Raw genomic sequence first — 243,793 nt, forward strand, 5'->3', positions numbered from 1 at the left:
CAAAAACCTTCATTCCTGAATTATAACAAACTCTAATGGAGTCCTTCTTATGTATCTGCATGAAATTCAGAGAGGGAAAAAGGGCTACCACAAAAAAAAAACACAAAGAGAAAATAGCATAAAGACAGGTGGAATTACCTTGCTTTCAAAGAGTGACAATATTTACTGAAGCTTCTGAAGTGAGCAAATCAGCAAAAGAGCACTGAGCTCTGTACTCTTCTTCTGTCAGCACTGAGGGGTCAACTATCTGCATGTTACATTACTGCCTCTTACATTTGCTGTTCACTCACTTCAGTTCTTGCAACATGGGCAGATTCAATAAATATTTAAATATTTGGACAAGGTCCAAAAAAAATAAAAAAAGAAAATCAATATCAATCAATACCAATCATGCACTGTTATTAGGGCTGCATGTAGTATGTACTTTTGTCTTGATTAGTGCTAATACAAAACCAAAGCTTCAGTCCCTACATGCATTTTTAGTACCTGTTGTTTGAGTATTGATGTATTTTCTGTTAAAAAAATGTTTTTCATATTAAAATAAGTACAAAAAGAGATTCAATGTGCAGCACTATTTTTAAAAAAGCAAAAAAAAATCTAATGCACAACACTTTCATCACACATTTCACAAGGGCTACTTGGTGAACTCAGAGGAACTACAGGGTGCAACATCATTTGTACAACATTTTACTTATAAAGAATGAATACTCATTTTTGGTGCACTACAAGTGCACGGCCTCCGTTACAGCTTCTCCTCAAATTAAGTTTACTTTAATTTTAGTTTAATTTTTCAACAAACTTTTTTTGGCAAAAAAAATCACCATGGTGATCTGATGACTATGCCAGACTTTTAAAAATAGCAAAACTCTGGACATGCTCTTATAAACAGAGCTTTGTACTAATTCATGGATTGAGCTGTTTCAAGTGCAGATCCCGGTTTAAAACTTTCATTCAAATAACAGTGTATGATGCATTCGTTTTATGTTTGCATTTCACTTTGGCCAAACACCTAACCAGCGCTTTTCTAAAGTCGATGCTGTTTTACAAATGAGCGTGCGGTCGGTTGTGATGTGGACCTTCGTCTGTGATGGTTCCAAAATTTTGGCAATGCAATCCCCACTCAGCCCCACACATCCAAGAAGATGCTGATCACTTGCACACAAGCTGCGTTGTGTGTTCAGCCTGCGTTGTTGTTGTCATATTGTCATCAATTAAATAAATCCTGTTAATTCAGCCAGGGGTGACAAGACAAAGACCCATTGTGACACAGGACACAGCCGTGCCCATGCTTCCCTCTTCCTTTCTCTCAATCAAGGAGACGGTCACATCAGTGTTGCTTTCACGGAGGAGGGCCCTAATGGGCTGCGTCTTGAGTCAGGAGGTTACAGAAGAGGGGAGGGGTCCGGGGGGAGGGGTCCGGGGGGGGGGGGGGGGGGGGGGGGGTGGGGGGGGGAATTTGGGCGCATAACCACTGTGACCAATCAAGAAATGTAAAACAAGAGCTGCAGTAGAAGGAGAGGCGTCACAACAGGAATATGCACATTACCCATATGAAACTTCTGTAAATACACACACATACAAAAGGGCAGGCTTAAAGAGGAAAAACTGAAGTAGAAACTCAAAACACTCACACTCACAATGCATAACCACTGCAACCAATCAAGAGATGAAAAACATTTACTGGAAATATTCACACTATGTATTTTTAGATTTACAGAAGCAAAATCTCAACCTGTTCTGTTATTTTGTTGATGTTATGACATTAACTACAATAAGTTGACTCCAGTTTGTAAAATAGTGACAGCTGTTAAGTGGAAAGCTTTTGGGATAAAAATAGCTGGCATTTAGCTGTACCCTGATCTCTCATGAGATGCTAAATGATGTAAAACATCCAAAAAAAAAAAAACCAGACAAGTTGATCATCTGAACAGAACAGAAAAACTAAATCATGTCCAGAGAAACTAAAGAAGGGAGGCAGCACATGCATGTAAACATGTCCCTACAGGCGTTTACATTTGCATCTCAGATTCACAGCTACCATGTTTGATTATCAGAATGTCACAGACCCGAGACAACAGAAGACCATATACTCCTGGGGACGTCCCTCCTTCAAAAACACACAGGGGCTGTGAGCAGGTGATGACACACACATGTGCAGCTTCTACCATTCAAGCCAACCACCACAGAGCTGCATGAGACAGTCACCTACACGAGCCAGACAGGCCAACGTCAGCAGTCAGAGCTGGAGCTCACTGATTGGTGACTGATCTCAGATAGATAAGTGGTAGAAGGAAATCAGCACATTCTTTAAATAAACAACAGAATCTGAAGACCTTCTTTAGATGATTATTTAAAATATATATACTATTACTACTACTAAAATAGCAGTCTACTTTAATTTCATTCACATAACGTTGATAATTTATTTTACACTATTTTCAACTTTGAAACTCTACAATGCACACACAACAACATAATTATAGGAAAACAGTCACTTCAAGTACATACTGTCGACTTCCCTGTTCTGACAATCTTCGAATTATTCAACCTCTACGCTAATCAAACTACTTAAAACAGTTGGTAAAATCAAAGTCACAACTGACTCTGTAATTACAGGGTTTCCATAGAACAGTAGGTTATAAAGCCTTGAGCTTTTCTGTTCAGCCAATCCATGAGAAACCAGGTTTAGACTGTGTTAAGCAATCCCAGAAGTTGGGTCAGCTTTCACAATGAATTTAAAACCACAGTCACTCATACACCTACAAAGAACATGGTGGATTTTAGAGGACGCAACCTATCCTTTACTCTGGGTCAGAGTACACAATTCTGTGATAAGACTGATTACATGGCAACACCACCATTTTGAACGGCAGATTCTGTGCTGCTCTTGCTTGGAAAGAGGATAACAGCTACAGGCGGCAATCCAGTACCAAGTCATTTCCTTATTGAAATGTTTTATCAATTATATTCAGTAAGTTCTGATAAGGAAAATGAAGCTCCGCTGCATTTAAAATGTAGAAATTCACTTGATGAAAATGTCATGCTGTGGTGGTCTCTTTTGTCATGTTCCTTCATTGTTATCATACATCCTCCCGTTCTGTCATCAGTACTGTACAATGGAGCAACTTCTCAGAAAAGTGACACCAATGTGTTTACCAAGTTGTAAACATGAAGTGTGGCACTCTCAAGAGAAGCTCAAGATATATTTTAAACTTCTGTGTCTGCTACTGTGCTCAGCTGGTGTAAAATATCCCAATAATGTGAAATTAAATCTATTAGTTTAGCATAGAAGTATGCCACTACTGGGGCATTACTCATTTGAAAAATGTTTTTCAATAAGAACAAAAAAAGTCGAGATTTTGATCTTACCTAATTAAATGACTAACAAGCATTCCAATACCCCAGGGTTTACCGTCAAGATTATATGACAAATCCACCAAATGATACTATGACTCATGTAAGCAACTGTCACGTCAAATCGCTGTAAATTTCAGTTTCAAGTTATCATCAATTAAAGTATCTGACTGTCAACTGTCTGCAAGTTACCTCTTCAAACATTGTGCTCTGGGAGCAGACCCATGAGAACACACCAAATTTTCACAGATACTGGCCAGTTAGCCTCATATGCCAACTCTTGCTGGGGTAGAAAAGAAACCATGGAGTAATGCTGCCTGTGATAACTTAAGTGTCTTAGAGGCCTACTCCAGCCATTCATATAACATTATGATGTTGCACAACCAATGATTATTCAACTCTACTGACAATATTTGAGATCCTTGTAGTTCTTAGAGCCACTTCACGTCAGCAATAACCGCATCACTAGGTTACAACAAGTCTTATTTATAGAAGTGAATGTCATTAAGTTAGCAGACCCTTTTCTATTCTGGGAGGCAAAAGTACTTACCCTTCAGAGGCTTCTGTACATACCAACATGTACAGGACTGGATACATGCTAGAACAACAGCAAAGACAACAGATGGTTTGACCTATAATATGACCATGGAGATTCTGGCCATAAAATAATGGCAGATTGACAACATCTGTCTCTTTTTTGTCTTTTTCTGTCCCTTAAGCTCCTGTTGCCTTTGTCTTCTATTTACCACCAGGGCTTTAACAACTGTCAAGCGAGAAGAAAGAAAGGAACGTCAGTCTACATTAATGTCATAACCTCACAAAGGAAAAGACATTTTCCCATTACTTTTTCCAAACATAAACAGAAACCTCAGAGCACACAATTGAATTTTAAATGAGGTATGTCCAGCCCAATAAATACCACACTGACAGGTAGCAGGCAGAGAGACTACAAGGGCAAACATGTGGAATAACAAAAAGTAAATGAAGATCTTTACGATAACAACAAAAAATATAAAGTATATTCTACTGGATTAAACAGAGATCATTTTTGCAAGGCTCTGACATTGTTTGTAGAGCACTCTGTATCTGGGACAAACTTGGGATAATCCATTACATCATGTGCTCAGCTAACCAGTGTAGCCTCCCAACCTCAGTTATGGCCGATATATATATGTGTGTGTGTGTGTGTGTGTGTACACCATGAAATGCTCAAGTATTTATACTTAAGAGGGGAAGATGTGCGTCTTAACTGAACAAAAACATAGCGACAACAAAAACCGATATAATATCACTGTCTATTATAACCCGAAAAACTATGCGCTAACCAGAGACACTTAATAAAACACCGGGAATAAGCGAGTGGATAAAAGAAAGGCAAATGCAAGTGTTATTAGCAAAAGAAACTAAATATTATTTGTAGCTAATGCTAGAGATACTGTGGCATTAAACACCATGTTAGAGACTACACTCAGGAGCAATCACAGCCAGCGACACAATGAGGAATACAAAGTTACACGTAATGACGTGGAGAATTGCACAACACTTCCCGACACACGGGACTCGTTGCGAAGTATCTTATGGTCGCTTAGTTAAATACGTTTTGTTTAGCTTTAATTGGAAGTAAGTTGGCTGGATGTAACGTTACCTACGTTAGCTCGCCCAGCTCAAGCGTGAGGGAAAGTAGCGTTAGCGGTCGCTCGATGGGTCAGTGAAGGTAAATCTACTGCTAGCGTTAGCATAACATTTTAACTATCTCGAAAAAATTACAGCAGTTCTATTTTCGCATATCAAATGATAACCAGCCTTTGCTGCTGTAAATACCCCTCTCTGTTCTCTGAGCTTCGAGTCCGGAGAAGAGAGAGAAGTAAGGTTAACATTAGCTAGCTGGCCACATGCTGTCGCTTGATCTGCCATGCTGGCTGCTCTAAGCAAAGTCACTTGACCACATTTACTTTTAGCTTGTTCGAAACACAAACCGTATCCAGCCAAACGCTATTTAATTACGGTCCTTTTTTTTAAAAAAAAGAAAAACGATCAAATACTTACAATCATGCACGGCGTGCCTTGGTGCGGTATGTTTAAAGACACGTCTGTGCGCAGTTTATTCAGATGTCTGTTTCACACAATGTCAGAGATCAGATCAGCAGCTGCTTCCTCCATACACGCAGCGCGCAGATCACACACCGCACGGCAACGCTACCAAACCCCTTGCCGTCGTCATGGCAACAGGCCCACTTCAGCCAATCAAAACCCCTCCCCTCCTATCTCCCCTGGCAACTGCCGCAGAGCAGGAGCTCCGCGAACGCGCACGCCATCCTATTTTGCATCGTGCAATGTGCTTTCACTTCTATTGCCAGCTGCTTGTAACGTAATCTAGCGGAGGGTTATAGGTTTTGTAGTGTTTTAAACAGATTATTTGAATAAAAAGGTATTAGAGAGAGTGAAGTAGTAGTTGGAATTATTTTAAATGAATAAAATGTGTGAATGATCAAGCTGGACGGGTCCCAAACACATACATTCCCGCGTTATTTGGGATATACAAACACCTCGGGGCGGAGAGAAAGGATGTGTTACCACACCCAGCCTCATGACGATAGTGGACCCTCAACAGGGCCCCTCCTAGAGTAAACGGTGATTCTAACAGTTAACATGACATGTAGATACACAACAGACGCATGCTGGGCAATGCCTGAGCAATTAGACAAAGCAAAGAAAAGAAATGGGAAGAGAAAAGCACAATTATATATATATATAATAATAATAATACTTTTTTCCCAGGGGATAAACCTTTATTTTTAGTCCATGTGTGAAAAGTCAAAATTGTACATAGCTGTTATTTACATGACCGTGTGGATGTGCCTTTAAAGCCAAACATATAACCCAGGAAAGCCAGTGGGTCGGTTTTGTGTCTTATCCAGGCTATCTGCTGAGTGCAGCTTTACTGGCCAACAGCCTCACACCAAACTGTAACTTTCACATAATGGTGATACCTTACTCATCTCAACCACTCCATTTCATAAGCATACATGAGTAGCTCTCTGTGGACTGATCTAATAGCCTCTCTGTTTGCTTTTACTGTGTATAAACCCAAATACCTGCCACACAGCAGTGCTGTAGTAAATACTTCTGCACTCGCGGTGATGCACACCCTTGTTTTTCTCTTTCTTTCAACTGGACAAACAGGCTTTGCAGCAGCGTAATGGCAGTTTTTGTGCCACAATTAATTCCTGACTGATACTGTGGAAAGTAATTTTGTTGATCTGTGGCTTGGTACTTAATATTAATGGTAGACTATTTTACTGAGTTCTTGTTTATCTTGTGTCAGTATGTTTAGGTACATTATGAAGAATTTTATGTTTTATATCTGCACAGAAGGTAAAGCATGGCATTAAATGTGGTGATATTCATTTATCCAACAAAGAGTATAAAGTGATTTATTAGTTGTGGCAGAGCTCTCTGGATGCCATTATATTCATTCATTCATTCATGATTTTCTGAGCCTTTGCTCAGGTTGCTGTGGCATAGTTTTCATGCACGGTGAGCTATTCTTAGGGCCAGCAAGCAGCATAGACTCTGCCCCATTTTCCCTTCCAGTATCACTCCTAGGGATGATGAAGTTGCAAAGCCAGCAAATGAGAGAGAGAGGAGAACAAGATGCATTAATCACCAAGGAAACAGTTGATTGAAGATGCCTTGAAAAGACAGACCCATTAGTCTGTGTGCCTGCAATGGTGCTAATCTGATTGAAAAACTGTTAGGCTAAAACAACATGCAACCCTGACCACCATCAGAGATGTTCATTATAGCACTGAAGCATTTCCTGGACCATGTAACATGCTGTCTGCCCAAGGTGCTGATGGGGGACTTTGGGGATTATCTTTTTGTAACATGACAGAACAATAAAAAAAAAGTCTTTGTGACAACTGTGTTAACAGTGAGTGAGAATAATAACAGTAAACAGCTCACTTTGTATCAAAGGGAGTGAGGTGAAGAACAGTAGGATTACAGACTATGAGAGGAGTTCATGTGAGGCAGTAAAAGTGGTACTGATGAAGGGATGAACAATGAGGAAGCTAGCCTGTGATGGAGAGTAGTGACCGAGCATGAATGAGGGTGCAGTGTGTCTTAACAGCCAGCCTATAGTGGCATAGCAGTCAGGAGGCCTGCTGCTTTAATGGTCCATAAATCTGTGTGGACTGGCTGGTCTGATGCCGCCCCAGTGAGACCCTCTCATGTGGAAAATGAATCAGACCATTTTTACGGAGCACAAGTGTGGAAGCTCTCACCCTCCCCTTACTGCCAGCGAGCCGATAAGAGCTGCTGCACACGCACGGCACTCCATTTCAGCAGGTCTGGAGCTCATAAAAGTCTCTATTAGTGACAACCCTTGTTTGTATGCTGCTCTTCATTCAATCTGTCCTCTTGCCTTTGTTGTTCTCTCTCCTGTTTTCTTTTTCCTCATTTCACCTATCTTTGGTGTCTGGAGTGGGAACACAAACGCTGACACTTTGGTACACAACCAGTAAAGAGATGAAAACTGTAAAGATAAATCACATTCCAGAAGAAACTTGTTGTTAAAACGCTGATCAGGATTGTCCCGCTGCACGTAAAATCTAGATTCAAAATAATCTATTAATAATCTCACTTTTGCTGTCCACCTCTTTGTCACATACACATGCACTGGATGATATAGTTTGCACATTCGTAACCTGTTTCTTTCTCTTGCTTGCTCTAACACACATTTAGGACAATAAACTGTTGTAATGACAAGTTAAAAATGCATTCTGGGTTACTTCATGACATAAGGGACAATGATGTTACACAAATTTACCAGTATGCAGTCTTTGGTAGACTTCATCCACTAGTTCCACTTCATGGACCTTGGACTTTACTATATAAGGTCATTGCCACGGTCCTTTTAGAGGCTTTAGATGTTGAAACAATCACCTGCCTTTGTTATGGGACTGAGACCAAAACAGACAAGCAAGCACCCTGAACTAATTAGTTTGAACCTCTGCTGAAATGCGAAGCGGAAGAGCCACCGAGAGAATTGTGACATAGATTCAAGAGTCCTAACACACATGCATGCACAGACATACATGCAGAAACACACCCAGACGCACGTGCTCACACATGCACTGAGGCTCTGCAGGATTTCATTTTCCTAGATAAGAATAGTCAGTGAGAGTGGTTACTGGTTAAACAGGTAGTATTTGCATTCTCCCCAGGACGAGAATGCAACTGTCTCTGAGGCTGCCAGAAGCCACCTGCTGTGTAAAGACCAGTCCAGACTTAATTGCTCTGGAAGGAGCAAACCACTGTTTAAGGAGAGAGCACACCAAACAAGCGCCACAAACTGCTTATTTTTTACCTTTAAGTATTCCTTATTAAATACTCAGAGGCTAAATTTACATCTTTGCAGTAAAAATGTTACATGCACATGCCCTCTAACTGTCAGCAGAGCAACCAGGCGTGGTCAGCTTTCAAATGCAACACTGTCTTTGTTCTTCAGGATTGTTTCCCCTAGAGGTTTTCCCAGATTTTGCCTGCAGTTATCCTCAACTGAAGACTGTGTTTGCCTACAGGAGCCTTTGTTTGACAATCCTTTCTGCTAACCGGGTCTCATGAATTGTGTCAGCAGACTGCTGATTGTCTGTTATCTGTCAGCTGATAAGTGCCTCCTTTAATGCACAGGCAATAAAATGCTCAACATGTAGGGCAGAGGAATGATCTTTTCAACAGTCAAGCAAATATCCTGTAATTCTTTATTGATTCAGGCTATTTGTTCAGGTTAGATTGGGCAAACACTTGTATAAACAGGCCCAAGTGTCAATTTGTTCCAGTGGAGGATTAAGCTTACCAGCATGAACTGAGGACAGTGAATTAAATTTTACTAAGGCTTAATGAAAAAGAACACAACTGTTTAATGAGACAGGACTGTGTAACTAACTGCTCAGTAGATTTTTTTTTTTTTTAGTTTTTATTTGTCCTCTTCACTAATCAGTGCCCAGTAAACAATGAGGTAAACAATCATGTACTTGTAATGAAGACAAGACTCATTCAGTATGCAACAGAGACATCACCAAAAAGCCTGGTCTTAATCATTTCAAAGGGCCAAACTAGAAGCGCAGCTACGAATGCTTGGATCCCTGGCAAGATGTGACACTGGGCCCCCAAATGTATGTGTACTGTTAGTACAAAGGCTTCTCTTCTTGTCTGAGAAGGTCACTCTTGCTTCAAGCCTCCACACCACAAACAAAACTTAATAGCTGTACATGACAAATGGGCTGGGGAATGATGTACTACCTACAATGTACCTGCAGTAACCTGTCATGGATGAATGATGACGCATTGTTACAATCTCTAAAAAGCCCAGACAGCATAAAATGACAACAGTTTCCCAAACCTGACTGTAACAAGTGAAGGACAGACTCCCTTTTCAGCCACCTGTGTTTAACTTGGTTGTCACCAAACACAGAACTGAACTTTGGTCTTTTTTTTTTTCATTGCCTTCAATGCCGTTTTTTTCTCTCTTTATTGACCAATATCCATGCTATCTCTTTGAACTTTTAAGCATGCTAAAACGGCATGACTCCCTTATAAAAGCCTGCAAATGGCCCTTCTATACAATACACCACATGCAGGGGCAATTGAATTAACCCATTGATCCCTGGCTGTTCTATTGCCAAGCTAAATTTTGTTATTCAACCTTAATGACTGCTCCTTGCAGGCAAATGAACACTTGCAGTCAATTAACTACGAAGCAGGAGGAGGATAAAGGAAAATCCCACTTTGACATGTACCCGGGGTTTAAGATGCGCCATCAACGATGTGGAGTCGTGACGTCTGTAGAAACTTTCAACTCATGAATACACTGTAAACAACAGCACAACACCAAAAGCTTTGTTCTTTGACACTCCCTTATCTTTTCACAGCATCTGGTCCTTCCCGCCTTGTCTCAGTCACAAGCGCACTTTATCTTGTGGGACAATGGTGGTCTTGTGCCCAGCGGTGTTGTCTGGCACTACCAGCTCCATAGTGGGCTATGACACGTATGAGGGATTGCTAGTGTTCCTCCAGCAGTGTAAATAAGTGCGTGTTGTGTTTTCTCATGTGTATAGAGTACAATATTCAGTCTGGCTGCTGCTTGGCAATATGAATTACACTTTCAAACATTTATGTAAAAAAAACAAGATCAGAGCCAGATAAGAAATATCCACCCATAAATTCACAATCTGACAAGTATAGCTGTGAACTTCCACAAAACCACATTTTGGTGGAGGAGCACTCAAAGTATCACTGATTCTCAACCAGGGGTGAACTGATTTCAAAGAATGTAATTTACTATTTGATTTGATTTGATTTAAAAAAAAAAATATATCCACATATTGAGTCAGTTATAACTTGTGTGAAAATAGTGAACAGAGAAGTTTAGTTAGCTAAAAGATGACAGTAAGTTAAAAGGAATGGATGCATGGATAAAATATTTAGCTGAAAGTAAAGGATCAATGGTTGAAATAGTTAGCTTAAGTAAAGGCAATGCCCAACTTCTGCCAGTCCCTGCAGTACCAATCCAAATGCAACCAAATTGGCCTTGACAGTTCAATTGTATGAAGAAAAAAAACCACTCAAACATCCACCATTATATCCACCTTTTTGTGATTATCAGTAAAATAAAACAGTGTTTAAAATAAGTTAAAACAAACACATTTGGAACATGACAGGTGGAGTCGATGAATAGGTAGGCTACTTGGGTTCATATCACAGGATTGTGGGGATATGTCTGACAAAAAAAGGACCCATTGCTCAGTATGATACAAGTAGAGAACTCCCAGTGTTGTCTCTGCACTGTGCATACAAAGTGAGAGTGACCTGATGCCTGAGGGGTAGTGTATACCCTGCCTGGGTCTACGGGGAGCCTGGCTGCTAAGCTGTGAGGGGGCACACGGCTGTAGTGTTGAGAAAGTGGTGCAGTGCCTCTCTGTGCCTGGCTGAGCACTGGGTAATGAAGTGTGGCAGAGGAGAGAGGAGAGGAGTGTGTCTGCAGGGTAGGCATGGCCCTCATGTTCCTATGTAACCAGGGCGGATGGGTGATGCAGGACCGCCTCTATTCTGCTCACTTGTCATGCTGCTGCCACACTTTCTTTCCCTCGTTCTGTGTTATCTGTTCTTTTCTCCCTCCTTTCCCATCCTTCTTTTCTCTTGCAACACATAAATGTGATGCTATCAAACACCCTGCCCCAATTTGCCCAATGCGTTCCCCCATGGCCAATATGCAAAAAGGTCTCAAACCTAATCAACCAACATCGACTATCATGGCAAATGAGGGAATAGTAACATAAGCATATTTCTGAGTGTAGCTTCAAATCAGATCAAAACAACCATTCAATAATTATTGCACTTAAGTATTTAAAGCTAACATTTTTCATTTATTTGAATTAGACTCTCTTGTTTTCCCAATTGATTTCTCCTCCTCCCTGTCTTTGAGACAGTTGACTGCACTTGCCCTTTCAACCAGAGGTCTAGCGAGAGCAGATGTGCTATTGTTTGAGAGGTGGTGTCTTGAGTGAGATACTTTCCATAGGAGGAAGTGCTTCACCTCACCCCACCTTTCCCTATTTTGGGGAAATTTTTATTTGCATATGGATGAATACATTCAATAAACACAGCAGTCACTAAAAAGCAAGTGCAATTACTTTAATAGGGGTGTTCAGATTGGTAACAAAAAGAGAGAGATTAAAAATAAGGTATGGCTGGAAAAAAATCCACTCCTATTTACATCAGAGTCATGTTAGGGTTTTGTGTATGTCTTTGTGTAGGTGTTTCATTTTAGAACTTTCCTATACAAAGACTGACCAAATCATTACCATTAAGTGTTTAGAAACTAAATAGCAACAATAGAGAAGCTAGAGACAACCTGTGATTATCCTCAGTGAATGATTTTCATCCTAGAGAGAGCATTACACTACTACAAAGACAAACTCTTAACATATTATCATCTATTGTGCAGCCACACATTTCCCGTGGGCAACAAGTGTGGATCTATTCTTAGCTGATGGCCTGGGCTTCAGCACTTTCTGCTCCTGCTTCTGATACGTTGGACGGGATGAGGTGTGATTCAGTCCTGCCAGGTCTGACTGTGTCGGTGTAGCCTATGTCCAGCTGTAGAGACGGTGGGGCCCATTGACCATCTGTCCCCGAACCAGCAGATTCAAGGCTCTGTCCCCAGAGCGGGGAACGAGGGGGCGGGAGCAATATGAGGTCGGATGGGGGGAATCAGCTTTGTGTTGCCATAAAGCTGTCTTTCCTCTCTCCTAGCAACGGCCTCCCATTTCCTTGCTTTTGGGCGGCATGGTCCTGTTGGTCGGTGTGCAAGGCCCCCTCACTCACTCTCTCTCTGTCCTATTTATGGTAATGAGCCATCTGCCCTCTCTGTAACAGCCGCCCAAATAGAGGAGAGGCTGGGGGGGGGGGGTTCTCTGACAGACAGGAGTCTGAGACAAAGACGCTTATCCTGTTGTGTCTGCCTCTGCCCCAGTGGATGCCTTCAGATATGCATGGGACTCAATGAAGACCAAGAACGGAGACAATCCTGAAACATGTCCAGTCTTTTCATGGGAGTATGCAATGTAAATGAGGGATGTTCTTTGAAGTAAGGACTTCAACATAGACTGTAAATGTTTGTATGTATCTGATCACAAGACAGAGAAAGTGACAGAGACAGAGAGTGCTACCACCTGCAGGTCAGTACATTAAGTTGTTCAACACAAAGAGCATTTGTAATATCAGTGCCAGGTTGACCCCTCGCCAATCACACTCACACGCAATATTGATTCCTGCACTGAATATTACACAACCCTACCATTATTCAGAGCAGCTATATGGATGCTCCTCTGTGACTTGGTGACACGGGAGAGTGGTGGGCACACCAGCCAATACAGAGCCACCCTGCATTCAATAGACCTCTGTTGCCACTGGATACTAGATTGGTTACCAAGCCAACACATGTGCCTCACTGTCATATCTTCAACAGATTAGTGTTGAAAACAACAGATCCTGACAGTTAAGCTCTCCGTGTTTCAGGCTGAAGTAGTGTGTCTCAGTATGTTTTTCTAAAAGGACCAACGATTCACTATAAAAAATAGAGACAGAACTAAAAGGAGATTATGTAAGACGGGATGAAAAATGCTCCTTCTGGCCATGGCAACACTGAGTCCAACCATTTTATCATCAGAGGACCACAGCTAGTGCATCATGAACACAAAGGTAATTAGTTTGTCATTCACAACACAGCAGACAAAACAAGTCCATTCAGAAAAAGTGATCAGCTTGATAAAGTCTTTGATAACTGGGCCACATCACTGCACATGGAACAATAAAAGGCACAAGACAAAAACTACTACAAGAACTCTTTCATTTCATGGCGTAATAGTTACTAATGTCAGCAAAGGGTTTTGTACAACACAACGTCCGACACAAGACCCTAATGAGCTGACTCATCTCTTGAGGTCAATCAACATTAACCTCATCAGACAGACACACACATAGACAAACTCACAGATGGGTCAATGACCACAAAGCAACAAATCACAGATGGTCCTGCTGATAGGCCCGGGGTTGATTGAAAGCAGTAAAAAAAAAAAGACAATATGAAAGCAAACAGATGCATAAACAGAAAAAAATAAATACAGTAAATGTGAATGAAAACTAACAATGCTGCATCAGTTGTGGGGACGCTGCCACCTAAAGGCAGCTGCAAGGTAGTTTTACAGCTCAGTGTGACTCATTTACTGTAGGTAGTTAATTAGTCAGTGGAACAGTATTCTGTGAGACCAGCCAAAATATATGCTAATTAATTGCCATGTTGCGCCACAGGCACATATTGATATCCTACAAGCAAATATTTACATAATGACAGTGCTGAACATTGCTGCTATAAAAAGGCTGTGGTTTCAATCTATCAGAGAGGAGATAATTCTTCATTGTATTTGGCAATTTGACACAATCGCTATGACAAACAACATTGTTGTCATGGCAGCATCCTAGGGCAAGGGGTCTGGAAAGAAATTATAGCTTACAGTGACCGCCACGAGTCAACAGTGGGGAGGTGTGTGAAACAAAAACTAATATTTTAGCATGAGTGAGAAAAAAAACCTGAGCAAGGTTAGGCATCATTCAGACAATAGAGACAAAAAGACTCAGACACAGAGATAAAGTATCATGTGATGCTCATCTTTCACACAGCATGTAGTGAACAATCAGGTAGAGATGAGGAGACATCTAGTGGACGACCAGGCTACTGTGCAAGTAAGTAAGTGACAAAATACATTATCAGTTGTCTGTTTAGTAAACACAGGAGCCTGACGAGAAACCCAAACTGAAGAACAAAAAAAAATAGTTTAAAATTAAACTGCACATCATATTTTGAAGTATAATGCATAATTGACTTTTTCTATCTCTTTTTCCTCTGTCAACCTAAAATACCCTTTTGACAGACACCATTTGTGAGACACTATTCGGTGTGCTCACTCAGTCATGCTGAATAGCACCACCATCAGACAAAGTACCAGATTTCCAAGCTGTAATATGTCAAGAAACATTTCACCTGCAGTTATTGGCAACTGTTTGGGAATTCTATGAAATATTGAACTTCTCAAAGTTATTTACTTTGTTTGTTGCTTTGTTACGATTTTCTTATTTACACTCGAGCATTTGCTCAGTAGGATCATCTTAATGTTAACTAATTTGAATGCATTTGCTTCATAATGTGTAAGCCAAGGTTGCATCAAATCACAGGGATTGTAAATAACACTGAGGTCTATTCCTCCTGGTAAACTGAACAAAGGCTCTGTGAAGATGTTTGAACAACTAAATAGGGAAAGTAAATGACGATAAATTGGATTTACTCAATACTCAGGCATCATGAGACAAACTTCTAAGCAGCATCCAGCTCTTAATTCCACTTAGAAGTGGAACATTATTGGCAGAATGTACATTATTGTTCCATTGTGCCATTTTACGTGATTAACTTTCATTATTATAAATGAAAGACTTTCAAAATGGCCCACAAGCTGGAGTTATTAAGGACTTGACAAGTATGTAAACTGGTGTCCAGTTGTTTATGGCCTTTGCGTGCATATGAATGGATTCCACTCTGTCGTAATATTTGCAACAGGATACAACATTGGGATTTTGTGTACTGGGCCGTGTGAGGTTTGAATGTCTGTATAAACAAGTCTGAACAGAGCAGAGAAAATGAAAGCATATCTCTGGATGAATAATGTTCCCAGTAGCAGAACCTGAGAAGACAAGAGTATCTTCTGACTGACCTGTTTGACATAAGAAAGATCAATCATCCATCTTCTAGTTGCTCACCCCGGTCTGACTGACAGTTGTAACAGGGCAAGCAGTCAGTATGCAGCAGGCATGTCCAGCACGTGACAGGCTTCTCTTGGCTCCTCTACATGTGAAGGAACAGAAGTTCAATGCTAAGGTGTCAGCAAAACACTAAGCACAAGAATCTCATCCTGGCCACAGTGTCTAAGTCACTATGCAAGATATGCACAAAGCTCTCTCTTTACTTCATACAAAGTCTGCATAGAAATAATCATTAGAAATTTTGATCTCTGCAGAGAAATTATCTATTTTTCTTAAATTTCAAGCAATTTTCAGTAGCCTGTATTATTTCACATAACCTATCTTGCCATGCTATGACAGTTATCCACCTTTTTAACAGATTTTGATCTTTCTAATTTTATCCAACAAAATGTAAACCTTAGATGCGCAACTAGCTTGGAGAGCCTAGGTTAAATTTTCATTAATTGTTTATTTTGCATTTTGCAATTATTTATTTTGCATAAATGCCGATCAAGAGTTGATCTGTGATTGGTCCCTGAGTAGTTTAAATCACATCATCATAGCCAGACAAATTATGTTCTGTGTTACTGGGTGTTTTGGTGTCACAGACAGTAATAATAAACTGGAGGCGGTCTGTCAAATTAAAGGATGTTGGAAGAGTTGGATTCCTTGATCCATGACCTCCATCTGTAAGAGTTGCACTCCTCTCCAGTATGTAAATGGTGCTGAGACAAACTGATGATTCTCCCGTGATGGATGCTCGGAAAGTACAAGTGAAATCACCGTTGAATACGCCGCCGTGAGCGGGGGAAAGGGACGTGACGGCGAGAGGTCCTCCCATGTGATGTGACTGAGGCCTGACGGACTGTGCTTGTCTGTTATGGCTCCTCCTGCTACAGTAGAACGGGGCTAGACGTAACACTAGTGCAGGAGGATCGGGAATAACACACCGCGATACGTTTTCCAGGAGCCGCGGCTGAACATGGCAGATCGTGCAATGCTGAAGAAAAAGACATAGGTGATGTGCTTGGCGTTGCCTCTTCTGCTGTGAAGGCTTCGACATTTCTTCAAGATTAACAACACCCCAAATGAACTCCGTCAGAGCAAGTAACGTTAGCAGAAGACCTAGGCGAGTATCGAGGCCGCGCCCGGTGCAGCCGGAGAGGAACCACCAGGAAAGAGGTAACGTTAGCTAGAATTTCTGAACGGCTTGTCAAACAGCTGGCTTTAACGCTCAACTGTATGCTTCATGATCGGACAGATTTAAGTATTGCTTATGGCCGTATGCAGTGCGTATATTAACGCAGTGTTGGTTGATGAGGTAAAACAGTGGGGAGCTAACAGCAGGGTCACCGTGCAGCCAGGAAACACCGAGGCTTTTGTGTGTGTACCTAGCATTCAGGCCGCGCTTTGTTTTGCTTGATTTTTGCCCCGAGTCGTCCTTTCTTTTGCTTGTCTGACCTCATATCGCTGCCGATTTTTGCTTTTTGTCAGCTAACGTTGCATTCGTGGTGAAACTGACCAGCTGTAGAGAATGGGTTACCTGGTTCGTGGTTGACAGACGCAGAGAAGGATACACAAAGTGGTTTTGCCAGTTGTCGTAGCATGCTAACTGAACTTAGCCTGTGCTAGTTAGGTGTTGTTATTAGCATGTTTGGCTAGCTATCCTGCGTCCTGGCGTTTTCCGAAAAAAGCCCCAGCCTTTACAACGTTAAAATGTCAGTGCAGGGGTGTAATGCTTGTAATCAATGTAGCAACATGATTGTTATAAGTAAATCCCATTATTTGGTTGCTTTTATTCTCCAACAAGGACGGGTGACTACAGGCGCTGTAATGTAAACGAATATTGACAGCGTTTTTCAAAGTAAACATTAAGCAGGGATGCTCTCTAGTCATAGTTGCCATGACCGAAAGCTAGTGCGGGAGACCCAGTCGATCTGGGCTACAGTGATCAGTAAAATTAAAGCTTGGTTGCTGAATCTGATTAAACGTTGCCAGGTGGACTAGTGACATGTTGTGATATTAGATCTCGCAGCATCAGTTGAATGGCAAACAGCAGCAGAGGGTTAACTCTTACCTGTTGTAAGAAAAAAAAGATTGAAATCGTAAAACTCTAAAGTAATAACTCGATAATACTGACAAAACAATGCAATAGGAAATGAATCATCATGCTCATCCAAATAATGACGTTGTAGTTTTAGTAGTAGAAGTGCCTCTCCATGTCTCAGTTCATTCATACATGCCATGGTATGTATTTCTCTCTGACCACATCTTTGCAGCATAGCTCAGTTATCAATAAATGACTGAATGGTAGTACAGTTGGGAACACATTGTCAATAGTGTCTTTGCCCTTTTCACTTCATCTAGTGTATATTTGTTGTGAAGTGAAATGTGTTTGATTTAGTCAAACAAATCAGACGAGCCTTTACGTTATTTTAGTTCACAGCTACAGAGAAGTTGCTCTAATTGGCCCAGTTTGTTACATAGACAGTGTTTGTAGTGGTTACTGGCCCAGTAGCTGGGGAGAGTCATCCTTGCAACCAGAGCAACAAGCAGACAGTTTGCATCTCCCATCTGGGGTAGCTATCAACTCATCATGCCACGGTGAATAGGCTTGTGAATAGGTGTCTGGTTTAGCTCAGGGTTGATTCTATGGTTGTTTTGTTTTTCTGTTGATTGAATCCCTTCTTGATAGGATCTGTAATCAGTCTGTAGCATACAGAGCAGGTAATGAACAAAACTGGTTTTGTTTTTTTCTGTGTTTTGTGCTGTGACCTGTGTGATAAATACAGTTTGGGCAGTTGCCTTTGGTAATATGTTGTTACAATGAATTGCTTATTGCTGACAAATTGTTTGAAGGGTCCTTTTTAAAATCATTTCTATGGTTAACAATTAGTTGAAGGTTTAAATTCATGATTAATATTTCATTAATTTGAAATGCTACTTCATGAACATGTGGTTGACAGTACATCAAACACACATTTCTCTTGTATTGGTTTAATTAATAGCATAATAAATGTTCAATTTTGATCTTTTTTCACCATCTGTAGATGAGGACGTTCCTGCAGATATGGTCGCAGAAGAATCCGGTCCAGGAGCTCAGAATAGTCCCTACCAACTTAGAAGAAAGTCTCTACCCAAGAGAACAGTGTGTCCGACAAAGACAAACATGGAGGTACATTTAGCTGACATCCTGAAAAGTATAAATGCCTAAAAGATAAAGATTTGATTTCAAAGAAACACTAATATTTATACACATATTTCCACTGACTTTTTTTAATCTACAGGGTGCTTCCACTTCAACCACAGACAACTTTGGACACCGACCTAAACGCCCCAGAGTTTCAGGAAAGTGCCAAGATTTACCAGGTAAATAGGAACACTGTAATTGAAATTTATCCTTCACAAAGGTGCATTCAACATTATGTTTCCCACAGACTGTGAGGGGTAATTTGAGTAGGGTTATGAGTGAATTACCTTTCCTTGAATACAAGGGTGATACCCTACATACAAGTTGATTTGTATGTAGGGTATCACCCTCTTGTGAGATCATCTCTTTAAAAAAACTTTTTGGTAAAGACATGAAGGAAAACCATGGGTTTCAAAAAGTGGAAATTACAGCTCTGTTATTTGTGGCATTTGGAATCTTTCTCATACTGTGTAGTGCTGTCCAAAAGCAGCCATTGCATGGCATTTGGTTCTGGCTTTGCACTTAACATACATGGCTCTGTGGTGTCAAGGTACATGATCAGAAAATAAGTAATGTTCCCTGGTGCTGTCATCACAGTTGCTCCACTTGATTTGTTTAAAAACTAGCGTAAATGTGACATTTTCCTTCAGAATTCATCTTTTTGTTCCATCTCCTTCCCTTGTAAAAAAAAATGAGTCTGCATAGGAAATGATAGAATTATGTGTCATTCAACTCTAACATGTTGCACTTGGAAGGCGATTGGATTTGTTAGTCTAGTAGCAAAGTGCTAGTTCTTGTGGTTCTTCCTCTGGTCCACTGCACACACAGACTCATCTTAAAGGGTGTTCACATCAGTATTGGAGAAACTCTGTGGGACTCACCCTTTGTTTACACATTGTAATGTCTAATCTCTGAGCAGTGCAGTAGGGGGCAGCATAGAGGTACACTGTCATCTTAACATAAATATGCTTGTATGGCTGCTGCTGCTGTCTAACCCCACTCAAAACCATGTCCTTTTAAGATATTTTATTCTAATTTTGTGGTGGTCCTCCTCCCAGCAGCTCCAGCAGAGCAGTATTTGCAGGAGAAGCTTCCAGACGAGGTGGTGCTAAAGATCTTCTCGTACCTGTTGGAGCAGGACTTGTGCCGTGCTGCATGTGTGTGCAAACGCTTCAGTGAGCTGGCCAATGACCCCATCCTCTGGTGAGACATGTTGGGACAGATTGATCAAAAATTTTGTTACCTTTGTTGTTGATCAAAAAATTTCTTTTGATCAATACCTTGTGATACTTATTTTGTTTCTTTGTGTTTAATTGATGCTTTAACAACGGCTTTAACTGTGGCTTATAAATATTCTAATCACTACTCAGTTCAGATGTTCTGAGGGCAGTTACAGTTATAGTCAGATATGATTTGATAGTGCTTTTAATGTGCCATTGTTTGGGTTGTGCATCAGATTTGAAATGGTTGCACAAATTTGAAAGCGGAATGAAAGAGTGAATTTTCACTTTCACATTCAGTCAAGTTTCTACTCAACCTGACCTAAACAGCACAAACAGTGACGTTTTACTCTGTCGCACAAGCACCTCTGTATTGGTGACTACGAAACTCCACAAATGAAGAGGAGGATGATGCTAATCATTATTGTGCCTTCGTGTTCCAGGAAGAGGCTGTACATGGAAGTTTTTGAATACACGCGACCCATGATGCACCCCGAGGCAGGGAAGTTCTACCAGATAAACCCAGAAGAGTATGAGCAGCCAAACCCGTGGAAGGAAAGTTTTCAGCAGCTGGTATGGAATCTCCTGTGGGCTTACTGATTCAGTGCTGATCTTATAAAAGTCTTGCCTGATGTATTTCTGCTTCTTCTTTTTTTTTTCCACCATTAACAAACATTTTTCGCCACCATAAAAGAACCATCTGATTTCACATTTTGTAATGAAGCAAATGAGACACTGGCACAGAGCTGCTGGAACAGAGCTCTGTTCTTCAAGGTTATTATGGCCTTTATGTTAGATATATGTAGTAACACTGACTTTGCCATTTCCATCTGTGCGACTGTAAACCCTCCTGTGTACAGACAGCTAATGTCATGTGAAAGGGCAGCACCACAGGCCATAATGGTGACATTCAGTAAGCAGGACGTAGAAGAGAACTATGTGTTTAAATTGTATTCCTTTGCGATATATTGACCTTTAGGATCCTTTTCCCTGGACAAAAAAAAAATGTCTCGGACATCTTTTTCTAGTGATGAATTTTATCCCCCCATCTTGTTCAAAATGCTATTTCAGTGCAGTGTTGTTCTTTATGGATTATTAATAAAATGATTCATCTCTTTAGCATGTGAATAATTGTGTGTTGTTTTTTTTTTTTTTTTACAGTATAAAGGCGCACATGTTAAGCCAGGCTTTGCAGAACACTTCTACAGTAATCCTGCCAGATACAAAGGGAGAGATAACATGTTTGTAAGTGAACTGTTTTCGACATTGTGTTTTCTAATTCGTCCCTTTCTAATTTAATGCTACTGTCATTCACCTGACTTCTGACGTTTTCTCCAGTACTATGACACCATTGAGGATGCTCTCGGAGGGGGTCAGGAGCCTCACTTTGACGGCCTGATATTCGTCCACTCTGGTATTTACACAGACGAATGGATCTACATCGAGTCACCCATCACAATGATCGGAGCTGGTACGCGTGTCTGAAGTCGTGGCTGCAGTTTGATTGTGCACTTGTTCGGTCTTGTCTCTGGTTTAACCCCTGTGATCGTCTTGCAGCTCCTGGAAAAGTAGCAGAGAAAGTCATCATTGAGAATACCAGAGACTCTACATTTGTATTCATGGAAGGCTCAGAAGACGCTTACGTTGGATACATGACCATTAGGGTGAGATGACACATGAAGGTTAATATGCGCGCTCGCTCGGTATGTCACAGTTGCCGCTAACCATCTCTGTGTCTTCCGCAGTTCAATCCCGATGATAAATCCGCCCAGCACCACAACGCACACCACTGCTTGGAGATCACAGTCAACTGCAGCCCAATCATCGACCACTGCATCATACGCAGCACATGCACAGGTATTGGTCTTTGGTGCAGCTTGAATCCATTCTTTAACCACTGGGTATGTTTGTGCTGAAATTGTGTTGTTTTGATATGAGCATTGGTATACTACTATCAGTGTACTAACAAATCTCTATCTGTGCTTGTTTCAGTGGGGTCAGCTGTCTGTGTCAGCGGCCAAGGTGCTTGTCCCACAATCAAGCACTGCAACATCAGTGACTGTGAAAATGTTGGTCTTTACATCACTGACCATGCACAGGTAACATACACCTTTTATCCACATGGTTTAAGTATTACATCAACACTTGAAGGCATGTGTCAGCATCGTTGTTATCGTACAATTAGGTGTCTCAATTTCACATTAACCAATTGAACAACAGCAGTAGGGTCCGTCTCTCTCAATTCTCATATATTCCCAACGTGAGGTGGAAATAAAAGTATGATGAAATTAAACAAACTGGTAAAAATGACTTTAAAGTGGACATGAAAGTGTCTTTAACTTATCCAGCATTGTTCATTTTTCAGGGAATATACGAAGACAATGAGATCTCCAACAACGCTCTGGCTGGGATCTGGGTGAAGAACCACGGAAATCCAATCATCAGACGGAATCACATCCACCACGGCAGAGACGTGGGCGTTTTTACATTTGACCACGGCATGGTAAGACACAACTTACTGGTGTTTGCTTTTTGTTAAAACTTGTTGACTGTTCTGTTACGGTTGTTTGATTGGACACTCTATAATTTTGTATTTCTAACAGGGTTACTTTGAGAGCTGTAACATCCATAGGAACCGCATAGCCGGCTTTGAGGTGAAGGCGTACGCCAATCCAACAGTGGTTCGTTGCGAGATCCATCATGGTCAGACGGGGGGCATCTACGTGCACGAAAAGGGCCGTGGCCAGTTCATCGAAAATAAGATCTATGCAAATAACTTTGCTGGGGTTTGGATCACGTCTAACAGCGACCCCACAATAAGGTCAGTGTGGCCTGGGCGTCAAAGGTCAAATATTAAATTGAAAGTATCATTTTAAAAGGTATCAGTTTGAACTCTGGTCAACGCGCAGTTGCATCATGTCCTGAAATGTGTTGTTTTGTCCAAATACAGGGGCAATGCCATTTTTAATGGCAATCAAGGTGGCGTTTACATATTTGGCGATGGCCGAGGCCTCATCGAAGGAAACGACATCTACGGTAACGCCCTGGCGGGAATCCAGATCAGGACGAACAGCTGCCCCATAGTCAGACACAACAAGATCCATGATGGCCAGCATGGCGGCATATATGTGGTAAATATTTAATAAAAAACATATGCTGTCATCAAACCCAAGTTACACCCATAATGTTTTATTTTTGTTTTTTTAAATTACAAAAATAGTCTTACATCTTTGAATGTTTTCACTTTTTCGCCTTTGTTGTGCTGGAGTTTTGGAAACAGAGCAGTAATGTATGGTGGTTTTGTATCGCACAGCATGAAAAAGGACAAGGCGTGATAGAGGAGAACGAGGTGTACAGCAACACGCTGGCAGGAGTGTGGGTGACAACAGGCAGCACGCCAGTGCTGAGGAGGAACAGGATACACAGCGGGAAGCAGGTAAGATTACAGGAGGGTTACAACTTTAACGATGAGAAAGAAATGTAGAGTGACAAACCAGAAACAAACTCAGACGCAACTGTGATGGGATGTATTGCTATTACTTGACATTTGATGTATTTACACAAAAAGAAATCAGTTGCCATCTTATGTAGGTAGCTCTGTCCTATAGAACCAAATTCGTTTTAGACTAAGAATACATTTTTCACTGTTGTTTAAACAGGTTGGGGTCTACTTCTATGACAATGGCCATGGTGTGCTGGAAGACAATGATATCTACAATCACATGTACTCCGGAGTTCAAATTAGGTTTGTGGAAATTTACAATGACACAAAATTTGTCTCAGTCTGTTCGTTGAAGGTTTGGACACGTTAAAAACAGATGAATGTCCTAGTAAAGTGGGACTTGTCGGTTGTCCTGATATTAGGATGGTTAAGTGGGGAAGAAAACGCATTAGTGAAACAGTGATTCAACTGTCTTTTGTGTTTCCTATGTGTTTGTGTTTTTTGACAGGACTGGCAGCAATCCCAAGATCAGGCGGAACAAGATCTGGGGAGGCCAGAATGGAGGCATTTTGGTTTACAACTCAGGTGAGAGGCAAAGATGTTTTCTCTGTGGTTATTGCTAATCAGCTGTTTGACCAGTGTGACAACAGTTCCCTGTGTTTTTTTTGTTTTTGTTTTTTTTTTCAGGCTTAGGCTTTATCGAGGACAATGAGATCTTTGACAATGCTATGGCAGGAGTGTGGATCAAGACGGACAGCAACCCCACTCTGCGGAGGAACAAGATCCATGACGGGAGAGACGGTGGGATCTGTATATTCAACGGAGGAAGAGGTAACTAATCAATTTATTTTATAAAAGCTGGGTGTGGACCTTTTGGAGTTCGGCTAGCCGAAGAGTCGGCGTAGATCCATATCATCCTTACAGATTATTTTAATGAGGCACTTTTTAGTCACTGTTTTTTTTTTTTTAAATTGACATTCTCGTTGTCTTCAGGTTTGTTAGAGGAAAATGACATCTTCAGAAATGCCCAAGCAGGAGTCCTCATCAGCACCAACAGCCACCCCGTCCTGCGGAAAAACAGGATATTTGACGGCTTTGCTGCAGGTGGGTAACAAGGTCTAATCTGTCATCATTTGAAATAGTGATGAGGCGTTTGACTCTAATTATTATGGCTTTTTAACATCCCTATAAATTTGTCTGTGGGAACAATCAGCTTTTAATGAGGTATGAACTGAATGTTTTTTTTTTTTTAAACTGCTAGGCATTGAGATCACCAATCATGCCACAGCAACCTTAGAGGGCAATCAGATCTTCAACAATCGCTTTGGGGGATTGTTTCTTGCATCTGGTGTCAACGTTACAATGAAAGGTAACCGTCATAGGAATGTTTTCTCGACTAACCCTGAAATGCCATATCCAAATGTAAGTGGCCTGCAGTTGACCAATTTCCACTTTCTTTCCACATAGATAATAAAATAATGAACAATCAAGATGCCATTGAAAAGGCTGTGAGCAGAGGTCAGTGCCTGTACAAGATTTCAAGTTACACCAGCTACCCAATGCACGATTTTTACAGGTAATTCATGTTTATACTCACAGTCAAGGTGACTAGCATATCGTCCACTGTTGATCTGTTTGGTGATTGTTAACAAACACCATTTGGGCTCCCACAGATGTCACACCTGTAACACAACAGACCGCAACGCCATCTGCGTGAACTGCATCAAGAAATGTCACCAAGGACATGACGTGGAGTTCATCAGACATGATAGGTCAGTCTTACCGACCCACATTATTACAAACAAATGCTGTGATTTAGAGTGACCAAACCCAGTGGTCACTCAGTGAGGAAGCCAGGCAGTAATAAATAGTCTATACACCAGGCTTGGCATAATTATCATGTGTTTACAAATCACTAAAATAAAACAAGTTGCACCACACAAACGGGTTCTTACGAACTCAGTAGTTGTCAGCTGATATATACACCCAACAGACAAGAGTAATGGTTACGGAGCTGAATGGACCATGTGTCACAAGTGACAAGTATTAGTGGTAACATGGAAAATGAACCACTTGTCTCATCTGAAATCTGATCTAAATGATGCTCAATAATGACATAACCTGACAAGTATTAGTCAAAGAAGAAATATTTACAAAGGATTTCCAGTTAAGTTTAATACATCAGTTGGTCCCCCAAACATAATGTTTAGTTTTTCTTGGCTTCTGGAGTTAATTTATACTATGTTGTGCCAACTGTTTTTTTTTTCCTTTCTACCTTAATAGAGTTTAACTAAATACAATAATTTTACCTTTTCCCTCTCCACCTGCAGATTCTTCTGTGACTGTGGTGCAGGGACGCTGTCAAACCCTTGCACGTTAGCTGGAGAGCCGACTCACGACACAGACACACTGTATGACTCGGCTCCTCCTATAGAGTCCAATACACTGCAGCACAACTGAGCTCAAGACCTGAGGTCCTTTTGCGCTTCAGCAGTAATGGACATAAGACACTTTAAGTTGTGCAGAGGAGGAGGAAATTCAAACTAAAATACAGATTCACTTTGGCAGAGTATATACAGTGACTTAAAAAAAAAACTTGGACACTCAAAAAGGAGACATTTAGAAAAAAAAGAGTTGATTCTGGATGCATCGCTTTCTCTTTTTCTCCAGTTATTTGACAAAAAAAGTAAAGGAAAAAGATGACATCAATGGGAGAGAGCTGAAGAGCAGCTGACTCAGGGTTTGTGGGTGTGCTGGTTCAGTCAAGTGAGTGAAACCAATGAGAGATGGACAAAAAGCCACAGGCTCATCTGCTATTAAGAAGTGGAAGAACAAGATACTGCAGTCATGTACAGCCCCATCGTGGACAGACGCTCAGTCAGAAGAGGCACAACTTTTCTCATAAGGAGGCAAAGGCCCCGAATACAACAATGCTTCCATCACTGGGCAACCGACGTGCTCGTACGATATGTGCGGGAAAAATGACCTAGCACTTCAGCTTTTTTTTTTTTTTCCTCTTCGCCCCCCTCCCCTCAAGACAACTGTTGAGATTTGATTTTAATGCTTTTTGTGTAGTTTTGTATTTTCATGCAAAAATCTTACTGTACTTGAATGTCTTTATTTTATTAAATGTGTTCATTTTTTTGGTTATTATACCCTAGAATTGCTGTAATTATACTCATGTCGCAGTATCTAACTTCTTTCTGTGAAAGAGATCAGAGAAAAGAGAGGAAAACACTAAAACATTTTCTCCAGCAACGTTGACTCATTTACATTTGCAATACAGAAAAATAGATGCTCAGATGTGCTTTCACAAGACTTTTCATAGCATCTTACATGTCTGTCTTTGTAATGGAGCTGAACAGTTGTTATATTTCAGTCTGTTTTACATCTATGCATATTTTCTGTTTGTCAAGCAAGACCCAGAATCAAGCATTTTTACTCAAGGCTGCAGTTGTATAACATTTTAGATACAGCCCCTCTCTTTACTTATGTACCAAAACTTAGTAAAAGACACATTGCTGCTTAAGGTCAGGGTATTATTCATCTGTTACAGAATTATCTAAGGACATTCGGATGGTTGACTAATTGTCATTGATTTATCATAATTACATAATCTATAGACATCTTACCCTGTATTAGAATTAATGAACAAATGCTGCTTCTTGGCCTGTTGAGATATACAATTTCTTTTATATGAGATCTTTTTTTTTTTTTTTAACTGTGATTAGGGCCAAGGAAAAACTAAGAGAGACAAGTCTTGTGAAAGTACAGCCAATTTTGATGTGTTCTTTCCCTCGTTTGCCAATGTTGCTGGAGAATTTCAAAGGCTTTTACTCTACTGAAGCTGAGACAAGTATCTATATACAGCGCTATATGGTTTCATTGCCCCCATCCCCCCCCTTGCCTCCCTTCCCCTCCCCATTCATGTGTACTGGTGATTGTGGGTTCTCATACAGACTGAAATGTATGCATGTATCATAACATCTAGACTTAATATATTGTGAAGTATTCAATAACCGTTATGTAGGCGCTAGCGTGAATTAAAAGGGTTTAATTTCCTAGATGAAACATTGTCATTTTTTTAAAAATAAACTTTATTAGATCATTACAGTAGTGTTTTTTCAAGCGCTGAGAGGAAAAAAAAAAGCAATCAGCAAGAACAAATGATGTTTTACAAACTACAGGTTGTTCAGCATCTGAATAAGTGAAGCAAAGTGTGTGTTGCCCTGAGTACCACCTTCAGCAAACTGGCAGAGCTTCCTGTGAAAGGAGAAGGAAAAAGGAAATCACAAGAAAGCTTTGGTGTTTTCTTACAGATACCAGGTTCAGATGCTTGCTTTGGATGTTACTGCAGTGACACAAGGAGCAGCAGAAGACATTAACTGCAATATAAATACATACTTGAACAATCTGAGGCTGATGGTGCTCTTCTCAAACTCTCTGGCCTTCCTGTGTCCTGATTGGATGACCTCCTCTGGCAGGCTGGCGAGTCGAGCAGCGTTGAAGCCGTAGCTCTTTGGACAAGCACCAGTGATGAACTTGTAGAGGAATGTGATGGTTTCTTGACTGGGATCCTCACATTCGTTCTCCACCATGCACGCCTGAAAGGAACAGAACAGCGACGTTATACTTAATAACAGGCGGTTGCGCATGATTCTGAATACATAAACACAGACAGATGGTACTTCACTGCAGATTGTATGAGAGCAACACACATCTCCACTACATATAGTAGTGATATCTGCTGTACATAAGTAGAACAGACAGGATACAATAAATCATACAACAATTCTGATTTTCAGATATTTACCTGGATAATAATTTTAGTCACAGCTTTTTTTCCCCTCCCATCAGCTGCTGTCACAGTATTTAGCTTGTTTTGCGTTGCTGTACTCACCATGTGGCCCAACCGCACAGCAGGGTTGTTGGCGTAGTCCTCCACCAGGGAGTGGTAGTGTGTGGAGAAGAGCGTGCGACAGCAGATCTTCTCAGCAAGCTCCTTCACAACAGCACTGGCGATCGCTGTGCCATCATATGTGGCTGTGCCCCTTCCTGCAAACAGTTCACAGCTGAACGGTCACACCCCACAAACACACCACCACAGGAGCAAAACAGTGCCGAAGAGACTGCCTGTGATGTTTGTTCTCATTATGAATAAGCCATAATAAGCAACACTTACCTAATTCATCCAGGAGCACGAGTGAATGTTTAGTGGCATGGTGAAGGATGCTGGCGGTCTCGCTTAGCTCCACAAAGAAGGTACTCTCACCTACAGAAGACAGAGTCAACAGTACAAGCTTAGCTCATGAGGTTCAAGCTCAGATCATTAAGTTTGTTAAAGGGGTTTGTGATGTTACCAGCCATAATACGATCTGAGGCTCCCAGCCGGGTGAAGACCCTGTCAACTGGTGTGAAGCGCAGGCTCTCAGCAGGAACATAGCAACCCAGCTGAGCTAGGATGATCACAAGCCCACACTGTACATACAGAGGAGTGCTGCGTATGAGTATGGGCCAACAGAGACTTCAAATAGACCTGCACTGTCCACATTATTTCCAGTCCATCACTTACACTTACTCATTAAGTTTTTGTAGTTTCATACACATGGATAAAACAATAAGTTATATATATGTATCCATAAATAAGGCTTAAATTGCCCCCCGGGGACAAATAAAGTTCTCTGAATCTGAATCTGAATAACCCACCTGTCTCATGAGAGTGGACTTTCCACCCATGTTTGGTCCTGTGACAAGGACACACAAGGCGTGACCTTTCTCCTCATCAGAATCACCGCTACCAGCGCAGCCAATGAAGATGTCATTAGGAATGAAGTCATCACCGAAAAAAGTCTTGGTGACACAGGGGTGGCGGGATCCAACGAGGTCAACGAAGGGCGCTACCTGGTCGTCATCCTCAGGGAGCACCACCTGTGGCCTGGTCATCGGTCCATCTCCACCCTGACTGTAGCGTGACAAGGCCAGCAGTACATCTGAAAATAACAAACACACAAACACACAAACACACACATACACAGTGTCATTGGTAGTAACTGTAAAGAGGAATTGGGCATTTAACCTTTCATCCTTTAAAAAAGATAATTTGCTACCCACTTTCTTAGTATTTAATTTTATGGCAGGATTTCACAGCTCAGCTCTGTTACAACTAAATTAAATAAATAAAAACCAAACCTGTGGCTGAGGGAAGGCTCGGTGATATATAAACACATTAAAAACACATTATGTTACTGCACCAGAGATCAGTAATAAACTATGCAATTACCTCTCCCTCTGTCAGGAGCAAACACCAGAGAAGACTTTCCATAACGGTGAAAAACAAACTAATTAGTGTCAGTTTAGCCAAGTTTTAAATGGTTTAGTTACTCTGACTAAAAGATTTTGAACAAGCACTTTTACTGGTGCAACATCATCTTAAATGCACATCAAGGACGAATACTGGTAACATCTGCAGGAAATGTATTCAGAGCAGACACCTGCAAAACCAGCTTGTTTTTATAAGCCCACAAAGGAAGTTTTTTCCTCTCAGAAACAATTACAAAATACAAATTTACAAAGTTACACTATAAAGAAGAGATGAACACCGCTGTGACTGAGGTATGCTGTAAAAAAAATAATACTGATTTACAAGAATTAAAAAAAAATAGTAATAATTACCAAGCACTGCCATGCACTCCACACCAGTCTTCCAGTCTTTGTAGTCTTTGTCAAAGTTGTAGAAGAGCCTCCTCATGCAGTCTTTCAGGGCTGCGTCTCTCTTCTCCTCAAATCCTTGAAGCTCTGAGAACAGCCGTTCGGTCTCCTTTGTCACATAACGCTTCCAGCCTTTCTTTGTGGATTTCACCTCATACTCCTCAGGAATATTCCTCTCTGAGACGCTGTCAGGCACCTCCATCTGGTAGCGGTTTCGCCCAGTTCCCCAGTAGGACAAGCTTTTACAGCCAAGCCTCTTCTTCTGCCTGTCCAGGTAATCCTGCAGCTCTCGTTCATAGTTCTTGATCCCAGTCAGAGCCTGGTCGAACTCTGGGTCAAAGCCAGCTTTTGGGGTTATGACACCGGTGGTGCGGGCTTTCTGGTGGTCAAAAGCTGTCTCCCAGCGCTTGAGTTCAGCAGAGAGGTCTGGGAAGAGGCCACCCTTTTCACTTTTCAGACTGACGACCTGAAGGAGCAACGTGGAGCGAAAGTCACCTGAAATTGGAGCAAGGACTGAAATGATCTCCTGCATGGTTTTGAAACCCTCCAGAGCTGAGAGGAAGTCGGCTATCTTGCGTTTGCTGTAGGTGACCTCCTCGTAGAGAACTGCTCTGCTGTCAGGATGGTCCTGGCCCTTCAGGGGAGTGCCAATGCTGTGGATTTTACTCAGGAGACGCTCCAAATCTGGGAGCTTCTTCAGCAGGTCTGAAACCTCAGTAGCCTGAGCCTGAGCTCCCATCAGGTCCTCCACTGCATCCAGTCTGTCCCTGACGGATGTGGGGTTACACAGGGGAGCACAGAGCCACTGCTTCAGCAGCCTCTTGCCAAACGGGGTACAGCATGTGTCCAAACGCTCCAGCAGCGTCCCCTCTGTTCCCCCTGACCCATTCTGAAAGATTTCTAAGTTTGCCAGAGTCACTCCGTCAAGCACCATCCGCTGACGAGTCTGGGCAAAGAAACTGGCAGGTCCAGCAGCTTTCTCCATCTCAACATCAACAGGGACATATTCTTCAAAGTTGGCCATGGAGAGCAGCTCGTGGTCTACGAGACATTTCTTCAGGTAGAAAATGCATCCACCCATTGCAGACAGTGCCAGCTCATAGCCATCCTTCGGCGTAAGGCACAGTGAATCACTTTCAGAGGTCATCTTTTTCAGGAGCGGAGGGAGAAAATTGTTTCCAGTTCCCTGCTCTTTTCCAGCTGTCTCCTTAAAGTAGTCTTCCTCTGAGAGGGTTTTAAGAGTCTTCTGCGCATCCCAGAACTGTGTTCCTGCATTAAGGCCTTCCTGCAGAGCGGAGGACAGAGAGGCCTTGAGTATTTTGCGTGTTTCAACAGATGGGTTCCCCTTTTCGAAGAGCACCTCAGCGGGGGAAAAGTGTGCTATCAGGGTGCGCAGGCGTGAGCAGTGACGATCGTCTGAGAACTGGCCTACATGAAAGTAACCCACAGAGGTATCTACGAAGCAGACTCCGTACGTGCGGCATTGACCGGAGCTCTCCTCTTCAGCCTTTTCCTTTAAGCTCAGGAGGAACTTGCTTTGACTCTCGGAAGGAGCACCGTCCAACACACTGTAGGTCTGAGTACCACGTGTGATAATGCGGCACACCTCTCTTTTCACCACACGGTCATATTTTGTGGGCTTAGCCATGGTCTTACAGCGAGCTTCCATCATCTCTGGGGTCTCTGTCTGCTCCACTCGGGCCACCTTGTAGCCTTTCTGGACCAGTACATCTGAGAAACGCGCAAAGCCGATTTCTGGAAAGCCAGAGTGCGCCCAGGTCCCCTTCATGAAAGTCAGTCCCAGCTCGTTCACTCCAATCACAGCATCCATGTGGTAGAGCTCATAAAACTTCCCCACCTTGTAGAAGATCACGGTGTCGAACATCTCAGATTTGAGCTGCCACCACCGACGCATACCAGGGGTGTTTCTGTTTAGAAAGTCCTCAGGCACATACAAGGTAGTAGGGTCGTAGTCATCTTCTGTCTGTCGCCGCCTTCGGCTGTCTTTCCTCCTGCCATCCTGCAACCACTCCAGCTTCTCGTGGTCCCAAACTGTTGCACCTCCACTGGCGCCTGAACCACTTGTTTGGCTCTCGAAGTTGTCAGGGGCAGAGAAGGCTGACAAGCGAGACTTCGTGTCGGCTGCAACAGATGCTGGAGCGCGTTTAGGTGCAGTGGGCGGGGCGGGGGTTACTTTAACTTTTGCATTAGCAGACTTTTCTGCAGGACGTTTGCGCTTTGCAGGCTTGATGGGGCTTTCTACTTCTGACTCCTGTGTGCTCTCCTCTGCTTCTTCTTCACTACTCACTGTCCCTTCTTCCTCTTCATCCTCACTGCTCGACGCAGCATGTTCTGGTTTGAATTCCTCATCTGAGCCGTCACTGTCTGAGGCTTCAATAATCCGACGCCGCTTGGCCTTGTTGCTCTTTTCTGTTGAAGCACGGGCTGAGCGGCGGGTGGCTTTGGATGACTTCACTTTTTTCTGGTCATCTTCATCGCTGACCTCTTCGTCAGTTTCTCTTGACTCGTCAACCTGACAAAGCACAAAGAAGGATAAGTAATGACACTATGTCACTTGTATTGTTGACCTGATATTAGACATTAGACATAACACACTCTTAACTACTATCTGTATTAATTACTATTTTAGTAACAAGAATAACTTGTAAAATGTGGGCTTTTTAAATGGACACATTGTCAACATAGTAACTGAACATAAACACTGTGTCACCTCCATTTCTTCATCCTCCTCCTCCTCATCTGATGGATCTGTGCAGAGAGGCATCTTTAATCTTTTTTCAGTGCTGTCAAACATGACTCCGTCAGCGAGCTCCATCGCACGGCGGATCACAGGCTTACCGCTGAAGAACACCCCTCCAGTTTTAGCATCACTGCTGTCAGAGCCTGTAACAGCACAGTACAAACTGTGTTCATCATTCAGCAGTGACAAAACAAAGTGAAGTTTGCTAGAAGGACATAGCACATAATATTATATTATTATTAACATGGGAACAACTGTTACAGACCTTGGTATTCTCTGACATATTTGGTGCTGACCCATCCTCTAGTAGGAGGTTCATCAAAGAAATGGACATGTATGCGCTGGTTTTGACCGCGGCCTCTCATCTGCTGTCCAGTCAGAGGTTGGGGTACCACCATGCACGGCCACCAGGGGTGCCCCTCCAGTTTTGCCCACACAAGGGCACCGGCACTGAATGAGCATGTGGAATTGCTGGAGGTGAGAAATACAATTCACACATTTAAGGAAATCATTTATTGACCTAGACCAATATAAAAATCTGTTATTCACCAAACTGGTTTCATAAACAGATCAAACTAAGTCTAACTTCACACATGTATTAATTGAAATGGTCAACTGACCATCTTAAATAGGATTGATTTTACATAAATTGTGGGTAAATTAAGACTTTTAACTAAAAAACTTCAAAACCGGATTAACAGAACAACGTATCAAACTGTCCAGCTCTGTTCAGCACAGCAGGAAATGTTTGCCTACTAGAAGAAATCTATAGTTGCAGGACATTTTTAAATTCTTTAATATTCAGTGCATAACAATGCAAAAGCTTATTATTGTGTCCTTTAAAAACTCTTCCCTCATTATTTCCTTCACAATATTGATGGAAAACCACAAATTATGAGCCATGTTTTTATGTGTAAAATAATTCAGTCTTTATTTTTGTGAAACTGTTTAACTGACTGACCTAAGAGAGACAACAGACTAAAGTCTAAAATATCTTTGTGAAACCACCCTCAGGTTACAGGGGATATTGTATTGTCATAATACTGCAGCACTGAAAAGCTGTTAATCATTTTTACATTTTGTCAGTCACTTACAAAACTGGAACAAAACATCCTAACACTCGCACTGGAAAGCAAACAAGCTACTTTCTCTTGTACATTTGGCTTAAAACTCTTGGGAGTTTATGTGAGAGGAAGTGTGTCTCGACACAGATTGTGCTCATACAGTTAGATTTTCATCTCCAATGTTTTCTTAAATGACATTAAATATTAATCCAACGTATTCTGAATGGCGTGACAGTAACTTTTAGCAAATTTGCTGCATCCAGGTTCATTTTATTTCATATTTCTTATTTTCTATAATTTTAGATCTGACTGGAAACTCAACATGTCATACGCCATCTAGTGGATGCAGATGCAAACTACACACACTTTCATTGTGGGCAGAGTAGGCAGGGGGGACTGTTGCCGTAATGAAACTCAGGCAATACCACAACCATTACCAAACAAGCACATGGTGTGATGCCAACTTAAGACAGTGCACACGGTGTAAACTAAAACACTGGATGACATTAGTAAACGTCCCTTTTGATCTATAGAGTCCAAGTTGATTAATTAGCTGGGTTGGCACTGATTTGGACAAGGGGAAAACTTCGCCCCGCACGGTCTGCACAGTTTTAATCAGGTCACCTGTGTTTTCAAGATTATTCAGATGTCAGGCTGGATCACATGCACGAAACAAACATGAAAGTAACTCCTAGCGAAACAAACAGTAGGTTTGCAAAGACGACTAACCTGTCCAAATGCACTCTTTTTATCCAGTTCACAACATGCATAATATGATTTCTTTATTTTTTTAACCGCTTCGTTAACAATGGGAGAGACTGCTGAAGTCTTTTCGAGGCCTTGCAGACGGTCTATAGCAGGAAGAAGAAAAACAAACGAGGCTCCAGCAATTACACCGCCCCCAACATTATCACGGCTAACTCACCGTTCTTTGGTTGCTGGGGCCTTGTCGCCAAACAGTTTCTTGAATCCACCTTTGGCAGACTTGGAGTCACTTTTCGGTTTGACTTTGCTGGTCTTGGCCGGTTGTTGTGGTGTCTGTTTAGCTTGCTCTTTCGGAGAGGAGTTGGACTTCTCCACGGAGGAAGGCAGGTCTGCCTCGGCCGGAGACGGACTAGGCTTCGACTTGGAGACCTGCGGCGGTGACTTGGTGAAAAAATTGAAAAGAGAGCTTTGCTTCGCCATGTATGCGAGTTTAAAGGTGACTGTCGTTGTATTTTTTTTTTTTTTTTTTTTAGAGATAAACCTAATGTCAGTATCCACAGCTTCCCTACATCACCTAGCGCCCAGTTACGCAGCGTCACGGCGCGAGCGCTTCTCGTTCGCGGGAAAGACACACACGAGGTACGGTGGGCGTGGATACAAACCTCCACCAATGACAAGCGAGTCCAGAAGTCACGTGGTCTAAACATGACTTCCCTTGGCGCCCAGAGGACCGTTTTTTTCTCACCCCTTTTTCCTCTTAACTTTATTTCCAACACAGCGGCCACATACCGGCGGAGGAGAGAAGAAGTGCAGAAAAATGGCTCCTGTGACCAAGATATTGAAATGATAAAAAGGAAAAGCAACAAATCCTGACATAATTAAATGTCTCACAACGGGGCACGGAAATAAATTACTGAAATTGTTATTACTGGTTGACAAGGCAAGAACAATGGGTTAACTGTTGATATTGAAATGTAATTATTTATATTATCATTATTTTAAAAGTGTAATATATTACAAGAGGATGACAATGACAAGGGGAAATTACACTCTAAGGATATGGGTTAACATGCACAGAAGTATAGTGCAAATCTACATATACAGTAAATATCTCACAAAGAATGTGTCCATAAAACAAAGATAAGACAGGACCTATTATTAATGGGTTATTTCATTTGTGGGCAGGAGCATATAGAGTAAAATAGTTCATAATAAGATCATAAGGTTTCTTTAAGAAATCATGAACTCATTCCTTTACCACTGATTATAATTACAAGGGATAGGAGCAAATTGGTGATGCAGGAAATTAGTGTCTCTTCTCTGTGTGCAGGTTAATATTATAGTTGCAAAATTCTGACTGTCAGTTTGTGTTTGGAACATCTTACACTGACTCTATAATCTGTACCATTCCTTTACCACCAGCAGAGTGCAGCAGGATACTGGAATCTTCATCAGTAATAGCCCATGTCTTTTTATACATTTCTTATAATTCATCTCTGGGATGGCAATAAAAGTAGTCCAGTTTCTTACTCATAATAAGTGTTGAAAGAAAACTGAGCCACAACCTTTGTTCACCCTGTTGTTGTTAACAAGTTGAAATGACAATAGGAAAGTTGATTTGTGGCCATTTTGTGACAATATGTCCTACTGTTACATAATGTCATCAATAGGAACAAAAGGAGAATCAAAGCATGAGTCAGCGTTGCATACATACAGTGTCCTTGTTTCAACAGAAATCATCAGTTGAATTAATGCAGTCTACCTGGTAATGCTCCCAGTTGTGATGTACAAAAACTTAAAATGACTAACTGCATATGCTGCTGTCAAAGTATAGTGTAAACAAATATTGCTAAACACCAGAGATGGGCAGCCTTAACATATTCAAAACAACCAAACATCCACCCACTCATGACTTTTTGGCATGTGGTGTGTGGGTGATAGAAAGCATGGAATTAGGACAGCGTTATGAAGCCTTACACAGCAGTTATTGTGAGGAACTGTTTCAGTGAGACTTGATTTCCCATCACTAATCAATGAGTAAACTTGAACTGTAGTTGTCATGACATTGTAAGGATCCACAGGGTATGTGTATTAGACAAATAATACAGATACTGTCATGTATTGTGTGTCGTATATTTTATTTAAAACTACAACTAACAGAGTGACTTTTAGCAGAATGAAAACATTTAGCTGTGTTTGAAGTAGAACATATATAATTAAATGTCTTTTACTCTGGAGAAAACAAGGAAATTCATTTCCTTAGTAATGTGTGACAGGTCTCCAAGACAGGTCCTTCTGAAAAGCAGGCAGCTAATTAAAAAGGCCGAAATTTTGACTTATCATAGTAGGAAAAGCACAGGTGTTAATAATAGCATTACTGATGGCTCAGTTCCATTCAAGTGTCCAATAAGTCATGACAGCATGACAGTATGACAGCGAGGCTGCATGAACAATACCAGGACCCTGAAAGTGAAGCGGCTAAATGGAAATCAGATATGTTAGTTTTATTATTTACACCTGTGCTCTTTCATACAGTGATATGTTAAAATGTCTTGTGTGAAAAAGACCAATTCAGGATGAGTATGAGTATTTCGCAGCACCAGAAGAGTCATTAAGGAGAAAGCTGTGTTTGTGGGAAAGAAGCTAGCCCTCAGTGAAAAATATGACCTGAAGCATTAGTCTGGTTAACAAAAAATATTAACTCTATTCAGTAACAACCTTTTTCTTTTTATCCACGACAAGACGCTAGTAAATTTAACTCAATCTCACAGAAGAAATCTCTTCATATCATTGACATTAAAACAGGAAACTGAAATGGAAATGCAATTTTCAGCAAACCTCTCCTCTGTTATCGCTGACAAAAAAAAAAAAAAAAGCCAAACTAAAGACCATTTTTGGACTAATTAAATTCTTTCTTCAAACAATCCTCTTCATCCTTGCCTCCTTGTCTCAGCATACTGCATTTTTCTTTTCCTGCACTGCACACAAATCCTCTTTCCTGTAGCATCTGCAGTGTCCACGATGGTGTTTTGCCCAGCAGGCACATTAATAAGGCTCATGCAACAGTGTCAAGCTGTTAGAGTTAATGTGGTGAGTTTCTGCAGCCGGTGTTAACCTGTCTTTTATACTGTCAAGTGTTTCCTCACCTCTCACTCTTTTAGTACACTGCCCTGAGAGGACTGTGGCTACAAGCCAGACTGCACTATACACCGAACTCATAAAGTATTTATGTTCCAAGCACAGGCATCCTCTTAAAATACTCCATCTGAATGACCAACATTTTCAAAAGCATATGCTTGTTTGAACTGTGTCAAGTGCTTTATGAAATAAAGTGCGTAAGAAGTCTAAGGTGCAACTTTACATAACATTATGAAACGTTACATCTTGCTCTGCCCTCCCTGATGTGGCCGTCACCCGGTCAAGCAAGATTTATGTGAAAAAATACACACAGCTCATTCATTTTAATCATGACTTGTGGCTGCAAAAGAGAACATCCTTCCATCCCACCTTATTGAATGCTGCAGATTAAAAGTAACACACTGTGAATGGTCAATTATGGGATTTTTTTTTTGTACACAGAAAATTGAACCCTGTGAGAGGCAAAATATTTTCTCCCAAACAGCATGAAGCAAGCTGGACTGTACAAATAAACCTACCGCTGAAGGAATTTCTTTTCATCATTTTCTGTTCATACCAGCTAACAAAAAGAGGATGTTTAAGTCATGTAGTTGATGTTGAGATAAATCAAAATTTTATTCTGCTTCAAAACTGCAATCTTATGCTGTCTGCTGGGGCCACCAAATTGAAAAATTGTGTAGTAAAGCTAAAGTGACTGCAGATTGTCTTCATCTCTATTTTTGGGCATTTTCCAAAGTCAGAGAGACACTGCAGGTTAGAAAAAATAACCATGTAGTAAGTAGTCTGCGGGGGATACAAGTCATGAACATCGTGTTAAATACTATAATTAGCGATTATTACATGTACTGCCCCTGTGAATGTAAAATACTTCCTATATATTCTTACATATAGTATTATATTCCTAGATTCTTATTAAATCCCATACCAGGATGTGAGTGGCAGCTCAGCAGGCACCGGTTTATTGTGCCGCTGGTGTAAGTAAGGATGAGGATATATGTCAAAATCATACAGCACCTGACAGTGACGGGATCCTGTGAGTTACACTGCACCTCCACCGTCAGTGTAGGAAAGGTTGGGAAGGATTAATAAGAAACCTCTTCAAAACAGTATTATTACCGTTATACTTAATTGTGCAACCATCTTTATGGACATCTATATGGGGAAAAGAGCAAAAGCAATAAAGCTGATGAGAGAGCAGAGACTGTCTTTGAATGGCTCTTGTTCTTATTTCCATTTTCCTGCATGGCCATACCTTTACCTGTTGTTGTTATTATTATTATTATTATTATTATTATTATTATTATTATTATTATTATTATTATTATTATTATTATTTTCTTTACCTTCTTTGTTCCTCCTGGGTGTCTTTCTTCCTCTCAAAACCACTCCTGAAGCAGCACTATTCGAAAGCAGCCTCTATGGGACTCCTCTTAGCATAATGAGGAGTGCGCATCAGGCTTATGTAGAGAGCGATTCCCTGTGCACTGCTGGGACTGTACAGAGAGAGAAAACATGAAAAAAAAAACAGCTCAGCTCTTCCTCTCTTCCTTCCTTCCTCCCTCTCATCTTTTCTTCCTTGGCTGCCTAATAGGGTGACCAGATAAAGATAGGTTCTCTCTTTGTTGTTGCTCTCACTTTACACAGCATAAGACAGACTTTGTGATCACAGGGTTTCATTTTTACTTTTATTTCTGCACAGTGAAACACGGAGACCAATTAAAAGTCTTAATGCAAATGACTACTGCCAGTTTGCCTCCTCGCAGCGATCCGCTCAGTGATTTTCACGTCCCTCCACAGCTCTCTTCTGTCATTGAACCTTATTGAAAAACCATAACTGTGTAAGGTTCAGTCACAGCTTAATTCAGCTTCCTCTGGGGGAGCTGAGGTGGGGGCAGTCCCTGATAGTGGAGTGATAGTGCAGTCAGCAGATTTAACAGCAACTGCAGTATATTTCAGTTTCTTTCTCTCGACAGAGGGAAAGAGAGATCATTTGTGTAGATGTAAATGGGAAAATGAGAGAAGAGAGAGATGGAAAAAGATATTACAGTGTACAGTATATGGTCCTCTCTATGGTGCAGTATGAACAATTTTGTCTATATTTAGACGCATTGAGTTGCAGAGACTTTGCAAACAAGGTTATTTTGTGCACCCACGCAAAGAAAACATGCGAAATTTGACCATAAAGGATCAACAAACAAAAAAAATAAAACACCTGGTGTTATTTAGTTTTCCATCATCGCTAGAAGTTCGGGTCTTCTTGAGATGCACCAGGGCTGTGCAAACTGATTTGCAATTCAAAAGCAGTTTAACCACCCTCATTTTTACAATTCAATTTTTCTTTTTTTTTTTACAAGAGAATATAACTTTCAGATACAGAAATACTTTAGAGTTCATCATAATTTCAGATAATTTCTGCAAGGAACTGCAAATTTTTCTCAGGGATTTGAAGGGCTAGTCTAATGACTATTTTTATATAACTGCATTTATTAACTATAATTGTAATTAAATTAATATATTGTAATAATGCCTTTGGTGGAGTGGATGAGGTCTGTAGAATCTGGACCTTTCTTCTTGCCAAAGATGATGAAAAACCATTTAAAATTTTCTCTGTATCTGCACTTGATCTGAATCGCTGAGCTGAAAGGTTTCCTCCTCACCTCCAGCTTGATTACTATTCGTCTAACTTCATTATGCTGTGAACTGTGTGGTTTATTGCATTTAAGCAAGCTGACACTGAAGTATTTCTGCAATCGTAAACACCGCTGTTTTCTAATCTGAGGAAGAAATCACATTAAACTTCATTAGCTGAATTGGTGAGTTTCTCTTATCTATTAACCCCTCTCCTCCTCTGTCTGTCCTCCCATGGTAATTGAAAGAGCAGATGTTATAAGGTAATTGCCTCATCATTCAGACTGCTCAGCCCGTCTACATGTAAATGTCCCGTCACCACAATGACTTTTGATTTTCACACTCCAACTTGAATTCAGACACACTCGTGGTCTCTTCAGATACCGTTAAAGCGCTGCGGGCTATTTCAACACACTTCCCCATGTGCATCCTGAATAGATTAATAAAACAGAGACCACTTTGACAGCACATGAAAGGCATGTGTAAGGGAGAGGTTGCTGGGTTTAAATGGATCCTTAATGTGACTAAACGAATTATAGCCCCAGGTTAAGACATGAATATAAAGAGTATAGAGCCTGAGGATATTGAAAGCAACTGAAGCAATTAACCCCATTTTTACAGTGCTTATTGAAATGCCTAAATTTATACTGTCAACAGGTTTATGCTTTAGTCGTAGGTCAGTGCTCTGTCTCTGTAAATGTTTCAAGAGTCCTTCGTTTATCCTTCCTTAATTTCAAAGAGTCAGTGTAATACAACGTCTCATTTTATAGAGACAGAGTAAATTACTTCATAGAGCACCTACTACAGCCGCAGCTTGATACATCGTTTAATCTTCTAAGATCTGAATCTGGCTGTAAATTCTGAGAAAACATTTTAATTTTATTTGCTGCCTGATAAAAGGCAAAGGCTGATGATATATTTTTTAATGTTAATAAATCCCCAAGAAAGGACCAAAACCAGCAATGCATTATAAAGCCTCTCTCTGATTTCCCCTACCTGTCTGTGGCTCTCAGCCCCGAGCCCATTTGGTCCTCCTAAAGGCATAAATCTTTAACAGGTCAAGTTTATATACTTTCAGTTTTAAAACAGGCTAAATGATGTCAAGGACTATTTTTTTGGTGTGGATCAATACACATTTTATTTGGTGCACTATTGAGTATTTATGGCACCAGTATGGTATATGTAGAATTGACTCAAATTAAACCACAATACCAGTGTTCATCTTAATGAAGGAACACGTCAGGTCGTGAAACGACTCACTAATGTGTTTTTAATAGTTTCTGGAAGACAATGGACAATACACTATATCTGGATTTGGCTACGCAATATAAATAGGATCAGTTCATTGTTGGTTTTGATCTCTGTGGGATTTGATGATAGTAAGAAAAATATATAGACTATCATCAGCTTCAAAATTCCTTCCTGCTTTTATTCTGTCCTAAAGGCCAATGAATGTTTTTAGTTGACCATTTCTTGTCCATGGTGTAAAAAATGTAACTTACATAAGAAAACAATGTGGCTCCACACTACATTATGCTCAAGACTCTACAATCTTAAATGATTCTTTTCCACAGACCTTACTGCCACTTTAACTGTATTAATGCCTGTCACTATTCTCTCAAGGCTGATCGGACAATGTATTTAATTTGACAAGGTTTTAAGAAGACTTGATTCCCTGCAGCTTGCCATCCAGATCACTTGAGACGATCTTAAAATGAAGATAAATGACAGTTTTACCAGTGTGTGTGTAGCAGAAGTGGTGGAGTCCATTTTTTTGTCCACTCTATACATCATTTAGGTTTATCTGTCTATTTACAGAGAGAAGTTAGGATTTATCTAATTGCAGAGCGTGGGGGTGGAGATGGGGAAGTGGGGAGAAAACAGAGAAGAGATGCAGAGAAACAGTGTGAGCAGTCCTTGACGAATGGCAGGGAATCAGAGGTTTCTGCCGCAGTGAAGGAACTGAGGCACATGTCTCTGACGGCTGGACCCAGAGGAAACACTTCAGCCTGCTGCTGGAGGTTTAACTGCAGTCCTGACTCCCTGTGGGATAATCTTGCTGTTCACACTCTACCAGTGTGACATAAAGGTTTGTTTGTATGCCAAGCAAGGGAAAACAAAGAAAACATACAAGGATTTGAATTTCCCCCCTCTCATAACTGCTTAAAATCAGGAAACTCTTTTGGGTGTCAAAGCTGAATTGGATGCATTGCAGTAAAGATGGATTTGCTTTTGTGTAATTTCTTGTGGGAAATCGAGGCAGTTATTTTGCACAAGTCTGGCAACATGTAGATATTGAAGCAAAACAAAAACTCTAGCGATCAAATATGGTCCAGAATAACCGGAGGGAAAACTGCAGTCATTCTAGGTGGGTGTTAATTCCTCAGACAGCAGTGCTGGACTGTTTAATGTCTCTGCTAATAGTAGAAACCAGACTTCTTACTCAACAGAAAATTACTGATGAGTACAGACTTTGCGGCACATTTCCTCTACACGGACTCCTCTTAACCCCTGTGCAGTGAGATAATGTATGTTGTTTTTCTGCATAATTTGCTGGGATCAGACTCATTTCAATAATGAATGCAATTACAGGTTCCCCTTTATGACTAACATCCTGATCGACCCATTACTGAAAAGCCACGCTGCTTCGGTGTCCTTTGTTCAAGCCGTATGTGTTCTGGTAGAATAACGTCTGAAAGAAATACAGGGTACAGAAATGCTAATTTATCAGAGAGACACACTGAGAACCACTGTTAATCAACTGAGCATTTATGAACACAGTCAAATATAGAGCTTTTAATAAAAAAGACAGCATAAACCACTTTTGTCTCTCTTTGCTTGGAAATGTGAAGCTGAGACGCAGCACGTCTATGTCTACCATTTGGTGGTGAAATTAACTGGTGAGTATTAAGACTACAGGTACTGAGCTTTTCTGTTCCTGTTAGTTTTGCAGTTTTGCAGCATTGTTTTGGGGTACTGTGCTGGACTATTGGGTTATAGGTTGCCAGGTGTTAATGCTGTAATCATGTCAAATCAGAGTTATCAAGTTCCTGACTTGTAAAGAGTGTCCATGCCAACATCCAAGTCGTAATTATGACAAGGACACTCAGACTTTTCTGGAAGGTCTGCTATAGCCAACTTGATGCTTAAAGAAAAGTGGCTAAGAAGTAAAGTAAATAGGGATGCCTCACTTCATCCAGAGTCTGTTGTTCAATGTGTGTAATTAACCCCAAATATAATGGATATAGTGTTAAATTGTCCATAAACATTTACATTATCCATAGACATTGAAATTCTAAGTCAGACAGTAACAAGTTAGAAAATCAAGGCAGTATCAGTAAATATCAGTGTTTAATGGAACCCCTTCTTGCTTCATATAGGTTTTACTTTTAATTACATAAATATAAAAGTACAATCATTGGTATAAATGTGCAACTTGCAAACAGAATTCATTTGCATACATTAACTGGATGTTACACCACAATGCAAGCAACATGAGAAACACACCAAGTTGTAGATGTCGATGTTGATAGAGGCAAAGGCCAACATAACTGTGGATTACAGACACCTGAAGTAGCTTTTAAATTGAGATCTGTAGTAGTTTGTGGCTCCAAATCATTTGTCTTCAGAAAGAAAAAAGAACACCAGGCACACGTCCTGTTGATTTGGAAATCGAGCTCCAGCTCAAAGCCAACAATGTGACTCTTGTTACACATCAGAAGCAGCCAAGCAGAGCTGTAATACATCATCCTGTTACCAAGCCACTCAACTGTTTACCTGCCCACTGGTAACAGCCATTTCCAATGTGCTCCAGCCAAATTAACGAAAATGCATTTTGTTCCTGAAACAAGCGGCTTTAACAGCCTCAAAGTACGAAACAGTTCATGCACTCTTCCTCTGAGGGAAGTGGGGAGAGCACAGTGCTGTGTACCATACTGTGATCACAAAGAAATAATAGCTTTGCTGAATAAATGATAATGCCATTAGCACCATCAACAGCCTTCAAGATTAACACTGACAACATCCCCACTCTCCGCTTATTTCAAACAAATTGTTTTATTACGGGGCAAGTAACGTCTATGGAGCATGACATTTTAATGGAACTATTTCATATTCAAAGTGCTGTTGACTACTGAGCAGATTTTCCAGAGTGAATACAGTACAATATGTGCTGACTGGAATAAACACTGGTAGTGTTGGTTTTAACAATTAAAGATAAAATTAACACCGACAAATTTACTGCAAATCATTCAGTGCTGTGATCCAAGTCTGCTATGTTCACCCAAATTATGTACAAATAGTGTGGTCTTTAAAATTTTGCATCGTTTCAATATTCTAATATCATGTTTGATGAGAACGTGAGAGGAGTTAATTACAGCAAAACCAAAAGTCAGTGATATCACATTGAAGAGGCATTTCTGCTGATAACAAATACAAACATACAGTAAATCCTAAGACCACCTGCCTCCTCTTACAGAAGATACAGTGGACAGTGGAGCAGTTAAAACCATTGCAATCAATGGAGATCAGTTTTGCAAAATGCAAAAGGATTGTATAGTACAACACACGAGCTCTAAACACTAATCTTTTCAATAAGGAACCTTTTTGTTATATGCAAGGACTAAAGTAAGGCAATTGATTTCAAGACAGGCATGCATTTTAGGTGAGCAAACATTACTCTAAATACTATATTCAATGTCTTAAAAGCTTGATGTGTTTCAGGCCTAAGGAGATACATTTTAATGGATATTATATTGAGTCAAATAACTTCTGGGGGACTTATGTTTAGGGAAGCATTTAAGGTAACATTCACAGTCCTTTAATTCCCATTTTCAGTCTTTTACACACTGGTTTGGACACACAAATGCACACACACACACATGCTCCTTGTCAAAAGTAAGATTAAGGATACAATGCAGCTGATAGCTACAGGAGCTTTTAAAAATCAGCAAGCAATCCTGAAACCTCTGTCACTGTAACCTTAAGCTTCAGTGGGAAAATTAAGGTTCACATATAACATCATTCAGGAATCGTTATTCTAGAGATGTGCCGGCAAAATTTCCTCCAGTGGTGACATATTGCAGCAGGGGAACACCATTGAACTCAAACTACAGTATGTCATTTGCCATCACATGCCCACGCTCCTCCTTAAATGTCCCAGGGTTTAACAATTCTCTATGTCCACAGTGTCAGGGGCTAACAATCGTGTGGCAATGCATGAACCCCCCTGCAGCGGCAAGTTTCACATCCCATCACCAGTATAAGCTCACTCTGCTGCTCATGAGCCACTCTATTGGGGATTGTTAAAGGAATAAATTTACATTTTGGGAAATACATGTATTCATTAGTGTGAAACTACACCCAGCAGCCGGTTAGCTTAGTCTTGCATAAACACTAAAAATAGGGGGCAACAGCTGGATAGTCATAAAACTAGTCATTTTCCCTCTCTGTTTTTTGTATGTATTAAACATTTGAGGTATAATGTGTTAATTAGTTAACTTTAGACATGCTGCCAGGCAGATTTTATTATCTTAGGACATTAGAAAGTTAGCTTAGCATAATATAAATACTGGAAGAGCGGAGAAAAGCCTGGTTCAAAGGCTTTCTAGTTCACACATACATCTTGACATTTCACTGTTTTACAGTGTGTGTGTGCCAGACTATTTCTAGTTGTTCCAGTTGCAAGCTAACTGGTGGTGACTCCAGGAGCTTACTGGTACCAGTAAAGAATGCTTAGAAAAGCCAGTTTTTTGTAGTATAAAGACTGCCTGGCTCAGTCCAGGTAATAAAACCTTCATACCAGCTCATCTAAAACTAACAAATTAACATTTTATATCTGGTCTGTTAAATCTGTACAAACAACTGAGAGTAAAAAAATGCTTGTTGCGGTGTTACGACTAAATAGTCTGCTAAGCTAACCGGCTCCAGCTTCACATTTACTGTACAGATTGGAGAGTGGTATCAGTCTTCTCATCTGACTGTCGGCAAGGAAGCAAATATGCGTATTTCCAAAACTTTAAAATTATTCTTTAACTCCTGGAAAACCTGTGTTCACTTTGGTGAACCCTGTGTTCACTCTGTGTTCACAAATGTCCATATTTATAGAGGGTAGTTAAATTCTGAATGCTGCATCTCATCAATCTGTTGACTGATTGTTTAAGAGACATGACAGTGAGACTTCTTCAGTTGCCCACGTGTAGATATTGGAAAGCTATGTGTAGAAAAATAGATTTTAAAGAGTCCTCTGTTTTATATACATCTATCTTGTATGGCTTTACCATAATGGCATGCAGGAAAAACTAAGACAAGCCTGAAGATTTAACTACCTGAGTCATTTTCTCTATTCCTCTTGGTGAGACTGGGGAGTAAAGGAAATTATTCAGCTCTATGCTCTGCAATGATGAAAATCAATGAAGGATAGATCCAGATCTAAGTCACGCCTTATTGTAAAAGCGCTTTTTAAGATGTTCCAATGCTAAATATATATATACATTTATGGCATGTCTCATATTCACAGTGTAAGGGTGATGAGCGTGAGGAGAGAGCCGAGATCTGTAAGAAAAAGGAAGCAGGAGGGTTTTGGTGCAGCGTGTGTGAAGTGAATGCAGAGATGACAGGGGAAAAAAGAAGTGAGTGGCCTGGGACGATATTAGATGTTAAAGATGGGCGCCTGGAAAAGTTGAGCCCTTAGCTGAGAGAGGCCGTTGATTTGTATTGGGTATGAATTTGAATATGAAGGGAGTCGATTACCACTACCTCCTCTACCTCTGCTGCTGTCACCAGCCCCTCTCTCTTGTTCTCCTCCTTCATCACCATCTCCCAGACAGTTTAACTGTCAACCTCTTCTCCTCTGTCTTGCTGTTTACGAACATCAAACAACATCACTCGGCTCTAAATCACAGATGCCTTGGAAGAGATATTTACTGGCAACACTGACATTGATCGTGCAGCCTGACAGGGTAGCACCGTATCCTCCGCAAACACCCTCCATCCATTAAACCTCAGCTACACATTTACACTGAAATCAAGAGGAAAAACAGCCTCTGCAGGCTTTTGGATCATGCTTTGTTTTACAAAGAGAGGCATGTATCTGCAAAGAAGTCTCCCTTGATGAAAACGGAAAATTCCCACAAAAGATAAATCAATGCCAGTGAGAGAATCCTTTAGGGTTTTGTTTTCCACTCCAGCATCTCAGATTGACCCGGCTACTTTCAATCTGCATCATTTAGCATAATGTGCCTACGGGATGAAACCATCCATATTTTGCCTCTTCCTCCACCTCACTCCACTCCCTCAGTATTTCACTTCAAACAAACACAACCTTAATGTTCATTTTTTCATTTTACAAATCTGTCAATTTTCCTTCTGCATTCAAAAGAGTAATTAATACATTGCCAGCCTTTATCATTTGTTTTCCTTGGAAACTGCTGTAAGCTTAAAAAAGAAGAGAGAGAAAGAGTTGGAAGGTGCCTTCTTTTACCCTTTAAGTCAAAGTCTTTGGCTGCAGAAGCATGTTCTGAGCTGATAAGAAGGCCAGTTCCTCTCTCACAAGAAATTGATATTCATTCTTCAACTCTGCTCTTTTCTCCATCTTGAGCAACGGGAAATTACTGTTTGGATCCCTTTAGTGTGGCACATTTTGAAACCGCCCCTCACTACATCCCTGTCAAAATCAGCTACATCACGGCCATGCTTAGAAACTCTGCTTTGCACACTTGCCCCCAGAACTGAAGTTCATCACCTGAGGGTAAAACTTGACCCGTGTCAAGAAAGAATGGGGTTTGCACAATCAATAGAAGGTCTAGAAATGGTGCAAAAATGCATGAGCAGTATAATGCATAGTTCAGTATGTGCTATATCATTCAGTGATTACACTTGTCATGTTAATATCAGTATTCAGTATGTACATTCAAATAAAATGGCAAAACTTCCAAACAATAAAGATTGCACTGTATGCTTCCCTTGGCTTCTTCACAACTGAACATTTCAGGCGTATACATCTGATACATTGAGCATGTATAACAGACTGTTTCCTCTGCAAACTAACACTGATATTTAAGAGACTTTCCATGATTTGTTCTGGGTTGGGTTTGAGGTTGATGAAATGGGTGATGGGTGGTCCCCATGCTTCCAGATCAACTTACGTTTTTCTTTTGTTGACTCTGTGGGTCTCTCTTCATGCCATCATCATCAAATCATCGCTAAAACCATCACCATCATTGCCTATATTATCACCACAGGCTTGTAATTCCAAAAGTATCCAGAAAAGTCTTATGTTTCATGCATAACAAGTTAAACTGGCAATCCATTTCAAAAGCCTTGTTTTTTTTTCTATGGCGATCAACCTTGGGGTTTCTTACACACTATGAGAAGAAAGAACTCCCATACTTTGTTTCCTGTTTCACTGTTGTCCTCTACCTGGAGTTACTCGTCTCTGCCAGCCTGTTGTTCATGATACCAAGGGCGCCAACTCCTCCAGAAAATCCATTATGGCGTGAGCTACCACAGACTGTCCTGGGATATCCGTTGGCCGACTCAGAGAGCTGCTTCTGCATGATGGCCAGCGACACCTTGTTAGAGGCTGCCAGGTCTTTCATAGAGATCATCTCCCCTGATAGTCTGCGTCCCTCAGTGTCACTATCACAAGGTCCATCTGAGTCAGCCGGCTGGCCAAACCGACCCTGGCGACCCTTGGAACCTGGACGGATGGCATTGCGTCTGCCCAGGAAGGCATTGGCCTTATTGCAGCGCTGGCAAAACAAGCAGCTCATTTTCTCCAGCATCCAGTTGAGCACCTGCTTGATGACAATAGAGATGACATTAAAGAGCGAGTAGATGCAGCACACACCCATTAGCATGAAGAGGAAGTTGGCCACCCTGTAGAGGCTTTGGTATTCGTAAGCCGCGCTCTGGCTGCTGACAAAGTCCCCAAAGCCGATGGTGCTGAAGGTGACAAAGCAGAAGTAAAGCGAGTCTAAGTAAGCCCAACCCTCCACGGGCGTGTACATGGCGGATGCACAGCAGGAGATAGTGATGGCTGACAGGCCAAGAATCAGCATCACATGGTACACAGAGGGCTTCCAGCCTGGGAGGGAGTACGCTGAAAAGTCATGACGGATGCCCGGTGGGAGTAGACCACTGTTTCTGATTCTCCGCTCCCTCACAGCCTTCATCACCACAGCCAACAGTGTAATGATGCGCTCCAAGAAAAGGTTAAAGAAGAGGATGGTGGCAGCACAGCCCAGAAGCCCATAAAAGATCAGGAACACCTTGCCTGCAATTGTCACAGGAGTTGTCATCCCAAAACCTGCAGAGACAGAGGAGCGATATCAGACAGTAATTCTCCTAAGTGAGGCCAAAAACTTATTTTCACCTACAAGATGTCTTCAGGTTCCTCACAAGAAATGATCTGTCTGGATTGCGACAAGGGAAGTGGTGCATGAAAGCAAAACAAGCTCAAGTCTAAATGAGGGTTTTAGGCTTAAATCTTATTTCTAAACATTTGTGCCAGTAATGAAAAAATATGTAAAGGCGAGGACTAAGTGGAATGTACACAAGTGACATGCAGAAAATACTGCATAGTAATTTGTGTTGATGCTGACACAAGACTGTAAGCTTCCCCTGGAAGATGAGTGTATGTAAAGTCATATTAACGAGAGGATTTAAAAAAAAAAAGCAACAATGGGATAATTAAAAAAAACAATGTTTTGCATTGCAAATGAAGATTTATGTTGTAAAGTAAGAGAGAATGAGAGAAAATAAATAATGCACTAATCTGAAACCAGCATCACAATTTTTAGATGTAGAACAAAATAAAAGTGAACCCTGTGTGTAAACCCTGTACAATTAAAAACAATAAAAAGAATGTTATTTGCATTAATTCAGGAACTTTAAATACTACACAGTTGAGTTGGTATTAAAGTACTTTTGCATTGTGTAAAGCCAATTGATATTGTATGTACAGCATAAGTATTTATATAGTATTTGCTATAATGTTTATTGCTGTTGATGGGCCTGAAAAGTCTAGGACATGGGGGTTATACTGAGGGGAAGAGGATGCAAAATAAGCTTAGGTAAGCCCTCTGAATATAATTTTTTTTTCAGGGCTGTGTGGTTTGGCTTCCTGCTATCTTCTGATTTCTGAGTAAATTAGACTGAGTGTTCAAGCTGAGGAAGGGGTTATAAGAGGAGAGGAGAGGAGAGGAGAGGAGAGGAGAGGAGAGGAGAGGATGTTTATGGATTCTGCTGCATGTTGAAGGAGCACTTCTCAACCTCAAGGAGTGTCACAGGTGCAGCTCTGACTTTGTAGCTGCAGTGCAGCCCTGATGATAACATTTGCTGTTGAGTGTGTGGGTATGAGTTTACTATTCTTTCTTTTTAGGTCAATTAATTATATACATTCTACGAGCACTTTAACTTCAAGAAGACTTCCACTACCTCCAAAGAGGAGGTGTATAAATGAATGTCTGTACACAATTTCATGGCAATACATCCTGTGGTTGTTGAAGTATTTCAGACCAAAGTGCTGGACCAACAGACTCACAGGGACCAATACTGCCATGCCACTCACATTGTGTATTACAAGTATCATACATTCAGATTCCTCCTGGGACCCATTTGTTGGGTCCCATTCCAGACCGGGAAACACTGGTTTATAGTATAATTGATTTCATCAGTGCACAACATCAATGTTTGATCAATAATATGTAATATGTAGAAAATAGGCAGCAAATGTACACATATATGCATTTGCCAGTATGAGACTTGTTACACATGCACTACACATCTACTGACACATAATTTTTCTTTTCGAAATTTTCTGTCTTGTATGTGTAGATCATATGATTATTTGTTTGCACACATACAGTACTCATACTTGAATCCCAGGGCCACTGTGAACACATACAGTTAAACACAGACACAGTGTCATGCCTCTTATCCACAGAAGAGCAGATGGTATATTTGTCAACAAATAAAATCGTGCTGAAAGATCAACCAGTTCACTTCCCGGCCAAGGTTAACTGATTCTTTCATCATGGCTATCCTCAATTTCAGTCTTCTCGGAGCATTAGGGCAGCGCTTTTCTACCAGCTCGTATATAACCATCCTTGTCAGGTAATAAATGACATCAATATCTAGCCAATACTTCCTTTATGATACCCAAAATGGCTTTTTTGACCTTATCTCTCGCAATGAAAACCACTCTCATGAGGGTTTGCTGTTGACATGCCGGGTCGTTTAGATCAACACTGATTGATACAGATTGTTTTTTAGAGACAAGAGGAAATGTAACCCCCACGTGTCCACACATGTACACGCACCTGATGGCCTCACACACACAGAAATAGACTTGTGTAGGTTTTTCATCAGACATTGAATTATCTGGCTTTTTCAAAGATAGTGACAGAGTTCAGAAACAGACAGTGAGGCTAACGGGAAAGTAAGGGGCAGTGATTATCCGAATTAAGCCCTTCAGTGAAATCCTATTTTACTGTTTCGTTGTTAATTAATTAGCAGCCCAAGTCTCTGTAACCCAACTGAATCATGGGGAAAACAGATTACATCTTCTCGGCGCGCGCAGAGACAGTCTTCTGCACCATCTCTCATTACCAAGTAAATTACCTAAGAAAGGAAAAGGCACCAGGCATCGATTCAGTGTAGCATTTCAGAGCCATTACTCCAGACTACTGTGTCAAGACGCATTAGGGAAAACAGAACAATAATAGAAAGCAAAGGACAGGCAAGCTGAAACCAAAGATGGAAACACTGTGTGGCTTTATTCACAAAGACCTCTTCATTTATACTTTAAAATCTCTTAATTAAATGTTACGAATGAAGTCACCAGTCCAGACCAATGATCCTGCTGCTGACCTCGGTGAACACTTTAATCTTTCCACTCTTTCCAAACCAGGATGAGTCATTTAATTCAGCAGAACTTGATAAGGCAGGAAATCATATGTGTGCTAATCCAATTCAATCAGAGCCCTGGGAGAATATTTATTCATTAACATTAAATAAAGTATGCTCAACTCTACATAGAAAATGATGTTATGCTCTAATGGCTAATGATGCTTGCACACATAATTACACAGTAGAGATTCAACCAGAGGGAACATGATGGAAATGGTGCCATTAGTATCCATTAATTTACCATTTGACAGTTTTAAGAGAAGAAGAAGAAGAAGAAGAAGAAGAAGAAGAAGAAGAAGAAGAAGATGCTCTAATGGTTATCAGACTGTGGGGAAATAAAATGGGGTAAAGACAAAAATAGATTGTTAGTGGACTGTAGTGATTTTACAGTTCAGGTCAGCTCTTATCACCAGTGGTCGACTTTAAATCACATGTGCTCAGGGGCGATCAGAGAGCTGACACAATTTAGACAGAGCAGCTCTCATTACAGGCCAATGGCAAGTTACAATGGCTCATTAAGTTGTGTAGTAAAGTCAGGACCTAAATAGCACAAATTACTTAGAGTGTTGCTAATTGAAGTATTGATGGACCTCATGAATGCCCTGCATTTCATTCACTACACTTAGCAGACCACTCATCTCTGAACAGTAATCAATCATCAAATTTTACACCAAAGAGGCACGCAGAGTGAAGAAAAACTGTACAACATCTATGAAACCCAACAGGTATTTCATTATCTGGAGGGTCCACAGCACAAAGGCTCAAATAGCGGCTATTATATAAGTGCTCTGTTCAAACTCTACTCAGATCAACTTTTCCCTGCCAAGATGTTGAACTGCTATTCTCTGGCTGTTTGTGCATCAAAACAATGAACCAGTACAAAATTTTCACCAATAAGGTTTTAAAGATGATCACCACAGAGTTGTAGTATAAATCAGAATCATCATCAGAAAAGCTTTTCTCATCCCCGCCGGGGAATTGCTTTGTTACAACGGCTCAACGCCCAGTTAGTGTTGAATTGAGTACAAACCTTACTTATTTGTTGCTAGATGCTTTTTTGAAAACAATAACCAAGAAAACTCCCTGGGTGTATATATAGCATGGACTTAGACTGCCATAGCACGGTTTTTGGTCGTAGCAGGCAGCCATTTTCAGCAAAACCGCTCTAAAAGCCCATTGTACACTACCTGCCCAGCACCACATGGCAAACTGACAAAGTTATCGACTAGTGGAGCATTTAGCAGCCAAAGAAAATTCCCTCAGGAGTCAGTGGAAAACAAACAGAAGTAAGCAGAGAGGGACTATTGAACTCACATTCATCAGGTGGCCAATAGCATGACTCCAAATGAAGGGTAATGCCACTCTGTGTCTGCTTGTTGTGTAACGTTTCTGCAGCTGCTAGCTAGTAGGTTTACTATATCAGCTAAAAAGGTGATAATATGTGTTGTATTTACAGTTCATTACAGTTTGTTTCTGCTGCAACTAAGTGACCAAATAAAAATTGTAGGCTTAAAAATCTGTCACAAAAATGTTTTAAAAATCTCCATAATCTCCTGAAACAGCAGACCACTGTACTTTTCAAAAAAATGTTACCTAAGCTGGAGTAAATAGTATCATTATAATGTCATTGGGGCAATTTTAAGCCACTATTGAGTATTTACAGCAGAAGCATAACATACAGAGCTGACTCAAAATAAATTACAGTGCCCATGTTCATCTAAATGAAGAAACATGTCATCCAGTACAACGGTCTGGCTCACTGATGTATTTTTAATAGTTTGTGGACAACAGTAGAAGTAAATGGCACAGAGGAATTAGATATAACAGACTTTGGCTACACACACACAACATGTAAGTATAATAAATTGGTTTTGGTGATTTCATGGGATTTAACTTGATTTGTTAAAATGGCAGTTTAAGTGCATAATTTCTAAAAGTAAACATCTGTGAACAGTCCGAATGGAAAATAGGATACATTATTTAATTGTCAGTTAGAAAGGAAATAATATTTTTAGAACTTGGTATGTGTAGTAGACTTACTGCAGTTTTCAAAGAGTTCACCTTGGAGCTTATGGCATATTTGGTCAAAGCCCACTTGACACCTTTTACAAAACAAAGAATCCTGAAAAAGGTATATTGATTCATTTTACCGGGAAAAAGCCTCACAAGGCCAACGATCAGAAAGCCGAGCACATTTCAGTCTCATGTTTGAGAAGTCAGCATTTAGTGAGTGTGAGTTCAGCTGATAATTGAGAGAATTAATGTGCAAAAGCCAAGGAAGTACACAGCATAGAGGAAGTATAGTACAAAGCCAGTTAAAGTGGGCCAAATGGAGATCCTAATGGATACCCACATGAGAATAAAGGGTGTTTGAATGATGAACATGAAGGACATTTCTAAGTATCACTGAGTCTGAAGGTCAGTGTGTCATTGACGACAACATCCCGGCACAAAGCTCCCCGTAGGCCTGAAAATGGACCCAAAGATTCATTATGTGACTGTTTTGCAAACCAAAAATCAAATCTTTGCCTCCCATTGCCTCCCCATGTCCTCAGTTAATGAACTTAAAAACAAGCTCCCAGTCAAACCAACTGCGTCCCACTAGTGGGAATAGTCGTAAATTGGTCTGATAAGAGCGGCAGCAGAGAACGCCACGCATGCCCGTCCCTCTGATGACTGTGTTTCTGTGACGAACAGGAAATCATTAGTCACGGGGCGGCATGGTGGGGGTCTGCAGAGAGGACAGAGGGCTGAGGAAGCAGCAACATGGCCAGACCTGAGACATCATCACCACACCATCTGCTGAGGAGCTGCCAGGATTACTGGCAGACAGGGTAATAATAGGAATATTCACACTATGCTGAGTTTTTCAAAAAGCAAATGAAAGAATAGGCCACACACATGCCAAGTCTAGTTTGCGACCTGTGCACTGCACGCACAAATTAAACAAGGGCTTTAAGATTATTAATAAAACACCCAAAGTCTACACATACTACAATATTCTATGGGGCCATGAAGCAAAATAACGTGACTTTGAATTTGACACCCAGCTCACCCACACACAGGCGAAGCATTGATAATGGAGCGTTGTGTGCTATACATGGTTGCACAATAATTAGAAATTATGGACTGAGGCGATCATAATGAAATATGTATCTAAGAGTCATTGACACTGGTCGATACAGACATGAACAAGAGTAACAGCTCAGATAGATACACACTATTGGAAGCCACAAGGTAACACAAAGCTGGTCAATGAAACACAACCTTAAATACCTTCTTTTTCTGATTTTGTGATTCATTTGGTTCCTTCTTAACTGATCCGAGTCTAGTGTTTTAAATTGTGTCTCACTGCTTAACTCGCTAGCAAAGAGGGCCAGGAGGATTGACGAGTCCGCCGCCGTCTGTATCGATTTGTTGTCAAAAAAAAATCTGCTGCACCGACTTTGGATCAGAGCCAAACTTTTATTCTTTTCTTTCTTCAGTTTTTTTTTTCCATCTGTTTTCCATCTTCACAGAATTTTAAAAGCAAGAAACGAACAGAGCCTGTTATCATGCAGTTTCACAGATAAGGAAGATGGGGCTTCAATAAGCAAAATTAAAATTAAGAGTCATGTGGCTTCATTGTTCATCTGCAAACTGGAACAGAGATTTTGTCCTTTCATGTGACTGAGGAGTCATTCTCTCATCAGATTAATAGCTTCCCCCTGATGGATCTAGAGGCTATGTCCTTGTGTTATTATCTTGTACTATATGCACAGTCAATGTTTGAATAAAAGCTTAGCTACATGAAGCCCTCTTGTATTATTCCCCAGAGTAAACACACCTGTTTAGGTGGAGCTTTTGAAACACTATCACCCTCAGATCAGTGTGATAAGCCTCCATGTTCAGCACAACAGATAATACAGATTTGGTGCTCGTACGGTATCATGGTAACGCTACATTAAGTGTACTGTATGTCTTTCCAAGCTGCTTCAGATTTGGAGGCATCACATGAAAACAGTCAGATCAGGTGCCAGCAGGAAATCAACGCTTGAGGTTCTGCAGACCTTCGATTAAATGGTTTTTCATTAACGCTAATGTGAAAGCACAAGTCCCTGAAATTTAAGGTGGCGCAAAAACCAAATTTCCCGTCAGGGGACTGCAAAGTTACTGACAGCTGCAATAATGATCTTGGACCGTACATAGAGAAACCACAGCAAAGTGTCTCAGAGAAATAATGAGGCAATGCTCTGTTGCTTGCAATTAAAAGATGTTTTACTTTCTATTAACTGAGTGTGCCCACTATGAGTTTGAGACTGTCTGATTCTGCCAGACGCTGTCGGTCCAGAGGCAGCTGAATAATTTGCGAATGCTGACATGAGGACAAAATAAATACAACACATTCAGCTATGTGCGATCCTGGTGTTTTCCAGGGAGAGCAGTGGATTCACTGAGAAGCTCACATGGTTTTACTCAAAGAACATTATTCTCTAGATAAAGAAGGCTCAGGAGCGTGGTCTCCTCCAATTCAAACAGATTATATTCAAAGACTGATCATGAGTGGCTCACACTATGTTACTTATTTTCAACCATATCTAGTGTTTGAATTGGATGTAATTTCTCTCCACAACAGATGGACTGTAAAAGTGTAACATGCATTATCCATGACTCCCAGCAGCCCATGCTGCTGCCCATGATCTCAGGCTCGAGGGATGACACAGTGCTCTGTTATTTTATTTAGTTTGTAATCTAATCGTCATGACCAACCATCTCACTGGTTCAAGGTCATAATCAAAATTCACATGTGCCTCTTCTTAGTTACACTGTTATTGTGTTTGAGAGAATTTTGATGACTCACAAATCTGATGTTCAATCTATTGATTTTACATTTAATGCTATTGCAGTTTTGTTTGCATTGAGCCGTTTGAAAGATGCACTGTCGCAGCATGTCCTCCTGTCCCTCTCTGCTCTCACACAAGCAGCCCCTCCTTCACACAAAGAGGCCAATGGACAGCTTCCAAATCACGTTGTTTGCCAACTTGCTGTTAGCTTATTAACATTGGTAACTATGTATGACCCCAAGATGCAGACAAATGTTCCACTGGTGAAGAGGCTGGAATTGCTATGCAGCGTTTCTGTGACATGGTGACATTTTGCCACCGCAAAACGTGTGTGTCTTGTTTTACTGCATCAAAGGTTGCCAACCATCCAAAAGTTTAGAGAAAGAGACTTTTCTGCTTATGGGGAAAGTTTAAAAGCTCATAGCTGCAAGTCAGCATTCACAGCAGCACCAGTGCAAATTGGGTTGTCACTGACACTGATGGTGATCAAAATATGAACACCAGGATAAAATGTGAAATGGTTATCGAAATTAGCAGGTCAGAGGACTGCGGGGTGCAAAGAGCACACAGACTTTATCCTCTCTTTTTCTTACCGGTGCAAAGAGCAGAATCAGTGAAATGCTAATCAGTTTGAGGAGGAGGAAGGCCAACAAATCTGCTGTGTCCTCTAAAATGATCTTGGTATCACTGGGCCATGATGATTTGAGTTTGTGAGTTACTGTATGTAGGCGAGTACACGCCTTAGCAAGTCAGGGCAGATTTATGACCCCCTGTGACCGAGCGCAGAGGTGTGTATAGAAATCCTCTACAGCAGCAGTTAACTAAGATGGGGATTTATTAAAGCCTGTGCTCCTCAGTAGGTTTGCCCTACACACACACACACACACACACACACACACACATTATTCTTAATTTTTCAATTAATAAGTTATAGGTCTGTTTACCAGTTCACATCCATTAGGGCCACAGGATGAACTGTGATCACTTTAATGGCCCCTGATGTTTTTTTAATTGTCTACTAATAATTTGGTCATTAATCAGATACCTGTGAAACGACATTCCCATCTGCCTCAGCTATACTTTGTATTTATTGGTAACTGGCAAATTTTAGCATCTAAAATGCTAAGCTAAGATGGTGAACACATCGGTATGTTAGCGCTGTCACTGTAAACATGATAGCATTTAGCTCATCGCTGTGAATATAGAGCCACACAGAGAGCTGGCTTGGCTGAAGACAGTTTTGTTTGACGAACGAAAAAAGAAGCACAACTCTGTTATTATTGGTCATTGTAAATTACATATCTGTTTAGGTGTCCTTTAAGCTCCAGTATTTGGATATTTACTTAACGTGGTACTCACAGTCTGTTTCCAGGTGTTTGGGAGTACTATTGCATATGCACAAAAAAAGTTGTATAAATCTGTTTTCTGAAGCATGGTCATTTTTTTTGGATGTTAATATGAAAATACTGATTAGTGGAGCTTTAAGGCAGAAATTAGGTGTATTACACAACACCTAGAATAATGTAGACACAGTCTTATGGATATTCTATGCAGCAGTGGTGCAGTTCAGCTCCATCTCCTCACTGAGATTGGCGGCACTTTTTTGTGCTGAGCATACGGGCTGCACACAATCTAAAGACAGCCCCAGTGCCTTTCATGTCACTGAAGGCACTCTTTTTTTTTCAATTTTTAACAGTGACATTTCCTCTGACTCTGTGAATTCACACAGCAGCCCAGGAGATCTAAAGAGAAGAGAGGGGGGAAAAGATGGCAGCAGACACTAGGTAGAGAACACCGAGTCACGCTGACCAACTTCAAATGGCTCGGTAAAGTGATCCTCATCTTATTATATAATGTACTGCTTGTGCAATATGAGCAGCTTCTATTTTATAACACAATTACAATGTTGTTCTACAGAAAGAGTATAGGAGATCAAAATGATCGAATGAATGAATCCAAATAAATGAGTGTAGTTATGAACAGGGGAGCAAAGTAGTTAGCTTTGAGACTGATGTAAGACACGAGTCAACACTGTGCGGGACAGTCTAGCAACAGCGCTGAAGTGGGAGACAGAAGGCACGAACAAGTCTGAAACGTCGCTGTGCACCGATGAATCTGCTTTCACAGATTGCAAGCCTTTCCCACCCACCTCCAGAAAGCACATTCATAACATACACAGTAGCAACAACACAGATGGTTTTGTCCCAGCGAGGCAGCACCGAGCAGTTAATCTAAATAAGAACACGACATCAAAACAAAAACACAGACTGCCTTCAGGAATCCACTTCAGTCGATCATGTGACATTTCACACTGCTTAAATGCCAAATGCACGCTCCGCCAGAATGAGGTGACATTGCCTTGTAACCTCAAAGACACGTGAATTACAAGGCGCCACACGGTACAGTACAGAGAACAAATTCAGTTTGCAGTCCATTTCCAGATACACTTGGTCAGGCAGGTGTGTAATCACAAGTGTGCCAAGAAGACAAGGAAGACAATGACTAACCCATTAGGTCTAATTGTTTACTTACACTGCAGAGTACGAATTGTGCAAGAGGACATGGGTAATCATCATTTTTCTAAATCTTTCCTTGTGATCATGACATAACAAGCTTTTAGTTATTTGGAGTTGGCAAAATAGGAACTAAATAGAATGCCTGAGTGTGTTTGTGTGATCTCCAGTGATTAACTTTTGATCACAGCAAAAAAATGCTTTTTAAATCGAGAACACAGGATAATTATTTTGTAATATCAAGAATGCAAAACCCGATTAATAATTACCTGAATGTCTGGCCTCTCTGGCCTTTTGTAGTGAAGGGATTAGGACAGATCCAATTTATCCTTAACGGGAATCTGTAGTCTCCCCGCTGAACATGCAACATCTGTTTCTCTAAATTTGGCAGGGTGCAGCTTCACATAATGTTCCAAAGGGTGATTGGCCTGATGTAGGAGCTATAAAATTCAAACTTTGCACATAAACTTGACATCCCAAACGCATCTGGATAAAAGTCCAAGTCTGCATAGTTGGAAGACATGCTTTTTGGCGCTGTGTCTTGGATTTTAAAATCTTAACTGACTGTCCTGGCAGTGTTAGTATGGTGTTATAAGACTCAATATTTCAAACTCAGAAGTGCTGTCTCAGAAACTACTGCCACAATTTTGGCAAATTTGAAAGGAGGTCACATTAACATTCTGTCCTCTGAGGTTAAAAACTATATATTTATCAATTTGATGAGGGTGCTAAGGTCAAATGTCAGACTATGACAGACTCTCAGCTTCAGGGTTGGGGTGTTTTGATCCATTTATTACAGAAATGTTGATTAGTGTGGCTTTAAGCTAAATTTTGAGGTATGTGCAATCCAATGCAACACTGCAAACTGCAACACAGAAAATACTATAGAGCTGCTTCAGCACCTCTCTCACAGAGTCAACATAAGCTCTACATTTATAGTATAAGCCAAAGGCATTAGTCTAATCAGGCTGCTTTGTTTTAAGGATCCCATTTCAGTCAGCGGTTTGTGATGGAAGAGGTTATGTCTGTCCTGGTGTATACTGAGGGAAGAGCACACTGTCATGTTGCTGCAGCACAGCTCTATACAACCCCTGGTTTTACAGGATTTCATCTTCTCTTAACTCCTTCTGCCTCTGACATTTCTCCTCATTTTGCAAGCTGTGGACTGCATTGAGGTTAACTCAGCCCTCATTTAAGGGAAAAAAACTGCATAAGGGTTTTCTGCTGTTTGTTAAACTCTGAGTGGGTGGATATGAGCGTGATGGAGCAAGAAGCTGCAGTGGCTGCCAGGGGCAAGAAGAGACAGGACCGAATCTATATCCCCAGGAATAAATAGCCCAGAACATAACCCAAACCTGCAGCAGATTGTTATGCGGAAAACTGCCGGATAACTAACTGCCCTATCTGGCCTGTCCCACTCAGTCTCAACAAGTTTAAAAGCCATCACTAAGCACACTTGATTTTCAGACAAGTGTTCACCCTGTTAGCTTTTCAAAACTGACAAAGCATTTCTCCATAATGTCATTGCAGCAGCTTACAATGAGGCGTACAGGCCCACGAATGGCTACAGGGAGCTGTCCTAATTGGCGGCCAGTCGTCAGCTATCAATCAGCCTTGAGGGTTATAAATAACTTTTGATATTAATAAATATTCTGTTTACAGAGCAGACTCTTGTGCCCTCTTTAATGAGCATGCAAACAGTGAAGCTGTGTCTGAATATGTAGGGCAGGACAACACAACCAAGAGTTGGATGCTGACAAAAACAAACTCTTTCATCCATGTCTACAAGATGAGACAAATGAAAAAACAAGACCGAGAGTCTACAGCCGTGCCAGCAGCTCTGTGAGGCTGTATTCAGACTCACAGGGGTGCTTTGAACTCGATGTTAATGTCAATAAGCTAACATGGAGACTGGACTCAAAGATGGCCCCAACTCACTTTTATGAAGATTTGCTCGTCAAACATAAAAGCCAAAAAAATTTGCTAGCTTCTGCGTTTGAGTCCCAGTTGTGCAGCTCACTGCACTTGTGCATCAGTGTTTCACATGTTCCCACAAGCCCCATAGACTTTACATCAGGATGATGTCACACAAAGAAAACCGCTTTTCTAGACTCTGTGAAAATGTTACAAATATAAAACCTCCATAGATTAAAAACTAATAATTGATCTGGTTTGCAGTTTGAGGTGCTCTGTTAAGAGTTTTACAGATGTATCTTACATGATGGTGGTCTATGGGGAAAATGCTTTTTGAGCCTATGACTGAGAATTACAGAACAGCGAGGAGAGTTTATTTTTCTCATTTTCCCATTTTCAAGGTCAAGAATGGCTGTTGTATATACCAAATTTGAACACCTACAATTTTATGAAAATTAGGCAACTCCATCTGTCGAGTGATTTGTTCAAAATTTTCTAAGCACCTATGAGTGGGCTTTGTGATGATATTGTTTTCATTAAAAAAAAACTGTACAGACCTAGAGAAAAACATTAAATAGCTGATTTTGTTGCATATGTTTAGACCAAGTTTAAGAAAAAGCGGCTTTGCACTTTTCTATATATTGTGTTTCCTGCAGCATTTCCTGAAATTGTGAAACAACACACCGAGTGCAGAGCTAATGGCCAGTGAACCTGGCTGAAACAGTGGGTAAACAAGTGCCTCGAGTGGCCACAGCCTCACTTTCATTCTTCAAAGCGATATTGTGGAGGCACATCAAGGGGAGCAAAGTGTCACTGCTGATTTGAAGCCTCTGCCACAGCAGAGTCAGAGGTGGGAAGTGTTTGGGAGGAGTGTCTAGAGCGCGCAGGGGGATGCCTCTCTGATAAAGAGTTGTGTGGGGAGGCCTCCAAATCCCTTTTTATATCACCGGTTCACAAGCATGCAGAAAAAGTAGCACAGAAGCCCGAGGGGTGGGGGGGAATGAAGATCAAAGCGAGATGGAAATCCAGACAGAAATACATGCGAGTAAATGAAACAGACAAATACTGTAGGGAGAAACTCAACATCACCCCCCCACCCCCCCACCCCCAAGCAGCTGAGTCAGTTCAGTTTATATGATCAGCTTGTCGGGGGAAGACTGCGCCGCTGCATGACAAGTGGAGCACAAAGGATTTCAACCTGCCACAGACATGTACACAAACACATCTGCTGTGGTTCCCTCCTGTGACCGGGTGAGCTGAGTGCACGGGCTCCCTGAGAGATCTGCGTTTGTGTCTCTATGTGAGAGCAGACGGTGGAGGAGCCAGTAAAGCTCTCCCGACAGGTGTAGAGTAAATAAAGTTCTGACAGGTTCTCTCTGCTCACACAGATCCAATTCTCTCTGTGCAACCATACACAGCCATCAGTTTCCCCCCCCCCCCCAACCACCACCACCACTCTTTTCAATTAAGAGGAGATGCCGGGGGTATCACAGTATATATGTGTGTCTTTGTGTGTTGAGGGCAAGGTCAGAGATAGACAGCTGCTGTCAGCTCAAATTATTACCTGGAGTGTGATCATTTTCTTGCTCATCCATTCACACTCACTCCCTCACTGTATGCTGTGGGACCTCTCTAGCTGTTGTGGGGACAGGAGGGGGGGTGAGCGGTGTAGAGTGAGTTTCAGAGCCATCAGGCATGCAGTGCACCACACCACTGGGCCTCAGGATACCCTGCGAGGAACACTTGCTCTTTTCTGACCTATCGCACAGTAAATGTTAAACGAGGGGGAGCAGACGGGGCTTCTCATTGACATTCCTTTTGGTTTGAATGGAAATGTGGCAAAAAAAAAAAGAAAAGAAACGACTGCACCCATGGGTGCTGTCCTATAGCCAGGGATGAGTGTGCCGTTCCAAATGGCAGGCGAGTCAGATGTCGCCCCTATTGCCAAAGTCTCTCGCAGCCAAAATGTAACACATGACTAGAGAGAAAAAAAATGTTAATCTGTTACTCTGTATGTAAGCCAGAGGAAAGAAAGCAGCCTAAAGGGACGGCAGCTCCAGTCCTTTTGACACCCAGGCTGTCAGGAATGATATTATTATTTAGCAAACAGAAGCCACATTATTATTAACCAATCACCATTGTATTTGTCTGGACTGTGGCTTCATCAGGTCATGGGGTCCCAAATTTAATCATCATTCAGACTCTCCTTCCTACTGAAAAGATCTGTCTGAATGGTGTGAGCTGATTGCTATGCATTCTTGGGCTTTAATATTTATAAGGTTTAATTTGGGCTTGGAATGCATGGGGGAAAAAATACACGTTTTTCAACGAGTATTTAGAGGACACCATGCCTGCAGCCAAATGGACGCAAAGGTCATGGAAACCAGTGTATGCTGCATGGATTACCCACCTATAGTCGACACCACAGTTCCAACAAAATAAAAAGCCCCTGTAAAATCCCATCGTGGCCTCAGAGCATCAGCCCGGATCCCGGCGGCGATGGCAGCCTCGTACTCCCGCAGGAAGGAGTTGAGGTCCTGCAGGCTGATGTTGAAGGTCTCACTGAAGTTGAGGAGCGTCCCGTTCCAGCGGCCGTGAGCCCGCAGCTCCGAGGGCCTCTCTATGGCCGAGAAGACCGCAGCGCCGCACAGCAGGTACAGTATGATGAGGATGGCGAGCAGAACGAAGCGGCCGTTGTCCTCGTTGAAGTGCAGGGAGCGGCAGCCTTGCAGTCGCTGGCCAGGCATCATCCAAATTTCAGCACCACTCGCGCGTCGGACAGCGACAAGCTCCACATCGGAGACGGCATTCACTCGTCTGCAGGTGTCCTCTGGAAGTCACTGTCCTGCTGTCTCACTGCCACTTCTATAGGCAACATTTCTTCTAGTGAGAACACCACGTTGTCTCATTGTAGTTGTGAAGTGATGTTATCTGTGGCTGAAAGGCAGAACAATAAAAAGAAGAAGAAAGGGAAAAAAACCGCTCCACTTGTGGAAGGAAGCTACTGCAGGTCCGCGAAAGAGTTCAGGAGAAAAGCCGCCGGCGCACGGTTTCCTGACACATTTTCTCTCACAGTTGTGGCAATGCAGTTGGTGTGAAGTGGACTGCAGCTTAAATCCAACCTGACGCGCTTCTTTGTGCAAATGCAAGCAGTGGTAGTAGTAGTAGTAATAATAGTAGTATCCTCTGGGTCCCCTGCACCAAAACGCCTCTCCGCTAAAGACCACGGTGACGCTAGAAATCCTGCAACTTACACATTTATGTGTCGCAGGAAAAGCCCGTTCCCGTTATCAGATAAAGTCATTTATCCTCAGCCTTGTTGTGGGAAAGTGCGGAGCTGTAGCCTTCATGTGGACGTTGCATCCTCATCAGTGCATATAGTGTGATGGCTCCGCGCTATAAATCAGGGCAGGGGAGTAATGGGGAAAAAAAAAAAAACATTTAGGCTGTGCAGTTGGAAAAGGAGCATCTCCCCACACAGCGCGTCCTTTACTTGTGGTAGTCCTCAGAAAACAGAGGATTTACATTTTCACTTGAGTGCAGCCGTGTTACCTTGTGTCATGCGCACTGAAGATACTCTGCTCACTGGGAGCCGTGGGCGCAAATGCAGAAACAATGGCACACTCCCGAGCTAAGCTGCTTAAAAAAAAAGTTTCTTAAAGCTTCAACACCGAGTCGAGAAGACAATAAAAATAATCCTAACTGAGAAGTAATAAACAGTCAGTGGCGGTGGAGGAAGTATTCAGATCAGATCCAACTGCAAAAACAGCAACACAACAGTGTAAAAATAGACATAAAAGCAATTCACAAAAGTAGTATTAGCTAATTATACTTCAGTTATTAAAAATATAAACACTCATGCAGCAGGCTCCTGATTATTTATATATATTATGTAGAGATAGAAGTAGCAAAGTATTTGAGTAAATGCACTTCCACTTTACTTTTTACCCCTGGAAATCATAAATAAAAAATAAAATAAAATAAAACAACATGATATAATTATCTTTCCTAAGCATCTGTGTGTGCCTGTTGCACCTGTGACTTTCCAGTAACATTAAGAAATTGGTCGGAGACTGTTAGACATGATCTCACCCTGCTGTCACTGTTTCATTTGATTCAGATGAATAACGATCCACTCGGCGTGCTTTTAAGACCCCAAGAGAGGACTCATCGGTGTCAAGAGGAGAGAGTTTTGCAGCGCACTGATACTTTTTTTTTTTCGGGGGGTGAGAGAGGGAGTAGTTCGGTCGTGCGCCTTTTCCAAAAAACCTAAATCGACAAAAGACGACAGAAGGTGGTCCGGTTTACTGCAGGTCCAGACTTCTTATTGACAGTTTTCAGAACAATAGGCCGCGGATGAGTGAACCTTTACAAGGCACGCGACGAGGCTCAAATGACCGTCCAGAGAACAACAAAGGAGCAACATCCTTCTGGGGTTGGTGGATTCGCAGCGGAGATTCTAACAAAATCAATGACGACCTGGGGCTGCTGATCCATGAAAATACCCCTGAAAATATCGATCGATGCTTTAAAAAGACACCTTATCCAACTGAAGAGGAAGCAGTGATTCTATGTCACAAATCAGCTGTCACTTTAGAGCTTAGAAGTGATGTTTAATTGCTAGAAAATAAAATAAACAAAAATCTAATTTAATGCTATTCCACAAATGCCAAAACAAAAGTGAACCCTTAGAAGAAAAGTTATCAGAGCCCAAATCTGTGTCCACACTGTTATGACAGATAGTAGCTGTTTTTCTAATGAGAAAGTAGGAAGGTGGCTGTATTGATTATGCTTTCTAATCAAGCTAATTGGCTTAGAAATATCAGGGCAGACTGCAGAACAAGGGCCTTATGGGCACAGTTATCTCAGCTACACACTGACTGTCCTTGTCAGTTCTAATCAGTAACTTAAAACATAAGAAAGCGCAGGACAGAGATGTAATAGAAGACGCGGATGGAAACTTCTGTGGTATTGACATGAGGCCCATCCATTTCTTTAATGGCATCTTGAGCTGTTTGAGGTAAATATACTTGAGCACCTGAGCAAAATACAGGCTCTCAGAAGCAACATACAGCATCACAGGTGGTAATGATAAGTAGCAGGAGGAAAACACTGATCAGCTGACATTAAGTGAAATACAGTATGTTCACCCTTCTCTGTCAGTTATATTCTTCACCCACTAATTTCTTTTCAGGGTCGCGTGGGGCTGTAGACTATCCCAGCATGCACTGGGTGAAAGGCAGGGAATTCATTACCAGGCTTTCAGACATACAGTACAGACACTCATTCATACCTCCAGGCAACTCAGAGCCTCTAGTCCATCTGACTGTGGGAGGAAACCAACACAGCTGCAGTAGAAATGGATCCTGGGTCCATTTGTCTTCAGACAACAATAATATCAACCACTGAGACACTGTATGGAGCGTTTTAAAAATCAATATATCGTAGTAAGTTTAGCTGATAACCAAAGTCTGTCTTTAAAGCTGTTAAACATGAAAAACATAAAGCAGTACTTGTCAGAAAGCAAAACATGCCTGCCATATTCCCCTTTAAATGATAAGCTCCGGTGCAGCAGCCATTTTACAGAAGGGCAGGTTAAGTGTTAAATGGTAAATGCACTCAAGCTGTAGCTCCGCACTCACCTTAACTAGCCTATTACAGGAAATACAGAGGGCATGTGGGAAAGACAGAGGGGTGACAATCCTTCAGAGTGCAGCAACGAGGGCTCCTGCAGTGAATAAAGATGAGGAGACAAGGGAGGACACACATCCACTTACAGTGAGAAATGAAAAGGGGAGGGAAGCGAATGAGGGATTTCCTCTCGCCCTGCTGTGCAAGAGCTGCTGCCAATGATCGAGAACATATGGTGAAATCAATCATTTTGTCATTCTCAAATCACTCCGCACACTGCCCTTTAATGGGTAAATATGATCTGATGCATTCCATAAGTTCTACCATGTTAGGTTGACGTGAGCGGCAAAGAGCACACGGCATAGCGCTGAAAGGTGTGAGGGCATATTGATTTAGATCTGGCTTGACATGGCCAATTTGCCCAACACGGTCCTCTGAGATTTGAGAAGAACCAGAAACCTCATTTGTCATGGGCGCCACTGAACGATTGGCTTAACATGACAATACCTGCACATGATGCCAGAGGTCAACACAGCTGAATTTCTGTCCATAATTGTTTTGTTTCATAGAAATAAGTCAAATTACCTACTGGCTCTGTCCATTGTGCTGATCTCGTTATACATGCTGAAATGCTGGGTTTTTCTGTGTCCCTGCAGCCTTAAAAGTACAACTTTGTCTGTTAATAGGAAATTTATTTTCATAACAGAAAAAAATATGTCCATCAGTCAAAGCTATATGCAGAATTTAAGCTTTTGCCAGCCTGCCCTTATTAATCAGCGGTTTTCTTTTTAAATAAACTGTTGTAATCTCTGACACGAAACCTGACAAAAGTGCAAGTCAATCAATAAGTCAGTCCTACAACTTTAATCCAGCTCTTTTGTGCTTGTGTGATTTCTTTGTGTGTGTGTATGTGTGTGTCTTTGTGGCATTTCATTTAAATGACAACCATTTCCTCACTCGTCCCGCTGAGAAGGATTTGCCATCAAGAATCCAATTAGATTTACAGTCCAACAGCAATAGTTCTCCCAGAAAATCCTGCAAGGTGAATTTTTTTTTGGAGGGAGGGAGGGTAGGTTTAAGGTGGTTCATTCAGTTGTGGAACCTGTATTTCATTTTGCTAAAGAAATATATCCCTGAACCCTGTCCAACAGTACACCATTTTCCACTCTACAGGTTTCTTGCCGTCTTGTTGAAAACGTAAAGGCGTTTTTTTGTGATACTTCAGTGGAAGAATCATCTGAGCTGTGTCATCTCAAGAAGAATTACACTGCTTTAAAAATGCTTAAAAAACGTAAATCTTTCTGATTGTCTTCCTATCTTATGTCCACATCCATATCCTGGGCCTTTCATCAATATCAAATATGTGTCACCCTTCAACCTACTTAAAGTCTTTATGCAACGCATACGTTTTTCTGCCGAGTGAGACCAGCTTTTTGTGTGCCCTCTAAATCGTAGCCTTTTGAGAGGATCCTCTCATGTAGACCATATTTCTCACACTCGTGAGCCCAGTCCAGTCAAAACCTGGAGGTGGTGCACACTAAGAGCTCTGGTTGGTTTTAGTTTGCTGCAGTTCTTGTGCATTGTTATACCTTTCAAATCCCTTCACCTTTTCAGCAGCTTGCAGCTCTCAAGGGCAGCCAGAGGAATGGAATTACAAACTAACATATCATAACTTTACGACAAGCTAAATGGCACGAGAAGGAGGGAGGCAGACTTCGAAGTGTCTCAAGAGTATTTTTGTTAACATACTGCCACTTTTAGTGTCATTATCTTTTTATCCAACTGCCACTTCAGACTGGAAAGATAATGTGCGCAAGGAGAGCCAGATGTTTATCTTCCAAAACCATGCTCATGTTAGTGTCATTTGCAGTCTGGAGCTAACTTCTTAAACACATGTATCTTCATGTTTAACTTTGCAGTATGTGTTTCTGAATTAAGTAAAACTAATTATAATGAATGAATGCCTGTCAAAGCACCATGGGACACTGCAGTGTTTTTCTTCTCAGATTCTCTTTATTCCTTAAAGACCACAACACGCCAGACTTACAAAAAAATAACAGTAGGCTGAGATGCAATGAGGGTCTGTTAATTACTGGGAAAAGGATGATTGGATAGTTTCACATCCCCTGGGCTGCATCCCTGGTTGCTATGAATCCCTTGAAGCAGCAAATGTCATGGTCTAGTAGTTTTGCTGTAAAACCCAGCGCTCTGGGATAAATCCAGTATCTCAGCAAAGTCTCACTTCGCACGTTTACTATATGTTTGTTTACCCACAAATGCCAATTCTCCTCAGTGACAGGAAGAAAAGATGCTAGGCACAACCTACAGAAGAAAAGTAATCAGTTAATCCCATCATGGTATAGATTCCTGTTCATGTTGTGTAGGTAGAGTTTCCTCCCACTCGAAACCCACCCACTCGGAAGCAAATCTAACTCTCTCTCCAAGAGTCATTTATCATGATGACAGCCGCCTATAGGTTTTCCTTCTCACCCCAGGCTTTATCTTTCTATTTAACCCCATTCCCACAACTTTTGTAATTTAGATATAAGATGATAGCATTAGAGCGTGATACACAGGAGATATGTTGTACCACACGCGTGCGTGTGAAAACACACACCAACACGTACTGCTAGATTGGCTGTTGCTTGTATCATAGCAAAAGGTGTGGAAATCTACTGTCTGATGGGCTGTGAAATACTGAGGGCATAATTCCCTCTGGAGATGAGTTGTCAGTTCCCCCTTACCTTTCAAAATTTATTATTGCTACTCTCAGTTTTATAGTTTCAAGTTGATTTTCTGATCAAAGTCACTCTGAACACTGTCCTCTTACTTTCCTCATTGATAAAAGACATTAGAACTTAACATCAGCTGAAGACAAAACAGTATAGTTCTCTCTGTAGTAGTAAGATGTAATTACAACACCAGTACCAGGTATCTATAAATGAAACTAAGAATGGTTTTGTAGTGCATTAAAAATACAGTGGTTTACGAAACTGTATCCATATGCTTGGTAGGAAGTCAAATACATTTCCAGTGGCTGTTTGGCGCCATCGGGTTTGTCCTAGAGATTCTCAGGACATGGTTAACTGCTAAAAGACCTTGGGGGAGACCCAGAATATGATGGGGAGATTATATATCTCATTTGGCTTGCAAACGCCTCAGGATCCCTCAGGAGGAGCTGGAAATCGTTGCTGGGAAGAGGGATGTCTGGACTACCTTACTTAGGCTACTGCCACCACACCCTGCTCCTGGATAAGTGGCAGCAAATGGATGAATGGATGGGCTTACATAGCATACTTCTCTGTGTCTCCCCACCTCTGAAACCAAACCTACACTCTTGCAAAATGCAAACACTTAATTGGGATGTACTCCTCCAGCAGGTTTTATAATCCTTAGAATAAAGGAATAGGAAGTAAACCGGCAATCTAAATGTCTTAGTTACAGTCACGGCCCTGACAAACTAATCAAGACACTCACCGCTGCCTTAATCCCTACAAAAAATGATAAATAAAAAATGCACAAAACCATGTTTCGATGCCAAATAAAAGCAGCCATGAAGAGTGAATTAATTCCTCTCCTTAGTCCTAATCTGTGTTTTTTAAAAATAATTTTTATCACAGACTGGATGCTCAGCAGGTGTTGTGAGGTGTTAATGGAATTATACAGTATGTTGTGTTGATGTAGAGCACAGACTAAGAGAAGGAAAAGTCCTGTTGCAGTATATTAAACACGGTCTGATAAGGTGCGTTGCATTCTTAGCAAGCGTCTTAGTCAGCAGATTGTGAAAGCTTGCTGCAGCCGCACAATGCTCTTCATAAAAAATGGATGTGCAACCTCTTTTTCTGACAGTGGTGATTTTTTTAAACTATGAGTTGATGTTTTTCTCATACAGATGCTAGGGATCCAGCCTCCTACAGGTCATGGCCTAGTGATGGGTGAATACCTCACACCCACACATATCGAAATAAATATTTCCTTCACAATGAGACATGAATAACCCCCTAGGATTATGTTGCTATAGTACAAAATAATGGCGTGTACCAAGTCACTGAACATACAGAAAATGCTGATCTAATTCCCATGCTGCAGAAATAATGTTCATTCTGAGAGGAGGCTAAAATAGTGTTAGACTGAAAGAAACAAACACAGTTTTATGCAACTGGCCACAGATTTAGACAATTTTTACATCCTCATACTTATTTTTGGATACTGTGACTACTGTTGATTAGTAATTTCAATAGTAATGAGACATTTAGTATCACTTCACTCTTCAGATGGAAAAAGAGTCGATTTATTACATATGCAAAAGTGAAAATGTGTATAAAAGTGAGAAAATAATTTATGTTTTGGTTGCAAGATCATTGTCAGCACAGCTTCTAAACTCGAAGAGCCTTTTCTCAGATAGGCTGACTTTTTTCTTTTCAAATATACTGTATCTTAAAAACTGATCTGAAAGTGGTGAGATGATGTGAAGATGATTTTCTACCACAACTGTGAGGTTTACAGTTCCAAAGTCCATACCTATAAATGATATTGTCAAACGTGGACTGGATGCATTGGAGCAGTGCTGGCATCAATTTAGATAACCTAAATACAAACGGTCCACAGCATCTTTTAATCATTATTAGTGACTGTGTCTTCCTTGGCACTCATCCAGCATGTAATTCACTTTATGGGCCTGATCATGGAGCCAGACCATGTGCTTTTCTGCAGCCAGGTGAGTGAAAAGGCTATCGTGATGACACAGACACTAGAATAAGACCAGAAACACACAGATGTCATCTGATATAAACACAGAACAAATGGGAAATTTACGTTTGCTCCGAGGCAGAGGGTTGAGACTGAGTGATGCCACATCTGCCCCTATAGGACATGATCAGATTACTCCTCCTTTCTTCTGTAATGGCTTCTGTATCTCAGCCCTACCTCCAGGAGCTCTGGGGGAGTGGGGGGGGGGGGGGGGGGGGACTCACAGCTATCAGCAGGTTTGCTTTCATCCCTTGCCACAAAGAAACATTTTATTACCACTGGTGATGAGGGGGCAAGTAGATAACCCTTCTTACCATGACCCAAAAGAAACTTACCCCTTTCTGTGCATTATGAGGCCAGACAACTGCAACTGTTCTCTCAGCTTGGTTTTTATCACTTCCTATTCAGGACTGCACTATGACAATGATGGACGCACTGGAGACATTTTAATAGGCAAGAGTGATGTTTGTCTAATCACATTGTCAGCAACAGATGAGCCGCTATCTGTGGCGGCAGACGCCTTTTGGTATTCAAAAACATGAAAGTGTATCTAATTGGACACACATTCATGTCAGTGTAGAGGCTAATTGGAACTCACTTGATGGGATTCATGGAGATAAGTGACAAGTTTCAGCTCACCAGTTATTATACAGTGCTGCTTTCTCCTGTTTGGTATTCACACACAACCTATTATGTCTGCATAATAAAAGTGTAAAACAATCAGGGGTGTAACCAGATTTTGGAAATAATGGTGTCATCCTCCATAATGCCCAGTCCCTGATCAGATCATTCTGAACACAAACCAAAAATAAAGCCTCTAAAATGTTTTGTTTGGATTTCTTTCTTTCTTTTTTAATTCAGTTAAACAATTGTTTTTGTTTTGTTTGCATGAAAGTTTCTTCTCCGTCCTTGTTGATCTGGCAACACTTGTGGTTACTGTGGTGCCGTACAATGCTACAGCAAATATTTGAGAAGCAGCTGCTTTGTCAGAAATACAACAGAGTAGCGACTGGTGAGTCTGTTTACAGTGCAGCCGAACAATCTGTCAAAAATAACTGCACAACGCAACCGCCATGTGATCTAAAGCTGTGCCCGGCGCGAGTTTTCCACACTGACAGCAGAGCTTGGAGTTGATTGGCCACGGACAAAAGGAAAACTGCCAAAAATGACAGTTGTCTGTTTCTGCAGACAAATTTTTGATGAACGATTGTAATCAGTGCTAATCAGTATGACAACCACGCATACACTGCGTTTCCTGCATATGTTTCACTGTAAAAAAAACACCTCAAGTTCCACCTCAGGTGAAACAGCAGCAGTAGGAAATGTAACAGAGATGGAAACAGTAACGCTGTATTATATGCATGCATTGTTTTCTGTGAACCTCTGGAGCATCTAAGTAAGTAATTTCAGTCCATCATAAGAACAGCAGATTCTGTCACCAGCAATTCAGAATAATATACAAAGTGGCAATAACAGAATGTAATATTGAATATGGTGCTTCTAATGTCGCTGCAAAATTGCTCATCATAAATAGTATTAAAAATGGAGTTTGATACCATAAAATCTGAAGGGTGGTAACTCTAAAACTATAAAAATGTTTTGTTTTGTTTCTCCACAAATCCAGGACTAACTGCCTGGAGAGAAAACATTGTGTACTTTATCTTTTGGTGACTGAAATCAGCCTAAAAAATATCCAACACAAGCTACTTGATTTTACATATAGAAAGTAAACACCAGTCAGGGCGATTAAACCTCCAAATTACCTGGAACAAAAATACTGAGGACATAATCCCAGTTTCCCCAGTGGTTGCTACAGCCTTAAAAACAATGTATAAACACAACGTGTTTGCTATGCAATATTGTACAGTGAATTACTTTTCAGTGCCCATTCAAGCCAAATAAGTAGATAAAAGCACTAATGAGTTTAATAGAAGAGATAAGACTGGAAAGAATAAGCTGGTTCATGCACTGGGGTGTTCATACCATCTGGATGCGCCAACGGCTCTGACCACAGAGAAGGATGGGAATCCAACTGCTCAGGAGATAATAATTCTGGGACCAGCCTTCTGGAAAGATTATCCTCGTTATATAAAACATGTTCATCCAGGTGTACCCTGCTCTCCTCAAGACACCGAATCTTTTAACAGCTGGGGTCTTTGTAATGAACACCGTCGCTCTCATCCAACACGAATACAACCAATCCCAATGCAGGATCACACAGTAACCTAAACAATTACCAGAACACACTTTCTTTTTCTTAAACTCTGATGTTCAGTTTTCCTTTTTGGTATTTCTTAATGTGTCATATTGATACTGGAGAAAAACAAATTGTGGCAGTGGAGTCAATACATCCAAGATTCATCTTTTCCTTATTCCCACAATAATTATAAAGAAAGTTATGATATACTGACTGATGACACAAAAGGAAGAAACCGAAGAAAGCAATTATGTCCTCATGAGGAATGTGTAGATCTGTGTGAATCCCCAGCTGTGGAGAATGCCTTATAATGGCTTCAGACTGCAATTTAACTGCTTAACATTCAATGTGTGGGACCAGGATTCACGACCACATGGGACTCTGTGCCGCATTGCTTCTTCGACATCATTTACAAGGTGAAAAAAAAAATGTGCGGTAAGTTATGGGGTGGAAAAACCCCATAACGTACCAACAGAGTGAGATATTCAGAGGGCCCTGCTTGGCATGTTTATCACATTATTCAAAGACCCCACATATCATTTTTTTCTTGATGTATTAGTAAATACATGTAAATTAGATTCTTATTTGAGTTGGCGGAGTCACTTCTCATGTAGAAATAAATAGAACTGTACAAGTAAATAACCAATCTTTCATCTTTTCTCATTCAAAGCAGTGATCCTGAAAAGTCAGTAAAATGCCAGCACTCGTCACACAAAAAGCATGAATGTATGTGTGCACACGTCCTTGAGTGTATTGTGTAAATTGCATGTAACCAACTTTTCAGTGCTGACTTTGGCATTTGACCTCAGTGCACCTTCAACACTGCACAGAAAGGTTTACAAATCATCACGTATCTGTGTTTTGGACGTGGTGTGAGAGTTGATGGCTGTTCTCTGTGCAATACTTACCCCCACGCCACTGACAACTACGTGCCCAGGAACTCCATCTTTAACAGGCTCTTCAAGCTGGCACAGGCTCACCGTGACAGGAGGCATGGGCACAAAACAACCAGATGATGACACCATGGGAGATGGGAAAGGGGCAAGATTTGGTCAGTGTGTACCAGCCCAATCTGTATCCAAAACAGTTGTTACATCAACTTCAGTGCAAGACTGTCAAATTATTTTTGAAGCAAACATGAAGTAACACTCAAGCAATTTAAATGTATCACAAAACATGTATCTCTAAACCATTTTCTGACTTAAAGCAAAATGTGGGCAGGGACGCAGATTGTTAGTGCTTTGGAGGATTCATCACACAACTTAATAAAGGACGGAACAGTTTTAAAGTAGGCGAAATGATGAGAGGACATTAAAAATGGCAGTGGTGAATGAGAGGCCACCTCATTCCTCAAGCAGGAAGAAGAGAGAGGAGGTGTAGCCAGGATCTGGTCCACGCTGTGGAAAGGTTTGTGAAGAGGAAGGAGACGAGAAAGAGCCCAGACAAGCGATGTCAAGTCAGGGATGAAGTGTATAAATATTTAATCAATTTTGCCCTTTCTCTCAGGTGGCAGCCATAGGTGCTGGTGGAAAAGACCAAGCTGTGTAATGTTTGCTTGGTCTTCAGGTCCTCCTGCAGATATGCTTTTAATAGGGCAAGAATAAACTCCACAAGGGATTTGTAACGCTTTCTTCTTATTGATCTGGTCTCTAAAGCCTGCTGTGCTGTTTGCAGTGAAACTGAGGTGCATGTTACTCTCCTTGAGTTTGCAGGTATTAGACTTGAGCCTTACTGTCTGTAACCCTGCAGAAATGCCCAGAAAGAACAGATAAGTTCCTAAGTGAAAACAGAAAAGTAGATTTCAGTTCAGAATTGACAAATGTATTTGCACAGTGGTATTTATAAAATAAAAGTTTCATTACATAAACTACAATCCCACAAAATGAGTCATACAATTAGAACTGGCAATCGCCCAGATTTCACAGACAGCTCTAAAATATAAAACAGGCACAATAATGATACTACGATACTTTTTATTTTTTACAAAAACGGTGGAAACACATGGTGTATACTTTACAGCATCCAGTCAATAACCCACCACAGAAGCTGACAATATATCTCCTCGCAGTATGCCACTTTCACAGCACATATTTTGACTTGTCATTGTAGGAAAAAAAAAACAGATGTTACTAAAAACACTAACAATGGTTCTCTTCTGTTCAAATGTCCCAGTAATTCATGACAGTGTGACAGTGAGCCGGCATGTACAGTACCTGGACCCTGACACTGAAGCAGCTAAATAAAATTCAGTCATCGTTAATTTAATCAGTTACTCCTGTGCTTGTCCTACAGTGACATGTGAAAATGTCCTCAGTGAAAAAGGCCTCTGACACCTGTGGTTGTCATTCAACTGATGAATGCCCATTCAGAAACTTGAAGCTAAGGATGAATTTTCTCACAAAAATCTTTTTGTCCTCTCATGAAAAAAAAAAAAAAAAAAAAAAATACATACAACACTAGTATTGCTATAGTTTATGCTTGGTTGCCAGTTTTTAGGTACACCAAGCTAAAACTAATGCTTGTTTAAACTGTTGAACTCAATGGTCACATCCAAAGGCCAAAAATGACACCTGAGCGATCTCAGCCTGTTGATGAAGATCATGCTGTATAACTGAAAGATCCAGAACAATGGAAACAGGTGTTTCCAAGATCAAGAATGAATTTTTTTTGGATATTTGCACAGATCATTTTGTTTACTACTTGTTAACATCTACTGTTCAGAAGTGCAAGTGTATTTGGGGTGGTGTTTGTCTCAGCTTCATTTAAATGTTTGAGACCGTTTTTCGTAACCTACTTTAGAACGACATGTATTATGAAACTAAGTTGCTGTTCAGCAGTAGTCCAAAACAAAACTGCCATACCAGACATGCAGCAGTCAATTCCCCTGTTTTGACTGCACATCCTCTCTGCTGTATGCCTCAGGGTGAGGTATACACTGCAGCATTGTATAGGGGAGCTCCATCAGTCTGCCGTTAACCACCCATCATTCATACTCACTGTTCCAGGCACCCATCATAGATCAAAATCCCTGCTGAGTTGTAAGCATTAGAGCCAGAATGGTGAAAAAATGCAAATCACATAGTCATTTCGGTCTTCATTTTATTAGCTTTAGGGCCCAAAATGGCGTGTCTCATATTCTTTCTCCACCAGACAGTACAGTCTGACTCAGAAATGTTTATTTCAGATATTTGCACATGGCCAGATCCCAAAGGAAGGAAAATACCACATATTTAAACATGACTCACACCCACGGTGTGATCCTTTCTATCAACTTCTCTGTCTGTTACAGTTTTCAATACATTACCCGAGGACCTCATGACTCACATGAAGAACAAACAGACGGACTTTCTATTTTTAGATATGAACCGATAAAAGATTAGCATAAAACATTGGCGTGCACCATAGATCAAAAGGTAAACAATAAACAATAACATTTTGACCTTTTTGTGATGTATGTGTTACACTGACAATTCTTCTACAAATTCTCACCTGCAACATTTGCAAATGACTGTGGCCTCAGTGCTGGACCTCACATGATGGGTTGTTTATCCCTTCTGATATGTTCCTCTATGTTTCACTCATACACTAAACAGATGGGTGCTAGTTGGATTTTTTTTCTAGGTTCCATCACCATGTTGTGTTACTGAGCACATGAATCTGTGACAAAAAAAAAAGAAGCTGCTGTACCAGAGGACATCTGCTTCTGATGACAGAAATCTGTCTGCTCAGTTCAACAGCATCCCAGTCATGAAACTGACACTGCTTCAGGTGTACTACCACAAAGACTTCACTTACTACACAGGTTTTCCCCGAGCCAGCCAAAGAATACAGAGAAAGTAATTGATCCTCTTTTAGCAGGGGAAATAGTACCAGCCATGAAATCCTGATAGCACATTCAGTTTGAAACATTACATAAGTCTTGTCATTTGTGCTTTGAACTGGCCTGAAGCAAAATCACATTGAAAACATGCTTAGACAGTGCCCTCTTCTGTCCAAGCAATGCCACTGTATCACTCTCATGCTTTTTTCTTTTTTATTTGAGCAAACGTTTTTTCTCTAACATAGGACAAGCAAAAAGGACAAAAGTTTATTTTTAAGTTTATTTAGTTTTTATGTTTATATTTGGTGCATGAGGGTGGTTTTCAAAGTTTTCTGTGCATGATAAATAATGTCAGTGTTCACTAGAACAGTGTGCATGATTGTCTATATTATAAAGTGCAACTCCAAACTACCAATGCACCACAGTTATAGAGCAAATGTAACCACAGTAACACCAGCAGCTACCTGAAATGTCACTGTAGCGCTTTGATCCCTCCACAGGTGGCGCTGTAGCTAATTTAGTCCATAGACTGTATAAGACATGGACGTAGCACCCGTGACGTCACCCATTGGTTTCGGGGAGTCGGTTTTGTGACCAAACCATGGGCATTTGAGCTGCGCCATCTTGGATTTTAGTGGGAGTGTACTTTCCATATTTGGCGGAGAGGCGGTTACTATGCGGGTCAGCCGGCCGAGAACCTATCCGCTTAGCTCGGAGCAATATTTAATATTTAGTAAATATTAAATATTGCCGATAAATATTATTTACCGGCTTTCACCGCTGCCTCCATCCACTATCCACTTACAGTTACAGCAGCACACAAACAACAGCAGCCGCTTACTGGCGGAGCTGCTCTGTCCATGCAATGTTGGACTTTTTAAACAGAAAAAATGAGACGAAATAAAATTGTAGCCTAGTATTCCCGCAATAAACGGACTCTGAGAGCAGTGTTCCTAACATTAGCTGCTCCGGTCCTCTATCTGTATCAGCAGCGACCATAAATCGGCAATGAAGTCATAAGCCAGCGGCAAAATATACTAATACATGCTAATTAGTGCAAACATCCAGGTAAAATTGTGAGAAATTTACTTACCGAAAAAACTGCAACACAGACTCCTTCGACGGTCGGTTAGTACAGTCTACACTACAACAAGCCATATTGTCATAAAAACCTATCCGAATCCAAATTGGCAAACAAACACGGACATTTCAGCCCCTGTCAACCGCTGGGGGTAGCCGGAGGCACCTGGAGGCATCTGCATGTAGCCGACTAGCCCAGCCGATACTTCAGCAAAGAGCTAACTGCCAGTGCCTGTCTATGGGGCTGTCACTCAACGTGACCACACTTATTCTTACATTTATGTAAGAATTTTAAGCCTAAATAACACTAAAACGGCTGTGGTACAAAAAAATCCACACCCCCCACAGTGTTCACGGAGGTGGAAACTATCAATAGAGATAAAAAATAAAAAATGTACCAGGCTGTAAATATGTTTTTTTCGGCTGTAAAGTTGGCTATTTTAACATGAGAGTCTGTGGAGAACTCTTCACTGCTGGAGCCAACCCCCCGCGGCAGCCGAGGAACTGCAGCTTTTTGAACGCGGAAGTGATCCTCACTGCTGAAACCTACAACTCCCCCCTTGATTTAGTCCGGACTGGCCCTTTAACTCTGACGTATCAGCTTTCCTCCACGTTGGCCGCACATGCGCAGAGAGCGCGGTCACCTGCTGGGGATCAGGAGCGAACAAGGAAGTCTGGCACTGAGGACTGGATGTTAGGCTGAACTGAAACAAAATACATCTCCGTCGGGTAGTAGTCATCTGCTCGTCAGTTTCTAGCTACGTCGGCGTGACAAGATGTTTAAAAAACTGAAGCAGAAGATAAACGAGGAGCAGTCACCGCAGAGGAATGCGCAGTCACCACAGCAGGCCCAGGTTGGTTGTTGTCTTGCTGGAAGCTAACCAGGCTAAGCTAACATCTGTTTACACTGCTCAGGCAGCTAGCCGAGGAAGAGAGCTGTCGTTCAGCTGAGTTCGAAAATGACTGTTCAGTACCATTTAATTGACATAACTTAATAGGCTGTCAAGTTTTCTGAACTTGACTTGTCAGTTAGTCTTTGTGCTTTCTTGTAAAGGTTAGCACCATGCTAAGTCAGCAGCTGCCTAACTTAGCTGTCAGCAGCTAGTAAGGTGCGTTCAAGAGAACTTGTAACTGGTAGATCTCGTTGTCCCAGCCTGGTAGAAAAGAAAACAGTCAGCCTACCGTGAACTTTGCTGTATCCAAAACACTTAAGAACACTTACCATACTTGCCTTAGACAGTATGGGCGTGTCTGTTTTATGTTGCTGGTGTGGGCTGCATGTCAGCTGGCAGCTGTAATTGACACATACAAATCCTGTCAGGGTCAAACGTCTGCCACCGTTCTGTGCAAATGGAAAGGGCCAGAGAAACTATTTAGCAGCGACGTGAAAGTCAAAGTAAATAATCTCTGGAAACACTCCAGCTCCTTCATGTTGGGCTTAATGGTAGTTTGCAGTGTACAACTGCTTTATACAGTGTTTTGCTTATGTTGTCATAATCTTTTAATTGTTGTCCTGCATTTTGAACACAGATAATTTGGACTGTTTAGAGCTCCTTTTGTTATTGTTTCTTTACATGTAAAAAGCCCTTCTTCCATAGCACATGACATATCTACTACTTTTTATTAGTGGTTTGAGTTGCTCGTTGTGCGACTTTACCACTTTAAAGTTTGTTTGTGTTTTCAGTTCTTGATACCCGTTTTTTGCTGTGCAACCAACATGTTAAGTTGCTTGGGTACAAAAATGAAGATTAACAAACAGTGTGCTACAATGACAAGAAAAATTAGTTTAAGCAAAGAGCAGTATTAATGTGGTCTAGGACTTGAATTCTCAAAGTCTGCTAGAATAAGAAAGAAAAGCATAGTTATGATTCAGTGTAATCTAGAGAGACAAATTCAGCATATTTGATATAAATATAGATATATGCTGTTTTATTTGTTTTAACAGGTGGGCTCTAGCGACCGGCGCAGCAGCCAAACCCCTCCACTTCATCACGATGGCTCACCCTCTCCCAGCGACAGAGAGGTGAGCATGGCGTCAACCTGTGTTAATATATGTTTAATGTTTTTGAGTTCAAACTGCTGCTTGCAGAGATGTCATGTCCTCTCCCCAGCTTCTGTTATAATTTTCAACACAGAGTAAAAGAATCTGTCACGTGTTATGCTTAATGTTCTTTCAATGACAAACCAGTGTCTTTTGATTGCTGTGCCAAATGAAAGTATATCAGTTGCCAAGGAGTGCTTTCAGTTTTCAAATCGTGTAGGCTATTGATAGTTTTCACTACTCATACTATTCTACTCTCTGTCCCCTACTGATGACAGTTTGTTAATATAATGAAAAACATGCATATTAATGCCTACACTTATTCCCCAAGCATATTTACTGAATCGTGGCTGTTCCATTACTTCAGGCGACAGATGTCTCACCACAGGGTCCTCATAATTTCAAGAGAACACATGTGCTGGAATAACCTTGTTATAATTGATGTTGTAGATCAATCAGCACTGTGATCTCATTATATTCAGGTATGGTGTCTCAACTTTTCCATTAATTTAACTGCATGTATTTTCATATGGGACAATGAAGTCAAAAATGAGATCAAATTCAGGGGCTTTGATGTTCTTCTTCAAGAGCATTTGGCCACAATTACAGTTACATAATCTTTTGTTAAAAAGCGTTTTAGCATAGATGAAGTATCAGTGCTTGAAATCAAAATATCATATTGAGACGGCTCCTTTAATGACATAAGTTATATTTCACAGTTGTGCTGAAACTGCTCTCCCAAAAGAGATTCTCATTTCGAGGCATTGGGAAGGACATTTTAATGGTGGCGAGCAGACCATATTTCAGCATGTGTATGAATAATTGATGTATCCTTCACTCAGTGTTTTTCTTTCTCGACTGAGTTGTTGCAGTCTTTTCCCCCAGTGAATGTGGACAAGTCTGTGCAAGAGTTCTTTGATTTATTAGACCGAAGTAGATCGACAGTGGGGTAGTGACCATGACTGCATGATGGATGATGCAACGTATGGTTAATACATATATTTTAGAGCTTCTGTATGGAAGTTTACGGTCTTGGCTTTTTGATCTCGAGATCAAAAAATGGGCTTAATTACTCATTCATAGTTTTTTACATTGCAACACTACAGACCACTGGAATAGTGACTGTTCTCCTATTTAGTCAGGTGTCTGTACTCTGCAGTCTCCTTTCTCCTTCAGAAGTACAGATGTGTAGTTGTAACTTGGGCTCATGTGGCCTCAACTTAGAAGCTTCTTCTCATTGCAGTATCTTCACTTCGCTTCACAAATCTTTTATTAACACTTTGACACCCTCTGAAAGTGTTTCAATGTTCATTTAAGGCAGATTTAGCCTATTTTTGATACATCCTAATTTACAACTACATGCAGAGATGTCAAACTGTTATTCATGACATTAAAGTTGATTGAGTGTTTCACTTTCCCGCTTTTCTTATTTTTCTTCCCATTTCATATAGTCTCTCCCCCTCTTTCTCTCTCTCTGCTCTCTCAGTCTTTTTCTCCATCCATCTCAGTCTCTCTTGCCTCCTCTGGATTAGACACTCCCCTCAGCGCTATTTCACTCTCATGGTGTTGTTTTTCTCATTGCTCTCTGTGTTCCTCTCCTTTCCCCACCTTTTTGTCCCGTCACTGCACTGACGGGGTCAGATGCTGGCTGGGATGATAGCAGAGCCCGCTTTTCTCTCTGAGTATACTATCTTTGCTCTGGACCATTCAAAACGACCCAAAACGGCCCAGGTAGCCAGTGTGGTGAGTTTGTCCTCACTTCCTGCCTCTTCCTCCTCCTCTTCCTCCTCCTCCTCTTGCCCCGTTCCTTCCTCCCGTCTCTGCGCCTCTGGGGAATCGGTAGCGGACTGTGGCCCAAGTAGGGACAGCTTGTTCCCTGCTCTCTGTCTCCTATTTCCTTTGGATTTAGCAACAAGAAGGCATCTCATATCTAGGCTAACCCTGAATCTAATGGGGTTTACGCTGTGGGATAGAAGCTTGTGTGCTTTCTGCCGTATGTTGGTTTATTGCCCTACCTTTCAGTTACTGTGATCTGTCTCAGAATTGAATTTTGCCTCCCTGTCTTTAGGTATCCTTAGTTGCTTGCCTTATAGACCCTCAACACCTTGTTATGTTGCCCGACGGCCTTCGTCCCTTCTCCCCACAAGTCTGTTTATTTGGTTGATGTTTTCATTTTATAAGTATTAAAATGCTTGTAACTCTTCCAAGTAAACAAACAGACCAGCGTGCCTTTATAGATGCTCTTATGGAGCTTAAAAACTGGATGATGTTTGTGTATATGGGGAGGCAGCAAGAAGACTAGAGGAAAATAACATTTGACGCAATCCAATATTTATCATCTCTGATGCAAACAACACGAAGGGAAATCAAACATTTTTTTTTTTATCCCAATAATTAATTAATGCACACATTCACTTTTCTAACGTTTTGTATGTCTGTTTCATGTCTAAGGTAAATTTCATTTATCATGCAATATATAATGTTTTGAAAATGAACCATTTGCAGTTCCTGTAATGTGCATCTATTTTAAAATTATAATTTTAATTGATAATTGAGGTTGTTTATCCCAACCTCTCCATGTTGGACAGTTTATGTTATAGTTGTCCATTGATGTGGGTGTTTCCTGTTAGGAAAATGTGTACCCTGTCATTTACTTTCAGTGTTTACTAATGCCAGTAATCACATACTGGTAAACTGGGTCAGTGTTTGAGTCTTGAACTGTTCCCTTGTAACTCTCTAATACATCTAGCCTAAATATAATTGAAAAAGCTCCACTACGTGTAAGAAGTTAGCCTAAAACCCTTTCAGTATATAGACTGTAGAGGTCAGTGGAATATTGCATTACAGTTTGGAGCATTGAAGTGTGTTGCTGCTACAGGTTGTGATTAATCACAAATATCTTAAATCCATCACAATGTCTTTGTCATGTTCCACCTACATCTTATCAAAATGTTATCAACACATCCTTTATAATGTTTTTTGATGGATCCCATGATAGTAATCATATCAAACCATTTAATTACATTTGTTGATTGTTTTTTTTTTTTTTTTTTTACATTTTGTTTTGGATGTACATCCTTGTCTGTTGTGTTTGTCATTTGACCCAAAACTTCATTCAAGGAATCTTTTGTTCTCTCCAAATTATGTGCGGCTGGTACTTAATCAAGATAGTGATAGTAGTTAGTTACCAGTCACAGGATTTTGAATTCAGAACCGCCCTGGATTTGATTTGTCCCTGTGAATACTTGGATGAGAAATGTTTGAGCGTGCAGTACATAAATAGAAGCACTCAATTCTTGGTTTACCTTGGGCCTCCCTCAACTAGAGCCCTGTGAGTCGTTGTTCAACCTTTAACAGTGACAGGCATCTAAGTGAGATAACACACTGGGTAAAGTAGTGAGAAGGTTCCATGAAATAAATGCTTGGGTGAGTGTAAGTGCAGTATGCTATGGAGATTTTTTAAATTTAAGCCTTAAAAGCTCCTATGGAGTTTTCTTGTAAATAAACAGTTGTCATTCAGTGTTACTCAGCAAAACACCTGTGTATCCTTGACATCAAGCGAAAGTGCTGTTGCATTTCCTTCATCATAAAACAGTTGCAAAGCTGATTTTTCTTGTGAGTGTGAGACCTGCAGACGTGCATGTGCGTCCTTGTGTGAATGTAAGAGAACAAACAAAACAGAAACCATTCCTCAAAAAACTCCACTTTAATTTCTGTTCATCGACAGAAACCTGTGAGAGTAAAGTAAGAGCATCAAGTGACTGTGGCACAATGACTTTGCTTTGAATGAAGATTTTTCTTCAAATCTCCTTTCACAACAATATTTAGCCTTCCATACATTAACACTTAACAGTGATACCCATATCTGTGTCGTCTCCAACACACACACATACACACATGCACGCACACACATATTTACACATTTATAGGATCAAACAGCTGCCTCCTATATCCAGTAAAATGCCATTCATTTACTTATTTGGTTTTGAACCTCAATGCTCCCTGGAAAGTACCTAGAAAACATTTCAAGCTGTGCTTCATTATTTATTTGAAGAGCCACTGTTTAAACCCAGAGCCAACAGTGTCTGCTGATCCGTTGAGAAAATTTCCACAAGAAACAGGAAATAAATGTTGAATGTTTTGCACAGTAATCCAGAGGAAGGAGTAGCTCGGAGCTGGACAGGGGAGGAGAAAATTTGCTTACTCTGATCTTGCTTCTAACAAGTCAACTAAACCAACTAAGTCGCTAAATGTTCACTTACTTCAGTTATGTCTTTGTGCTCTTGTAATACAGCTGCACACGGCACTGCCACGCACCTTTAATTCAAATACTGGCTCTCCGACTTGACTTTAACTGTCTGTTTGTTCTGTCCTCATGGCTGTTCTGTAGTAGTTTTAACCCTTTTTTTGTTTAATGTACAGTAGAGATGCCTTCTTTTTATGTATATAACCCCTCTGTTTTTTCCAAGTTGCATGAGGGTACCCATTGCCCCTGCATTGCTCCCAGCAATACTAATATTGCTCCCTCCAGAGTAATCAGGGAGAGCCACGCTGGGTGTGGATGACTAACTGGCCCAGGACAAGTTCACTGGCACATCCTTCCTTTCTCTCATAACGTCTTTTATCTGCAGGGTGCCTCTAAAGGACCAGCCAGGTCGCCCAGTGGTAGCATCAATGGCGAAGGGATTGCTTCTCCTCATGTAGGTTTATCATCCAGTTTTTTTCTTCCCTCATTTTTCAATGTCAGATTAGTGTTATAACGTTTTTGCTCATTCTTTGATTAGTTTAATCAATTTTTTTTCCATGCAATGTCTCGAACATGTTAACAGAAAGAAGAGCCGCAGTCATTCGCCCAGAAACTGCAGCTAAAAGTTCCATCAGTGGAGTCGCTGATCCGCAGCGGGGCCAGTCGGGCAGAGAACCTGTTTCGCTCTCCCTCTAAAGAGAACCTGGTCCGAAGCTCATCACGTGACTCCCTGACGCCTCTGGGAGAAAACGAGTCCACGGGCGCCCCCTCGTATGATCCCCCCTCAGATATTGAGAGCGAGGCTGAGGAGCCACCAGGAAGTGTGGAGTCCCTTTCCAAAGAGCAGCTGTTGCACCGATTGCTTCGAGTGGAGAGGAGTCTGGGAAAGTACAGAGGGAAGTATTCGGAGGTGAGTTACACAGCTCCTAAAAAGATAAAAAAGTTTCGTGTATTAACCTGTTAAGTCCATAGCACATAGCCATACAAGCACCTAACTATTGCTGCTTTGATCTACTTTCTTTTACATACCTCCACTTTTTTTTTTTTTTATCATGCAGCTGGTTATTGCGTACCGAACAGTACAACGAGATAAAGAAAAAACACAGGTAATTTTATTTTTTAATGTTGTTTTTCCCAGGACTCCTCTCACCTGTCATTTTCAGAGCAAGTGTAGTATCCCAAAGTGCTCAGATGTTAATTTCTGCTCTCCTTTCCCTCAGGCCATCCTCAGTCAGAGTCAAGACAAAGCTCTCCGCAGGATAGGGGAGCTGCGGGAGGTATGGCTATACGTAATGAATGTTGCGGTCTCTCTAGGTCAGTATCTGTCTGTCTTTATGGTTCAAATTTTCTTGAGTGAACATATTGAATGATCCCTAGGAGCTTCAAATGGACCAGCAGGCCAAGAAACACCTACAGGATGAGTTTGATGCTGCGCTGGAGGAGAAAGACCAGATGATCACTGTCCTCCAAACACAGGTAAGTGCTCCGGTATGTGAATGATAGACTGCAGGTATAGGTTTTAGGGTTTACAAGTTAGCTAAGTAAGCTAGCATGAAGCCAACTCAGGGATGCTCCAATAGTGATAGTGTCCAATCTGTAGTCATGGGTTTGTACACCCTACTCGAATCCTTTGGATAAACATGGATGTTAATCAAAATTTAAATTTAATAAATGGTAAATCTGAATTTGTCTGAGCTGTCAGAGAGGTTTATTTCTGTCATTACTGTGGTTTTTGTTTTTCCTGTCAGGTTGCTCTGTTGAAGAAACGAGCCAAGGGTGTCTCTGATGGTGCTCTGCCACCTGAAGGTGAAGTCCCTCAGTCTGCAGATACTGAAGACTCTACTTCTGCTGCACAAAGTCCTTCTAAGGAGCAAGGAGGGGAGCCTGAGGTCACGGAGGGTAAGCATGCTTTTTATATATCTTAAATAAGGAGCAAACTCTATTTTTAACAAGTGTCATTTATTTTCTGGCCAGTAGAGGGCAACAGTGATCCGACCAAGCTTATGGAGGCTCTGCAAAAACGAGTGAAGAGGCAGGAAAACCTTCTGCAGAAGTGCAAAGAAGTAATGCGCACGCACAAGGAGCGGAGCGCCCAGCTGGGCAGTGAGAATGAAACTCTGCAGGAGCAGCTGCAGGAGAGACTGCAGGAGCTGGAGAAGATGAAGGTAGCCATTGATACTGGAGTGTTAACCACACTCATACTGTAATATTAGAGCATTTTCACTCAAATTGATCCATAAATTTTAAGATAATATCTGCTCACACATATTATCATTTTGTCTAATAAGGTAGTTTCAAAAACACAAAGAAGCAAGACATTTCAAAGCAATTTCTTGGCTGCAGCCTCTAGAACTAGAAATTGATGTAGCGGTAAACTGTAATTACGAAGAGTTTTGATTAAAGTGGAGCTGTGCTGAGGAGCTGCGGATGACTGAGCAGCGTGTTTAGGGTAATTCATGTTGTGCTGCAAAATGTCTGCCAGAGTCTTTATGGTCCACTGATAATGTGACTCCATTATCTCAGTGACACAGTGGATTACTGTGGTTCTCAGTGTCCGCACATCCAAATTCTCTGGCTGCACTCCAGGGCGAGGGTTCATGTCATGTCAGCATGACATGGCTGAACCATTGTTTTCATTGATTTCAAAACATTTTGCTTCAGTGGTATGATCGGCTTGTTCAGCTTGCCCATAGCCACTCTGATGTTTTGCGGCATGTGATAACAAAATGTTTGTTGTTACAAAGACACTGTGATAACAGACAGCTTGTCTGTGGCTGTATGTTGATTGACTTGCTTTCATTTAATGCCATATATATTTATATTTTTTTTTAATGTTCAATCTGCACTCTGTTTGGGAGTAGGGCCTTTCCTGTGTCAGGAAAAGCAGAGGTCAACAGGCATTCAGCCTTCTTAGGCAGCATGAAGGCATCCTGGAACTGCTGGGCTGTGCTCATCCCCTGCCTCAGACACACATCCCATAAAGCAGACCATCTGTCTATGATTCCAGACCTTGGGCTCAAGGATTTTCAGATTCATCACTTACAGTCGAGTCTGTTTTTTTTTTGTGTATTCACATTAAAATAATATATTTCTCATATTAGTTTTATGAAGGTTTGAACATCAGCTGATAATCAGACACCTGCGTAGACACATAGACCAAACAACTGAAAAACACAGCCAGCCCAGCATTTCCTGTTTAGTAACCACTTGTTAAACTGTAGTGGCACAGAGACATAGCAACTACATGCCACTGGGCTGTAATTTGGGTCAGCTTGTTGGTTTAGAAGGGCTTGAGTACACTCTGACTGGTTATTTGGCTTGTGGGTGAGGCATCCTGGGTGGTGTAGAAAACATCTCATTTTGAAGTTATCTGGCCAATGTCTGAAAATCAGAAATGAAAGTGGGATATTTATCCGTTGGAATTATGTGACAGTCTGTAATTCTGTCAAATGTTTTATGTTTAAAGGAATTGCATACAACAGAAAAGACTAAGTTGATCACTCAGCTGCGGGACGCCAAGAACCTTATTGAACAGCTGGAGCAGGACAAGGTGAGTGAGAAGGTTTTTAGGCTTTAGCCACGTCTTGAATGAACGTACTGCAGATTCAGTTGTATTAGAAAACATGTTTTTTTTTTTTCAGACAGACACCTTGAAGCCCCAAATTATTTCTTTTAAACTTTTACCCTGGCTCTGCAGAATTGCTTAGATTGCATATATGATTGTATAGGTTGATTTTCTTGTATTGCTTTTATGCCTGGTTGGTGGATTTCAGGGAATGGTCATTGCTGAGACAAAGCGCCAGATGCATGAGACCCTGGAAATGAAAGAAGAGGAGATTGCTCAGCTACGCTCCAGGCTCCAGCAGGCTACTGCCCAGAAAGAAGAATTACAAGAACAGAAAGAAAAGGCAGAGAAATCAGGTGAGTGGAATACACTTCTGTTCGTGTTCAGGAAAAAACATCTTTTCTGCATATGTCAATGATATGTTGTTTTTTTTTTTCTCCCCTAAAGCATTTGAAGAACTTGAAAGGGCGCTGGGTGTAGCTCAGAGGGCGGAGGAGGCCCGAAAGCAGCTGCAGGTTCAGCTGGAGGAGCAAGTGAAAGAAGTCGAAAGGGCCAGTGAGGAGGAGAGGAAGAGTCTGCAGCAGGAACTGACACGAGTCAAACAGGAGGTGGTCACTATCATGAAGGTCAGGGAGTGACTTCTGCAGAATATTACAGTATATTAACATTTCTGGCACTACCCTGTTAGTTGGCCACTGTAGTTGTTTCCTTGAACATGAATAAAATATTTTAATTATTTCTTGACTGATGTGGCAGGCAAGGCAGATTTATCCTATTTGATTTTTATTTACTTGTGATGTACTTTATTGATATTTAAATTAAGTATGTTATGTTGTAAAATGTGTTTAAGAACACAGAAAAGCACTACAAAAATCTGATTATCTTTATATTTATTATTATGCATTTTATTAGAAATCATCGGAGGATACGGTGGCTGATTTAGAAAAACTCCACAGTGAAGCTCTGGCTGCTAAAGAAGCTGAGATAAGTGCCAGAATCAACAAAGCTGTGGTAGGTGCCCAGTGTTTTCATTAATTTCATTTCGCAACATAAACAAGTAAATCAGATGAAAAAACAGTCACTTGAAAATCTAAATTTGACATGGTTGTGCTGCTTAGGAGCAATGCAAAGAGGAGTTTGCACAGTTAGACAAGGAACGAGAACAGCAGGCCTCCCTGGCTCTGGAGGACGCGGAGTTGCAGAAGACAGCACTGAGGACGGAAGCTGACAACAAGGTTAAAGAGATACACCTGGAGCTGGAAACTGCAAGGACTGTGAGTTTTTTTCCTTTCTTTTTTTATGTTAGTTGTTTTTTTTTAAATAGAAAGTCCACCCACGCACACATCCCTCCATGGCCTTGAAGCTTGGAATATTTGGTGATAACTGTACTGTTTCTATACAGATCCACTGTTAAAAATAGCTTAACCAGCAACCATTTGTTTTTTAACTTTCTCCGAATTCTGTGAAATTATTAACTGTAGTGACTTTATCAAATAATATGACAACAACCTACATATGTGCTTGCAGAGAATATTGGAGCTGGAGAGCTCTCTGGAGAAGATCTCACAAGACGGATCAAGTCTGTCCCATGAACTTTCCAGTCAGCTGGATGAGCTGAAGGATAAACACAAAGCGCAAATCTCTGCATTAGAGGAAAAGCACCAGGAGCAGCTGGAAAAGCACAAGGGCACCCTTACCCAGGAGCAGAATGCAGCATTTGAGGAGCTCAAGGAAAAACACAAAGCTGAAGTGGAGAGTCTTCTAAAGGACAAAGAGCTGCAGTTCCAAGCACATGTTGAGGACATGAACCAGAAGACATTAGAGAAACTGGATGGAAAGCAGGCAGAGCTAGAGGCTCTTTCCTCTGAACTCTCTGAGGCTTTGACGAGTAAACAGCTTTTGGAGGAGAAATTGGTGGCTGCTGAAAATGCTCAAAAGGAGCACGAGAAGATGTTTCAGGATCAGGTGGCTAAGCACAACGTAGAGCTCGCGAAGATCAAACAGGAACACGAGCAGTCACTTGGAGGCATAGAGAAAACTCTGAAGCAGGAACTAAATGCGTTGAAAATTGTTCTGAGGGAAAAGGAAAAGGAAATTGAAGAACATATCCGTAGAGAAAAAACACTACAAGAGGAATCACATTCGACTCTACAAGAACTAAATGTCAAGATTAAGGAACTAGAGGAGCTGCAGCAGAATTTATCACAATCCCAGTTGGAAAATGGGAGCCTAAAGGAGTCCAGTGCTCAGTTAAGTAAGATCTCGGGGGATCTTGATCAATGTAAGGCGGATTTGGCAGATTTAGAGCGTCAGTTGGAAGCTGAAAAGAATGATTGTCAGCAAAAAGAGAAGTCGCTCCAAGAGCTAGAGCAACAGTTACAGCAGACCAAAAAGGAGCTCTCAGAGCAGGAGAAGTCATTTACTGCAGAACTGAACACTAAGCAGGAAGAACAAACACGCCTCAAGAAACAGCTGGACGATGAAAAAGCTGCCCAAGAGAAGAAGATGAAAAACACTATAACTGAGCTGGAAACTAAGCTGAAAACGCAGGAAACAAAAATGGAAAAGTTCAAGCAGAAGGCCAAAGATATGCAGGAGAATTTTAAGAAAAAGCTGCAGCAGAACGAAGAGACCATGAAGAAAGAGCTTGCAAAGAAGGAGGCAGAGCTTCAACAGAAAGAGCAACAAGTTCAAGAGAAGATTCTTGAGATGGCCCAAAAAAGCTCCCAAGGCCTCAGCAGTGCAATGTCAGAGCTGCAGGCCAACCATAAGGAAGAGGTGGAGAAGCTACATGACACCCATAAACACGAGACTGAGGAGCTGGAGCGTCGTTGGCAGGAGAAGCTAGGACAGCAGGAAGAGGAAATAATGGAGAAACACTCACTCATATTGCAGGAGAAGACACAGGAACTGGAGGAGTTATCTCTGCAACTTGGCAGGAGCAGAGAGGAGAAGGACCAAGTAATGTGTGAAATAAAGGATTTAAAGGAGGACCTAGCAATTCGAGAAACCACTGTGCAGAAGCTGCAGGAAGAGCTTAACGAGGCAGCGGTGAAGCTGGAGGGTTTGTCTCTGGGTGAAGCACTGCTGAAAGAACAAATGGAATCAGTGGAGAGGAACCTTAACCAGGCGATGAATGAGAAAAATGCCCTCCAGGACAAACTGATCACGACAGAGGAAGAGAGCAGGGAGAAGCTAAAGACTTTGTCCGATCAGCTGGAGGAAACGGAGAGGCAGCTTAAAGCACTGGAAGGCTCCAGATGTAAGGAAAGCGAGGACTTGCAGAGTAGATTTGAGGAAACTGCCAATCAGCTACAAGCCAAGGAAGCAGAGTTCCAGCAGCAATTAATTATGATCAGCAACCAAATGGAGCATTACTGCAAGGAGGTTCAGTCTAAATTGGAGTGTGGATCTAATGAGCTCAGTCACAGAGTTGAATGTAGGGTGAAAGACCTGAAAGATAGACTGCTCTGTAGTCAGAAGAAGGTTGGGCATCTCAAAAACATCATCCTTTCTAAAGCAGAGAGAATTTGCACTTTAGAGGAGACTCTCCACCAGCAGACGGAGGAGAATAAGAATCTATGCATTTCATTAGAACAGGTGACTGCTCAGGTAAATGCTCATTCGGAGCATATCAAAGCCTTAACACACGAGAAGGAGAATGGTTCTCAGTCTATCAGTGAAAAGGTTCAGAAAATTGAGGAGCTGAGCGAAGCAAACAGAATCATATCAGAGAGCATGAAAGCAAACGAGACGCATATCAGCGACTTGGAAGGTGTGATCAGTGACTTGAAGAATCAGCTAGCAAGTAGCATAAAAGAGAAGGAGGAAGCCATAAATCAGCTGAACCAGCAGTATGAAGAGCAGAGACAGCAGGCTGCCGTTCAAATGAAGGAGACCATTGAGAGATTAGAGCAGGAGAGAAAGACTGCATTAGAGCAGGCAGATGCACTCAGGAACAGTCTATCTGAGTATGAGAGCAAGGCAGAGACAAAGTTCGCCCAGAAAGACAACACTATTACGTCTCTGCAGACCAGCCTCGAAGAGCTGCAGCGTGAAATCTCTGAGAAGAATGAAGCTCTGCAAAGGCTGACGGCGAGTATTGACAATCAGTCCATCAGCAAGTCTGAGATGGACCAGGCGTTGAGTGAGAAAGAGCAGAAAGTCAGCGGGCTGACCTCGGAGCTGGAGAGTTGCGTGAGCCGACTCGGTGAGATTCAGGAGCAGTTAGCCTTAAAGACTCAAGAGTGCGAGCAACTCGCAGCTGACCTCAAACAGCAGCACAGCATCAGGGAGAGTGAAAAAAGAGAGCTGGTAGAGCAGCTGCAGCAGACCCAGATGCAGTGCGTTCAGAATGGTAACTCAGAGCAGGAGATGGTAGGAAAACTACACTCCCTCGAGGAAGACAACCAAAAGTGTAAACGTGCGCTTGAAAGTCAAAGGGAGGAATTTGAGAGGATGAAAGATGAGATTATCAAGAGCAAGGACGAGAGTCTGAAGGCGACCGAAGAGAGGTTGTCAGCGGAGAGCACTCGGAAAGTATCAGAGCTGAAGAAGAAAGCTGAGCAGAAAATCAGTCAGATTAAAAAACAGCTGACCTCTCAGCTTGAGGAAAAAGAGCAGACGATCAAGGATCTTCAGACTAGCTTGGAGGAAATCAAGAGCAGTGAAACATCCAGGAAACAGCACATGGAAACGCTAGAGGAGAGAACAAAAACACTTGAGCAAGCTCTTGTCCATCTTAAAGAGGAGCAGGAGACACAGCTCGAGCAGATTCTGAGTAATGAGAGGCTTGAGAAAGAAAAGTCTTTAGAAGAACTGAAAAACACGTATGAAGAGAAGCTGGCCTTACTTACAGCACAACAAGGGGAGCTCAAGGAAACGGAATCGGTGCTACACGAAATCGAGGCAAAGCTAAGAGAAGCAGAAGAGCAGAATGGAAACCTTGTTGCAGAGATAGGCCGTCTGAAAGAAGAAATACGTGAGAAGGAAGCCCAGCTTGATCAGCACCAAGTATCCATTAAGCAGGTCCAAAATCTGTCAGAGCTCGAGGTTGAGACAAAGGTGGAGTGTAGTACCGTGCAGCAAAACAAGAGCGTGATGGAAAACGAGATGGAAAACCACACGCCGCTGCAAGAAGTGGACGGCGATTCTCCGGAGTCGCTAAAGATGAAACTGAGTCAGGTGATGCACGAGAAAGAGAAAATTCACAAGGACTTCGTGAGGTTACAGAAAGACATCCGATTACTGAGGAAGGAGCATGTGCAGGACCTAGACTACATGAAGAAGGAGCTGTTAGAGGAGAATGAGAAAAGGCTGAAGTAAGTTTATGATGTCAAGTTAATAATAATAATTTGTAATAAAACATTAAAATAAAAACTAACCCACATTTGCAGACAATAATCTTCTTGTCTGTGAATATTTAAACATGCTTGTGGTGTCCATTTCTAATTTAATAAATTTACCTTCTGTCTGTCTGTAACAGAGTGGAGTTGGAAGATGTGGAAATGAAGCACAATTCTGCCATCAAGCAGTTAATGAGGGAGTTCAACACGCAAATGGCCTTGAAAGAGAGGGAACTTGATGCATCAGTGAAGGAAGCCATTGGTGAGGCAGAAGAAAGTGATTCTCAAATCATCAGATTAAAGTGACAGGATTTACGGCTGTGTCGTAAAGCATGGGAAATGAGCGATCACAATAATTGTCTTTTGTTGTGGCCAAGTCATTTTAGTACATCACAGTCTAAGCCTCCAAATAACAACCTCAAAGTGGAAAATCAAAGTAAATTTAATTGACTTTCTTGTACAACAGTAGGGTGGAATAAGTACATGGAAACATTATGCATTGTTTTATCTTGACACTGGGTGGAACAAAATTTAGGCACCATTGCACTTGGAAACAGTGCGTGTGAATTGCCATGTTTCCTTGTTTCCTCCATGGTTAAATGATACCACATTCCAGATGGGATGTGAGTGAGCGGTTTGGAATATGAATATGAATAACTCTGGCTTCCTTCCCTTTCCTCACACACAGCGAAGGCCCAGAGTGTCGAGGCGGAGCTCATCAGTAGCCATCGTGAAGAAAGCAGTCAGCTGAGGAAGGTGATTTCCCAGAAGGAGGATGATTTGCACAGAACTGTTCAGAAATACGAAGAGGTTTTACAGGTACGGTTAATAAAGAAGATTTAAAAAAAAAAAAAAAAAAGATCAAGCTTAAGAACAGTTTTCCGAAAATAAAACTCTGTTTTATAGGTTTACTTTGGAAAGGAGATGAACTCCACCCACCATTTGGAAGCTATCACTTCACTGGTTGGCAGCTACCCTCCTTTAGTCTAAAGCAGTGGTTCCCAACATGTTTTGTCAGACATACACTACAGACCCATCAGATGAACCTATGTACCCCTTTGTAGACACCACCAGAAAAGCTCCAGATGTTTATCTGAAACTAAGTGAGATATTATTAAATTATTAATGATACAAAAGTGCATTTAATGGACAATGTTACAATTAATCTTCTCAAACAATTAAACGGCTGTCGTTTGCATTTATATCACCTAGAGCGACAAAAAGCGCATGTCAGCCATTTAACCATTTATTTTGAACTACTTCAGTCATTTGTCTGTTACTTTTAGCATCTGTTTCAACTTGTAATTTGTTAGCTATCTCAATCTTTTATCCATTACCAACTGACATTACTTTTACACTACAATTGTTTATCTTTTTTAGCAAACTGTTTCAACTCCTCTGCTCGCTTGCTAACTAGACTCATGCTCACAGCGTTATTCAGGTGTTACAGCTAACATAATATGTGGATATATATTTTTTTCATCAAATCCTAAATTTTACTGCTCCACAATCTTTCCACACATCCTCTGGCAACTCCCTCTCTGGGGGAATCACTGGTCTTAAAAAAAAAACAAAACTTAATCATCCATGAGTGCTGGCTGAATGAAATATATTTGGTGCCCAGTCAAATGATTCTTTAAGAACAGTCAGCGGCTGGTATTAAATTGTCTCCTTTACTGCCTCCAAACATAATTAAGGGTGGGAGGTCTGAAATAAAGCAATGACTTGACCAACATTGTTAAGCTGTGATGCTGAGATGAAACATAGGAAATGACTCAGCCATTGCTGTTATAATATTTTTTTTTTTCAGAGTCGAGAAAAGGAGATGGGAGACAGAGTGTGGCAAGTTCAGAAGGAACTGGAGGAGTTGCAGGCAAACAGCCACGGGACATCTGAGGTACAAACCACACTGACCTACTGTACACATTCACCAGGTCATCAGACATCTGTGATCAGTGTTTCAACTGGTTGATTTTTTTTGGGGACATTTTACCGTTTTACTCAGATCTAGAAAGTCATACCTGCAGGTATTAAAGTCCATTATATACGAGACTGGAGGTTTAGAAGAAATTTATATCGCGATTCTGTTGAAGTCATAAGTCACTTCACAGCCGCTGCATGAAATAACAATGGCTGTATGAAATCACTTTTTTTTTTTTAGCTCTCCTCTGGAAAAGGCTGCTGTCTGATGGAAGCATTACTAGTTTTGAATGGCAGCCTAATCCAGAGGTATTTTTATGTCAGTACCACGAGGCCCCTTTCACTTACCTTAGCATTTGAAAGTTCATTTCCAGGCTAACAGACTTAGCAATTATCAGCGATCTTTTGTTTCGTAATTGAAGGATTTCGTCTTAGAGCTTGGGGACAATTTGCTTACATACTTCGCTCTGATCAGTGTCTCGCTCCAGTCGTGTGGCCGCTCTCCAAAGCGCACCGGATGCTGTGAAGCTCGTTTGATTCACTCAGGAATGTTCTCCTCGGAAAACAGAGATGGTGAGGCAGCAGCCAGCCTCAATCCCTGTTCTCAATTATAGTCGTACGAGGTGATTCTAGGCCTTAGATTTATACTACGCCAACGTTCACATGCAAGCATGTGCGTGCTGGAAAGAGGCCATATAGGACAAAAGTGCTCCTGAGAGATGTTCTACCCAGGTGCTGAGGTGCCATGAGACCCCTGCGCTGATTCCTCTACCTTTATACTCATGTCCAGATGCACACAAACACAAAGAATTACGCTGCTCTCTGTGCTGCATTTTTCCCTGGTGAGGTAATAACTTTATGAGTGGATTGTATGGGTTTATGCTCAGAGAGGCCTTTCCTTTCTACGGGCCTCACAAACCATTCTTCATTCAGACAGTGGGTCAGTGTGTCTCTCCATTGAGACAAAGTTCAAGTCCAGTTTAGTCTGTCTGTAAGTCAGGTAATATTCCAAAAAAAAATTTATTGTCAAAAAATCCCATAAAAAGACTAAAACCAACAGTGAGGTGGTCGATCTCTCAATACTTTCTGATTCTTCCACCTGCACGTGGCTCCCAAACGGGTCACTAATATATAGTTTCATGTTTTTAAAAATAAAACTGCTGAGCATTGTGGCTTTTTAGAAAACATTACTCAAACAGGACTAAGTTGCCTATTTGTTGGGAACTATTTTCAGGGGTGGATTAATCCACATTTGGTGCTCTAACAAGAGTTGTGTGTGTGGACGTGATCCAAAATAAACTACAGCGCCCATGTTCATGGTCATGAAGGAGCACGTCACCCAGGGCTCAGTGGCACAGAGGAATAAGCTCTATCAGGGTTTTGATACACCAACAATACTTAGGATCAGCTTACTGTTGCCCTTGGTCCTTTCATGTTATATGTTGAATAAAAGAAAAATATAGACTGTGCATTTGTCCTTTAAAGATGAACTGGTTTATTAAACTGTTATTTTACAATAACTGGCTAAATGCACAGTACATGTTACTGTTTTTACTGTTACCAAACATGTATCTTATTCATTCTGTTCTAACACACACTATCTCCCCTTTTTCCTTATTAATTCTGGCCCAGATGACTGCAGAAGAACTACAGGTATGTTTGCTGGTTCCAGCATCACCTGTTTCACTGTTTCTAGTATCCATATCATTTAAGTCCATTACCCCTGTAAAACAGTTGTTTGATTAAGAAAACATGCACAGTTGATGAGCACATACACATACATTCTTGTTCCACCATCCGGTTCTGACATGTTCTGTCCTCTACCTCAGGCTCAGCTTGCTGAGAAGACAACTTTGCTGAGCGAGGCTCGACTGAAGGAGCAGGAGTTCGTTGAGAGAGTGAGTGTCGGGCCCCGTGTGTTTTCTGTGCGGGGACAAGTGAACAGCAAATCCCATGCAGTGTATTCCCAGGATTCTGTGGCCTCCAGCAAGAGCAGCTACTGCTCTCCCGCTGCATCAACTTAATTACACAGCACATCTGTTTACATTTGGTTTAACCCTATAAACAATCAGAGCAACGCCTCCCACAGTTTTTCTCACACACATCCCCAAAGGATGACCAACAAAATGCTTATGTCCCATGCAATAATTAAGCTAATATATAGAATTAACCCACTGGGGTCAGAGAGAGGTTTTTTTTTTTTTTTTAATCATTAATCTGTGCCTGCTTGTGTGTTTCTCCACGGTAGATTCACTCGCTTGAGGACAAGATTAAATGTTTCCACCGAAACACTGTTGTAACTCATCTTGGGAGCACGTTCAAAGGTAACGTTAACACCATGAATCACTTAGTTCTGCTTTTTGAGCCAATTTTCTCTGAGATAAGCACAACAAAGATGCCATACATAGTGCCTGAACTCAGTGCAGTATCATGGGAAGATGTAACAAAAACTATTTACACCCACAGTAAAAGATTAGTTGCCTAACTTTTTTATTTTAATAGGGATTTTTGACACATGACTTAATTATGTATTGTTTTAATATATGAATTATATAGTTATTGTCCCAAGAGCCTCGCTGCTCTGTAAGATCTCAGAGTTGGTGTTTTCTGTCTGCACCCACATCACTTTATGGATCAGAGAAGGGACAAGAGATGCAGATCCTGAGCAGCGAGTGTGTGGTCTGGTTTAACTATTCTTTTGAGGACATTTTGGCCAACTAAGTGTGATTGTAGCCTTACTGGTTAAGATTAGAGCTGCAGTTATAATTAAGGTTTGGTTAAGGTTAGAGTAAGGGTTAGGGTTAGACATATAACCCCTGTGGTTAAGGTTAGGGTTAGCCTCTTGGTGCTGTATCCGCGAGTATATCATAAACCGAGCGTGGTGGGTGCGCGTGTGCGAGGCAGTATTTAGAAAGACAGGGTGAATTCTCCTCTCCTCTTAGACCTTCCCTGCTGGTGCAATAAAGAGTATCTGCTGTCAGAGGGGGGGCGGTGAAGAAGCCATCCCTGGATTTAATGGGTTTTGCAGATCGTGGTCTTAATGTTTCCCACACAAGACCCTGCAGCACACTGACTTCTCAAATCCTCCATATCCAGTGCACGTACCCTATCCAACCTAATACTGACTCCATCCTGTATTTCCTTTGGACTGCAGTAACTTATTAGTGTCTTCCGCTCATTCTGTTGAGCCTATTTAACCCTCCCAGAGCTGTGGTTTCAGGTAGAGGGCTGTCGATAACTGGTCTCAGCTCTGTGTTTTGGTGGTGTGGTAGACTCAGCCGGGGTATCATGGGGTCATGAGGACAAAGGCTAAGAGATTTATTGGTGACTTCACGGCAGAGATCAAAGACTTGTTTGTACTTCTCTATCACGTCTGTCTTTGCACATACAGGGACATTTGGTGTCGTCTGAATGATTATTCCAGATAAGCAGAGAGCGAGTGGGTGTTGTTCCATATGCTGGGGATATTTCAGCTGTAGAAGCAGAAGCCTAAGTGTTACCAGCCCCGTCGAAAGTTGTAGCGCAGATTTTCCCCATTCATAGTTTTTAGAGGGATAATGGTGTGTTATAGCTTTGGGCGAAGAATTAAAACATTCATTCTTAGACTCTTGTGGTATTAAAGTGCTCATGCTGAGCTTCACCATTCGTTCCTGTTCCTGTAGTTGGTGCTTAATTTGAACCCATACCTGTGCAGACATAGCTTCTGTATTTGGTTGCTAACACAAACATGACGCTCTGGGCTGTCACAGTTCAAGCCAGAGTACTAATCTGACTATTTAAAGCAGTTACATTCTTCATGAAATATTATTTGAAGTAAGCTTTCAGTGAAGTAAGCTTTATAGTGATAATTAGATGTCTGTTTTTTTCTTGTTTTTACAGATCCTGGATTTAACAGCACTGATGCACTCTCAGAACCCACTGAGATGGAGTACCTGAGGAAGGTGTTGTTTGAATACATGATGGGACGGGAAACAAAAGTATGCTTTTATACTTTTTTTTTACATTTCTCTACACACGCACACAAAAAACCAACAGTTGATTGTTTGGTTGTTTCAGTTTTCTACTTCTTAAGGTCTTCTAATATTTCTGAGCTTCAGACATCGGCAGCCAAAACTCATCGAAATGATAACTGATCATATCGGAGATTCAGTCCATCCCTTTTTTTTTTTTTTTTTTTTTTTTTGGCGGGCAACCTTAGACCATTTAGGAAGCCATATAAAATCCATGTTGTGTCCAGTCTTCTTGGGAAGCAAAATTAACAGTGAGTTCCCTAATTAACAGTGCTATTGACATGGTCCTAAAGTCAGCGGGATTTTCCCAGCACCTCAGTGAACAGTTAGTCTTTATGGCAGCATGGCAGGACCTCCTCAGTGTGGAGGATGTCCCCCAGGCTGCCTGCTAGCACATGCATCTTACATGACGCAGATTTGCCATTTAAAGACATGCTGGCCTTGTTTAGTGTTAGTTGAGCAGTTAGGTTTCCTACACAGCAGCCCTGTTTCTGATTATCCCCTGTGTTTATGAGGAAATGCATGCACCCTGGCAGATAGGCCTGGAGTTGATTATGCAGATAATGTTCTCTCTCTCTCTCTCTCTCTCTCTCTCTCTCTCTCTCTCTCTCTCTCTCTCTCTCTCTCTCTCTCTCTCTCCCTCTCTCTCTCTCTCTCTCTCTTTGGTCTTGTTGGGCTTTAATTGTCTCAGAACAAGTTTACTATGATTGGATCATGGTGTCAAAGGGTAAAGGGTTAGTGGATCTGGTATTTGTAAGAGGGATGTTGAAATGATAAATGAAGATGAAGAACCGTTTGACTCTGAACACGAAAATCAAAAAAATTCTTTGCTGGTGATGAAGTTCAAAGTTTTTTTTTTTTTTTTTTTTTTAATGCCGCTTGTTACTTTTTTTTTCATTTATTTATTTCTGCATTTTTGTTTGGCTCCTCATCTGCAGACAATGGCCAAAGTGATTACCTCCATGCTCAAGTTTCCTCCAGACCAAGCGCAAAAGGTTTTGGACAAAGAAGACTCAAAAACAGTTGTAAGCATCTGTTTACCTGCTGAGGATACTTTGATGAGCTCAATCACTGAAGTCACCTCACCCTTGCAGTTAAAAACATATGGTTACAGTTCCTTGTTGATAAATACATGATTAATTGAATTAATGCCATATCTGTCCCTGCACAGCCTTGGTTACGATGAGTGTCTGAATGATTCGGGTGCTTTGGGACGAAAACCTGCTGCTGCTGCTGCTGCTGAAGGGGAAGACTGCCATGGATTTGATCGAACCCTTCCTTCTGCATTTCTTGTCATTTTGTGTGTGTGTGTGTGTGTGTGTGTGTATTAGCACACACTGGGGCATAAGTTTGTGGCATGTGTATGTGTGAATATATGTAAAGGTATGAGGGAATATGCCAGAAACACAAACCTTCCATAAATCCAGTTTTAGTTTGAAATTCAGTTTGTTAATTTATACGTTTTAGATGAAGATAAATGGTTTTCTTTTTATTTTAGAGTGTGTTCATACGGATTGGCTTGTGCAATAAATGATATCATTATCATGTATTGATCCTGACGGTCAGCTGATTTACAGGTTTCTGTGTTTGTGCTGTTGTCTGAATCACTTCCTCTGTAAAACTGTAAACGACCCTTTAACTGTGCACTTGCACCACATTAAGATACTGTCCCTCTGGACCTTGTTTATTTGACAGTGCTTTTCTATGCTTTGTATTTTGTCACTGACACTGACATAGAAACCCCAAAACACAAAACTGTAAATTGTACTATGATAATTAAAACTGTACTATAGGACACTATAAGACTTGCTATACATTTTCAGACTAACAAATTAAATCTTATTTACAGAATGCGTTTTGTCACTCCTTTATCCTTGTTATCTTACAGTATCTTAAATGTTGAATCCCTTATCACTTATCTGATTACCTGTTTTTAGACTGTAGCCTGTTTAAGAGACGATAAAGTGTGATAGCATCCTGTTGACACCGAGACATGTAGAGTGCAGATGTCACAACAAAAACATGGGTTTTAAAGAGGCGAGGGTAAGTCACTAGCAACATGTAACCTTTGTTTGACCTTTATTTCTTTCCTTCACAACAAAAATGCCATTTTCAAAGAGCACACATTCCTATATAACCACTGACGCCATCATTTATTGAGAATCAGAAAAAAAAACTAACAGAATTGAATTAGGGTACAAATGCAGACATGTTTTATAATTAAATGAAACAATAATATTCTGTTTTGAAGTTTTAATCTTGAGTCTGATGAGAGTTTTTTTTTTACCTAAAAAACAAAAATCAAAGAACAAGTAAAGAATGATTAAAATTACATCTAGTATCTAGTATTTTCTAATATCAAAACGTATTAATTTGTGATGATAATTATGTAAGTTTCATAACCTCAAAACCTGTTGTTATGTAAAAAAAAACAAGCTTAGTCTTAACTTCTGGTTTCAGCTGATTGTGAATAGACATTTCCACATTCAGCAGATGAATTTAAACACAGCCTGATAATGTCAAATATTGTGCACACACTGTGCATCGTTTGGCACAATGAAGGTCAAATATCCAGGTGAAGTGACAGTAAGCAAAACACATAATGATAATACAGTAAGATGATTTGTCCCCAAATACCATATCATAGCTCTCTTATTATAAAAACTACACTCAAAAAACTGTGCTGACTTTGGAATTGAAAACCCTGAAGTATCTCTGGGGGCCTCAGTGGAGTCCCCTGATTTATCCCTCAGAATCTTGAATGAGTATAAATCAATGAACTGCTGAATAAAACTAGAGTTTTTTTTTTTTTTTTATAATGAAAATGTTCATTGTGACTGGAAAACGTTAGATGGCAGCAGCGCGCCCTCATTTCTCACGTTCAGTGAGTTGAGCCCCTTAAAGCCCACGGATGAAATGTGATGCTTTGCGCCTCAAAACCATTCGCGTCTCTCCATGACCGCGTTTCCAGTGCGAGTGTGCCACAGTGAAAGCACACGTTCCGGTTTCGCCTTTCACAATAAAACCCTCGCTCCGCCTTCAACCGTCGCGACAGCGGATCACCCCAAAATCGGTGCTTTTATTTTGAGAAAGACAACTTTTATTTTCTCTTCTCTTATGCCTGACGCTGGACAACTTGACAAAGCTGAAAGCATTTATCTCCACGACAGGGAGCCTGCGAGCAGCAACTTTCTCAGATTGACACAGAATGGAGAGAAGCTGACGCACCGTTATTTACCGGACCGTTAACTTTGCTCCTCCAGCTTTTCCTCATGTCATCACAGCCTACATGTTGTGCTAAACCAGGGAAAAATACATGAAAGATAGTTTTGTAACACTTTGACCACTGAAGTGCTCCTGATTGTGTTGGGTTTTTTTTTTTCTTCTTCTACTTTTTGGACACTTAAACCGCGTTATTACGCATGATGCGCAAAGGGATGGCTCCTCTTCAGAGACAAAGAACAGGAGTACAAAATGTTTTTTATATCTGTCTCTCCATTTCACTGGCTTATTCTTACAATATAGACTTAGAACATCCTTTGGTGTTCCGCGGACCAAATTCTAGTTTTTTTGGCTATTCTGTGCTGGAGCATTATCATGACAACACACGCTGGTGAGTGCCATGTTGTAATGTTCCTGAAAATTATGTTATTTTAACAATGATGCAATGAATTTGTACTTTTGAAACAATTTTTTTAGTGTCTCCGGATCTCGGGCTGTATCCCACCCAGTAAATCTAGAACAGTAATGGGTAATGATCCTTGCGAAAAGCCATTTCTGTTTGTACTGCAACTTTTCCCGCAGGCAGTAGATTTTCCAGTGACACAGATCAAAGATATTAGGTGGAGATATTAGGTGTTTGGCGGGTGAAAACCCCGCTGTTGTCCCATCCTCTCCCCTCTCGTCTGCAGGGTAATAGTAGGGGCTCCGAGGGCGAACTCTACCTACAGTAGCTCTGTGCACTCTCCTGGAGCTGTATATAAGTGTCGAGTTCACAGCAACCCAGAGCGCCGCTGCACAGAGATGGATCTGGGAAGAGGTCAGTCACCACAGCCTGCAGCATCACCGCAACACATGCACACAAGCACTACCAGAACTGTTCAGAACACTTATCACAAAAGTGGTGCTATAGTCCACAGACACACACACACACACACACACACACACACACACACACACACACACACATATATTCTGGGTTTCCTGCAGCTTCTCTTGTCCACTCTTTGCTTAAACTCCCCCAAGCATCTGTTTTGTTTTATCAGAATAATGCAGCCTTATGCTTCTCTTAACAGTGCGACAGTTGTTCTTTTAGTTCTGAACCTGCTGTATGGAGACGTGTAAAAGACAAGAGGGTTTTGTGTTCAGAGGTCCATAAATATTTTTGATAAATATAATTTATGCTTTTGCTAATATTTTCCAAGCACGTGAGCCAAAACGTTCAGCTTCAGCCCCCCCTCCCTGCCTCAGGCTCTGTTCTTGTGGTCAAGAAAGCAGGGGTGCAGGCATGGCTTTAATATTAACCTCGTGCTCTGTCAATGTGTCACCAAGGAAAAAAAAATGGCAATGATCATAGAGTATGTGCTGTGATCAGTGAATCATGAAGCAGAGGAGCTGAACCCTGACATGACTGAGGAGATTAACAGTGGAAACAGGAGAAACACTCACGACTACCTGTCATTGTGCTGAATCAGCTGTCTTTGGGGAGACAGAGAATAAAAGTTGAACAAGGTTAGGACTTTTAAAAGAAAAAAAAACTGTCCCTGAAATGTATATGTGCCACTGATCTTTGCCTTTTTATTGTTTTTATTCTCCTGATAATCTACGTTTATATTCATGAACTTTGTACATCTAAAATTAGAAAGCAGCATAAGATGTAGAATGTGAATTTGAGATGTATTTACTCACAATATAGACATGCAAATGCAGTGTAAGTGTATTTGAGGATGTGTATCTTATGCTGCTTTCTAAGTTCATTGATATGGCACCATCCCACACACTGCAACGCTGCGTATTTCTTTGAAGCTGTTTTTGACTTCTTGTTTCCTGTTACTTGTTAGATTATATCTGAAACTGTGTGAGAATAGACATAAACATGGCACAGCTGAAGCGAATAATTGTTAATCCTGACAAACAAATTAGAAGGCCTGATATATCAGCCAATATTAGCAGATATATGAGCTTATAACAACAAGAAATTGCTCTGGAGAGAGGTAAGTTTGAGCAGTCAGTCAATGAATCTGTTAGCTGATCGAAAGAAAATTAATCTACAACTATTCTGATAATCATTTAAGTCATTTGACAAGCAGAATGAGACGTTTATCAGTTGACTGAGAAAATAACTGGCAGATTGCTCAGTTGTAAAGGTAGCCGTTAGTTGCAGCCGTTATGTTTTCATGTAAAAAATGAACATCAGCCATTTATCAGGCTTGTTTAACTCTCATATATCAACACTGAGATCTACTTCAAAAATCCATAGAGCTGTACTAAATGTCACAATGGATGTTTTTTTTCAGTATCTGTCAACTTTGTTAACACCACTTGCACATTCAGCAGAAAATGTGCATAATAAAAACCAGAACTCCAAAAGCTGACAACTGCTGACAAGAAACAAGTTACTTGCTCCAAGACACCCTCCGTCCTGATGACTCAACGTCTGCAAACTGCTCTCATTGTCTTTCAGGAAACAAGCTCAGAGAGTCGTGTGGGAAGACATGCCAGGGAGACAGGGATGATGAGTGGATGGGGGTCAGCCTGGCTCGCCAGGACAGAGCCAACGGCAAAATACTGGTGAGTTCAGGGACACAATGCCGCGGCCACGCTTCTAAAAACAGACCTGATTATACCGACATCATTGTTGCAAATGTCTCGCCATGAACTGTGCTGTTAAACTACAGCTGGTCTCGACATTACAGCCGTCTTTCAGCAGCAAGCGCTTTCCTTCCATCCTGTGTCACATACTTATAAACTTTGAATGGTACAAGTAAAAAAAAAAAAAGAAAACTGAACTTATGTCATGATTTTGAATGATCTCCTCTTTTCTGGAGTCACATCTGAAGTCAGAGAGATTTGGAAACTGCTGTGTGGTTGCATAATACTGTGAAACATTTACCTTGTGTTTGGAGCTGGAAGAGTCTGTGGAACAGGGTTTTGTCAGAAGTAGATTGTTGTTTATGAAAAAAAAAAAAATGAGATTTAGAGAAAATCTGAAGTCTAACTAGTGCTGCTAATCCCAGAGGTGCTTGGCTGGGTGTTTGCACAGAGATCATAGGGCAGCTGGCAGAGTTTGTTTAGGCTCCAACCCCTCTGCGGTGGTCCCGTCTAAGGGCAGCCTTTCATTAAATGTTAACCCCGGTCTCCTGTGGTGGGTAGCGAGGAAACCAGAAGCCTTCCAGGACAGTTTAAAGGCGACCGGTGGACTGGGAAGCTCCTGAAACATTCATGACAGGTGTGAATGTGCTTGAATACCTGTTGCTGATTGACCTCCTTCTGGGAGCCTGAAAAATCACAAGAATTCCTCTCTCTGAAGTCCAGATAACTGTTTGGCCTGTTCACCTTCTATTCCTTTCAATATGTTTGTCTTTGGTTCGGTTCTTTACTTTTTTTTTTTAATTTATTTTTTTAACTTCATTGGAATGTATTGGCACGATTTTTAAACCATTACCCTTGGCTTTTCTCGTCAGTCAGCAGCTTCTAGCTGCTCACTCTTTGCCTGTCCAGATAGGGTTATGATAAAAGAAAAGCAGTGACTTTCCAGAGCCACGTGTTGCTTTTTTATTTTGTTTCATTTTTTTTTTTTATCTCATCTGAATGGACTCACGTTTCTGTGCAACAGGAGAGAAGGGGCTGCTTGGCAGATGTGTGCGGTGGTGATTTCATCTGCGCTCTCAGTGAAGGCCTTGTATGTGACCAGCGAGCTCTTTAACATGACAACAGCACCATACTCAAACCATAAAAGCCTCCTGTGCTGCTTCGACAGAACTTGCCAGCTGCTGCAAGTGCGCCTTTTTGCTGTTTATGTCAGCTGATTGATCTTTTTTCAAAGAATCTGCTTCTACTCAAGAGGGAGAGTTCTTGCTGGTATTGCTACTACAGTTGGCCAAGCTGGCCTTTGTTTCTCAACATAGCATCTTGCTTCCAGACAGTCATCTGACGCTCTGTGTGCGCCCACAATCTGCCGAACTCTTATATTCATTTAGATTGGCTGGTTATGTGTGTGTGTGTGTGTGGGAGGGAGACTGGGGGAGTTAAACAGTGCAGGGGGAAATGAACTGAACTTTGTCTGCACAGAGGCGTCCAGAACTGTCCCCAGAGCCACACAAGCCCCACCACCATCCCCCCATGGTACTAAATTATTACCACATTTTACACATTTATGTGGCCTGACTTGTGCAGAGTTTAAAATCTAGTCTGCATCCTAGATTCCTGTTTGCTTACCGACCTGTGGAATCTTTTATTCTGAAAAACACAGCGGCAAAATAGTGTTTTGAGAGTCACTTTGTGCCATTTTAAGAAACATACTCCCTGTTTCAGCAATGACACATTAAAGTCCCAATTTGTTCTCTTTACGATCTTTTAATCCACTTCATTTTATTCCTGTCTGAACCTCGGGCCTCTCCAGTTGCCTGTTGGAGCAGCTGTTTTGAAATAAAAACTTTTAAAACACAAATGTTAATGTGAAGATTTTCTCGCTGCACATTAAATCCTGCATGGGAAACACAGATCTCAAGCTGCAGCTGAGATATTCACACCACAGACCATGGCTGTTATGGTCAGGGTTATGGATGGGCTTTAATTCCCCCTCTCATTGACGATCATTTGACAGCCGCAGAGAGACGTGCTGACTCCAGCCCAGCAAGGAAGGGGCTTAAACAATCGATGTGGTCGAGGAACGCCTGCCTGCAGTCGGACTTGTTTGTGTTTACAGAATGAGCATGTGTCTGATTTGTCTTTTGCTCCTGCTTTTCTCTCGCAGGCCTGCGCTCACCGCTGGAAAAACGTCTACTACGACTCAGAGCATATCCTTCCACATGGATACTGCTCCATCATTCCTCCAACGCTTCAGGGGAGGACCAAACCGCTCATCCCTTGTTATGAAGGTACAGTGCAGATCCCTTGGTTTTTCATCATGTGATCGCCATCGTGAGGTCAAACCTTTTAATAAGCCCATTTCTTTGGTTTATGACCAAAAACTTTCCAAACAAATGGCCAAAGCTGGGCCTCAGCTGTGCTTTGGGTTTAGTGCAAATTAGCAAATGTTAGCATGAAAACACGGTCAAGGTTTTGTTTAGTTCTTATCCCTTTAATTGTCTTGTGACTTCTCTTGGGAACCCAATGAGAGGTCCAGACCCCCAGTTTGGGAACCACTGGTTTAGTCTGTTTATCCTCTTCTGTGGTTACATTTTATCGGGGCACGGGATCTCTGTAGCCAGCACCATCAGCGTGAAGTCTCACATCTGCTTCTGGCTTCTGATTGGTGTTTTGGCACCAAGCACTGGAAGCATAAGAGGCTCTGAAGTGTGATCTCTCATCCTCAGTCCAACACGAGTACTCTGGCAAGAGCTGGCTCTTACTACTGACAGGCACAGAATTTGTTGAGCCACATATATGAGTATTTGTCCAGTGGAGGTGGAGACTTTACATTCCCCATAAACTTTTTCGCAAAAGAAAACATTATCACAGAGGCACACTTCTGGCAACTTTGTTAGAGCACAGATTGTGGCTTGATTTTCCAGAAATCAGGTGTTTCTAAGAAAGGGATTACTTGCAAAGTAGAGAAATCAGATTTTGTTATGATTGTAGTAAATCAGATCCATTTGTCCTGCAGGTTGTTTTCCTTTGTGCACACTCTGCAACACTAAAAATCAATTTCCATTTGAAAAATACTGTCCTGTGTAACATTTTAAGCTGACTCATGCAAATGTGTTCTTTATGTGTTTTGACATGTGACTCAGAGCTATTTATCAAAGGTTTTGTTTTCTTTCTTTTTTCTTTTTTACACCTTAATTGTGCACCCAGGTCACGGTTTCACTTCCTTCCGCAACTCTCGTTGCCAACAGTTGTGGAGAAGCCAGACAGACTTTGCATGGGACGATATTTACAGTGCATTTTGGGTAGATCCAAGCTCAATATTTTTGTAACCTGAGAGCTCTGTCCCCCCTAGCCCCCTCACCCCCCATCCTCAAAGTAAGAGGTCCTCTTAGTCTGCTTTCTGCCCCCAGATTCCTCTTGGATGGGACTGGGACTTTGACTAGCTCCATGTGGAATGCAGGAAAAACTCCAGTAAATGCTGGCTCAAGCACACAGTGAAATAATTTGTGGTTTGTTTTTTCTTACAGACTATAAGCAGAAGTATGGGGAAGAACACGGCTCGTGCCAAGCCGGGATTGCGGGAGTTTTTACGGAGGTCAGAAACATTGTTTGTTCGTCTTTTTAATCCATGTAATACTCTCTTTCTGTTGTTTGTTGTTACCCAGACTTCTGTTGTCTGGACGCTAGTGGAGCTTCATCAGTCAGTTCACTGTTTGGTAAATGGAGAAGTTGAATCCCGTCTTCAAACGTAATAAACGTGTTCTTTGCTTTTTCATGTTACACAGTAACAGAAAGTATGAGTCGACTCTCATCACCATCACATCACTACCACATGCCTAATGTTTCAAAGAACCTCATTCTTTGTTGACTTTGACTCTCTGGTATTCTGATGATAGCTAACAAAGGCATTACATATATTATATATGGAGCTGAGGGGTATTTTTTTTTCTCCCAAGTTCCTTAAGATGTCAAATATGTGGAAAATCTGAATTCTACAGTCAGATATACACATTAGTCAGTGCCCTGGTGACTAACTGCTGATAACTGTATGTTTCCATAGGCAGCAACTGTAGGAAAGGCCTCAGTGGCCTCACTTGACCTCTGGTGTGGCACCACGAGATAAAGCGCTTGAGAAAATATGAGTTTCCTTTTCTGTAAAGCATAGATTCCCTACTGTTTTTATATCACATATTCACATCATTTCACATCATCCTGAACTGCACAATTTTTTATTTTATTTTTTTTTACATCTTCAAAACACCTTCTGGTCTCCCATGTTTTTCTGAAAGCCGTCTAAAAGGATGAAGCTGGTGCAGTGAGCAGAGGTGGTGAGAGGAAGGTCAAATAGATTAAACCTCTGAAAGCATTTTTGTGAAAATGTAGTTTGACAGGAAAAAAATACACATACGAGGAATAAATTAAAATTTGAAAAATGTATGCATGATCAGTTTAGACATTTTGTTTTCTGTACATTAGCAATATAATTCTTTCCTGATGTTGCCCGTGAGCAGCATGTTCTGCAAAGGTCCTTTCCAAGTCTCATGTTACAGCTACGCTTAATTTGGGACATACAGTCAAGTACAGTAGACTGTTAGTGACTTAAAATGTGTCCTCGAGCACGACTGTGCCCTCAGGGTGAAATTATTCTCATTGGTGGGAAAGAGTCTGGTGGAAATTTCATGTAATCTTTGCAGTGTCAAAAATTATTTATATTATTGTAAACTGAATATCTTTGGGTTTCAGACTGTTGGACAGACAAAACAAGCCATTTGAAGACATTTGAAAATGAGACATTAGAAGAAGATGCCCCCTTGTGCTTTGGGACACTGTAAAGGACCATTCTTCGCTGTTTTCTAAAATTTAATAGACCAAATGATTGATTGAGAAAAAATTGTTAGATTAATGGTAACACTTTATGTGACCTTCTAGTCAGCCTTAATAAGCATAACAAGAATTTAATAAATTGTTTTTAACCCACTATATTGTAGTTGTACATAGATACAAAGGTATTTTAAACGTTAGTTAATGTACTGTAGTAGTCAAGATCTATAAATGTTCTCCTATGCAGACATAATTTATGTGATTACAGCTGTGTTTTACCACATTGACTCTACATTAACTTGCTTATATTAACAAAAACACATGATAGACTCAGCAGCACAGAAATGTCATACACATGGCTTTGCTTTTAAAAATAAGTTTCTCTAAGATCATTTCACATGATCTGTGGGTGACTTTTTGTAGATTTACTACAAATACTTTGATGTGTGTGTTTCTACACAACAGCTTTTGGAAATCTTGTTTTGAACACTCAGTTGTGGAGCAGAGCATGACGTCATGTTTTCTTATGTAACCTCCGGTGAAAAAAACAATGTTTAAACTGGAAATTACTGCACAGGTGTGGAACTTCTAATTTTACTGCATGTGAGATGGTTCATTCGACATGTGAAAACTGTAAATGACACTAGAGAGAAAACATTTGGCTTCAGGAAAGAAAAGGTTCTGTTAATGCTGATTCCACAATGAACCTATTGTTTTAAGACCAAAGAGAAATCATCAAACCCACTTTTTTTTTCCGCAAGCTGAGAACGTCACTCTAGATCTGTTAAAGCATTTGAAGACCCCCCATTGAAAGAATGCGGGGAATTTAAGGCAAAGATGTCCAACTGTTAACTCTTATCCTTGTCTGAACCATGGGCCATACGCCTGGTGGTGCCCAGATGTTTGACACCACAGAGCAGGGAATGTATGCTGCTGAGTAAGGTCCTGATTGTGTTGTTCGGTGTGTTTGCATGAATCAAGAGTACTCAGTGGTGACTACACGAGCTCCACTGTAACTGAAGTCTCGGGTGATGAGCATGAACACAATACGTTTTGCTGGCTATGTGTAGTCTAAACAGAGCATCTTAATTGTCCTGCTCTTGCTCTGTTAATAACCGTGGACCATCACAACAAAAAGCTGTGAACAACTCATTTTACAGCTGTCAGTTTTGCCCTGACTCTGAATTCCTCATCACATCAAAGCTTCAGCTGGCATGACATCTGGATATGTGGTTAAGAGCAGATAGCACAAACCAGTCTGTGGCCTCTGGTTAACCAGACGTTCACCCAGCAGCATTTTTCTTTTTTTTTTTTCTTTCCCCTCTTTTCAGCAGTCTACAACAGTGAATCAGAACTTAGAGTTATGTGAATGAATGTGTGTGTGTGGTTTTCATTTTCAGGAGCTGGTGGTAATGGGGGCACCAGGGTCATACTACTGGACTGGGACGATCAAGGTATACAACCTGACATCCGACTCGTTCTACAGCCCGAACAAGGAAGACGTCGACTCCCACAGATACAGCTACCTTGGTAGGAGTCTGTTAATGAGGATATTTGTGTTGATTGTCAAATATATCAGTACAAAGGAGCAGTAGCTGATTATTGTCTGTTTTTCCAGGCTATGCCGTGACTGCGGGACACTTCTCCTCTCCTAATGTAATCGACATAGCTGCAGGGGCGCCTCAGCACAGCGGCAGTGGAAAAGTAGGGACTTCATCTTTTGTCTTATTTCCAGCTGTTGCTTGCATTGCTTGCTACAGTGATTTTGTTTTTTTGTTTTTCTTCTCCTGCACAGGTTTACATTTTCAAAATCGATGGCGTGTCTTTGGTGAAGAGTTTTCAAGCCTCAGGGAAAATGGTATGAGCTCATATGTGGTCCCATGGCCGTTCTCTTTTTAATCATTATGCAGCATATATTTTGCATTGAGTTTATTGTTATACTATACTCTTTCATCAACAGTGTTTTTTTTTTAACCTAATCCGCCTAAGGGATCACGTAGTCGACTCCTAAGATACGTTTCAGACTCACTACTCTAATTGCTTTGTTGTCAGAACTGCTCTGTTTATGTCTGCTTAAAGTGTTTAGACAGTAACACTGATTTAAAGAAGAAACACACTCACCATAAACCAAATCCGTGGAAGTAGCTAATGCTTTTGATTCAGCATAAATAAAAGGAAGTCAGGGGTTCAGCTTCAGGACATAACTTGTGTAAATATTCCTTTAATATTGGTATAGATAGAAAAAGGGGAAGTAAATCCAGTCAGAGTGTTTGTCAACTTTATGAACTGAAGAAAGTGAAGTGTCTGTGATCTGACCCATTGCTCTGTGGCTCGGCTTGGTTCCAGATGGGCTCTTACTTTGGCTCCTCATTGTGTGCAGTTGATCTGAACCAGGACGGCCTGTCGGACCTGCTGGTGGGGGCACCCATGCACAGCCAGCTCCGGGATGAGGGCCAGGTGTCTGTGTACCTCAGCAAGGGCAATGTGAGTGGGATCTGTGGGTCAGTGGGAACATGATACCAAAACAGTTTTATTCACTACAGTTTCTCTTTCTTTGACCAGCACAGACAGACTTTTCTGTAACTGTACTGTTGTCTGCAGTGTTGATTTTTAGCTTTGCTCCTGTTTGATTTACGACCGTATTTATGATCATATTACTAGAATAAAACAGTGGAGCATTGTGTGATTCAGTGATGAGATTATTTAGCTGACCTTCTGTTTAACAGAGCTTCTGTTTGTACACTTTATATTCATGAAAACTTGACTAGATCTGGATGTTAACTTGTTTGGATATAAGCCAACTAACTGCTGCTGTGGCCAAATAATTTTATCGTAGAAAAGCTGCAATAATTTCACTGGAGCCGTAAACTTTCTTCTTTCATTTGCCAGCTCTGTGTGTAAACTGTTCTCTTGCCCTCTTCTGTTTTTAGGGGGTGATGGAGGACGGTGGCGTTTTGACCGGTGACAATGCTTTTAATGCACACTTTGGAGAATGCATTACTGCAATTGGAGACATAGATGACGATGGTTATCAAGGTCAGTCCCATGTGACATGAAAAACTGCTGGCTTGACTTTATAAACTGATTTATACCAAGGGGGAGTTGTAGGTTTCAGCAATGAGGATCACTTCCGCGTTCAAAAAGCTGCAGTTTCTTGGCTGCCGCTGGGGGCTGTCTCCAGAAGTGAGAAATTCACTGTTGACCCCATGTTAAAATAGCCAACTTTACAGCCTAAAAGACATATTTACAGCCTGGTACATTTTTTGTTGAGTGACAGCCCCATAGACAGGCACTGGCAGTTAGCTCTTTGCTAAAGCATCGGCTGGGCTAGGCGGCTATATCCAGAGGCCTCCGGCTGCCTTCAGCGGTTGGCAGGGGCTGAAGTGTCCGTGTTTGTTTGCCAATGTTCGTGTAGGTTTTTATGACAATATGGCTTGTTGTAGTGTAGACTGTACTAACCGACCGTCGAAGGAGTCTATGTTTTTTCGGTAAGTAAATTTCTCACTATTTTACTTGGATGTTTGCACTAATTAGCATGTATTAGCTTATTTTGCCGCTAGCTTATGACTTAATTGCCGAGTTACGGTCGCTGCTAATACAGATAGAGGACCGGAGCAGCTAATGTTAATGCTAATGCAGCTAATGTTAGGAACGCTGTTGCCGTGTGTTCTGTGCTTTTGCGGGAATGCTAGGCTCCAATTTTATTTCGTCTCATTTTTCTGTTTAAAAAGTCATTGTACATTCTGTACATTGCATGGACAGAGCAATAATAAAATATATGTATATATATAATTAAAATTAAAAAATATTATTACCTAATTATATTATTTGTTTAATTTAAATATTATTCGATATGATAAAAAAAATAATCGCTTACTCCTTTGTTTCTTTTCGTGTTTTAACACAAATTCTCAAATTCAAAATCACCAAATTTGGAGATACACTGTCCACCACTTCTTGTAACAAATATTGAAGTTCTTTAAAAATGTCTTAACATCATTCTACATTGTAATTTCAAAGAGTTGGCGTTAACTCTTAAGATGAGTTTTGGATTTTTTGGCTTTATTTCTTATGTAGTATGACCGCAATAAAAGATTAATTATTATTTAAAGTGTTGTGGCGTTATAGTTTGTAAGGAACTTAACTTCAGGTACGAGCGCGAGCTATGTGTCACGGTCGCACGGGGTCGGACTCTCGGGGACTCAGGGGCTGTGGTGTGGTGGATGTAGCTGCGCGTAGCTGCCGCTTAGCTTGTTAGCCTAGCTGATCGGCTGATTAGCCTTAGGCTAGCTCGGTTGCTTCGAGCTAAGTCGGCGGGTTCTCGGCCGGCTGACCCCGGCTGGCCCGTAGAGTAACCACCTCTCCGCGAAATATGGAAAGTACACTCCGACTAAAATCCAAGATGGCGCAGCTCAAATGCCCATGGTTTGGTCACAAAACCGACTCTCCGAAACCAGTGGGTGACGTCACAGGTGCTGCGTCCATGTTTTATACAGTCTATGTTTTATACTGTATGTTACTGCAGTCTCCACTCAGTGCCCACTTATGAACTGCTGATAACTGATAGACATTTGAAACCTGTGTAAAGGAGTAACAAGTTGACAGGGTCAGAAGTCAGAAAGGACCACACTGTGGATTTAACAGGTTTCAGTTCATTAAACATAAATCACTTGTATTGCACATTAGTGCTGACCATTTTTCCAGCTATGCCACAGGTTTGTAGATTGACATCCTTTTAATTTAGAGCAGAGAGTTTTAAAAAGTCTCTTTCCAAATCAGCTTCTGCAACTCAAACCAAAACAAATTAATATGATATAACATATTAGTCTCAGATGCCAGAGGGCGCTTGAATGTACCAAGAAGGATAGATTTCAAAACAAGCCCTACAAGCAAAACAACTGGTATTTTCCCTCTGTATCAGTGGGCATGTAAACTCTTTCTAGCCACTGGTGAGAGGTCAGAACAAAGCTGGGGGTGGTCCTTTATACTTAAAACTAATGGCCCCCCAGTGGTCTATGAATCTATAATCCAGGCAATGGCAACCACTGTGTAACATTATTCGGAGCTATTGTCCTGTAGTCATGCAACAAAGCCATTTCCTTCATCATCTCACAGTAATAAAGTTGCACAGTTTGCATTCTGCACATCAGCCCCCAGGGCAAATGCTGGCTGGTTGAGTTGCTCACTAGGTGCAACAAAACCCTGACATTTTCTTTCAATTGCCCTGCGGTGAGGGGGATCCGTAGAAAATATTGCCCTCTCCCACCCTTGTGTTCTCGGGCTCATCCAGACGCAAACCAAATTATCCTCAAGCAGAGACACACATTTTTACGCTGTCTGTTTCCCTGGCGGCTCGACTTGGCGTCGGCCTCTCGCTTGAGGCTGGGAGCTGCTGCCTGGTTTCATCTCCGTGTGAGATACGCCTCAAGGCTTGCAGCCTGGCACAGCGTATGCATGTGTGCGGAGAAAGATGGCAGCTGGGAAGTATAACTCATCCTGTAACTCGTCGCTCTCGGAGTGTCGAAAGCGCCAGACGAGCTCACTGACTGACAACGTTATTTACAGCTTAACTGCTACCATTTAATTTGAAAGAACTACTGTAGAAATAGAGTACACATTTGGTTTCACACAGAAATAAAGACTTGTATAATTCTACTTCTACATAATGAGTTAATTATTGTCTGATATTCTGTGCCGTTCTTTTACCATTTCTGCTTTGGTATGCTGCACCACATGGCATGGAAGTGTTTTGGTTTATAAAAAGAAAGTTTATATATGGAATTTGTGTGGAAGTGGCACAAGGAGACGTTGTTTCAGTGCTCGCGCCAGCACTTTATAGTCTTGTTTCCACTTTCTCAGAGGTCGCACAAGTTTTTATGGCCACTAACAACACTTAATTGTCTATTACGAGTATTACTGTAACAGCTTGTTTCCCAGGCACTCGCCCAGCTGAATGTAAACAGAGGGTTAATGAAGGCTTTTGTACACATTCACAAACACACACATTCATTTATCTACTCATTCGTTTCTCTTACAACTTTTGACAGAAAGACTTTTTGTCCTCTGCTTGTCTCTTCAGATGTGGCCATCGGAGCACCTAAAGAGGACGACTATGGAGGAGCTGTTTATATCTACCATGGTGATGCCACAGGAATCATCAGCAAATACTCCATGGTAAGAAAACTCCTGGTGTCAGACAACATGCCAATATCATAAAGATTTTTTTTTTTTGAATGGTAAGCAAAGGGATATCATAATGTGATTCTCTTTTTTTTTACACTTGCTTGTGAACATGTTAAACAAATGTTAATTAGTAAAACTTTCAGGCTCACTGTTTACCCGTGTGTACAGTGTACATGCCAAGCTAAGCTACCAAATGTGATTTTCACTACAAGCCCGTAAAAGCAAAGATCATTCGTCTATGAAAAACAAAAGCAGGGTGAAAAACATGTTACACAATGTGTTCTTTTCCATGTCGGCTCGCATGTTATTTGAAGGCTGGTATCATCTGTTACAGAAACTGTCTGGGCGCAGTGTAAACCCTGGTCTGCAGATGTTTGGCCAGTCAATCTCCGGCAACGTGGACATGGATGGCAATGGTTACGCAGGTACAGTGATACCAGACTGGATGAGAGCTTGAAAGATGTTTCTAACCACAACGGGGAAAATGAAATAAAAACACATCAAATGGAAAAGGATGAAATTATTAAATATTTGGTTTTGCACCCTCACGGTTTTAGGCTCTCATTCTTCTGCGACTGCAGAGTTTCAGACTCATGATAGAGGCATCTTGTTTACTGCATTCCACAGCTGACATTCAGACTTAGCCAGCATGACAGTTAAAGACCTCTGTGCATTGTTTTGGATAAGCAGGTGTAAAGAGTGCTGTCAGCAGATGTTGCATTAATATCATGTCCTCTTCAATGTCTTTTTAAATCCATCATGCTTGTGTGTTGTGTTGCAGATGTTACTATTGGAGCTTTCATGGCAGATAGCGTGGTGCTGCTGAGGTGAGTAAAAGGATCAATCTCTGTGACACAGCAGTATTTTATTTTTATTTATTTATTTTTTTTAAATTTCATTTTGATGTCCAATTTCTCCCACACTGTGTCCCTGTGTCCGCTGATGTGGCTGTAGGTCCCGGCCTGTCATTACGGTGGATGTGTCCATCTTCCTGCCCGTCTCCATCAACATCTCTGTGCCACAGTGCCACGAGGGCCACCAGAACCTAAACTGCTTCAACGCCACCGTCTGCATGCGCTTCCGGGGAAGACAGCTGCCCGGACAGATAGGTGAGGACAAATCCTAGCAAGAGAAACCTCACAAAAGTTGTCAGTCCACTATCAAAGAGCCTGTCAAACTACCAGTGACTTATATGATGGGCACATATCTCAAGACTGGAAACTAAAACGTATAAATTAACGTGTTTTATCTCATACACATCTGTCCAACCACAAATGAGGACTTTAACTGTTCGTGGTGACAAGTGTCCAAGCACAGTGACTTTCCTGCGTCTTGTCATCACGTTGAATTTTAAAAGTGAATCTCAAATTCCAGAAATCTCAGTCGGCATTTGTCATCACTGTACTCTATCATCACTGTACCAAGCAATACTCCCCATGCTTGGAGACAGTGAGTGTGGTTAGCCTTTGGCCTGTGGCTGACTGTCACTGCTTATGGCCGATGCTTTACCCTTCAGCCTCTGCTGCGGTGCCTGTTGAGCGCTGAGGTGCAGTCCTGCTCCAGTGTTTGGGTGTGGTCATTCGTAGTCTCCCCCCCAGGGGAGCAGGAGCCCTGTCGTTACATAATGACTACATCCTGGCTCGCAGGAATAAAGCTTCTCTGTTTAGCCGTCTGGCGAACGCCATGGAAAGTGCAGCACCATGTGTTCGGTGACTCCCATAATGAAACCTTCCTTTGCCTCCTCTGGAGTGAGCTCATGGCGTTCCCTCTGTTGGATGGAGGAAACAGTAGGCTTTGGTCCGACTGGGCTGTGTTTGCCACCCCTCCCACTGTTTTACCAGTATGACACCCTCTTGAAGCAATTACTACAAACTGAGGCTGATTCATTCAGAGGAATGGATTCTAGATGGCCAGAGGCCCATATATGGTTTTCTCGGAAACATTGGTAATGTTTGACTTCATGCTTATGATTTCTCAATTCAAAATAGATTTGAAGTATCTCAGTGTCAGTAAAGCCAGGGGTGGAGCCAGCAGGAATGTTGTTATTGAAATGTTTTCTTTCACAGCAATGCTAGTTCTGCCCCACCAGCTGGAAAATTAATTTCCTTTTTTTGGTTAATCCTTGTCTGCTCACCTTAAGCATCAGGAGTATCCACACAAAGCCCCTAATGTTAATGAAGTAGCTTATACTGCTGAGCTCTTCTTCATGGCTTTGCTGGCTTGTGGGTGAAAGACTGTGCAAAATGTGATCTGAATTTTCTGTCTATTCTCTAGATGAAATTGAAATTCATGCCAGTGTTCATCGCAGTAGAAAACCTATGGGTATATTACATGAAATCTACTGAAATTCATTTTTTATGAGGCAACTTAGAACAAATGGCTTTTGTTAAGTTAGAGTAATATCAGATGATTTGACCAAGAAATGTCAAACATGTCCCCATCTACCCTCTGCCTCACATTAATTTCACTGCAATAAGAGGTAGTTTATTTTTTTCCAAGTTTTCATGGCACTTGCTAGAAAACCAGACACTGCATACTTCAAGTGTTTCCCAAGATGATCTTTGCTCGATGAACCACCGCTGTCAGTCGATATTACGTGTGACAGTGTGTCTGCCTTTTCTCAGAGCTGCTGTATAACTTGACAGCTGATGTGGATAAGCGACAGAAGAGCCAGCCGTCCCGGGTTTACTTCGTTCAGAGCGGATCTCAGATCAGCCAGATGAGCCAGCAGCTCAACCTGGAAATCAACAGGGAGGAGTGCCAGCGCTACACGGCCTATGTAAAGGTGAGTTTGGGCTGCCTGGCCTTATCGCTGGTGGTGTTTGTGCTGTGTTGTCCACGTGCTGCCCCTTGTCCTCTGCTGATCTCTCAGCTGCTTTCCCATGACCTTGAAAACTCCCACCCTGCACTGTTGATTTGTGACGTGACTTATTTGTTTACATTGTCTGTTTTCATCTTTATTTATTTAAGTAGTTTTTGGTTGGAACATCACAGTCTGTCTGAGATCAAAATGAGAAAAATCAGAATTTGAAGATAAAGGAAGGACCATCACATATTTCACAGTGATTTAAGAGCATTGGCTGCTGTAGCTAAAGGCTATGGATCAACAGGCATCTGCTGGGAAGCTATTTGTGTCACCCTCCTGGGTTAGGTTAAAGGTAACAGTCAGGCGCTTGATGGTTCGTGAAACCATCATGCTCAAGTGTGCGTCTACAGAAACTGACAGAAAGAGGAAACAGAGTCTCCTTTGTCACTGCATAGTCTCTCCATTGTGTTCCTCTGTGATTTAGTCGCGTAGCCACAGAGAGGGTCCTCGTCCTGAGGGCACCATCCATGTTTCACCTCCTCTAATACGGAGGCCCACTGCACGCCTGTAAATTTCACTGGCGTTCTTAACGGTGCTCTCCAGGCATTTTCACCGTGGGAGGTTGAGCTGCTGACTAAGGGGGGCTGTCATTACTGCGCCTGCCTCTCTTCCTTCAGCCATTCAGACTATAATGAGTGTATATCACACAGAGAAGTTGTAGCAGTAGGCTTCTTTATTCATCACAACACACACATCACAGTTATCAAGGTTTTTTGGCATGTGTTTATCCAGGCCCTTCATTAAAACTGGGTGGTTTTTCACTTTTCAAATTTTTGCTTCTCTTGGTCTAAGTTTCAACACAGAACATTAACAGGAGGGTAAGTCATGTAAAGAAGTGTTTCTGCCCAAAATAAATCTGGCATTTCAACACTTGAACAAAACACCCTCAGGTTTGTGGGTGGGCGAGTGAATTATCACTCAGTCATAGCTCGTAGCTGCCACATATCTGTGGCATCTCTCTCGCCGTGAGATAAACACACTTGTGCTTCGAGTGCCATCCATCAAGCCAGATATTACCTTCAGGGATGAGATGCATTTTGGGGGAAAAGCTAGTCTGTCTCTGCCCAAAAAAAAAAAAAGAAATCCACCTATGAACACCTGTAAAGTTTTATAGGAGGTTATGTTTTCATATCCTGGACCCGTAACTTCTGCATATTGTTGTTGTTGTTGTTATGTTTAATTTTTTTGTATGGATTAAGTGAATGAGCTGTAACATGTTAGTTAGTGACCTTTAAAGGTTCTGGCAGGTGAATATTTTTTACATTCAAACAAAGCCAGGCCAGTTGTTTCCCCATGTTCCAGTCTTTTACGGATGACGTGTCTTTTGGGGTGACTTCATGCGGATAAGATTACATCTTTCATCTGTAGGAGAATTTGTATTGGCTTGACTGAGGTGTGAAGTGCAGCATGGCTGCCACTGCAGCTGGGTGGATAATTATTTTTTCACTATATATATATATATATATCCACAAATTCCACCTGCTCAGTAGCAAAAAGCAAAAAAACAGATTCCCAAAGCTACCAGATGCTGAAAAGCCATACAGGATGGTAAAGGTGTGGTGCCCAAATTACAGCCTTACCAGACTTGTTTACAGGCTGAAAGACTTGTATATGTATGAAAAGTAAAAGGGACAAAGATTATGACCCAGCACTATAGCTGTCTGCCATGATCATCATACAGTACGTGTTTGCCCTAAAGAAGAGTTTAAGAATCACCATAATCAGAGGTGATCTGTCTCCGATCTGTCTCCGAGAGGGTCTAGTCTGTTTGACCAATCGCATCATTTATCTTCCTCATGTGTCTGCCCACATGAGCCAGTCTTCCCATTCCCCAGAAGAGTTATGCTAATGGAAACCAGCTGGTTGCCCGACTGCATCCTCAAGGGGGTGGGGAGGTGTGTGGAGGGGATTGTACGCCCCCACCCCACCCTTCTCTCAGCTAAAACACGCAGCAGAAACACAGGACTTGGGGCTGTAGCGTCACGGGAGGGTGCTGGGCTGCTGTTGTGTCAACTGGAACTGCATGCTGGCGCTGCTGATGGAAAACCCTCACGTCAGGGTTGATTGCTCAAGCTCTGATGCTTGAGGGCCGGTGGAAGCAGGCCATGAGCTATTCTGAGCCACTCTCACGTTTGTAACTACGCTGACCATCTGTCGACCCCGTTTGTTGACTTTGAGAATTAAACACTTTTAAAGGACCTCAGTTAACAGGCGAGGTTTAATAATGTCCTGTTAGCGTTGTATTTGTTCTGCTTAATGTACATGCAGCGACGGGACTGGAACAGACATGCTCAATTTTCACCATCTGAAATCAAGTAAAAAGCTGGACCGGCCGCTCAGTAAATCATGCAGTGGTGAGAACACAAGGGCACAACAGGAGCACAGAGTACAGAAGCTAATAGTTCAATCCTAACGTTTTTTTCGGGAGTAATTCCTTCTGAAATGATGCAAGTTTTTTCATGTTGATCATTTTGAACATGTTTTCATTGGCATCAACTAACAGCATACCAGCCCTCCAGATGGACTTTGTTTGGTTATTTTTAGCTAAATAAACTCCATGCAGACTTTTACTTCAGCTGTACCTCACATCAGGGAGGGAAAGCAGTTCCTAGCAGTGATGACTGATGAATGATTAGGGTTCAGATGACCAGAGGTGCTGTGCGTGAGATGGAAATGAGTCATTTAACAAGAGAACCACCTACTTTAAGCGGAAATTCTTCAGTCTGATGTGTTGTATTAAGTAATTTTGTACGGTTGGCATGCGATAGTGAGGCACAGTCTCTCCTCTTACTGTGCGAGCCAGAGCACTTGTAGTGAAATAGCTTGAAGGTTTGGAGTGTTATTCATGTGTAAATGGACGCCTCTGTTATTAAACTTTATTATATTCATTCATCAAGGACAGAAGAGTGGAACAGTGCAAATTCTTATGAGACAGGTAACTGAGATTACACAAGTATTCAGATCATGTTCTGTACTTCTCTTATCTAAGTATGCATGTATGCATGCAAGTAGAGCACACCAGTGTCCATAGATTTAAAGTGCAACAGGTGTAATGTCAACATTACATTGTGATATATGTCTTAGTTCCAACTATAAGGCATTCATTATTCATTGTGTCACACGCCCTTTAGTTATAGGCTGGCTTTTACTGCTCACTTGGCTTTGATTTATTGCCTGTCTTAGTAAACATGTTTTAAGTATTCCTGTGTTAGATGTTCTGCACTTCTTCCATGATCACAGCTCACGACATGTTTACATCTTCGGCGATCCATCCATCGTCGTATACGTGTTTCTACTCCGGCAGTCCCAGCATGGTGCACGTGAGCCTTGAAATCATGCCAAGAGCCACTTCCATTTGTGGTCATGAGTGGTATTATGCAGCGCTGGAGATTCAGGACAGTCTCCAAGGAGGAGCTAAAATAGGCAGCGAGAGCCCTGCCCGTAACAGTTGTCTGTTTAATTTAGCTCGTAAACTATCCTGCTCACTTTCCTCTGGCCTATATTCCACTGAGTGTGTGCCCTATATCTCGTGCCCTCCCCCTAACATTTGCTTGGCACCACCAGAGTATTTAAAGCTCCATCAAATTTTATTCTAAAGACTGCTGCTGTTATTGGGGCATCTGCAGGATGAACATCTATCTGTCAAGGCTAAATGCGCTGAGGCCACCTCAAGCCTCCAGTCGCATATAACTGAGTGGAAAAACTAGATTATTCAGACACGATGGACTTGAGTAATACAATGCAAGAGCTTTTCAGACTGGGAAGATGGACTGATGATGGTCTATGTAGTTACAGAAGGACCAGGTTACTCATTACCTCTGCAAATACATTTTAAAGGCGGTAATGTTTGAACTGGTCTTTGTGTCTGTTTATCAGCGTCTCATCTCATTCATACCTCATTTGGCTCAACTGGGCAGAACAGTCCATCTTTTTCATGCTATATTTTGATTGAAAACAAAAGCTGAAAGTCAAAGGATAAAGAAACAAACAAATCTGTTATTGACATCTTACCTGACTGTATTCAAACTGCGTTATGCGGTTATATCCACGAATCTGTTCTGCAAAAAAAAAAGTCAAAGCAAATTTAAAAAATCATTTACACTTACTGACTTACTGTTTGACCCAAGTCTGCGCTCCACAGACAAACAGGAAAACCCTGGAGAGTAAAGCAAAACAGGAGTTCCTGTCGCTACATCCCAAAGAGTCTCCAGTTAGACAAAGTCCCAGAGCCTCAGCACTGTCTGGCACGTGGAAATCCAGAGCCGGGCCGCTGCCACACTGCCTGCTTTGTTTGCCTCTTTTACAGTTCAATAGAAATGTGCAGTTCCCTTGATGCCGTTCCCCTGGTTTCATTTACCTCATGCCAAGAGAGCTGATACAATGAAAGTATATAGCAGAACGGTAATCAGATCCAGCTGTCTTCTATTACACATGGCAGCAAGTCAAGCACCTATTTACAAAGAATAGAACGAAAAAAAAAACTAGAGCAGCGTGCTGCAATAATAAATCAAGTGGAAAATGTCATAGATACTGTCATATAAATAAGTTCAGCTGAATGCTTTGTCTGCAAGTATTAGTGATGATAGCATTTACCGGACACTAAAGAAGAGCTATTCAGGTTAATTTTAGCTCAGGGTAATATTTTGGTCAGGATTTCCCTACATGGTCATGCCAGAGGGAGCATTAGACAGTTCTACAGGCTTGTTTTGGGAGTGCACGTCCAACAGACTTTTGTTACAGTAAAATAAGTCAAATTTCGCACGAAGTTCTTCACATGCATGTGCATTGAAGATGCAAGTGAGGTGTTATTTTTGTTATGGCTGCTGCTTTGTGCAGCCCTGCTTTGTGTTGTTGCCATAGTAAATCCACCGTTGCTACTCATATCAAGACAAACCAAAGGTTGGACAGATTTGATGATTTGTTGATTTTGGCAGCTGAGCATGCTGGGCAGAATGTTTCCACAGTCTTTTGGCCGCGTTACTGCCATACGTTGCCATTGCAAGGCAGCATAATGGGTGGCCAAGTCTGACCACAATGAAAGAGTTTCTCTTGCCATGTTTCCCGCTTCCACTGCAGAGTTAAAATGTATGTGTGCAGGCATTCAGTGTGAACACGGTGTCTGTGTGTGAAGCACAGGCACCATCATACTGTGATGGTGCCTGTGCTTCACCACACCAGGATAAGACAAAAGGCTCCTTCATCACATGGCATCTTCATGACACTTCCTTAGCAACCTGGCGGTGACCTCTTCATCATTTCCCACTACTTGACCCATTTGTTAATAATAGTGTGTATTCCTGATGTGGTGGCGTCAGCATCAAATTCTGCTTCCTGTAGAAATGGGCACAATCTACCACAAAGGAAGTGGAACAAATATATACAGAGGACATTTGTTTATGTCTGGCAACGACTGCAACCTGCCCTCTTCAGGTGGATTTGACTAATTTTTGCTGCAAGTTTTATCAGGGCTCTGTCTAAAAACAATGTCTCCAACAAGAACAGTTAAATAATAAGACTTTGTGCACGGTGACAAAATCAGCGGCAGGAAGCATCTGGAGACCTCCTCCAGCCCCAGGATGGAATAGACTCAAACACACTGACAAACACACTGAATTCCATTTTAAAAATGGCACATTTTGAGCTGCCCCTCCCTGCTGATATCTCATCTACCAGCGGGTGGTTTTCTCCTGAGACTGAAACAACTAATTTACAACAAAAGCGTGTCATTACAAGACATCATGGAGAAATCAACAAGTGTGAAGTTTTGTAGCAGAATCCTCATTCTTTTACTCTGCTTTTTAAATAATTAAATGAGACGACAGATAACACGCTTCCTGTTTATGCAGGAGTATTTATCAGAATGTAGAAGGAAATTTATCTCTCAAAGACAGGAAGTCTTCAGATGCTTGTTATGCATTCTGAATGGCAACAAGACTCTGCAATGTAATTCTGAGGCTCTTAGTTAAATGCATTTATGAATAAGTGTCTGAAATTTCTCCATATTTGCTACCTACTACCATTATACCCCCCTACCATTATATTTGAGTGTCTGGAATCACTGTTAAATTTCTTAATGTTTGTAGTAGTAGTATTCCTTTTATTACTGTCCAAGACATGACACCGACTTGAATGGTGACTAAATCCTCCTTGTTCCTATTTGATTCCCAGTTCTCAAAACACAGAGCTGCTTCCTTAAAAGGACCTCATCTGGATTCTTCTGGGTTTTTTATTTTTCAGCCAAAGGTTTGTTTTGCCTCGTAGGAAAGCCATGCCTGTGTCCTTGTGGTCACTCCACACTCATCATTCAGATTACAATAGAGCTCAGCGAGGGCTTAGAGGCAGATGGATATGATGATGATGGGAGCCCTGGGTCAAGAATTCGGAAAATGAAGAGACTACGGTACAGGACCTTTTAGACTAATTTACCTCCACTTCTGCTCTCGCATTTCTAGAGCTCAACTTAACAGCTTCATGGTCATTTCAAGAGTGTAAAGCCTTGTAATTCTCTCAAATGAGATGTAGTAATAACACTGAAAATAGCACAGAAACGAATAATGGGTTGAAAACATCACAATGTGGGAGCTGAGTGAGGAGGAACTGAGATATGAGGGAACACACCAGTGTATTTATAGGTGACTGGCAGGATCTCAGATCCAGATAATACACTAATACAGCTATAGTTAGCGTTGGCGTAAAATCAAGTTGTTGTTGATAGACTGTAGTAAAAATAACACGCTGATGAATTTGGTATGTTTGAGCAGTAAACCTATTCCATCTGCCAATTTCCACCGGGGGAAGTGAGGCATCTTTCTCTCCTCCTTTTATAAATCCCAGCTGTGGTTTTAACTGTCCAAGGGTCAAATGTTGAATGCCTTCTTCATGATGCATGCGAGACCATAAAAGTTTCCTGCAATTTGTGTTTACGTGAACATTGTTTTAAAAAGCAATAAATTCAACGCACTTGGAATCTCCAAGCCTAAAAGATGTATATCTCCTCATCTGCACCCCCGGGATCTTTATTGAGGAAGCGTCATTTTACTGAAAGTCCGAAGTGGAGGTGTTTGTGTTTTTGTTTGTGTGTTTCATGGGAAAGTTGGTGCGTGGGGACAAGGATTTTGAATAGCAGGTAGTGTGTACTTCTTCAAATGAAGGTTTTGCATTCATGATGCATTAATAGAAACAGTATTTATTCATCCATGACAGTACAGATGGTGTACGTTTCCTGTCAGTTACGTGATGGTGCTCCTCTGTTTGGGCCAGGAGGAAATATGTGTTTGCTCATGGGAGACATTACATCGCACTGCCGCATCTAGCAACATTCAGACTTACTAAAGGTTAGGATTTGGTTGATTTATGTTTTCACGAAAACGGCAGCCCAAAACTGTACAAAGGATTCTTGTAGTTTACAGAATTCTGTCTTTGAAAATGTACAGCAGCACAGTTTAACATTTCTTTGTGTTGTTTTTCTCGTACTCTGGCAGACACAAAGTGAAATTCTTAATTAAGGACTATTCTGATCAGGTAATAGCAATGACTGATGATCGTTAATGTTTCATCAATCTGGACGCAAATCAGGGTAAAGAAAAATGAGACAGGAAGGATTTACAAATGGAAAGAGGGTTAGGGGAAAAGTTAGAAATGAAAAACAAAATCTTTTTCTAGATTCAAACAGAATTGTAGCAACAATTCCGATGTCAAAATACACTCCTGTCCTCATTTTTCCATCTTGTCCAAGTGCCAGATGGACGAGTGATGGGTTTACACAGTCAGAAGGGGTTTTTGATTTATTTGTGCAAAAGTTCATTGTTCATTGTAGGCAAAACCAAACCGCTGTTTACTGAAAGCACAATTTACTCCTAATTACCATGATTGTACAACCCTGTAAATCCACACATTTGTTTTCATTTCTAACTAATGTTGCTTAATAAGCAGAACTATCCCTGGAGTAGCTCTCAGTGATAAGTACATATTTGCCTTTTGTACCAGACACAATGTGCTGCCGTGCTCTCGTTTGAAATGTTCAATTTGTTCTTTGGGCACAGTGTGTTTTTATGCACAACAGGTTGTGGGGTGTGTGCGAAGTGTGCGATTTATCAAATTGGTGCCTGAATCTGGACAGACATCAGAGAATCTCTGCGTCTACTACTAACACCAGACAGACTGAAACAGTTTCCAGTGGTTGGATTAAACATGGCTCATGTTAAACGGGAACAGTTTTCAAAGGCCTTCTGCATACATTTGGTATGACTTGTAGTGTGGCATTTTCACATTAGTCAGAATTATTTGGTTTTGGACAGGATGAAGGTATTAAAGTCCAACTGCATTTTTTGTTGACTTGTAACTATTTTCCAGACTTGCTGTTAAGAACATGGTTACTCTCACAGATTCCTGTCACTGTTTCCGACAAGACATCCTACTTAATAACAAGATATCCATACTTAATAATCAATATTTTCATATCATAACAATGTATCAAATAACAATGTGAAAACAACACAGTAAACACAGTGCAGCCTTTAGGAGGTAAAGAACCAGATATTTCCCTCATTAGTTGCTAGCCCGAACTACTGAGTTGACAAAGTTGGTGGAGACCAAAACAGAGTAATAAAAAATAAATTAATTAATAATAAAAGATACAAAAAAAATGCAAGAACAGCTATTTCACTAAAAGTTACAAGACGCAGAAAATCATTCATCTCATTTGAAATGAAAAGCCAAACAGGGCACAATAGTGGAGGAACACAGGAACTGAAAGCACGGCGCCGTTAAAGTAACAAAACAACGAGAGGAAAAGCACATAAAGAACATAACAGTTAAACATCATCAAGTTTAGAGGCAGCTGCTCCCATTCTCACTCAGACGTCCTTGACAATGCCCTTGAAGGAAGGTATTCAGTTTTTTTTGACAGGAAAAAATATTTCATCAGTGGCAACAGCAGTGAACTGAGGAGTTGCTCCTTAGGGGATTTTAGCAGAATGTATAGGTTGATTATTAGCAAAGTTCAAGATAAATCAAACCAAAGTGAATTATTTTGAATTTGAGAATGAGTTATGAGATTTATTCACAGATTTGTGATCTTTTGTGGTCGAAGAGTAAAGGTTGTGGTTTTGTTGTTCCAAGAAGATACTGTGGACAAAGCAGGTACATATTCTACTCTTTCTACCATGACCTGTAACCAGAAAGATTTAGGAGCATGAGGATCATTATCACAGACAGAGTGGAGTTGTTCATAGCTGACTTCTCCAAAAAGGTTTTCTAGCTAAAAATTGGATGACACTCTTTCCTGCTCCTACACAGTTTGTCATTCTAGGCTTCCCAACATCTGCTAACCTATTCTGAGCTGTGCAGCTGCTATAGTTTGACCTGTAGTCAATCTGGCAAAGAGTTACACACTAAAGATTTCAGTAGTTGTCTCACTTGTAGACTTTTTTTTCAAGCTGAGATAAACTGCTTAAGTGCATGTCTGCTGTATGCTGCAGACATTACTTTAAATACTTTCAATTTCAAGTTGTCTCCGTTTGTCTCAGTATACACACATAACCCTGTCCTTTGACAGGCGGAGTCCATTCATCACTTAACTAAAAAGCTTTTTCCATTTAGGCTCAGGTTCTCTGGAGTTTAGCCCTTGAATTGAAATAGCCTCAACCTGCAAGTTATCCAAACATCCATTGTCCTAAAAAGGAGACCTGTGTGCATGTTTCCCTCACGAGTTAATAAAGACTTCCCCTGACCAGGCTTAGGCTATATGCTTTTGAGGGAATGGTTTAGCTGAGAGAGGAGCTCTTGTGCATTTCAGCCAAGCATGAGGCGTTCAAACTGAGGATCAGAGTCTTTTGCAGCCTGACGTCATCCTCCCCGCATCCACCACGGCGGAGCTGCTCTGTGGGCCTGAAGGGGCAGCTTGGTAATTTGCCATCTTGTTGATCAGATTAACATGTGAGAATCAGAGCTCGCAGCACTAAAGAATAAAGTACAGCTCAGCTAGGCTTCAAGGTGAAGTCTACTAAATATGTTCAGCTAAGGCAAATTCATTCATACAGCAGCTGTCTTTACGTTACTGAAACACGAAAGCATTGATTATAGATGTGTAGGACAAAGTCACACAGGCAGCAAAGAGGGAAATCAAGGGGAAAGAAGCTATGCTCTGATGTACTAAATAAATGTGTCCTGAGTGTGAACATAAACAATGAGATAGTATATTGCCAGAAACCTTGTTCCACCGAGAGGGGGGCGGGTGTTGTAGGTGAAGGTTTGATTCCCAGTTGTTTTCTTTCCAAACATGCAGAGCGGCAAGCTGTCCTCCATCCTGTAAGTTAACTATATGAATATGCATACAGGGAGGAAGAGTTTGTATCAAGTGTGTCATAAAAGATCCCAACTGCTGTAACAGGCAGATTTTCATCCTATAGTTGAGAATTTACAGTTTCCAAAGTATGGTGGGAACTGCTGGAAAACAGCTGCTTCCCGCTGAGTTTGCTGGCATCTCTACAGTATGACTGGAACCATTAATAAGTAATTTTGTCCATGGGTTGATGAGAGGGTTCAGACTATTTTTAAGTGACCATGCAGGAAATTTACCCTTTTTATTGGTAGTTTTTACCACTCAAAGGAAGTGTTAAAAAACAAAACAAAAAAAAAACATGCATCTCTCTTTAAGCCACTATGCGTATAATTCGAATATCGCACTCTGGCGGGTGGCAGACAGAAATACATGCCTCTTGCAGGCCGAAAAAACATAAAGCTCTGATTGGTCAATTGTTTCTTCAAGCGCTGGTAACAGTTGCTGTAAACAATTGTGCTAAAGATGATCTGCCTGACAGTGAAATGGCACCAAAAACAGGAAACAAAAAGCGTCTCTGTCCTACAGTGTGTTTACTTTGTGTTTTACATTGAAATGCTTATCTGCTACAAGCTGAAACATAGTGTAACTGAGCACAACTGACTAACTAATGTCAGTTATCTAAAGTTTGCTAATATTAGCTAACTTTGGCTACCATCAGCTACTGACCATCCCAGACCAAGTCAGGCAGCAAAACCCCTGATTGTATTAAACCGAGTAAGGGTGCATTTTATTGTTAATTAGTTCAACACTCTGTAACATTACTGAATTTAAGAGGAAAAATATTTAATTTTTTTCTGTCAAATCCTATATACTGTCACTTTAAAACTGGCAAAAATATATAAAAACCTGCTGTTTCATATTTTCACTTTCATTTTTAAGGTCTTTAAGTAACACAAATACCAGAATGTCATCTGAGATCAGGGACACCCTCTGCAGCCCTTGTGTTTGAATGAGGATTAACACAGTGGACGCCTGTGAGTACAGAATAACCTGTCACAAGTTTTCTCTTGTGAACTTACCGTCATGTAAGGAACAGTTGTTGGGTTTCTTTCCATAAAATTATAGGAAGCAGGCAGTTAACACTAGCCGGTGTCCTGCTCAGCTGGAGCTCAGGAACTCCTCTGTTCCATAAATACAGGAATTAAAAGCAGGATCGGGAGGGAGTAAATGACCGGGCCCGGGGCGTGGATTCGGGTGGGGCAATTGGCAGCATTGATCAAGGGATAATAAAAGCTTAGGCCAAGTGTTACTGACCAGCCTCCGGCATTTCTAACGTAAGCTTTCTGTGACTCTTGGGAGCTCTCCATGTTAGCAGTCTGTAGGCTTGTGTTTGAAAAAGAAAGTCATCCTGTGTCTGCACAATAAGAAATGCTCTGTTAAAAAAAGAAGCAGAAATTGACCCATAGTACACTAATTTAATGGAAAGATCATGCCTATGTACTTGTGCATAAAAGGCAGTCTTAAGGCATGAGATTGTGCAAAAACACCATGTTTCATTTCAAGTCATTATGTCCCTCAGTTCTCCTGTGGCTTGTGAAAATGTGAGATAAGCGGTGGGAGTTTGGGACTGGAGGCCGGAGCAGTGAACTCCCAGGGGGTCAGTTCACTCAGAGGCCAGAGGACAGGGGCCATTTCATACATTCTGCTTGAACGGCTATTGAGACTGAGGGCTTTGCCAGTGCCTCACATTGTATACTACCACTTGTCCTGAACTGACTACCACACTGTGTCATGTTACCTCCCAGCTGAGTCAACTACCAGAACACTACTAGAACAACACCATCTCTGTAAATTCAATGAGGCATGTATTGCACTCCAAAGATGGATGTGAGGTCAACGTTACCCAGCTTTATTTGAACAGTGCTACTGTGAGAATAGGTAGTGCTGGCCTAAAATGAACAACCAAATATTTTCTACTGGTATTTGTTCGGGTTTGATGGGAAGCAAGTTCACACTGGTATCTCCTGCTTCTCCTGTCTCCTCAGCTTTTGTATGTTACCAAACTAACTGCCAGCGTATAAATTAAAGCAACCTTAAAGACTCAACTGACTCGTTTCCCACCCTTACCGTAGATGTGAGTTCCCCACTAGCAGTGTTCAGTTCTACAAAGCCGTACAAACCTATACACTCAACTCGACTTGGGTGCTACTGATACCAGGTCTGGTAGGCGCTCACTGCCATTTCCTGTACATGCCGAACTGCAGCCCATATGCAGAGGATTGCTGCTTGGGAGAGCAGTTCGCACAACTTTTGACTCTTTTTCTTGTTTAAGCAAAAATGCTAAAGTTCCCTGGCTCCGCTTTTCACATATGTATACTTGCAGTTTTTCTTCGTCTTATATGACAGTAAATTGAATATCTTTGGTTTTAGAACTGTTGGTTGCACAAGACTATTTTAAGAAGTCAGCTTGGCCTCTTGGAAATTTTATAAATGAAGCAATGAATTCATTAATCAAATAAAATAACAGGCAGATGAATTGATAATGAAGATAAATGTGATTCGCAGCTCTTTTTTCAGCCGTCAACTGTTGAGCCAAACAGAAAATCACTAAAAATTCTCTGATATTATCAGCAACGGCATGTCTTTATCTGTGTCCAGCACCATTTCCCAAATGAGCCCCAAATCTTCTGTTTTTGTCTATTCACGTCCTGCACAAACGGCTGCTCTTTCCTGCTATAACTCTCTCACTGCTGATGAGTTGGGTGGGTTCTCCACTGGTGTTGCACAGTGTGTTCAAAGCCTCCACGCCGGCCTTGCCTGAGGAAAGAGGATGGGTGGGTGGACACTGGAAAACAGTGTGATAATGGACAAAAGAGAGAAAGTGCAAAAGAACGAGTGGCCCTAAGCGACCACCGGAAAACACGTGGAAGCCCTTTGTGTTTACGTTGGGGGTTTGGCTCCATGTTGGTAGACATCAGTTGGGCAAAGGGATACAGGTTGCCTGTGTGTGTGTGTGTGTGTTCTTGCTGCAGCTTTTAGACATCAAGATCAGAGTCAGACCAACCAAGCAGCCTTCAAAGAGCTGAGTGTAGCTGTAATTGACAGAAAAGATGAAAAAGCAACATCAGTATCTGCTTTTCCCATGTATGTCTTTCAGTGCTGTCATCTCATGAAGATATGGGATTTGATCACATTCTCTCTGTTTTCACTCTGTCTGCATTGTTTCCAAACCTGATGCCAAATCAAACACATCTTTTGTGGTCTTGGATGGAGCCGCCAGAAACGCAAAGATAGCTCTCAGAGGCAGTGCCAGCCGGTTTTTGGAAAAAAAAAAGGGGGTCTATGTGTTCGCTTTGCTGAGAACTTTTAGTGGTGGCCCTGTTATTACTACTTTCAGCAAAATGACAAAAACGAAATAGTAATTAATGTGAGAGTTGTGTCAACCATCCATTATAACTAATTAAGAGGATTTTGTGGTTTATCAGTATACTTGCATCTGCAATCAACCATGTGGATCTTTGGCTCAGTGATTACAGTGATAACATCATATCCAGACTGTGTGATCTTCCGATAATCTGCAGTGTAATCAGTCTCTGTGCCAGGCGTCAATTGGAGAAAGATGTTAAATTACCATAATCACCCAGGCTGTTACATGACAGTCATTGCTTTGAGGTTGAAATTAGTTTTAATTAGTTTAATTAGTTTTGTGTCTACAGTGGGACAAATTCTTTGCAATAGCCTTGTTTTTATGTTTCTCTATAGAAAGATGTGAAGGACGTGTTCACAGCCATCACGTTCGAGGTGGCCTACAGCCTGGGGAAGCATGTGCTGTCGGGACACCAGGAGCGAGACCTGCCCGCGCTCACTCCAGTGCTGCGATGGAGGAAAGGAAACAAGATCGCAGTGAGGAATGAGGTAAAATAAGGATTAATATCATTGAAATATATGAGGTAAAACTCTTCTAAATGTAGCTGCTGAAGGTTCCAAAGCTTCTCATTAACAATTAATACCATCTTTATGTGGAGAACCATTACCCAGGAGTTAAACTTGAGAGTAAACACTTATTTTCTTGACTCTTTAGACAAAATGGACAGGTAAAGCTGTTAGATACTTTATTGTTTTGAGTAAGAAAATGGGCATCAGAGATTATTTGTTGCTCATTCATTTAAATATAATATCACAAGATCATGATGTTTCTCAGATTGAAACCTTTCACAGTCTTGTTTTTTATTTGCTTGCTTAGAGACTCATGAGATGAGTCTCATCCTGTACTTGTATAAAGATAAAAATGTAGCTTTACTGGAGTTGCAGCAGTGTTTGTTTTATGTTAATCTTGCTCTTGTACTGAGAGGATCGCAGTTATCAGTTCAGCTTCTGACACAGTTCATTTCCTCACTTGATTCGACTGAACGTGAAATTCTTCCCACACCTGACATAAGGAGCACAGAAGGAATGAAGGAAATAGCTGAGATTGAGGTTATAATGATGTGGTGTTCGTTACCAGCTTGTTATTGTCTGTGTTAGCTTTTCTTGAGTGGAATCCAAAAAGACTGATTCATTTATTTTCTTTGCAACCACCTCTAACCTGCCCCACATGTGTTTCCCCACTGTCTGCACCTCTTGAAAAACGGTGGGATTTGCGTCTTTCAGCACTTAGAGAATCCATATATCTGAAACTCATCGGACATTAACGCTTGACTTAAGTTTCCTCTCGTGGTTTATCCTTAAACCAAAGACCATCCTCTGACTAATTAAACGAGGGATCTGACAGAGTAAAGATTTTGGGCCTTCCTGGATAAAAATCTTCGGGACAGCTCCAACAACAACACAACACTGCCCCCTAGTCTGAATATGGAGTCAGTGTGTTCAGTGCATGGACAGTATGAGGTCATATGAACTGTGTACTTTACTATTTCCTCTTCAGACTTGGTTTGAGAAGAACTGCCTGTCAGACGACTGTGCTGCAGACCTGAGGCTTCATGGGAAACTGCTGCTCTCTGGGTAAAAACCTTCGACTTCACAGGATCATTCTCTGTCTTTGCCTTTTCTTCCAGTTCTGAGGAAGCAAGCTGACGTCATAGGCCATGAGGGTGTGGGTAGTGGAACCATGACGCATGCTTGGAGGATATCCATATGTTTTTTTTTCCATAGTTAGGGAGTTCCCTTTCTTTTTATTGTGTATCATCTGTTCTGTGTGCATTTAGTGACAGTTTTTGTCTGTCATGGTAACCAGTCGTCATTTTTCACAAATATTCTTTGTTTTTCTGCAGAAACAATCAAACACTCTACTCTAAGGGCACTCCTCGTTGTTTACTTACATTTTCTATTAAAAAATTTGATATAAAACAAACTTACATCACTTGTTAATATAAATCTTTGCTTACTGTTCCTCCCTTAACATCCCACAATTGTTATAAGAAGTTTGTTTATCCTCTGAAATACATTATTTACTTTATGTTACCGTCAGGTTGCATAGCAAACCCCATTTGGCCCTCGGAGGAGTGAGGAATGTCTCTTTGAACCTGACCATCTCCAACGCTGGAGATGACGCCTACGACACCAACATCTACTTCAACTTCTCCAGAGAGGTTTTCTACATCAACTTTTGGCAGAAGGTGTGTTGAGGCTCTTGAAGAATCTGTTATTTATTTACTCTGGTGCTCATGTTTATTTCTGAAATCTGATTGGCTGTTAGCTGTTTTTTCCCCCCATGATAAAGTACAAGTGAAACTGAAGTTGAAAGGACACACGTAGCCATATTTTACACATACGTATCAGCTGAATATCATCAGTTTTCCACTGAGATGTGCATTTTATTTGAAGACAGTTTATTTAAAAAGACTGATTACATGTCAGGAGTGCAGTCTAAACAGTGACGCGTACAAAGAGACAGACCTGCGACGGGACAGATGAACTTAAAGCGTTGCCTGAGCCACAAAGCCAGCCCTGTGGATGAAAAGCGGGAGAGTCCCAGCGGCAGCAGCAACAGCTGTCCTGTCTCAGAAGGCAGCTCCTCTGGCTGACCTGTCATACGCTTCTCTGACTCATTTAAGACAGACGCACCATGTCAACAACATATGAGCTGTGTGCATGAGAACAAATCACATACTTCATATTACCTCAGTCTTGATTTTTTCACCATTCAGATTACATGACAATGACTGACCTTAATGTGGTTTTGATCAGACCTGCTCCTCACACTCTTTGACCTCAATTTCAGCATTCTGTTAAAGAAATATCTACCTACTACCATCCCACATTAAACCTGAGAGATTTTCCCTGCGACCACGCTGCATGTGGATGGGTTTCACAGTGTCCACCTCTGCCTCTGCTCACGTCTGTTCGCTCACTTGTTGCAAAGGGAACGGCAGGTCTGCTCATGGCTGAGAGAGACGCCACGTCAGATGGAGCGATCTGACACAAGCCTGCACGGGTTCAGCAGTTTTTCTCATGCTAGGGGGGGCAATATCCATCAGGAGGGCTTTTCCTCTCATAATGGACCTCATGTTTTTCCTCAAGCTCAGTTTTTTCAACCCTATGATGGATAGGACCGTCTCTGTAAAGCACCAAACCCGTGACATGATTTTAACCCCCCCCTCCTCAACAAAGCTGAAATTGAATTTAAACAGAATACACGCTGCAGGCAATTATTAGAAAAACAGTGTTTCAGTTTTGGTTTCATAGCTAATCTAATGAGCCAGGCCGACATTAAATATCAGGTTGCCAGCAGCCACAGAGCCTCATGTTGTTTGGGATCAGTATGAAGAGATGACAAAGAGGCCACCAAGCAGATTTACTGCCGAATGCTCTTTGAAACATTTGTAATTACTTCTGGAGAAGTCTGAGGTGACGCTGTGAAAGTCAGGGTCAGTCCTCAATCCTCCCTTGCGGCTTTTTCTCTAGTGAGCGAAGCATGGACTTCATACTCCCCTCATATTTAAGAGTGGGGTGTGTTATCTCTCTGTTGTTTTTGCAACACAAGCTGTCAGAGAGCTGTGGAGGTGAATTGGTTTCAGGAGCACTGCCTTCGCTCCCATGGGACTCAAAGACTGCTGCACTGGCTTCTGTGTTTTCTTTTTTTTATCTCTGAAATGTTTGAGTAGTCTGTTTTTTTAAAAGGCTGTGGCAGATGTTTGCACCACTGCATTTCTGGCAGTGGTTTATACTACGTTCTACAATTACTAGTTATTTTGCAGATTAAAACACAGCAATATATAAAGGATTTGCTTCCCTTCAACCAGTTACAACATTAAAATACTTCTTACATGTTAATGCTGCCGTGGGGCTGAATGATATTTTAAAACAATTTCATGTTATTTTTGGTTATTTGTCCATGTCATGATGTAACAAACGTATACAAAATTATGGTTGTTATGATGGTGCGGTATCACAGCTTTTATTTGAGTAAAGGAATACTCAGTACTACTTCCACCACTGACGTCCGGTGATTTAACAGTTGGCTCAAAATGAGCATCACCGTGAAAAGCCCAGAAACTGGGAATGCAGCTGAGAAATGTGTGAAGCTGTGAATTTCACTGGACCTTCAAAACTAAGAATATATGAACCACTGATTTTCTTGGCTGTGAAGCGCAGCTTTGCACATGCCATGAAAGCCAAAGGTAGATCTTAATCGTAATACCTGTGTAGAGAGAGCAAAGTAGGTGATGACAACGGTTTGGAAAAGTTAGACCAAAGTAAAACCAAATGTCCAAATACCAATACCAAATAAACTAAGTGGATGGAGGCTCAAAGAGATGTGCACAACATGCAGAAAGCAGGCCTGTGGTGTATTATCATCCTCACTGTCACACTGCTCCAGTGCAGGCTTCAGCTGACACTGAAGCGGGGTAAACAGCCCCAGTGATATTTAATGGTCCTGCCATTTGTGAAAATCCCAGCATGCATTTGTCCCTGACAGAGAAAGAGCAGTGAAAGTAAGCAAGAGAACGAAAGTGAAGAAGTGCTGAACAAACACACTTTGTCGTTCGGAGGCCCGGCACGCCATATGTCTGAGAGCTCTGCTCTCTCTCAAGGGCTGCCAGGTGGGTGATGGGTAAACAGGCTGACTTCCCCAATCCTGCCCAGCCCTATGGGACAGGCAGTGTTTGCACAGCAGCACGGAGGAATACAGGAAATAGAGGAAATTCCATCATTGCCAGTTGTGCTGGCCCCCCCCCCCCAACCCCCCGGGCTCGCTGTAGCCTCCATACAAAGGGCAATGCTGCTTATTTAAGCTGACTTAATGAAGATTGAGGGCATAGCCACACCCTGGACTGACAGACTGACACTGGGAATCTGCTGAACAAGGGGAAAGGGGGTCTGGATGATACTGTGGATGGACATGTACCTTTAAATATGTCAGCAGAGACGGCCTTCACACCTCTTTTCTTTATCACATTTGGAAACATGTTATAAACACAGGCTCAAACTGGGCAGCAGAACAAGCATGCAGATGTTTTGTATGACTTACCTTAAGCCCCCTGCTAAATCTTCCAGAAGCTCTAGTCTGTCTTTCTTTTTTCTTTTTTTATTGTCAAAGTCTCTGCCCTCTTTCATGCTCCCAGCACACGAGCTCAGCTGACAGGCTCTCGGTGAACTCTTGCTAAAAGAATTCTTACTCCTCATAGGGTCAAGGCCCAAGTGTTTACACAGAGCAGCCGGTGAAGCTCCATATTGTTTAGACAAGCTTCCAAACACACAGCCTGGAGGCTGTTCAATTACCCACCCGCTAAGATGTGTGTGTGCCATCACTGCTTTGTACATTCTTTATTTAACCTAATTTAGAACTTCAGTAAGATATGAGAACCTATTCTTTTCCATATAGAAGTCTGTCTAACAATACACTTTGCTTATACTGTAAATGTTGGCAGGTGTGTGTGTCTATGTTTGTGTATTTAAGGCTGCACTAGAGGTTAGACTGTTGCTTTTTGTTTTTCATACATAAATAAATAAATTACATTACATTAAATTACATTATCTATGATATTTCCATTCGTTTTGCCATCCAAAGCCGTTTCCAATGCTTTTTGCCTGGAATCAAAACTCATTGTTCCCTGCCACAGTCTGCATCTTGTCTACTGCGTCTTCCTCTTTGTGTCTTCTGGCTCCATGAATGTCACCCACTCTGTCTCCAGTCTGTCTGTCTTTATCACCCCCTCTTACTCTCATGTCTATCTTGTGTCTTTGTGCAGGAAGAGAAGGGTATTTCCTGTGAACTTGTTGATTTGGACTTCCTCAAATGTAGCGTGGGATTTCCCTTCATGAGAGCACAGACTAAGGTAACTCCACAAGCCACTTAGAACTAAATTCACTATGTCAAAACTGCAACCAGAAGTCTTCACTTTTAGTGGTGTTGTAATCTCAGTAAAGCACAGTTCATTGGTGTGCAGCATGGTTGAGAGTACAGTCAGTGACACCCTGGTTTGTTCTGTCTTTTTCTCTTCAGTATCATTTTGCAGTGATTTTTGACACAAGTCAGCTCTCTGGGGAAAATGACACATTGCAGTTCTTAGTTCAAGCAAAAAGGTAAGTTTTAAGAGTCGCACTTTAGTTCATACCTCATAATATTTATGTTGTGTAGCAATGCTGATTTATTCCCAGACGTGCCTGCCCTTATGTCCCATAGAGTAAATACATTTTTCATGGGTGTTTGTAGAATTTAATCCTGTTCTTCAGTTCATTTACAAAATGACTAAATAACTTAATTGTTACTTGTTTGTTTTAGCGCCAATCCTGAGCACAAACTCTCTGACAACAGTTTGGATCTTTCCATCCCTCTGGTTCATGAGACTGACACAACTATTACAGGGTAAGAACAGAAGTTCTCCTCTGGAGACTTGACCTGGTTGCCCGTCTGCTGGCTCTTGGGATGAGAGGGAGTGCTTTAGTCAGTATGGAGCATATCAACTTGAAAAGCCTTATCTCTGAATTGCGTTATCACAGCTCTGCTTCACAGAGAAGGGAGAGAGATGTAAAACAGCCCAAATCTGCCAGAACTCTGACATCTGATAAGGCTGCTGTCTGTGTGTGTGTGTGTGTGTGTGTGTGTGTGTGTGTGTGTGTGTGTGTGTGTGTGTGTGTCTTTAATGTGGAGGGAGGCACATCTGACTCATGTCTCAACTCCTAAAGAAAACTCTGCTGTCCACCTAATAACATGACTGAAGCCAGAGAGTTTTATGAAGCTTTTTTTCCTGAATATTTCTGTGGACATTTACATAAATATTTTTTAAGTTAATGCATCATTTGGTATCTCTCTCCTGAACACTGTTGTGTGCAGTGTGGTGACACCAACCTCCTTCGTGTATGGAAACTCCATCGATGCCTCGCGCTTCGTCCAGCTGGAAGACATGGAGTGCAACTTTCAGCCTCTCAATCTCACTTTTCAGGTACTACAATCGCAGAGGAATAGGAATTTGCAATATTTTTACATTGTACATGTACATTCACTTCCCTTTTCCTTTGTCTCCATCTTTCCTTTTCTCTGTGTGATGTGGTTCCAGGCCATAAACAAGGGGCCCAGCAGGCTGCCTGGCTCCACTGTGGACATTAGGATACCCAACCGGCTGGCTGGCAGCGGAGCTGACATGTTCCACATCATTGAAACACAGGTGGATGCCAACAGCAGTCTATCTACATTATTTATTTAGCCCAAATCCTTATTTATTAGTTTATTCCCCTACAGGCGGCCACATTTTTATTTCATTTATCCAACCCATGCCTGTTGGTCTTGCTTCCCTTCATGACACAACTCCCTATAACCACCTCAGAGCACAGTTTCATGTACAGAAAGCTGCTAAATTGGTGGGCTCTTTGTCATGGCGTGGGCAATTTGCTTAGTGTGAGGCGCCATCGGGCCAGTGAAAATCTAAGCGAAAGTGTTGATGTTGCTACTGAAGCTACATGACCATTTAGTTTCACAACATTTTGCATTTAGATAAAGAAACGCAATACTCCCGCTGGGTTTAAATGTTTTCTTAACCCTTGCATTGCGCCCTTTCATATAGGTAGATCATGGGGGAGCTCAAGCTCAATTGTATTTACTGTGAATGGGCAGAAGGGGTTGACTGTATCCCACCCTCCTAGAGCCCATCTGGAATCACTTTCAGGGGATCAGACAGCTTGCACGAAACGGGAATGGGACACCTGCAGAGCTGGCTACCGCCCCGTACCATCCCGAGCCTGAAACCACACATCATAAACACTGTTAACACTGCGTCTAGCCTGTGGCACACTGGACAGTTGCACACTTATGTTTTATAGCCAGATATTCTTACATTTTATACAGACCTCCATTTGTTCAGACATGATATACAAGTTCCATATGTTTTAGTTTTTCTGTACAAAATCCATCAATGTTCATTATTTACTGGGAAAATTCTGTTCTTGTGAGGGATTTCACCAGGTTAAACTTAGTGCAGCCTATGAATCTTCACACCAGCGATGGCAGCAGAAACACAGGACATGAGAAAGTGCAGCATTTAAAGCTCAGACATGCTGGGTGGCAGCAGAGCAGACAATGAAGAAGGCCAGAGGAGATTTCCACCTCCACAGCTTCAGGTCGGACTGAACAGAGGGGAAAGGGGAAGTGTTCCCTGGGGGCTGGGCAGTAAAGCAGACACCTCTAAATCACTCCATATGGGAAATGTGTCTGGGAGGGGTACCAGCATCTTGTTGGGGAGAACTTCCTGTGAGCTCGGGAGACTCATAACAATAGAGGGGTTGGGCCAGTTTAGATGAAAAAAAGCGCTTGTGTCATTGTGTTTGATGTCAAACTGAAACCCAAACCTATCTATGTGACACAAACATGACAAAACCCCTGCTTTCCTACACAATCATGCCACATTATTTAACTCAACTATTTTAACTCAACTGCACTTAACTTCATTTATATTCATTAGATGTGATTTTACCTAAAATCTTAGTCATCCACATCTGTACCACTGTCATGTTTCAGGTGGCTGATGGTCGAGGAAACTGCACCCCTCACAAGAACCCGGCACCGTGCACCATCCCCCAGGACAGAGAGAGCATTTTCCACTCCATATTTGCCTTCTTCACCAAATCAGGACGCAAAGTCTTGGTAAATATGCAGCTCTCACATTGTACTTTGACATTTCAGAGGTCACTGACAGTCACCTCCCGTGAGGATTCTTGTTTTTTGTTTGTTTGTTTTTTTAGCAGTGCAACATCTGTTTATCACACATCCTTCTCTTCCCCACACACTGTCTCCTGCTCTTCACCACTCTCTCTTCCTTCTTTTCTCTTGTGTTTTTAAAAGGACTGCGACCGGCCTGGAAGAGCGTGTATGACAATTTCTTGCAGTCTGGGTCCACAGTTAAAAGAAGAAGCTTTGAGCATAGATATAAAACTTCTGCTCAACACTGAAATTCTTAAGAAGGTAAGAAACGTGTCACAAGCTTGATATGTTTAGTTGCAGGTTATTGTGATTCTAAGAGCAACAGTAATCCAGCCTCTCCAATCCTAACCCACAGGACAGTTCTTCAGTGATCCAGTTTGTGACAAGGGGCAGTGTTCAAGTAAATGACAGGGCAGTGGAGGTGCCAGAAGGCCTTCCAGAGGACATTTCTGTGAGTATATCAGCAATACTACTAATTAGAGCACCTAAAGTAACTGTACTGTTACTATGCAAGATCTTTTTAAAGCTGCACGAATCAATATGAGTCAGTTGACTATGAATAAACAGAGAAATATCACCAACTCTGTGGTTCCTTTCAGTTCCTTATTAATGTTTTAGCACCTTTCAGCTCATTGTTTTGGTTTCCGTTTCGCAGCTTTATTCTTCTACTTGCAATGCTTTCATTTACCTCATTTTCAGCCACAGCGGAGCTATGTTCAGCAAAGAAGCTCTGATAAACAAAGTGCTTTCGTTTGTCAGGTCCCCTTCTAAGACCGTATGCAGCTATTTCCTATGTTGTGTGTTCGGCATGTCAAGTTTAGAAGGTGACAATTGGTCAACGTGACTTTCCTCTAATATCTAGCTAGATTTCGATCTCCAGCCCAATACAGCATTATGTAATTATACTTAAATTTCAACGGCAAGATCTCTGCTGCTTACAGTCACTATTTCTTCAGTAGAAAACAGTTCCAATAAAACTGTTTACTGTGAGATATCTCAGAACTTGGCCAAATAAAACCGAAATTAAATCCACCAGAGGTTAAGTGAGAAAATGATTTTATCTAATTTGGGTGAACTGAACCTCCAAAGCTTGTTTGCCTTCACTCAGTCTAAATCAATCACTTTGACATTTATTTTGTTGCCAAGAGTCACAGGTTAAGTCACAGAGCAGAACTGCTACAGCTGGTAAGGCTATTGTGTCTTGCTCCAAGGCACTGTGGTAGGGCTTTATTGAAGCTTGATCCCAGGGATTCTGGTCGAAGGACATGCTACTCACTACATGACTGTGCTTGTAAAAATATATCAGTAAGCACATAAATGTGTGTATATATATATTTGTATTTATCTTTAGACTATTGTTCATCATACTGTGGCTGGACATTTTTCAAACCGCTGTTGTGCTCCACTGTTGAGGATAATTTATAAAGGATATGAGTCCAGGGAACAGCTGGGAACTATGGGTATACTGTATGGAGGCACTTCTATTGGCTGGTATCGGGGTCCTCAGCTGTGCTCAAGGACAGACCCTCCCCCCACTGTTGTTTGCTGAGTGATTGAATGGCCCAGCAGATCAGATGTGATGATTATATTGAGCACCCAGTATGCTCGCAGTGGGATCTCTCAAGTGATTAGGGTGCTGACCGGGCTGCAGACCTGCTGACCCTGAGCTCCAGACGGGCTCGGAAAATTCAGACCCGCTATGAATATGTTCATACCATGCCACTCTTTCAGCACATGGTGAGTGTGCTCATTCCAGTGACTATTACCCCCCTAGGTTTTAGCAAACACAGTTACCTCTTCCCTCAGGATCCCGGCTGGCTAGTGTACACACTGCAAAGTATAATTTGTGGTCCCTGGTCGTATTGCTCACAGCAAGCCTACTAGCTGTCAGCAGAACGACATGCTCGCGTTTTATCACCCGTGACATGTAAACAGACCCACATAAATCCATATGTTCTTGGTGTAGGTATGCAAGTTACAAACTTAGCATCACAGAACTGAGTTGAATGAACTTCACATTCCCAGAATTAACTGATTGCACAAGTTAAATTGGGAAAGTCAAGAGTCAGAGAGCAACAACCAGCAGAGCTTTCATCTTTTTTGTTCACGCAAGCACTTAGGCATGCATAACAACAGTTAGATTCCAGAGCTCGGAGTAGAGGGGGAGGTGTTAATGTGGGAAACTATTCAACAGAGAGATTAATCTTCACTTGTCGGCTTGGTTTTGTCTTGGCTCACAGTTGGCGTCTCATGCCACATTTGTGTTCAGAGCCCATGTAGTACTGCTCATTGAAGCAATGAAGTTCCTCACTATGTCCTGAAATTGTCCCACCATTGTTTGCAGTAACAAATTATGAAGGATTGTGTGACATTTGGAAGAATACACATTATTTTCCTTTGTTTAAGATCATTAGTAAATAAGCCCATCTATTTAATGATCCTAGAGAATGTGTTGTTTTTCATTTAAGGCCTGAATGTTGACATTAAATCAGGCTTAGCTGTGGTGCCGAGTAATGCAATATTTCACTCAAGTCAAACCACTGTTAATTCGGTGCAAATCAACTTAAGTGGTCAAAGTAATTGTTCTGAAAATGACTCATGTACGCAAATATCAAATAGCTTCAAAGGGACTTTTTCAGTAAAGCCAAAAAAAGTCATTTTACTGTCACATGCATAAAAGTGATGGTAACTATTAGAAAATCAAATAAAAATCAAAGCACTTGTGCTAGAAAGTGATTTAAAATAATTGTTTTTGCTTAATTACATGAAACTCAGCATTTTGTCCCCAGATACTACGTCCCTCCATTGTAATTAAGCATTACACTGTGCATTGGGTTAAGTGAACTGAGTTTGCTCTCAGTGACGGATGATCCAGCGGGTCAGTGTTCACTCATGTCATGGGAAATAGCCTAAGTAGCTCTTATTTATTATGGAACCAGGCTATTTTTTTTAAAGCGTTGCCAAGCCTCCCAGAGTGGACGAGATAACTCTCAGAATCAGCGTCATTCTGGGCTTCAAGGAATCATTTTAAAGGCATCTCCAAACTTAAAAAGGGAGTGGATGATATATTATTTTGAATTACCCCAATCTAATGAATACTTGTTTGGCACTGGCAGTGCATTATGAAACAGTGATGGTCAAGCTTACTGGGTAGTTCTATGATGTTATTAATACCAGTGAAACATAATAGGGAAAATGTTCTTAAACAGTTGGAGTCAATGATGAATACCAAGTCAATGAGTCTACAGCCAAGCTAGCAGCTCTGTGAGGCTGTTAGCTAACATTTTCATTCTAACAAGTTTACAAAGCTAACATGCTGATTAGCTGAGACTAACAAGAATGACATTCGTTTTGTATGTATTTTCTCATAAACTGGACAAATCCAAATGTAGATCCAGAAGAAAAGTCAGGGGATTGCCAAAGTCAGCAGGGTTCATCCTCTGGAGACCATAATCCATTTTACGGTTGTTGAGATATTTTAGTCTAGACCTAAAGTGGTGGATCGTTGTGTATCAGTGGGTTACAGTATACTTTTATTTTGAATCTACATTGATTTTGACTTTTTGTTTTTTTCTTGTTTGACTAATTGACTGTATCCGTCCAGTTTCCTGATGTATGGGGGTATTTTTGTTTTACATGTTGCTCTTGAAACAAGTCATGAGTTCTGACAACAGCTAAAGCAGACTGGAACACGATGTGTTTTGGGTGTTGTTGTTGTTGTTGTTGCACTACATTACATCATTAGCAGCGCATGACTTAATGTGTGTTCTTTGTGTGTGTGTGTCCCTGCTTGTGTGTGTTGTATTTGAGTGTGACTCACTGACTGACCAATGGATTTTTGTGTTTCAGCTGGTGTTCGAGGCGCTCCACAGTCAGGAGCCGAGGGGTTACGTAGTCGGCTGGATCATCGCCATCAGTCTGCTGGTGGGAATCCTCATCTTTTTGCTGTTAGCTGTGCTGCTCTGGAAGGTAACTCAACACACCAACTCACAACCCCAGAGCACAAAACTTACAAAACTGCTTGTTCTTCTAGTAAGATGTTGCTGAAAATGCAAAAGGAAATGGGAGGTAAATATCACAAACTTGTGTGTCACAGCCAGAAGGCCTGTGTCTAGCTCTGATCAGACATCAGCACAGTATTCAGTTGTACAGAGACAGCTGGAGGTAGGGGAAGAGGTGGGGGTGAGAGCTTGCTTTGGGCCTTTAACAACTATGAAAAGGACAAATCACAGACTGGACAATAATTCACACCATACCATTCACATGAAAGAGGAATCTAAAAGGGAAATGGCAATTACACTGATGTCCAGAGGCCCTGTTAGCACAGAACTCCTTTTCTTTTTCATTGCTTCATTTTCCACCGGGAATACCACAACTAAACCTTGGAATGTTGGTCCTGGGATACATTTCCCCCCGATCCCCAGGTCCTCAGAACTTGCCAAAATAAACCCCACTTACAAGAGCAGCACATGTCCTGTATTGCTCTTTTCAGGAAATGCCTGAGGAGAGTACAGGTCTGTATCAATAAACTTTAGTAGCCAAATGCAGATAAAGGAATGGAGTCGTAGTGAGAGGCAGCATCCAAGTGTGGTGGCTTTGTTTACATACACACCAAGAATCTGCTGCTTTCTCCATCCCTTCATATATTACACTTTGTAAATGCATGTTGTAGGTCAGTTAAATGTATTTACAACACAATATTACATTCCTAGAGAAATAACATATTCCTACAGGGGAAATGCTTCATTTGCTCCCATCCATGTTGGTTGTTTTGCATGTTTATTAGCCTATTAACTTCAAACTGTTGTACATTATTACTGTTGCTTAAATGTATTTTTTTCTATGCACTAAAAATGCTGCTGTTCTGCAGCTGAATCTCAAAAGTCCTGTGGGGTTTTACAACAATCCCATCCAGCAACTGCATTACCACAAAATGATCAGTCTGCCAAACACACATTTTCTTATTTGAGTGTAATAAAAATCCAAATAAATATTTATTTAAGAAAAGAAAAAGTTTTTAAGGGAGTACTCCACAGTGTTGTGACGCTCTGGGAAGCAGTTACCTCACAATGACAACATAAATTTGATAAAAAATACAGAGGAGTAAATGTTCACTGTATAGCCCACCTATTACAGGCGCTTTTAGGCTGGTACCAATAAAATTGAAAACTCTAATGATATACAGAACCAGACAATATGTTTTTAGCATAAATGCATAACTTTTGTAAACATTTTTGATAAGGATTCAATAAAGCTGATTAATAGAGAATTCTGACAGTGATATGCATTAACTTACAAAATCCACATTTTGGGAATTATGCTTGTCTTTGATGAGAAGATTAATATCACTCTCATGTCTGTGCAGCATGAACCTACGAACTCTGCAAGAAAGCAAATAAGCATAATGGTGAACTTTTCCCTTAGAGGGCGCCATATTTTCCAATACCAACATGTCTGTGATAAGCTAATATGGAATGATAATATCAGCCGGTGGTTGGGCTCTAGTTAGTAGCTATGCGTTTCATATCTTATCGAGTTTTGCCTAGAAAAACAATGATCACTGCAAGAGAGGAAAATCTACCCTAAAAGGTTATGATACGCTTTGGAAAATGATCAACACCAAGGTAAAGTATGTGTGACTTGTAGTGAACGAGCTGAAACTTGAAACTACACGTTTTTCTCTCCTGCTGTCAGATCTGACCACAGATGCACTTTGCTAACACCTCAGATTTTGGCTTTTCTCTTTTTTTAACAGATGGGTTTCTTCCGTCGGCGCTACCGGGAGATCATTGAGGCTGAAAAGAACAGGAAGGACAGTGAGGAAAGCTGGGATTGGATGGAAAAGAACTGAGACTTGCAGTTGATTGGGGGGGGGTCCCAGAGGAGCCGATGCGATTAGGGATTGGGTCGGGAAGGATCCAATAGCATGGGGTCTCGCAGCCCAGCCGCCCCAGTGGCACCAGACCCATCAGTCTTCCATATGTGGAAGAGAAGAATATTCTCCATATTTTTTGGAGACTTGATATTTTTTTGTGGGCGGGGGTCCAGGAAACAGGCTTCTGAGGTGACAGTGTGGCTTGCCAGAGGACACTTGCTGTGGAATTCAGCTAATCTCAAAGGAGGTAACTCCCAGCCAGTGGAGCGTGGCTGTTGATGGAGACCCACATCTGTATGGAGATGTGAAGACGGAATGAATACTGGTGGACAACAAAACCCTCAGGGCTATGTTACATAGCAAATTTATTTTTATACATACACTTTAAGCCATATTGTATAAAACTGGGCTTTGAGAAGGGCTGGGGTTTTGAAGGCCATTATAAACATACTGGATCTACAGTATGTTTTCCTAAAAGCACTGATGTTTGATAAGAATGAATGCCTTGGCTCCATAGCTTTACTTTTTATGCCAAAGATATGTCCTGTACAGTATATGATTGGAGTCATTTGTATATTCAGTTCTTCCTGGGAGTGAAAGATTGTATCTTTTCTATACTATTTCCGGCTTACGAATATCTTTTTTACACATCTGAGTGCTCCTCCCTCCCACAGATCATCAGACAGCGCAAATTCTGTGCTTTACACCCACACACACACACAATGATTAAAACGCTGTGTCCTGATGTCATCCGCCAGTGTTTCAAAAGCTCTGAAGACCCAGAAAAAAAAGTGCCCTCTGAGGTCATTAGGACCTCATTCAGGATGCGGTAATCAGCAGCGCTGTTTAGTTCTCTATTAACACTTTATTTGCCATGTTTCCTTTATTATCCACGCCTGAAATGAAGAGGATGGGTTGTAAACTAAACCGTAAAAGCCGCCATTCACATTTCAAGCTTTGTGACTTTCCATAAGCATTCCATTTGTTCTGGTCATGCTTTTAACCAAGTTGTTTGTAGGTGTTAAAGTGGAAGTAACCTAGGTGATTCTGATTGATTTGCATTTTAACTTTTAGTCTCAGCGATGCTTTGAATTAAGAAATTCTTTAAAAGTGCAATGTGCAGTAGAGCAAATTATCTGAAGCTGCTTTTGCAAGGAACTATTGCTCAGGTATGCAGCTGGCTTTTTTGATGGACCCCCAAAGGTTTCCAGGTTTAAAATGAAAGTATCATAGTTGTTTCTCTAGGAAGTGATTCACTATATGTCATGACATAGGACCTGATCATGATTTATTTCCAAAACCTTTCCAGACTTCACCTAAGCAGGCTGCTCGATTTTACTATTATATTATTAGGCTTTAGCGCGAAATATGAGAAACATTACTCTCCACGGGCAGATGAAAGTCTGTGATGGGAGTCCACCTACAGTCATTTACAGGGGCCCATGGCATGACTAATGCCCCTAAATATAGGTGGGAATGTGCTGCACTCAATCACTACACATAAACCAGCTCTTTGGGGCTCATGGGAAAAGCTCATTTTAAGTCAATATGGAGGAATGTCAGCACCCTGAAAAACTGCCACCACTAAAGTCCATGGCTCATCAGTGCTCACCACACTTTTTACCCCACAAGATCTTTTAAGTCTTTTAAAAGTTGGGCTAGATTGTAAATGAAATTTTGCAGAACACAATGAATTCACTTTTATTATTTTATCCCCAAAGAAGTAAGAATTTTTAGAGCTTTGTCGCAAAATAACGTGGAAAAATACTTAAATTATGTTTCATAAAGTAAGTTTTGAAGAATGTGTCAGTGACCATCAGGTGTAAATGAATTTTTATTAGACCAGATATCAGTAGGTTAGGATGAAACCCTGCAGTCTCAGGACTTCTGGGTACTTTTGCAGTAGACCGGAGTCAGACTGAAACGTGCAATGCTAAAGAACAAAAACTATATTTGAAGATTTCAGTGCTAAGTCACTTTACGGCTCACTTTGATTGCTTAGCTCTCTATTGTGTTGTATGAATCTTTTACTGATCTAATACACTTTATCTTACCATTTAAATTCCACTGGCATGATGGCATATACTGTACACATTCACGTCTTCCCTCTGCATCTGTTAAACCGATGCTATACCTGTATGCAGAGAATCCGACACTTGACATTTTTGGTAAGTTTTAACTGTGATGGTTATATTTTGTTTGTACGTTTGTTTGTTGTCATCGTTAATCTCACCGTTATTTGGGGTTTTGTTCTGAGTATACTACTGTCACTGAATATCATTTCCATTATAGTGTGCTGTATGTTTGATGTTTAAAGTCATGTTTGAGCTGTATATTTATCTGTTGATAAATTTTAGAGTGAAATGTCCTGGCTCCGTTTGCTGTTTTTGTTTGTTGACAGGAGTCCAGTGTGGTTTCTGGTTGGTTTGCTTATGTTTTGATGGTGAGTGGTGCTCTCTGCTGGCTGCTTTTGTACATACAAAATCTCAAGAACAGGAAAAGCATGTCCCTATACATTCAAACTAGTGAAAAAAACTGTTGGATGTATTTACATTAATATTTGCTGAAATGTCAACCTGTGCAAAAACAACAGAGTGATTGTGAGGATCTAACAGAAAATTTATCTGCAACAAGTTTGATTATCAGTTTTGTATTTCTCTGGCAAAAATGCTGAACATTCTCCAGTTACAACTTTGCAGTATTTGTCACTGTTTTATCAATGTAAATTAAATGTCAGCAGGTTTTGTACTGTTGCTGTTGGTGCATTCAGCAAAAGTGGGACATGTTTTGGCAAACATACCAAAGCACTGCTGTAAGAAATACTCACTCGCACCAGTCATGGTTTTGTGGAAAGATACAACCCCTCTGAACACTGTAAAGCTTTAATGTCCCACTTTTGCTAAACCCACTTGCCTAAAGGGGAAATCAGTTAGTCAAAATAATATCTGATAGATTAACTGTTAAGGACAATAAGCTTTAGTTGCAGCAGAAGGTACATTCTCCTTTGCATACATATCAATATGTCAAGGATAAAAGGCTAATCAGCTAATCATTCTTTAAACCTCATGAGGTTGCCTCGGTCAGGTGACACCAGTTGCTATGAGACACTGTCATCAAGCACAAGCTCCTGTGTGGAGTACAATGAATTATTGATAAAGCTGCCATACTGCACACAGCAGGAACACTACAACAAATGGATCTGCTCACTGTCTTTTAACTATCACTCTGCTAACTATGTCCTCTTTCTTAGACCACAGGTTGATTAGGACTGCGGCGGTGGAGCGGGTGGTCGCACCAATCGCAAGTCATTTATGCCACTTGGTGCTGCTGTGTGACAGCGCAGAGGAACCTGAACAGCTCAGCCACCTGGAGGAGGCAGCTCAGGCTGTGGCTAAAGCTACCGAGAACATGGCAGCGGTGGCCTCCAGGTATGTACAGTATGGCATTTACTGGGGTGAAGAGTAGAAATGTAATGTTCTACACTGCAGTCTGTAAAAGTCACGTGTAAGCCCATTTATGTTATGTAAAAGACTGACGTGTAATATATTATCAGACTAACACCAGGCTCTTCACTTCCAGGCAGATAAGTAAGACAGAGGATGAGATTTTGCACATGGAGATGTCATCCCTGTTGGAGCCAGTCGCGGTGTCTGGACAGCATGTGCTGCTGGCAGCCCAGAAACTCAGCATCCAGCCCAGTTTGGCTGAACACAGAGAGGAGCTCATCGCTGCTACACAAAGCGTCTTCCTGGGAGTAGTCAAAGTATGATTTTTCTTCTCCTTGTTGAAAAGGTTTCTACAAAAGTATTACCAAACACCCCATATGTTATAAAATCTGACCCTTTTTAAACTAACAGACATAGGCAGAAAGGAATTGCTGCATTGTCCAGTGCCAGACAGCGACGGATTAAAAAACACTGACAGGTTCCAGTAGCTTCATCTTGAACAGCTGCATCTGCTTTACTTTCTCCAAGGTTTCCTGGAAATACTACACTGTTACAAATAATAGTTTAAATGATCCTTTGTTAATTTGTGAGGGCAGTGAACTTTTTCCTGATGTTAGCTACTGGTTTATATCTTATCTGTACACGGTGTCAGTAATTTATGAGGGATTTTTTAGGGGATTTCATCAACTATTTCTTTTAAAATAGAAAAAGCACATGTATGTTTTGTTACTGACACGGTCATGCTCCTTCATAACTTAATCTGGTCTGTGACAAAATCTTCTTTCTTCTCTCTGGTTATGGTAAATGCTGTCTGGGTCTGTTTTAGCGCACTAGAGTGTCATATTCAGTGATTTGTGCAATATAAATTTCCACATTTTCTGCAAACAATAGCTCTTACAGTAAGAACATGCTGACACATAAAAGCCTTGTTTCCCACCATTGTCCAAGGAAGAGATTGCATAAATGATCTGGGACTTCTGTCTTTACCCACAATTGCTGTTGTCATAATATTATGCACTCATACAGCAAAACAACTAAATCACTGAACATGTACAGTGTCTGTGCTCCACAATTTGCAGTTTGAGTTTTTCAGTTTGTATTGGTTTGAATGTGCACACCTACCTTAAGTTCTAGGTTCAGTAATTCAATTTAATCAATGACATTACTACCTGACCAGCTAATATTTATTATGCACAGTTAGGACCAAAGTGGCTAATTGACTGACCAGAGACAGATTGGCATTTCAATCCACAGTTTTCAGCATGTAACAGCAATAACCCCTCCAGTAGCAGTAACATAGTGACCTTATCTCTCTGCTCTTTAGGTTCTGTTAGTGGACGACGATGCTACAGTCAGGAGGGTTGTAGCTGCTGCTGATCGGGTTTTGGAGTGCCTCTGTGAGCTTGGCTCCGCCTCAGACATCAAGTCTCTGCTCAGATCTTTCCAGGTGTTTTCTGAGGCTCTGTTTCTCCTCAACAGCCTGACAGTGGAGAGAGCAGATTCCTTACAGGATCCCAGACAATCAAAAGAACTTCTTGATTCACTGGAGACCCTGAGGAAGTGCATCTCCATGCTGCACACGGCCATGTGCACAACCATCAAACACCCTACAAGTGAGCAGGCACAAGCTGCCAAGAGGTACATTCTGGACAAGGTGCAGAGTACAGTGAGTGACATTATTATAACCCTGAAAAGTGAACGCCACAGAGGTTCACCGGGCCCTGTTGGGTATTACACAGGGAGGAAAACCAGTCTGTTGCAGATACTTTCTTGTTCCTCCACCTCCTCAATTCAAAATAGTGGCTTTGACAGCATGGTAAGAGATTTTGTGTTTCACTGTATGGTTGTAGCAAACTCTTCTCGTAGAGAGTTTCAGCAAAGAGTGGTGGGTCATTGTCGTCATATCCTGCAATTCTGGTCTGACATAAAAAGGATTTCAAAATCCTCTGAGGATCTCGATGAGCAGAGCCTTGAGAACACCATCTCTTTGCTGGTGCAGCAGATACAAATGCTTGACAAAGCTTTGCTAACAGCTATTCTATATCAAGTCTTGGACACATTTCTCACAGCATCTTCTACATATGAGGAACTTTTAAGTGTGATGAGACAGATCCTGGGAGCAGATTCCTCTACAAAGATGGATCTGAACTTTATTCAGCCACTAGTCGAGGATTTCATATCTTCCACTGATAGAATAACACAAGTCGCAAATTTTATCTCAGCTGTGGCTGTTGATGCAAAGAGTTTAGAGAACGTGGAGAACTCACGAGCATGCCTCACGAGACTCAGGGCTCGAATCGCACCTCTTTCACTGGAGCTTGCGGATAATTCAATGCAAACTGTTCAAAAGCTTCATGAAGTTTGTCAAAAATGGGAGGAGGAGACTGGTCAGCTTCAGGATGCTCTCAGTGACGTGATGGATGTGAGGGAGTTCACCAGTATTGCTATTACTGAGATGGTCAATGACCGGCATGGATGTGACGCAGCGTACAGAGAGCAGAGCTACGAGCTGTTCAGTGAACAAGCAACGAACCTTATCTGTCACATGAAGCTGGTGATTCACTCAGTGAAGAGGCACTTGGACAGAAGTGATAGCCCCATCTACAGGAATGGCCTCCTGGTCCTGCTGAAACAGGTTCAGTCATCACAGGCCAAAGTGGGTGAGTCAGTCAGAGACATGCTTTTAGGTTCCTGTCTCAATGTGGAGGTGTATTCTACCTTTTCACACAGTGTTTCCACAGTCATTCAGCATTTTAAAGTGCTAAGAGAGGGACTGGACGGCCAACAGCATCCACATCTCCTGAGCCCACTGCGAGAGCGGGCACGTCAGCCTGGAATCTCACAGTTACACTCACCAGTGAAAGACACCTGTGAACTGAAACTGGATCATACGATAAGAGGTTATGGTTCTCCTGTTTTGGAGGCTATGGAGAGGGATTCCCATACCGAACATGAGGAGGAGCACTCAGACGAGGAAACTATAGAAGCGGAACTGGCTCATAAATATGACAGTGATGATTTAAAGATCCCAGCTGTCTCCGATGCGCCCAAGCTGATCCACAGGCATCTTGAATTTGACCTTTTACCCCTCTTGTATGAAGTTGTGACTGTGACTAAAGAGAAGGATGTGACACTGCTCAACCAGGCCTGCACTAGTCTTCTTGAGCTGTCAAACTATTACGCTCAAGCTGCAAAGGAAGCCTTGGCCATTGTTGATGCGGTGGATTGTCAAACGTTGGAAGGTTTTAGAGCAGAGCTGGTGTCACTGACTCCGCTGCTTGTCCAGACTGCTCAAGAGACGGCATTGAGCTCAGCAATGAGCACAGAGAACATCTACAAACACAGCACACAGTTTTCTGACCTTATTAACAACATCAGAAAGGTTTTACTGCCAGTAGCTGGAGCCTGGTATCATGCTGTTTTCAATGAGCTGCAGGGAAATCCGTCAACAATGGCAGCTACTGTTACACAGAAACTAAATGAAGTGATGAATTTATGTGCTGATACAGTCCAGCTCTTGACATCGTCTGATTTGACCTCACAAAGTGAAAGTCAAGAAACATTCAGTGTTTTACACAACAAGCTGAACAAAGCCCAGAACAACACGAGGTATCTGGTCGAGTTCTCCACCTCAGTGGAAGGACAGGTAGATCAACTAGAGGGACTTTGTGCCCTCTGGGGTCTCTCTATTCAGATTTTGCTGAAATCACTTGACAAGATTTTGGGAACATCAGTGGCAGTGAACCAGCTGAGCCCCCAGAAACATCTATCAGTGTTGTCTGAGAACTCGCTCCGGATCCAGGAGGCAGCAAGGATCACCAGCCTAAATTGTAAAAGTGCTTACAAATCAAAACAGTTAACGGGATGCCAGGACGAACTGAAAACACTGACTGAAGCTTTTCTTAAAGCAGCAGAAGAGCTTGACATAACGCCAAGTGTGATGCAACTCGCGAAATCTGAATTCTTTCAGAGACATCTTTTGATTAAAATTAGAGTGCTTTCTGGTCATTTAAGCAAAGCAAACAGGGATTATGACACTGCACTTCAAAATATGGTCAGCATTGCCTGTTTTGCAGCTGAACACAACGCTGAAGATGAAGAGCAAAAATTTGAAAACGTGGCACAAACACTTTTTGAAAATGTGAAATCTGCTACCAAAAGAGTCGAGGACTGCTTAAACTACATCCGCGACCCTCGCACCCGGTCTAATCTGAGGTCCATCAACGACCACCTGCCTTTTCAGATTTCAGATGTAATCAGCAGGGCCAGGCTCATGGTAGAGACTCACTACATTTGTGACACGCTCAGTCTGGATGTGCAGATACGATGCTGGTCAGCCAAAGCTCACTATGTGGTGGAGGAGATCAGGAGGCAAGATGGGATTCACCAAGAGGCTAAAGAGCACATCAGGGCTGGTCTACAGGGAAGAACACCTGAGGTGTTCAAAGAAGGGCTGACTGCAATCCCATCTAAAGTCAAAGAAGTGGAATTTCCCTCTGACACAGCAATGATGTCCTGGCAGAAAGGCAATACAGAAAGTGTCGCTGCTCCAGAAACAAATATAAACATGGCAGCTGTGGCGAAATATGGACCTGGAAATATGGAAAAAGATGTAAGTATCTGATGACTGCTGAGATATTACAAATTGGTGATTCCTTTACAGCTCAATAAACCAAATACTTATTTTTTCTCTACAGGATGGTGTCAGATCTGGTGCATACAAAGAAGCTTCTTCGCTGACCTACACCTCCCTTTTTCTAAAACAAGAAAGTGACAGCTGGGATCCCAAGGACAACAGAATTGTCCAGGTGACAAGGAAGATGGCTAACACTATATGCTACATGACTCAGTACCTGAAGAAGAAAGGCCCAATACCAGTAAGGACCACCAGAGGTCACTTTTTTTATACCCTTGTCTTGATATTTGTGGGCACAAATAATCCACAATCATTTCTCTTTTCAGAATAAAGAGGCGTTTGTCACAGCAGCCAAAGATGTGATCTCAAACTGCCAGTCAGTGACTCAGTTCATCAGAGTCATTGCCAACCACTGCTTGGACAAACAGTGTACGGTCGAACTGTCCCTCATTGTTGAGCAGATCCTCACCATCACCAACCAGCTCAACATCATTTCCAGGTCAGAAAAGTTTAGGCACAAATCACACACTGAAAATCTAAGCTAGAAAATATATATATATATATATATATATATATATAATAAAGAAAGGTAATGAGACAGTATCTTGATGTTTATTTAGTGTTAATGCTGTAACACCGGGGTGCAAATCATCTGATGAGATCCTGGTGAAGAACGCACAGAATCTACTCCAGACGGTCCTGCGTGGGGTCCATGCTGCAGAGACGGCCTGCATCACAGTAAATTTAACACCACCAGCACAAACCTGTGAAGCAATGAGGTCCTCTCCACGATACAACTCAAACTATTTGTCATGCAAAACCCTGTTGTGTTCTTACTCCAGGGTTTGAAGCAGCCTGAGCCAAACTCAGATGGTGCAGAGGCTACAGCTCTGTGCTTCCAGTGGAAGAGGAACCTGGAGATGCATCGAGCCCAGCAAACCTCTAACCTAGAGACTGATGACTTGGGTTTGAGGAAGACCTCACCCCACCCTGTAGCGCCCAGTCTTGCCCCACCAGTTAATGTACAAGACGGCTACAAGTACACAAGTAGTATTTGTGTCTTGAGAAACACATAACCTTACACTGATCAGATTTTGACTTGTTAAGATGTGAAGCCTGGTCTTGTAGCACTTCCACAGATTGTCACGTTCAAAGATACTTCAGCAGCATGGAACTATTTGTATTGGAACTGATATCTGTTATTGATATTGGACATGCACACTAAAACTTGACGTTTGGCTCTGAAGTAAAACTGATGTTTTATCTCTTTATTTCAGATACTCATAATAAAATCACTTAAGTGTGACGGGCATATGCGTTGTTAAAATGTCATACAGTATTATTACAACCATAACCACCATAGTGACGGGAAAAAAAAATCATTATTCATTAAAACACTCAAAAATACACACTGTACACGTGATAGAAAATAGGCATTTACAATGTGAAATATGAAAACGATTAAAAAAAGTAAATAGCTTACTCTCAGTCAAACAACAAGCTCACCTTAACAGATAGAGATAGAGTCAATTCAACACACTGCCGATCCATATGCCCCCTTAGGTCTACAAAATTCAAAACTTCCTCTGTAGCGCACATTACCCCATATGAGTTCATCTACAGTCAACTCAAAATCGAACAGTGAAAATAGTCATAACGGTCATATTTGTAACACATATACACATAACTACAAGGTCACCAAGATAGTATTCTCTTTGTATAATACACAAAATTCTTTCTTCTTATTCTAATTATGTGTTTTGAAGAAAAAAAAAAAAAAGTGAAGGACATTTTAAGAGCTACTTACAAGCTTGTCAGCAGTGGGTGTTTTAAGGAATGACAAGGCTGAATTAAATTAAGTAAACAACATTAATTTACTTCATTACCTGTCATTACCTGCAGGTTAGCAAGTTAGAAAAGTCCAGTACAGTGACATCCTCAAAGTATTTAGGCCACTTAAAATAACAAGTCCCACAATGTACAAAATTTGAAAGTGAACAGCTGCAATGTTGCAACATTTCTTCTCAGCTAAGCAGGGAACTGTCTCATATTGCACAACGGATTTTGCAAGCTAGCTTAATTGTAGAGAATTTAATTTAAAAACTGTAAAATGAAATGGAGCAGCAATCAGTCACTGCTACACACAGCAAGGGCCTGCAGGGATTCTGTTAGGACTACGTGACCTGATCGTGTCAGAGCTTGACAAATCACAAGCTCGTATCAGGGTGTGATTAAAAAAATGTAAATGTTCAAAGTCTGTTGACTTAGTGTGAAAAAAAATCCCATATCACAAAAGTGAGCATGAACATAAATACCTCATAATATAAAAAGTGTCTTGAAATAAATAAGTGAATACAAAAAGTCTCAAGGGTATTCTTACAATTGTAGTTTGATCGGTTACTCAGCACTACCTCTCCGCGTGTCGAGCTGCTGAATAAATCTATTCGGCAGGGTGTAGTGCCTGGAATGAACCCAGAGTTTAGTAAACAACATGTGGGTCAGTCCTTAGTGAAAACCATAATTCCTTTTCCGACTGCTCAGAACAAACATGCATATTACAGAATGGTTAAAAAAAGCAACCTTCTCAGCATTAATATGATTATGTTAAAAGGAACTATACACTGTGTCTGTGCACATATCCAGCATCATCTCCATACTGTCTTATGTATGGTGCACTAAATAATATGTGATTCTATACAGGATCATGTATATACAGAAATAAATAGATTCATGTAAAGCTAAATAAAGATTAATAGCCACATCTTGTCAATATGCAAATCTTATGCAACTTTTCCATGTTTCCATAACGGAGTGTTTACTGACAGAATGGGGAAGCAGTGGGATCAAAAGTCTTGAACACATCTTTAAGCGTCCTGTCATCTGCATCCTCGTCTGGATCCTCCTGTTTCGGTTCCTCCTTCGGGGCCTCCTCCTGCTCCTGTTCTTGCTCCTGCTCCTGTTCTTGCTCCTGCTCCTGCTCCTTCTTTAGGTCTGCCTCTTCTTGTGCTCCTGTAGAGCCCTGTCCTGCTAGTTTGGCCTGTCTGGGGTCAGTGTACTGGGGTCGGATCAGCCCAGCCAGCGCCTGGATGGGGAGATTATGAACTGCAGGGGGTTTGACAGGTGAGGCGGGAGGCACTGTGGGAGAACTGGAAGGTGGAGGCTGATCTGAGACAACATCTGTGCTTTTGGTCTCTTCAAAAGAGCCACTTCGCTGGGTTGGTGAGAGTGATGGTGTCGGAGGATTGTCTCTCTTAGCAGGATGTTTCAGAATCCCTACCTTCTTAGGAGGCTCTAGTTGCTCCCTCTGACCCTGCTCTGTTTGAGTACGAGGATCGTACAGACTGATGCCACCAAGGATTGTTGTGGGACTCTCCAGACCTCCACCAGAGGATGCTAGACGAGGGGCATAAGGTGGCAGCCTCTCAGGCTCTGGCTTGGCTCGAGCAGCTTGAGGGGAGGAGCTGGTACTGGCTTTCTGTAGCCTGGGGTCCACAACTCCTCCCCCAGAGGAGGGCTCTTTCTGAATTACAAGCTTGGAGTCCAGACTTCCTGTACGCTTCAGTCTGGGGTCCAGGGTCTTTTGCTGGCGTGGGTCTACAGGTCTCTCAGTGGAGGATCGAGAGTCTAGAGATCCAGAGGGCAATCGATTCATACGTTCCTTCAAACGTGCAGCTAACAGTCTGGGGTCAGATGGTGGAGGACTGGAGACAGGCGGATGGTCAGGCAGGTTGGTTCTGTTCATCTGAGCATCTGCGATTAGAGGTGGAAGAGGAAGGTTGATGGAATGTTCCTGTTTGGGCACCAGGGAAGGGATGAGGTCCTCAGGAGCCCACACCACCGTCTGAGCGAAGGCAGGTCGCTGGAGCAGAATGTCCACCCGGATGTGGCTAAACTGCTTTAACTGGCAACGAGGGTCCCGCAGCACCACACCGGGGCTGGCATCTAGAGGGATGAGAACAGCTCTGTCCCTGAGCTCCCTCTCTCCATCGTCATCCTCCTCTCCTGTGGGAGGCTTCTGGAGAACAGGGTGGTTCTGCTGCCGATAGGAACTTGGCTCCACTGGTCTCATCTTCCTGGGATCTCTGGAGAGCCGTGGGTCGGCAGCCCCATCCGACTCCTTTTTCACATCTGGCGGTCGCTGTCGAGGATCCGTCTTCACACGCGGGTCACTCGGTGGGGCCCTCTCCTTCACAAGCCGAGGGTCACCCAGTGCTGGGGCCGCCAAGGCAGCCTGGGGGGGCTTGGACTGAGACTGCTGCATCTCACTCTGCTTTTTCAGAGATTTAAGGATGGAGGCAACACAGTTTCCATCCTCCTCATCGCTTGAGTACCAGTTTGTAGTTTCATCTGAAAAAAAAAAGAGGATGAAATCATATTTAAAAGTTTCTTCTTTCAGAGAACTTAAAGTTTTATGAGGTATTTGGCTGAATTTCGTAGGTAATATAGGTATTTTTCTTCTTCTTATTTTGCTGGATTTAATTTTATCTTTACAAACCAGCTTTTTGTGCTTGGGCACTCACCTCTGTTTGTGTTGTTATCATCCTGAGCCTCTGTTCTCTGTGGCTCATTCCCCTGTGGCTGTGTCAGGTGTAAAAAGATGGCTTTCTGAACTGCTGGTGGTAAAGACTGTAACTGTGACTCTGCACCCATCTGCTGCTGGAGGTTCTGTATGAAGGCCAGACTAGGGTCTACCAGAAGGAAAATAAACCAAATAAAAAACACAATTTTGCAACTTGAGTGACAGTTAAAGGATAAATAACCTGCTAATAACACTGACCTCCTTGTTGACCCATGGCCTGGTTTCGGAGGAAGCTGCCAAAGAACTCTACTGGGTTCTGACCCAACGATGGAAAAGGAAAGAGACTTTGCAGCATCTGTAGATCTGGTATAGGAGGGAATGGAGGCCTCTGCATATTCATCTGAGGATTGATATTAGGTCGGTTCCCATGAAAGGGTGGTGGCTGACCGGAGGGGACTGGAGGCTGCATTGGAAATCCATGTGGTGGGTGCTGTCCTGGGGGGCTCTGTGGCATGGGTGGTCCAGTGGGGTGACCCATGGGACCAGGTGATCCAGGGGGCGGAATAGGAGGAGCAGAGGGGCCAGAAGGCGCCATACCTCCACTCTGTGTGTCCTCTGAGCTGCCACTAAACTGAGTGGTGCCTTCGCCTTGATTCTGGGAGAGGTTGGATCCACTGAAAAATAAAGGGCAGAATTAGGTTGAGGATAAGCTTTGACAACTCTTTAGAGTTTGATTTGAGTTTGATTACAGATTAGTTTGGTTACCTCAGTCCAATTTTTTGCGCCAAGTCCACAGTAGGTTGAACCTTGATTTCAAACAGGGAGGGGATCTTCTTTCCCGCTTGGCCAGAGGCCCCATCTGTAGGACTGCTCTGACCAGGAGTGGGCAGCAGCCCCACACCAGGAGGAGGCTTTGGAAGTGGGGCGATACCCTGCTTTCTCAGGTCCTCCAGCTCCAACTCGTCCTCACGGGCATTCTCCTCTTCAGTGTTAATTATCTGATAAATAAATGAGTCAGAAAGCAGCCACAAGACAAATGTTAACCTTAAGAGCTCAGAGTCTCTTGGCATGGAGTTATTAAAAATCAAACTTTTCCTTTTTGTCTGACCTTATCAAGCAGCTCTTTGGTCACATCAGTCAGAGCCTCGTGGGAGAATTTGCAGTTGTCCCCTTGATAGCATTTGGCTCCCGTATGAAAGAACTTGCACGGGTATTCATGTGCAAACACAGGTTAAGGAACAGGGCTAATTAAAAGGTGTACTGAGATTTCCCTTAATCATGCGATGCAATTCCACAAAGGTAATTAAAAACACCTGTTGTCACTAGTGAAGGATATTGTGCATGTAAATGCAATTATCTCCTTTACTGCAGTATCCTTGGAGGTAAAATTTACAAAGTTCTTTTTTCTTATCTGGCACGACGAGCTCATGTTCAAACTTGCACTGTTCCCCCTGAATGAAGACAAAATTATTTTATATTTTAGTTGGGAAAATCATTATCTTTTCCAGATATTTTGGCGTAAATAGGCCTACGTTGTTAAAACAAGCAAAGGAACATTAGTGCTACTGTACCTTGATGCATCGACCCTCCAGGAAATACTTGCAGATGTATCTCCCATTGTGTTCAACTGTGTGCTGATTGATAAACTCCTTGCTCATAATTGGTCGTTTCTTCTGGAAACCGGAAGAATTTTTTCCTTCCTGCGACAGAAAATAAGCAAAATGATGTGGTCTTAGTTTTGTCTTGTTCCCCCAACTAATTTGTTCATTTCAGTGCAATCTAAATCTTTCATTTTACTAGTTGATTCATATTTTAACTGTTGGTCAGTTTTCTAAAACAGGCATATCACATTGTGATGCAGACACTAAAAATGTACACAATACTTCAGCTTGATTGTTCATGACTAATGTGGAAAAGCCCTATATAAGTACAGTCCATTTGATCATAATTAGTGATATAACACATCTGCCTGAATTTTTAGAGGAATATTTACCAGTGCCATGTCTTCCATGCCCTGATCTCCTCCTCGACCTCGTCCACGCCCTCCCCAGGGTTTGCCCTTCATCTTCTTGTTCTTATTGAGCATCCCGCGTCCTCTGCCTGGTCCACTCCCTCTGCCTCGTCCCCTCTGCCCAACTGAAAATTACATTTTGGAGGAAGTGATCACTCTCAAAAGCTTATCAGATGAAGGATTATATGAACAATGTGATATGCAAAATGTTTTAAACTTGAAACTGCCCATACATTGTTGTTGTTTCATCCCCCTCATGCTTCCTCTCTTCATCTGGTCTTTAGCATGACGTCCCCTTCCCTGACTTGGGGATGTTGAATCTTTTGACTGCTGATACTCGGACATGTCATCGTCATAGTCATCCTCCTCTTCCTCATAGTCATACTTGTCATCACTGTAGTCGCTGTATTTGTCAAAATCGCTGCTCTTGGGCGGCGGGGACTTCTGTGAGTTTCCGTGGCCTCCCTTTGAATCTCGTCCATGCTGGCAAGTCAACAGTCAAAGAGAAAAATGTATGAATATAATATTATATGAAAATTAAGTGTCAGTATGCCAGTGGAGTTGAACTCACTTGAGAGGGCTGGCCATCAGATTCGCGGCTAGATCCCTGGCTCTTCCTGTTTTTGGGCCTTTCTGGTCGGTCGTAGTCAGAGTCATAACTGTCAGAGCTGGAGCTGCTGGAAGGGGAGTGGTGCTGAGGAGAGGGCATAACATTACAGTGATTTTTCAATTAGTCTAAGTAGTTCATATTCATTCCCTGATCACAGTATCACACAGAGATATAATGTTGTAATAACAAGTATAATGGCATCTTACTTTCTGTCTGTCACGTCTCCTTCTTTTAGACCTCCTCTTCTCTCTGGTCTTTTTGTATCTTTTCCTGGAGTGCCTGTGAGTCTTTTCTTCTTTCTCTTTAGCTTTCTCTTTTTCTTTCTCCTTTTCCTTCTCTTTCTCTTCATTCAGCTCTGTAGCCTCTTTGTTTTCCTCCTCGATTCCAATCCCTTCGTCATCTATTTCTCCATCTTCTAGTTCGCCATCCTCTCTAAAAAGAGGAAAACAGTCAGTAAAATGAGTATAACTGTACAGATTTATATGCTGCATTTTGTCATCCTCAGACATTGAAACGTTTATTACGTTGTGAGTAAAAATCTGTAATAATGTACTAAGAAATGAAATTAGACGAAAACTGGAGTAATGTCTTTTCCCTTCAACTGGAACAAAGTACTAAATATCATGCCAGACAGTTTCCAATACGCCCTAAGCCTTTCCTCTCCTAAAAACATCATATTAATAATTCAAGACGAACTCTTTATTTCCAGTGTGCATCTATTTTATGAAAACCAAATTAAATTCAACCTCAGGCTCAGTAAAATCTATGAAGACCTCCATTTCTACAAGTGAGGTTATTCAGTTACTTTACAACCTGGAGTCAAGTGAAGCATGATTTAGGCACACACGTTTCCATGTCAAAAAATCTTTGTGACAAAGGACCACTACTACTTTAAAGAGAACTATTCTTATTTAAACAGCAAAAACAACTACTACAACTGAAAATATCTAACAGCCAGGAAATCATCACAGAGCAGGAGTCTACAGTGTATATATACTGTACACTGGAATATGGAGATGTTGACGTTTAAAACGTTTATCATTTTTATGATGAGTACGTAGGCATGATTTTAGAATAATTTGGGGCTTTCTTTCCATTACTTTGCTGCAGTAACCATGACCCCTGTGTGTCTGCAGAGGAGTTGTTACTGAAAGTACGTCACACACCTACAAGCTGTTTGTAGAAACCATCGTGTTTCAGAAAGTTGATGGTAAGGGTAAATTTAGCTGGTTATAATGCTAAAGCTGTGCAGTTACAGTAATAGCAAGCTTTTATTACACGTAATCCAAATCTAACATTATTCTGATTCAAATACTTAAAACTCAAATGAATATGCTGTGTTACAGCAGATGGCCAATACAGAGCAAGTATTTCATGTAAAAGTATATCCTAAAAAGTGTTACAAGTACAATTTCCTATCAAAGTATTACAGTGGTATATATCAGCATTTTTTTAAGTGTTGATACTGTTTTCATAACATGTAATGTCAGCTGCTTTAAAAATATAGTGCAGGTATGAATATGAAACAAAATCTCCAAGAAATGGGAAAATATGTCCACCAACTGATCCAGGTCTGTTTTCACAGACTCCAGCTACTTCTTCCTCTGACACCAGTACAGCTCAGGCTTAAATCTGACACCCTCCACAGCCAAAGTTACCATGAAACTGTACCTAAACGTAGCTTTTAGCAGCAGAGACCTCAAGAGCCAATATGAAACATTCACTGACTTGAGACCACAATTTCCTATGTTCCCATTTGTCCTTAATTAAACCAAACTGAAGAATAATAACAAATGTAGGCAAACACTAGACATAACAATTCAATATTTATAGAAATATGAATTTTCCAGTGATACCACGGAATAATATAGTAATACTACAAAGTGCAATAAAACCACAATCTCCTTACTGAGCACTACAGTCATACCTGAAGTACTACTGGGATTTTACATGACTTTTCTGGCCCATTTTAAGACCTTAAATCACTGGTCTAAATCTATAGGTAGAAGTAACAGGTGTCCAAGGTGAGGCACACAAACTAAGCCATCAACCCCACCACCCCCGACCCGACCTGACCCGCTCAACCAAACACTACACCAGCTGATTCTTCTTCTTCGGCTGAAGTCAGAGAAAACACCTGGAATAGTCTTTGATGGTAAAAACCAGAGCAAACCCTTTGCCCTCGTTGTTCACATGGTCTGACAGACCTGTTAGGATTACAAACCAATCACAGGATAGCAGACATGGCCTAAACCCAGCAGCGGCACATAATCTCAACCCTGCGTGAACCCTGTCTCAGCAGTACTGCCATGTTCCCGCTAGGGGGAGTACAGTACAAGGATGGGCGTGGCATTTACATCATAGTCATTTGCATAGTCTCCTGCAGATGGCAACAATGAAGCCATGAATTCATCCCAGTACCACAACAACACGTACGATGAGGTCTGCTATCTTGCATGGAAATGATCATGAATGAGTCCTGTCGACACGGTGATGGGATATCTAGGCTATTTGGACAGCGTTATTCAACTGCACCAAAGAGGCATGCAAAGATTTTTGAGGGGGTGGGGAAACCGTGGAAATGTCTCTCTACCTTGCAATTAATGGTTAAAAGAAGAAAAACAGTAACACAAGCATGTAGACCCACAGCACTGAAACGCACAGATGAGCGTATTAACAATTGCACAAGAACGTTACTCGACCTTTCATCCCCTGCAAGCTCAGAGTCTGTCATGTTTTTGTCAAGAACAGGGGCTGGGGGACTGGAAACAAGGCTCACAGAAGCCATTGGAAAACGGATCTGCCTCCCTTCTCTCCGGTACAAGAGTGAATTAACTCAGTCACTCAAAGGAGACGTTGGGTTGTGAGAGATGCTGGAAGATTTCAGACTGGAAAAAACTCACGGTGTTACATGTCTCGACAGAGACAGTAAACAGACACTCTCCTCTTTCATATCAATGACGTTTTAACTCTGTGAGCACAGCTTGGTACCCCGCTTTGCTAATGTCCCGTCGGTTGACAGCTGCCATGGTGAAATAGAGGAGACGGAGGGAGAAACAGACAGAAATGTAACCATGCTCGTTGATTTCAGCATCTTCATGGGTTTTCTCAACAGGGACATCATCTCAAAATGGCTTCTGAGTTCTGCAGCACATTCCTCGATTATGTATTCCTCCACGTATATATAGTCCTTTCCGGATCTATCTAACTTGGATGCGACAGACCCTCATCAGCAATTGGTCAAACACCGCTCGCGTACAGACAGCTGCGATTCTTATTGGCTCAAAGCAATGTCAGTTATTTTCAACATCTGCAACAATGAAGTGTATACGACGCTTACTTTTGTCCTTTGTCAGTGTTTTAATTCATGACTGTCGGTATGTGCGCAGTTGTAATGGCCCGAATTTATGCTATTTTTAAGGACAAAACAGCCGAAGCTCATTGTCCTAATCGCTTTATTAGCAGCTACATATGTTTTTTTTACTTGACTTTTTACGCTAGCTCGCGCGCGCGCACGCCGCGCACGACCGTTGGACGAGCTGCAGTCACGCGCTCGTGCAATCCTGGCAAGTACCACCAGGTGTCGCTCTGATTCTACACATAAAACCTTAAACTACACGTCCACACTGTGCTTGTACAACGGTAAAGAGGCGGTAAGAATAATGCGCAACCAGCAGAAGTGTGTAATATGTTTAGTCAACAAACTAACAATGGGCTCAATATGGTTGTCGTTCTTTCTACGGCCTTAACGGTGAACTTCAGGGTATAACAGTGAGCTGTGTAGCCGTATTACACATATTCTTCGGTCATTTTAGGCGACTCAGTAAACTGCCTGTTTCGGAATGAACATCACAATATTTTGAGGAAGGTAGTCTTATTCTGAAGAAATCCAGTCAGCTGAGTCTGCAAGGAAAGGGAAACAATTATTTTTATTCCTAATGGCCGTGTAAACAAACACAAAAGTCCTCATATCCTCGCATAATGTTGCTGAATGAATATTATGCGAATCTTTCCTTGTCAGCAACAGAGAAATGTAAAAAGAAAAAAACTTTAAGTAGGAGTTTGGGAGTATCTCGGTGGGAGGGATTTTTTTTTTCTGCTGGAAACTTTAAGCGGCGTGCAGAGCTCAGAGGCTGAACTTTCTCAGAGCACAGCTCCGGAGACAGGAGCGCATCTCTGTCTCAGACACCTGATGAGCATCTTCCAAACTCTTTAAACTCTTTGGCCTAATTATACAAGAGATAATTAATCTGGGGGGATTTTATCGAAGCACCATTAAGAAAACAGAAGCCTACAAAATCTTTGAAAAACAACAAGAGGGAATAATATTACTGCACTCTGAGACATGGCACTGTCTTTTCGACGCAGGTGTTTGCTTTTGCTGTGTTTGACAGCTATCCAGATTGGTCATGCTGCCGTCCAGGTAAGAGTAATTTACATTAGTTTGTGAAAAACACTCACCTGTCCAAGAAAAACTGCTGCCTGGAAAACTGGATCAGTGAAGTGTGTGAATAGATGAAATCCTAAAATCTGACCAAACCATAATTTGGAAACAGTAGCTTTTTATACTTTCATTACTGTTTTACTGTTAGTTTATACTGTCACTATGATTGTTATAGATCTATGTGACATTTTAAGTTTTGCAGGGTTCTGATCACAGGCTACAGTTTCCATGGCTTTATACTTTTTGTATTTTAAAAAAAAAAATCATTGTAGCATCTGGACATGAATCCTCTCATGTCTTGTCAGCTGGTGGCATTTCCCCTTTGCCTGGGGCAGGTGAAAGGAGCAGAGCACTATCTAACTAAAGCACAGGTCCAAACTATGCTCACAATGTGAATTTTAATGCATTGAAATTAGTTGTTATTGTACAGAGCCCTCAGAATGCCAGTGCAGGAATTTAAGGTATGCTGCACAGGGAAATTGTTCCAATGAGCATGTGATTAATAAACCCTCCTGAAAGGATTAGAGGCACTTTCTCTGAGGAACTTTGTAATGGCTTGACAAGCTTTCTCCCTCAAGTAACTGCTAGTGGCACCCATGCTGTTTTGAGTCTGCCCATTCAGGATTATCCAATGAGCATATGCCTTCCTACCACCATGCAAAATATACAGAGGAACAGCATTTTGGACTTAGGTCCCACTGACATCTGCCAGACAGCTTTTGTCCAGCTGTGTCTTCCACTGGAGTTGTGGTAGTTGAGTGAAAAGGAGTGAGGGAAAGAAGAAGAGAGATGGTTGGCCTTGAATATCTCAAATGTGAGTGCAACGAGGTCTAATGGAAAACAGTGGAAAGCAAAAATCGTTTTAAGTAAAAAAAAAAAAAAAAAAATCATGGTGTACAAGTACAATAAAAACATCTCACTAATATGCCTTGTCAGTGTTACATAATGTATTTTAATATCAATGAAAACTCTTTGTAACCTTAACAACCATGTGCCTACCAGTAAGATGGATTTAGTTTCAATTACGTCATGCTCCACAGCTGCACATTAATGTTTATTCACCGCTCATGTTTTATATTTTACGACCATTTAACTGAGGTAACCTTTATTTCTGTGCTTGTTTTCTTGTTAGAAAGTCGTTGCATTTAGACTCATTTTGCCAAGACTCTTTTACTACTCCTGATTCTGCTCGTCGTGCTCGTGCTCTGTTCACAGACGTGCATGGATAAGCACCAGGTGGTCGGGGTGCTCCGTCAAATGGAGAAGTTTCTGAAAGGCCAGGAGATCCGATTTACAGAAGGTCTCAGGATCATGAAGTCAAAGCTGGCAACGCTTCAGAACTCTGTCTCTAAATTACCTCAAGCAGACCAGTCCGCAGGTGAGTAATAAATTGATAGCAAAACACACCGCCACTCTTGTCATCATATTCACCGTCATAATCATCAGAAATGTCGTCTTTACAGGCCTTTTTCTCAGCAGACATTTTGACAGCACAGGTGTTTTCAGCTGTGTAGGGATGTACATAATGTCATCATAATATTTCATACATCCTGAATATATGTATAAATACATTTTTTGCACTGCAGAACTGAATTCATTACATTCTCTGTAACTGGGTCTTGGAATTTGCTAAGGCCTAGTAACTAATGTTTGTTTAAAGTCATAGAAGAATGATTTTTTTTTTACATATATTCTACAATAATCTACTCATGTGACCATATGGCGTAGATATTGTACTTCTGCATACGTCAACATACAGAATAGGTGCCTAGATTTGCTCCACTGACCCTGTAAATGCACAGTATGTGGCTGGCTGTAAAACTATAAGTAGGGCATAATTTAATCTGTGATACTTTGGATTATTTTATGCCTTTATTTTCACAAAAAGAGCTAACCAAATGAGTCATTTAATTTGCAGTCCATGCTGTATAAATTTTCGCATGCTTGATACGACTGAGGTTTTATGCAGTAATTCAGTAATTCAGTGAATGATTGCTAAGTTAAAGGAAACAGAAGATTCCAGGGTATCAAATTTACAACATTTTAGGAACATTCAATTGCTTGAAGCTGATCTTCTTCTTCATCTCAGTTACAGAGCTTTGTACTTGACAGGGGATGTGGATTTGTGGAGTTGTGTTGTTTGGCAGCAGACACTGAGGACAATTTGTTAGTGATGGACCAGTTCAGTCCATAACTCTGTGGAGAGTATTTGGCAAGACGGAAAGAAGCAGATATTTTACATTTGCCACAATAAAGTCTTGACAAAATTAAAAGACAAGAGTAAAATTATTGCATCACCTGCTTTAAATGCTCAGATCAGCCAAATCCATAAGTTTTTGGATGTAGTTATTGTTGTAGCTGATGTATTCTCCAAGAAAGAGACAAAATTTGCTTTAGTTATACTACAAATATGAGCTGGACCTGTAATATAGTATCTAAAATGTACTTTTTTGACTTGAGATTGAAAGGATAGGAAACATTTTCTCACACTCCTCCACACTGTAGGAAGCATAAACGTCTCATAAAAGTAAAACATGTAATTTGTTCACAACGTTATGTAACATAATTACATTGTACATTATACAAGCATTAAACTTTCCAGAGCATGCATTATAGCATAGATTTTGGCTGCTAGTGCCATTCTGACTCATAGGAATGGCCGGTCCTCTGCTGATTGACTGTAAATGAGGCATTTGAACCGTCCTTTCCCATGAAGGCTCTCCACTGCCCAGTGACACGTGTATATCCCCAGGCAGAAAATGCCAGAGGATGTCGGGAGGCTTACTCCACATGTGACCAGCCTTCCTCTCGTGCTCTCTGTCTCTCTCTCCCACAGCTCCCACCACCTGCCCCTCCCTGGAAGCCCCTGCACATGGAACCAAGTTCGGCTCAAAGTATTTTGTCGGACATGAGGTCCATTTCACTTGTTCCCACGGCTACCATCTTGTCGGTTCTGCCACACGTGTTTGCCGGGACAATGGCACCTGGACTGGCATCAGTGCCATCTGCAAAGGTGAGTCTCACTGGGAGTTTATAGTTCGTTGAGCAAGATACAGCAATCGCAGGCCTATAAACGTGCCTCAAATCTTCATTTCTGACCATGTGTGTTACATTTGTTTCAGGAGGATGTAGTCTTATTTCAGCTACAGTAGGTTTTCATCACAGGATTAGACAGACACATCCACTACCACCTTTGTTTAATTTGATCAATCAATCACTGAATACATTTTATTTAAAGTGCAGAATCACTCTGCACTTCACAATTAACAAGAACACATGAGACAAAACACACAGAAAACAAATAAAATAATAAAAAATAATAATAAAAGATCAAAAATAAAACAACTACATTAAACACATCAATGGTAAATGGATGTTTGAAAAGGTGATGGACCTGACAAAGCTCCGGTGTGTAGTCCAGAGCTGTTGTTGCTGTGATGTGCAGCTGTAATAACTGCATGATTTTTTTTTTTTTCTAAAAGCGCACTCGTGCCATGGAAGCTGGGGTGGATACCGTCTCTGCTGAAAAAGGAAGCTCGTTCCCAGAAAAGATGAAAATTGTCGATAAAAAAACAGACTGACTGCAGCCACGTGTAAAATGAGAGCAGCTGAAAAAGAAAAAAAAAGTCCGATACCTCGGCCCAACGTGGGGATAGGGCCTGAGATAAAGTTTCTGAGTGTGTTAAAAAGATGGTTAAAATCCAGTTTTGAAATTGAATGAATGAATGTTCTGTGCCAGGAGTGCAATGTCTGTGCATTAGTCACTGTTGAGTTAAAAAAAATTCCCACACCCATTTTGGGTGACCTTGGCTCAACAGTGTCTAAAAGCCAGGCTGAAAGAGACATCAGCCCAGAAACTAAACTGAGCTTCTCATACACACACACACACACAGATAACAGGCAAAGAAAAGAGCCTTTCTTCAGAGGGGCTGGAGCTCCTCCGCATACTGAATGAAGCCCTCGTTAAAATGGCATTAAATGTCTCTGAACACTGAAAAACACCTGTACTGCATTCCACTGTGGGGTGCCTTCCCCTCCAGGTTTCTGCTCCTCATGAACAGCAGTGGTGGGGCTACTGTAAGATACCCCCCTCCCTCTCTATCTTGCTCATGTTTCCCCAGTTCTTTGACAGAAGTCCCACTGGATGGGGTTAGGTCCAGACGTTATACCCACACCATGGTCTGATAGCACAGAAGTATGCTAAGCATGCTATCGATAGCCCCTTCAGCCTGTACACTGAAAAAATGTTTCGTTGAATTTACTCAATTTTAATGTTGAAAGTGGTTGCACGTAATACATTCATCTAAATCCTGACATATTTTTTAAGTTGGCTGTACTAGTAATTTCAAATAAATTATATAAGCACTTTCGGCACGAAAATTCTGAGTATTTGTTACTTTTTTGTATTTCCTTAGTAATTCTAACTAAACCCATGTTTAATTTACTTAAATTCATTATGTAATTCATATATTGTGGTTACATAATTTGTTATTGTGCTTCAAATTAAATTGTTTTATTCTACATTATGTAAAATATGTTAATTCAATTCACAATTTTATTTAAAACAATCAAAATGCATATGTAGATGTTGGGGTGGCCGAGAAACCCCGTATACAACAATGAGTTGTGGCAGTCTGGAGCAATTCCCAATTCCATTTTATTTGACAAAATTAGAGTCTTGTTCAAAAACTCCACAGTAAAAAATGCACATTGTGCCAACCAGAAAGATAAAAGTAAGCAAAAAAGAGGAAAAAAATTCTCAAGAGCACTTCTCAAGAAGAATCAAAATAATTAAATTGTTTTATGCTACTGTCACAGGGAGACCCCGTGCACTAAAGTAAGGCACATGTGCTACACATGTGCCTTACATGTGCTCTTTCTCAGGTAGATTTTATCAGACTGTTGATCCTGGTGTGAAGTGCTGGTGGTGATGTGTGTGGTATGAACATTTGGAGGAGGGGGTGAAGGAGAGAAGTCACACTGTGATCGTGTATTTGATTTATTGAATTTAAATTTTGTTGACCTGTCTCCTTTGTTGCACTGCTTCCTCTGTCAGACCAGGAACAGCCAAACCTGAGCTGGAGCAGTCCATTTGGTTAAATAGGGGGGTTCACAGGGGAAGAAACCAAGTGTGGTAGAGTGGGAGGGGTGTTTTGTCTTTTGTGGTGAAATGACCTGTTTAAGTATCTTGTTTAAAAAGAAATATGTGTTTTTCAAGTAAGTTTAACTGAACTTCCATTTGATAATATGTTATTTAGTATTGGGATTGTTGTAAGTGTGCTGGAAGAGATAATTGATATTAATTTCTTGGTGCAGTCCACCAGTATAAAAGTGAGGAGGCTGTGGTGGCCGGAGCCTAAAGGAGAGAAGCACAGCTCCTGAACACAGCTCCAGATTATAGCTCCTGCCATGTGCCCAAACTTTACGGGTATAACCAGAAAGGCAGTTTAGAGCGAATTCTTTTGTTCTGTATTATTTTGATTCTTCTTGAGAGGTGCTCTTGAGAATTTTTCCCCCCCTTTTTGCTTACTTTTATCTTTCTGGTTGGCCCAATGTGCATTTTTTACTGTGGAGTTTTTGAACAAGACTCCATTTTATTTTGTCAAATAAAATGGAAGTGGGAATTGCTCCACACTGCCACAACTCATTGTTATATACCGTGTTTCTCAGCCACCCCCACATCTACATATGCATTTGGATTGTTTTAAAGAAAATTGTGAATTGAATTAAAATATTTTACATATGTAGAATAAAACAATTTAATTTAAAACACAATAACAAATTAGCTAACCACAATATATGTCATGTCATCATCTGCCGCTTATCTGGGTCCAGGCCCAGGTTGCGGGGGCAACTGCTGCCCAGTCCACAATGCACCTCCACGGGTGGTGAGCCCATGGGAGGTGGTGCCGCCCAGAGTGGGATTCAAATCCACGACGCTGAGAGTCTCATGCTCTACCAACTGAGCTAACCATGATATATGAATTACATAATGAATTTAAGTAAATTAAATATGGGCTTAGTTAGAATTACTAAGGAAATCAGAGTAACAAATACTCAGAATTTTTGTGCTGGAACTGCTTACATAATTTAATTGATACTACTCAAAAAATATTAAGTTTAGCCAACTTAAAAATTATGTCTGGATTTAGATGAATGCATTGTGTGCAACCACTTTCAACATTAAAATTGAGTAAATTCAACGAAACATTTTTTTCAGTGTACTGGTGGCACTATTCCAAAAATTCCAAGTGGCACACTCAGCTGAACATGTGCATACGTTTATTGACATTCATGGTTAAACCAACATGAGAAGGCTTGACTCTACACAGTATTATCCCTGTTCATGCTTTTCAGTTCAGCATAAGAAGTCTAAATTTAGTCATGCTTAAAAAGCAGCATTGACAGAGTGTGAAAACTTTAAAGTTAAGGAAAGTTTAAAAATATTTAGCAGAGTGAAGTGGGCCTTTTCATGTTATGGCCCTGTGGTGGCCCCTGGGGAAGCCAAATAAATATTAAAGGGATTGGTTGTCATCCACCATACTATGGCTTCAGCACCGGAGCTCGAAGGGCAGCAGAGAACATCTGCACAGCTCTCAGAGCCAGCTACAGAAACGTCATAAGATCATAAGGCATGATATCTTATTTATCCACTTGTTTCCTAACTTTGACACAGAACATGGTTTAGAGCTGATAGGGCATCATCAGTTAGGGCCACCTTACCTTGTGTTGTTGTTTGCATTTTGTAGTATTTCTGCATTCAGTGAGAGTATATTTTACAGAAGTCATCGTGTTGGCTTGTTGGCCTTGTTGATTAGTTAGCCATATGCCACAAATAAGTCAATAGACTTAACATTGGTGGATGAATGAATGGATCTTAGACTGTACATAGACTATGTATCCATTAGGTACAAGTATCCTGTGCTTTGCAATGTTGGCCATTTCAAACACTACAGTGCTCTTACTCAGAGCCAAAGGCATTTACAGTAACACCAATTTGCACATTAAGATGGAAGCTTGTAAAGAAGTATGAGCGAGAGTATGAGAATTGTTGCAAACCCCAAACTATTTTTTATGGGAACTTTTTTGAGAAGGTATTAACAGCAAGGTCCTTCATAACTGTTTGTTTTGACGAAAGCTAAAGCCTTCAAATTGTCAAAACAGCGACGGCTTTAGTATCTTTATTCTTATACATTTTACAATGCTAGAAAGTTACGAGTTAAATGTAGCAAAAGTCCATTTAGACCAACACCAACAACTTAGACTTTTAACTTTGAAGATGCAGGTGGATTTTATTGAATTACACTTTAATAATGATACCCATTAGATTTCATGAAAATAACTTCTGCTTTTCCATAAATGGAACAAATAAAAGGGCATCGATGACTTACTGAGACCATAATGAAAGACTTACTGAGACCATAATGAAAGTACCAGTTTTTCCTTCTTAAGTATCAGTTATCAAACTGGATGGACTCTCATTCCCGCTCTATGGATGGACGATAGACAGGAAAGACTTACAGAGACTCTTTCATGTTGTTTTTTTTCCCTGTATTTCCTCTAAGTGTCACACTCTTCTGCTTTTCAATGAAACCTGAAGCAAAGTATGTTGCAGTTCACCTTTTTTCATGTTCTTTCAACAGTGTTTCAAACTGGATCTAATCTTACCATCACTTTTCATGATGTTGTTTGATATATAGAACCGCAGACATGATTTCTGCCAAGTTTTTTTTTTTTTTCCATTTTCATCCCAGGAATAGGTATGTCAGAGGGAAGTAGCTTTAATGTGACTGGCCAAAATGGCAACTTTTATGACTTTGATCTGTGAGCATCAGTATGATGAGAAAATGAGAAGAGACTGCTGAAAAAGCTGCACATTTCTAAACAAGTTGGCTACGGTAAAGATAATTCTCTGCTTTACCCACAGATATAAGTGAGTGTGCAAGTAATCCCTGCCAAAATGGAGGTACCTGTGTGGAAGGTGTTAACCAGTACAAATGCACCTGCCACCAGAACTGGAGTGGCTCTCACTGCCAGCACCAAACCCAGACAGGTCAGTACCACAAAATTAATGTCTGAGACTCAAACTTAGATCTACTACTACGTATGTTTCTAATGGGTCATACTCTAGGTCAAATTGTAACACTGGTCTCTCTCATGCTTTCTCCCTTAATGCAGCACCACCTGAGTGGAGTGTTATGAACGATCCAGCATTCAGCCGGAGACCTCGCTGTGCCCAAGTGAACCGAGCCCAGCACTGCAGCTGTGATGCAGGCTTTCACATGAGTGGCACCTCTGACAACAGTATCTGTCAGGGTGAGCTGTAATTACTTGTTACTTAATTGATCCCTGCGGGGAGATTCTCCTTTCACTGCTTGTCCTCACAGGGAGCTGAGGTTAGCTACAGAGCAGTTTCCTCGAGCTGGGCTCAACAATATCTCAGCACGGCAAATAGCAGATGTTCTCGGGACTTTACTGCTGAAAAGACCCTTGAATACCTGAATCTCTTAAGATTAATGTGGTTACAAATGGAAGTAATCTGTAGAGCCAGTCTCTGACAAACAAAATAATCCTCTCGAGGTCACAAGGTGATTAGCATCCATTTAGGTCACAGTTCAGCTGATTTTAAGATGTAATTGGTTGAGTAACATTTTGAAATGAGAGTTTTTCTGCAGTTGCTCTATACATTAAATATATTACTAGGTGTGCCATTACCGATATCCCAAACATCTCCTCTCTCTGCGTTACTTCCATAAGCACAATGCCTTGGCCTGGTCATGTGATGCATGTTTCATGCATCCCTTTTTCTGTTTCTTGACAGATGTAAATGAGTGTGAAGTGTACCGCCTAGACCAGGGAGGGAAGCTGTGTGTCCACGAGTGTGTGAATGTCCCAGGCTCGTACCACTGCTCTTGCCCCAGCGGCTACAAGTTGCTCCCCGATGGGCGGAGCTGTGAGGGTGAGTGACAAGAGGCAACAGAGGACAAAGGCTCATTCACAGGGCCCTGGCTGCAGATCTGGCTGGGCATGTAGCTCCAGAGAGGAATACCTGTGATTTAGAAAGATGAGGAGCCTGAGACGAGCGGCAGAGATTTTTAGTTTCTGCAGAGGTGTCTTGCGGCCCTGCAAACCTTGCTACCACTTTCATTAGCACCCCAGAAGCTCACTGAGCCTGCCAGTGGAACGAATGACCTCACCCTTTCCCAGCAGAAGGGATCTTTAGGACATGAGGCGTTTGTGGGAGACTAAACTAAAAAACCAAATAAACAATCACAGCACCCCCTGCTCAGACTGTGGTAACCAGGAAGCAGGGAGTCAGTCTGGCAAGTCTCTCTCCCCGCTTCTCATTCTTACATGCCTCTGCTGTTTTGTCTTCCAGATGTGGACGAATGTTTAAGCCAGCAGCACAACTGTAGCCGAGGGACAACTTGTATCAACACGGGGGGAGGCTTTCAGTGCGTCAACCCAGAGTGTCCCCGTTCTCATGGCAACATCAGCTATGTCAAGACATCTCCCTTGTAAGTAGATACAGCACCGTGTGACCTGTTTGCTTTCTTTGTCATTTGTTCTGTCTGTGAATACACGTACAGTAGAAAGAAAATAAACCAGGATCACATCTTCCACGTTTCAGCAGGAAATTGTCATCATCTCTCAAGTGACCCTGCATACTAAATCAAACCCAACTGTGAGGCACTAATGCTGTGGTAGTGAGAAAGATCTGTCATTGATGAGGTGCATTTGAGCAAGGTGTTACACCCCCGAGTTCTCCAGCTAAACTACCTAAGGTTTCAGACAAGCTGGGACTTATTTTGGAAGTTATGGCCATCATTGGTTTTGGTAGAAATAACATTAAACTCACCATGGTAACTGCCGCAACATCACTATTGGCCAAGTTAACGCAACTTTTTTTGGAGGTGAAATCAAAGGCTGTTGATGAAATCATAACTAAAACTGTTGTAAACATCCATGACAGTTTACCCACCAACCTCCTGGTTCGACTTTGACTTGGTGTACTTGCTATAGTTGTGTGTTAACAGTGCAGTGAGACATTATTACAAACATTTTGGGTGCACACACTTTCAGTTCCACCTTCAAACAAAGTGGTTTAGATAATCAGGCTAAGACGTTGACTATTGTTTAAACTCTCTAGATTCTTGCCCAATTTTTGTAGTGATGTTCCCAGATCTTACTTTTGTGAGTACAGTGTTATCATAACTTACAGAAATGATGACGATAAAAAAAAAAGAGAACTGGTCATAGCTGTATTTCAGTGATGCAAATTGTTCCTGACAAAGAACATGCATGCTCAGCAGGACTTCACTGGATGACTTCATTTTTTGTTCTTTAAAACCATGTAGAACGTCTGTGTTCTGGCAAAATGTTTGGAGACGTTACCCCTTCCATCTCCCTGTTTGCCAGTCATCAGCAAGCCGCCTCATTTAAGAGCATGAAACAAAGCTCTGTCTGCTTCTAGTGAACCATCAATGTGGTGAAATGCTGCTCCACTGCCAGTAAAGGGGATGGATAAATGTTTAGGAAAACACTTGTAGCGAAGGAGAAAGCAGGAAATTGAGTAAGCCAGTAGCCGTGTCCCCCAATTCCGTACTACATGCTAATGCTAAGCAGGTTTTGAGTTTGTTGTGCGTTCACACTGAAAAAGTGAGTGACTGAATTAAGTATACTTCATTTTTGGCATGTCCCACAATGCAGTACTTGGAGGAAATCGCTACTCACAGCTGCAAGAAATTAAAACAAATTGCAGATGATGGCGTGATAGCTTAAGGAAGATCTTAGCAAATAAAACAAAAATTGTATTGTATTACATCTTTGGAAAAACAGTTCTCTTTCTTTGATTGCCAGTATGATTGGCAATTGCAGTCTACAGTATGATTGATGTTTGTCAGTATATGTCCTGTATCACTCCTTATATTGCATTCTATATTTATGTAGTATGCAACTGAAAGCTAGACAAAGATAGTGTTTGTGAGAGGGGAAGTAAGGTGGTGCCCTGCAGGGAAAAAATGTTGCACCACCACTCTCTTCCCTGTTGTTCTAACATGTACTGCCCACAACAGAAAAAAGTTCACAGTCCTGATCCAATGCTTCAGGGCTCTTGACCTCATATGTACTGTATGTACTGAATGTGTGTCACTTCTCTTTAGTCACAAAGAAACAGCTATGAACATTTTCCCACAGGGATAGATTAATTACATAACCATTTCTCCATGGCAAAATGGCCACATTACATGAAAACTTTTTAACTCACAGAGAATGGAAAACATTTACCACTTTGTCCTGTAATGACCCTTAAAACTGCTTAATAATTGCTGCATTTCTGTTATGCAGTCAGTGTGAGAGAAACCCCTGCCCAATGGACAGCCGCTCCTGCCACCTGGCTCCTAAGACCGTGTCCTTCCACTACCTATCTCTGCCCTCCAACCTGCAGATTCCTGCCACACTTTTTCGCATGGCGACCGCGGCTGCCCCCGGGCGCACCGGGCCGGACAGCCTGCGTTTCGGCATAGTGGGCGGTAACTCCCGAGGCATCTTTGTCATGCAGCGTTCAGACAGACAGACTGGCGAGCTGATACTGGTCCAGCAGCTGCGCGGGCCACAGGAGATCAGCATTGATGTGGACATGTCTGAGTACAGTGATCGCACCTTTCAGGCCAAGCATGTGGCCAGGGTCCACATTCTGGTTTCACCTTACAACTTCTGAGATCAAGGTTTGAAAGGAAGACAAGACCAGAAACAGAAAGGTGAAGAGGAAGAAGAAAGGGTGCATAATGGGCACTGATTTTACTGATACCGTTACTTCATCCCCTGTCAGAAATTAATTTGTCTGAGCGGCCAGCTGCAGGCCACCATTTGTTCAGTGGCCAAACTACCAAAAGAGTGACAAGCCAATATTTAACGGTTATATTATTAATATAACAGTATATGGCAAAACACAACCTAGATGCTTCTTTCGGTCGTGTCAGTACGAGCTATGACTGATGATGTTTGACTGAGTGAGTCTGAATGGATGAAAGCATATTGAATGGGTCGGGAGAGACGGTTAACTATTTTTGTCATTACTGTTTCTTTATGTTTGTGTTTTTATGTCCACCATCGATCATGTCGGAGTAGCTCAGGGTCAGGCCCTGGGGCTGATGCACTGCCCTGCCTTTGTTGATGATAAATCCCTTAAAGACATTAGTGCTCCTGTGGCTCTAATTTATTGGAAATATTGTTGGTGGTTTTTACATTGTAACATACTGTACGCCACGTTTATCTTCCATCATATACTGTATATTTGGTTTTTTTTGTACTAGCTCGCTTTGTCTAAGGCATCAGTCATTATACTAAGGGAGTTTGTTTGTTTCTAAGCAGTAGATGCAGTACTGAACCTGGGCATATTTCCTCTATTACACATATTATGTATGTTACCGAGAAATAGTCTCATTATATTCTAAATCATAGATGATTTGGCAATCTTGCCAATGCACTACATAATTTATCTGGAATTTTAATTGTCTCTGCATAACTAAAATAAAGTCAGTCCAACATTTCAGTATTTGTTAGAGCTACCTCACTTGATGCTGAACAGTGTGCTATTAAATGTTCTTGTGGCAGCGCTTGTTCTCATTCTACATCCATTAAGAGTGAATTTTAATGAGCGAAATTCAAAACAATACATAGTTGATAAATGATCGCTGGGCTGGTTATAAAAAGTTCTCTGAATGAATGGACGAAAGGTTAGAGAGGAAGAATGTGTGCTTTATAATATAACCCCTGGGGCAGCAGTTCACAGACAATACGAATCAAAGAATTTCCCACGTCTCTGAGACAATAAAGAGTTTCACAGTATTACTATGTGACTTAAGCACAAGGAACTAGCTGTCACATTTTGAAAACAAATCTCAGTGTGTCTGTTTGTTACAGAAAGAAGAGACTAATGTTCACCACATGTGTTCTCTTAACTTCCTTCTCTCCTCTCTCCATCCAGGGGTTTACATTGCAATAAAAAGGGGCCAGAAAAGCTGCATGCTTTCAGGAGGGAGTGGATGGTGAGAATCAAAACACATGCCCTGACGGCACACACCGCTTTGAAAATGACAACATGCCCTAATGGCGGGCCTAATTTCCTTCAGTAACCAGACCAGGAGTGCTCACATTGCAGCCTTTGTTTCGGGCCTGTGCTCAGGCTGTTTGATGTTCACATGTTTCATCCATTCTCAGGCAGAAGGATATTGCCAGAGACAATTGGAGAGCGCTGAGCTACATAACACAAGCCATTTGCTGGAGAGTAATGATAAAAATATACAGTCAGGGCCATGAGGCAAAGCCAGAACAGTGTGGTTTTACACTCTTTTTATGTCAGAGTCACAGAAACATGATGACTTTACTGCTCTGGTCTAGTCTTCCTCTCTGTGCCCACGGTGACATTGGTGCACCATCCACTGGGGGTGGACACAATAAGAGGCAACAAAGCCCTGTTAATTGTCAGCATTGAACCGCTGGTTGAAGTCAGCACAAATGCAGCAAAAGTATGACAGTTGAGAAAGTCAGGTATTTAAAGCTGCATGGCTGCAGTGTGTATTTGTCCATCGCGTGCAGCTGAACTGTAAAGCTCCTGATCACATGCCACCCACAAAAAGCACATGCACCTTTTTACGAAAAGGAGAAAACAATCTCCACATCAAAGATTCTTGAAATTCCAGGGGCAGTAAAATGTTGAGCTACTGTAGCCTCCTAAAACATCTCTTAACTTTGCCAAGTCAAGCACAAACCCATAAATCACTGTCAAGTGAAACAGCAGAAACATTTTAAATGTATGAATCTCCATCAAAACAAAGAAGAGGCATGCGTGTTGCTGGTGGGTTAGCCCAGAACGAAAGGCACTGTAGAGGAATTTTGCTCTACCTTTATTATGCAGGAGAGGGGAGAGGTCGTCCGTGGATCATCTTTCATGTGGGATAAATGTTTGGACGAAGTCCAGAAATATGTGAGAGTAATAGGAAAGCAGAATGAAGGTCCCTTTGCTTTTGTCTCTGACTTTGGAGTGGCCTATAATCTGCCATTACAAGCCATGATAATTACAGATTTATGTTTGATACAAATATCATACTATTTGACGCAGCACATTTCAAACTGTCTTCTTTAATGGAGAAGGGTACAAATTCTGAAACTAGTGTTTTAGCCCAGCACCTGGTATAAAGTGATGTCCACTTGAGGGGCTGAGCCAGGATGGTCTCCATAAAACAAGCTGCAATGTTGACATGACAAAGACGTTGGTTTGTTTGTAGATTTTATGTTTTTTTCCAGCCCTCTTAGTCACATGTCTATTAAGGACTAATGGCTTGAGAAAACAAATCAGGTTTTGCATTTACAGCAACTGGGTTTCATTCAAACTTTCCTCTCAGTATTTCAGTCTCTGCGTTTCATTATCATTCGTCATAATTTTCCTCACAATAGACCATTCATTCAACAGTGTTTTTTTTCCTCTCAAATCTGCTATTTGCGAGACAGCTTTAAAAACAAACCGTAACTCCATAGTAAAATAGGTATTTTTTATTGCCAAATTAATACTGAAAATAACAAATCAGGAAAAAAAACAGTCTCCTGTATCCTATTCATATTTAATCTGAGATGAGAGAGAAGAAAACTGCTGGTGTGAAAAGTTTAAGTTCTTCATGAAACCCAGGGAAACAAAAAAGTAGAGTCATATTATCCAGACACCTCTCCACCTGTGGAATTAAAAAATAAAAGGAATGAGCCATAACCCATCTGTACAAATAATCAAGGTCGACTGCAGGTGTCTGCAGTTTTATATAACAGGACAGGTTGCCATCATGAGCACAATTATTCCACGTTTCCAACCACAAAAAAAACCAAAAAAAAAAACCAGAAAGCAGTCACATTAAAAACCCATTCAGAAGATCAGCTTGTGCTTGTGCTTGTGCTACCGACATAACTCATTTAGCCGCCCAGACAGACAAGATTACAAGTCCTGCTTTCACTTTTACTCAAGACGACAAACATGAAGATGACGACGACAGTGTTCCAACTCCAAAACTGACAAAAACACCATGGCAGCCATTTTCAAAAATAACTATACAAAAATAAACATGTTAAGACTTATTTAAAAAAGAACATGTTATTAAGGTGTCTGTGAAACTAACGCAAGGACTGTATCGGCAACAAAAGCAAACACTGCAAAAGAAATATGGAACGAGCTGCAGTTTGCTGTTTGCCTAATACATCATGAGATAGTTTGGGATCCTAGTCATCGATAAAATGGAAGCACACATTGTAAACACACAGAGTAAACATGGGTGAACACACACTTAAACAACTTATAAGTACACTTGAAACACAAATAAATAAGGAAATTATTTAACTCCATATCAACATACACACAGTATGTTGCTCCTTATTTCGGCAGACACAAAACCTGGCCACCCACAAACATACAGTAGATTCAAAACATGACGGCGATCCCCAATTCTACACTACTGAACCCAGTAACATTTCAATTCAAACTGTACAAATCATGTGTTTGTGCTTCGCCCCTCTCACAAACATTCACACAACAATACTGAGGATGCTGGGTAGTTTCAATCTGAGACATGAACAACACTTTTACACATTATTCTCAGGTTCCTGATCAGATGAGGCCTCATACAAGAACTACATGCAGGCACAGTTTCGATCTTCAAAGTGCATCACAGCAAAGGTTCGATTCAAAATTGCAGTATTTGAATTTTCAGTATTTTCTTGTCTCAGATTTTAAACGCTGGCAACAAACAAGTGTGCTTCCGACACTCCCAGTCACATGAAGAGTACAGACCGTTGACTGAATTCCTCAACTTTCACAAATTTAACAAGTATATATTTGCATTTAAAGAAAGATCCTGTTTGAAACTGATAAATTAAAAAGTCATTTATTTGTCATTTATCTTCTGGCTTCAAAAATAGCTTAGACAAATCATTCTTAGTACTAATTACTGGTGCAAAAAAAAAAAGGCTTTCAATTATTTTTACCCATCATAAATAAGAATCTTAGCTTATCACAACCAACCAATAATTTGTAGATACTCTGAAAAAGACACGATGTATTTTTGAAAGTATGTTAATGCATGAGGCCCGCTATTCTTAATGCTCTGATAAAATAAAGTCACATCGACATAACGGAAATAAATACAACACTTGATATAAAGTGAAACATTCTCTTTGGAAAGAAAGGCTCAAAACTAATCATTGCAGGGAAACCACGAACCAGCTGGTCCATGAAAAGACAGTCTTCCTCTGGTGACGCTCTCTGTTCTTGAGAAGTTGAAGAAATAAGCGGAGGCCCTCCTACTGTGGCCTGCACCACCCTGTGAAGTAGCAGGGGAGGATCCCCTTAAAAGCTAAATGGCACTCCACCACCACCACCACCCAACTGGAAATCCTGGAGAAAACCCTGCTGCAGAGTCAGGGACAGCTGCAATGTTCTCCCTCCATGTCATGTGAAGGCTGGAATTGTTTCGCCTCACTCCAGCTTTGACATCTCGTACTTCGTCGTCATGATCTCCTGGAAAATAACGTACAAAAATAAACCATACATTTTATATTTTTGCCCAGGCTATCAAGTTTTAATTTTCACTTTTAATTTTCCTGATTTGTAAATTAAAAAACAATGTAATTCGTACCTCATCTGAGTCGAGCAGGACTGGCAGAGCTCTGCAGTGACAAACAGGACCAAACAGAGAGTCTGTTAGAACCACAGATGCCTTGTGAAAACACCTTAATGGATTGATAAATTTAAATGTGATACGATGCTTACACATCAGTAAGAGAGCTGGGAATGTTATCCTCCACCCACTTCAAGTCTTCATCCTGGACAAGCAGAAACAGAGCATGAAAAAAGTAAATACTGCCATCTGCTGAAATATCAGCCACTTGAACAGTTGCATTCTGTAAACTTGGACAACTACTCTTTTATTATATACCCTTAATATTTGACGTAATATTTGAATATAATTAATACAGAACTATTACAAACCAAGTGTGCAGTTGTTACTTACTGGGTTTGTTTCAGGCCTCACTGTGCCATTTGTCTCACTTTTAGCTCTCAACTTAATGCCATCAGCTGTGAATTTAAAACAAAAGAAGAGGAAGAAAAAACAGAAAAGAAAGAAGAAAAATAAAAATATAACAAAATTATCAGACACTCCAAATGTTTGCAGTGTTCTGGATAAAGGTAACACTTCTATGATGTTACCATACCAAGGTTTGCGTTTGCAGAGGCGATGAACTCCTCGGTCTCCTCATCGTCAGAGTCATCAATGAGAGGTGTGAAAGCGTACCTGTGGATGTTGAATTAGGTGATTAATAATTAAGTACCAGTACAGAAAAGAATAAAGTGTCCACTTCAGTTCATGTTATTGAGCTTAACAGTGCCAATGTACTACTAGCCTTTGGTTGTTTGCAGATGGTCTCCATAAAAACATAATGACAAGCAGAATGATGGAGAACAAGAACCTCCAGAAAGCATCTTCCACCCACAGCTCGATCCAGTCCTTTACAAAAAAACAGGTTATCAATAAAATGTAAACCTACAATTCTATTTTTTCCCCTATTTTTATGATGAACATGCCAAATCATACTCACAGACTGGCAATCTGCTAGCCGAAATTTTTTTGCGGTCCATCCCATGAAAATGATGGAAGCTGAGGGAGGAAAGGGCAAAGTTTGAGACACAACTTTGTTCTTACAGGTTTTATATGGATGAAAATACAAATAACTAGAAATTGTGAGCTCCGGCACAGAGTGTAGTATATTCTATTATAATTGCAAGTGTAGTCGTATCACTTACCAATCACAGCAAATATTAGTGTGTTTGTGAAGTGCCTGTAGAGAGACAACTTCACTGGGTTTCTTCTCAGCTTCAGAGTCTTGATGGTTTGTGCAAGACTGACAAAGATGTTAGTGGCAGTCAAGGTAAAAACATGGCAAAGTTTTTGGACTATTTCTTCACAATCATACACTTTTATGCAGTTCAGCTTATTACGTATATCTGCACCATGAACCAGAAAAAAATGGGGGTGTTACAAGTATCAGCAGAAGAGGTATGATTAATGCAAGGCCGTTTTTTTTCTAAGATACTGTATGTCTCTGCAAACCTGTACTTAAAGTCCCCTTTTACTGCTAATTATCTGGGAAAGGAATTAAGACACTGCAGATCAAACTATCCTGGTCTAATCTGGGCTCATGTGAAGGAGGTGAGGAGCAGAAGGGAACCACACAGGGAAAGGTTGTAGGTGCACTAAAGGATATCCACCAGCATAGAGAGGAGTCAAGCAGAGCCAGGGGAATGTTGGCCAGCAGGGCCAAGTCAGAGTCTTTTGCCTGGAAGGGAGGATAGAGCAGGACCAGAAGACACAAGGAGGTGAAAGATGTTGAAAAATCACAGATAGGATGGGAGATTAAAAAAACAAAAAAAAGCACAGCACAGAAAGTGAAATATAAAACCATTCACCAAAGTGCAAAGAGGGAAATAACCGATCATCCAATTCAAACGGAAAGAATATTAACAAATACTTAACAAATATGTTTGTTTGTTATTATTGGTGCTACTGAGGAGCAGACACTGGAAGGATATGAACCAGATGGCACAGGAGTCAAACACAGCCAGAACAATTTCTGTAATGAGAGCGGGGCCATTGTCTCGACCCTTGATTTACGGCCCCCCAGCAAATAAAGAGAGTACACAAACTGTGAAGTTAGTTTTACTTCAAAACACAATCTGACAACAAACCACAGAGCTTTAACACTGATAATGCTAATTCTTTCTTCATTCAAATAGTGGTGACACAACTAACTGATCATCAGAAACAAAATTAAGTTCAGTTTTGATCATCAAATAGCTGTTTGTAATCTGCCACCTAACACTATCTGGTTACAACTTCTCTTGTCTGATGGTGTGTTTACTTTCATTTGATTCAAACTGTTACTATGATTATAGTTAATATCTTTGGCTTTTTATGACTGTCAGTAAGATTAAATAAGCAATCTGAATTTTAACTTCTAATGGGAATTTGTTATTGCTCACAACTGTATAAACTGATCTCAATTTTAACAACAAACAATACTCACTCCAGTAATCCTCAGGACACCTTCGATGCTGGCAAAGGCAAAGTAGAGGATACCGAGCCCCACAACTCTGTGCATCACTGTCCCCAGTCGAGGCCTGAAATAAAAGAGGAAAAGGAAAAAGTTTGTTGCTCGATTTACAATAAACAGAGTGTATCTACATATCTGTGAGTACGGATGTATGCTGACGTACTTTACAATGCCATATCCAAGACTGACAATGATGACGAGCAATCGAGCCAAAGTCCTCTTGAGGGCAGAGACCAGCTCGGCAAAGATCAACAAGCCTGAAGCTAAAGGCAGCAGTAACAGTGGGGGGAAAAAAGACATTTGAAAACCAAACATCGTACTATCTGACATGAAAATTGTAAAAAAAAAATTGTAATAATCTGTGGACGCTCACAAGCTGAACCGCCGGCATTAGTGTTTTCATATTCAGCGCAGAAGACAGCCTTTTCCACCATCCCGAGGAATATGACCCCCGCTATCCAGAACTGGATCCGCAGCAGATCCTTCCAGTAGCACGCTGCCCACACAAACCACAGCAGGGCGTACAGGATGTACATTATGCACATCACCATGTAGAACTACAAACATACAGAGAGGGATTAGTCTATAAACACATATGGGAGCAGTTGGTCTTCGTTAGCTAGACACCAAATTCCACAAAAATGGACAGTTCATTGAAAAAACAAAGAGTAGTGACTATTCATTCAGCTTCAGTAAGATTAGCTGAGGTTTGGATCTGTCCGCTGCAGCTGAAGCTCAAAGGCATTTGGTTTTCACATGTGACTTTTCAATCACGATCGAAAAGGCAGCGGTAACTTCTCTACCCAAGTAACACAGCTGCATATGATAATCCAGCAACCTCTCACCCTCTTGTGCTGTGGTAGTTGGTGGGCACATTTTGTGGAGAGCAGTTCTCCACTTAACAGGGTCTGTGTTTTTTCATAAGAAACCATGTCTTTATGTATGGAGTCAGATGTTACTCTCGTGTTTATGAAATGTAATCTGCTCAGTTCACTGGAGCGGATTGTTCTGGGCTGACCGGCTTTATAACTGTATGTATTACTGTGTTTTAACACATGTTAATTTCTAACATGCATAAACCCGAAACAGTAAAATACAATACTGCTTTAGAGCCAGAAAAGAATCATGGACATATAATATCAATGTACACGTATTATTATTTCTGATATAAACTTCCTCACATCGTCTACTTACAATCATGAGAGGCCACTCTGTGATAGAAATGTAGCCATGGCTGCCTTTCATCACCACATTAACTGGAAAAAGACACAGACATTAAACAAATGAAGTATGACAGTGTTTCCCAGCACATTAAAGATTTGTTTGTGGTTGTGACAAGTTTTGCAGTCTGACTCTTCAGTGTTGACTGCAAAACAGCTTTGCATTTATGAGCCATCTTCTGATTAGAGAAGTCATTTCTGCACATGAATGACCCACGCTGGAAGACTTTTCAGTCAATCCATGCTTCTGACTATATGTCCACAAGGAGTAAAATAATACAGAGTGAGCTGCTCATGATATGAATGACTTCTTTTTTAAAAAAACCTAACCTGTTAAGTTCCAATTGGCATCCTGTTTATTGGACACAATTTTAACAACCAGCAGGTAAGGCCCATCTTTCCATGTTGTGGCTATGATGTTGTCTCTGATATTTAAACTGCTGTTCTTCATGGCGCTGCTCCTGTCATACTCCTCAGTAATCCATCTGGTGTCATTTTCATCCTGCAGAAACAGTGCAGTGTTTGTCACTTTTTATAAAAATATTTTCATACTATCTATGTGGAAACCATTCAAGGAAACAACACAGTAAACAGGACACTTAGTCAGTATATCACTTCATCAAATCAAAGACCATTTATGTTTTCTTACTGGCACTTTGCCCTCCACAGGGGGGAAGACTGGCCGTGGCTCTGCCTTCGTTTTCTGGAAAACACAGACTGTTACTGGATGTTATAATAACAAAAACAGATGGTAAATATCATGATACTAAGTATGTGACTATGCTAAGGAGACTAATATAGCAAACCTACTTTGAGCATTGGAAAAGAGCGCAGTCCACTGTTGCATTGTATGGGACTGTGTTTGTGTTCAATGTACTCTCCTTGTCCAAGGGGATATGGATCCAGGCCCTCCCCACGACTCAGGGGTGTTCTCTCATACATTTCCTACACAGAGTAACACAACTCAGCATTCATGAACAACAATGTTTAGACAGATACACTGTCTGATAATTAGTGTGGCATTAAGCTTCTGTACTCACGTCAATATTGTTGAAATCATTGTGACAGGGGTAGTATTTTAGATACCAGTGAATGGTGAAGGTCACCTCCTCAGGACAGCCAAAATACACAACTAAAAGATGAAGAGGCAAGTGATGATAAACAAAAGGGAAAAAAGGGGGACAAATTTGTGTGATAGGTCACGAGCATGTCTTACCTTTCAATTCTATGTCAGTGTCTTTATACATGGATTTCTTTAAGAGCAGTGGTCTTGAGGTCTGTGGAATAGTAAATAAAGTTTGTGAGCTGAAGTCAAACCAAAGATTGCTTTTCTTATCAAACAAGATTTAATAATATTGGTGAACTGGTTAATTTATTTCGGCGAGATGGGAGGGAGTTGTTTTGTTGTGTGTCCTCAGTTCAAACCCAGTCAGGCTGGGCCCTCTCTGTGTTTGTGAAGAGGGAAAATGATGTGGATCAGATGAAGTGGAAACTTTAATACTGTGCCTCAGTGTCCGTCTCTCTGTCTGAGCTCAGTAACAAACTGCCTCTCTCGGTTGCACCCTGCCTCTCTGCACATGTAACACTGTACATAGATATTGTGACAGAGACAACAACAGAAGGAAACTGAAACTTCTCAGTACTTAAATTATTGAGCAAAGCCTTCTAGTTCTCCTTAGACTAAGTCTGGGAACTGTGCCTTTAGACTGATAAACAAGAGGAAGGACTCTACTATACAAGAGTGAATACATGTAGATCAATTTCCATGGTGTGTTTTTATATTTGTTACAACAATGATGTGATACAGGTTGGTGATCTGGACTTTCAGGTCTTGGTTGAGAGATGGTCCTTGGGTCAGAGACACAGATACACATAAGGGTTTCTCTCGAGAACTCACGTAAAAAGAAAAACCTCTTAGACAGCTGTGACGCCAGCTAGTTAGCCGACTGCTAACATCAAACTATTCATCAGCTTTTCTCATCAAGACTAACTGCTAATTAGCTAGCTTAACGACATACTCCACTCTTTCTGTTTTGCACACTTTATCAAAAAAAGAGTCGCAGTCAAGAATGGTTAACACGATCCCAGTGATACAGGGCAGGTTACACGACTGTCACCACCTTCACAGCTGATAGCGAGCTAGCATAACAAGGCTAATGTAGCTAACGTTAGCTACCCGGTGATATGGTTGTCCGACAGGAAGTATTTGCATTTAGATACTCACATTTACTACTGTGATTTTCCATAGTCCCGCCTCTGGAGCTGCGACAACCGCATTTATAGTATTGAGTAAAACTATAAAAAGGACTCCCCACGGATTGAAAACTCCCCTGCTCGGACAGCTCCACGTCCTCATCCTGACTGCCGCAGCCATGTTCGCTATGGGCTCGGACACTTGCCTGCAGGAGGCGCCGTGAACGCAGCATCTGGATGAGGAACCCAGTTGTACCTGTATCACCAGCTGTCCTAGAAGGCGCATAGACTGCTGTCTAGTACATAAGAACAAAGTCTTACTCTGACCCGCCTGATAGAGCTCCAGATGTACTGTCAGCCATCACACTGACTTGTTCAACAGTCTGCATAAAAGCGTGGTTTCACCTTGCAGCCAGAAAAGTGAAGGCATCACAGAAATGTTTGTGCATTTTAAAGTTCAACATTTTTTCCTGTTGAACTTTAAACCTGCAAGAGTGACCTTAAGTAGGACACAGGATCCCCTCCTGCTACCTTAATTTAGTGTTCATGGAAAAATAAAATTGCACAAGTGACAACTGAATAATGTGAGCTTCTTACATTATAATCATCATATGAGGAAATCGTGGCAAAATGTATCCCAGTCAAATCTCGAATGAGTCAATAAAGCGTTTATTTTTACAGTATACAAGATCACTTTATAAATGTTCTGTACATTTCTGTATTTACATTGCGGCATAGAATACAATATGGTAAACTATTTCACAGTTCAGTGTATCTTAAGCTTATCGGAACATGTGCATGAACATGTTTGATGTTGACGCACACAGACAACATTCAAACTGCTTATTCAACCACATTATAAAAAGTCCACATCAGGAAACGTCAAGGTGCTCCCAGTGCAACGAGGCCAAATGTTTAGTACTGATGGATCAAGCTGACAGTTTTAGAACAGTTTTAATCTGCTGGGTACCAATCATTACAGCAGGAATGAAGTGTCACTTGCACTCTGATCCATGCCTGTCACATCAGTTACCATGTCTCCATTTGCTTGACTTAAAGCATCACTTGACAAAAGAGGAGTGTCCGCCGTAGGAGATCTCAGGGAAGGATCAGAGGAGATCACTACCACATAGCGATCATCATCGTCGTTATCCTCATCCTCATCCTCCAGGCTCCCGTGAATGTCTGCTGTAACTACTGAATTTTCCGCTGCCAGATGGCTGCAGGAAGGCGAGGAGCTGAACACAGGATGTTCTGTAGGAAGTGTTTCTCCATCAGGGCCCTCTTCAGGAAAGCTGGTGTTAATATAGATGATATCGTCCCTGCTGAAAGACTCTGGAAGTTTTTCTGTGAGCTTTTCCAACATTTCTCGCAGTTGAGGAAAGCAGGGTCGGTCCAATGGATCGGCCCTCCAGCAGCTGTACATGATCTCATACCTATATATAAGTAAATAAAGGAAACAACTAATTTAATAAATAATTTAATAAATCTTGATTTTTTTTTTTTTTTTAATAAATGCTGTATTTTTGTATGCAGCTAACACAACTAGAAGCACTCATTTCAGTCAAATCTCAATTTTTAAAAACATATTTGCATGTTGCATATTCAGTGTCTGCTTTCACTCCAGTGCTGAGTTCCATTTTTTAATTTTCAAATCACCCCCTTTCCCACATTTAGACAAACAGGGTTTTGCTCTACTTTTATAGTCTACCTTGACTCTGCTACCTCCAAAAGAATCCAACCTATATTCAACAGCTGTGTTCTGAAGAGACAACACTCACAGCTCATCCAAACAGTCTGCTGGTTGCTTCAGCCTGTGTCCTTCAACGAGGTAGTCGTAAATCTCATGGTTTGGTATGCCTGGGTAGGGCGTCATGCCTCGTGTAGCAATCTCCCACATGGTAATGCCAAATGCCCACTGCAAGACACAGAATATTAAATTAAGATATTTCATCATGTGAAACACGTTCTCTGCTATCTAGAAATACAATTTCTTTCCTAAATAAACCCTTAGCCTTAAAATAAGATAGTGTAAAAGGTAATACAAATAATTTCAAAAGAATAATCTACTTTTGAGTTTTCAGTCCACTACTAAAATGTGATCGATGTGAATGTGTTCATCCTAATTTTTAGATTTCATTTCCAGTTTTCATTTTTGTTTCATTTTCAAGTGCAGATAAGTGCATGAAGTCTGCTTTTTTTGTCAACAACACAAAATGTTTTTTCCATCATTCCATCTGACCTTTACCACATCCTTAAATGGAAGGCTGAGTAATTAGTGCTGACTAAACACAGCTAGCTGCTCTGCATAAATCTGAAACAAAAGGTTTTGAAATTCATTTACAGTACAGCCAGAGGTAATAAGTGAAAGAAAGAATGCTGATGAAGGGTCAGTTCTTCTTTCAGTGACTACACGTCGTTTCACTGTGAATGTTATTACTGGAAGAGACCAAGTGCACTTTTTGTCTGACACGTACACGTATTGTCATACCACGAGGTGCTTACCACATCACTTTTTACAGTAAACACTCTGTCTGCCAAACTCTCCACTGCAATCCATTTTACAGGCATTTTGGCTATTCTGCCTTGTCTGTAATAATCTCCACTGTAGATCTTCTTGGATAACCCAAAGTCTGCTACGCACACTGTCATATCATCCCGCAGCCTGTAAGACAAACAGGGAGCGGGTGTTATACAAAACAGGAGAAGACAATCAGATAAATAGTCCCAGTCAAGTTTCACCCTTTATCTAAAAATGACTAATAAAAATGTTTGTATTGTGTAACCTACATGCAGTTGCGAGCCGCCAGGTCACGATGAAGAAAGTTACGCCCGCTGAGATACTCCATACCCAAAGCAATGTCTATCATGAACTTCAGGAGTGTCTGAGTGGGCAAGAACTGTGTAAAAAAAAAAAAACATACAATTTTTTAGTCTACAAATAATATATTATGTAATATATGTAGTTGAGTGATTTTGAGCTGAAATCTTGCCATTGGACTCTCTCCGAGGCGTGAGCGCAGCAGGAAGCTATGCAGATCTCCATATTTCATGAATGGCAGAATGACCATGGGCTTGGGAAAATGTCCTGGGCTTACTTCCAAGCATACACCTAAAAGAGGACAAGTCAGTACAAACAAATAATGTAAGAATGTGCAAATGAAAAGAGACCAGGTCACAGACCAGAGTAGCGGGATTCTAAAATACTTTAAAGTGGTAATACATTACTCTTACCGAGCAGTCTGATGACATTAGGATGGTGGAAATCTTTCATGCAGGCTGCCTCATTCAGGAACTCTTCAATCTCTCTTTGAGAGAAGCTGTCCACTGTTTGAAGAAAGAAAAGAAAGTTAAATATTTTGAAGTCTTCTTGTTTTATAGTTTAGAGACAATCAAAGGATGCATTTTAGTAATGGAAAACTCACATTTCATCGTCTTCACAGCAACTTTTTCTGACATTCCGTCTGGTTGTCTTAAATGTCCCTCCATCACAGAGCCAAATTCACCTGATAAAACAAATCATAAACACTTCCTACTCTGCACAATATGTGTTATTATCTATATTAATCTAGATATAATAATGTGGAAGGGATATTTTCCTCTGTGTACACACATTTCCTAAACTAAGAATGTTCACTCACCCTCTCCAAGAATCTTCCCTATCGAGAGCAAGTTCCTCGTGACCATCACGTCCTGAAGTTTGGCTTGGAGTTCGTCACTAACACCAAGATTCCCGACTGCAGACAGGACCCATTTAAGTTATAATGTGTTTTTAAAACGTACATTAAACAGGAAAACATACATACATGTGCGTATACATATTATTTTTCCCACAGTTACATTCAAGAACATACGTGTGACTCCATTGGCTGATCGATTGTAGGATCTCTGAGGTTTGTACTGTGCGATAGGCTGTGGTTTTTCTCCATGGCCAAACACCTGCCTGCAGGGGGAGACAGGGAAAAAGAAAAAAAATATTCAGGGAACAGTGGGCTAATCCTTTGACTAAAGTCTTCACAGCTTTGTAATCACAAACACATAGGCTGATATTCATCTCAAGAGGTGGTCATAGTGAGGCAGCCCCCTATGAGTTGTTTCTTTCCTGAATGGGTTCAGATAAACTTTTCCTATCTGAGCAGCAGCCTGTGACACATTCCTATGCATATCCTGAGTGGCAAAACTGAGTCACACACTTCATAATAATGAATTACAGAGTATTAACAGGTGGTTGTTGTCTGTCTTCTCAGCTGCACAGTTATTACTGGTGACAATGGTGATTAAGAGGAAGCAAAGGCAGTTTATTATCAGAATCCAGAAGTTTTCAGTTTTTCATTTCCTTCCTCTCCAGAACCGAACTACATCAAACTTTTATGTTTTTAAACCAAAGAAAAAAGACTGAGTGAAAGGGGAACCATGCAGAAATTACTGGTCACACATACAGTGATTGGTAGCAACTTCAATGATAAGACAATCAAACTTGGAGCAAGGCTTGTGATTAAATTAACACTGTGTTTGCAAAAAAGGTGAAAGGCTGAAGTTAGAAAACTCATACCAAGAGTCAGAAGTCCTGTTGTACACACAGATACCCCCCCAGAGGATAATCAGCAGAAGACAGAAGCTACACACCACGCCCAGCCCAACATAGACAGAGTCTGGAACCCCAGTGTCAGGGGGGGATGATGGGGACACGACTGATTCTGAGACAGAAAGAAGTAATGATGAGCACCAAGTTTAGAAAAACAACATTCAGCAAATGGGATATACAAACTCCAAAACTGAAGATAAGATATCTGAATTATAATATAACAGCAACTTACTGTCCTCTGGCACAAACAGCCAGACTCGTGGGCTGACCATGCCGCTCCCTGCCTGGGTGCACGCAGCCACCTCCACACTGTAGGTTGTGTTAAATTCCTGCAGAGCTACAGAGACTGTGGTGGTGTAACTGTGGATCTGAAACAACACAACAACAACAACAACAGTGATCATTTAAATGTGGATTGTGTCTGTTGTCCTAGTTTGATTTCTCTTGAAAACACATTTTATGATTAATCATTAGATTTGTGGAGACAGAGTTCAACCTGCTGTCTCATTCTGCTTTTTTCCTCCTTTCTGACATAATGCAGTATGACAAAACAGAAATGTAATTTAAAAAGTTCTTTAAAGGTATTTTCACTTACTGTATGAAACCTTTCTGGAAAATCCCTGTGAAGTGTGAATTGGGGAATTATGCTATATATATATAAAGAAGCACCCTACAAAAAAGGGAAGGACACAAACTTTCTGGATAAGCTCATGTGTGGTAATGGGAGGGAGCATGTGACAGACATAGTCCTGTATTTTGCAACACCACACGGTAGCATCTGGAGTTCTTCTGCTTCACTATTGTGCTGACAGTCTGACAGGGAAGGCTGAACCCATGATTAACGGTCCATCATGTCTGTGGTGCCAAACAACAGGCAACATGGGGTTGTATGTTCTTGTGACAGCAAATGCTCCACAAATTTGGGGAATCAACCTCAAATGCAAAAGGAGAAGATGGCACCATGACTTCTGCCATGAAACTCACAATTATGAGCAAGTGCACATTTCCCATCACTGCTACTTTTACAATTGTGTGTAATGACGTCACAAACTGACTGGACATCGCATAAGGATATTTGGGTCTAAGGCACACATACCATTGTGTTCACATTCTATTCACTCTGTGATGACTCAGGGCCACATGAAGAAAAACACTGACTACCAGATTTCACACCATCAGCTTCCTTTGACACAGACAGGAAGGACGGGAAGCACACTATTGTACTTCAGAGCACCAGTATAGTAAAAGAAACACAACTATACACAAACAGCATTATGGAATAATGCACGTGGTGACAACGGATATTTGATGTAAACAAAGAAGAGGTAGTTATTAAATTAAACTTGGCTATTTCTTAGAAAGCGTATTAGAAAAAAGGCACCTTGCGTAAATGATTTTCGTTTGCCTTGTTGATTCTCCAGAAGAGTGGAAAAACTGCTGTTGACAGTTAATAGGAAAGCTGACCTCTGGTTCAGTGGGCAGGAAAAGAGGGAGGATCACATATTCCCTACGTGCTGGACTCATTCCTATCATATTTGTCATACGTTAGGGATTATCAGAAATTTTCTAAAAACTCTGCTCTCTAAAAACAGAAACCCTCTGTAGTAATGCTACTGTATGAGCAATAGCATAACTGCTGTTCATTTTACCTGATATACAATATATATGTGAAGGAGAATACACTACTATACATATACGAGTAACAAATATCACTCATCAGTGAAGGTGGACTAAATAAAATGTAATCCACTATAACAAAGCAGAAATGCAATTAAGCATTTCCTTTCCAAGCTATTTTCACCTACAGTATGAAACCTTTTTGGAAAATCCAACAAGTATCTCCAACAAGTATAGCACATAATGTGACACCTAAGCTTTAACACCCCTCACTCCTTTTATAAAAAATATCTTGACTTTGTCAGTACTGAAATCATTGAGCACCTACTTTTAATCTGTTATTTGCCTTTCTTTTTTTTCCTTTCCTGTTTTTCCAAATGTATAAATCTTAAATTACTGTGTTGCTGATAAACTCACCTTTTTCTCCTGTATGCCATGTCTGACAATAACATCATAACCACGCAGGATGCCGTTTATCTTATCATCTGGTGGAGGCTTCCATCTGATCACCAGCTGCGACTCGTTCAGCTGTAGGGTGACGTTTCGGGGATAAACTGATGGCACTGAGAATGTGACAGGAAATAGGAAACATCATTAAAACAAGATCAAAAGACTTCATAAAGAATGCCAACCTATAAAACAAAATTGAAAAGAGAAACAGAAACTGTCTCTCCATTGAAATCTTTGATTACAGTTTGGAATGTGGTCACTTCCTGGCACTGCATATCAAATTTTTCAACTAAAATATCCCCTGTGACGATTTTAGGAAGGAAATTGAAAGCGGTTCCACCCAGTAAGAACTTTGTGTTTTTTCAACGAGACCGCTCCTATTTCCTATGTGACCCCCACAGGAAAACAACAGAGATTTAGTGGATACGACTTAGGTAGTTGCGCAACTTCCGTAAATGCCAGTTATTATATGCCACTACTGTAAGGAGGCTTATATTAAGCATGTATTGCATGCCAAAGTAGTAAGATAATTACATAGTGCTACCTTCCTTGAACTGAAACAGGATTTTGCAATGATGAGAAGGAGGCAGGAGCACAACATAGCGGTTCATCTTAAAACTTTTTATATGGTTTTGGATCATTTTCCCCTGGTTCAGCCATCATCTCAATTGGCTGGTGTCTCACCAACTGCCAACAAAATTCAAGTTCTCACACACCTCCCTCTGTTGTGTTGCCCTGGATCCACATGGTGACAGGAGAGGCTCCCAACTCATTGCTGCAAGAAACACTCATGTTGTACGACGTCATAGCCTGCAGCCCAGGGACTTCACACTGGAAAGGCGGCACGGTGACGTTGATGAGCCTGGTGGTCATCACCTCCCCCTTCCGTCGACTCACCTCTTTAACCTTCGAAAGGAACAAGCAGCACGTGAGGATCAATGTGAGGACTTTAAATATAGCCGCTTGTGCAGATGTGGGGCTTACCCTGATGTGGCATTTGGTGAGTGGTGAGAAGCCATCGTCACCAGGGCTCCAGCTCAACATCAGCTTACTGGACTGACTTTCCATCACAGTAATATTAGACACAGGACTGGGAAGCACTACAAAACACAATAAAAACCCTTATTAACTCCCTAAAATGGGAGGCAGATGGTCAGTTTGCAGGGCATGAAAACCTCTTGGGATGTCTAAGAGAGAGACACAGTTTTACCTTTGATGTTGATATTTGCTTCTCTGGAGGTGCTGACACCTTTTGCGTTGTAAGCTTCACAGCTGAACTGAGTGTACTTGTCCACACCTGCAATTGACACATTGGAGAGGAAAATGTAGCACTTCAGTGTTGTATGCAGTGTTGTAACAGTAAATCCTCAAGGTCTTGATAGCACAAACTTTTCTGGCAAATCAACTTCAAATCAGGTGTTATTTTGCTTTCACACTGGGAAGAAGTCAGCCCCCACATTCTCGTGTTGTACAAACTAACTAACTTTCTCACTGTGTGAAAGGTAAGCCTGGGCCAAAAATGCCATGTCAGCCTCAATGGAGAAGCGAGACTGAAATTGATACACAAAAACAGATTTGGGAGTGACTCACTTCTTTATTATACCTCAAAAGCTCACACAGCAGTGTCCAATGCAGTAAGCTCAAATTGAGCCTCTCCAGTGAGATGTACTGTCATAACAAACCTTTTGCCTGGTCTCTTTCCCTGGACACACAATTCCTATCTTTCAACAGCCACAGATCTGCCCAGTTAGAAAAGGACTGGGGACAGCTGCAAAATAATGTCCCTTTTGTGCTCTGTTTTCCTGTGTCTCTGTCTCGGAAACATTTCCACAAAGCCAATCACAGAACAGCTTGTGAGAGATGACTGGAACCAACTTGAGATGTTTTGTTTACATTCTGCAGAATATCACAACCTAATTAGTTTGCTGCCTTCTGCTCGGGAGAACCAGGTAACTTTCACTCAAAAACTGACCACAGCGTGTTTGTTTGCACAAAGATAAAACCTTGCTTAAAACAGATCTGATCTGATCTGATCAAATAATTCATATAAATTACATTCACATACAAAAAACATGCAAAAATACATTTTGGCTCTCATGGAACACAATAAAACTGATGTTTAAGTTCTGAGAGAAGTGTGCAAATACATCTGGACATTTCTAGCCAAGCTGTGCAAATGTAATTACCACATACCTCACTTCAAAGTGCATGGCAAACAGATGGTTGGGGCACAGTGGGACCGTCGTCCCAAATGAAACTAACTACTCTTTTATAAGTTCAGAGGAAGAAAGCCAAGCTAGTAAAAGTGACAACACCACAGACAGCTTTACCTTAAAGTGACATTCCCCAAATCATTTGTTTAAGTCTTTGAAATTCAGTCCCTGTTGGGTTGAAACACTGGTACATAGACTTTGTTGTTTGCTTTTTGTGGCACGAATGATGCCAGGCCCTATGGATTCCAGTGCTGCCAAGTTTTCATGGTGGAAAAAGAATCACAAACTTCTCCAATTACATAATCCACTACTAAGACTAAATAGTGTACTTCTAGCAGAGCTTTGAGGAGTGACAGAGCAACAAGGGAATACGTTTGCATCTCTTCAGCAGTATTTTGGCAAAACAAATGAGTGATTTCAAAATACTGTGGATTAAAATGCAGTTTCAGAAATTGAACCTCCGCCCAACAGCTAGAAAGAATATTCCCAGAGTGTTTCAACCTGATGGCCTGTTTAAGACACAAATTCTTTTGACTTTATATATATTTTTGGAAAAGGGATATCAGAAACGATGGAGGGATTCAGTAAATGCAGAGTAGAAAATGGGCTGGAGCGACCAAATATATAATACGGGCCCGCAGTGTAGATCCAGCAGCCTGTAATTATCCGGTTTGGGAGCACTCCAGCTTACTGAGCTGCCTGAGAAGTTCATGTTATTTTTCCATTTTTATATTTGAGCAGCAAATATAACCACAAAATACTCCGTCAGGTTACAACTAAGCCTATGACTTTTCACTTTTCTCCGTCCATTTCTTTCGTCGTGCCAAACTCGTGTTCATAAACCTCATCTTCTGCTGCTGTCCTGAGACAGAATAAATAATGAAATGAGGCTAAGAAGGCTTTCCATAACCCAGATTTAAACCACATCAACTTCTGCATCTCTTTAAGAAACATGTAGTGTCCTGATTTCAAGCAATTTGACATTCCTAAAATAAAACCAACAATCATTTACCACTGCACATAACAAATGCACTCTAATGATATCACATAGTCCAGCCTTCAGGCAAAAAGGCGCCCGAAATTCATAGTATGCATGAGGTGAGCATGAGTGGGTTTACACTGTTTTATTGTGCTAATATTTGGTCCTGCACAGAGCTCTGGTAGCCTGCAGCCTGCCAGCCTCTGTGTCCAGCCCCTCCCTACTGGGTAGTGGGCCATTCTGTGAATGAGGTCTTTGTCCCCAGGGTCAACCCCCGAACAGACTCTCTTCCATCTCCAGGCCAAGCCCAGGCCCCTTGCACATGCTGGACCAAAGCACAGCTCTGAACCTTTAACCCCCTCAGCTTCAGGCTGTATCACCACTCACTGACTACAGCAGGAGTATTTAGCCTGCGTTGAGATGAAAATGAAGGGTTAGAGAATTCAGAGCAGAAAGGTTATGCTTCTAATAACAAATGTTTGCTTTTAAGAGGGCAGTTAAGGCCATTAAAGGAAGAGTCCACTTTAAAAAAAATGCTGACAATTCTTCAAGTATTTCAAAAGTTAGTGCTATATAATTCCAAGAAAACTCAAACCTGAACTGATCTTCTTATAGAATATTTATGAAAACTAATCAAGCTTACTTTGATGATAACTTTAATGATCTAGGCCTGCTGATCAACTAATCGGTTAGTTGAAATAACAACTGATAACTGATAAATTGTTAAATCACTTTTTATGCTAAAACACCTAAAATTAACTGGTTCCAGCTATTAAATTATTTCCTTATCTTATGTGTTATTAAACTAAGTATCTTTAGGTTATGGTCTGCAAAAACCAAATATATAGGAGAACAAGCCATTTATATATGTAAATGTGCTTTGGCAAATTGTAACAGGCATTTTGTTTGCCATTTTCTGACATTTTTATTGAAGAAATAAAAATGATGATGATAATTGTTAGGTGCAGCCATATTTTAAAAGCAACTGTTCAAATGTACTCTTGTTTGTTTTCTTGATAACCAGCTGCTGGCTACTGCTAGATATCTGCTGTTCAGATATGAGAGTTTCCTAAAATGCCTAAATCTTGCTTTAATCAGACAGCAACTGTTGTATTTCCACTGTTTAGTTATTCTCCACGCATCACTTTCCAAAGAGCACTGACCATGCGTGAATGACCGCTGTTAACCATTCAGCAGTGGGGCAGGAGCCCCAGTGATACGGACCATGGCGATGCATGCCACTGCAGTAAGCAGGGTACAGATGCTGAGGCAGCAGAGACGAGACAGAACAGAAACCACCAACAAAGCGTTGCAAGCTGAGTAAGACTACCTCCATGCTTTGTTACCATTATCAAAGAGCCAAACGTCTCTTTATCTCTGTTGACGAATGTGTCCACACTCATCACTTGTCACATGAGGAAGCCAACCGAAGCAAAAGAAGTTAATTGGTTAATAATCTGCAGTGCGATTTCAAGTACTACTTTTAGAACATTTTTATACAAGCCAGAAGTTCTTCTAATAAAATAAGGTTCTCCTTATTCATTCTAAAACAAAAACACAACCCACAAATACAGAGCTTGATCAAAAAGCATTTTCAGTGAATCTCCACAGATGGATCAGACTTTAAAAGAACAAGGTTTTTCTACAAGAGGAAACTACTTTCTCAGCTCCTCTTGCCCATTTCAGAACGATAAAGGAACAAAGTATGAATCTTATCTGTGTGTGATAACGCACAAACAGCATCATCAGCTTCTTTCTGTCTAATTCAAGGTGTCATTCAGTCTTATGCAGAGTTATGTTCTGAAAACAGTAAGAAATTACACTTCTCTTTAGAGATTTTCAACACCTCAGGAGGAACAGGAAACAAGAGGGAAGGGGTGTAGCTGTTACTAGGTAGATGACTGTGAGATACATGTGTTCTGTGCATCTGAGAGAGGTGAGGACAACTGGACTGTGTGGTCGATGTCTCACCTGACACAGGGTAGTGGCTGGGAGAGTTATGATAGTCACTATCAGGTAATCCATTACGGAGCCAGCGGATCTGAACGGGGTCTGGAGGTCCTACCGCCTCACATGACAGCGTGAAACCTGTGTTTCTTGTTACGTTCATGTCCTCAGGTTGATGGATAAACGTCGGCAGGCCTATGGAAGGGCAGAAGCGTGTTAATGTCAGGTAAAACGAGGAAAGAGTAGTTCCCAATGCAAGTATCACGTTTAAACTCACCATCCACTTCGACGATAATTGGCTGAGACTCTACCATCCTGTTGCCGATACTCAGTCTACAGCTATACTCCCCAGCATCCACTCTCTGCACATAGTTAATGCTGTAATACAGAACATGGGGACACATCATTCTGTGTATTCAGCCTCATACAACAACTCATACACTTTTTTACGTATCACCATCATGTTTTACATACCTGACCGTGGAGAGGAGAGTTGCAACCCCATCTGTGATGGTCTGGAGCTCGTTGATCACCACCTGAGAGTTTGCTGCCAGATCCTGGCCGTTCTTCACCCAGATGATGATGGGCTCCACCTTGGTATCGGGGATGTCGATTGAACAGTTGAACTTCGCCTCATGTCCCTCCGATAGCTGGATGGAGCCTATGGTGGGCTTGAAGTGCAGCTGTCTGAGCTGCTCCTTGCTCAGATAGACCCTTGAAACACGGCCCGGTATCACAAGAGGCTCTGAATTCCTGGTTGGTCGGTGAAACTGGCTCCTAAAATGCTGGGCTGTTTATAGAGGGAGATATTAGCTTATGTTACACTGACAACCCCACACTGAGTGAAAGAGATGTTTTCTGCTTTATTCAAAATAAAGAAATGATAGTAAATATATAAGCAATGACATACAAATAAGAAACACATAAAGTATCACATAAGAACCATTAACATGTTTATGTCAACATTAATATGTTGACATCTTAAATAAATAGATCGATGATAGATAGATAGAAAACCACCATTAATTATCATTCAAAGATCATGAGTATGTGACATTCAGGTTCAGAGCTTAGTTAGTAACTAATAGATTTATAATATTTTTCATTAATTGGTTAATCAATCAGTGTGCTGAAAGTCAGAAAATAGTGAAAATGACCATTAAATTTCTTTCTTTCTTTTTTTTTTTTAAATTTATTTACAAATCAGAGAGGCACAAATCAGAGAGAAGCAGAAGATCCTCATATTTGAGAACCTGGATTTTATGCTTTAAAAAAAGGACCTAAACGATTAACTGATTATCCGAATAATTGGGGATTCAGTTTCTGTGTTCGACTAATCAATAAATTAACTAAATATTTCAGCTTATATGCATGTATAGTGAAATTAGGACACACACACAAAAAAAAACAAAACACCAAAGACGGTTTCTCCACGGAATGTTTTCAAATGCTGTTCAGCGTTTACGACTTGTTTTTCTTTTTACTGCCACCATTCATGTCAGCAAAGAACTCAGCCACATTTTATTACTGTCATTAAGAAGAAGCTACCGCATGATATACGTTTAGAAACAAATTCAACACTTATTTTTTAAGGGTATGTGAAGGAGTTTCTGTAAGTCTATAAAGAAATCTATTGGCGGATATTTAAAGCTGTTTATTTAAATCTGTTCCAGCTGCAGTCTAATATGCAGAGAACTGGTCCCTGTTGTTATTTCCATCGAGTGAAGACTGAAATCCCATTTTAAGGGGCATGAAGTTAGTGCAGTAAGAGAAAGAGGGGAGAAAAACACAATAGCTCCAGAAAATAAACAACTCACCGCTGACCGGACTCCCCACAAGAATGGCTGTGGTGGCAACACAGAGAAAAACCCCAAACCAGCCTGGAGTTGACTTCTTTGCCATGACCCGTCTGAGTTCTCTCTCCGCTGCTTCGTATCCCCGCAAAAAAAAAACAGCCACCTTTTTACTTCTAAGCGGATTGCGCCTCAACAACTCCGACAACCGACATCACCCACTGTGAGTGGCTTCAGCATAGTCTTGTGTAAAGAGTTGTTGACCGAGGATCACATTCAGAGGCAGAGAGAGGAAAGTTTACCTTTCCCGACGTCACATCAGGGATCCCACGGAGGCGGGACCGAGCCTGGAAATACACTCAAATACCGAAAACAGCCTAAATACAGGAGTCAAACAGCAGGTAAGTGTGGCTACAGATACTGAACTATACTCTTGGGATTTGATGCGTTTATTAATTTAATTATTATGTTTTTATTGTGTATTTTTTTCTTAGTCTTTTTTGAGACAGAAAAAATAAACCTTATAAATATTCTCTTAAAATAAGGAATATGCGCATTTATGTAGCCAAGCGAAACACAGACTTGTACGGTAGGTGATCTATTTTATTTTCTATAACAAAGATCTCAAAAACTATTTCGGAGAAAAACAAAAACACAGGCAGTGTAGTTAAGCTGTCTGTCCAACTTCTCCACCACGTGGTCAATCTTGGCTACTGAGCTTTCCACATTAATCACGAGTAAAGATATTGTTAGATACATCTGGCCATCCTTAGAATAAAACAAACATTTTGTCCACAGCACACATTTTGACACATGGTAAGCAGGATAACTATGCCTGGGAGTAATAGCTGCATGCCATTTAGGTTTACCAGTTCTCAGGGCTTTCTAATTAAAAAAACATTAATGTGACCATCTCCAACAGTGTCACCATGATAGATGACCAAATAGTTTCCTCCAAATCTGGCATGAATTATTTTTCACTTGTCACTTTGTCCCATTATCAGTCTAAAACTTTTGTATCTCCTTGTTAATCTCAGGTGAGCTCTCCCGCCTCTTTCAGGTGATGGTTCTGCCGTGGCATGGCAGCCAGCATCACTCCCATGTGGGATCCTTTATTGCAGGATCCCATGTTGCTCTTGATTGCCTTTTCTGGGCAGTAGGCCTTCATACGATAAACACTGGCCTTGCTTTTACAGCAGCCCATGCCGCTCATGAGCTGAAGTACGTCCTTTCTGAATGCCTTGGTGAAGATAGCATAAAGGAATGGATTGGCACAGGAATTAATGGGAAAGAAGAGGACCAGCAGAATCTTGGAGTTGGTAACGGTGATGAGGGGAACTTTGAAGGCAGCAGAGATGGCAAAGAAGGAGATAGGTGCCATGCAGAGAAAATCCGTGAAGATGAGCACAGCCATGCGCTTTGCGATCTTGGTGTCAGCACTCCTTCCAGGGAATTCGGGGTTCTTTACAGCCAGATAGATCAGCACGTAACAAACGCACACAACAATGAAGGCACCCACGTTGAAGAGCAGGATAATTATGATGAAGGCTTGAGCCAGTGGAGTCTCTATGTCCATGGGTAAGCACATGCTGACCTTGGTGTAACTGCTCACACCAACCAGGGGCAGCATCCCCATCCCCAGACAGATTAACCAACCAGCTGCCATTATACTCGCCGCCTGTGTAAGTGCCAGACGTCGCTCTATCTGCAGAGCGTTGGTGATGGTGTGCCAGCGCTCCAGGGTGATGGTGGAAAGTGTGTAGACTGACAGCTCTCCACCAAACACAGACAGGAATCCTGCAGCGCTACAGCCCGGCCCTGTCTGCCATTCAATAGCATGTTGACTGTAGTAACCATGTGTGCGCAGTTCTACAGTCGCTATCATCAGAAGGTAGATCCCAATGCAGAGGTCAGCAAAAGCCAGGTGGCACATGAGGAAGCGAGGTACCATCAGCTTTTTCCGGCTGGTAAAGGAGACCAGGAGCACTGTCAGGTTGCCTGTGATAGCTAGTATGTTGATAAACCAAATGGCCACTCTGAGAAAACTGAAACCTGCAATGTCCTCACAGGGATTGAAAGCATCTGCTTCAGGTGTGCAAACCAACGTTGGTCGGGTCTGACAGAAGTCCAGTTCTGGATAGTGGAAATTTACGTCTCCAAATCCTTCATCCTCTACAAAAAGGTCGACATCTGAGAAAAATGGCATGTCCAAAGCTAGAGTCGTATCTGCTGATCCTCCAATCACACGATGAACCCTGTTTTCAAAGAAGAAGAAAAATGAGAGGACGTTATGTTGATAAAACGAGCGACACAGGCCTCTGTCACAGTATCAAAAGTCAAACTGTATTTCCAGCAGAAAGTTGTTTTTTGGACTCATGGTTTAAAAAACATGACTGATATACAAGTGTGTGATTTCAAATCAAATATTGACAGTTTTGGTCCTGCCAGTAAAACCTTTTATTAACTACTAAGGCACAGAGTTCAGGTTCACTGGAAGCAGGTTTAAGACAGGCCAATATAATCAAAACAGTGTTTTTACCTTGCTGATGAATCTATCTGATCACAATATACAGAGCCATTAGTCCATGCAGGATTAACTGGAAAGTCCCTGGTGAAAAGGAGAGAAATCATGTAAGGACTTACTCCAAAAATATATCAGATACGTCAACACATCTGTGAAATAGTGGTAATTATATTGTAGATTTTGTGTATTCTGCTTATGGTATAGTCCAGTATTGTTTGTTGAACCACAGTGAAAGTGGGGCTTACTGAGATAATCACCTGTGTGCGTTCCAGCTCAGCAGTGCACAGCAGTGACTGTTGTAGGTGAGATGGGCCTCTCGCAGGCTCCACAGTCCCTGCAGAGGGGGCAGACTCTTCAAGGCATACGCTGACTGAGCTAACAACACCAGAACTGACTCCAGTCCTTGTGGTGGTAACTTTTTGAGAGCTGTTGCAGATATGTCCCTGTGAAATAACAGAGTGCGCGTACAAGAATATAACTGAATGGTGATGTAAAAGCCTATTTGTGCTGACTGTGCGTTGCCTTAGAACACAAAGACTGTCAAAATCACCCATCTCTGCCCGTCTAGCCTGAAGCTAGTCTATGATTTGTACAATCAATTTGACAAACATCTTCTTCTTTCCTCTTCCAAATAAGTATAAGCAAGTAAATTCTGTATTAAGTGGCTCCCAAGAGGTTTACAAATATCACTTACAAGATTCCAGGGCCTGTGGCTCCATTGAATGCATCTCTGTGGATCACTCTGAGGTTTCGGTTATTCTTTAACACTCTTTAGATAACAGAATTAAGGGTAAGGGAACGAACTTTAATGTTGCGAAAGTAGAAACTCAATTTCAGTAATTTAATGGGAAAATTAAAAAAATGAATGTGGGATAATACAGCTTATCTATCTTTGTCCCATTGAAGGCGTGGTCATGTATTTCTCTGATGCCGTTGTTGTACAGGTTCCTGCAACCACAAGATTATTATGATTAAAGGTGAGGAATTATTATTATCTCAGTGACTAACATTTATTTCTGACTAACTGACTGAAGCACTTAAAAAGTATTTCTTGCTTCACTTACATTGTAACATACTCCTTTGTCATTCCAATGAAAGCATTTTGAGGTATTTCCAGTAGATACAGGTTGTCACAGATATCCCTGCAACAGCATGACATGTTCATAATGTAATGCAATGTGATGTGTTTATGGTGATGTGCCCTTTATTTTTACTTGTCACATGTCTCAAAGATGTAGAAACAGATGTACTTACAAGATAAACTCTGATTCAAGGGAATGGATAGATGTAATGTCTGGGAAAACTGTTATCCCAGTATTTGAGATGCTCCTGTGATACAAAGGGAAATGAATGTAATGTAATGAAATAATGTATTTCGTTACTTTTAATGTAAACCAAATATAAATTAATTGTTTCAGCAATGAGCAATATAAGTTAGTGTGTCTGCTATCGGATTCATACTACTATATACTGTATACTGTATGTATGTGTGTTTGTGTGTGTGTATTTTTTTTTCAGATTGTATAATTTGAGGTCTCTCACAGGTAGTGTAGTTTGGGAAGGTTGTTAAATGTCCCTCTGCCAATGTGCATCAGACTCCTTGTGTTCTGGATTGAGCTGCAAAGTAATATTAAGCATCAGTTAATACAGTGCTGCATTATAATAATCATTATTTTAGTTATTTCATATAATCACAGAAAAGACTTACATTTCAGAGAGGTTGAGAAGGTTATTAAATGCTAATGTCTCAATGGTTTCCAGGGTTACACTCTGAGCAATCTCACTGAGTATACAGCAAAAACAAAGGAATTAAGTTCACAAAAAGAGCATTTACCTTTAAACTGCAACACTGAAAGTAAAAGACGGGTTGCTCTTTGATGTTCAGACAGGGTTTTCAAACAACATGGCACATTTTTGTAAAAGGGGACGTGCACTGAAACCTAATCTTTGATTGGCAGTGCATCCAGTTTTCACATTTTGCACAAGCTGAAAACTGGATTTATGACATTTATATTTACTGGTTTATGACAATGTCAGACTGGTTAAGTCAGAATTAGTCACTGGAAGGAAGGTGATACATACATCCTCTGGACTCCTTTCAAACCCTCAAAGGAATGGCTTGAAATAGTGTACAAAGACAAGTGATAGAGAAACCTGAAAAAAGGATATGGAAATGTAAACTTACTGTAAGTATCTGCACTGTAGTAGTAGATAATTTAAGACATTTAAAAAATGAATTTACTTAAAATTCTGCGAACACAGTTCGTAAAGTCTGTGTATGTGTGTGTGTGAGTGTGTTGGAGATGTCTTAGTTTCACACATGCATAAGGCTGTTAGCCTTGGTGTTAACAGACACTTATCAGTAGAGACTCAAGGTTCTGTGATTTAACAGAGGAGAGGTCAAGATCTCCACTAAGATCCCCCCCCCCCCCCCCCCCCCCCACCCTTCAAGGCATGTGACAGTCTGGGGATCTCTAAAAGTGAGCTTTGACGACCAGAAACCCTATAGACTGAGAGGAGAGGACGCACTGTGTGTTTGACTGTGTGAGAACAACCTGACATTTCCGTCACAGTTAATTAAGCTGCACACATGCTGGGCCCTCAACAGAGTGTGGCTGTGCTGTGGCACTTCTAATAAATGGAGAAATAAAGATGCGTAATATAAACATTAGTCAGAATCTGATGTATTTCTGTCTGCACCATAGCTGTATCCAACCCATTTAGAACATGATGCAGTGCAGGTTCAGAAAAGCAAAAATAACCACAAAGCGATCAGTTCCTATAATGGAAAAACAACTTCCATTTAGAGAAAATTGTAGCACAATCTAGTTATTTTTGTAGCAGACCTAGCACTCAGGTTTCTGGTTTAGCAAAAAGAAACTAAACCAGAACACGAAGAGAAATAAATAATGTCTCATATTCCACTATTTGGAATTTGTGGGAGTGCCTCCCCCAGTGTGTTGGCGGAAGAAAAGCTGCATGCAAAATGTCTTTGCACTACATTTAGACAGCCTAAATTAGGGCTTCCTACATGTTTTTATGTCAAAACTCCAAACAGATATAAGTTTAATAAGATTTCTGTTGACTATACTTGTTAACAGGATACCTCAAATAAAACAGCTTATAATGAATTTCCCCCACCATTAGACTATGAAAAAATGGCACCAGGATTTGATTTATAGGTGGCAGACTACCTTTTGAGTCATCCTCATTGAGCCTTCATGTCAGGCCGACTTGATAAATCTTTTACATTTTAAAGCGCGTGGACAATGTTCCGACAAATTAAACGAGTACAGTCCGTGCTTGTTAAAGCAGGCTGTTGTATGGCAGAGTGTTTTCACTCCAGAATAACTTTGCTCTGTAACTGCGCAAAAGCGAATGCATCACAACACATTCTTCAAATGTGTTCGAATAAAATAACAGTAAAATGTAAAATAACAGTCACGGTTTAGCATCTTTGCGTTTAACTTTAATTTAAAGATATTTCAACGTGTGACCAAACGAGTGAGTTTCAGATAGATCCTCGCTCCGTGCGTAAATACGCACTGGACGGATTTGTCAGCGGAGTTAGTTCCATAAAGAAACAAAATGAAAAGTGAAGTGTCCTGCGTTATAAACACAGACCGGCTGATCAGTTACCAATCAAGACTGACCACTTTACAATTCACAGCTTCACCCACTGTAAATGTATCATCCCACACGCACCACCTCTCAGTCTTTACTAGATTCTTATTACAGTCTTACTTACAGTCTTTTATCTCTGTGGCCCATCATCAGAGCAGACCCTTCTGTCACATTGTTGCATCTGATTGTGTTGGAGAAACAGCGGCAGATCTTCGGGCAGACGAAACCCGAAGCGCACTTGCATCCATAGGAGAATAAAACAAATAGGAACAAGAGCGCTGGCAGCGATGTACACATTGTTGTTACTGTCTCGAAAACGTCCGAACACACTACTTAATTAAATATTTGGCCCTTCCTCTCTTTTGCTGTTGTTGCAACAGATCGTTAAGGCACAGATGGAAATCTCAACCACCTGATGCTCAGCTTCTTATCAAATGGCTCGTGTGAGAGTCGGCTGAGCTTTATGTTAAATTCACAATGATGTGGAAAAAAAGTCAGGTAGGACTGATGGTAAAGTCAGAAGTTGTAAACAGCTGTTTTTTGTTATTTGGTAGTTGAATATGGCTGGTATTTTCCTTTACAGCAGGTTTCCTTTACAAAGTTTAAACATGACAAAATTAGTGTTGAGGGTTTTTTTGTGTCTTTTTTTCCCAAATCTGTTTTTGGATTTTGCACAGAAATTAATAACATAAACAAATGACAGTGGTGTCAACAGTGTTTGGTGTCTATTGAAACTCCACTCCAGCCCACTCTCACCCACACCAGGAATCTCATTCACACACAGCCTCCTAGCAAGCAGAGTGGTTACTACAATTACTTGTTGTGTGACTTTGGATGCACTGGGCATAGAGGGAATCCCGAAAAGGGAAGTGAAGGGGTCGAGGTCTTGGTGTATCAGATGTTGCAGATCGTGGGCATGACCAAAATATGTCCATAAAGTCAGAAAGCATACATTTACTTATCTGTTGCATGTATTATATATAAGTTTTATTTATATAAATAAATAAACATACATACATACATATATACATACACATACACATACACACATACAGACACACACACACACATATATATATAATTTTTTTTTAAACTTTCATACTTAGGAGGATTATCTCACTGTTCTGTGTTCTGCCTCCTCTTTACTGTGAATGCATTGGTTCAACTTGATAATTTATAACTCAGTTTAGTTTAGTTTAGTTCAGATAGTTTATTGTATGTCTGCAGTAGCTGATGTCTGCATATATTCATGGAAAACTTTCAAGGGATGATGTACAATAATATTTGTGATTTTCAGATTAACCAGCATCCTCCTCTCCTGGGAAGGGTTTTGTTGTGACTGGGTGTGTTTTCAGTGCCACCCTTTCCTTTTGATTGTGTTTGCTAACTCTTGTGTTAGTAAGTGCTGTGTATTTAAGGCTAATTAAAATAAAGATTTCTGCTGGCGTACACACTAAATGCCAAGTTGAGGACTATGTCCCTCAGGAGGACAGTGTGACCCAAAGTCAAAAGCCTCCCATTACTGTATCTTGTTTGGCTCGAGTTATGTTGTTGATAAAGACAAGCCAACATTATATAGCCTTGACACACCAAATTTTAAATCACATGTCATGCTAAAAGACTGTCCTTCTAAAATCAGGGCACTTGGATCAGCAGCATTGATGAAAACCTCAGGTAAGGACAAGGTATGTAAAAACATTTATTCAATTTCCATAGAACTTTAAGGAATTATTCAGCTCACAACTATGAAAAAAAGTTTTTTTTAATGTGTTTAAAAAATACATTAAAATAACTGTGTATGACACCCAGTACCTTTTGCATTTGCTTAATAATGGTAAAGTTATGTATTGGATTAGTCAAGACAGTTTCTGCACAAGATAAGCTATTAAGTATCCTCCTGTACTGACAGTGGCAATCTTGCAATCTCGTCTTATCTGCACTGGGTGGCGGCAAAGCAACAGAAAAGCAGGGAGCAGAAAACAGTTGTCGGATCTACAGATTTGAAAATAGCTGTCACACAGGTAATAGGCTAAAACAAGCAAGGAAACTGGTCTTTTAGAGAGCGATGCCAATGATGCAGACTATACCCATTTTCCTGTTAAAGCTTTAAATGTTTGGCATAAAATATTGAGCGTCAACCTGATTTGTTTAAGTAAATAGGCTTTTGTTGTTGTTATTTACTGTTATTTTCCAGTTCAGTTAAATAATGTAAGGCACCAGCAGTCAATCACAACCAAAACTCTGTCAAAATATAAATTCAGTACGAGGGTGCAAATTTTCTTTCCTTTTTTTGTACACGGTTTGTTTCGTAATGGCATAATTTCCGACAGCACTGAAAGGCAGCAACATAGGCCTCGTACGCTGATCTGCGGTCAGTGTCTGACATACCTCCCCAGTATTACTGCCATAGTGGGCGCGGACAAACCGATTCAGAGGCAGTACCGAAAGGAAGTATCGTTCAGGAAGTCAAAGTCGCTATTGCGACGTTCACAACTTGTAGACATAGTTAAATGGTAAACGTACAGTCAGAAATATATAGAGATATATAAACCGGACGGCACTGTTTTCTAACCAGTTTGCATGCTAGCCTCTAGCGATGGACAAGCTTCGTCGTGTGCTAAGCGGCCAGGAGGAAAATGAAGAGCTGGGACTCACTGCACAGGTAGCTACTCCGTGACACTGTACGCTGCTAATGCTAACGTCGTGTCAATGGATAAAGTTTTATTTCTTTTTTAAAAAATGTTTTTAAAAATGGTAGTTTCATTGCCTGAGTCTCAACGTGTCTGTTCAGATACCGGCTATCAGATACCTACTATCAGTGTTGGCGTGGTTGTATTTTCTTAGTTAGCTAAAATGTTAGTTTACGTTAAGTTTGACAGTTTGCTAGCGTTAGCCAACAAAATAGAATGTTAACATGGTCATGCTTATTTTTTAATTTCCGCTCCGTTTAAAGCTAGCTGCCATATGCTTCTGTCAGCGTTAAATAAATTGTGTTTGTTTGTTTGTTTATTTATACTTATTACACGCTTTCTCGATGAGAAGGAAATGAGGTAAGATGCTGGTTTGGACCCTGTGTTTTTATGTTATGTTATGGTACCTTTTTTTTTTCTCCCTTGTTTAAAAGTAAAAGTTTCACTCTGGCACACCAGAGTTTCCGCTGCTTGCACTTGTGCACTTATTTGCAGATTTTAGTATACAGTTTCGTTTTATTGGTTCATTTGCCTAAGTTCAGTGTGCTGAGTAATGTGCCTGTAACTTGTAACCTGTGCCGTGTATATTTGTGTTTTAAGATAAAACTGTAGCTGGGTGTTATCAGCTACACTCCAGCCAAAATGGTTAACCATGAGTAGGAAGCCTGTGGGTCTTTGTGCAGGTCATTAGGTTTGCCTTGTGACATCCTCCCATTGTTCTCACCAGATCCTTGATGCCTCCACTCTCAGCTACAGTACCAGGGTGAAATGGTTCATCATATGCTTTGCTGGGGGCATCCTGTGTTCAATACTCGTGAGTATCTCTGCCTTTTAAACTGAAAAAGCAGCTTTTGTGTTCTGACTTTATTCTGACACTGGGAATGCCGGGAATACAGAGCGTATATAACACTGTTAGCAAAGCTCCAAGTTAGCTCTTCTCGTGCCATGTTTGGTTTGTCGCCACTATAAAATCTCACATTGTTAACAAGGCTCAGCGCCACTGCCATCAAGGCAAATTCCCCTTCCTGTGCACATGCAGGTTAAAGTGATTGACACATGTCACTTGTGCTTAGTTCACACACATAGAGCTTGCATTATGTCACTGAAAGTTTCAGTTTGTAGTCTTGAAGTTAAGTTGACAGGAAGTGTTGTTATAGGCAGCACTTGCTGATAAAACTTTTGAGGCCCCCTTCTAGTGATAATTCACACTGACGAAGCACAACCTCTCTGTGGAGGCCCAGTAGATTTCTGTGCATCTGCAAACTAAACAACACATAATCCTAAAGTCTCTTAATGTTTTAGTGTCTCTTCCATTCATGCATTCTCAAACACTTCCATCTGGATGCTCTCTCACCTCTCACTGATCCAAACAGTTTTAATACAATCAAGACTTTAATAAAACCTTGTGGTATTTTAGCACTAGGGGGAGCTCATCATGTCCTTATGTCACAGTAAAACCATAGAACCGCCCATAAAATCCCTTGTTTTTGTTTTTTTTTTTTAACATAAAAAATAACAAAAGATGTATGCTTTGGGTCTTAATAAGGTTCAGGATTAATTTAGCTACTTGGTAGGACTTCTGTCCTTTACCCCTCAGTTAAACTGTGGTGACATTATTGTGTGTAGCTGACGGACTGTTTTGGTGTTTTATCAGGGTACAGCACTGTTGTTCCTTCCAAATGGAATCAAGCTTTTCGCTGTCTTCTACACACTAGGGAATGTCGCAGCTCTTGCCAGGTAAGTCCAGCTGAGGTTTGGCTCGTCGGATTATTAACTTGGTGTGGTGGTTTTCTCACTAGTGTGGCGCACTGCCAAAAAATACAGCAAATAATGAGCAGCAGGCTAGTACACTCTGTTATTATTTTGCCTTGGTGACTGCCACACCCTGTACCAGTCATCCTTGGCAAAGATACACATTTTTCCCAAGGTTTGCATCTATGCCGTAAATAAAGAAGACATATCACATAGTCATGCCTGTAACTTACCGTCATTCCCCTGTGTGCACTCAGCACCTGCTGGCCTGCGTTTGGAGCACAGTGCCTGAGGAACCATGAGATTTTTTCATTCTGATTTATTGATATTGACATTCTGATATTGATTATAAACAATGGCGACTACTGGTTCAGCTCAGGATTTAAGGATTATAGCTAAAAGGATCTCCATCTCCAAATCCCCATGATTTAATCAGATTAGTATTAGTATTAATTATTTGTATTGCAACAGTTTAAATGAACAGAAAACTGCCTTTGTGATGACATTTCTCTAAGTAACCCTAAACATAAGGTTATGTTTATGGTTTAGGTTGAGGTCACTACACTTGAAGGTTACCTGTCTATTGATGATGACTAGCCTGCAGCTGCATCGTTGTTTTAGAAGCAGAGGCTGTTAATCTCCATGAATAACAGAAATTGGTTAGGCAGGCTTACCTGTGAATAAGGATTGCATAATTTTGATGCAAGAGAGCAGGCACTCCAGTCACAAAGGGTCATTATTGCATCTAATTAAGTTTATGTAATTGCGATCTCAATAATTATTACTATGCGATTAATTCTGCTTAATTATATGTTGATTGAATGCCGGTAGGTAATGATTAGGAATAAAGAGACGATGATCTGTGGGAGCAGACTTAACAGACTAGCTGTCTGTGACTCCTCACTGTTTGTTTTGCCATCTTCCTCTGTGAGTAGAGAATACATTGGTGTTTGCTTACCAAGTGTTCTGTGGGAGTATATTGAGTAAACGATGTCACGTCTTTAGAGAAGTGTACAAAGTTAATTCCTTGTCAGTGACCAGGTGCCATACTTACAAATCTGTGATTACAGTGCCCTGACTCAGGCGGTGTGTAATTTTTTTATTTATTTTATTTTTTTTAACGTTATTCTAAGTTAAGCAAAGCCAAACATGTAACTGAGCACAATAAGTGAAGTTTTATGTCTAAAATCGGTCTAAAAGTCTTGTTTTTGTATTGCAACATTGATTCAGCAAGTATTTGTAGGATCTGGCTGTGTGTTGCACTCACATATAGACCTTTTATTCTTACTGTTGTTAATTTTTGCGTATCTTAATGGCTAATTAAGTTTAGACTTTTATTTTCATCAGATATTAGAAGCCTACTGGGTTTTACAGCATTATGGATGATTTAATCTAGATACAAGGTCTAAACCCTAAATGTTGTCTCTCTCTGACTTGATTGACAGACAGTGAACCATTGATGAGGGGTTTGTTTTCAGACAGTGCAGTCTCTATTTTCAGGTGTCATATGTCCAGAAGGTCTAGATGCGTCGAGAAACTGGGTCACCTTCTGCTTTTATGGCCCAGGTTTCCGATCCAAAACAAGGGATTGTCATATTTTAAGAAGCTTACAGCTCTTTTCTCCTGTACGTGACTTTGACTTCACAGAGACCACCCACAGTAGCGGAAGGTTACGTCAAAAATAGGAAATGTTGTAATGACAAAATAACATTAAAACATATCCCATCCCAGTCAGCCACATATAGATGACTTATTTCCTTCTCTGTAATCAGCAGTAGCATCGTGTGTGTGGATATCATTAGTGTCTCTGTCACATTGAGTGGTTGAGGAAAAAAAAAAAAAAAAAGATCCATCCCTCTCGGCAGACCAGTAGAAGGAGCCTGCGTCAACACAGACTACTCTGGTGTCTCATCTAACAGATGTGACGCTCCACAGAGTCCCTCTACCCACACAGCTCTGCTGAGCCCAGCACTGCGTGCCTCGTCAGCGGGGAAAGCCTTTGTCTTGTTGCATATACTGACGTCACACGTGCATCATGTAGGAGGTTTTCAATGTGTCATCGTGGTGTTGGACATGAAATATTTACCCCCCTTTGACTGCAGCATATAGTGTAAAGTTGATTATGGCGGCCAGACAGTTCTGTCACTCTGAAGAGATTTGTTTGTCCATTCATGTGTGTGTGCGCACACGTGTGTAAACTGTTCTGAAATCCACATAAACGATGAAGTTTAGGTGGATTTACTGAGTGTTGTTTGTACACTGTGTCACTTATAGCAGACCAGAGTGATGATATGTGTTCTGTTTATCAAACATTTGCTATTAGCATTTTCTGGTTGGACACACAAAGAAAAGAGTGACACCTACAGAAACTGAAAATGAATCAACACATATTCACACAGTCTTGGCTCCGCTATTTAACAGGTGATCTCTGGAAAGTGCAGTGAAATTATACCACAGTGATGAGAGGTTAGCACCATATATAGAGACAAAACATGATGATGATAATAATAATACTAATTTCCTGTATTAACATGTCATCGTATTTTTACTGATGTTTAAGAAGTGCCACTTGGCTGTTTCCTTTTCGATCCTCTAAAGCACCTGCTTCCTAATGGGACCACTTAAACAGCTGAAGCGCATGTTTGAACCAACAAGACTGATAGCCACCATTGTGATGCTGGTAAATACTTTGTATTTTACTGTTACTCTTATTATGCTTCACTGGATTATCTTTCAGTTTATATTGGAAAGTTTAGCTTTTTACTGTAAGTGTTGGAATCCATTTCCTTAATGAATCCTCCTCCTCCACAAGGCAACATTTTATTTATATGAAGTATGTGCTTTGGATTAGAAGGCCAGGTTCCATTAAAAGCCTGATACTTTTTACTTTGTGGTCTTAAAAGACTGAGGAGATAAATACAACACGTTTCAGCTTGACACTATTGTTATTTACTATGAACAGATTTAGGGATTTCCTTTGGGTTAGAATTGTGTAATATCTATAAAACTGTGAAGGAAAGACATCAACACAAGAACATACTGTAACTGTTCCTTTCTTCTTCTGCCAGCTCTGCCTTGTCTTAACACTCTGTGCAGTGTTTTGGGTAAGTATATAACACAGTTTTCAAGCCTGTTACACTCTTATTGTTTTAGTGCAGTGTTTTAAACTCTTTGATATATTGAACAATGTGTTGTATTTTGCAGTGGCATAAAAAGGGACTGGCTATCATCTTCTGTATTCTGCAGTTTTTGGCAATGACATGGTAAGTGTGACCTGAGAGTCTGAGCCATCTCTCCGCTGTACCGCAGTTGGCAATTTATTTATTCACCTACTCAGATGAGGCCGTCTTTCCGTGATAGAAGCGTTTGCCCCAACTGCTTTGGCTTGCCTCAGATGTTCGTGAGCTGAGATAATCACTCTGTTGGAGCTTTAAGCTGACTTACAGCTGTCAGCACGTGCACATCTAAATTTATAAATGGTTAAATTTACATGATCATTATCACGGCGCAAATTCAACGACACCTCACCTGAACTTTTCCATTCAGTTCAGAGCAACATATTTTTTCAAGCTTCATTTATTCGGTCTATAAAGAGTAAATTAAAAAAGTCATATAATGATCGTAAGAAGCATGACACTGATTTGCCCTAGTTTGCCTGAGCTGTCAGGGATATCTGCTTGACATACACATTGGGTCAGTGGTGCTGTAATGATGCTGATATGTGGGTCAGGCCAGGTATCATAGTAGGTCATTATATTTTTGGCCTGTAGGGGAAGTGGCAGTGCCAGGTTCAGTGTGAACCTGCTTGTTTTGGCTCACTTAGGTGGCCCTGGCAAGTGGAAATGGACAGGTAAATCTGCCTGTGGTGTTTACACACAAGACAAAGTCAGTGCCAGCTCTCACCGGGGTCATTGTTACTACTACTACTAAACTACTGTTTTTTTACTGTGTCTAGCTTGAAAGCTTTAATCAGCTCGTGGTTTTGCCATGACACTTGTGTTCATTAGGCCTGAACCATTTAATCAATCGATCAAGTAGCTACAGAAAATTGATCAACAGCGATTTTGATAATTGATTTATTAAAGCTGTTAATGAAGAAAAACGCCAACATTCTATTTCTTGTGGTTCAAAATGTGAGGACTTTGGTGCTTTTCTAAGTTTTATAACATTGCAAGTAGAGTATTTTTGGGTTTGGGACTATTGATGGGACTAAGCATCACTTTGGCTCCAGGAAATTGTGTTTGTCAATTTAGTTTATTGTCTGACATTTCTTTTCGGACTAGCTGCCTGAGAAAAAAGAACATATAGGACTAGGGACATAGGGGTTAAGTTACAACAGAGCTGTGAATAATAAGACCTGTGAGTGATGTGTATTTGCATGTCAGCAGTTGTATGTTCATTAATTTGAGCATATTTGCTCAGCAGTAACAAAAGAGTTTCAGTGTGCGAATGTGGAAACACAAACACCAGCAGCTCAGGAGGAAGAGAACGGACAATTTCAGCGCATCACTGAGCAGGACTGTGTCAGCCTCATGACTACACCGCTTTTGCACCTACATGTTGTACATTCGCTTCCGGTCTGCCTGCATTTTCCGAGGCATCACCATGACAACCACCAGTCACACATCCCAGACTCATTCGTAGCAAACTGGGGGCATAGTGCACTCCCACGCAGGCACTCAGCGGTCTGTGTGAGGGTGGTTCTGTAATAAGACGTCGCCACTGACCCACGCACAGAAGTGGGCAAAGTCCAGTCCTCAGGCTGAATTCTGTGAAGTGACCATAACACACTGAAACACTGCTGGCTGTCACTGACTCAGTGTAGAGCATGGCAGACAGTAGGAAGTTTAGGAACAAAAGAACAGTACTGACTACTTTTACATAACTTGCTTGTTTAGTTTACTTATTTAGCGGAGACATTCAGAACATTCACTTAAAGTGTGATAAATGATACTTACAGTAATTGTTACAGCTCAGATGGGACAGATGAGACTTTCCTGCTAACTGATGGTCAATTGAGATGGTAGTCATGCTCAGGCTTGGGCTATAGTTAATAATTGAACTGCTGTACCAGATTCCTCACATACTTCACTTAAATCAAGTGTCTTTTCTAGCTAAACTTCAGCTTTAATCACTTCCTGGACAGGTTATCATGTTTTTATTGTTCATGGTGTCTGGGCTACCAGTCTGTCTACAATCAGTGCAAAGATTGCAGTTCACTCACAACCACATTTGGTTAACCCCCCTCACTGAGCAGCATCAAAGACCCTTCAGTCCAATGATTATTACTTGATATGTGTATTTATGTGCAGTGATTTCGTGATTAGCTTGGAATAAATACTGATTCCACTGTTACGAACAGTCAGTATCATGTCTTGTCTCCTCGTCCTGATGTTCTGTATTTTTCTCTTTCAGGTATAGCATCTCTTACATTCCATTTGCCAGGTAAGACACGATGATTATATGATTAATGATTTGAATTAAATCTCTGTATAAAAGCAGGCTTTTAACTTGGGCCGCTTCCCTTACTCTTACTGTTAAAAACATTTTACCTGCCATTTAAATCTCGGTAATGCCCTGTCTAAAAAGGACACTGTACTGCAACACACAACAAACTGGAGGGAAAACGATGAGCGACACTTCAATGATGTTTTTTTAGTTTCCTCTAAACACTGTTTGCCTCCACCATATGGCTGTAATCCCCCCCTACGACTAGTGCAGGCTCTTAGTGTCAAACAAATGGTAGCTTGTTGTTTCACACTCCTCTCCTCCGCAGCCCTGTGATGTTATTTGCTTTATCCATTATATCTAAATGAATTTCTTTTGGAATAATGCTCTTTCAGCCAGATTTACCAAATGTATTTCTCCCCCCGTGTAGCTTTTACATTACTTGCTGATGAGCTTATGTTAAGCTCTATAGGGCTGAAGCACAATGCAAAATTTTAATTAGATCTAGATCCAAATAGGTGGTCCTGCCAAAAAAAAAAAAAAAAAGGATTAAAAAAAATCTCAGTCTTTTTAATAGGTTACTTGCTTTGTTCTTATTGTAGATAATACACAGTGTAGAGCACAATAGCCTTGAAATCTCACAGCTGGTTTTGTAATTTCTTCAGAATATACCACGGTGCAGGGGTTTTTTTTTTGAAAGAAAATACTCCCCTTTTACTCAGGTATTCACTTCTCACATTGTCCCATATGGTGTACCACCTCAGTGCTTTCCACAAGCCGGGCATGAGGCGTGATGTTGTTTTGTCAGTCCAGCTGTAAGCAGGGTTATGTCTCATTTTGGTGAGAGGGCCACTGCCCCCATGCAGCCCCCACACTAAGTGCCTTGTGTGTTTGGGCGACCCTATAATCCATTCTGACAGCTGAGAGACGTACTAGAACGAGCCCGAGATCCCCCTCCCCCAACCCAAATGCTAACAACAATACAAAGCTGAGACAAAGACCTCTTTTCCCGTGCCAGCCTTCCAAAAACCAAATTCCTATGGAGAAATGCAAATTAAACTACTAGTTTTGTGGCTGACCATTGGAATCCTAGTGATCACTTATTGATTTGTTAGTCCTTTGTTATTTTATTTCTTACATTTTTGGTCAACACATTATCCTCCTCTCTCCTTAAGCTTCTTACTTCAATCCATTTTTTTCATTTAATTTAGATTTCGTCATTGAGCTCTCTTTTGTTTGCCACGTTGTTACAGAGCAACTGCATATTTTGATCTCAGGTCTTCATCCCTCTGGATGACACATAAAAAAGCATTAGACTTTGCTCTTCCCATCCCTGTCTGTGATCAAAGAAACTGTGATACCTGGCTAGCCACAACACCACATGGCCAGTGGACTTGATCCTTTAATGTATTTTACCTTGTTGCCTATTTATAACCTCTCATGCCTGCAGACCAGGGTACTAAAACCTGCTGTATGTGCACTTCTCACAGCGCTCTAAGGCCACTGTTGCTCTGATATTTAATCAGAAGTGGGGAGGGAAGTCTCTGAGACTGATCATTTATTCATGCAGTTTTGCAAAAATAGCATCGAGCCTCCAGTGAATATAAATATATATATTAAAAAAAACCCACATGCTGTATGGGAGGATAATATGAGTCTGATGTTGAATGATTTTGGTTTATACACTGGAGGGACTAACCAGAGCACCTGAAGGAGCGAGTCTCCTGTCTGTCCATCGACCCCCCCCCCCCATCAGGCTGCTTATGATCCCCCATTCTCCTTTTAACCTTGACGGGTTTCACACCTCCTCCGCCGAAATTCAACTGTGGCTGCAGGCGAAGTCTGCATAGCAACACACTGATGGCAAGAGTGTGAAGGGAAGCAGAGGATGCAACGGTCTGGGGTTGCCATGGCAATCGCTCGTATTGCATCATCCTTCAACACAGACTACCTGGAGAGGGGGAGCCCCCATCACCCTGAACATGTGGTGCTTCCCCGCCAAAACACTTTCACTTATTCATGACGAGCCACACCCAAATCATCGTAACAAAGGGTGGAATTTGCTTTTTTTTTTTGTCACTTTTAATTCTATACGCGTGACAGAATTTTGCCTCCAACGGATTTATTTATTCTTGATAATTTTAGAACGACCTCAGGCAACACTCCTTCGCTCCTTCTTCGTCTATTTCTTTTTTTATTTCAGTGTTTGAAATGCATGTTTTTATTTGTCTGGATATTTTATCTCTTGGCTTTTTTCCTTCACAGGGATGCTGTGATGAAATGCTTCACAACCTGTCTGAGTTAGGACGCAGAGTTCACAATTTCATATGAAGACTGGTCCTAATATGCAAACTGCAAGAAGAGTGGCTCTGTAAAATATAAATCTATGTTGTTTATACACTATATCTCCAAATTTTTTTTACTGTGGCTGTTTCATAATGTGAAGTTTTGCTTTTTAGGTCTTGCTGAAGGTCTGTAACAATAATCAGATTCTAACACTTTCAGTCTTTTTGCCTTTGTTGTGCGAGAAACGAATGCCTTTAATGCTTAATATATTTAAAGATAATTCAGAGGATTTTATATCATTTAAATGCAGGGAAATTATTTCAACTTGCCTATACATTGTAATTTACAACACAAGTGCCTTAACATTGAGCATACACATATGACAGACCTGTTGACCCGCCGTACATATTTACATCTTTTAACAGTGTGAAATTCTCTTTACTTCTGGATTTCTTCTGACTTCTTACACACACACATTATTAAAACACATTGTCTTTCTGTTTTTCTGTCTGTGTATGAGGCACTGATGCATAAAGAGGCTCTCAGATGCTGTTCCATGTTTATATATGATCATTTTCCCTGAGGCAGTGGGGGCACTGCTTCACTGATGATGCACAGGGATATATGATATCCACTGCTCTTCTGAGGTCTTTCCAGTTAAATTAAAAAAGCAGCCCCTGTCTAGTCTGTTAGTCTTCAATGCACATTTGAACACACCTGCCCCCCCCCTCCCCCCCAGCTCAACAAATTACATTAAAATTGCTTCTCTTTTTTAAATTTGATTTCCTGCCAGATGTAGCAATGACCCAGTTAATTACGCTTTTCTGAGCATTGAGGTTTGACGTGACCTAATAACCCAATATAGCTTGCATCGGGTTCCCCATAGTGGTTCAGTGTGATGGCATAGCCTTTGAGGATGTGGTTGTCATGACAACCTCCTTCAGAAGATTCATAACCTCTGCCTACCCCCCATCTGTGGTACAGATGCTCACATTATCCTGTTGAGAATGTGTGTTTTCGTTTTATGGCACACCTTGGACCGGCACTCAGTCATGAATACATCGCCAAATTCTGGTTTACACCAGCAATTAATAAATAAAGTAAAACCATTTTTACACCAGTCTCTGCATTAAAAAAAACTTTAATGCATCCTATTATCCATCAGTTGCAGGATTTGCCCAGAAACATGCCTCAAGGTTTTCTTTGTTGCTGATGTGACTAAATAATTGCATTTTCCTTCCTGTTGTGCAGCCCCCACATAGTTTCTTTAGATGATTGTATAATGTGTTGGTGGATTAACATGGACAAAATCTCCACTCAGTACGACTTGTTCAACTAACTTGGCAAAGACCCAGCAAATCCCTCTCAAAGTAATCTTGGGGATAAAATAATTCAGTTGAATGAAGGGACTGTGGTTGTTTTTGTGATCTGTTTTCTTTACCCGCCATTTTTGGATTACGCCACTTAAGTTTGAGGATGAAGGGGAAGTATCCCGACCTCAGCAATCTGTTAGTGTATCAGCTGCATCCTCTTCATTACATCTAATCCTTTCTTATGTCAGAAGAAGGCTTCCACGCCACAACAACCACTGCAATTAAACAAATCTGTGTCCTGTTCAGCTCCAGCTCATCTTGTAAAGTGTAGTGCTTTAAAAAAATCATTTACAGGAACTGTAATTCTGAACAAAATATTCTGCTGGTTCTGCGGTAAATCACATTTTTGTATATAAACAGGCATGGGCCTCTTGTTACAAATGATTATTACACCACAATACAGCTGATTAAATCTAAAGGCATACAATTACACGTCAGTCTTACTTCAATCCAACATATTGATTAGTAACAAATTATCAGTGGCATAACTTAATAGCAAAATGTTAAACAAATTGTAAAATATGAGCATCCGCAATGAAATATCAAAAAGTGTAAAACCTATGCATTTGGAAGGAAGTATTGATTTCTTCTTATATCCTACACTGAGGGAAACAAAATCACACTGAATCGATTGTGAAACTGTCTGGGTGAAAATGAAACAACAGCAGAAAGGAAGAGAAATCAATATTGCGGACTATTTGTACAATACCTCTATGTCTTTCATAGGCTACATGGTTGAAAGGACTACAATGGACCATCTATACACATCAGCTATTTGACATTTGAGACTGTATTGACTTACTGAAAGGATAAAAACAAACTGCATGTCACAGAGCCAGTGACACGTTTTGTTAGTTCAAGGACAGACAGTTATCTTTAATCACCAAGGACCAAACAGTACGTTTATGGCCATATCTACGTAAAAAATATTGGAAGCATATCTGCCTCATTTCTAATTATTCTGTTCTTTGAAAATGACAACTTATTCAAAAAGAAGGCAAAATGAGTCACTCTTAAGAAAAGCAGATAAACCAACACCTGTGGCCACTTGTCCAAAATCTATATATAATCACTATACCACAGTCCAGGGTTTTCAGGCTGATAATCTATGAGACAAATTTTTGAGTATGAGTGTGTGAACTGGTCCAATGACGGGGGGGAAAAGCAGAGCGGCGCTGTGAGAAAATAGGAAGGGAACATGAGGTGGATGTGGCTGATCGCTGGAGGAAGTTACTGGAAATGATGAAATGACATCACCACAGCTCTTTCGTGGCTTTGTTTGGTGCGTCTCCTGACCACGCCTTCCTGCCACCGCGATCATAAAGCAGCCAGACTGTGAGTGTGCGCACCAGTTGAACTCCCGTCAGTGTGTACAACAGGTGCACTACAGCCGCCCCTCCACCTCGCTGTTGGATGATGCCCACAGAGCGCCGCTCGTCGCTTTGCGCAGGGCTTCCTCGTCTGCACTTTGAATACTTGCACGTTTTTTTATCCTGATCACTTCCAGACACACAAAATGCCTTTTCCGCCTATCAGCCTCCACCAGCGGATCTCCTCTCCTGGCAGGGAACTATTCGGGAAAAAGAAAGCCAACGGAGTGCCTCCTCAGACTGAGCTCACCAGCAAATCCGGCGGAGAGAAAGGGGGTTCCGAGAAGGAGAAGCAGTCTATTTCTTGGGCCTCGGCGAATTTAAGGAATTTGGGGCGAAAAGCTCAGCAAGAGAAGAGTAAAAGCCCGGATCAGAAACCGGCTGCCGGTCAGGAGACTCAGGGAAAGTGCTCCTGGCTGACGGTGCCCAGACCTCAGGACTCATCCGAAGGAGTCAGGCGCTCCACCTCCATGGACTCCACCAGACAGCTCCATGGCAAGGACGAAGGAAAGAAGGAGATTCAGTTTACCCTGAGTCTCACTCCTGAAGCCATTCTTGTCATTCAAAAACGTAATTTAGAAAAACAGATGATGGCAAAGCAGCAGAAGTGCTGCGCCTCGGCGGACTTTCGGCACAGGCGAGTTTTTCCTTCCAAAAAGGCGCACGGAGGGTCCAAGGGCTGCGCTCCTGTCGCCAAAGTGGAAAGCGCCGAACAGGACATCACCGCCATCGTTAAAATATCTCTGTTGAATGATCAATACAAGTACGATGATGTGGAGTATGAAGAAGAGGATGGAGATGTGGATGAGACTGTTGTAAGGAAATGTAAAGAGTGGCTGAAAGGGGTCGAAAACGCCGCTGCTTTGGGGAAAGTCGACAAACTTTCTGCCCTCCCGCACCTTAAAGGCTGCTGACACCTGACATTTGATATTTCATTTTCAAACTTACCTGGAAGCGATGATGGACTCGCGAAATTACGTGCACCCATGTAGACCTGCTGCAGTGGCATCTTCAATTTGAGTCTTGTAAATTGAACGTTTGTAAATGAGGGGACACCATTATCCACTTGTCTCCAAAGGAATGCCAATTTGTCTTAATTATTTGCTAAAATGGATGTCACCACCTTAAAAAAATGACGTTTATTCAACAAAAATAATTATAGAAGAGTAAATTGCATTGGAGTAAGAGGAAATTCAACATTCCCTTAGGAACAAAAGCTTATTTTGCAGACTGGCTCATCCAACAGTGCTTCTTATGGTTCACGGGGACGTGTCAGGCTTAGTTTAACGCCTATTCAATTGTTTTGTTGACTTTTGAATTTAATACCTTAATATTCTTGTCCTTTGCACATGGTTTTTGTTTTCAGTGGGGCGCCTGTGGATTGGCAGAGGGGTTTTCGTAAAGGGACGCGAAACCGTTCCTTTGTGTTGGAGAACAATACGCTGTCAACAACAGGGCTTTACATGCGCCTGCCGCTGAAACCAAACTGGACTGTTTATTTTTCCTCTAATAAGAGGGTTATATCCTTTGTAGGGATTTATTAGTGATGTACAGTATTTAATATTTACTAAATATTTGTACTGTCAAACGTTTTCTCTGCTGATGATTTTATGCCATTTGAAGTAAAATGTTTTTGTTTTTGTTTTTTTGTTTTAATTACACAAGTGTCCCTGACCCTTCTAACTCTTGACTGATTTGTGTTGTGCCTCTTAAATGATTCTTTTACATGATGCTTATTTGCAGTCTTATAGATTTCTTTTACATGTCTGGCCTGTTCCCAGACACTATTTTAAAGGCTCTTTGTTGCCACTGTTGCTACCTGAGGCCATTTGGGCATTAGTGTTCTAAGCTTCTTAGATTTCCTGTTAAGCAGGGTTGATCATTGTAGCCTACTGTAGCGCCCAGGTGCATGATCCCTTCAGCAAATTACCTCCAGTCTGCTTTTCTTTTGTCATATCAAACAAAACAATGTATGCACCCACAAGAGATAGTGTTGGTTCCAAAATGTGGTCGATATTTTCACCTAAAGTGCCAGAATTCTTTGATTTGCAGTGAACATATTCCCACTTTGAAGTAAACCTGACATTTCCATATTCATGTGGTTTTCATCAGTTCTAAACAGGAACATATTTTGATTCTATGAACAGAAGTGAACTTCATGTACAACTCAGGGACAAAGAGCAGGTCCAATTCAGGGCTCAGAAACAAACGACTGTTTTCAGCACAATACAATAAACCAAACGTAGAGAAACTGAGCCATAAAGACACCTCTGTCTTCTTTGTTGCTTTACTTCAGCTACCTCCATTTTATTGCATTGATCATTAAACCGCTCAAGGGAAACTTTGAAGGAAACAGCAATCACATGCAACCCTTGGCCACAAATGAAACCTGTATGCAGGGTCACAAACAGAGTTAAATGTGTGTACAGTGCAGAGGTTCCCCACAATAAGCTTGAACTCTTTTGTATTGTTCTCTGTAACTTGGTAACCAGAGTTTTACTCAGAGTGTTGTTCACTTTAAAGCCCAATTACAACTTGGACAGAGGAGTTAATGTTGAAGACAGTATAGTGCATTTGAAAAGCTCACACACCAGCAACTGGTAAGCTATTTTTGAAAGAAATACTTCTACTTATAGCTTCAGGTCACAGTGTCGTTTGATATTATTTTGGAATTTGAAGCCAGATCATTTTTCTACATTATTCTCTTTCAGTGAGACAAGCCGGTTCTCTTTAAAGGCGTCCATATTGGATTTGCAATGAGATCTGTGCGTGAAGACTTTCATCAGTCAAGCTCTCTGCCCTCTGTTTTGGATGCACACTTATTACCTGTTGGTGTCAGAAAGGTATTTCAAATAACCAACTCATCAGCACCGAGAGTTCCACATTTTGTCCTACTGTTATCCTGTCAAATGAGATTTTATCCAGGAACAGATAAACTCTAGATTAATAAGTCAAGTGTCAGATATGTGTCCTAGTACAACAGTAAATTTTGTGGGACAGTATGCCATTACAGGTTTTCCGCATTTAAGTCATGTGAGTCAACAAACAAGTTGAAAGCATACAACATCATGTCCTGGATAGATGTTCCTATTCAGAGTCACAAAGTGGTTTTATTGTCGCATGTGGTGGACTGAGATCATGGCTGAGGCAGTACAGTTTGTACCAAGACCCGTTTGGTTCTCCATGTCTCTTGTGATGATATTATCTACTGGCTCGGTGACTGAAAGTTGTGTAATCCTCGTCTATTGTGTCATTTCAATTGCGGCCTTGTTTATGTGCCTCCCCCTGGTATTCGTTGCTGTCTGATTTAGGCCTAAAGCCAAACTATTCATGACTGTCCTGGGGTCAGAACTGCATTATTATGTCCTAAGCAGCCCCTATACTTGTGTTCAATAGGAAAAGTAGAATTTAAAGAAGCAGGAGCTGGCGACAGTTGAAACGGTTGGCTTGGTTACAAGTGGAAACACTTTCTCTAAAGCGCCCCTCAAGGTCTTTTTCATTTGGAGTTATTAGCTCCAACCCGTGCTGTAGGTCCCTCTTTTCAGCTCCATGTTTTCATCCTCTGCCACATACTGTTTCTGTTTACACCTACAGAGTCTAAGGCCTCTAATTAGCCATTCCCATCTAATCTTCTGTTTTTGGAACAGGAGTGAAAAAAGAAATGGCTGCAAGGCGTCTGTCCACCTCACTGCAGTGTCATGATCAATGTCTAGAGGTGTGACGGGGTACAGCAGGACAGCTGCATTATCCTCAACTGATTGATAGTGGCAGGGAAGCGCTGATGGATGCTGCCTTCGGCCCGTCACTGACACTTTGCACACAGCAGCCAGAGCAAAGAACTGCAGGTCCTTCTGCTCCGCCGCGACAGTATTACTGTGGCAACGGAACTGATAAATTCTGCATCTCCAGCAGCTTTTGTGAGAAAAGACAAAGCAGACACTCCCTGAACAGACTTGGCCCATAAACTTTAGTAATGCGGCCATTCAGTGGCAGCCTTGTTAAGAATGAGACATTTCCCAGGGACAGGGTGACCCTGACAGGAAGACTCAGATCAGAGAGTACAGTCCTCCCTTAACATGCTCAAGCATGTTTTATTCTTCATTTGAGGGTTATAGAAGTAAGCATGGAGCTCCACATTTTTCTGTGAGGATAATCTGCGTGGCTATGCATGCTGTTAACCCCATTAATCTTTCTTTTCTTTTCATAACATGCTTCATATTTTGCATTCCTTTTCATCTTATATTTTCTCTTTATACTCTTAGTAGTCTTTGCTGGGGCAAGTCAACATTTTGCCTCTAGACGTAGTAGTGAAATCTGCCCCTAAAAGTTCCCTCTGCAACATCTGTCGGGTGTGATTCTTCATCAGGATTGAACACACTAATTTAAGATTAAAAACACGGTTGCCCAATATAGGCTTAGGGCCTTTATAAATTTATTTTCAGGAACATCAGGAAAAAAGGTGAGGGATTTGTAGGAGTAGAATTTGGGCTTTTTTTTTTTTTTTGGCTGGGCATTGCAAGAACACAATGTCAGGCTGCTGTGTGGGAGGATGCTCTTGGCAGACGAGAGGGATTTCCAAAAGTGCATTCTTTTTTTAATCTTCAGGCAGGCTTACTGATTCACTGCCACAGAATCTTTAATGTTTTGTTTTTTTTTTAACTGTTGATAGGCAGGGGATAGAGTCAAAGTGGAGCCCTGGAGGAGGAAGGCTGTGCGAGACAGCAGCCCAGATCCAGACCAAGAGGCCAAGGCTCGGCGTCAGGCTCAGCTGGAGCAGGTTGATAAATATTTTGCTCCTGCTATAATGTTGACGACACTTGATAATCACAAGGACAATGTTCTTTGATCAATGCCTCACAGTGATCAATAATTTCATCACATCTTTACCTGCAGTCAGTACTGACACATTGCCCTCTGCCTCCACACTCAAGTGTTTCTTCCTTTTAGCTCTTTTCCCTTCAGTTGGCAGCCTTTATTTTCTCTGTTTATCCTCAAGCGCCATCTAGAGGCCTACAGGAACATGCACCGTCTCAGAGACGCTCTCTACTGCCGCTATGCTGCTCTGCTCAAAGACAAGGTCCACTCACAGAGGTTACTGATACAGCAGAGAGACGAGACAGCCAGGGCAAAGTCAGACAACGTGACTAAGCAGGTAAATCATTAAATCTGAATGTTGAGAAAACATTTTATGTCTTGTGCGTGTTTTGTAGAGGTTGTAACCTACCTCACATTCACATTTAATGGTTTGAAGTGAAAGGAAACTTTTTCTTTGTAGTAATATTATTTTTTCTGTGGAGTCCAGAGAGAGTCTCCACAGAGAGTTATCACACCATCATGATTTTAAAAAAAAAATGACTGCTTTAGGACCATGTGTCATTTGAGTTTATACTTACAGAACTGTCACTGTCTAAATTAATATGTGGTAATGTTTAATTTCATTAAACAAGTTTATTTAAAAATGTGAACTACATGAGTACCAATTAAAACTGCTATAATAATGAGTTCTAAAACTAGACTTTGACACAAGGCCCCCTTAAAAGACACAGGGAATAATGCAGGACAAGACAGCTGATACTGTACATGCAAATTTGTAACATTTATAACAAATATGCAATCAACTAAAATACAAAAGCCAATCTGACATGAAATGCATTGGAGACTGGTTGGTTATCCAGTCTTGAATGTTTTCCTCCCTGACACACTCTACATCAGAGGTCAGCAATCGCAGGCCCAGTTTTTTCATTGCTATAAATACTTAAAATTATGTTTTGGAACTTGCACCACTTGAAAATACCCCCTGGACTTCAAACCACAAAATTTCAATTTCACTGGTGTTGTTAATGGTGCTTCAAAGATTCAAAAATTTTATGGACTTTTTTTTTGCCTTCACACATTCTTTTTTCTTTTTTTTATATTTTCTCCTTCCGCTGTGATTGACTTTGATTTTGACTGCCTTGTCTCTGTTCTGACTGGGTGTGAAAAGAGCAATAAGCTTCAGAGAGCGCCTGCATGGAGGGGGTCTGACATGAGAGAGATCCTGTCTTATCTTCCCCTCCTGTAAAAGCCGTAGCTTCTTCAGGAGGATGTAATTGTCCTCTCTAATGACTTGCACTTGGGGTGGGGGGATAAAGAAAGCACAATAAAGGACTTTAGAGGCCCTCTAGTAGGAATCCTTTGCTTCACATTGCTGAGCAAATGAAACTACCCGTTGTTTCCTCAGCTCAGATTGAGAGTTGCAGGCATGGAGGTGAGGCAGGACCAAAGCAGGCAGAGGCAAGGACACCTGCTGGGGCCTAATTGGTCCTTGCTGCAGTTGAATGGCTTCCTGTGGCTGCGTGTTTACTTCTCATTTGTTCTGTGTGCTCTGTTTCCCAGCCCCTGAAACAAGGGAGGCTCACTTTAAATCTCTATTCCCACATTTCCCGTCTCTGACTGTCTGTCTGTCTCTTTCTCTTTTCTTCTTTGCTCAGACACAAAAGAAGTTGGCTTTCTCCAAGCTGCAGCACAATGACTCATACCTGAAGTCCCTCCCCAAAACCAGTTACTACCTGGTAGGTCTTGTCCCAATACTGAAAGTATGATTACACCGAAACTGATATGACACATGACTTTTGATTTATGTTTCCACACCATCAAAGTCTTCTGTCACTGTGTCTCTATGCTGAGATCTTTGACCTCCAGAAGCAGTTAACTGAGCGTGGACTCCTGAAAACCCACCATGACTTGGAGGACTTTCATGGGTACATCAAGTACAACGGTCAGCCATCCCAGCTGCAGAGAAGTCTGCAGGATGTCAAGAAAAAGAGTTAAGTTTCAGATCCAAACAGAATCCTACTGGTTTTATTCTTCTTAAATCTACAATATGTGGAAAAACAGTACATGTGACTATTTACGTATGTTGATCTCATGTTAACAGTGCTGGAAAGCAGGTCTGCAGCCAATTTGAGGTATTGGTACAAGGCATCAGAAAAACATCCCTGCACTGCTGAAGAAAGAGGACGCGAGGATGGTGTTTGTCATTCCAGGTTGTAGCTACCTAAGCTCCAATAAGTCTGTGTTTGGTTTAATGAGATTACTTATTGATCACCATCAACAAGCAGCCCTTTTTCCTCCTGAACATCATATTTCAGTGGGTACTTTTATTAAGTAGCACTACAGAATTATTTCAGCCAAACAAATTTCAAATAATCATCATTTCATAATGATTATTGATGATCATAATTATCAAGTTCTCGGATTAGAGGAGCCTAAAATCTTCTTCTGACACCAACATGTTTGTCAGGTAGCTTATAGTGTATTCACTATATCTGAGGACCAAAGACAGAGCCGGCAGTAAGGTGGTACTCAGCTGCAGAGGCCTCTGGTCTAAAACTGTGAGGCACCCTGGATCCTTGTTTGCACTACCCTCAAGAACAAACACAGACTCCACTGGAGGCTTGTTTAGCATGGACCCTCCTGCAAGAGAGCGCTGATTACTCACGTAGAAGTGAGATGACCAAACACAATCTGACCCCTACGTTGTGGGGACTCACCTCCTCGGACAGACGCTCTAACTCTTGCAAACATCATCCAGGGGGAAATGTCATAATTATGTCCACAACAAAAGAGATATAGCAATTGGGCCAGTGGTGTCACTTCATGCCGGCACTGCGAGCAGATGTGGAAATGTTTGGAGAGTTTCTTCTCTGTTAACGCTTTATGAGCTTTCAGGCAAACAATGCTCCATTTACCCAAAGTGGCAGAGATAATCTGAGAGCCTGTTAGACTTTGAATTGTATTTGAGTTCCACTCGTCATTAGTTAGATACGTGCTCTCCCTGTTATAAAGATAAAAACAATTTAAGTACACTACACTTTAGCTTGCACTTCTAACTTAATTTTTCACTTAATATCAACTGACACTTTTTATTTTAACTGCTATTTCAACTTTCAGTAATGCCATTTCAAATGCCACTTCAACTGTTCCAATATTTCAACAATTTTATATGTCTCAAATGCTAAATTCTAAATTTCAGAAGTGAACGCACACAAACTTCCTTTTCAAAATTTAACCTGTATAGTTGAGGATCCTATAAGACCTTGAAAGCACTTAGAGCATTGATTTAAGTATATTTTACACAAGAAGACTTGTTTTTCTATATCGTAGAAATATTGTTGTTATGTGTTATAACGTAACACATTATTCCACTGTTTTTGCTTTTAACGTAATTAATCTCCGACCCATGTTTTTCAGATCCATTTTAAATGTTTCCACCTGTTCATATCACCCTCAGAGTCCTTTGTGTTTTCATGTTGTGAAAGTGTAACAGAACAGTGTTATACTGTTGTTAATTAGGGCTGAACTCTGTTTAGAAGGAGCATGTATGATGTTAGTACGAGGCTGCCACTGTGAAACAGCACATTGGCTTGGGGACATTAGGAGCTTGGTAAGAAGGCGAGTGAAGGCCTGCGCTGACAAGTCTTCCATCAGTGTGAAATCTCACCGCTCCACAGACAAACATGGCGAGACAGCAGCATCCCCCTGCGCCCCCACCCCGCCTGTGCCATAGGCACATTCCCCTCATCCATGAGAAATACTCAAAATAAAAGCAATTAGAGCTGGAGCCAAAATACAGAGTCAACAAAGAGCTTGATTATTTTTTTAAGTGGTGAGCCAATTCATCCAATCTGTCCCGCTTTGTGTCTATTTATATGTTTATTATTAGCTGCTTTGATTTATTGGACAGTTGAGGCAGTAATTTGCTATCTCTGTGGCCATCTGGTCATGGTCTCTTCAGCATGTTGAATTTCACAAGTACGCAGTACAGATCTGCAAAATTAGATTGACCAGTACATACCATGTCCATTACTATAAATTGATCTCAATGAGTGGAAAATGTAAATGAGCTAGGGCTAGTCCAGCTGCCTCTTATTTTGTAGGATAGTGCTAGGCAACATTTTTAATGAGTCATTGACAACAGTGTCACCAGTCAATATGTCAGCACTGATACTATACATATATGAGCGCACATGTCCACATCCTCATTCCTGCACCTGCATCCTGTGCAGCTCGTGGGGTTTGTATAGATCTGTTACCTGCTGCACTGTCCTGTGAGTAAACGCTGCCTTGCTCAGGAGTCCTCCCCAGAGCCAGTTTGCACCCAGCAGACAAAGTGTGTTGTCACCCGAGTGCGCAGTGTTATCGGGTGTGAGCGGCACCACACTATGGCTACTCTTGAGAAGTAGCACACCATTAGGAATATATTAACAAGCCGACATTTTGTGCACAGGTCACACATCACAGCAGCAAGAAAGCTGATAAAGATGTTGTTGCACATTTGTGAAGGGTTGACTCAGTTTTCTTCAGTCATCATCAGTTGTGTTAAAGTATGATTTCCTGCAGACCTTTTGTTCTTACAGCTTTAAAACTGATTCATTTCAAATTTGTGTGTGTGTGTGTTTGTGTTTGTGTGTGTGTGTGTGTGTGTGTGTAGGTTATTAGAGCAAGGGTCTGGTTCAGGGGAGAGTTCGGCAGAGCTGATCTTCAGTGGCAGCCAGGAGAAGGATTCAATTGAGCAAATGTTTCCCAAGGTTAGTGTTAAAACCACAGGGGCAGTTATCCCACTTAACAAGGGCAGTAAGAGGCAAACACACCTGGAGCACACAACTGCCTCCTCAGACCAACACGCATAAGCCCACCCTGATAAGAATACACGCTGCAGTGATATGTGTTACTGTGGGATTCATAATTTATATTCAATACATCAATACATTGTGGGAAATATACATATTATTTATTATTTTTCTTGCTGAAAGCCAGATGAGAAGATTGATGCCATTCTCTCAACTCTGTGCAGTAAATATGAAGCTTCCACCAACTGCCGGTTAGCTCATTTTATCATAAACTGGACTGGAATATTAAAAGATGATGAAGGCATACGGAGAATTATTCTGAATCTTTACAGTAATGGTAGTGATCAGGGAATAAGCTGGTAAAGGGAAAAGGAGAAAGGTGGGAGCACTTGAGATGAGGTTATGCTCAGGTGCTGAGATGAGCACATACGGACAAGCATGCAGGACTCATTTTTCTCTCACCTCTGTGTCACATTGGGCCTGAGCAAACAGAGGATGAGCCTGGATGGAAGGAGAGCAGGGGAAGGCAAACAGTGGTCAGACAGGACTGGTCAAAGCATGACTCAACGCAGCTTTGTGTTGACGTCTCAGATCCACCGCTACCCGAGAGGCCTGTCAGAACTATTGACATCCTTGGGGTGTCGATCCAAGGTTCGGGCTCTGAGTGTTTGTGAGGCACCATGTGTGGGAACTGTGGTGAAGTTAGAGGATCACAGCCCACCTTACTTTCATAATACATGCACCGAGCTTGTTATATAATTCTGACAAGTAAGGTATTTTTGTTTTTCCTATGTTATAATTCATTTAACTTTTGATTATGTGAGCGATCCTGAGACAGGCTCCTCCTTCACTTAATCATTCAAAGAATAAATTTAAAGTGTTGTAACAATCAAAATGATCAGTTCTTGTGTGTTAAGCCACATGTCTGCTCACTAACATTAACATGGAGGGATACAGTTCATTTCTCTGCAAACCTTCCTTTTAATCCTTATAAAACAGCATCAGGAAAGTGTCAGCTCAACTCTAAGGTAATTTTAGGTCATATTTCAGTACATTGGATTGTCGTGTTTTTTTTATTTATGTCATTGGCTAATGAGAACAAATTCTAATACTGGTATTTCTGCATCTTTTAGCCCATTTGGTACAAATTATGTATAGTATATATCACTGCCAACTGTTTTCCAAAGTGCTTTAGATATTTCAATGTGTTTTTCACAACTTGAAAGTTGCCACATGGCTTCAATCTATTTCATTTTCATCAGTTTGTCTTAGGTAATAATAAATCAGAATGAAAACATATATGTACCTACTGTAGCTTTGTTGCTTAGAGATTTCAAATCAATCAACACTCATAAACAGCTTTATCATGCAAAAATGTAGAAAGTGCAGAGGAACAGTAACATCATAACTTCAGCAAGCTTGTCTCTCATAAAGTTGATTTTCTAAAATACATTACACAATGTGTTATAAAAAAAGTTTAGCAGGAAAGTAAAGTAATTTGTAGAAAATGGGCTAAACGTAAAAAAAAAAAAAAAAAAAAACCTTTAAGCTTTTAAAAGATTCCTAGTGAATACACGGTTGAATGTGTTTATTTGACTTGCACCTGCATTTTATCCTTTGAGTTTAGGGGGAATGGGCTGGGAGATCCACAGTACCATATAGAGCAATAACATTAAGTCACAGTGCTGCAGTCTCACATCAGGAAGTGGCCAAGTGTGACAGTTAGCGCTGGGTGGGGTGTTGGAGGAGGAGAGAAAGGCGCCAAATGGGACACTAGGACTGTGGGAAATAACACTGGCTATGACACCTCTGACTTTTACACCATGATTATCTCAGCTCATACAGAAGGCAGGGGAAGTCTCTTTTTAAATTACTTAATGATTAATGTACAAGGAAATGATAAATGAATGTAATATGTGCCACCCATAGATGAAAGTCCCCACGTTTGCAACACTACAGCCGAACATAATGAGGAACTTCCAAAGCAAGATGCCCGATTTGGTAGGTCAGCCATTAATGTTGGCTCTTTTTTAGCTACAGTTTGTGGTAGCCCAGCACAGGGCAGCTGAGGAAAATGCTCATATTTCTTACTTTCTGAAACCAGATAATTCCTGAGATTCCTGAGAAGAGCAGGAAAGCAGAGATCTACTTGAGACGGCTCAGACAAATGCATCATCTTTGCTTAACCAACATGGCTTTCTCTCAGAGGTTGGTAATTCAGCAAACAGACAAAAACATGAAGGAAATGATGCTTTGACATTGAGCGTTTTCTCTATGAGCTCAAGTTTGGTTTTTAAGTAACATTCAGGTCCAATAAGGAGGCAGAAGATCAGAAGAGTATTCAAGGAGTCTTTTAACTGCTCTTTAAACTGAGAGGGGTTTGTTTTTCTCTGCTTGCTGTGAACTCTGGTCCAGACTGTTGGACAGAGAGACAGACTTGCTGTGCTGGCAGGAGGAGCGAGACGTCCAAGATTTGGTTAGTAACACAAACCAGCCACAACACAACACAACGCCACAGAGCTCTATGGAAGGTAACACGTAGCTGTCACACACTATCCGCCTTGAACACTTGTTTTTTTTTATTTTTTTTTGAAGCCACCATGGCAACAGGTCAACATACCATTATTATTTGTGAGTGTTACACTGCTGCTCTACATGTCAGGATATGAATCAGTTGATATGTTATTCCATTCTTGTTCTTCCATAGGTGCTTCCAAGCATTAACTCCAAGCAAGGGAAGACAAGTCAAACCAACCAGCCACCTCTCAGCTCCCCGAAACAGCCAACAAGTGTCCAAAATGACCGACCTTCATGTCCCCAACAGCTGAGCAGAATGACCTCGGCCAGGTGCATGAAAACAAATATGCAAAACCTTATGTTTTAATTTTTTTATTTGTTTGTTGGAGGCAATAGACTGATTGTCACTTGGTGTGCTTCACGAGTGTGTGTTTTCTTGGCAGCCACCCATGTTTTGAGACTCTGGTTTTAGAGACAGCAGTGTGCTGCTGTAAAACACCTGATCCCTTATCCATTGAAGATGTGTGTCAACAAAAGCACATACGGGTACAAATTATTTATCAAACTGACGACATTTCTGGAAAATTTGTGTTGATTTTCTACATGTTTTTTTTAAAATTCTGTTTTCTCTTCAGGTTATTGACCGTGACTTTAAACTATGGAGAAACTACACAGAAAACACAGATCACTGAAGATGTCACCACCATAGCACCTCTTTACAATGAATGTGTGCAGTGTTTTGTCCATGCCACATTGGTTAACTCATAGTATATACTTTTATACAGTCATATGCTTAAATTACAACAATACAATATTTTATTATGGTTTAATCATCATTTGGTTTAAGATATATGTACAATAATACATGTGCATGTTTCCTGAAAAAAAAAAAGTGATAATTTAACAACATTTAAACTCTAATAAGAGCTGATACCTGATGATTGTGTGTTCCACATAGTGACACTTAAATAGCTGTTAGTTAATTCTGACTTTGTTACCCTATGAAGACACAACCCAACTGGTTTCTACTGAAGACATAAAACCTTAAAAAAAAGGGTAACAAATTTATAGTTTCATTTTTTTAAAAGGGCTCTAACATTTTCCTTAAATAGCTGGGCATTGTAGTTTTTAGCAAACCTTATACTAACAGAAGTTAATAGTTTAATTGTTGATGACTATTTTTAGCTGTGGATTAACATGTTAGTGAGTATTTACAGCAGCAGGACAGTGTATGCTGATCGACTTGTGTTCATCTTAAGGAAGCCACATGTCAGCCAGTGTGTTTGCAATCATTTTTGAACAATGGAGCTGGAAGATAAATAAGTTAGTTAAAGCTACATTAGAGACAAATCTAAAATCTAAGCCTTGTGGGACTGAAGACCAACCATGGCCATTCAGCCTACAGTGGTTGAGTTTCTGCAGGTGTGGCTTTGATCTAAGTGTCAATGTTTACAGGTCGATGTAATAAAGTTGGCTCAACTGCTTCATTCAAAACGCTGTCATCCTGTGGACCTCAATGATATGGTCTCTCCCAACCAATCAGTGGCAAACCCGCAAAGATCAAAGAGCAGATGAGCCAACCATGTCTCCTCCAAACACCCTCCTGAGATGGAGCTTCTCTCCAGCCTATATATGTGGGAGCTGTCCATGACGTTCAGCGTCCTGAGATAAAAGTTGGTATAGTGGGGACATAAGAAGAAGAACGAGTTTCTGGTGCAGATTTAATTTTGTCAACAAGCCCTGTGATTACAACTGTTTAGCCCTGGAGCTGTTGGACAGGATGGCTGCAGGCGCTGGCGAGTGCCCCGGGAAGGCCGGTCAGTACCGGGTGGATCACCTCCTCAGTGCGGTAGAGAGTGAGCTGCAGGCAGGCAGCGAGAAGGGCGACCCCACGGAGAGGGAACTGAAAGTCTCCCTGGATGAGAGCGAGCTTTGGCAGAAATTTAAGGATCTTACAAATGAAATGATAGTTACAAAGAATGGCAGGTGAGCATAACTGTGCATAGAGAGTATTTCATGTTTAAAGAGATTAAACATCGCACTTTTAAAGCTAATAAATGTAATTTTTACTATTCTTTTCATCAAGGCGCATGTTTCCAGTGCTGAAAGTGAACGTGTCTGGATTGGACCCGAACGCCATGTACTCCTTTTTGCTGGACTTTGTATCTGCGGACAACCACAGGTGGAAATATGTGAACGGGGAGTGGGTCCCCGGAGGGAAGCCTGAGCCTCAGACTCCCAGCTGTGTTTACATCCATCCGGACTCTCCAAACTTTGGAGCGCACTGGATGAAAGCCCCGGTCTCTTTTAGTAAAGTCAAACTCACCAATAAACTCAACGGTGGAGGTCAGGTAAGTAGACGACAAGATGATCGATGCTGTGCTTTGTTTTTGTTTTTTGTTTTTTTAAGAAAAAAAAAAAAAAACCAACTAAACCTAACCTCCGCGTATTTTTCAAGTTAATCCATGTTATAATTTTAAAACAAAATTCACATAAAAATTATAACTGAACATTAAATGACCATCTTTGTGCTGATGTGCTGTTTTTCAGATAATGTTAAATTCCTTACACAAGTACGAGCCACGCATCCATATAGTGCGCGTAGGAGGCCCGAGGAGGATGATCACCAGCCACTCTTTCCCAGAGACACAGTTCATTGCAGTAACCGCATACCAAAACGAAGAGGTTTGCAACAATATATGTGTTTGTAATAACACACTCTTTAAAAAACAATATTACTGAAAATTATTGAAAGAATAATATGTCTTGGATGCGCGTAATATCTGTGCGTAATGTACGCACGGGATTTACGCACGCCTTTGGTTTGTCTTCTGTAATTTTACTGATACCAAAACACAGTTTTTCTTTATGTTTGGGTTTTAGATAACTGCTCTTAAAATAAAGTACAACCCTTTTGCCAAGGCCTTCCTAGATGCAAAGGAGAGGTATGTAAAGTTTTATTGCACAAGATCATTTAACTGATGTCTTCAAGATGTGAAAAAAGTTCAGTGAACAGTAAGTGAAAGAGTTGGTGGGAAGTAGAAACTAATGATCTGTTATTCTTGCAGAAGTGATAACAAAGACATCAGAGAAGATGCCAGTGAAAATCAACAATCAACTTACTCTCAGTGTAAGTATTCACTGGTATTTATTTCTAATTTGTCCAGTTTCATCTCAGATTGATAAATTATATGGTGCTCAGATGGTTCCGTCATGTCTGTTCTGTTCTGTGGAGCCAGTAGGTGGCTGGTTTATTCCTGGCACAGGCTCCCTCTGCCCTCCTGCCAGTCCTCACAGCCAGTTTGGGAGTCCCCTCTCCCTCTCACCATCCCAGGGCTGCGAGCGCTATTCCACCCTGAGGAACCACCGCTCTGCCCCCTACGCCAGCCCATACACCCATCGGACCAGCTCGCCCAGTGAGTGCCCTCCTCCACCTTTCACCTTCATGCATCCAAGAATTACACCACTTCCTCCCCGGCTCTTAACAAGTCACTCAAACAAATGTTGTTGAGCGAGGAATGTTTTGCATTCCTCTGGCTTTTGTGTGAGTGGAGCCACAGAGCTGTAAATGGCTGGGTTTCAGACGGGGAATGTATGGGCAGAAGATTCACACCTTTAACTGTCAAAGCGATATCAGAAGGACAAGTCCTGAATCAAACTGTGAAAACAACAGGTTTAGTGATACAAGATTTGATTTTTGACAAATATATTTGAAACCACTAGAGCACCTCTTAAACCCTTGCACTTCTTTTTATAGCTGGTTACTCCGATAACTCTTCAGCCTGTCTGTCGATGCTCTCAAGCCACGATAACTGGTCCAGTCTGCAGATGCCAACTCACTCCAGCATGATGCCCATGGCCCACAATTCCTCCTCTGGTACCAGTTCTAGGTTTGTGTAGTTTCTCTTTGTTTACTTTGTATTTGCATCTGCTCAGAAACATAAAGAAGAACAAATATGTTAGAAAATCCTTTTGATCTTATGAGCAAGTCGTGTCCATCTCTCCACAGATATTTCTGTTTTCAACTTGTTTATTTAAACAATGTCTTAACATTCTCTATATAAAATACTGTAACTTGTAAATATATCTGATAGACAGATATAGTAAGACAGATGAGTATGATGTTTTGTGTCTTTTTTCTCTGCACAGTCAGTACACCAGCCTGTGGCCTGTGGGTAACTCACCCCTGACTCCCGTGTCCCAGAATGGCGGAATAAACAACAGCCTGAGCTCCCAGTTCCTTCGAGGGTCCAGCAGCCACTACCCAGGCCTGTCTCACTCAGTCACAGTGCCCTCCTCTGGCTCTCCCATGTATGATAGCGGCACAGCCACAGAAGTGCATGACACAGCTCAGTACGACAGCTCTCCACACGGGCGATTACCTTCAGCCTGGACTCCTGTTACACCTCCGTCCCTCTGATTGAAGTGTCTCGGCAAGTTTAGAATAGAGATGACCATGAAATGTCATCTGCAGGATCTTTAATCTGATGTGACTTAAAGGAATAATCAACCCCAAATTAAATAGTTGTTTTTGTTTGTTTTTTTACAAAACAAATTTCAGAGGAAATTATCTGTTGTAGTTTTCAGTGGGTTTGAATTAATCTAAGATTTCTACAAGAATTTTAACAAGAATTTTTCACTTTTCAGTTGGTACAAATAAAATCCAACAGTGACTGTGAGTTCTTGAACTAACCCCTTAAAAGTGTACTTTGTAAAGTAATGTAAAAACAACAAAATTCATGTTTATTTTATTTTTTGGTTGATTTTCCCTCAAGTTCATCAGATGATTTTATTCACCATAGCAGGAAAAAGTATATTTTAATGTTTCTGACCAAAAATCTTTTTTTTAAACCTGCTTATATTAAGCATGAATGAGCTGAAAATTTTAAACATTGTTTATAGTGTAAATGAGAACGCAATCAAGGTTTTACATGTAAATAGATAAATGAAGCATTTTGTACCACAGTGATACTGTTTGAATGTTTGTTATGTTACAGGTTGTTTTAAAAATGAAATGAAAATGGGGAGCTAATGTCTATATTCTGCTATGCAGATTATACACGTCTTTCCATGTCATAAAAAAAAACATGTTGAGGTCTCTGAAGTGGTTGTTTTTGAGGCCATCAACATGACATTAAAAACTTGAACGTGCTTCACTTCCTGTTGCTCATCGCTCACTACACTGCGGTTTATGCTGTTTTTGAAGTTGTCAAAATCCATCCACTTTGTCTCTTTGTCCATCACAGTGTCTCCTTCAATTTTTCTACATAGTATAATCAGTGCCATACTGGTCCTAACATGGGAAATTCCTCAGTGGGCATGTTTAAAAATATGTACGAGTGGTTCACAAACTCAGGTCCAGGGAGCTCCAGAGTTCCTTTAAGGGAGGTCCCCAGCAACATGAGGGATAGTTTGATTTTAGTGTTCTTTGGTTCGTTGGGCGTAAAAACTGGATCAGTGGTTTAACTGATCTTGATAAAAATTTCTATAATTTCCACAGAAATCACTGGATTTTAAATTCAGCACCAGTTCTGTTGGGGGGGGGGGGGGGGGGGGGGGGGGGGCTGAAACGACTGGGATTGTATAGACTGTGTGTGGATATCAGGGTGAGAAACCCCAGAGATCAACACTCAACTTTAACCATCTCCCCCCATTTCCATTCACATTTCCCTGACATGAGGGCAGTTTTCTCCTATAGATTATATTGGTCACACACTATCACCTCCTGTGTCAGGGATCTTTGAAGGTTGTTCTATTGTGTTTATACAAAGAGGCACCAACTCACACTCTTGAAGCTTAATGTTCTCTTTATACTTAGATATCTTAAAAGTTGAATAAAACTTGTTTCCTCCTTAATTCAACCATCTATTCTACTTTGAAACGTGATCTTAAACAGAATTTAAAAGATAGTTCATAAAATATTGCCTCTGCTCCATCTTCCTTGAAGTATCCAAAGAGCTTTTTAGCACCATCCCGTCACAGTGCGAGCCAAGACATGCATTTTGTCAATTAGGTGAGAAAAACGTATTAAGTCATGTCAGTGCAGACATGATGTGAAAATGACCTTGGGACCTTTCACTGCATGTTTTTTTTTTTTGTGTTCAACCTAAGTTATTGAACTGAAACCTTTGACACATGTCCAAAGTTTTTCTGAGTAAAAATGGATTCATAACAATGCTATGTTCAAAAAGTGGTCACTTGTAATTTATAACCAACAACAAATTCTAATTTATTGACTTTCTTCTTCCCGGTACCATACCTTCATAAAATGTGAATGTTCTTCAGTATCTGTTAACAGTCAGGGCTCCAGCCATCAGGCTTATGTTTCACAAGTGTCTTTTGCTGAATCAATAACTGTATCATTTGTCTGTCCAGTGTACCATAGATATATTTATAATAAACAGGATGAAATGCACAAAATAATTACTTACTTTGCAAGATAATTCCTCATTTGCAGCAAAGTACCCTGCTGTGTCAGTCG

General features: G+C 41.2%; 17 protein-coding genes across 23 annotated transcripts in view; 10 read left to right on the top strand and 7 right to left on the bottom strand.

Annotated features, from left to right (window-relative positions):
• The window catches only part of foxn2a (forkhead box N2a), a 17,780-nt gene extending 12,246 nt beyond the window's left edge, over positions 1 to 5,534 (bottom strand). Inside the window, exons 1-2 of one of the 2 annotated variants that reach the window (XM_041050057.1) lie at positions 5,401 to 5,510; positions 3,905 to 4,117 (exon numbers count right to left, since the gene is read on the bottom strand). The gene's annotated coding sequence lies outside the window, so the exon portion shown is untranslated. Of the gene's footprint in view, positions 1 to 3,904; positions 4,118 to 5,400 lie in introns of both variants that reach the window. The other variant, XM_041050058.1, reaches the window with a different exon arrangement.
• Positions 5,535 to 16,574: 11,040 nt separating this feature from the next.
• On the top strand, positions 16,575 to 27,672 carry LOC121189340 (F-box only protein 11). Of its 2 annotated transcripts, none has more exons than XM_041049352.1 (22): positions 16,575 to 16,893; positions 18,762 to 18,886; positions 18,999 to 19,080; positions 19,960 to 20,104; positions 20,565 to 20,694; positions 21,283 to 21,366; positions 21,460 to 21,592; positions 21,679 to 21,785; positions 21,867 to 21,978; positions 22,114 to 22,220; positions 22,487 to 22,624; positions 22,725 to 22,942; positions 23,072 to 23,252; positions 23,435 to 23,557; positions 23,781 to 23,866; positions 24,072 to 24,148; positions 24,251 to 24,394; positions 24,557 to 24,667; positions 24,825 to 24,932; positions 25,031 to 25,139; positions 25,237 to 25,335; positions 25,894 to 27,672. In XM_041049352.1, exons 1-22 carry the CDS (start codon positions 16,800 to 16,802, stop codon positions 26,021 to 26,023), a joined length of 2,643 nt encoding a protein of 880 aa, XP_040905286.1. In that variant the 5' UTR covers positions 16,575 to 16,799; the 3' UTR covers positions 26,024 to 27,672. The 2 variants fall into 2 exon arrangements, with proteins under 2 accessions (XP_040905286.1, XP_040905287.1); XM_041049353.1 differs by having other exon boundaries at positions 19,963 to 20,104.
• msh6 (mutS homolog 6 (E. coli)) lies at positions 27,650 to 35,418 on the bottom strand. Its single transcript, XM_041049351.1, has 10 exons — positions 35,022 to 35,418; positions 33,298 to 33,503; positions 33,003 to 33,175; positions 30,236 to 32,804; positions 29,270 to 29,553; positions 28,924 to 29,041; positions 28,746 to 28,835; positions 28,464 to 28,618; positions 27,968 to 28,167; positions 27,650 to 27,826 (listed from the first exon to the last, which is right to left on the bottom strand). Exons 1-10 carry the CDS (start codon positions 35,279 to 35,281, stop codon positions 27,745 to 27,747), a joined length of 4,137 nt encoding a protein of 1,378 aa, XP_040905285.1. The 5' UTR covers positions 35,282 to 35,418; the 3' UTR covers positions 27,650 to 27,744.
• Positions 35,419 to 48,981: 13,563 nt separating this feature from the next.
• On the bottom strand, positions 48,982 to 64,477 carry kcnk12 (potassium channel, subfamily K, member 12). The gene is made up of 2 exons (XM_041050289.1): positions 64,138 to 64,477; positions 48,982 to 49,874 (listed from the first exon to the last, which is right to left on the bottom strand). The coding sequence occupies exons 1-2, from the start codon at positions 64,475 to 64,477 to the stop codon at positions 48,982 to 48,984; spliced, it is 1,233 nt and encodes a 410-aa protein (XP_040906223.1).
• A 15,368-nt stretch (positions 64,478 to 79,845) lies between these two features.
• On the top strand, positions 79,846 to 102,179 carry golga4 (golgin A4). 3 transcript variants are annotated; one of them, XM_041050611.1, is made up of 25 exons: positions 79,846 to 80,058; positions 81,150 to 81,227; positions 82,887 to 82,988; positions 85,877 to 85,945; positions 86,075 to 86,401; positions 86,550 to 86,597; positions 86,712 to 86,768; positions 86,869 to 86,967; positions 87,240 to 87,390; positions 87,466 to 87,656; positions 88,958 to 89,041; positions 89,265 to 89,412; positions 89,504 to 89,682; positions 89,969 to 90,067; positions 90,175 to 90,330; positions 90,584 to 94,377; positions 94,542 to 94,663; positions 95,090 to 95,220; positions 96,212 to 96,298; positions 97,954 to 97,974; positions 98,151 to 98,219; positions 98,570 to 98,645; positions 100,201 to 100,298; positions 101,270 to 101,356; positions 101,503 to 102,179. In XM_041050611.1, the coding sequence occupies exons 1-25, from the start codon at positions 79,981 to 79,983 to the stop codon at positions 101,515 to 101,517; spliced, it is 6,366 nt and encodes a 2,121-aa protein (XP_040906545.1). In that variant the 5' UTR covers positions 79,846 to 79,980; the 3' UTR covers positions 101,518 to 102,179. The 3 variants fall into 3 exon arrangements, with proteins under 3 accessions (XP_040906545.1, XP_040906546.1, XP_040906547.1); XM_041050612.1 differs by having other exon boundaries at positions 87,469 to 87,656; XM_041050613.1 differs by lacking the exon at positions 82,887 to 82,988.
• Positions 102,180 to 103,547: 1,368 nt separating this feature from the next.
• On the top strand, positions 103,548 to 150,629 carry itga9 (integrin, alpha 9). The gene is made up of 28 exons (XM_041050614.1): positions 103,548 to 103,944; positions 104,243 to 104,370; positions 106,015 to 106,121; positions 108,307 to 108,430; positions 109,670 to 109,737; positions 112,364 to 112,493; positions 112,582 to 112,667; positions 112,759 to 112,821; positions 113,310 to 113,447; positions 113,894 to 113,999; positions 117,043 to 117,137; positions 117,481 to 117,571; positions 117,928 to 117,973; positions 118,101 to 118,255; positions 119,771 to 119,931; positions 134,057 to 134,209; positions 135,219 to 135,295; positions 135,762 to 135,909; positions 139,486 to 139,572; positions 139,740 to 139,819; positions 140,019 to 140,102; positions 140,571 to 140,679; positions 140,794 to 140,901; positions 142,248 to 142,373; positions 142,572 to 142,691; positions 142,786 to 142,881; positions 146,280 to 146,399; positions 148,186 to 150,629. The coding sequence occupies exons 1-28, from the start codon at positions 103,754 to 103,756 to the stop codon at positions 148,279 to 148,281; spliced, it is 3,093 nt and encodes a 1,030-aa protein (XP_040906548.1). The 5' UTR covers positions 103,548 to 103,753; the 3' UTR covers positions 148,282 to 150,629.
• A 910-nt stretch (positions 150,630 to 151,539) lies between these two features.
• Positions 151,540 to 153,617, top strand: LOC121189919. The gene is made up of 4 exons (XM_041050398.1): positions 151,540 to 151,733; positions 151,885 to 152,068; positions 153,076 to 153,479; positions 153,602 to 153,617. The coding sequence occupies exons 1-4, from the start codon at positions 151,540 to 151,542 to the stop codon at positions 153,615 to 153,617; spliced, it is 798 nt and encodes a 265-aa protein (XP_040906332.1).
• A 585-nt stretch (positions 153,618 to 154,202) lies between these two features.
• On the top strand, positions 154,203 to 157,647 carry LOC121189993. The gene is made up of 5 exons (XM_041050508.1): positions 154,203 to 156,363; positions 156,449 to 156,628; positions 156,714 to 156,886; positions 157,008 to 157,125; positions 157,230 to 157,647. Exons 1-5 carry the CDS (start codon positions 154,207 to 154,209, stop codon positions 157,461 to 157,463), a joined length of 2,862 nt encoding a protein of 953 aa, XP_040906442.1. The 5' UTR covers positions 154,203 to 154,206; the 3' UTR covers positions 157,464 to 157,647.
• Positions 157,648 to 157,662: 15 nt separating this feature from the next.
• Positions 157,663 to 166,670, bottom strand: LOC121189992 (zinc finger CCCH domain-containing protein 6). 2 transcript variants are annotated; one of them, XM_041050507.1, is made up of 12 exons: positions 166,431 to 166,670; positions 163,734 to 163,959; positions 163,489 to 163,611; positions 163,151 to 163,400; positions 162,900 to 163,042; positions 162,478 to 162,606; positions 162,243 to 162,357; positions 162,015 to 162,124; positions 161,672 to 161,904; positions 161,165 to 161,580; positions 160,908 to 161,075; positions 157,663 to 160,734 (listed from the first exon to the last, which is right to left on the bottom strand). In XM_041050507.1, the coding sequence occupies exons 1-12, from the start codon at positions 166,478 to 166,480 to the stop codon at positions 159,203 to 159,205; spliced, it is 3,495 nt and encodes a 1,164-aa protein (XP_040906441.1). In that variant the 5' UTR covers positions 166,481 to 166,670; the 3' UTR covers positions 157,663 to 159,202. The 2 variants fall into 2 exon arrangements, with proteins under 2 accessions (XP_040906441.1, XP_040906440.1); XM_041050506.1 differs by having other exon boundaries at positions 166,230 to 166,670.
• Positions 166,671 to 167,677: 1,007 nt separating this feature from the next.
• On the top strand, positions 167,678 to 180,559 carry LOC121189491 (fibulin-7). Its single transcript, XM_041049653.1, has 8 exons — positions 167,678 to 167,950; positions 169,187 to 169,349; positions 170,808 to 170,984; positions 175,899 to 176,024; positions 176,150 to 176,287; positions 176,793 to 176,930; positions 177,351 to 177,489; positions 179,318 to 180,559. Exons 1-8 carry the CDS (start codon positions 167,873 to 167,875, stop codon positions 179,688 to 179,690), a joined length of 1,332 nt encoding a protein of 443 aa, XP_040905587.1. The 5' UTR covers positions 167,678 to 167,872; the 3' UTR covers positions 179,691 to 180,559.
• Positions 180,560 to 182,509: 1,950 nt separating this feature from the next.
• Positions 182,510 to 190,720, bottom strand: tmem87b (transmembrane protein 87B). 2 transcript variants are annotated; one of them, XM_041049652.1, is made up of 19 exons: positions 190,565 to 190,720; positions 189,557 to 189,617; positions 189,381 to 189,472; positions 189,151 to 189,285; positions 188,990 to 189,043; positions 188,671 to 188,842; positions 188,315 to 188,376; positions 187,494 to 187,677; positions 187,284 to 187,383; positions 187,094 to 187,187; positions 186,275 to 186,346; positions 185,814 to 185,922; positions 185,609 to 185,667; positions 185,414 to 185,517; positions 185,225 to 185,304; positions 185,023 to 185,087; positions 184,782 to 184,834; positions 184,648 to 184,678; positions 182,510 to 184,529 (listed from the first exon to the last, which is right to left on the bottom strand). In XM_041049652.1, the coding sequence occupies exons 1-19, from the start codon at positions 190,712 to 190,714 to the stop codon at positions 184,488 to 184,490; spliced, it is 1,719 nt and encodes a 572-aa protein (XP_040905586.1). In that variant the 5' UTR covers positions 190,715 to 190,720; the 3' UTR covers positions 182,510 to 184,487. The 2 variants fall into 2 exon arrangements, with proteins under 2 accessions (XP_040905586.1, XP_040905585.1); XM_041049651.1 differs by lacking the exon at positions 186,275 to 186,346 and adding an exon at positions 186,600 to 186,671.
• A 466-nt stretch (positions 190,721 to 191,186) lies between these two features.
• On the bottom strand, positions 191,187 to 204,369 carry mertka (c-mer proto-oncogene tyrosine kinase a). The gene is made up of 19 exons (XM_041049342.1): positions 204,142 to 204,369; positions 202,799 to 203,114; positions 202,602 to 202,702; positions 202,349 to 202,519; positions 198,396 to 198,482; positions 198,170 to 198,285; positions 197,902 to 198,091; positions 197,153 to 197,298; positions 195,351 to 195,486; positions 195,086 to 195,230; positions 194,388 to 194,476; positions 194,175 to 194,270; positions 193,959 to 194,039; positions 193,768 to 193,860; positions 193,527 to 193,645; positions 193,324 to 193,433; positions 193,039 to 193,198; positions 192,315 to 192,451; positions 191,187 to 191,969 (listed from the first exon to the last, which is right to left on the bottom strand). The coding sequence occupies exons 1-19, from the start codon at positions 204,224 to 204,226 to the stop codon at positions 191,510 to 191,512; spliced, it is 2,838 nt and encodes a 945-aa protein (XP_040905276.1). The 5' UTR covers positions 204,227 to 204,369; the 3' UTR covers positions 191,187 to 191,509.
• Positions 204,370 to 204,578: 209 nt separating this feature from the next.
• On the bottom strand, positions 204,579 to 210,562 carry lhcgr (luteinizing hormone/choriogonadotropin receptor). The gene is made up of 11 exons (XM_041049343.1): positions 210,390 to 210,562; positions 208,724 to 208,795; positions 208,350 to 208,424; positions 208,184 to 208,258; positions 207,896 to 207,970; positions 207,706 to 207,783; positions 207,521 to 207,589; positions 207,336 to 207,410; positions 206,899 to 207,084; positions 206,657 to 206,725; positions 204,579 to 206,372 (listed from the first exon to the last, which is right to left on the bottom strand). Exons 1-11 carry the CDS (start codon positions 210,560 to 210,562, stop codon positions 205,151 to 205,153), a joined length of 2,169 nt encoding a protein of 722 aa, XP_040905277.1. The 3' UTR covers positions 204,579 to 205,150.
• A 2,125-nt stretch (positions 210,563 to 212,687) lies between these two features.
• On the top strand, positions 212,688 to 224,065 carry sft2d1 (SFT2 domain containing 1). Its single transcript, XM_041050069.1, has 8 exons — positions 212,688 to 212,927; positions 213,683 to 213,769; positions 214,610 to 214,692; positions 217,306 to 217,387; positions 217,776 to 217,811; positions 217,912 to 217,970; positions 220,123 to 220,152; positions 222,421 to 224,065. The coding sequence occupies exons 1-8, from the start codon at positions 212,862 to 212,864 to the stop codon at positions 222,458 to 222,460; spliced, it is 483 nt and encodes a 160-aa protein (XP_040906003.1). The 5' UTR covers positions 212,688 to 212,861; the 3' UTR covers positions 222,461 to 224,065.
• Positions 224,066 to 225,123: 1,058 nt separating this feature from the next.
• On the top strand, positions 225,124 to 227,420 carry prr18 (proline rich 18). The gene has a single exon (XM_041050101.1). It carries the CDS (start codon positions 225,331 to 225,333, stop codon positions 226,096 to 226,098), a length of 768 nt encoding a protein of 255 aa, XP_040906035.1. The 5' UTR covers positions 225,124 to 225,330; the 3' UTR covers positions 226,099 to 227,420.
• A 1,737-nt stretch (positions 227,421 to 229,157) lies between these two features.
• Positions 229,158 to 238,806, top strand: si:ch211-130h14.4. The gene is made up of 13 exons (XM_041050401.1): positions 229,158 to 229,211; positions 229,854 to 229,961; positions 230,181 to 230,336; positions 231,655 to 231,735; positions 231,851 to 231,989; positions 232,101 to 232,209; positions 234,657 to 234,753; positions 236,725 to 236,796; positions 236,900 to 237,003; positions 237,211 to 237,271; positions 237,503 to 237,642; positions 237,756 to 237,858; positions 237,948 to 238,806. The coding sequence occupies exons 1-13, from the start codon at positions 229,158 to 229,160 to the stop codon at positions 238,002 to 238,004; spliced, it is 1,281 nt and encodes a 426-aa protein (XP_040906335.1). The 3' UTR covers positions 238,005 to 238,806.
• Positions 238,807 to 239,092: 286 nt separating this feature from the next.
• Positions 239,093 to 241,732, top strand: tbxtb (T-box transcription factor Tb). The gene is made up of 8 exons (XM_041050144.1): positions 239,093 to 239,298; positions 239,399 to 239,663; positions 239,863 to 239,997; positions 240,196 to 240,257; positions 240,381 to 240,442; positions 240,552 to 240,728; positions 241,070 to 241,202; positions 241,462 to 241,732. Exons 1-8 carry the CDS (start codon positions 239,093 to 239,095, stop codon positions 241,730 to 241,732), a joined length of 1,311 nt encoding a protein of 436 aa, XP_040906078.1.
• The last annotated feature ends 2,061 nt before the right edge of the window (positions 241,733 to 243,793 follow it).

The sequence above is a fragment of the Toxotes jaculatrix genome, chromosome 11 (assembly GCF_017976425.1).
Source record: "Toxotes jaculatrix isolate fToxJac2 chromosome 11, fToxJac2.pri, whole genome shotgun sequence".
Classification (NCBI taxonomy): Eukaryota; Metazoa; Chordata; class Actinopteri; family Toxotidae; genus Toxotes; species Toxotes jaculatrix.

Bases quoted from the DNA above. Each gene is read 5' to 3' on its own strand.
- mertka (XM_041049342.1), bottom strand. From the start codon at position 204,226: ATGGCAAAGAAGTCAACTCCAGGCTGGTTTGGGGTTTTTCTCTGTGTT. The intron at 202,703-202,798 runs GTATGTAAAACA...TCTGTATTACAG, and splicing joins ACTCTCCTCTCCACGGTCAG to CATTAACTATGTGCAGAGAG. The intron at 193,199-193,323 runs GTAGGTTACACA...TTTGTCTTACAG, and splicing joins CTGGCGGCTCGCAACTGCAT to GCTGCGGGATGATATGACAG.
- itga9 (XM_041050614.1), top strand. From the start codon at position 103,754: ATGATGCGCAAAGGGATGGCTCCTCTTCAGAGACAAAGAACAGGAGTA. The intron at 139,820-140,018 runs GTAAGTTTTAAG...TGTTTGTTTTAG, and splicing joins TTCTTAGTTCAAGCAAAAAG to CGCCAATCCTGAGCACAAAC. The intron at 142,882-146,279 runs GTGAGTATATCA...TTTGTGTTTCAG, and splicing joins GCCTTCCAGAGGACATTTCT to CTGGTGTTCGAGGCGCTCCA.
- tmem87b (XM_041049652.1), bottom strand. From the start codon at position 190,714: ATGGCTGCGGCAGTCAGGATGAGGACGTGGAGCTGTCCGAGCAGGGGA. The intron at 189,473-189,556 runs GTAAGACATGCT...TTCATCTTTTAG, and splicing joins CACTGACATAGAATTGAAAG to TTGTGTATTTTGGCTGTCCT. The intron at 185,305-185,413 runs GCTAGTAGTACA...CAACATCCACAG, and splicing joins CCATCTGCAAACAACCAAAG to GTACGCTTTCACACCTCTCA.
- lhcgr (XM_041049343.1), bottom strand. From the start codon at position 210,562: ATGTGTACATCGCTGCCAGCGCTCTTGTTCCTATTTGTTTTATTCTCC. The intron at 207,590-207,705 runs GTAAGTGAAGCA...TTGTGGTTGCAG, and splicing joins ACAAAGGAGTATGTTACAAT to GAACCTGTACAACAACGGCA. The intron at 207,085-207,335 runs GTAAGTGATATT...GTTATTTCACAG, and splicing joins GCCACAGGCCCTGGAATCTT to GGACATATCTGCAACAGCTC.
- prr18 (XM_041050101.1), top strand. From the start codon at position 225,331: ATGCCTTTTCCGCCTATCAGCCTCCACCAGCGGATCTCCTCTCCTGGC.
- golga4 (XM_041050611.1), top strand. From the start codon at position 79,981: ATGTTTAAAAAACTGAAGCAGAAGATAAACGAGGAGCAGTCACCGCAG. The intron at 80,059-81,149 runs GTTGGTTGTTGT...TTGTTTTAACAG, and splicing joins AGTCACCACAGCAGGCCCAG to GTGGGCTCTAGCGACCGGCG. The intron at 86,598-86,711 runs GTAATTTTATTT...CCTTTCCCTCAG, and splicing joins GAGATAAAGAAAAAACACAG to GCCATCCTCAGTCAGAGTCA.
- kcnk12 (XM_041050289.1), bottom strand. From the start codon at position 64,477: ATGATGCCTGGCCAGCGACTGCAAGGCTGCCGCTCCCTGCACTTCAAC. The intron at 49,875-64,137 runs GTGGGTAATCCA...CTGTCTCTGCAG, and splicing joins AACTGTGGTGTCGACTATAG to GTTTTGGGATGACAACTCCT.
- msh6 (XM_041049351.1), bottom strand. From the start codon at position 35,281: ATGGCGAAGCAAAGCTCTCTTTTCAATTTTTTCACCAAGTCACCGCCG. The intron at 33,176-33,297 runs GTCTGTAACAGT...GTGCTGTTACAG, and splicing joins ATATGTCAGAGAATACCAAG to GCTCTGACAGCAGTGATGCT. The intron at 32,805-33,002 runs GTGACACAGTGT...GTGCTTTGTCAG, and splicing joins AGGAGGATGAAGAAATGGAG to GTTGACGAGTCAAGAGAAAC.
- sft2d1 (XM_041050069.1), top strand. From the start codon at position 212,862: ATGGACAAGCTTCGTCGTGTGCTAAGCGGCCAGGAGGAAAATGAAGAG. The intron at 217,812-217,911 runs GTAAGTATATAA...TGTATTTTGCAG, and splicing joins CACTCTGTGCAGTGTTTTGG to TGGCATAAAAAGGGACTGGC. The intron at 217,971-220,122 runs GTAAGTGTGACC...TTTCTCTTTCAG, and splicing joins CAGTTTTTGGCAATGACATG to GTATAGCATCTCTTACATTC.
- si:ch211-130h14.4 (XM_041050401.1), top strand. From the start codon at position 229,158: ATGCGGCCATTCAGTGGCAGCCTTGTTAAGAATGAGACATTTCCCAGG. The intron at 231,990-232,100 runs GTTAAGTTTCAG...TCATGTTAACAG, and splicing joins GCAGGATGTCAAGAAAAAGA to TGCTGGAAAGCAGGTCTGCA. The intron at 234,754-236,724 runs GTTAGTGTTAAA...TGCCACCCATAG, and splicing joins TTGAGCAAATGTTTCCCAAG to ATGAAAGTCCCCACGTTTGC.
- LOC121189340 (XM_041049352.1), top strand. From the start codon at position 16,800: ATGAACTCCGTCAGAGCAAGTAACGTTAGCAGAAGACCTAGGCGAGTA. The intron at 20,105-20,564 runs GTGAGACATGTT...TTCGTGTTCCAG, and splicing joins GCCAATGACCCCATCCTCTG to GAAGAGGCTGTACATGGAAG. The intron at 20,695-21,282 runs GTATGGAATCTC...TTTTTTTTACAG, and splicing joins AGGAAAGTTTTCAGCAGCTG to TATAAAGGCGCACATGTTAA.
- LOC121189919 (XM_041050398.1), top strand. From the start codon at position 151,540: ATGTCCTCTTTCTTAGACCACAGGTTGATTAGGACTGCGGCGGTGGAG. The intron at 151,734-151,884 runs GTATGTACAGTA...CTTCACTTCCAG, and splicing joins ATGGCAGCGGTGGCCTCCAG to GCAGATAAGTAAGACAGAGG. The intron at 152,069-153,075 runs GTATGATTTTTC...TCTGCTCTTTAG, and splicing joins TCTTCCTGGGAGTAGTCAAA to GTTCTGTTAGTGGACGACGA.
- LOC121189992 (XM_041050506.1), bottom strand. From the start codon at position 166,315: ATGGCTTCTGTGAGCCTTGTTTCCAGTCCCCCAGCCCCTGTTCTTGAC. The intron at 163,612-163,733 runs GTAAGATGCCAT...CCCTCTCCTCAG, and splicing joins GGAGACGTGACAGACAGAAA to CACCACTCCCCTTCCAGCAG. The intron at 161,905-162,014 runs GTCAGACAAAAA...TTTATTTATCAG, and splicing joins CCAAAGAGCTGCTTGATAAG to ATAATTAACACTGAAGAGGA.
- tbxtb (XM_041050144.1), top strand. From the start codon at position 239,093: ATGGCTGCAGGCGCTGGCGAGTGCCCCGGGAAGGCCGGTCAGTACCGG. The intron at 239,299-239,398 runs GTGAGCATAACT...CTTTTCATCAAG, and splicing joins ATAGTTACAAAGAATGGCAG to GCGCATGTTTCCAGTGCTGA. The intron at 239,998-240,195 runs GTTTGCAACAAT...TTTGGGTTTTAG, and splicing joins CCGCATACCAAAACGAAGAG to ATAACTGCTCTTAAAATAAA.
- LOC121189993 (XM_041050508.1), top strand. From the start codon at position 154,207: ATGGTCAATGACCGGCATGGATGTGACGCAGCGTACAGAGAGCAGAGC. The intron at 156,364-156,448 runs GTAAGTATCTGA...TTTTCTCTACAG, and splicing joins CTGGAAATATGGAAAAAGAT to GATGGTGTCAGATCTGGTGC. The intron at 157,126-157,229 runs GTAAATTTAACA...TTCTTACTCCAG, and splicing joins CAGAGACGGCCTGCATCACA to GGTTTGAAGCAGCCTGAGCC.
- LOC121189491 (XM_041049653.1), top strand. From the start codon at position 167,873: ATGGCACTGTCTTTTCGACGCAGGTGTTTGCTTTTGCTGTGTTTGACA. The intron at 176,931-177,350 runs GTGAGTGACAAG...TTTGTCTTCCAG, and splicing joins CGATGGGCGGAGCTGTGAGG to ATGTGGACGAATGTTTAAGC. The intron at 177,490-179,317 runs GTAAGTAGATAC...TCTGTTATGCAG, and splicing joins TATGTCAAGACATCTCCCTT to TCAGTGTGAGAGAAACCCCT.